Source organism: Tursiops truncatus, chromosome 12 (assembly GCF_011762595.2).
Source record: "Tursiops truncatus isolate mTurTru1 chromosome 12, mTurTru1.mat.Y, whole genome shotgun sequence".
NCBI classification, from domain to species: domain Eukaryota; kingdom Metazoa; phylum Chordata; class Mammalia; order Artiodactyla; family Delphinidae; genus Tursiops; species Tursiops truncatus.
In genome coordinates, this window is record NC_047045.1 from 80,658,702 (window position 1) to 80,883,400 (window position 224,699).

At 47.1% G+C, this 224,699-nt stretch overlaps 4 protein-coding genes across 21 annotated transcripts; 2 read left to right on the top strand and 2 right to left on the bottom strand.

Moving 5' to 3' along the window:
* Nucleotides 1-2,634: 2,634 nt before the first annotated feature.
* On the top strand, nt 2,635-48,286 carry TMEM181 (transmembrane protein 181). Of its 3 annotated transcripts, none has more exons than XM_073789795.1 (17): nt 2,635-2,903; nt 13,579-13,682; nt 25,599-25,654; nt 27,392-27,482; nt 28,781-28,902; nt 29,168-29,278; nt 37,756-37,836; nt 39,502-39,601; nt 40,106-40,260; nt 40,496-40,587; nt 41,567-41,624; nt 42,259-42,361; nt 42,931-42,982; nt 44,916-44,998; nt 45,942-46,031; nt 46,790-46,856; nt 47,282-48,286. In XM_073789795.1, the coding sequence occupies exons 1-17, from the start codon at nt 2,650-2,652 to the stop codon at nt 47,358-47,360; spliced, it is 1,698 nt and encodes a 565-aa protein (XP_073645896.1). In that variant the 5' UTR covers nt 2,635-2,649; the 3' UTR covers nt 47,361-48,286. The 3 variants fall into 3 exon arrangements, 2 of the variants coding, with proteins under 2 accessions (XP_073645896.1, XP_073645897.1); XM_073789796.1 differs by having other exon boundaries at nt 40,130-40,260; XR_012324962.1 differs by lacking the exons at nt 46,790-46,856; nt 47,282-48,286 and having other exon boundaries at nt 42,237-42,361; nt 45,942-45,996.
* A 3,152-nt stretch (nt 48,287-51,438) lies between these two features.
* DYNLT1 (dynein light chain Tctex-type 1) lies at nt 51,439-59,027 on the bottom strand. Of its 2 annotated transcripts, none has more exons than XM_004319630.4 (5): nt 58,986-59,027; nt 56,234-56,275; nt 52,639-52,762; nt 52,185-52,262; nt 51,439-51,883 (listed from the first exon to the last, which is right to left on the bottom strand). In XM_004319630.4, exons 1-5 carry the CDS (start codon nt 59,010-59,012, stop codon nt 51,813-51,815), a joined length of 342 nt encoding a protein of 113 aa, XP_004319678.1. In that variant the 5' UTR covers nt 59,013-59,027; the 3' UTR covers nt 51,439-51,812. The 2 variants fall into 2 exon arrangements, with proteins under 2 accessions (XP_004319678.1, XP_073645898.1); XM_073789797.1 differs by lacking the exon at nt 58,986-59,027 and adding an exon at nt 56,970-57,059.
* Nucleotides 59,028-59,125: 98 nt separating this feature from the next.
* On the top strand, nt 59,126-151,998 carry SYTL3 (synaptotagmin like 3). Of its 15 annotated transcripts, none has more exons than XM_073789785.1 (17): nt 59,136-59,328; nt 69,183-69,311; nt 74,627-75,257; nt 77,783-78,001; nt 89,874-89,938; nt 113,701-113,752; nt 114,769-114,841; nt 116,467-116,545; nt 117,928-118,052; nt 122,196-122,327; nt 134,858-135,036; nt 142,235-142,337; nt 145,311-145,481; nt 147,509-147,614; nt 148,522-148,639; nt 149,597-149,802; nt 150,562-151,998. In XM_073789785.1, the coding sequence occupies exons 3-17, from the start codon at nt 75,148-75,150 to the stop codon at nt 150,669-150,671; spliced, it is 1,848 nt and encodes a 615-aa protein (XP_073645886.1). In that variant the 5' UTR covers nt 59,136-59,328; nt 69,183-69,311; nt 74,627-75,147; the 3' UTR covers nt 150,672-151,998. The 15 variants fall into 15 exon arrangements, 14 of the variants coding, with proteins under 14 accessions (XP_073645890.1, XP_073645891.1, XP_073645886.1 ...); XM_073789784.1 differs by having other exon boundaries at nt 59,138-59,328; nt 114,772-114,841; nt 122,193-122,327; XM_073789782.1 differs by having other exon boundaries at nt 59,139-59,328; nt 122,193-122,327.
* EZR (ezrin) lies at nt 151,651-200,998 on the bottom strand. Its single transcript, XM_033867921.2, has 14 exons — nt 200,846-200,998; nt 199,831-199,917; nt 175,963-176,046; nt 171,394-171,489; nt 170,279-170,553; nt 169,629-169,712; nt 168,500-168,646; nt 161,348-161,444; nt 155,875-156,038; nt 155,372-155,502; nt 154,573-154,733; nt 154,195-154,287; nt 152,668-152,919; nt 151,651-152,567 (listed from the first exon to the last, which is right to left on the bottom strand). The coding sequence occupies exons 2-14, from the start codon at nt 199,840-199,842 to the stop codon at nt 152,403-152,405; spliced, it is 1,761 nt and encodes a 586-aa protein (XP_033723812.1). The 5' UTR covers nt 199,843-199,917; nt 200,846-200,998; the 3' UTR covers nt 151,651-152,402.
* Nucleotides 200,999-224,699: the final 23,701 nt, after the last annotated feature.

Here is a 224,699-nt window from a genome sequence, read left to right on the forward strand (position 1 = left end):
GAAGATCCCACATGGCACGGAGCGGCTGGGCCCATGAGCCATGGCCGCTGGGCCTGCGCGTCCGGAACCTGTGCTCTGCCAACGGGAGAGGCCACAGCAATGAGAGGCCTGCCTACCGCAAAAAAAAAAAACACAGGCCAAGAGATGTTGCTAACATGAACCGTCATCAACTGTCATCATGCTTAAGGGAATGTCAAGACTGAGATTTTCCTGCCTTGGAAGAAAGAGTAGGCAATTCGAGTTGCTGACACTGAATTCTTCCATATTCACTGTACTATGTACGTCAGTTTTTCTTTTCAAGAAATCTTCCACTTAGGAGGGTTATGGAACAAATGTTTCTATCCCTTCAAAGTTCATATGTTGAAGTTGTAACCCCTAGTGTGGCTGTATTAGGAGCAAGGAAGTAATTACGGTTCAATGAGATCATAAGTGTGGGCCCTGATCTGATAGGGTTATGTCCTTGTAAGAATAGACAGGAGAGAGCTCGTGCTCTTTCTCTTCCCTCCAGCACACATCAGGGCAAGGCCCGGTGAGGACACAGCAGGAGGGTGGCTGTCTGCAAGCCAGGAAGAGAGCCCTCACCAGAAACTAAATTGGCCAGAACCTGGATCTTGGACTTTTAGCCTCTAGAACTGTGAGGAAATGGACTTCTATTGCATAAGCCGCTCGCTCTGCATTTTGTTTTGGCAGCCCCAGGTAAGACAGTAGGCTGGGGGAACTGGAATAAGCTGTTTCTGTTTCTTAACTCAGTGCTCAGCTGGAGCATGAGTCCTCAGTATTAGCCATTACTGATTATTATTAATAAGGTAGGCAAGGAAATCACGAGAGTGTATTTATAAAATGCTAGACGAATGTCAGTTGCTGAATTGGGAAGTGAGTTCACGTCTCTTGGAACAGACAGCTGATTTCCTAGGGTATCACAGCATGTGCAGATGGGCGTCTTGAGTTGTTGCGGTCAACTCTGAAAAACAGCTGTGAGTGGAAGTCAGCAAGCTGCAGACTGGTGGGCTTGACTTTGGTCCTGTTCTAGAAGGAAATTATTTAAAAGGATGGTTTGTTGGCCCTTAGAAAATGAAGTGAACATTAGATATGAGCAGCGTTTTTCTAAGAATAAGTGGTGTCAGGCCAATCTTATTTCTAACATCTTGATCATAGCATAACTGGATTTTAGAAGGTTTTAAAATAAGAACAAAGTTGATAAATGTGGGCTGAGTGTCTCTGTGGTTAGAGACTACTGATGGTGGTCCATTAGCATCTGAGTGTCTCTGTGGTTAGAGAGACTACAGCTGGCGGCCCATTTGCGTCCGACCTCAGCTGGTCACTGTATCCCTGTCACATTCACCAGTGCATGATACACCAACACTGGAGGTCCCACACTGGGGTCAGGTCATGCTGGGTTCTTATCAGTAGTTCCTGAGAGAATCAGGCCTCAGTTTCCTAGCTATAAATGAGGACGATGACCACTGATAACTCATCAAGTTGTTGAGAGAATTCATTGGCTCAGGCCTTAGGCTTTGCAGGTGCTCAGCAATTGCCGGTTATCCTCACTGCAGAGCATGAACCTGAGTGGACAGCTGAGGGGACGACCTGAGAATGGAATAATGGGCCCAACGGGTTGAAGCTGCCACAGGACGAACTCACTCTCAGGCTGATACAGGCCTCCCCTGATACACGTGCCCTTCTGAGCTTAACGAGGGAGCTTGCCACACCGCAGCGCGCTCAGAGGAGGGGAGCCTGGAGGTGAATGTGGAGGAGTGTCCTGTGAGGGATGGATGACAGTCAGACCAGCTTCGTCTGAGCCCCAGAATACGTGGGTCCCCTCCCTTGGTCACAGACACCTCACAGCACCCATCCATTTCCCTTCCCGTCACAGTGATGACTGTGTAATTATTTGGTTATTCTTCGTTCACTGGCAGTGTCCTCCACTAGGTTAGTCCCAGGAGGACAGGGACTTGCCCATGTATTCACCTTGTGTTTCTAGAGCTGAGAGGCGTGCCCGGCCCACACTGAGAGCTCGGTTAATGTTGGAAGAACAAATAACTGAGGATAAGAGTGATTGAAGTGATGCTGGGCCGCAGCTCAAGGGAGGACCAACTTCCTGGAGAAGTTACCAGGAGGCAGTTTGCGCCTCAAAGGTGTCACCTCTTTTAAAGCCTGGAGTCATCGGAAAACAGCAAGGGCTCTGTGGGGATGTCTCAGGGGGGCAAGGTGGCTGGCACAGTCCTCAGAGCAGGCATTTCTATACCAGATAATCCTGCTTCAGTTGGGTGGTAAAAACCGGCTGCCTCTGGGCAAATGCCGCCAGCAAGTGTGTTTGGTTTCACCCTCAGAGTTTGAACTCTTTTTTGAATTAGTTTCGAACATTTTAGAATCGGAAGGATATCACACGAAAAGTCATGTTTGAAGTCAGGCGCTCTCAAAGCGCAGAGTGGCAGCTGCCCCTTTAGACGCTGCTGCCCCCTGTTCCCAGTTTGTGTTCCTTGGTCTTGTCAGGAAACACCCTCTCCTCCCCACTCCAGAGTGTGTGAAAAAAACTCGAGAAATAGTCTTTTGTCATTCCTAGGATTCAGGCTGCTGCTTTGCCCTGCCTCCACCCCACATCCTTCCTGAGGGACAGCGCTTGCATAGCGGACGGAAAATCTGCACGCTATGGTAGCTGTAATTCAGAAAAGGTTTGCGGGAGAAGCTACCCGAAAGAGCTGGGAAGGCTCTCCTGTCGTCATCACTTGGGGGTGTCAGAGGTTTGCCCTGGCTTTTAACATCTTTGGGGTCACAAACCTCTTTGGGAATATGAAAACGTATAGATCCTCCCCCCAGAAAAATGCAGACACCAAGGGGCCTTTCAGACAACGGCAGGACATTCATGGACTCCCACGGCCTTTCTCATGCCCTGATGGAGGAGGGTGAGTGAATTGACGTGCTGTCCCCTCGGCTAGGGACAAGGAGTGAGAGTCAGGTCCTTCATTCATTCTCTTGTGAACCCTAGTCTGACCACCCCCCCTCCCAGGGCGGCCTCGTGGCTCCCGGGGCGCAGGGGAGGTGGACGCGCCGCTGGGCCGCTGCCCGCGGCCTCAAAGCCCCGCCAGCCCGGCCGGCGCCCCCTCCCCCAGCCCCTCCCCCCCCCCCCCCCCCCCCCCCCCCGCCGCGCGAGCCGCTTCCGCGCACGTGACCGCGGCCGAGCGTCGGGCTCTGACGAGTTGCAGGGAGCCGGCTGCTCCCGGCCCGCCGTCGCTCCGGCTCTGGCTCCGGCTGCGGCTGCCGCGGCTGCTGTGCCCCGAGCCCGCCCGGCGCCGAGGGCCGGGGCCCCGCGATGGAACCGTGAGTGCAGGCCCGGGCGGCGCGTGAGGGGGTGCGGGGCAGGGTTCCCCCGGGCGCCCGGGCCCGGACTTGGGGCTCCCGCGTCCCGCTCCTGGGAGCCCTGCCGCGGGTCCCCCCGCCCACGTGGAGCTCGGGGCGCAGCCGGGGCTTCGTGGGGGTGACTCGGCTCAGGGGCCCCTCCACGGGCCTGCCGGCCCGGCCGGAGTTAGTAGCGGAGACAGGGTCAGGGATCCAGGGCGGGCCTTGGCCCGAGCGCATCTCAGGAAGGCCCTGCGAGGCCAGCACTGGCCCTGCTCGTTCCTGGAGAGCCGGGTGACCCCCGTCCTTCCCCAGCGCAGCTCCAAGGAGATGGCTGAGGAGTGGCTGGTCCCTCCCGGAGCCCCCGCCCGGCCTCCCCGCTGGGAAGGTGGTGATCCCGTGCCCCCGGCAGTGGCCCTGATCGTCACCTCTTGTGAAAAGCGCCCTGGGCGCCCTACTGCTTTTTGTGATGGAGCCCAGCGCCAGGTAGGGAGAGGCGCTCTCCATTGGCTTTTTGATGATTTTGCCACGTTGGGAGCCTGCTGCAGCCTCTTTAGATCTCGGGGATACCGAGGTTTATGAGTTTTACAATATGCTGACTTCGGACCTATTATTTCTGTGAAGTTCAGGGGTTTTAATGAGGAAAAACCTGTCCAGGGCCCCATGGACGCCATCCCTAAAGCTTGCTTTTGATGCAACAGAGTCACCTGGGTGCCCCTCAGGGGACATGCGGAAAAGGAGGAGAGAGAATTAAAAAGAAGTTTAGCACTTGAGTTCCAAATGTGGAGAGAAGGGTTGCCCGGAGTCTCTGCAGCGTGGAGCAGGTTTGGCGGGCAGGTTCCCACAATTGAAGGCGGCCCTAAGGCGGGACTGTGTGAGTTTCTCTGTGCATTTGAGGTTTTAGAGGTTTGCAGTGGACCCCTGCTGATTTCTCTGACTGTGGACATACCAGACGCAAGATCTGAGTGTGTTGCCTGAATGCAAACACGTGTGGTGGAAGGAAAGGTTTTTCCTCCTGCTTCTGTAGAAGTTTCTGACGTGATCACTTTAACACAACATAGGAAAGCTGACTTGCACAAAATGTCAGTCCCAGATGGGTGTTTCAGAGGTCTGTCTTTTAATTAAACCCTAACGGAGATAGGCTAGCAGTACTGCCTCTCTCCAGCTCCGGGGGCGCCATTCCTTTGTGGTATATGTGAATAGCACCGCTGGGAATACTGCGTGAAATTGTGACCTTGTGGCAGAGTGACAACGTAGCATGTTTAGGAGGTCCTCGCATACCGAGTCTCCTTGGGCCCGCACTGCACGGCAGCCGGGGTGGCATGTGGTGGCGTGATCTCCCTAGGATGTGGAGAGGCAGAGAGTTTGAAGCCGTGTGGGTGGTAGCTGACTGCAGTCCGTGTCTCCTGCGGGAGCCCTGTGCTCTGTTACCTGACAGCCAAGTAGACCAGGCTGAGCCAGTAACTAATGGAGGAGCTGTAAAACCACAGTTCGAATGAAGGACGTGAGTGGAGCCTTCGAGTCGCTCCCCCCGCAGAGGGTAGGCCATGCAGATGCTCTCCTGTTGAGCAAGGGGCCAGGGGTGTGCTTCTCTGGAGGTCAGCCAGCGACCATCGTCCAGCACTCAGAACGGCATGGACCTGTAAGTCACAAAAAGTCTTTGGCAGCCAATAAACATCCTACCAAAAAAAAAAAAAAAAAAGCCCGAAAATCTGAAGCGTGTGCGGGACTTCAGCGCCTGGTAGGGTCAAAGTGCTCTTGTTGGCAGATGTGACAAGGAGACCCGTGGCGACAAAGGTGAGAAGTGACAGGAGCGGGAAGAGAAGCCAGGAGAAGGAACGGGCTGGGGGAGATTGGAAGAGGATAGAGGGGCCTGCAGGAGCACGCCTAGGGGCCGGGGGATTCACGCAGGCCTGTTGCACTGACCTCCCTGTTCAGGTGCAGCCCAGCCTATTCTTTTCAAGAGGGCAGGAGAGATTGCCACCAAAACCAGTCAGAAAAAAAGAGTTCCCAGTTCTAAAAACTTTCTGCTTAAGTTTCCTGCAAACTCCATTCCTTTTCTGATGATGCCAGGGAAGCAAGAGCGCTGAGAGTTCCGGTGGGGGTGGGGGTGGGGGGAGGATAGGGTAGGGCGTGTCTCAATCAGTTGCTAAATGTGACTAACAGGAACACCTGTTTGAGCGGTTCTTGCGTGGGCCCTGCGTGGCCGAGATTTCTCAGGTTCATTTGTTTCTTTGCTCTTAACTAGCATTTCTCTGCAAACTTCAATCAGGTTGCCTCTTGTGTGTCTTGATTGGCATTTACAGCCAGGTTTTTGTTTTTTTGTTTTTTTTTTGCGGTACGCGGGCCTCTCACTGTTGTGGCCTCTCCCATTGCGGAGCACAGGCTCCGGACGCGCAGGCTTAACGGCCATGGCTCACGGGCCCAGCCGCTTCGCGGAATGTGGGATCCTCCCAGACCGGGACACGAACGCGTGTCCCCTGCATCGGCAGGTGGACTCTCAACCACTGCGCCACCAGGGAAACCCTGGCATTTACAGCCAGTTTTTAAAGAGTGTGTTTTACATGTCTCCGTCATCCTGGGTGCATTTAAGTGCAGAAGTGTGTTATTTAGATTTCTTTTCTGCAGCCGCGAAGGGGTGGCACAAATGAGCACAGTGGAGTCCAGCTGTGGTTGCTGTGGCCCAGGCCTTCTGAGTGTCCTGGTGCTTGAGGAGACAGCAGAGCTGGGTCAGAATCCTGTTCCTGCAGCCATAGAGTTGTTTAGGATTGCGTCCCTTCGGGTAATTTATTTTCTGAGCCAGAAGGATCTCTGAAGCTAATGAAAGATGACATGGCGTTTACCGCGTACCAGGTTCTGCTGCAGCACTTCACGTACGTCGTTTCACGTAAGCCTCATAACCACCCTTCCCATGAAGAACTTTCTCTTATCCCAGTGTTACAGATGAGAAAACGGGGGTGCAGAGAAGTCAAGTGCGTTTCTCCAGGTCATGGCTAGTAAGTCACAGAGGATGGAAGCCCGGGAGTGGGCTCTAGGGCCCACAGTCTTGAGGTCGATATACTCCCCTGCCTCAGTAACAGCTGGCCCAGACTGAGTGTCAGCAAGGCTCCCTTGTCATAACTCGCTTCGTTGTCACAGCAGCCCTCGGCGGTGGGGTCCCTCAGTTTCCTGAATTTTACAGTTCAGGAACCAGAGGCCCCGGGAGGTGACGTTGTTCCCCCCAGGTCACCCTGCTGGTCAGTGGTACAGGGGCCTTCCAGCCCAGGCAGTCGGCCTCCAGAGCCCAAGTTCTTAACCACCGGGCCACACTGCCCAGTATGTGGCCGGCTTCTTTGTTCTGTTTGCCGTGGGAAGGGTATTCGATGACCTGACCAACGCGCTCCTGGCTGTGAGTCACTGGGCTTGCGGCCTAGCAAGGATACACGTGAATTCTTGGTTCCTTGAGAAGCTTAGAACATCGTTCATTAAAATACTTTTTGAGGTCGTTGGGCCTTGAATGTTTGTATAATGGCTTTTTTGAACAACTAAAGATAATTTTTCTGTGATATATTCAAGTTGGTTGATTGAAATTTCAGAATTCCTATTCTGTTCTTTTCAGAGTTTCTCCCTCTCAAACCCTACTAAATGGTGGGTTATTTAAAAAGGAAAGTTTGGTGAGGGTGCCAAAGAGTGAGGGAGTGGTGGGCCTCCTTTCCACCCCTGACCCTGTGGATTCAAATCCCACCTCTGTCTCCTGCTGACCGGGACCTAAGTGGGTGTATACTTTCCCCAGCCTCTATTTTCCCATATATAAAATGGGCTGATGATACCTGCCTCACAGGGAAGCACCTGGCTGGGTACCAAGTAGGTGCGTAGGGAACACTGACCCCTCCTGCCCTTTCCTGCAGTTAGTTGGGTTCTGAACCAGAGGAGGGGACATTTTACGTAGTGGATCATCAGGGATATCGGTTGGATGAAAACTGAGATTAAAAAAAAAAGGGGGGGCAGGGGAAAAGCACAACCATTACTATTAATAACTGACACAATTGAGTTCTTCCTCTGTGCTTACTACACTGTTCTAAGTGTTTCATTTTTCGTCTGTGCTCCCACTGGTCCTGTGGGTGTCATTCTGCCTGTCTCTGGTTTGCAGACGAGGATGCTGACATCCTGAGAAGTTACCTGGTTGCCCAGGGAAGTGGGGGAGCCAGGATTTGAACCCAGCCTGACGGGCACCAGGCCAGTGCTCTGGGCCCCGGGAGACAAATGATTTTTATACAGATTGTGAGAAAAATAAAATCCTAACTAAAACTTGAGAACAGACTGAGAGATCAAAAATCCCTTTCCACTGCCCAGACTCTAATTTTTTAATTCTAAAGTGGGAAATCTGGGTATGAGGTGAGCAAACAGCAAAGTTTGTAATCCCGAAGCAGTTTCAGTCTTACCTGCCTGCTGCACCGTGACTTGAGGGGCTGAGACGGAATATGTAATTCTGTGGTGTCATAAAGATGCGTCAAACTTGGACAAGATCCATGATGGCATTTTTCTGGGAAAGAAGTCTTCAGATTGAATATCTATCAGTGCTTGCTTTGGTTTTCAAAAACAAAAAACCAAAAAAACACACAACGTGATTCTGAGACCCCTGCAGCTCCCGGTGCTGTTTTCTCCTGCCTGGCCACATGCTGGTTGGCCCCAGGGGCTCCGTCAAAGGCAGAGGTTGTGGTGCTGGTTTCCTCCCATCCTGCTCTCCGCATCGCTTAGAGACGCACCTCGAGGCATTTTCTCGCCTTCTCTGCTCCGGCGAGTTCTGTCCATTTCATGGTCATTCTGCTCCAGGCCCATAAAGAGGCTCATCGAGTGCTTGCCTCCCCTACAGTTTCTTTCTAGTGCTGCTTTATTAACTCCTCTGAGACCTGCTTGGGAGGGAGAAGTGCTTAGTGGGAAAAGGAATGTTGGCTGTGGCCTGTCGGGAGTGCTTGATGGCCCTGATGGGGACACAGGCTTTCCCGCTGGCCGGTGAAGGAAAGGGCGTCTGAACAAGGGTGTGACCTCAGCGGGAGGTCAGGGGTCTGGTTTTCGATGCGTCACACTTGAGATGCCTACCAGGTATCCAAGTGGAGCTGTCAAGTAGGCTTTTCATGGAAGTCCAGAGTCCAGCTGGGCTGAGATACGAATGTGGAATTGCTCGCATGTGCATTGTCTCTAAAGCCTGAAACAGGATGAGGTCACCTGGGGAGTGAGAGTAGAGAAGAGAGGCCTAGAGCAGCATCGTGCCAAGGAGCCCCAGTAAGGTGAAGATGGTGCTCGCCTGTGGAGAGCCCTGCAGAGTAAGTTCTCCAGCCGTTCTCTCATGGGAATTGATGTCTCCAGAGATTCGCCTCCTTTGGAAGCGTCTCTTGGAAGTGGCCATGAATATGCATCATGGAGGGAAGGCAGGGCTTACAGTGATTTGGATTAAAGCTGCAATTTTGGGCGTTGGCTTTCCAAGAAATGTATTTTTAGTTTCTCTAGGAAATATGTCTGTGATATTGTAAATTACCCATGAAAATTGAGATTAATTTAGCAGGAACCTAAAGAGTACAAGCTGGTGCCAAGGCGACAATCTGTTCCATTGCATTTGAAAGGTCTTCCAAGGGCATGGGGGCTCCAAAGAGACCAGAATTTTTGAGTGTGTTTTAGATGCCTGAGTGTGGAAAGATCCATGGACCTGGAGAGGAAGACTGATGTATGGGACCCATCAGGAGAAGAAAAAGAGAGACACTGATCGTGAGCTGGCAGGGTTTTGTAGGAAGTCTTCCTGCCGTGGTTATCTAGGTAGAAGACTGCATCGGCAGCGGTGCTTGACCTGGCCAGGTTGCATGGGGAAATGGGGAGCCCTTTCCCTGCTCCCTGGCATCTCACCACCAATTTGAGGGAACTACATGAACACCTTGGAGAAAACTAATAAAAGTTGAGTCGAATAGCTGTTTTCTGAACGCGCACCACGTGTCTGTCTGGTGTCCATGTGGGTAGATTGATGCTGTATTTTCAAGCACTCAGCTATGTAGTGCAGGCCACACATGTTGTAGTGGTTTAAAGGCCTGGGCAGCCATGAGAGGTGGAGAAGCGAGGGAAAGCTTCATGGAGAAGGTGGGACACACAGGTGAGCCATGAATGCTGCGTCTGATTTGGATAGTTTGGTAGGGAGAAGAGAGAGCGTTTCAGATCAGGAGAGCAGTACCTGAATGGGCTAGCCTGGACTCAGGCTTGACCACGGTGGGAAGCTTTATAGAATTTAAGCGCGAAGCCCTGGAGTCTGACGCCTGTGTTTGAATGCAGCCTCTGCTTTGAGATCTAGGGCAGGTCACCTACCTTGCTGAGCCTCAGCTCTCTCATCTGTGAGATGGGGCTGTTAGTAGTCCCTACCTGAGAAGGCAGCTGTGCTGACTAAGGAGGTAGTGATTCTCGCAGGGTACATGCAGGACGGTGGGAACTTAGGGGCGGATTTGGGGGCCTCGAAGGCCATAGGAAGGCGTTTAAACTCAGTCGAGTTGCTCTCTGTGTCGGAGTAGCATGTTAACAGTGCCATAATACCCGCACAGGAAGGCGCACCTGGAAGGCTGCTGCAGGGGCTGAGTGGGAGGTGATGAGGGCCTGGACTGCGGGACTGGTGTGCTGGGGGTGCAGAGAAGAGAGGCATCACCTCTTCCGGGCTGGCTGTGTGGGATGAATGAGAGGCGGACGTCGGAGGTGACTCCAGGGTTTCTGGAGGCGGGGATGGAGAAAGCGGAGAGGCCAGAAATGGGCAGTGGAAGCAGGTTTTTCGTTTATGTTATTTTGTTTTTTAATGGGTTCAGTCTTAAACCTATTGACCGTGACGGGATGTAGGACTCCTAAGGGAAAGTGTCTTGGGAGCCACGAGTTTTGAGTGGGGTCGGGGCAGGCAGGACGCTGGGGATGGTCCTGGAGGCGGAAGGACCGTTAACGAGGAAGCAGGAGGTCCACGGGTGTTGGAGGGTCCGCGTGGGGTCCTGACTCTGGGCTGGAGAGTTGCCAGAAGCGGGTGGGCGACTGTAGACGAGGAGATGAGGGTGGCTTGGAGCCCGCTGGGTGCTCCGCCGCGTCTGTTTTCCGCGTCAAAGTCTGACCTCTGAGCAGAGGCGCTCCTCCTCCGGCTGGCGGCCGATCACAGGGCGTGAGGGCTGTCTGCTCACGGGGACACGCCCGGCTGTGGGCTGCTTCACGTTGGCTGGGCTGTTCAGCAGGCGGCGGGGCTGGGCAGCAGGCAGAGGAGCCGCCGGGTGCGGCGTCGGGGCAGGAAGCCAGGAGGCAGGCGGCGAGCGTGAGGGGCCGGGCGAAGCCCGCGGGGGCGGCCCGGGCTGCTCTCCGTGACTCTTCGCCGCCGCGGCTTCTGCCGCCGTCACGACGGCGCCCGGGAGTTCTGTGGACTGTGCTCAGCCGTGTGGGCCTGTGGTTTGTCGGGAATCACGTGCGGTCCCCGAGGTGCCGGGAGCCTCTGGGTTCTCGGCGAACTGCTTCGGAGCTTCCAGTGACGCGTCGTGAGTAGGCCGGTGGAGACGGAGGCGTCGCCAGCTGGGTCCTGCAGTCTGGGCGCGGGCCCGCGGCCCGGGACACCGCGGCTGCAGCGTCCCGCCGACGTGAGGCTGCCTGAGGCAGTGTCCTGCCGCTCGGGAGACGGGGACGGAGGGAAACGAGGCCCGTGCCCACCCTGTCCCCAGCGAGCCCTGGTCAGCGGGGCTGCTTGTGCCGTGACATCTGCTCACGCGCGGGCTTGTTTTGCTGCCTCCGTGTCTTTTTTTTGTCCAGCTGGGTGAGGCTTGATTGCCGAAGCAGGGACGTATCTAATAAATAGGATTGAAGTGGAAGTTTTAAGGAAGGGGAAACGACAGACCTTTATTGAGTTCCCGAGGAGAAAACTGGAAAAATACCCAGCGTGGTCCGTGTGCTGCGGGCGTTTGACCTTGTGCCGTCGTCTTTCTGAACCCTCTTTCTTCAGCGCTCCTTCTCACCTGCTGAGTAGCTGGGCTTTTATAGTAAATCATTGATAATGCGTTTTGTTGATAATGTTTTAAAAATCAAATTTTAGATATAACTTTTCTTATTCTGTTTTCCTCTGCTTCCAAACCCTCCGTTCTGTGCTTTCACCTCTGCTGGGGAGCCCTTGGTGCCCCTCAGAGCCCCAGGGTCACCCCGAGAGCAGCCCGGGGGAGGGGGGGCCATGAATGACTTTGTGTAATTTTTTTAAACAACTTTCGATTTACAGAAAAGTGGCCAAGACTGTACCGAGTGTTTCTGCACACCCTTCACGGGGCTTCCCCTCGTGTCGGTGTCCAGAACCCGTGGCACGTTTGTCAGCGCTCAGGTCGGCATCGGGGCAGTGCTGTTCACACCTGACCGTGTTTGCACGTCCCCAGCATCCAGTCCGTTTAGCTTCACGCGCCGTTGCTCCACGTAGAGATGCGCAGTTACGAGGAAGTCTTCCCTCTTCAGGGTGTGCTGAGGCCTCTCATGGGAGGGGGACGAGGGGACAGGGAAGCGACACAGGAGCCCTTCCTCGTGCCAGCCCTGCACTCCACCCGGCTTCCACAGAGGCCCTCGTGGGGTGCGGGGCGGAGTCCGCTCGCTTCCGTCCTGCTTCCCAGAGCCTCCTTCCCGCAGCGCCGGGACCGCCAAGGGCAGAGCTGTGGCATCTTGGGCAAGAGTCCTGCTGTCTCTAGACCTCGGGCTCCCCGTGTGCAAATCCAAGGAGCCGGACTTCTTCCCTGATGTGATTTCTGGCTCTAATGGCGTAAGGCTTTCGGGCCTTTTAGGATCTTTAGGGTCCAAAATCTGAGTTGGGATTAGGCCACTTAATTCACGAGCTCTCGCTCCCCACGCACAGCGGGGTCATTGGTGGTCCAACCTTCAGACCTGAGTCCCAGAGGGAAAAACACTGGTTCCTTTATTTCTTCACTGGTCCCGTCACCCAGTGAAGCATGGGCATGCCCATCTGAAAGTTCACTCACCTGGGCCTGGCAGGAGAGCGCTGACTCAGTGTCAGCAAAGCCACGTCAGGGAGACTTAGGGCCACCTTTGCCCTGGGATGCCGCCCAGCTTGTTTCCAGCTCGGGACGGCTGCCTTGGCCGTGTAAGGGAGAGGGTGCGCATGTGCACACGGCCGTGAACTTGATACCGCAAGAGCAAACAGCCTTCCCTCCCTTTCCGGTTCAGAGCCCGATTCTCCCCCTCCCGGTGGGGGACAGTTGTCACCTTCCTGAGAGGCAGGCATGAGAAATTCCTCCTGCCCGCTCAGCTCCCCAGACCAGGAAGTGCTGGGCACGGAAGAGGACGTCGGGAGCAAAGCAAGACAGAACACCCCCCTGGCTCTCATCTTTCGGGGCTCTGGGCCTCCCCAGCGGGCTACAGGGTGGGGGGCCGGCCTCCCCTTTGTCTCGGGGGAATCGGAGCTGGGCCTGCACCTGCGTTCCAGCCTGTCTGGGGCTGCCTGTAGGGGCGGCGCTGAGGACCTGCCACTCTCCAGCGTTTATGTCTGTCCTTCCCAGACTTCCCTTTTGTTTCCTGGCTCCTGGTGTAGGGAGTTCTAAAAGAGAAGTGAGACCTACCCCACCACCATTGTCTTCTGACCAAAGAAAGAAGTAGGGGTGAACAGGAGGGAGCCGATGCTCGGGTGTTAGGACGCGTCCTCTGAATCGCTTTCATATCCGTGTCACTCGCAGAGAACCGCAGCAGCGTGCTGAGTTGCATCAAAAGCAGACCCCAAGTGAAGGCCAGGCTGAGCCTCACCACGATGGGTGAGGCCAGTGAGGGGGGGAGCCCTGGACAGGAAACACAAAGCTGGGGGCTGGCGGGAAGACCGGCTAGGACATACGATTCCGGGGCGCCTGGAACCCCCAGTCTGGGCTTGACTGTGGCATCTGCGTGTGAGGAGTTAGGGTCCTCCCTGCGCCTGGACTCTGCTCTAGCTGCTGAAAACGGGGGTGTGGAGGGGTTCAGCCCTGCTCTGTGGCCTGGCGAACGTGCCCCGAGTGGGCTTTGAAGCGCCTTCTCCTGCCACAAGGGTGGGGTTTGCCTGGCCCCCTGAGGCACGGGGTGCCAGGCCCAGAACATACCGGAATGGCCCCCACCCCAGCAGTGGTCACTAAGGCTATTTAGGTGGTTTTGTCAGCCGAGTCACCTGGATTGAGTATAGGTCCTCCTCTTAGGCGAGGGCTCGCAGGCTGGGGAGGCCCTCGCCCTGCCGCCCCTCACCCCGGCTTCTCCCCGCAGGCTGGCGCCCATGCGGCTGTACACGCTCTCCAAGCGCCACTTCGTCCTCGTGTTCGTCGTCTTCTTCGTCTGTTTCGGCCTGACCGTCTTCGTCGGGATCAGAGGTGAGCAGCAGTTTTCCATTTGTTTCTTTAATTGAAGTGAAATTGATGTACAATATTGTGTTAGTTTCCGCTGTACAGCAAAGTGATTCAGTTATACATATTATATATTCTTTTTCATATTCTTCTCCATTATGGTTTATTACAGGATACTGAATATAGTTCCCTGTGCTGTACAGTAGGACTTTGTTGTTTATCCATTTTATATGTAATAGTTTGCATCTGCTAATCCCAAACTCCCAATCCAACCCTCTCACGCCTCCTCTCCACCTTGGCAACCACAAGTCTGTTCTCTATGTCTGCGACCATTTCTGTTAAGTAAGTTCATTTGTTATATGTTAGATTCCACATATAAGTGATAGCATATGGTCGTTGTCTTTCTCTTTCTGGCTTCATTTAGTATGATAAGCTCTAGGTCCATCCACGTAGCTGCAAATGGCATTATTTCATTCTTTTTATGGCTGAGTAGTATTCCACTGTATGTATGTTCCACATCTTCTTTATCCATTCATCTGTCATTGGACATTTAGGTTGTTTCCATGTCCTGGCTATTGTAAATAGTGCTGCTATGAACATAGGGGTACATATATCTTTTTGAATTATAGTGTTGTCCAGACATAAGCATAGGAGTGGGATTGCTGGATCATAGGACAACTCTATTTTTAGTTTTTGAGAAACCTCAGTACTGTTCTCCATAGTGGCTGCACCAATTTACATTCCCACCAACAGTGTAGGTTCCCTTTTCTCCACACCCTCTCCAGCATTTGTTATTTGTAGATTTTTAAAATGATGGCCATTCTGACTGGTGTGAAGTGGTACATCACTGTAGTTTTTTTGTTTGTTTGTTTTTTACAAATTTATTTATTTATTTCTGGGTGTGTTGGGTCTTCGTTTCTGTGCGAGGGCTTTCTCTAGTTGTGGCAAGCAGGGGCCACTCTTCATCGCGGTGCGTGGGCCTCTCACTGTCGCGGCCTCTCTTGTTGCGGAGCACAGGCTCCAGACGCACAGGCTCAGTAGCTGTGGCTCACGGGCCTAGTTGCTCCATGGTATGTGGAATCTTCCCAGACCAGGGCTCGAACCCCTGTCCCCTGCATTGGCAGGCAGATTCTCAACCACTGCGCCACCAGGGAAGCCCCACATCACTGTAGTTTTGATGTTCATTTCTCTAATAATTAGCAATGTTGAGCATGTTTTCATGTGCCTATTGGCCATCTCTATGTCTTCTTTGGAGAAATGTCTATTTAAGTCTTATGCCCATTTATTGATTGGGTTTTTTTGTTGTTGTTATTGAGTTGTATGAACTGTTTGTATATTTTGGAAATTAAGACCTTGTCAGTCACATCATTTGCAAATATTTTCTCCTAGTTCATAGGTTGTCTTTTCATTTTGTTTATGGTTTCCTTTGCTGTGCAAAAGCTTATAAGTTTAATTAGGTCTCATTTGTTTATATTTGATTTTATTTCTATTGCCTTGGGAGACTGACCTAAGAAAACATTGCTACGATTTATGTCAGAGAATGTTTTGCCTATATTCTCTCCTAGGAGTTTTATGGTGTCATGTCTTATATTTAAGTCTTTAAGGCATTTTGAGTTTATTTTTGTGTATGGTTTGAGGGTGTGTTCTAACTTTATTGATTTACATGCAGCTGTCCAACTTTCCCAGCACCACTTGCTTGCTGAATAGTCTGTCTTTTCTCCATTGTATGTACTTGCCTCCCTTGTCAAAGATTAATTGACCATAGGTGTATGGGTTTATTTTGGGGCTCTTTATTCTGTCCCAGTGATCCATATGTCTGTTTTTGTGCCAATACCATGTTATTTTGATTACTGTAGCTTTATAGTATTGTCTGACGTCTGGGAGGGTTATGCCACCAGATTTCTTCTTTTTCCTCAGGATTGCTTTGGCAATTCTGGGTCTTTTATGGTTCCATGTAAATTTTAGGATTATTTGTCCTAGTTCTGTGAAAAATGTTATGGGTAGTTTGATAGGGATAGCATTAAATCAGTAGATTGCTTTGAGTAGTATGGCCATGTTAACAATATTAATTCTCCTAATCCAAGAACATGGGATATTTTTCCATTTCTTTAAATCATCTTCAGTTTCCTTTATCAGTGTTTATAGCTCTCAGGGTACAAGTCTTTTACCTCCTTGGTCAGGTTTATTCCTGAGTATTTTTTAATTAATTAATTAATTAATTTTTATTTTATTTTTGGCTGCATCAGGTCTTTGTTGCTGCACGTGGGCTTTCTCTAGTTGTGACGAGCAGGGGCCACTCTTCGTTATGGTGTGCGGGCTTCTCATTGGGATGGCTTCTCTTGTTGCGGAGCACGGGCTCTAGGCGTGCGGACTTCAGTAGTTGTGGCACGCGGGCTCAGTAGTTGTGGCTCGAGGGCTCTAGAGTGCTGGCTCTGTAGTTGAGGCACATGGGCTTAGTTGCTCCACGGCATGTCGGATCTTCCTGGAGCAGGGATCGAACCCGTGTCCCCTGTATTGGCAGGCAGATTCTTAACCACTGCGCCACCAGGGAAATCCTGTATTTTATTTTTTTTGATGTCATTTTAAGAGGGATTTTTTTTTTTACTTTCCCTTTCTGATATTTTTATTGTTAATGTAAATAAATGCAACCAATTTCTGTATGTTAATCTTGTATCCTGCTACCTTGCTGAATTCATTTATCAGTTCTAGTAGTTTTTGCATGGATTCTTTGGGGTTTTCTATAAATAGCATTATGTTATCTGCATATAATGACAGTTTTACCTCTTCCCTTCCAATTTGGATACGCTTTATTTCTTTTTCTTGTCCAGTTGCTGTGGCTAGGACTTCCAGTACTCTGTTGAATAGAGGTGGTGAGAGTGGGCATCCTTGTCTTGCTCCAGATTTTAGTGGGAAGGCTTTCAGCTGTTCACTGTTGAGTATTATGTTGGCTGTGGGTTTGTCATAAATAACTTTTATTATGTTGAGTTAGGTTCCCTCTTTACCCACTTTGATAAGAGTTTTTGTCATGAATGGATGTTGAATTTTATCAAATGCTTTTTCTGCATCTGTTGAGATGATCATGTGGTTTTTGTCTTTTGTTGCTGTGGAGTATCACATTGATTGATTTGTGTATGTTGAACCGTCCTTGTTACCCTGGGATGAATCTCACTTGGTCATGGTGTATGATCTTTTTTATATGTTGTTGGATTTGGTTTGCTAATATTTTGTTGAGAATTTTTGCATCTATATTCATCAAAGATATTGGCCTGTAATTTTCGTTTTTGGTGGTGTCCTTGTCCGGTTTTGGTATCAGGGTGGTGGTGTCTTCATAGAATGACTTTGGGAGTGTTCCTTGAGGTGAGGAACAGTTTTTGACCATCTTATCATTTATGGTTACCTTGGTGCAGTGCCATTCAGCCCGGCCCAGCTGTACCCACTTGCTCTCATCCCCTGATGGCCCCATCATGGAGGGTGGCGCACGGAGGGGTGACCCTGGTCATGCGCTGCACAGCAGCCAGGGCCTGCACTCAGCTTGGCGGCGCCAGGCGGCCTTGACCACGTACCTTGTGTTGGCAGAGTCTGTTGGGTTCCAGGACCTGCCTGGGTGCTGGGGAATCCAGAACGTGCTGGCTGATTGGGGAGCCGGGCCGTATAAATGGTTCCAGTGCAGCAGATTCTGGGGAGGGAGTGAGATAGTGGTGAGCAGGGGTGGGGAAGGCCCCTGAGGAGCCGAGAGGCTGCTGTGGCGACACCTGGAGCAGGAGGGAGCCTGCAGGTGCTGTGTGAGGGGAAGAGCCACCCATCACCATCTGAGCTTCGAAAATGCCTCTGAAATCATCCAGGCCAGCCCCCTTTCACAGAGATGGGAAACGGAGAACCTAAGTCAGAAACCCAGGTCTCTTCAGTCCAGGGGTGGGAGACCAGGAGCCTGCTGAGGCTGTCCCCCCCCGTCCTCCTAAATACCTTTTTCAGTGAGGGTAGTTTATTTAACTACAGCACTTAACATTAAAGTGTGAATGACAGTTGGGCTTAACCTGTCCCAGAGGCAGTTGTGCCTCCAAAGGCTAGTTTCTTGACCTGAACTGAAGCTTAGGTAGTGAATGGGCTGAGGAAGCTGGGGGAGAGGGTGGTTATTTAGGTGCCATTTGCGTCCTGCTGATGAAGATGAGGATGGTGACAACAGCAGTTGTGTCCAGCCTCTTCTTTTTCTCCCTGTGAATTCACCAAGGAATCCCAGTTACATGAGTCACCTCTGTTATCTTACTTGATTTTCACAACTGTCCTTCAAGATTGGTAGGGGAGGCGTTAGTATTCTCCTGGGTCTCCAGTCTCACAGCACTTCAGCCCACTCTTGTTTCCTTAAGCACCAACATCATGAGTACATGAAACCTTCTCCACTCTTGCAGAAATGAACAGTGTTGCACCAAGGCTGAGATGAAAAAGACCATGTTAGGATTTCCATATCCGTTTCCTTCTGTAGAGCTCTAGCGTTAGCAGGTTCTCCAGAGAAACAGACCAATATGTATATATGGAACAGAACCAGATCTGTTTATATAGATTCAGGTGTATAGTTTTATTGTAAGGAATTGGCTCATGTGATTATGGACGCTGAGAAGTCCCCAGATGTGCATTAAGCAAGCTGGAGACCCAGGATTGCCAGTGGTGTAAGTTCCAGTCTGAGCCCAAGTCCATCCAAACGCAGAAGACTGATGTCCCAGCTTGAAGACAGTCAGGGAAGGAGAGCAAATTCTTCCTCGCTCACTCAGCCTTTTTGCTGTATTCAGGCCTTCAGTGAATTGGCTGAGGCCTACCCACACGGGGGAGGGAAGCCTGCTTTACTCAGCTACCCATTCAAATGTTCATCTCATCCAGAAACCCTCAGTGCACAATTAGAATAATGTTTAACCAGATATCTGGGCACACCATGGCGCGTAAACCTCACAGATCCACCCCCTGTCAACTTGGCATCCATGCACATCTCCTTAAACCATACCTGATCTCCAAATAAAGACAATAACAAGGTCATTGTTCCTTCTGACATGATAACAACTACCCTGGATATAACCCCAAACTCGCTACCCCTTCCGCAGGAGAGCAGGTAGGGTCCTTGAGCAATGCTTACTCTTCTTCGTATCCTGTGACTTAAATACTGTGATATAAAGTCAATAATACAGCTTCTGTTACTTGATAAGGGAATAAGAGAGGGAAGAAAACAAAGGTGTTTTCTTAGTATATATATTTATGCACACAAACATACTCATGACAAAGTAAGGAGGAAATATTCGTGACAGTTAAAGTCCTTGTGTCTGCAACTAGTCAGGTGGTCATAGCTGCTATTTCTAACTACCTTATTCCATGACCTGTGCCACATTTCATTTGCCTTCAGCAAGCACCTCAGTGGGTCGTGGTTCTTTACCTGGTGGGATGACCCAACCCTTCACTCCTGAAGAGTCTGGGCCATTAGTATTCCTGCCTGAATTAGGTTGTTGTAGTTCTCCATTGACCTTAATCCCAGGGCCTGGTAATACTGAGAGATGCCCTAGGCGATCTCCTTAGATGTACTCCTCCCTGCCTCCAGTGTGGAGTAGGGGTGCACTTCCCCCGTGGTGGTCAGGGTCAGTCACCCCGGCCCACACAGGAACTCCCTGCTTTGCCCGTCGATTCCGAGGCATGAGGAGCCCACGGTAGCCGGGTGGCAGTGTTAATTCCAGTTCAGTGTCTCCAGGTGGAAGCATTCCTCCCTGCGGAGCTAAGACCTCTAGGCCAGCAGAGCGTCGGGCTGTGGGAACAGCAAGCAAAAATTTTGCTAGTGGGTCCCCTGGGGTAACAGTAGTGCCACGCCCGTGTCCACCCCTTGCTTCCTGGACCTGTGCATACCGGCTACGGGAGAATTGGCTCCACGCAGCTGGACACCAAATCCCTACCCAGAGTGTCTGTTGAAGTCAGGGCAGGACACTGCCCCCTTCCACGATGGAAGTGGTCCGGTGTGATCCGCCTGCCGCCGGGTCGCTGGCTGATGGCCGCGGGGAAGGGTGTGATGTCGGGCTCAGTGCTGATCTCTGCTGCTGGCAGGTTGGGCACTCAGCGGTGGCCGTAGCCAGGTCGGCCTTGGTGAGTGACGTCCACATTGCCCAGCCCACGTGTCACCTCCATCCCTGCCGCCGCGGCCCCTTTGTTCACGAGCCCACTGGGCGATGACGGGTGGATACCGATCCACAGAATGGATCTTCTCTCCACGTGTTGATTAGGATCCTCTTCTGCTGAGGTCACCCTTTGCTGAGGTCACCCTTTGGTGAGGTCACCCTTCGGCGAGCATTCACATGGGACACAAACATCTTCACTTTTTTTGCCCATTCATAGAGGTCAGGCCACATACCTCTTCCCCAGATTTCTTTGTCACCAGTTTTCCAATCATGTTCCTTCGGAGTATCTGACCATCCAGCAAACCAGTGGCCACAGCCCAAGAACCGGTAAACAGTTGCACATCAGGCCGTTTCTCCTTCCAAGCAGCGTGAGCAGCCAGGCGCGGTGCTCCAGGTTCTGCCCACTGCGGGGATTTCCGTCACCTTGTCCTTCAGGGGTGTCCAGGGAGGGGCTGTGGCTCTGCAGCTGTCCACTGGGGGGCGGTGTCCGCACATCGGGCGTCTTCTCTTCCCCACGCTCATCGCGGAGAGCTCCCCGTGGGGCCGTAGGTGCGGGCTGGGAGGAGAAGGCAGTGTCCCGGGAGTGGGGGCCGCGGCATTTGGCCACTTCCTCATGTGACTTGAGCCATCCAAGGGCCTGCTCGGGCAGATCACGTATGTACCGCGTCCATTCGATGGTGCAGTGCTGCTGTGCCCGCCCGGCTTTGTGGCTGATGGATCAGGTAACACCCAGGCCCTGATGGGCAGCTCAGGTCACATGGTGACTTGTTGGTCCGTGGTTAAGCTTTCAGTCTGTTTCAGGCCAAGAGCTGTTTCTCAAAAGGAGAGTGGTTGCCTGTGGAGGACAGCGGGGCTTCGCTCCATAACCCTAAGGGCGTGCACTGAGATTCATCGACCAGAGGCTCCAAACAGCGTCCCTTTCTGCCGTCGGTGCTTCAGGCGCCACTGGAGCTGCTGGATCACGTGACCCGAGCGGAGAACAGCTCCCATGGTGGCCTGGCCCGTGAGGAGCCTCCTCTTGTCTGGGCCCCACTCAAAACCGTCAGCTTTTCGGGTCACGAGGTAGATAGGCCAGAGTGTCACACCCAGATTAGGAGCACGTTGCCTCCGAAATCCGAAAGGGGCCCACTAGGCGTTGTATCTCCGTTTGGGTTGTAGGAGGGACCAGATACAGCAACTTATCTCTCACCTCAGAAGGGATCTCTCGACATGGCTCTCACCACTGGACCCCTAGCAATTTCACTGAGGTAGAAGGCACATGCATCTTAATTGGGTTTATTTCCCACCCTCTGACGCCAAATGTTTTACCAGTAAGTGCAGAGTAGCTGCTACGTTTTGCTCAGTGGGTCCAGTCAGCATGAGCTCATCAGTGTAATGGGCCAGTGCGATGGCGTGTGGAAGGGAAAGATGATCGAGATCTCTGTGAGCTAAATTGTGACATGCGGCTGGAGAGTTGATACAGCTTGAGGTAGCGCAGCGAAGTAGTGCTGGCCTCGACAGCGGAAAGCAAACTGCTTCTTGTGGGCCTTACTGTGAGGGATGGAGAGAGAGGCGTTTGCCTGATCAGTAGCTGCATCTCAGGCACCAGAGGACGTGTGGATTTGCTCAAGCAGTGGAACCCCATCTGGCACAGCAGCCTCAATTGGAATCACCACCTGGTTAAGCTTCTGCACAGGCCAAATGGGTGAGTTGAATGGGGATTGGTGGACATCTTTCAAGCCCTTGATGGTAGCACTTATGTCTGCAATCCCTCCAGGAATGCGATCTTGTTTTGGTTTAGTATTTTCATAGGTAGAGGCAGTTCTAGTGCTTTTTCCACCATAATAGCCCTCACTCCACAAGTCAGGGAACCAATGTGGCAGTCTGACAGCTGCTGAGTATTTCAATTCAAATTATGCATCCTGGAACTGGGGAATTAACCATAGGACGGGTTTGCGCCCATGGTGACACATACCTGAGCTAAAACCCCACTGATCATCTGGGCTCCATAGGTCCCTACTACGGTAGACCACAGTGATATTTCGGATCTCCTGAAATTAGTGTCAGTTCAGAGCCAGTGTCCAGTAGTTCCGAAAACATCTGATCTTTTTCCCTTGATGCATTTGTCCTGGTAAAAGGCTATAGGTTTCCTTGGACGAATGATTAACAGTATAAATGCTCGGTAGTGTACTGGCGTTCTTTCTTAAGGGGACCCAACCTTCCCTTTGTTCAAGGACCTTTGGGTCTGTAAACTGGCTCAAATCTGGAAAGTACTGATGAGTTGTCATTCTCTGTTTTTATGATACAGGTTAGGCTGTTGTTCACTTGACCTAGAACTCTCCTGCTTACACAGATCAAGTGATGATTTGGTAGGCTTCCTGTGTCTTTCACTTCTAGGGACCCCATGAGCAGCTAGCTAACGCTGTAGGTCTGCAGGGACTGGGCTCTTCTGACCGCTGCTGTGCCTCTGCCGCCCATTACGTGAGCTCACCCGCCTCATCTTACACGGCCCCGTCACTGCTGGCATCCACTTATTCCCACTGCATGCTGTTTTCCCAACTCAGGGACTGTGGTTCCCATGGTAAGGCCTGGCCTGCAGAGAAGGGCAGTCATGGAGCTCTTTAAGGATGCTTGGGTCTCCCCTCACAAATTTATTTCTCACGGCAGTGGTGAAAGGTATGTCTTCTGGAAGCTCCCAGTAGGTCTGAAATGACAGAGCCACCCTAGCAATCCAGCTCCCTAAGCCCCTGATTCCCCTCCTCTGCGTTAAACCTGGGCAGATGCAGCGTTTCTAATTCACTCACTGGGAACCACCTTTTGGTCCACGTGTTAGCCAACCACCCAGTCAGACTGTTAAGAGTCCTTTCTGACTACCTGAGCTACAACTTTCAGTGCAGAGTCTCTTTTTAGAGAACCCACATCCGTACGTTTGGCCTGAGACCACTTTTTGTTCCTTCCACCATTATCCCGTACGTGTTCCCTGGGCTTCTGTCTGTATAACTCAGAAGACTCAAGTAGTTCTTTTGGAGTGTAGCACATGTCCTCATGGGTCACGGGCCTCACCTCTGGGCCTGCTGGGATGTGAGTCTAGTTATAGGTCTGGAGATGAAGAGGGGTGGGGGGCGGGTCCTGGGAGGATTAGCATCGTCCTACACGGCAGCTGCCTCAGTGGAGGCCATTGGTGTTCCTTAGGCGAAGCGGGGCTAATCCCACAGAAGGAGGTGGGAAGGCCACTTCCACCAGGAATGGGGAGAACTTCCCCTGGGGAAGGACTCATGAGAATTTAGTAGCTCAGTGTCCCCAGCTTCATCAGGATCTTCCTGCGCGTCCCCGGAACAGGATCCCTTCTCTCCCAGTCAGTGCAGTCACGTTAGCATCGGGACACCCTGCGAGGCTGGGAGTTCAGGGGTGTAGTTCAGCCAGTTGCTGGATGAGATTCCGGTTTGGTTTTCCTCAGTCTCAGCACTGTGGCCATAGGAAATAAGGGTCTCCTTCAGGGCACACATAGAAGCTTTCAGGTCGTGGGTGTGGCACTTGAGGTGGGAATTCAAATCCCTGAGCTCATCCTTTTCTTTCACCACTTTGTCCAGTGACATTAGGAGCAACCAGCGAGCCTCATTGCATTTGTTAGTTTTCCAAGAATGTTCTAAAGTATAGTAAACAGAGTCCTTTACCTCCTTGCTTCTCATAGTAAGTGGTTGATCAGGAGTATCTAATGGAACTGTTTTGCATATGTTCATGAACTATCAGTGCTCTCTTTACTACTGAACATATAGTCATTAGCATCTTTAATCAGATCAGAGAACCAATTCCAGAAACCCCAGAACCAGTATAGAATACTCACCCTTAACATGCTGTTCCTCTAGAACCACTCTTGGTACCAAAATCTGTGTTAGTCTGGGTTCTCCAGAGAAACTGAACCGATAGGAGATACAGAGAGAGAGATGGGGGTGGGTGGATGAGAGAGAGAGATTTTATTACAAAGAAGTGTGTCACATGATTATGGAGGCCGAGAAGCTGCACGGTTTGCAGTCGGCAAGCTGGAGACCCAGGAAAGCCGATGGTGTAAGTGTTCCTGCGTCTGAAGACAGGTGAAGACTCATGTACCAGCTTGAAGACCGAGAGCCCCGAGGAAGAGAGCAGATTCTCCCTTACTCAGCCTTTTGCTCTGTTCAAGCCTTCAGTGATTTGGATGAGGCCCACGCCACTGGGAGGGCAGTCTGCTTTACTTAGTCTCCTGATTCAAGAGGTAGTGTCACCTAGCAACACCCTCACAGACGCACCCAGAGTAATGTTTAGCCAGTTATCTGGGCACTGTGTGGCCCAGTCGAGTAGACACACAAGTCCTCTGCTCCTAGTTACTTTCTATAGTAAGGTTATTAGGATTTCAGAGTTCAGAGTGCCCAAGGGACCACTGGGTCAGTCACCTCGTTTTGCAGATGAGGAAATGAGGTCCAGGAAGCCTGTTAGCTGAGACTCGAGTCTAGACTTTCCTGACTCCCAGTTCTTAGTTCTTCCTGAGAAGCCAGGCTGCCTTACTTCCTGGAACTCCGATTGTGCACTCCGATTGTGAATCTGTTGGAAATAAGCCTTTCTGGGACTTCTCTGGTGGTGCAGTGGTTAAAATCCACCTGCCAATGCAGGGGACATGGGTTCGAGCCCCGTCCGGGAAGTTCCCACATGCCACAGAGCAACTAAGCCCGTGCGCCACAACTACTGAGCCTGTGCTCTAGAGCCTGTGAGCCACAACTACTGAGCCTGCGTGCCACAACTACTGAAGCCCATGTGCCTAGAGCCCGTGCTCCACAGCAAGAGAAGCCACCGCAATGAGAAGCCCGCACACCGCAGTGAGGAGTAGCCCCCTCTCGCCACAACTAGAGAAAGCCCGCGCGCAGCAACGAAGACCCAACGCAGCCAAAAGTAAATAAATAAATTTATTTTTTTAAAAAAAAGAAAGAAGCCTCTCTGTGGGTGCACGCCTCCTTCCTACGCAGTGACATCTCTGCTCAGCCTGCAAGAATGTGCCCCAGAGACACGCTCCTGCACTGGTTGAGGTTTGTACTCAGGTGTCTCCTCCTCCAAGTGGAGGGTGCTTGGCAACAGGCTGGGCGTGGCCACGGAGGCAGCCGGAACACTGGCGTCAGAAGCTGCGAGGGTTTGCTTCGGGACAAACCCAGTCGTAAATGAAATCAGGTTCACAGTGTTTCCTTTGACTACTTCTTTTAAGGCCAAAGCTCTGAAATATTACAGTATAAGATTCTATGAAGCTTGTTTATGTTATTTTGGGAAAAGCCTTGGTATATTGTTAGTATATATACTTTTTTTTTAATATCCTCAACTTAATAATTTGGAAGATTGGATTAATTGGACGAATGGATAAATGTGTCTTAATTTTTTTAGGAGAAATCTTTATACAAAATATATATAGATAGCGTCTGTGTCGTTAATGCTTTCTTGGATCCACGCCCTCCAGAGAGCCTTCCCAGAGAGCAAGGGAGGGGGTCTGCCCACATAGAGCCCCTTGGACATCGTGTGCGTTGCATGGGGTCATGTTGTGCTCACCTGTGTTGGGCGGTCAGCACATGCAGCAGAGTGGGTACTGTGTGCTTGTGTTTGTATGTTTTACACGTATATGTGTGTGTGTTTATGTATGTGCGTGTGTGTATATATATATATATATATATATACCTACCTTTAAAGATAGACCAGGGAAAAGACTGCCTCTGTATAATATATGAGTCTTTCTTGACATTTGAAAAAAGTCAGCATTAATTATCAATATAGTTATAACCTGCTTTTTTCTTTCCCTGTTACCCTTTAGGACCCAAAGTGATCCAGACTTCTGCAGCTAATTTTTCACTAAATAATAGCAAAGAGGTAAGACTGGGTCTAAGGGTCACTAAGAAATGGTCCTGCTTAAAGGGTCGTTAAGGTCAAACCTGTCCCCCTTGCCCAGCAGCTTGCTTCTTGGGCAGCACACATTTCTCACTCTACCGCCAGCTGCTGGCCTCTGGGTCCTTGTTTGCTAAAATTACCTTTTCTGCTGTAATAGTTCCCTCAGTGCTGAGAAAGGTTGGTGATGTTACCTCTTAGGGAGGAGCAGTTCATTTCCAAAGGCTGGTTAAGTCCTCCTGATTCCTCCTGTGCGCAAGACTTACTAGAGTATAAATTCTAACGATGCTCACTTAGGTTTCTGCCTCTTTTTTTATTATATTTGCCTACGTTAAGAAGTGGTCTTTTTGTCAGGTTTCTAACGGTAACAGTTTTTTTTCTAATGATCGGTAATTCTTGCATGAACTCAGTTTAAATGAAAAATCCTGTTTCTTTTCTTTTTTAAAAAATAAAATGTGCCTTGATTCTTCACCATCTTTAGAGAAAAACAGAGGTCCTTCCAATTGGAAAACTTTGGTTTTCTTTAATAAATGCTAACGTTTGTGAGAGCCCAAACAACTAAGCCTTTTCTTTTTCTGATATCGAAGTATCTTCATCTATAAACTGAAAGCAGTCGTCCCACATTCTCACTGCCTTGTAAGGTGTGCGGCTTAAATCTGATTATTTGACCCAATACCCCACCCCACCCAACCCCCGTCTTCGTTCTCCCAGCTCCCTGCTAAGTTTCCACCGCCAATTCTCAAAAAAGCAAAAGGAGAAAAATGTCCGAAAACTTACGTTTTGGGCCCTTGTTTGGCCTATCATCCCCCCCTTTTTTTTTTTTGGCATTTCTTTTTCCTTAACTCTCAGATGGAGGATCTGTTTGAAGAGGGGCTGCCATAGGGTTTCCTGACCATAGTTTGGTCTTTTCAAATTTCTGTTTCCGTCTCAGGAGGTAAGTCCTTTTTTGACACTGAAAATAGCAGCCGTCCCCCAGAACTGACTCACTTCCAAAAGGTGGTCCTCACTCCTGACAGGTTATAGATCATCCTCCAGTTGGTTGCATTGTCTTGGTGGCTTTGGGGCAAGTCTCCGGGCACAGGGAGTTTCACTGAGATCTGCCAGAAGCATTAAAACACAAAAACTACCCATTTACGTTCAAATGATGCTTGTCATTGGAGCTAGGATCGGGCTCCTCAGGCAGCTTCTTCTGTGTCCCTTGCTGTTAGGCACCGGTATTGTGTTTTTCAGCAGACACTGCAGAAACGTCACTGGCAATGTGGTCCCCCTCTAATTTTTCTCTCTAGGGCCGTTAAAGCTGAAAATGACAGATGTCAGTGACATGTCTGGCATATTGTTACTAAAAAAAAAAGATTCTTGTGAATATGAAAATATTTGTTGGTGTCCTTTATTATCTTATTATATGTATCATCACATGCACTTTAATTTTTTTCTCCAAGATGGCCTTTTCTTGGTATTTAAGTAGGTATATTGTCCCAAGGCTAACTGCTTTAGAAGTTTTCATGAGAGACAAGTGAATTGCAGCAGAAAGTTAGTCCTTTATTTTTTTGAAAGGCAGAATTTTACTTATATTGACTAAAGGAAAACTACATGTTTCTGTTTCAGAGCTAACACTCCAGCCTTTTGTGTAAATGTAGATTTTGTATGTTAAGGTGAGACATTGGGTAGACTCAACTGAAGAGATCACATGGATTTTTTAACTTCTTTTTCTTTTCGCCTCAGCTAAAGCCAGTTCAGATACTTTCAAACCCGCTGTCTACGTATAATCAGCAACTGTGGCTGACGTGTGTTGTCGAGCTGGAGCATTCAAAAGGTATGAAGCCTGACATTTTAGAATGACCTTTATTTGTACAGAGCACCATATCTGAAAGGTTTAAAGAGCTTTAAAATCTTTCAACAAGTGCTCAAAGATGGGTTATAACGTGGTGATTATTCTTTTAATACCAGCAAGTTGGGAGCCCCTTAAATGTCCTTCAACGAAAGTCATGTTGCAGCGCTCGAGGAGTACCCGTCATGGCTCAGGGAGCTCCCGTCGGCCCTCAGGGATACTGGACATCCTTCGGGATACCGGTCATCCTTCGGGATACCCGTGAAGCCTAGCTCCGTGGCTGCACAGGGTGGGTGCTGCAGCAGCAGCCTTTTCCAGTGGGCTTCTGGGAGAGAATTAAGTCCTGGTGTCCTAAGGCAATGGTTCTGTCCCGCAGGGACACTTGGCAGTGTCTGGAGACCTTGTGACGTGGCTGTCACAACTGGGGAGCAGGGAGTGCTATCAGTATCCAGTGGGTGGAGGCCAGGGATGCTGCTAAACACACTACAATGACAGGACAAATTCCAAACAGTAAAGGATTATCTGACCTCAAAATAGCCCTGGTGCTGAGGCTGAGAACCCCTGCCCAAAGCGCTCACAGTTATAATGACCTCGCTCTGTCCACCTAGGGCGACCCTGTCACGCACCCTCCCTGAGAACCGAGCAGATGCTCCACGTCGTTTTCTATATACTGTGATTTAGAGGAAGCACTTTGGTTGAAAGAATTTGAAAAGATAACCCAATGACTGCAGTAAATTAAGTGAAAAAAAATGCATATTACAAAAAAATTAACCTCTTTTTATAACATTTTAAAAAGCATAAATAAATTTGATATCAGTATATATTTGTGTGTCTAGAAAACAGTCTGGAAGGATGGACACAAACATGAAATTATAGTTTCTCTGGTTGTGGGATTATACATGTTTAATACCATCTTTATATTTTTGGTCTTTGATATTTTTAAGCAATGAGCATATAATCAGAAAAACAATGAATTATATAATCAGAAAAAATAAGAAACCTGTTTTTATTTTGGTATGAAGTTCAATTAAATTTTATATGGGAAATTAAAAAATAAAACTTTATTAGCCATGAAATATTTGTCCTTTTGTGAATGAAACTTGGGGGTGGGTGAGAAGCAAGTTCATGGAAGGGCTGGACTTGGCTGGCAAGTGTGAGTTTGGCAGATGTAGGGAGGCTGATGCATCACAGAACCTTCCCGGCCGACACACAGCCAGGCAGGCACTTCTGCAGGTGTGACGGCCTCTCGTGGTCTCTTAACACTGGATTTCTTTCTTTTGTAGAAACAGCTATTCAGACAAACTTCACCATGACTGTTAAGGTCGATGGTGTAGCTCAGGACGGGACCACCATGTTCATTCATAATAAAGTTCACAATCGGACGAGGACCCTCACATGTGCAGGGGTGAGTGCATTTGACTGGTCCGTGAAGTAGAAAGGTTCTAACGATTGTAGACCATGTATTATTTGTTTCTAACTATGTCCATTTGGGTCTTGCTTTCTAAGAGCTGGTTTTGGCTGGCATCTGAAGTTTTCTGAGCTTCTGGCAAGTTCCCTGGAGATGATCTCTTGGATCATCTGTTGTTGGAATGTGTTACTTCGTGGGTCAGTTGGTTCAAGAGTGAGTCTTGCTGGCTTTAAGGACACAGATCTTCCTTGTGCATTTGCAGAAATGTGCAGAGATTATTGTGGCTCACCTCAGCTACTTGAATTACACTCAATATACAGTGACTGTGGGATTCAAACACCTGAAGGAACGCATCAAGGAAATGAACTTCACCGTAAGTATACCAGCTGACCGCGGCGTTTCCGTGGCTCATTTGTTTAGCTTCCATTCTTTGTGGAATGACTGAGATAAATCACAGCATCGAAATCATGGTATTTTGGACAGTGGAAGACATGTACAGTTCTAAAAACTGTAGAGAAACCACAGTTTCTTACGTGTATGGGACCACAGCTGCTTCAAGAAACAGCATGGAATTGGAAAACCATGGTGTTCTGAGGTTTAGGAGCGAGAGTAGCCTTCCAGCTGGGAGGTAATGGAGAAGTTGCCAGGTGTACCCTCCAAGGAAGGCAGGACCCCCTTCTCCAGGCCTGTGAGTGGTCTTCAGACCCTGCCAGACCTCTTGGTGAAGGGTCCCTGCTCTCACGTGCCTGTCTGCCCCCAGTCATGCAGCTCTGATGGTTAGACTTTCTTGTCTCGTGTCCGGCTGAAATCAGCCTCCTTGTTCCTGCCGCTTGTTGGGAGTCAGAATAATCATCAGGGTGACTAGGGACACGGGTGTTAGATCAGCCAGAAGAACTGGGTTCAGATCCCAGCACCACCATTTACAGTTTGACACTGTTGCGCCTCTGTTTCCTTATCATAAAATAGCCACCCACCTCGTACAGCTGTGACTATTAAAGGGAGGTGCTAGTGGGTTCCTTTTTTAAATTATGCTTTTTTGAGATGTAATTCACACGCCATAAAAGAAGTCTATTAGTAGTCGCCTCTCATTTCTCCCTCCCCCAGCCCCTGGCAATCACTAATCTGCCTTCTTTCTGTATGGATTTGCCTGTAGTGGACATTTCATATGAATGGAATCATATACTTTGTGCTCTTTTGTGAATGACTTCTTTCACTAAGCGGTGTTTTCACGGTTCCTCTGTGCTTTGCTGGTAACGGCACTTCATTCCTCTTTTGCCGAATAATATTTCATTGTACGTGTGTGCTGCCTTTTGTGTATCCATTCATCGGTGGATGGGCATTTGGGTTGTTTCCATTTTTGGGCTGTTGTGAATAACGCTGCTGTGAACGTTTATACACAGGTTTTTATTTGGACAAAGGGGTCCCCTTTGCTGAGAGGTTGTGGTGTGTGGGAGCCCTCCTGCACCCTTACGGGCACTCCCACCTCTGCGATTTTCTGTGTTTCCTGGGAGGCCTCTGGAGGTCAGCTGGGCTTGGGGTCATGCCCAGCGCCTGCTCGTTGTGTGTGCTTGACAAATGGTAGCCGTTGCTACAGTCTTGCTACTTTTCTTCACGTGCTGTCTCTAGACTACCCAAAGCGAGTTTGTTTATTCTTTATCTGCCAGATCGCTCCGCAGGTGTTCGAAGATGGCTGTCTCTGAGGTCTTTCCTTTTCCTTCACAAAGCCCCGGGGGGGGGGTGGCTTCTGGGCCCCTAAGACTCCAGGTTTCCTCCCCATGGCCCCGAGTCAGTCTGGCCGAGAGGCGTGCCCCCCTGGGGAGGGAGCAGGTGGGCCCCCAGATGCCAGCTCCTCTAGAAGCTGCATCACCTGTCGGACCCCGCGGACTTATTCTGCTGTTCAGCCTAGTCTCCTTCATTCCTGGCTCCCGTGGTGGGTTTCTCACAGTTCAGACGCTACTCAGACGTGACCCTCTGCTCCTGAGTTTCTTCTCAGTGCTTTTAGCTCCTCCCCAGACTCTCCGGATCTTTGAGTTTGAATCTGGATTCTGTTCCTTGTTGTGCGAATGATTTCCTCAAACTTTGTCTTCAGAAGATCTGATTAGCATTCTGCCCGTGTCCTCAGGTTCACGATGCAGAGGTTGAACCCAGATGGGGCCTCAGACAGATGCCGTGAGCTCAGGCACTCTTCGGACTCATCTTGTGATAACATCTGTGCTTTAGACTTTGCTATTTCGCATCCTTCTGATTGGAGAATGCAGGTTTTCCCCGCGAGGGCTCTTTCCTTTCTGTCGTCTTTATAGGAACGTCATCCCCTACAAGCCCTTTATCAAAGTGCTCAGCAGTTTTCCCCACGGGCTTTACCTCGCCCCAGCCCTATTATGTGGGCTTGGGCCACTGTTTTGTTTGTTTTTTTGTTTTTTTTTGGTTGTTGTTGTTTTGTTTGTTTTTGATTGTGGTTCTCTCCTTCCATCTTTTGTATCTGTTTACATTTCCTCTTAAACTTATTCCTAAATAATTCGATACATGTTTCAGATAAACCTGGTTCATGTCATGCCGCCCTCGCTGGTCGAAGGCAGGCCATGTGATCTCATCTTAGGGCTCGGTAAGGAAGTTGCCGTCAGAGCAGCTCTCCTTGAACGATGCCAACGGTCAGAGCTTCGTTTTGATAGCTGTCCTCAGCATCCACAAAGCTGAGACGTAGGACCCTCGGGGCTTGTGAGGGACGTCACCTGAGAATTTTCTCCATCTTTGGTACATTTCTGTATTCCCGGTAACAGCAGAGGGCCTGGCAACAGTTAGGTTTGTAATTGAAGAATAACAGCGTAGCACTTCACCAAATAAGAAATTCACATGGCCAACAAACCTTTGAAATGCAAACCAAAACATTAGAGAATACAAGAAGGAATGTCTTTTTTCTAAAGCCTATCAAACTGGCAAATAGTCCAAACACCAACAAGAAGAATCACATCTAGCGTTGGTGAAATGTAAGGACACAAGTTCTCATACGGGTTAACGGGGTGTAAATTGGTTGAACTTTGGGGGCCAGTTTGGCAATGTATCAAAGCCTATATGTGTATGTTCTTTTCGACCTAGTAGTTCTACTTCTAGGAGTTTATTCTAAAGAAATAATTAAAAATGTCCACACAGATTTATGTTCAACCATGTTCCTCATAGCAGGAAGTTGGGAGAAATCTGCATTTCAGCAGGAATGTTCTGGTTAAATAAATAAATTAGTTCTTCTGTGCCTGTGAAAATCATAAACTGCTCACAGAGTAGGATAGATAGCACAAACCACATACTGATTTTTTTTTAAAAAAAGAAAAGTACATGAATTAAAAGTGTTAATTAAAATTTTGTATTTTAGAAAACTGAAGACCATCTCTGGGTGGTGGGGTTAATGTTTATTTTCTTTTTTTCCCCTCTATTATTTATTTATTTTTTTTTTGCGGTACGCGGGCCTCTCACCGCTGCGGCCTCTCCCGTTGCAGAGCACAGGCTCCGGACGCGCAGGCTCAGCGGCCATGGCTCACGGGCCCAGCCGCTCCGTGGCATGTGGGATCCTCCCGGACCGGGGCACAAACCCGTGTCCCCTGCATCGGCAGGCGGACTCTCAACCACTGCGCCACCAGGGAAGCCCTCCCCTCTATTTTTAATAATGAGCTTTTATTAATTATATTTATAATCAGGAGGGAAGATTATTTGTTTTTAAAAAAAGCAACTGGTGTTTGAAGAGGAAGTCTAAGATACAGTCCAGCCGTTCACTCCGAGAAGTTCAGAGCTACCTGAGAGTCCCGAGTTCACATAATGCCTACAGCTTGTCTAGAGATGCATTGAGCCACTAGAGAATCTTATGCAAAGTGTTTCTATATCTTATAAAATTGCTGTTGAAGGCAATATCCATTATGCTGTGAGCTGTCATCTAAACCTTCAAACAGAATTCCTTTGACCATTTGTTTTAACTCCTTTTATTAGAGAATGAAAGCTGTATAGCTCCTCACATTTCTTTTGGTATTAGCTGCTACAGATCTCTGAAAGATGTTTCATGCTGAATTGTAGTAATTACTAGCATCCTGGCATGGGTTGCTGATATAATTACCCTCTTTCTTTACTGTTTTACCTTTGAAAAATCCTTCAAAATGGTTTCTGTCTAGTCGGGATTTTTATTATAAACTACCTTCCTTCCTTTTTGGAAGCAAACGAAGTATAATGAGTACATCTTTAGAGTATCTTAGTGACACTATTACACACCCACCAGAATGGCTAAAGTGAAAAAGGCAAAAAAATGTCAGAGTTGGCAAGGATGTGGAACTGCCAGAGTTCTCATACCCTGCTAGTGAAAGTGTAAATTGGTGCAACGGAAATGCATAATATATTGACTAAAAGACTTATATTTAAACCCATAGGCTTGGGTCCATTCAGTGACCGCTCTCCTGTTAGGGCGCAGGCACTGACCACTGCTTGACAGGATCCCTGTGGACCGTTGCCCTCCTGGCCCCAGCATCACTGGACCCACAGCTACTGGAGGGCCGCTGTCTATGCTGTCTGTAGCGGAGGGGCTGGGGCCCCGTCCTCTGAGCTTCACGCCTTCTTCTCGGGCTCACTTTAGGGAAAAGAAGGACTTTTCAAACTCTTGGCACCAGTGAACGGCAGATGGAGCTGTGAGGCCGCTCTGGCCTCGGCGGGGCACAGGTGCTTCTGCTTAGCAGCTGCCGGCAAGGGCAGCCTCCTGGAGGGAGCTCCTGTGTGGCAGTGGTTTCCCTACAGCAGAAAGGGCAGGGGAAGGGCCACAGGAGCAAGTGAGACTGGCCCCAGCATCACAGTGTATTGAGCACCCACTGTGCGGCAGATCCCAGCCCAGGATCCAACTGGGGAAGCCGGGGTTTAACGTTGTCTTCCTTCTTCACCCCAACTCCTCATCTTTCTCCTCCTTTCCCCCTGTGAACTCACATTTTAGAACTATTGGGCTGGCCCAAAAGTTCGTTCGGGTTTTTCCGTAGGATGTTACGGAAAAACCCGAACAGACTCTTTGGCCAACCCTGTAAAATGCATGTTTTAGGTTTAGCTGTTTATTTATTGAGTAAAGCATTGTTTTCTAGTGCTAATTTTTGAAGTGAGCGAGTTGATTATTTTGTGCTCCTCTGACAGAATCCTAAGACTGAATCCCCCCTCCTTCTGGGGAGTCCATGGTTATTTTCTTTCTTAAGAGTTACAGTCCCTTGAGGGTAAAAAAATACGTACTTTCTTCACTGTTACTTTAAACATATTTTGTGAGTCTTTTCTTGATGGTAACACTTCTTTTTTCTCTTCTTGATCATGCCTTAAAATCTATAACTAAGATATGTATTATACTTTTTTCTTTTTGAATATTATGTTCACATCAACACTCCCCCCATCATTTGCTCATAATCACTACTGTGATCGTTTTGTAAATGATACTGTTGTAAAATGTAAACAGTATAGCAATAATCATAATAGCTGTAGTGTTTGGGATTTATAATAGCAGCTATTATTTACTGAATATTTGCTCTTTGCCAGGCACTGCACTAAACTTTTTATGTTCATCCTCTTATTTAAATGTTATGATTGTTATGATAATTCTTCAAAGTAGCTATTTTATGGAGGAGAAATCTGAGGTTTAATGAGATTAAGTAAATCCGAATCTCTGACTTTACAATTCATATGATCTTTTTTTTTTTTTTGCGGTACGCGGGCCCCTCACTGCTGTGGCCTCTCGCGTTGGGGAGCACAGGCTCCGGACACGCAGGCCCAGCAGCCATGGCCCACGGGCCCAGCCGCTCCGCGGCATGTGGGATCTTCCCGGACCGGGGCACAAACCCGTGTCCCCTGCGTTGGCAGGCGGACTCTCAACCACTGAGCCACCAGGGAAGCCCCATATGATCTTAATTACTATGATTTCCACTTTCCCATTAGCATCAATTGTTAATAGTTCTGCTTGCATTACAAATTCGTTTGTATTTTTTAGAATTTTATGTAAATGGAATCATACAGTATGTTTGGGTTCTTGCACTCAGTATAATTACTTTGAGCCTGATGAATGATGTTGGGTGTATCAGGAGTTCATTCCCTTGTGTTGCTGCAGGACACTCCCTGTGTGGATACAGCACAGTTAGTTTATCCACTCACCTGCTCATGGATATTTAGATTGTTTCCAGTTTGGGGCTGTTATAAATAAAACTGCTGTGAACTTCCGTGTACAAACCTTTATATGGACATGTGCTTTCACTTCCCTTGGGTAAATACCTAGGAATGGGATGCTGAGTCATGTGTCAGGGGTCTGTTTGGGACGTTGACAGACTGGGTTCAAGGTGGCTGTATTGTCTCACATTCCCATCAGCGGTGTGTGAGGGTCCCAGCTGCTTCACATCCTCATCTCGTCAACACTCGGTAGGGCAGTCTTAGTTTTGGCTGTTCTAATAGGTATGTTAGTGGTATTGCATTGTGGTTTTGATTTACAATACTTTGAAAACATTGGTCTTCTGGTTTGCATTTTTTGACAAGAAATCTATCATCCTGTCTTTGTCCTCTGTAACAGTTCTCCTCCTCTCCAGCCCCCTCCCGCCACTTTTAGGATTTTTCTCTTTTACCTATTTAAGCAGTTTGATCGTGGGGTTCCTTGGTATACTTTTCTTCGTATTTCTTGTACTTAGGGTACATTGAGCTTCCTGGATTTGTGAGTTTATAATTTTCAACAAATTTGGGAAAAATTTGGCCAATATTTCTACAAATATTTTCTCTGTCCTCCTGCCTTCTTCCCGCCAGTAGAAACTTGAGGACTCCAAATATACATCCACTAGGCCACCTGAAGTTGTCCCACCGCTTACTGATGCCCTGTTCATTCTTCTCTCCGTTGCATTTTAAATGGATTCTTTCGCTGTCTTCATGTTTATACCGTCTGTGATGTCTAATCTGCTGTTGATCACCCTCCAGGTCTCTGCTTCACGTGTGCAAACTCTCCTCTAGCTTCTTGATGTCCTTATCTACTAATGCTGTCGTCTGCGATTTCTGGGTCAGTTTTGATTGATTAGTTTTCTTCTTACCATGTTTCATATTTTCTTGCTTTCTTTACACGTCTGGTATTTTTGATTCAATGTCAGACATTATTGATTGCTAGAGTTTTGTGTTCTGATAAATATCCTTGAGCTCTGTTCTAGGATGTGGTAACGTTACTTGGGAACAGTTTGTGCTTTTCAGGCCTTGATTTTAAACTTTGCTGGGTGGGACCAAAGCAGCATTGAGTCGAAGGCTAATTCTTCCCCACCACTGAGATAAAAGCGCTTGGAGTACGCTCTACAATATCCCTCTGATTGTGCATTTTTCTTACTGTTACTGGCCTTCAGTGAGTGCTAGTGATCCTTTTAGGGATTTTCCCCTGGCCTTGGGTGCTTTACTCACTGTCATGCGCAGATCAGTTATTCAGGTGAAGACGTGGGGAGGGCGACATTTGGCACATGGCCGGAGCTTGCTCTGTACCTCTGTTAGTGCTCTGTCCTGTGAGTCACAGCCGGTGAGCTGTGTCCCTGCACTCACAGCGGTGTGTTTGCGACTCCGAGACCACTGGGCTCTGCTCGGGTTCCCCCAGGGCTTGGGGTGACCAGAGGGTGCACCTGTCCCCCATCAGCTAGAGATTATGGCCCTTCATTGCCTCGTGTCCAGGGTCTTTGTGTGTGTGTGTGTGTGTGTGTGTGTGTGTGTATGCATTTAACGTTTGAGGCAAATAAGGTGAATCTGGTGTCTTTAACTCTATCTGTTGCTCTGTCTGTTACAATTTTTAAATTGCTCAGATGATTTTAATTCACTGCATTAAAATGATGGGGCTCCCTAGCCCAGTGCAGTGCCGTGTCCTGGGGTCTGGTGATGAATCTGGCTGGTAACCGAGGTGGGAAGGGCTGCCTTCCACCTGCTGTCAGCACGTGGGGCCTCATCCTTGCTCTGTTAGCCATGCACTTGGTATGAGTGAGACTACTCAGCACAAGAACTGACAACCGTAATTCCACAGTATTTTTTTTTTTGTCTCAGATTCATATCTATACGTTTCACTCAGTCTTTTTTAGAACATCATACTTACATTTTTGCGTTGTTTAAAAATCTATTTCTTTTCATGGAAAGCATGGCTTTTTCTAATAAAGAGATTGACAGCATTGATCTTTGACAGATTTAAAAGCCAAATGCTATTACTATTATTACAGAATAATTTATCTGCCAGATTCATCATTAGTATGCCACCAGTTAAAGCTATTTTCAACTCTTGGTACAAGGTGTGTGTTCTTTAATATAAAAATAAAATGTACTAAGTGTTAAAGTTTTAGAACATGTAAGAAAGTGTGAGAGAACATTTTAAACTACCTGTAGTCTCACATTTAGAGATAACTATTATTAATAATGTGGTGGGGACTTCCCTGGTGGCGCAGTGGTTAAGAATCCGCCTGCCAATGCAGGGGACAGGGGTTCGAGCCCTGGTCCAGGAAGACCCACATGCCACGGAGCAACTAAGCCCGTGTGCCACAACTACTGAGCCTGCATTCTAGAGCCCGTGAGCCACAGCTACTGAAGCCCATGCGCCTAGAGCCCGTGCTCCGCAACAAGAGAAACCACCACAGTGAGAAGTCCGCGCACCTCAACAAAGAGTAGCCCCCGCTCGCCACAACTAGAGAAAGCCCGCATGCAGCAGTGAAGACCCAGCACAGCCAAAAATAAATAAATAAATAGAAGACATTAAAAAAAAAAGAGTATTCCATTGTATGGGCACACCATATAAAAATAAATAAATAATGTGGTGTACTTCCTTTTAGATGAATTCTTTTCAAATTGTTTTCCTGCTTTCCATTGTAGTGGAAGACTTACGACCCTGCATTTTCCCACTTGGAAATTTGGTTCCGATTCGTCTTTGTGGTGCTTACCTTCATTGTCACTGTAAGTACCGTTCACCTAGCAGATTATGTCAGAATCCAAACACGGGCAAAGTTAGTTCGTAAATTATGGTTATTAGAGTGCGGGAGGTCCACCTGAACTCTGAGACACTCCATCCAGTGGGCCGACCTGATGGTACTGAATAGTCTGTATTTCTACTGGGGTGCTGTGCTGCAAGAACGCTGCGGTATCTTCAGTAAGTAAGCACTGCGTAGCGTCACAGTAATTACAGGTCACTGACTTGTAAGTGAATTCTCATCGGTGTGCGGTGAGAAGTACCATTTAATCCGTGTGGAGGGATTCTGCCTCGTTTGAATGACCTTCTTTGAGTGCAGATAAAGCCCGTTCTTGGCTTTTACATTTGGAAAAGTGGACCAGACCTTTCAGGCTTTGGGCTCTTTCAGGAGAGTGCAGATGGGCTTTGGACGTGCAGGCTTTCGGCCCGTTTGAGATCCGAGGTCTCTGTCCACTGGTGCACCGTGTCTTTGGAGGGTGGTAACCCACAGAGTACAGGCAGTCCCCACGGAGGCCCAGCCAGTGAAGGTGGGAAGTTATAAATTGGAGGAAAAGGAAGTGTGCCCGGAGGGTGGTATCCTGCCCCCGTCAGCTGCCTGCCCTGTGCTGACGCGGAGGGAGTGACGTTTAGGACGTCCGTTCTTGGCAGTGGTGGTCGCTCCAGTTGCCACCCCAGGAACTTGTTGCTTCGCAGACTAACTGTATGCACAGAAGGACACAGGCTCACAGGGGGCGTGTGAGGGAAATGCCAGACGGTGGTGATCTGGGTGTGGCTGGAAGGCAGGACACGGCCACGGAGTACCCTGAGAGCTGGGATGGCCAGGGCCTCCCCTGGTGAACTCACTAAAGGAAAGTGGAAAACTGCTGTTTATATTTGGTCAGAAATCCTTGCTGTTCCTTGAAGGATTTCTGTTGCCTGGGATTCTGCTGCCGTACTCTGGGGCCCAGAGAACTGGTACCCAGGGCCCCATGCTCTCAAACAAGAGAAATGGGCCTGATTCTGACAGACAGACTGGGGGAGATGGTCCATCAGCCCAGGAAGTCCAAATTGCTTAGGAAATTATTGGCTTACGTTAGACTGCAGAGAAAAACAAAACGACTCCAGGCTTAAAAATCACAACTTGTGTGATGTTTTAGAGTTTAAAGAAAGCTCTCCCATGGGCCACTGCCCCTTCAGGGGGGTGTTTGAAAGAAGCACATCGTGTGACCGTGGTTGTGTATAAGCCTCATTCCTTGGCTTTTCCTCTGGGAGCCCTGGTGCCTCCCTAGAAGCTGGCGTCATCTGTGAAAGTCGCACCTCTGGGAGCCTGTGGCCTGTGCCCGGGGAGGTCCTTCCCTGCGGCTCAGTGGGAGCCGGCCTGGTAGAAGCAGCCTGCCCAGGAGGAGGCTGGGGGGCCAGGGGGGTTATGGCCATTGTATTTCTCGTCACCTCCTGCCCCTGTGGGAACAGCCATGACCGTCTTATCGAGGCTCCTTTGCAGCAATTCACCATCTTCTCCCAGTTGTCACTGGTGGTCTCAGGGTCGGTTCAGCAAGGGGTTGGCTCATCGGGTCTTGGCTGGCACTGAGACCTTTGATTTAGGAAGACAGACGTAAGGTGATGCTCGGCGGGGTGGGCAAAGACGGTGACTGGGGGCCTGGTCTGGTTCACAGTGCCTGTTTGCTCACTCCCTCCGGAAGTTTTCCATGCGAGACTGGGGCATCGAGCAGAAGTGGATGTCCATTCTCCTGCCTCTGCTGCTGCTTTACAACGGTAGGTACCATTTTTACTTCGGCGCTTTCCCCTTTAACGTTGAAAGCTGAAAGGCATCCTGGGGATGGCCTGGGGGCCCCTGAAGGAACAGGTGGTAACGCCGTGCGGCCCGAGGGACATTGCTCCAGGACGCGGCGGTGCCTGCAGCTTTCCCCCTGCCTGGAGGTTAAAACCCGGAAGGGCCGCGACACCGTCTTGGGACTTGGCTGAGGGTGGCAGCAGTGCTGTCTGCCTCTCGTGCCCTGCTGCAGAAAGCATCTGCTTCCAGAGCTGCAGTGCCGGGACTCCCAGGCCTGCGGGGAGGAGCGGCTGGCACGAGCAGACGGCGCTCAGTACTCGTTCCTGGAGCAATCTGTTCTTTGGCTTTTCGGTGTTTTGAAAAACAAGACAGCCATTAGTTCGCTAGCTTCCCCATGGCTCTGGCCGGGGGGGAAAGCGATCATGAGCTCTGCCCTCGCACGGGGCCGGGTGCCCTGCCGGGTGCTGGCAAGTCTGCCTTCCCAGGCCTGTCTGCCTTTTGCCTTGCAGACCCGTTCTTCCCCCTCTCCTTCCTGGTGAACAGCTGGTTCCCGGGGATGCTGGACGACCTCTTCCAGTCTGTGTTCCTGTGCGCGCTGCTGCTCTTCTGGCTGTGCGTGTACCATGGGATCCGGGTGCAGGTGAGCCGTCAGCGCTTCCGGGGGGAGTGGGGGACTCAGTCCTTCTGTTCCAGACTCTGGTGATAACCTTAGGGTGAACTTGTCCTTGGGAACCTGCCTTCAGCCTCATAGTCAACAGAAGAGTGTGTGCTGTGTGGAAATGATGGGCGTATCTATGATCCGTTGTGGTCTGTGAAGGGGTAATAGTTTGCTAGAATTACTAACTTCTCTATTTCTTTCTTTTTTTTTTTTTAAGGGAGAAAGGAAGTGCTTGACTTTCTATTTGCCCAAATGCTTCATTGTTGGACTATTGTGGTTGGCCTGTGTTACCCTCGGAATATGGCAGACGTGAGTAATTTTATTATGTGTGAAACTTCAGTCTTGGAAAGCATTTAACAAGGTGGACAGACCCAAAGCTGACTGTGTTTTGTGAACTCACCCAGAAAGGAATCTGTCACCCAGTGTTTCATGATTTGGTAGTGTGACTTAAACTGAGGGTTCATTTCTGCTTGAATGGCATGTAGAGATGGACACGATTCTTCTAGTCTAAGGTGGAAAACGAAAAAGACCACGTCTTTTCAGATTTCTCCTTTGGAGAGGCAGAGACTTCATTTGTAGAATGACGCTCAGGTCGGCTCCTGGCTCTCCAGTGTCCCCAGGTGTTTTAAGTTTCTCCTTTGGCTTGTGTCTTTAAACCTCCCCATCCTTATACCAGCTCCCAGCGTTGATCCTTAGTATTTTTGTCCATCTGTGAAATGGAACCACCGCAGAAGCCTAACGTAGTAACAACCTGATTCACCCAAGTAGGATCTTCTGCAGAAACTAGTCCCATCTCAGGGGTATGATATTGGCACCTGGCACAGTAATGATAGGACTCAGCACACGTCTCCGCTTCCCTCTTCCCACCCGCCTGTCGTCTCAGCAGCCCGGTGTCATTTTGAAATGCGCTTCATAGAAGTTTATGTTTACTTCTCTTGCTTTCTTTGTGTGCTCATCTATTTCCTGGTGCCCATATATGCCGTTGAAAAGGTGCCTGGAAAACAGCTCTTAAAATGGAAAGAGAACTAGTAAAGGGATTTTCTTAATGATAAACACTGTACTTCACACTACTGTTGACTGTGGACAGTAAGTCTAGCAGTGTTGTGTGCATTTTCAATAGGTAATTTGGGATTTCTCATAAATTGAGGATTACTTTTTAAAAATCTTTTACTGTTGGTCAGCAAGTAGTTGATGTTAGTAAGTTTTTTAAAAAGCCAAGTGAGAGAAAGTGTAAAATAAAAAGTAAACTAATTATTAACCTATTTTTTTAATAACATCATATTTCTAGAATTAATGAATTACATGATCCAATGTACCAGTATCGAGTTGACACAGGAAATTTTCAGGTAAGGATTGTTAATGAAGCCAGAGGAATTTTTTTTTAACTGCTGGCTTAGAAAGTCGCTGGATTTTGTAACTTAAATTGTGCTGTTGATACAAGCTTGCCAGCTGGTTATGCGGCAAAGTCCACAGGAAGTTCATGTGTGGTTTAGACCCATTGTCTCCTAGGTGATCTAGTTCAAGCCCTCATTTCACAGAAAAGAAAACCAAGGTCCAGAAAAATTGAGATCCAGGCCTGGATGCTTTCTTGACACATAGCACTGTCTTCCTAAGCAGGGCAGGGAGCCAGGCCCTCATCCCGGGGAGACAAGTAGGAGCCGCTGCCGTTTATTGAGCACCTGCTACGTTCCAGGCCCCACGCTCGGAGCTTTCCGTGTGTCATGCAGGCATTGGCGCGTCTGACGAGCAGGGGCCGGGGTGTCCTCCTGGGGTGAGCTGGCCACCTGCGCTCGCAGAGAGGTTGAGCCGGGCTGAGGACAGTCAGAGCGGCAGCAGCGTGCTCTTGTGTTGCTCTAGGCTGTGGCCTTCAGGGCTCCGGGTCCCGCTTAGAAAGCTCTGGCTTTCCTGCTTATGCTATCGGAGGGAGAAGCAACACCGAGACCCTGTTGTCATTCAAGTGCCCGTCTGGTTTCGCTCCAGGGAATGAAGGTTTTCTTCATGGTGGTGGCCACCATGTACATCTTATACCTTTTGTTCCTGATCGTGCGGGCCTGCTCCGAGCTGCGTCACATGCCTTATGTAGGTAAGCGCTGGTCTCAGACCCCCCTGGTGCAGGGCTGCCTGCGTTGGCATGGGCTGGGGGGAATGACGGCCTGACCCAGAGGGCAGACCCAGGGGCTGGAGCAGCGCCTTCAGCCCCAGGGAGCCCAGGGCTGCAGGGGTGGCTCTGGGCCATTTGGACAGTGCTTCGGGCCAACGCTGGAGGGAGGCCTGTGGGGTGGAAGCCAGCTGGGGCCCCAGGTGCCAGTGTGGCTGTTGGAGCTGCCTGGATCCTTCTGGAATCGCACCTTACAAAGTGGCAGGGGTGGTTTTCCTCGTCCTTGAATCGAAACAAGTCACCTGATGTCATAGGATCCTTTCCCCCAATCTGTCACAAGCAAATAATAGTGGCCACGGCCTCGCTGGGAGACCCTCCTGGCCTCCGGGGAGGTGAGACAGCATTTCTCCTGGGCTTCAGGTACTAACAGCTTTAAAGTCCAGAGGGAAGAAGGGTTTTGTTCAGAAGGTCTGGCTTTATTTTTAATATCTCTGGGATCAGTGGAATTTAATTCCAATTTGGTGATTTAATGGGCGTATTTACTTCTTTTTCAGATCTCAGGTTGAAATTTTTGACAGCATTGACTTTTGTAGTACTTGTCATTAGGTAAGAAGACTTTATTTCTTAAAAGAAGCAAAATGTGGGTTTTTATTTTACCGTCATGAATGTCTTTCTCCCGTTTTATGGGGTTAATTTTAGGGTGCTTCTAGCCATCTGTGTCCACTGGTGTGAGGCCTCCCCCCCGGCAGGGCCCTGAGCGTGTGGTGGCTGAGGGAGCACGTTCTGTTGTTCGCGCCAGGGGAGAGAAGAGCTTGGCGAAGCCCGCGGCCCAGCGCTGCTCGGGTTCCCCCCTTGCTCTGACACGTGCCCTGGAAGGCAGCAGACGCAGTAGAGACAAGTCAGAGAGTTAGAATCCTGGGTGACGTGCTTGGCCCCTGGGGTCCTTTTGCTGCCCCAAGGACAGGACTGTAAGTGGGCATCGTTGAAGCACACACGCTGCTGCCCGAGGGAAGCGGGCAGGAGATGCCGTGCAGCAGAGCGGGTGCCGAGGACTCTGCCGGGTCCGCGGGCTGGCCCGAGGGAGCGCGGAAAGCCGGCTCTTTGATGAATTCCAGATGATTGCTTGCTTGTTTCTGGTGTGTCGCTTTCTCCTAAAATCAAAATCCCGACGGGGAATCACATCTAGTTACCTGCATTGCTTTCTCGGTTGTTTGGATGGCAAATAAGTGGCTCTCAAGCCCTTTCCCTGGTGGGAGCCAGTCCGGGCTCCGAGTGGCCGGCTTTCCACCACTGCGCTGGGGTCCCGGCCTTGTTGGATGGGGGATCCTGGAGGCATCTGGGTTCATTCACCCGGCCCTGGAGGAGTTGTGTGCGTCCCTCACCAGAGCATGTGAACTTGGCCTGGTCTTCAAAACGAGCTGGTTTTATTCAGCATCTAAATTCACCTGAGAACAGAGGTTCCCGTGTTGTCACTCAGTCTCTCTGCAGCCCTTGGTGCAGCCTCACGTGCACACCCTCACCTCCTTTTACACGTCAGCAGCCCTCACCTCCCCTCACACAGCCTCGCCCTCAGGCTGCCCCAGTCCACGGGCTGGGAGCTGCCGTCTCCTTGTGGTGACCTCTGTACGTCTGTCTAGAAGTTGTTATGCTTTGGGGATCTTCCTTCGTCTGCGTTTCAAGGGGATTCATTCGTGCAGCAGATACCCAGGAAGTACCTCCACTGGTAACTGGGCAGACAGGCTCCTCTCTGTCCGGCGGGGAGGGCAGTGATACAAAATTTAAAGACAGCCTAAACGCCGTAATGAAAGCAGAGGGATGGACGATGGCAGGAGGGCCACGGCTGCTGTACGGAGGCTCGTGGGGGACGGCTCTCTGAGCAGGGGGCCTGGGGCCTGAAGTAGGACCCTGAAGCCTGGGCTCAGGGACAGCAGCGTCGCAGGGCGTGAGGACGCGAGGGAGGGTGGCCACCGGGAGGTCAGGTCGCCTCGCAGGCCATGGTGAGGAGTCTTCGGTTCCATTCTCAGTGGTGGGAACCCTTCGCAAGGTTTTAAGCCAGGAGGTGAAGGGACCTGGTTCACATTTTATTAAACTGTCTGGCTGGAGTGGAGACTGGACCCCAGGGAGGGGAAGTGGGCTCCCCAGTACCAGAACCGTCTGTCGGCACGTGCGTTGGTGGGCAGGTGTCGGACAGGTATGTGAACCACTGCCCGGTGGGGGGAAGAGGACAAGACGGGCAGACTGTCCCCCGGGGGCTGGTGGTCTGTTGGAGGAGATGGTCCAGACGGCACAAACTGGGTAAGAGCAGAGGGGGAGCACGTGCCCGGGGACCTGGACTCGAGGCTGCGACGGGGGCTGTGTCGGCCGCTGCTGACCTCGTCCCTGGATCTGAGACCAGGAGCCCAGTGGAGGGGCTGTGTGCACGTGTACGAGTCTCCACGCAGATAAAATCAGGACTAGACAGTAAATGTGGCAAGTTATGTGCAGCCAGTGCTGTATCTCGGTATGTTTTTATGTACTGTCCACCCCCCTTCTCTTTCAGCATCGTCATCCTTTATTTAAGGTTCGGAGCACAAGTATTACAAGACAACTTTGTAGCTGAACTGTCAACTCACTACCAGAATTATATCCTTTCGTGGGAAGATGTCGGGCGTCAGGCACACACCCCGGTGGGGTGGGTAGCGTTGCAGGCCTGTGAAAGTCAGGAAGAGGCATGCCCTGGGGGCCTCACCCCCGTCCGTGTGAATGAGAGGCCCAGGGGCCCCAGCGCCTGCCCCCACCCTCCACGCCCCCCTCTCCTCTCTGTGGGGCAGGGACCGCAGCGGGTCCACTCACCATCCAAGCCTCGGGTCAGGCCAGGGCTGCCCACCTCTCCCTCTCCCCAGATGGCATCCCTTACCGAGTCCCAGATGTGTCCAGCTGCAGTTGACACCTGTGTCTCCGGGCAGGGCTTGTGAGCAGCGGGACCTCCTTCGAGTCCCTGAGGCCCCGCTGCCTTGGCAGTAGGCTCCTCTTTCGGGTGCATAATCGGTCAAGTGTGTGCCTCCCGCTCCCGCCTTCAGTGATGGCATCCATCAGGAGAGACCTTGGGGTTCATCCCTCACGTCTTGGCTTCCTTCCGTGGGGCCTCTTCTCTTACATCCTTAGAATCAGTGCATGATTTTTCACGTTTTTGTGACTGAATTTCACACAGTGCTTTTATCAGGTTCTCACAGGGGCGTGTAATTCAGAAAAGATTAAAAAGGACTAGCTTGAGAGTCTGGATCCAGTTCTTCCTTTTATTCTTGACTCTCCTTCCTGCCCTTTGCCTGCGACTTGCTCTCATCAGGTCCTGCCACCTCCAGAGGCGTCCATGGAGAGGAGAGGGCGCGGTCACCTGTGGTTTCCAGGTGCCCCTGGAAAGGCACTGTAACCTCCGGCGTGGGCCTGCCCCGTGGTGCCCGATGTCTGGGCGTGGCCCCCGGGGTCCTGCCTGCTGCTTAGCAGTCACTGACGGTTGGGGGAGGGGCCGGCTGACGTGTCCAAATAGACGGTTCCCAGCTCTGCTGCTTCCCTTGACCAGTGTCACCAGCTGAATTCTTATCTTTCTACGGCCTGCTGAACTTTTACCTCTACACTTTGGCCTTTGTGTATTCGCCCTCGAAGAATGCCCTGTACGGTAAGCCGCCGGCCAGGGTCGCTGACCAGGGAGCTTGGGCAGCAGCTCCGGCCCCGCCTTCCCAGCTCCCTCTTTAGCAGAGAGACCAGGCGGGCTTGGATAGTGAGCCCTGAGCTGCAGGGGGAGCCCAGCAGGTGCTGTGTCCTTACAGCCCAAGATGCAGGAACGGAGTGTGTCCGTGGGTCCTGACACGAGCGTGTCCGTCAGCCCCGCAAAATAAAGTCTGTTGGAAATGAGTGCCGTGACCTTCAAAAGAAAGCCAGACGTACACCCCGCCTCACCTCCCAAAAGAACCAAACCAAAACAGCCCTCTTGCCCCGGGGTGAGGAGAGTGAGAACTCCTGGGGCCGGGACGGCAGGGCCACCTGGCTGCCCATGGATGGGCTCTCAGCACGTGCACAGAGGGTCCGGGCGGAGGTGACGGCTGACGGGCTGTGGACCAGCAGCTGTGCGCAGGCCCGGGGCGGGTGGGCACAGCAGGCAGACCAGGTCACCCGGCCCTGCTCCCAGTGAGGACCTGCGGGACCCTGGGGTGCGGGGAGCCCGCCCGCTGGCTGCTCCAGGCGGCCCTTCCCCCCAGGCTTCCGCTCAGTCTTCCCGCGGCACCCCCCGGGGGACAGAACGACCTGTCCGGCTCACGCAGGCGGTGAACGGGGAAGCGTGGATTGGAATCCAGCCCTTTCTGACTCCCACCCTTCTTCTAGAACAGCATCCTGCCTCTCTGGGCTAGTGACGTTCAAATGCTTGTTGGTTTTCAGAGTCCCAGCTGAAGGACAATCCCGCCTTCTCCATGCTCAACGACTCGGATGACGACGTGATATATGGGTAAGTCCCCACCTCTGCCGAAGGCTGCCCCAGGGCGAGCGCTCAGCCTGCTTTCGCGTGTTTACCGGAGAGGCTGGTGACCATTCTCAGACGATTTCAGAGGTATCATCGGTCTCTTTCATCTGGGAGAGTCATGTGATCCCCTGGTTTTGTGTTGTCATGTTACTCAGGCTTAGGTGGGTAGTGGCCCTTCCTGCTGGACACCTGAGTGAGTGGTGACCACAGGAAGAGCAGTTCTTTTCTGGAAGAACAGACACACTGGTGATGGGTGGGGCCGGAGGGGTGGGAGAAATCAGCTGGTGACAGAAGTGGAGAGAGCAAGGCTAGGAAACGGGCTCTTGTTAGGACGGCGGGTCAGTGTGAAGAGGAGAATAAACCCAGTGCTGTCGAAAGCCGAATGGTATCAGAGGCCTCTCTTGTAACAGGAGCGACTATGAAGAGATGCCCCTGCAGAACGGCCAGGCCATCCGGGCCCAGTACAAGGAGGGGTCTGAGAGTGACTGAGCCCCCGTGCCTGCTTCCTGGCCTGCCCTGTACCTGCCTGAACGCAGACCTCTCTTACAAGCAGAGATTTCCTGATCCTTATTTGTTTACATATTTTTGAAAGGGAAACCAAAACTGAGGACAAATTTAAACATTGGGCCAAATTTACTGTTAGACTGACTGCATTGATTTGGGAAGAGAGCTCTGACAAAGTTTCAGCCGCCAGATCATGTTTCAAAGATTTCATATGGGAGGTGGCTGTTTCCAGTGAGCAAGAAGTTACTGCTGTTTTTAGTAGAGAGAATTATGTACTTAAAAAGAAAATTTACTCATTCCAAGTTCCTGGAAAGCCCTTAGGAATAAGGTCCATAGCATGGGGGTATTCCTCTGCTCCCTTCCTTTCTTCCCTGCCCCGTGGTACGAACTTTTGACCCTTTAAACCCAAAAGGAAGCCTATTTCTGTGGCTGCCCCACGAGGGCAGTCCTTCCCCACCGAGTGGCCTGTGCTCTGGAAGATCACGCATCTCAAGCGATGGGTAACTTGTGTCGGTTGCTGTGTGAAATGTGTGGGGAAAGGGAGGAGGGTGGGCAGGTCCTAGCCCTTCACTGCCACCAAGGCAGAGCTGCTGTCTTGGAGTTCTGAGGAGCGTTCCATAAGGCTCGTCAGGAAAGGGTAAGATGATTGACAGGTTGTCAGCTCCCATGGGAAGGGTCTTGTTGCCAGAGTTTTCTAAGGGCCTGTGTGCACACGTGAGTAATGCGTGTGAGCGTTCCATCATGAATATGAATGATGTCCCTGTGCATAGAGACATCATGCATATTCATGGGGAGGAGGGTATCCATTACAATTCCAGTAAGCAGGAGCTTCTGCAGCTCTGTCAAAGATGATACCTTGTAGCGCTCTATTTGTTTTGTTTTTTTAATAAAAGTTAAACAAGTGATTGGTATACTCTACTACAGATTTGTTATTGCCAAAAAGTTCTTCAGCTTCACATCTGGAAACTAGACGAAAGAAGGTAAAACATTTTAGGTGGCTTACGGAGGAACATCTCTGGGGAGAAGGTAACTTGTTGGGAATCATTCCGGCCCTGTGTGTCTCGCATGGTCGTCAGGTAAACAGATGAATTGCTCTGTGTAAGAGCCGTCTGGAGCTGCTGTATCTGTGGCATCGTAGAAGGCCCTGGAGATTTCCAGTTCCTTTTTGTCAAAGACTAATTATAGGAGGTAGAGCTATCTCCGCTGCTTTTCGTTTGGCATGCATAGTAATCTCTCTCTTGAATGGGTTACCTGTGATCATTGCAGACATCCTGATTGATGCCATCTCGGCAGACACAGAGGTATGGGACGTGATTGTTCTGCTCTGCAAACAGCTCCCGCACTTTCTTCACATATACATTAACTCTCCAGTTACCATTCAGAGCTAAAGGTTATATTCCACTTTAGGTAGTGCTGGGACCTTAGAGAGGTTCATGAGAGACTATTCATCATGACTTCATCTCTTTCTTTTTAATTTAAACTTTAACGATAATGCACCTTTAACATGGACTCCATTTATATTTGTTTTTAAAACCTTGTAAATAAGAAAGTCTGAATTAAAACAGTTGTATTATTGCAAGGGTAATTCAAGTTCACATGGTTTTTACATTTGCTGCAAGGATGTGATTAATTTTTTTTGATTCTGTGTATTCAGAGGTATTGAAGAAATTTTCTGTTACCAAATTTTACAACTTCTATTAAGACTAAGTAATTTTATGTAAATTGATGAAAACTTACTTGTGCTGATTAATGTATCCTAGTATGATATAGTTTCCAAGTTTTAATCATTATAAAATAATTGTCCATAATTTGGAATGCTGTTATTTATCAGTAAATGTATAGTACTTGAGGCATTTAGCTGTACACATTAGGTGCATTTGAAAACTTATCCTCATCCTATAGTGTAATTGTTAACTGATGACTGAATCGTCATCCTTTGATTCTTATTGGCATCAAATCAGTGAAATGAAAAATATGGGAGTATTTATTTACTTTTTGTAACTAAGTTGGAAACGAGGAAAAGTTACAAAAGAAAGTACTTAAGTGGGAAATGGTTCTTTATTAAGTCATGCATTTTCAGTTTCTCTTCTCTGGTATCATATGTCAACATATTACATCTTACATGTAAAAATTTGCTTAAAATATATAGCATTTAGTGTGTATTATATGTGCCATAGGTATTAGGTTAAAACACTAAAGTCTGCCAGAAACTTTAGACAGTAGCAAGAAAATTACTATGATTATTTTTTGGTCTTGGAGGGTATCAAAGTTTTGCAAACTTAAATTATAAAGGGCTGATTTTAGTTCTTCCATGGTAACGGCTTGAATAACATCATCTTTGGGATAATTTTTATACTGGTCCAGTCTAGGGAACCTGGAAGATGACCATAGGCATTTCAGAGTTTCCCTAGGGAGAGCTTCATTATCCATGTGGATAAAGGTCTGCTTGATTTATTATTAAATCATTGAAGCAGTGCAGTGATGCAGTTTTCTCTCTCTTAAGCCCCATTTGAAAGGCTAAAGAAGAGGATATATAAAATATATTCAAGGTTTGTAAGATTGTTCCTGTACATAATTACAGATTGCAATAAAAGTTTAGATACATTATGTAAACCCAACCCATTAAATGGTCAGGTTACAATACAGACATCACCAGCCTCAAGAATTCCATGAGCTATTTACTGAAGGTACAGTTACGTTCAGTAGATTATAATGTGGTCAGTAACTTATTTCCTGGAATCCTTTTCACAGGGAAAAACACAGAGGCTCATAGAAGGGATGATTAAAAGGGACATCTAGTGAAGACTAGACTTAGAACACTTAAGTACATTTATGTATTCTGAGGGTTTTAAAAACCAGTTGCCTTAGAGGTTAGACTTTTGAAAAACAAAGGTACAAACCTTTTCCGCAGGCCAAAGGGAAGTTGCTTTAGTCCGTGACATCTTGTTACCCTGTTCATCTTGATTTGACATGTTTTAGGTATACTGGGAACTGTAATACCAGACTGTGAAACACAGGATTTTCTGCTACTGAAAACTGCCTTTTTACAAAGAGACTGTAAATATCTGTACAATAAAACAACTCTAAACCTTAAGCTCAGAAGGAGAGATAGAGCTATGTATTAGACCTTGGAACTGTGTCAGTGAGTACAGTAGTACTGATCACAGAATGATCATTTTAGTCAATCAAAGTGAATAAATGTTTATTTATGGCAAATTTACACTTCGGGAATGGCTTCATTAAGAGACTACCTTCCTATACTCTGGTTTCTCTTGAGATCGTATAAACCTTTCACCTTTTACTAAGAGACTACCTTTCTGGTAGATGTTAATAAATTTTTGATATTTGATCCTTATTTATGTACATTGATTTGTTTGCTCTTTGCATGTGGAGTTAACTTGATCATTCAGGCATTGGTGCTTTAGGGACAAGAGCAGGGTTTTTTCATTTCAGCAGGTGGACGCGGAGGTGTGTCTGTCTTTATTGCCATGTTAACATGGCCCAGGCACGAGCCCCGAAGGTGAGCTTCACCGGTTTTGGGGCCCACCTCCCCACTTACTTGGATATGACTTTAAATCAGTCAGAAAACCTCCAGACACCTTTTCTGATTCATAAATAACGGTCTAACTGTTGTGGACACAAAATGAATAATTGTGAAAGCATTGTGTAAGCCGTAAGGTACTAAAACATTTCTGTTGTGATTGCTACTGAAAAAGAAAACACAGGAGTAGAGGCCGTAGTGCTGCAGATTTGGGCCGACAGTGTGAGTCAGAGCTCTCCAGCTATCAGAAAAGACCAGCTTGCCCACTTGCCACCCCTTAAGCTCCAGGAGAGAAGCCCTTGAGGGAAGGATGTGATGCCCAAGGGTAGAATTCCAACCAGAACACAGCAAAGCGGTCAGGATCTTGGTCCCACGGGTGGATCAGCAAATCGCTGTACTGGCGAGGACCAGAGCTGAACTGCAACTTCTTCTGTTTTTTACAGTTTTATAGATTCTAAAGCCACTAACTAAATATGGAGAATTCATTTGTGATACTATTTAGACTATGAAGAAAACACACACTTTAAATTGGAATAATTTATTATTCTAACAAAAGTACAAAGTATGGAAAATTAGTGTATTTGAATCATTTCAGAGAGTAGAGAAAGTTTCACACTAGCAGATTTCGGCTTTTAGCACCTTTGAAAAGAAACATTCAAAGTTAAGACAAGTGGCAGGACAGGCTCCTGACTACCTTCGGCGATGACTCCTCTGACTTAGGGTGTGCAGGTCACAGAACAGTGTGGTCATTTGGTTTTTTTCTCTACATTTTGAGAGCGCCACAAAAACACTTAAAGAGAGTGAGACAGGTGATCACTGACTAGATGGCTGGTGGTTAGAAGATGGAAGAGAAATGCTGGGACAAAAGGAGAAAGATCACAGGCTGGACAGGGCGGTCAAATGGACAGTCCAAAGGCGCTGACAATGCAGTACATGGTCTTGTTCTCCCATCGCACAGTGCAGCTCCCTGCGGGAGGAAGGAGGCGGGTTAGGACAGAAAACTGGGAAGAACGGGGGCCTTCCGAGTTCTCACCATCGTGTACTTAACTCTTTGTGGCCAAAAAAGAAGGCTGGCCAGTCTCTCTTCTATCAAATGTTTTAAAAGGTGACTCTAATAGACATGCATTCAAAGACAGGAAACATCCAAGCACATATTTCATAAAACAACGCTTTGAATAATCTAGATCTCAGCAGGGTCCAGGCACCGCAGAGCCTTCAGGGAAATGCCCGTGACGAGCCTTCACGAACGGAGTGAAAACCGTACGTACCATCAGTAGAGCTGTCCCAGAAGCAGGAACTTGCCGTGTGCAGGCCCGCTCCGTTCTTCTGCATGATTACACAGGTCACTTCGATAAAAGCAGACTTTTATTAGAGAAATATACTTGGCGACACAAATTCCCTTTTGTCCACTTTCATTATATAGAGAGAGATCACGTGGCTGATGTTCATGATAAAAATTCTAGGGGTAGAGTGCCAGGTCCTAGGACATCAACAGATCACCACAGGCTTGTTCTAAAAGCATCAGATCGGAAATGCTGGTACGTCCCTGCGTTCCTGCAGCCCCACAGGCCAGGTGGGTGGTTACGTGCACAAGCCGAGTGACCTGGTCCTACCAGGAACCTCCTCTGAGCTCAGGCCACGCTGCTCTCCTGACACAGACTCGCCTCTGATCCGTATTTAAAGAACCACCACCAATATAAACAAGAGGCGAAGATTCATTACCAATGTATTTGAACGGTTTCCCCAGCTTGGTGAGTTGGCTTAAGGTTTGCTCCACTACGTTTGTGGTCCACTGATTCACTTTGCTGTGCTGATAGGTGTTGCCACCGATGGCACGTTCTATGGCCTGGAAGACAGAGCACAGCTGGTCACTGTTAGCAGAACACGCCAAACACCTCCCAGCCACTCCTGAGGTTAGCACAGTTAGTACTGCACCCTAAGAACTGCTGAAATACAATTTGCATAAAGTGTAAATAAGCTTATTTGTAAACACGAGGACTCCTTTGCAAATGTACCTTTTGTTCTAACAGTGTTGTATTTCATTTGAATGCTTTATATTCAGTTTTAAAAATATGTAATTATATGGGACTTCCCTGGTGGTCCAGTGGCTAACACTGTGCGTTTCCAATGCAGGGGCCCTGGGTTCGATCCCTGCTCGGGGAACTAGATCCCGCCAACTAAACAGTCCGCATGCCACAACGAAGATCCTGCATGCTGGAACTAAGACCCAGTGCAGGGCTTCCCTGGTGGCGCAGTGGTTGAGAGTCTGCCTGCCGTTGCAGGGGACGCGGGTTTGTGCCCCGGTCTGGGAAGATCCCACATGCCGCGGAGCGGCTGGGCCCGTGGCCATGGCCGCTGAGCCTGCGCGTCCGGAGCCTGTGCTCCGCAAAGGGAGAGGCCACAACAGTGAGAGGCCCGCGTACCGCAAAAAAAAAAAAAAAAGACCCAGTGCAGCCGAACAAATAAAAAAAAAAAAAAAGAATTATATAGCATCTGATCTGTCAAGTTTTTTAAACATTTTGACTGAATTTAATGTTTGCTGTTGTAGTTACTGTCTGGAGATAAGGAACACGTTTTCTCCCTGCTGAGGCTAGAAAATATCTTCCTTTGCCTATTTCTTTCTTAAAAGTACACCAGAGATCGAGGAATCTTTTGTCGGTTGTACAACTGACAATGTACAAACCTATCCAAATAATCATGTATTGATATTTACAAATACTTCCTTTACCCAGCATCTTCTGGGAATGTTACCACAAAAGTACATTTTTCAGAAAACTAAAGAACTCCTCTATCTATTCCAAAACTTAGTTTGTGATGAATTTTTTCTTTATTATGAAATTCCTTGTCTCCTTTTCTGTGCTGTATTCTGCGTGGGTTCACCCTGTGTGCTTCAGAGGGTATTCAGGAATACACACGGTCCCTGGCCCCAACTCTTGGTCCAGCTGGTAATAAGGATAGTCCCATTTTACGGTTCTCTGGGCCTTTTATGCTGGTGCCTGTGTGCCCGCTTCTAAGCAGCTTTCTTTTCTACTCCTTTTCTAACTTGTGCTGGAAACCAGAAAACTGAGTTTTTATGACACTTATGACCTAAAATAATAACATTCAGTGAGGGCTAAGTTCTGTCCTCAGACGTGGAGAGAAAAAGTCCCTGAGTTGTATACAATGGTGACAGACTGGGGTCTACGGCCTGGGGCCTAGCCCAGAGACCTTGGTTTTGAGGAACAAAAGCCACCTACAGTCACGCCATATTCTAGCGCTGTAAATCCTAGTCATCCTGGGACCTGAGCGGGCTGCTGCCCCCACAAACTGGCACAGCTCTTCCGCACCCTCTGCCGTGTCCTGCTCCCTCCCCAGCTCAGAGCTGAACCTGGGACCAGGGTGGTGATAGCTCTGGGTGTCCCCAAAGAAGTAGGGGCTGCACTCGAGCTAAACCTCTCACTCTGGCAAGTCTCCCCACACATGCTTCGGAATTCACTGTTTTTCAGGGAGGGAGGAAAACCCTCCGCTAATTTTGTACCCATCCAAATTTACTACTACCCAATCCTTAAAATAGCCGAGTACAGAATTAACCTTTTGCCTAGAGGCAAAAAAAAGCTGAAAGTAACACCACACTGTAACTTTATGCTTCCAGTCCTTTATGCTTCCAGGGAGACTGGGAAGGTCTACTTGCAATGGTACTTGCTGCCTGGGAACCAAGTCAAAGACAGTGAAGAAAACAAGCAAGGCCCAAGGAGGCTTCAGGATGAGCCAACTCCATGTCTGAGTTCTAGTGAAATTCACCCATCTTCCTGCTCCCTACCATGCTCCTAAGAAACACTTTTTTTTTTTTTTTTTTCAAAAAACTACAAGGACTTCCCTGGTGGCACAGTGGTTAAGAATTTGCCTGCCAATGCAGGGGACACGGGTTCGAGCCCCAGTCTGAGAAGATCCCACATGCCGTGGAGCAACAAAGCCCGTGCGCCACAACTACTGAGCCTGCGGCTCTAGAGCTGGCGAGCCACAACTACTGAAGCCTGCACGCATAGAGCCTGTGCTCCGCAACAAGAGAAGCCACCACAACGAGAAGCCCGTGCACTGCAACAAAGAGTAGCCCCCGCTCGCCGCAACTAGAGAAAGCCCGCACGCAGTAATGAAGACCCAACGCAGCCAAACATAAAAAAAATTTTAAATGACTAAATTTTTAAAAAAGAAAGAAAAACAATGACAAGCAAACTGTTATAGATCCTGAAAGCAAGTAGAAAATCCATGCCTGATGTGGAATAATACATACAGCAGAACAAAGTCATTTTGCTTTTTAATGGTGTTCACAAAACTAGGCTGTGGTTCTTCATCACTCTGCCATTAGTCAATAACTTGCATTAATAATAATTTGCATTGGAGTCAATTCCAAATCACATATATAACCTCAAATGGTATTGGCAAACTTAGATCATCTAATAACCGTCTTTTAGCCACTGGCTTCATTATGTGCTCAGTGTACCCAGGGAGGGAAACTGACTAGGAAAACATTTCTGGCCTCCTTCCTGCCCCAGGCTGCCCCCATGCTCAGCACTAGTCCAGCCACACCCACCTCCCCTCCAATCCCTCAAACACCACGCACACTCCTTACCACAGGGCCTTTGCACTTGTCCACTGCCTGGAATATCTGTCCCCCTCTTTTCACTGAGTTAACACTCCTCCCATTTTCTCAGATTCCAGCTCTGAACTCACTAGGTGGGTTAATCCCTCAAAGCACCACATACCGTGGCAGTTACCACACAGGGAATGCACGTTTACATTTTCCAATGTGATTATTACCATGAGTCTTTGATGCTAAAAGGTTATAGAATCAAGCCTTAGTAACGTTCAGTAATAATGCTAGTATATAAAATGTCCTGTCTCATTTAAAATATATAATTTACATAATATGGGAGAATTCTTTTTTGTTTTGTTTGGTTTTGGTTTTGGTTTGGTTTTTTGCGGTACTCGGGCCTCTCACTGTTGCGGCCTCTCCCGTTGCGGAGCACAGGCTCCGGACGCGCAGGCTCAGCGGCCATGGCTCACGGGCCCAGCCGCTCCGTGGCATGTGGGATCTTCCCGGACCGGGGCACGAACCCGTGTCCCCTGCATCGGCAGGCGGACTCTAACCACTGCGCCACCAGGGAAGCCCCAAGGGAGAGTTCTTATCTAGATATTCATTGAAGTAAAAACTGTTATTTGAAATGCCAAAACACACAGGCTCAGTTGAAACAATTCCAAGACAGTATTTAAAACACATTATTTTCACTCATATAAGCCATTAATCAAACATTGAAAAAGGGAGCATTTCTCCTCTTACCTCTTTTACAATGTTGCTCACTTCATCAACAACAAAAGCAGTCTGTAAGGAAGAAAATTAGTTAAGTTTGATTGATTTAAAAGATCCTTTTCCACTGCACTGATTAATGCAAATTTAGGTAATGAACATGATTTAGAAATGAAGACCTTAGGAATAATCTAACCAGGCTGTTCATTTTACTGAGGAAAACATTAAGTAGCTCTCTGAGGATCACAGAGCTAATGAGAGGCAGTCAGGAGACACAGGATACATGTATACGATTTAAAGGTTTTTTGGTTTGTTTTTGTTTTAATCATGCCATGACCCAAAAGACTGACTTCACCTTAAACTAAAATTCAATCTCTCCATCCATTTCTGCTGGCCGCTAGGATGATTACTATAGAAGTTTAATGAGTTACTTGACTTTTATATAAACTAACTGACTCTTTCCCTGATGTAAACTTGTTAGGAGGCTTGAAACTTAGGACGTTTTTTTTGGGGGGTTTGTTTTTAGCCACTGTTTGTGGTAAGATACACCATGACTTTACTGTTTTCTGTTGGTATTTTCTTTCTCAATGCTGTCCTACTTCAGGACTGTACAGCTAGCTGCTGGCACAGCCATTCCCCGCCAGTGTGTCGAGGTGAGCTGGGAGGTGGGCTCTCAGCAGCAATCTAGTGCCAGGAGTTTATATAAATGGCTTTCTTTTTTCTTTCTTTTTACATATGGTACATCTGATTCCCTCTGAATCCTGGGAACCTTATTTCCGGAGCTTTGCAGATGCTTTCCAGAGGGCAGCCCCAGGCCCTCAGTCCATGTACATCCTGGTGACATAAAGGCAGAGAGTTCAGCAGGGCGTTTTCCTCCCTGCCGGGCTGCTGACCACTGTGGCCCTGTGCTAGCAATGCGCCTTTCTTCCCAGGAGGATCAAGAGCTGACTGCCTGAAGCCCACCTGCTGTACTCAGAAGTCATACTGGGAGACAAAGCCAACTCACCCAGTTAATGAAAATCTGCAGTATCCTAGATTAAATTATTTCTCGAAGTTTAAAGGATCTTTCCAAGAGACTTCAGTGATCCTCAACCATACAGGAAAGTCCCTGTATAACTTCCCATGTGGTTGAAATATGAAAAAGGGTGAGGGGCATTTCAATGGACTTTTCATGGAAAGTACAGCAGTTGTACAGAATCCACTGGGCAGTTTCAGTTTCTACAGGAAAGTCGAACAATGAACGGAGAGTAGAGTTATTAATACAAAGATCCAGGTATCTACATGAAGTTAGAGGATATGCAGAGGCTGTTAGGAGGAGTGGGGTGGATTAGTAAACGCCCAAAGCGGGCCTACTAGAAAGAAGGGAGTCATGGTCTCAGCCTCCCAGGGCTTTATCTTGTGTAAAACACAGATCACTCTGTTGGGCCCTTTCATTTCTCAGATATGCAGTTGAGATCTGAAATAATGAAGTCACTTAGCCACCTCATTGGTGAGAGCCAGAATTAGAGTGCAGAGTATTAAAATGCCAGTATTAAGGACTTCCTCTATATTGCCATTTCCTTTCTTAAAAGTTACTCATATTCCTATAATACAAGCCATTTTGCAACATTATATCAGTGCACAGTTTACAGGCGTCTTTCCTTGACTCCCTGCTCCTGAACTATGACTTCTCCTAATTATTCACTTGATTGCTGCCAGCATTCAGACACTGATGATGACACTACCACAGACAGTTTGTGCTAGTTCGGAAATTAGATAAAATCTGAAACTCTTAAGGTCAGTCCTTAAGCCATATATATATATATGTATTTCCCTCAAAACGTTCCTGCTTAGACTAAATTTCAAAAATGGTAAGATAACCTGTTATTTTTGACAGGCTGCATAATAAATAGGACTCCATTTATTTGTATTTCAACAAGAATTATTTAGTGAGAAGAAAAATGGGCAGCTATTCTATAAGAGGAGCACCCATCAGCTTTATTCCCTGAATGCTCGTAAGCTTGAAGGAAAGCCATGAAACGGCGCACGTCATTACAGCGAATGTCGTCTGCTTGGTAAATAACTGTATGCGCTACCCTGCTTCTTCGTTGGGGCAGTAAGAGATGACTCTTCTCCCCTCACAGATAGGGGCTATCTTACTGTTGTCTCAAACTCAAATGAAATGGGAGTGACGGTGGCCTCGGTGGGCGCTGCGCGCAGCACCGAAGAACAGGTGTGGAAACGAAGACAGGCAGCTTCTCCTACTGGGCACGTCTGCTTTTTGCGCACAGCCAGAGGATCCAATCCTTGACTGAAGGGACTTGAGAGATGTGACTGTACATGCGGGTCACTCTGGAGTCTCGCGTGCATCAGCGACACACAAGGGGCGGCCTTCAGTCTTCCCCACCCGCGGGCGGGGGTCTGAATCACGGAATAAACAGAGCGAGCGGCGGCGCTCTCTCGGGGTCGGGGGCGTGGCGGGCCGGGGTCGCCGGGGAGGCGAGCGGCGCGGCGGGGGGTCTCCCGGGAGTGCCGCCGGCACAAGGCGTCCCAGGGCTGCGGAGCCCCCTCCACGCCCCGCCCCCCGAGCCCCGCCCCGGGCAGGGCGACGACGCCCTGAGCCGGCCCGGCGGCGGGTCACCGCGAAGCGCTCGGCAGGGCGTCGGTGCCGTCAGCCTGCGCTGGGGACGGCCGCTGCCCACGTCTAGACGCAGCCCGGGTGCCCGCACAAGCCCCTGGCTGCCGCCGCCCACCTGCACCCGGAACTCCCGGCCTCCACCCGTCCCGTCGCCAACCCAGCGGTTACCTCCTCGGCAGCCTGGTAGTCTTCCATCTTCCCTTCGGCGCCTCGCCTCCGCCTCCCTGAGTGGAGCGCACTGCGCAGGCGCACTCAGGCCCCGCCCCTCGCTTCTGGCCCCGCCCTCCTTTAGGGCCCCCGCCCACTCCCGCCCTGACCCAGTTGCCAGTACAGCCCCGACCAGCCCGGCGGCCGTTGGGGGTTCGCCTCTTCTCCCGTGCTGCCGGAAACGACGGTTTCCGCGGGAACCCGCCAGGGAATCCCGGCAGCTCCCTACACCTCAGCAACGAAAACAAAACAAATGGACAAAGCCAGTCCGGGAGGGGAAGAGTCGTCCTGGCCCCTCTCTCCGGTTCGTACTGTGTGGGTTAATTTGAACGTTCAAGCGAGTTTGGACACCTAGTAACAAACTGTAAAGTGATTTATGAACGTGATGGGCTGTCTGAGATATTGTTTGCAGTCCCCTTAAGGATCCAAGGTTAGGAAACTTTAGCTGTGAAGGAAACCTTCCTTTGGGGAGGTAAATTTTCCATATAAATGAGATTTTATTTTTTTCCTACAGTCACCATTAAAAAAAAAAATTGGGGGGTGGAAAACATTGTAAAATGCTGCACACTTCCTGACTGCCTTAACCAGAATGACCTAGACATACACTTAACTTGTCTACAAAGGTCTTTATAAAAATTAGTAATGGGGGCTTCCCTGGTGGTGCAGTGGTTGAGAGTCCGCCTGCCGATGCAGGAGACACGGGTTCGTGCCCCGGTCCAGGAAGATCCCACATGCCGCGGAGAGGCTGGGCCCGTGAGCCATGGCCGCTGAGCCTGCACGTCCGGAGCCTGTGCCCCGCAACGGGAGAGGCCACAACAGTGAGAGGCCCGCGTACCGCAAAAAAAAAAAATTAGTAATGGCGCTGGGCACTGGTATGGCGCTCTCCAGGAAGGGCTGGGATATATGTACCTGCTTGCTTGCATGTGATCTGAGGCTAAAACCTTTGACTTTGGGGGCTACTTTTTCTGTTGTTTTTACCACACCCTCAAAGTCAATCCGTCACTTCTTACCTCTCTAAAGACCAGTAGCTAAAACCCACTTCCCATCCTTCCAGGAAGGGCTGACCACAGGACCCTGAGACTTGGTAGAATTAAGCTGCAGAGCCCACACTCAGTTCATCTGCAACCCTTGTTTCTGTGCTACAGAATCTGCGTTCCATGCTGGCAGAATCCGTTTTATTCACTAATGCGTCCCCTGCCCCTTCCATTGTACCTGGCACATGGTAGGTGCACAATTAAAATTTATTGAATGAATGATTTCCCTACACATTAGTTCTGCCTCATACCCAGTTGCAGAGAACTGGGAGTGGAGGAAGAGGCAATCGCCTGCCTCCTGGGAAAGGGGGAGGGGGAGAGGGTGAAAGACACAAGACTGCCCTGCCCTGGACACCTGGCTTGAGCAAGGGGACCTGCTGGGTGGGAACCGGCTGCCCTCTCACACCTGGTTTCTGCTTCTCAGATTCTGAACTCTACCTTTTGAGCTTTGTTCCCTTCCTGTTAATCTGGCTTCGATTCACCTGTTCCAGTGTTTCAGCCTCAAGCCTCAGTCTACATGGGATTCTAAGTCTGGCATTTCTTTGTTTTGTCTTCCTCACATTCCCAGCTTCACCTAAGATCCCAAGATCCCTTATCAGGTGTCCTTCTCCATCACTTGACCCCAGTTCCAGCCCCTCAGCAGCACCACACTCCTGAGCCAATCAGGGGCCTTTTCACCCTCTTCTAATTTTCTTCTGCTCTCCTAGGGTGGCCCCGCAGGCCCACTAGCTAAGTGTGTTAGCATTATGTGCAAAGCAAGAGGGAACAATCCTGAGTGAGGTTTGGGACATCTTTTCTAAATTGTTCCATAACCTTTTAAGAATTTCCTAATTCAAATGAGTGTCCTGAATGGCTGCTGGGATAGTGCATTAGTAATGCTTAGATCTTAAGTTATACTGTGACTGAAAATCACCAGCATGGGCATAAATCAACAGAAAACATGTAAATGTGAATTTTAAAAAATTTTACATGACTTTAGCTTATCTGCATTGGGTACCACTCTCCAATTTTAACTGTCAAAGAACATTCATTAAATGATCATAATACCTGCCATAGTTATATTGAGTCTGCCCCAGAAATGGATAAGTTGGTCTGTTTATCTTCAGAGCTATTTGTTCACTTATTCAACACACATGACAGTAAGCACTCACTTTGCTGCAGCCTCTGAGCTGGAGTGGAAGCTACAGAGCTGACTAGGATACGGCCTTGATGGAAAAACTTGAAAAACTTATCTCTGTCCGTGGGAGGATTTGAACTCTCTAGGCTCAGTGATGTTGTAGTGCTTGGAAAAATGCAGTGCAGGGGTTGTCTTCTGCCCGATTGATGTACACTCTGCAGGGCTAAGGAATTTACAATCACTATGGCATTTGGCCGTTGACTAGCTGCCGTTCCAGCACCCCGACTCTGCCAAGAATGAATGTCCATTAGAAGTCCGGGAGTATAAACACGCTGACCCAGGGCTGCTCATGAATCTTCTGTATTTAGCCATATTTTAGGATAACGTTTAGGTTTCTGTGCAGCGAGTAAGTGGAGTGGATCTTGGATTTGCTTTTCAATTTGGGGCTTAGCCGCAAGTTGGCAGATGTTGTGTGCTTTCTTTCTTCGAGGCGAGTCTCTTAAATACACTCTTTAGAAATAAGGATTGTTGTTGTCAATGCCTTATTTAGCGAGTGTGGGCCAAATAAGCATAGCCCTGTCACCTCAACAAGTAATATCCACGGCCACGGTTGGGTCTCCCAGTGCTGTCTATGCTCTGCAGCCGTTTGCCGTCCAAATCCAATCCTGGGGATGTTCGAGTTTTCCTTCCTCTCCCTGTGCCTAGGAGTGTTACTGAGATGTACCGTGGAGTCAGGCTGAGTCACTAATGATGATGATGAGGAAGATGCCGATGGTGATAATGGCGACTGCAAAACACTCCAGTGTGAGGAATGTAACGTTGTAATGGGGAAGAAAATAAACTTGTGACTGACACAGATCTAAAGTGAGAATCCTGTGCTGAGAAGTTACATGCTAACGAGATTGGCTAAGAAATGCCTATATTTAGGTCTGCTGTCAGTTGGGAAGCACGGGCACAGTGGGACTGAAATACCTCTGTACCAACTGGGAATGGCTGTTGCTCTGAACCCCTAGGCTCCCTCTTCCTTCCAGTCCTGCCCACCCCTGCCCCTTCCCTGGGACCTCATCCCAAGATCCAACAACTAAAGGATAATTCGGGGCATAGCAGGGCCGCCAGCGGGCATTTCTTCTGCCCAATCATTTCATGCTGTGGTAGTTATTAACTAGTTTATCAGTTCTGTGTATATGAAAAAAACACACACACTACATCAGTCAGCATAGGCTAGGTTAGCTGAAGAAACCAATGACCCTAGACTCTCGGTGGTTGACAACAACAAATGTGTATTTGTCGCTCGAGCTACATGACCGTCAAGGGTCTGCTGTGGCTCTGCCCGGTGTGCTCTCCACGCATCGGCTGGGACCAGGCTGATGGAGCAGGCTTACTGCAAAGTCAGTGAGGGAGAGGGAAGGGGGAGGGGACAGCGGCCCCAGTGCTGGCTGGAGGGTGCCGCTCGTAAATGGGCACGCTTCGTCGTCCAGAGCAAGTCCCTCGGCTGACCTGGGTTCATAGGGCAGGCGCACTTACGGGAGAAGAATGCTACAACCTGCCGCACAGCATGCTGAAGGCTTCCCTTGCTGATTTATTGATATCACGTTCACGCGCTCTTTGCCTGACTCCCGCCCATTCATCAACCTGACCACTCTCCCCTTCCACTGCTACTCTGGTCTAATCCCCAGGCCAGCCCTGTGTCACCTCACTTCAGTTTCAGATGTGATCTGTTTCTACCCATTCAGTTTCAACACCCAGGTAGATCCTATCTTTGCCAGCTCTCCCCTGCTGTCCACTGTAGCCTGAGGCCATAGGTCAGTGGTCTCCAAACTTCTGTAATCGTGCCCATCTAGCATGAATAATTTTTGAGTGGGTAACTCAAAAGTATGTTTATTTCAACTGTGATATGTTAAACTACAAATCCATTTATTTAATATTAATAAAGTTTAAGTTTTATCTTTTTGAAAATAAATATAAAAAGAAGTTCTAATGTTTTCTTAGTATATCCTACTGTTATGGGCTGAATCGTGTCTCTCCCCAGATTCATATGTTGAAGCCCTAACCCCAAGTGCTTCGAATGTGACCTTCTATATTTGGAAATAGGTGTATTTAGAGACCTATTTAGGGTCTTAAAATAGGTAATTAGGTTAAAATGGGGTCCTTAGGGTGGACCTAATCCAATACGACTGATGTCCTTATAAGAAGGGAATAGGACACAGAAAGGCACAGAGAAATCAAGTGAAGACATAGAGATAAGATAGCCATCAACAGGCCAAGGAGCAAGGCCTCCGGAGAAAACCAATCCTGGAAATACCTTGATCTTGAACTTCTAGACTCCAGAACTGTGAGAAAATAAATTTCCGTTGTTTAAGCCACACAGTCTGTGGTAGTTGTTGCAGCAGCCTTAGCAAAGTAATACACCTACTTTGGAAATAATTAGTCTAGGATACCCTCATTCTAAAAACATTTTCTTCCAAATACTCCTAAATGGATTCACTTACTATCTTATGCTGCAAAATAGTAATACTACTACTAAAGAAACAGCAGTTATTATTTATTAAGGATCTTCTTAGGCCATGGGTCCTAGACCACGATCACAGTGACAGTGCCTGACGTAGTAGGTGCACAATAAATATCTGTGAATGCGTTGAATGAACTGTAATCTAAGAGAGAAGCCTGTGACCCTCCCCAGGAAACAAGCTCAGAGAGGCCAAGTGGTTTGCTCAAGGTGAGTCAGGTCTGTCCCACCCCAAAGCCGGCCCTCTTATTTGGTTTTTTTTCGTGATACGCGGGCCTCTCACTGTTGTGGCCTACTCCCGTTGCAGAGCACAGGCTGCGGACGCGCAGGCTCAGCGGCCATGGCTCACGGGCCCAGCCACTCTGCAGCATGTGGGACCTTCCTGGACCGGGGCACGAACCTGTGTCCCTTGCATCAGCAGGCGGACTCCCAACCACTGTGCCACCAGGGAAGCCCTTAAAAGCCGGCCCTCTTAATTCACTCTTCTTCCCTCCTGTCATGTTAATCCTCCTACCCCACCCCTGCTCCTCACCTGATGGAATTTCCCCATCTCAGGTGGGCATCCTTAGGCCACAGAAGAATGAGATCTCAGAACCGAAGAGCCGAAGGGATGATCAAAGTGAATCTCACTTACAGCTGAGGAAGCCGAGGCCCAGGAGTATTTGGAGAGATCTAGTGATTCCCAAGGCCACACAGCATACCTTAATCTTGGTCATCAACTGACTCGCCTGAATCATAGTCTCTCAATTAGAGTTTATACTAGTTCACCCTCGAGAGTGAGTCTGAGATCCTCAAAAGAGACCGTTAAGGGGGAAAAAAAGACAAGTCCACAGAGAGGGAGAAGATATCTGTGATATAAATATCTGACAAAGGACTCACATCCTGAATATATAAAGAACTTGTACAAATCAATAACAGAAAGATAACCCAATAGCAAAACAGGCAAAAGACACGAACAGGTCCTACACCAAAGCAGATATCCAAATGATCAATAAACGTATAAAAAGATACCAAATTGCTCAGCTACTCTATACATCAGGGAAATGAAAATTGAAACCATAATGTGATACCACTATACACCCACCAGAATGGATAAAATAAGAAAGGCAGACAGTATCAAGTGTGTGGGAGGATGTGGAGCCCCCGGAACTTGTTGCCAGTAGAGGATATAAATTAGTTCGACAGCTTTGGAAGACTGTGTGGCAGCATTTGCTAAGGTTGAACGTACACCTAACCTGTGACTAGCAATTCCACTCCCGGACACATAATCAGCAGACACGTATACAAATATTCACCCAAGCGTTGGTAGCAACACTATTCATAACAGCCCAAAATTATAAATAGCACAAACGTCCATCAACAGTACCATAAACAAATGTTTTAATCTGTTCATACAATGAAATACAACACCGCGATGAGAATGAACAAACTATAACTACATGCAATAGTATGAATCTCATAAACACGCTGAACAACGGAAGCCAGGCCAAAAAATTGTTAATATCGTATGATTCCATTTACACAAAGTGCAAAATCGGGAGGACTAATGAATGATGTTAAAGGTCAGGCTAGTCGTTACCTTTCGGGGGGAAAGGTGTAACTGGAAGGCCTATGAGGGGCTCCCGAGATGCTGTTTAAGTTTTGTTTCTTCATGGGGTGCGTTCACTTTGGGAGAATTTATCAAGCTGTGCTTATGATTTGTGTCATATTCCATACGTACGCTATACTTCAGTGAAATTTACCCCCCAAAAGCCCACGCCCGTCTTGTTATAAATCAACTCTTGAGTTAACAGCTGTCTTTGAGATGTCATTACATTAGTCATTTACACTTGAGGTCAATGGAGAAACCCCTTGCAAACGTGGAAACGTTTGACTAATTGAAGCCTCTAGTCTCTTTGGAGGTTTCTTTGGTCTGGGTGAAACATTGCAGTAGCATCAGTGTGGTCTTTCCTCCACCAAAAAACATACACTGTTGACGTACAAGAGCGCCTGGGTGTGGTTTCAGGTGGCTTTGCCCCGGGGTCCTTGGCGAATGGGGGTTAGTAGCCACAGAGGCACTCAGGGCCCGCCTGCCCGACAGGAAGGAAAGAGAAATACGTCAATTGTTCTAGCATGAAGAAAAATTGACTTCCTTCTCCAGAACGAGCTCCCCTGGTCTCCTCTCTTGAAGCTGAGGCAAAGGTAGGCTGAACACCTGCGTCCAGCCCTTCGGGCAGCTTGTTTTAAGGGTGGGGTGGATAGAGATTACAGTTTATATAACTTCTCTTAAACTAATGGCTTTGAAAATGTAGGAAATAAAAGCAATGATATATCAGACAAAGGATAACTTGTAATTTTATTGAATAGCATACATTTTAAATGTAGGATAAGAATGATTTGAATGGAAAGGAGGAATACTTTAGAGTTAGTTAAAAAACTAAACCAAACTAAAGCAAAGAACACTACCCGAAAGCTATACGGTGTGAATTTTTTCTGTGGGGGTAGAGAGTATTGTTTGATTTCCTTTTTGGTTTGTAAATTCTTATACATACAGTTTATTATTGTTTGGCTCTGAATCTACTTCACAGATTCCAATTTTTCGATCCCCCATAATCTTTAGTTTGGAGGTGGAACATAAATGTAATTTTAAAATTAAGAAAATTAAGTTAGCGGGGTCTAATTTAAATGTCTTGCAATTCAGCCTCCTTAACCCCCAAACAGAATTTCCTGACAAGAGGAGAGATTATGAGAAGAAAATGCATGTTAGATATTAAGTATCTACTGAGACGTTAGAATTGGTATAGAAAAAGATTATTTAGCCAAGATAGTAGAAGATTCTATGTTCTTAACTTTCCTGTCTAAACAAAGCATAAGACTTTGGAGTTAAACAGACCCAGATTAGAGTGTGACTTTAGGTAAATTACTTAATTGCTGCAAGCCTCACTCTCCTCGTCTGTAAAATGGGTATCCTTTCATCATAAGGTTGCAACGAAGACTGAGATTGTGTGTGTAGAGAACTTGTCAAACTGTCTGGTCCAGAGTAAGTGCCACATGTCAATAAACAGTAGCAGTTGGTACAAAAAAAGTGTAGCAATAATTATGAGTAGTACCTCCTGTATATAACAATATGATAATATTAATTCTCATCTTTTTACTTTTCCATGAGAAAAGGTCAAGTTTAAGCCTGAAATATCATGGATTTCTATTTCAGTGTTTAACTTTGATTCTAAAAAGGCATTTGGGGGTTTTTTTTGGTGGCAAGATGTCTGTGTGAATGAGAAAGAATAGACTCCACAGTGAATGCAGGAACCTTCCAGAAGGGGCACCCTTTCCACCTTCTCCTGTCTCTTGTAGGTGTCAAGTTTTCTAGGCTTAAACCCACGAACACACAACGTCATATATTAAGGACAGAGTTTTGAGGGACCTGAAGCTTATATGATGTCTGGAGACTTTAAGAAAACAAATACAAGATCAGGAATTGCAAATGAAGGGGGGAGAAGCCCAAGGTCACTGGCTTCCTGGAAAATCCACCTCTGGTTCAGTGACCAGAGAGACAAAGAATTTGCAAAGGCTTGTCTCTCTTTCCACGTCACACTTCCTGAGGGACACACAGGTGAGTTGTCTCACCTTTGCAAAAAGGAGCCCATCAAGCCTGTGAGTACGAGGCCAGCTTGAGCTGGAACCACAGACACAAGAGCCGCCTTGCGTTCAGCTCCTTCCTTAGGAGGACGGACTGGTGGTCCCTGCGGCTGTTCCAGGCGTCCATAAGGAAAGTCCATGTGCAAAAAAGAGATGACATTTTCAGGTGAAGCTGCAAGGTCTGCGTAGTCACTCAACTTTTCCCCTGCATTCGAGGCAGAAAGTATTGTGGCTGCCTTCGGAGAAAACTGCAGCTTCTCAAGGAAACAGCTGTGGTGAAACACAGCAGCGGAGGGTGCAGTCTCTGAAGCGACGGGGGCTGTGAGCCTCGCTCGGCTGTGACTTTCAGCCTTGGGCACGGTCTCTAGTTTGCCTTGAAAGTCTGGGTGGCGATGACCGTCGTGTTCACATGCAGGCATGTCAGGCATGTCGCCTGATCTGCCGCATTTCCCTCCATCACGGGCAGGGGGTGGTGCTTTCGTTCCTTTGATGTGATGACCAGCTGCTCAGAGGTGATAGATATTTAGATGAAAGGACGTGGGGACGGCCTGCAGATAAAGAGCGTTTCCTTTCCTGTCCTCCTTTTCTCTTCTTGCCCTCAGTTTCACGTTTCTTGTACTTTTCCCCCTCATCAGATCTAAAAAGCCGAAGTCAATTGGCTGTTAGGCTGAGGAAAGCAAGCAAGCGTGGTTTCAAAACTCACACGTGTTTAGCGACTTCCCTGGAGGTCCAGGGGTTAAGACTCCGCGCTTCCACTTCAGGGGACGCGGGTTCGAGCCCTGGTCGGGGAACTGAGATCCCGCAAGCCGCTCGGCCAAAAAAATTTTAAAAACAGACACGTTTGGATGTTCCTTTCCCCTGGCAAAAGGGGTCCCACACGTTTCTCCCCTGGGACTCTTTCCGGGCCCCTCCCCTGCCCCCCATCCATTTCTGCTCTCTCCGTATGCAGTGAATCACGCCTTCCTCTGAGCGGCCTCCTCTGTAGATCCTTATGTGTTTATACTCCTACCATGTCGTAACTTATTCGTTCGCATGTCCATTTTCTGGCTGGAGTGTGAGCTTTTTGAACGCAGAGACTGGCTCCTACTTATTTTATATCCTCAATCCCTGGCACATGCCTGGCACACACAAGGACCAATGAAATCAGCGCTATGGATCAATGCACTAATCACCAAACCGCGTTGGTCTGGATGCAAAGTTCCACTGGGACACAGCACGACCGGCTACCGGCGAGACGGAAATACGCGGACTGAAGCACTGTGCTGGGTTTAGGAGGGGCCCCTGCTGTCTCAGTCCCTATCGGTCCCAGAGAAATGGCTTGAGTCCTGCTTTGGGGCCTTCCTGTAGGGGCAGAGGAGGAGCAGAGAGGACGAGTTCTGAGTGCTGCTTGCTTTGTTCCAGCTGTTGCTCTAGAGCTGTACCCAGATGATTCCAGAATTGGGGTTTGATCCCAGGTTGTCTGACACCCAAACCTATGCTGAGATGGGATGGATTGCTGTGAAGTGCTTCTCCAGGTGGCTCTGGGAGACTTTTTCCTTCAAAGTGGTGCTTTGGTGTAGGTTTTATTTATTTTTAAATTGTTAGATAAAATTAGACTGGTAGATGGGATACTGTAAGACAAAGGGCAGTCACCATTTCAAATGTACAAAAATGCAATTGAGAAAGGAGGTTGGGGCTAGACTCAGCTCCATGTGGGTGAGGACAGAGCCTGATTCCAGTTCTTGGGACAAAAACACAATTTAAGAATTTGTTGGGTGCGTGAGAGAGTGACTAAATATCATCATAGAAAAACCGAATCTGGGAGATTTCATTATTCAAGATATGAGATTGTAAATTTCTGCATGAGATCATTAAACTAAAATACCTTTCTGTGTGCTTCTCAGATTTGAAATGACTCAGATTTCCCGATGCTCTCCAGATGTCTGAAGCCTGGAGCTTTCTGAGATGAGTGTTGTTTGCTCACCTGACTGTCCTTCCTTCCTGCTCTACTCGAATTCATGCTTCCTGCTTTGGCAAGTAAACCCGCATGTTACAGTATTCACTGGGTTTCTCAGCCCCAGCGAAACATTAAGGACCTATTTGCTGGGTGATGAGGGGTCACTAAAAACCAATGGGACCACTAGAAGGACACTTGAATCAGACAGAAAGAAGTCCGAGTCATGATAGAGAAATACACAAAGGAAAACGGGCTCATAATGAAGAAGCAATTTACTGTGCTTGTAAATAAGGAGAAAGTTCCTGAATTAGTCAGCAATTAATCTGGGCCTTGAAAGATTAATAATAATAATGACGATGATGGTACTATTACTACCACCACAGTTAACATCTGTCAACGGCTTATTATATGCTCACCACTGTGATCTAAGTACTTTACGGGTAACAACACACTTAATCCTCAGAGCAACTCTAGGAAGTGCGTGTTGTCATTCTCCCTACTTTATGGGCAAGGAAATTAAATCCCAAGGGGCTTAGGTAACTTGCCCAGCATCTCCGCAGTCAGGAAGGGGCAGAGCAGAGCTGCTCACCCAGTGAGGCTCCAAACCCTGCTTTGCAGACTGTTCCCCTCACTGCCTCCGAGGAAATTAGATTTTGGTAGGGAGAGGCAAGAGCAGGAGTGAATGCATGGAAAAAGAAAAGTGCATGATGTGTTCAGGGAGCAGTCTCGGATGTGTCTAATTTGGAAGCATTGCAGCATTCTGTGGGAATTAAGGATGGAGGAGTAAGGAGGAGGCCAGATCAGCCAGGGTGAGAAAGGCCGTTTCGTAGTTTAGAACTCACGTGTAGGCGGTGGAGACCCTGGGCTCCTTTCCTGGGGGAGGAGTGACATATTCCCACCTCATCCTTGCTCAGTGGACTGTCCCTCACCCTAGAGATGTTCCTCTCCTTCCTCAGACCAGCTCCTTTTCTTCTCCCGGGCTCAGCCATGAAGATTTTCCTGTCCTCTCCGGTCACCAGTCTCCCTCTTACTCACCATCCATTCAGTGCTGTCACTCCTGTTCCCACTGGTCGGCTGCAGGCTAATGGACACAGCCAGTTCCGGACCCCATCAGTTGCTCCTGTTACCCACTTTGTGTTCCAGATGCCATGCTCACACCTCGCTCCCTCATCCCAGCATAGGGCAAGGAACACGCCAACTGATTTTAATAGATTTCATAGAATTCTTTTACAATCTCCACTTTTTGACTCAAAAACATCAGAGAGATCAAAGCATCCAACAAAGAAGTCTATTTGTTTTATCCATGTTTTGAAGAATATGAAAAATAATCCAGGGTGGCCTCTAGTTTCCTGCTAGCGTCGGTGACCAGAACTGGAATCTGTAAAGATGGACCTTAGCTTGCTAAGGCCACCAGGTGGATGGAATTCTCTCTTACTTTCTTGGTATTTACCATGGGCCAAGCTGCTGGCTAATTAGCTCCATCTGCCACCCTAGAAACCTCTCTTGACTAGGAAAAAGTTCACTAAAAATAAATAAATAAATAGTTCTAAAAAAAATAAGTAAATCATTGCCATAAGTCTCGGGCACCTTGTCTTGGATAAATAGACTATAGGCGAAGATTAGTTTTAGTGAATTGGGTTTGAGTGATTTGACAGGTGGATTACAGAGTCAAATCTCCAATTTGGCTGTTGATATAAAACGTAGAGGAATGCAAATGCCAGCCTACCAGGGGTAAAGTGCAGAAAGAACTCCAGATTCTGTTCAAGAGGATTGAAAAGATGCCGTTGAAATAACTTGGATGATTGCTGTTGAAAGAGAAACTCTGAGCTCTCAGTTAGAACCTGGAAATCAGACCTGGAATTGCATAAGCAAATTTACACTCAAACTAAAACCCCAACACAGCTGAAAACAATAAAAACAACTGACCAGTCCTCTAATTTCCCCACCCCATTCTCCTAAAACCCAATAATATGTTGAAAAATGAACAAGAGAATGATATACACAGTTTAATTTGTAAGTGACCTGAGAAATCATTGGATTCTCTAGTTTAGTGGTTCTTAAACCCCAAGGACCCAATGCTCACCCTTTATATGAAATATTTTGTAGTTCACCTTTTGCTATCTGGAATTGGAATTCATGTATAATATAATTTACCTACACCAATAACAACAACAACAACAACAATAATACGTCATTACTGTAATAAAAGAAGAAATAAAGGGGCAGTAAATTATAAGAATATAATATGTACTCATATATGTAAACTACATTAGAAGACACAGTGAAGTTGTCAAATGTTCGCATACATAGAATCACATTGACTAGAACATCTACAAATGCAGACCATTACCAGTATTATGGCATTAGTGATTCAAATACTACAAGCCATGCTGCCCTTGGTGATGCAACTCTCTGAAATGATCAACAATTTTTGTTAAAGTTCTAAATGAAACCAAGTACAGTCTTTCTTCAATTTACATAATAGTTGCATTCTGGAAAACTCAGAGTATGTGAAAACCCTGCAAAATATACTTTGTGTTTCTATGAGTTAAATTCTATTATCAGAAAATTATACTTTTTTCCTAGTTGAATTATCTGGTAAGATAGCCAACATTTGTATGGGAATGCAAGGTAACTCTTTGTCACTGTGACAACCAAAAGCACCCCACACATATCTAGAGGGAAGCGTGGTACTGCCCCTACTGAAAAAGCCTGAACAAATCCAAATAAGATGCAGCACCTGTTCTTTCGATTTATCAGAACTATATACACCCCTTTGATTTGGGGTTTTGTTTCGTTCTGTTTTGTTTTGCCTTGGTTACTAGGAAGCTCAGAGATACAGCTAATGCTCAAGTACAGTGACTGTTTCACTGCAGGTTCCTGGTAGAAATGGTCGGCCCCTTTTCGCTCTGGTTGCTGTTTCTCTGATTTTAATCGTCCTCTCTGTGCTTTTATTGTGAGCTCCATCATATTCTTGTGAGAAGTAGGATAGAGTGTAAATCACCAGTCATTAAGTTCCGTATCCTAAGCACCTGAACAGTGCCTGGCACTTGGGTGCTTTATCAACATTTACTGAATGAATGGGTGATGGATGGATGCTGGAAACGAGCTCAATTTCACTTTTCTGTAAATAGCAGTGGATGGCCACTAGGGGGAGGAAGAGCGCCCACTCCTCCCTGCAGACGGCTCTCTGAAGCCACAGGCATGCGTTTGGTAGAGAACAGTAGTGTTTTTAAGTAACCGAATCCTGCATTTCTGGAATGGGTAGGGCCTTTCCCCCTGAAGGAGTGAACACTGAGTACTGCAGGAGCACTCTCTTCCAGCCCAGGGCTGCGCTGCTTCTGCTGGACAGCAGAGTCCAAAGGCCACAGGGAGAGAAAGCTCAGTGCACAGATCACAGGTTTTTGAGCCAACTGCAAAAATCTTCATTTAAAACACTTGAGAATCAGACAAACAGGATAGTACTTGGCCTAGTAGTAATGGTTAATAGGTTAAAATAAGAAAAAAGCAGGAAGAACCGAGGGCGTGATTAGAAGAAATAGGCTCATGACGTTGGTGACACGGTGGCTAGTTTGCACTTTACCACTGAGCACTTGATTACACGCTGTTTCCCAGCACTCTCCTCTTTTTTTTTGCGGTACGCGGGCCTCTCACTGTTGTGGCCTCTCCCGCTGCGGAGCACAGGCTCCGGACGCGCAGGCTCAGCGGCCATGGCCCACGGGCCCAGCCACTCCGCGGCATGTGGGATCCTCCCGGGTCGGGACACGAACCCGCGTCCCCTGCATCGGCAGGCGGACTCTCAACCACTGCGCCACCAGGGAAGCCCCAGCACTTTCCTCTTTCCCAGAGACTCAGAGCCTTGGGGAGCTCCGTCTATTCATCTGGAAACGCGGGCCCAAGGAGGGGTGTGGCTTTGACTCCGGTGGGGCTGGAGCCCCAAGTCCTTGTCCCTGTCTGTCCCTGTCATTTTCCCACCGTCTACATAGGACACCTTTTGGGAGCAGGCACTTGGGACTGCTTGGCTGGAGACCAGAGGCCAGGAGCGTCTCCTGGCAGCCCTGGGCTTTCCTACTTCTCATGCAACCTCTGCAATTTGGGTGGGCCACATATTTTAACTTTATCCTACAATAGAGAAACTGACAGATAGAGAATCCCTTAAGCCAGGGGTCCTTAGCCTGTAGGTCCATGACCTTGGACATGAAAAAATTTTACATCATTGTTTTCATTAACCCATAACTAAAATTTAGCATTTCCTGCGATTATGAGTATAGGCACTGAACCACAGTAGAACTAGCAGGACTGGTGACTGCCACAAATAGCAATCACAGATATTTTTATGCCACATTGTATGTTGCAGGTATCTGAAAACATTGTTTACGATCATCACTACTCTGAAATTAGTTGTTAGATCACTGCTAGATTTCATGCATCAATGGACGCATCTATTACTATGTTATAATCTTTAAAAATTTCAGTATCATCGATTTCCTTTGTAATGATGTATTTTATTTTATGCACTTAAATACAGAAGCGTCACCAGATGACCAAAGATTAAGAATCTCTGCTTAAAGAAATGATTCCTTAGGGTTCTATTAACTTCTCATTCATTGATTTGCTATGAATCATAAATTAATATAATGTGCATTTCTGTTGCAGCCGAACGAAGGGAGTTTAGCTTCTAAAGAATTGAAAGGGAGTCTTATTACTAAGGAATTCATGTAGATTTGATAACAAAATGGCATTCTAGAAAGTGCATCAATTAGAGCTGCATTTTCTGCTTTTCACTGACATGCATCTATCCAGTGCTTTGTCAATTCAATGCCATCCTCTTGGTTGGGGGGAAGAACAGATTGAAGGTGATGTGTGTCCAACGTCACTGCTGGCAGAAGAAAGTAGGAGGAACGTATGCAGCACCTGGCAACTAGCATTAACCAGAAACAAGACCCCAGGCATAAGGCAGCCACTGAAAACCATTAAAGACCATAGATAATGGGTAGGTTGAGGTTGTGGTGATATCCCTTTATACATCCTTAATTGATTAAACAGTTTATTTTTGAGTCTTGAAGTTAACTGTAAAAATTACAGTTAGCAGTTGAGAACATGGTTGTTCTAATGTACTTTCAATTAGGATGATGTACGTTGAAGATACACCTATATGCCTCTAATCACTCAAGATACAGAATTCATATTAGAAAAATTCAAGTGTGTAAGTTTGAGGCTTTTAGAAACACGAGAAGGCCAATTTAATAAAATTTAAAATCTTACGTTATCATCATGGCAGAAGATGCAAAGATCTGTCTGTGTAGAGCATTTTGTGTCTTCTGGACTCATGCTGCAGTATAGGTACATCAGCCAGGAAAAATGATGCCATTTTTATTGTCTTTTCTACAGGTATTGAACTGGCTGGGCTTTTAACCATCATTACTGTTACCTGTAAACATATGAAGGGGAAGGTTGACTTCTATAAGTCGTTGATACGCTTCTCACTGCCCTTCGTATATTCCCTCAGATTGGGGATTACTTCTGCTTTGCAGAAATTATCTGCAGGGGGCCCTGCATAATTTATAACAATCTCTGGCAAAACCTCAGAAAAAAAGATATGCTTTTGACTTAGCCGGATGTCAGAGGCTGCGGTAGGACCCAGGGAAAAGGCTCCCCAGGTGGCATGAGGCTCTGGGAGCGACCATCCCAACCGAGGGACGGCCTCTTGGAACTTCCTTCTCCTGAGGAGTGTGACACAGTTAAAAAGAAAGAAAAAAAAGAGCCACAAGCAACACAGCTGCCAATGAAATAGGAGAGGGATTGCTTTCAAAAGCACGTGGGACTCTCACTGGACTCTCTGAGCTCATCCACGGGACAGGAGCGCAAGGCCATGGAGTAGAACCTCAGCGTGGGTCTAAGAAGAGACAGAAATGGCCCAAGAAGTCAGCCTGAAGTCCCTCCGGGAATCAGAACGCGAGGTGATCCTCCAGGTCCTGCACCGGGACCGGGAGGTTCGAAACATCGAGGAGGAAAGGATACGGTATGCTGTCATTTAGTGGGTGGGATTCTTTCGTTTTTTTTTGGCTTTTTCTGCTTGGAAGCTGCTTCTACCTGGCGTATTGCTGCCTACTCAGCTTCTTGTCTGACAAGAGTCGGAATGAAGGGCTATAGGGGGAGGTGACCTTTGCTGTGTCACTAAGCTTCGGGGATGGTAAGGGAAAGAATGCCTTTTGTTTTTCCTTTAAAATAATGCCTTTTTTGGTGATAAGTTTGCTGTCTGTCAGCTTGTCCATTTGCCTACTTGGCAGGAATAATTCAAGGGAAGCTTTCAGGCTTCTCATACGCCCTTCAAGGGAAAGACCTCCGGCTAAGGGTTTTCCTAAATTATTTTTGGTGGTAACCGAAGGCACAAAGAAAGCGTCATAGAAACAGCAAAGCTGCTGGCATCCATTCCTGTCCTTTTCTTTGCTCTCTTTTGCTTCCCAGCCGGCTTTGAGGGAAGGGGAAACCTGCCCAGCCTGCTCTCTGACTGATCTGTCAACAGAGAGCCTCTTTCCTCTCTCTGAGCTCCGCGGGCTGTTGGACATGAGTTTAACACTTAACAAAGCAGGGCTGGGCGGTGTCCGTGGTTAGCTGTCATGGTGATGCTTTGCTTATTGATCGATGCTTATGGAGAGCGTGAGGTCTAGAGGGTAAGTAAATGGAATAGGCTTTTTGGTTTTGCTTTGTTTTTAATGGCAGAACTCCTTCAGAGTCTGCCAAGAAAAATAAACATATAAAATAAAACTTTGGACCACCAAATGTCTGAGGAAGGAGCGAAAATTTCTGGTTAACTAGAAGGTACAATGTTCTTTTTCTACCCTCCTCTATTATCCCAAAGCTCTCTAAGTGTACTTATACTTTATTCCACTCAAAAAATACACTGAACAAAAGGATTTTTCTTTGATGATTCAAGATCTTACGGTGATTTAGAAGCACCGTTTTGAATATCAACAAAGTAACATGGATACTGTGGTAAAAGGCTTGTTACAAAGGGTACTGATTCTAGAGCAAATCCTGAAAGTTGGATGTAAGCTTGTTTCTTGGGGTTAGCTTCTCTTTTCTAAAAAGTAAGTAACAGTAGGGCTTCCCTGGTGGCGCAGTTAAGAATCCGTCTGCCGACGCAGGGGACACGGGTTCAATCCCTGGTCTGGGAAGATCCCACATGCCGCGGAGCAACTAAGCCCGTGCACCACAACTACTGAGCCTGTGCTCTAGAGCCCACGAGCCACAACTACTGAAGCCCATGTGCCTAGAGCCTGTGCTCCACAACAAGAGAAGCCACCGCAATGAGAAGCCTGCGCACTGCAAAGAGTAGGCCCCGCTCGCCACAACTAGAGAAAGCCCGCGCACAGCAACGAAGACCCAACGCAGCCAAAAAATAAACAAATAGATTTAAAAAAAAAAGAAAGGACATGAGAGCAAGCGTTAAAAAAAAAGTAAGTAACAGTAAATCAACTATACTCCAATAAAAATTAAAAAAATAATAAAAGTAGGGCTTCCCTGGTGGCGCAGTGGTCGGGAGTCCGCCTGCCGATGCAGGGGACACGGGTTCGTGCCCCGGTCCGGGAGGATCCCACATGCCGCGGAGCGGCTGGGCCCGTGAGCCATGGCCGCTGAGCCTGCGCGTCCGGAGCCTGTGCTCCACAACGGGAGAGGCCACAACAGTGAGAGGCCAGCGTACTGCCAAAAAAAATAAAAATTAAAAAATAATAATAAAAGTAAGTAACAGAGACATTTCATAGAAGAGTATTCTGGCTAATGATACCTCCTGGGGTCCAATGTAATGTCCCTTTGCACTAGGGCTATTGTCCTGGGAAAACAGGGACTGAAAGTAACTGACCACCCATAAAAAACAGTAGCAAAAGCATAGCATCGAGGGAGCTCAGCTTGGGGCTCTGTGATGACCTAGATGCGGGAGAAAGGCGGGGCGGGAGGTTCAAGAGGGTGGGGGATATAGGTACACATATAGCTTATTCACTTCATTGTACAGCAGAAACTAAACAACATTGTAAAGGAATTTTACTCCAATAAAAAAATTTTTTAAAAAATTTATTCCATTAAAAAAAGCATAGCATCAGCTAAATAACTTTATTGGGGAACTTAAGACAATAGCAGGCATGTATACTGTATATTTACAGGTCATTCCCTGCCTTGCATCTTAGAATTGATGCCATTTTCTGCATGTTTCCTCTTCTTTCACTGTCCTTGCTTGCTGTTATAATGCCCTTTGGGCACAGAGGGATGAACCTAGCCAGCCACAGTGTCCATGCTTTGTCATTTAATCCTCACAGCAACCCTGGGAGGTAAGGCTTGCACAGCCGAGAAAACCTCTGAGCCTCTGCTCCGAGACGTCGCAAGAGATCCTGGTTCACACAGCCGTGTTGGAACCTGGGGGTGCTGGATGCCATAGCCCCTTCTTTCTCGCCATGGGTGGTGCTGTTGGGGCCCTCGCCATGTAGGAATTTGGCTGGCATCTGTCCTTCCACTCAATCGCTTCTTATCATTTAACTCTCTGGGCCACAGGAAACTGAAGACACACTTGCAGCATCTCAGGTGGAAAGGCTCGAAGAGCGGGAGCCAGGAGTACAAAGAGAAGTCCTGTGCCCGCTGCCGGCAGGCCCTGGGGCTCCTGCTGAACCGGGGGGCCGTGTGCCAGGGCTGCAGCCACCGCGTGTGCGCCAAGTGCCGAGTGTTCCTGAGGATGACCCGCGCCTGGAAGTGCACCGTGTGCTTTGAGGACAGGTGAGGATGGGCCAGGGAGCCTCAGAGATGGTCCAGGACAAACTGTTGACAAAGACGGCTGTCACTCCTCAAACTTAATCGGGAAATGTTTGCCGAGTGCTTAATATGGAGCTGCCTTTCTAGAAGTGGGAGTTACTGTAATTCAAAAATGCGTTTTGAGGGCTTCCCTGGTGGCGCAGTGGTTGGGAGTCCGCCTGCTGATGCAGGGGACACGGGTTCGTGCCCCGGTCCGGGAAGATCCCACATGCCGCGGAGCGGCTGGTCCCGTGAGCCATGGCCGCTGAGCCTGTGTGCCCGGAGCCTGTGCTCTGCAACGGGAAAGGCCACAACAGTGAGAGGCCCGCGTACCGCAAAAAAAAAAAAAAAAAAATGCGTTTTGTTATATGAAAAAAGTTTTTTGTTTTTTTTTTTTTTTAGTTTTTTTGTTTTAGTTTTTAGTTTGTTTGTAATGGCTGGGGATCAGTTAACGTAGGAGTTAAGATTCCTTTCAATTTCTTAACTGGTTCATTTTGTTAGTTTTCTTAGAGCTTAATTTATCTCTTTGAGGAAAAGTGGAGTGAACTGTAACACAGAGAATGTTAGGGTGTCCCGTGCAGCTTTATCAAGGCCTTTTGAAGGAGCACGCTGACCTGCACTGGACGCTCTCCTCAAGAAATGGGCGTGCTTTCTGTTAGTGATAGCGGGAGTCTACATTTATTCTCATCTTTTGATGTTGTGAGGTTTTAAAATATTTTAAACATGGAATTGGCATTTTTGAAAATGATAAAGCATATTTGTGGCTTGATCTCACACCGTCCGAAGCACAAACAGGCTGGTTGCCAATCCCTTGGAAACACGGGGAGTGTTTCTGCCTCTTGTGGGGTAGCGTGCACAAGGACATCACAGAACTTATGAGAGGTAGATATGTTCGTCTGGTGTGAACCTAGGAGAGGAATCAGAGACTGAGATTTGAAAACAACTTGTAAATATTGCTGCAGATGCGTGAGTGCCCCGGGGGCTGAGACTGTGAGAGGTGCTTACACAGTGTGGGCACAGCAGCTGGGTTTTCTCTCCCCCTAAATCAGGAGGATTGTGTCTGTGGGCATGTCCTGATATTCATCTCCTTAAATTTCCCATCCCTTTGCAAGGCTTAATGTATTTCAGTCAGTCATTCGAAGGCAGGTTGTTCAACCAGATTTCCTTGTTCCTAAGCTCCCCCTCTCTGAAGCGGCACAGCCAGGTCACTCCCACGTGGTCAGAGTTATCTCCACACATCTCGCGTTTCCTCAGTTTGTGAAGCCGATGCCCTGCAGGCTTTTCTCAGCTTGAGGGGGAAAGACCAAGATTTACTGTGAGCCGCCTGGCCTGCACTTGTGCTCAAGCAAGTCTGGGCTCTTGAGAGAGGAGGAAAGGTCCTAAGATCTCCAGTCAACCATATATATTTGGTCGATAAACACTAAGGATAAACACTGCGTCGTAAGGTATTAAATTCTTCACTTTTTCTTCATCTAGTGGTTAACTGTAAGCCACAGGGTTATAGGACAGGGGCTGAGGCAACCTCCCAGGAAGCGGCCCCGCTGAAGGCTCTGCCCTGGAGGGCACCATGCCCGGGGCATTGTAACTTTACCGCTCTAAGCTCACGAAGCGTGATTTCTGAAACCCCAGCTTCCTTATGTTGAAATAAGGATGCTTTTCAAAATATCAAAGATGACTGCGTTGCTCTGAGTGAACTGACATAGGAAATCGCTTGGGGAGAGAGCTAAGTAATTTATAACCCAACTCCCCCCCTCCCCGCCTACTTTCTTCGAAGCTCTCTGCTCTCTCTCTCTCTAGTTTTGTCCACGCTGGGCTGCCTTCCAATCCTGGGGCCAAACCAAAGAAAAGGCTTGGGAAAACTTGAGGGTAGATGATAGTCACAACTGAACTGGGTCCTGGACAGGTTTTTGACCCTATCATTTTCCTCTCCCTGCTTCTTCCTCAGCCTGAGACTCATTCCTCAAGAAGTGGATTTGCTGTGGGAACAGGAGAGAAAATAGGTTTTAAAATCAAGAAAGAAGAAGCTCTAGGGTAGCAATTTAAAAAAGCAAAACCAATGTACAGATTGCTGCAGTCAGTGCCAAAGTCCTGTGACCAGCACTGGCCTTGGGCTTGTGTTGAGGGTCCAGGAGACACCTGAGGTTTCTGCCTTCTGAGCAGGTTTTCTGCTGAGGACTCCAGGAGCTCAGAGGAGGGAGAGGCGAGGGAGGGCTGAACTGGCTCAAGGTGACTTCCCAGAGCACCCAGGTGGGAGCATTTCTGCAAGCGGGTCGGGATTAGAAAGGGAGACAGACATTGTCCGGGAGAGGGAACGTCGTGGGCATGAGTGTGGACCACTCACCGTGTGGGAGGCTGTGTTAAGCATTTCTTGACACCAAATGTTTTATTTAAATCTTCAAACAATCTTACGTGACAGCTACCACCATTATCCCAATTTTACAGGGGAAGAAACGGAGGCTTAGAGACACAAGGGAGCCCAAGGCCATGCGGTCAGTAAGCCTAGAACCAGGTCTCCAGAGTCCCGTCTCTTCTTTTTGTTTTAAATTTAAATCACTGTGAGTGATCCAAAATTATTTTTAATGGTAAAAATGAACACATACAATCAAGTAGAATATTACAGAGTCATTAACAATGGGATGCTCTGTTAACAGAGATGCATACCAGCTGTTGTGAATTTCAAGAGCAGCTTATCAAACCTTGTGGTACACTTTTCTTTCATTTTAAAAAAGATACATAAACAAAATTATCTGGAAGGATATATATCAAAGAAATGATTCTTTCTCTCTCTTTTTAAATTTCTAAGGTCCTTGTTGTTTTATCTCTTTGATATATCGTAGTGTATATCTGTTAATCCCAAACTCCTAATCTATCCCATCCCTTCTTGATCTCCTCTCTCTCCTGCCTTCTGGGAGACTCGCCCGGAGGGACGGGGTCTTAAAAGCCACTCGGAAGAGTTTGGATTGGAGGCTGCAGGAAATGGGGTGTGAGCATACGCACTTTGTCAGAAGAAAGCCAGGTGAAAGTCTGCCTGCATTCTGCAGGACAGACTCAGGAGGGGAAGAGGAAGGTGAATGAAGCAGATGAAAGTCTTTTCAGTGAACGAGGTGTGAAGGGATGAGGCGGGCGGCAACAGAGATGGGGAATGTGAGGGAGAGTTCAACAAAGGGGTGATTGAACTTGGTCATAGGGGATGAAAGAGGGAAAAGTGAAAAACAGTTCTGTGGACTAGCAAAACTGATAGCTCTTCATGCTTAACTGGAAGAACCAAAGGAAATAGAGAGTAAAAGAGAAGCAACAGAAAGAACTAGGTAAACAAAGGCAAGTCGGAAAGGACTTAGACGGGAAGGTTGGTTGAAAGTTGCTTCCAGTGATGGGGGCCGTGTGTTATCCTTAGCAGGAGCCATCAAAAGAGGCATGATTTGGGAGAAGGAAAGAAGAGAGAGTCAGATTCCTAGAATTTGGAAAATGTCATCTTTCAAATTTCAGACTGATACTCCCAGTATTTTCATAATCTCATGTTTCGGTAAAACACCGAATCACCACTTTATATCCACAAGGCAAATAACTAATGTATGAGAATGGAATAATTCCAAATCATGATTGTAAATCCTTCTGCCCTTCAAGTGAGGAAAAGGTATAACTCTATAAAAGATTGAAAAGAAATTGAATGCCAGCTACGGTTTAACAGATTTGGCCAAGGAAGGATTTTAGCTTGGTGCCAAGGTTAAAGGGACATTCTTCTACTGCTTCTCTTTGTTTCAAAACTTGATTTCTTCTTTTTTCTAATCTGATTTTTAGCACTGTCGATAGGAACTATGTTAATTTGTTTCACATGAAAGAGTACATAGACAAGTTAAATATATTGAGTAAAATATTTCACATAGCTGTACATTTCTAAATTTTCAAGAGGTTAGCCATAAATTTTCAAAAGGTTAGCCACTAAGATTAATTTCACAGAGAAAAAGCCTTTTGTTCTTTGAAATACAGCTTTTTCTTCTTAGCTCTGATTTGGAGATAGCATCTGTTTTAGTTCTCACGAGAAAGCTTGGTTGTTTCACGAGGTGTAGGTACACTGCTTTCTGTGGGAACAGGACAGATGATGATTACATAAAGGATCGTGATATTCTTTTTATCCGTTGGCCAAATGAGAGTAAGGATTACCTAACAGCCTTTGAAGCCTTATGTTACCAAACATCTAGTTAAAAATGGAAATTTATGGGATACTTTTTTTTTTTTTTTTGCGGTACACGGGCCTCTCACTGTTGTGGCCTCTCCCGTTGCGGAGCACAGGCTCCGGACGCGCAGGCTCAGCGGCCGTAGCTCACAGGCCCAGCCGCTCCACGGCATGTGGGATCTTCCTGGACCGGGGCACGAACCCACGTCCCCTGCATCGGCAGGTGGACTCCCAACCACTGCGCCACCAGGGAAGCCCTGTGGGATACTTTTTGAAAAAGTTTATTTTTGAAAAGCTTATTTTGTGCTTACTGAAGGGAATGTTTACACAGTAGTTTGAGTATCATTTTTATTGTTGGTGTTGAAGTTGAAATTTCTTCTGTGGTCAGCACTTGATTAGTCATGGCAGGTCTTGCTTTTAAAGCCTTTTTGAGATGAGTAAGCGTTCCATACCCTTGAGTTCATGTTCAAAGTTGTCAGCTCACTCAGTTCAGCTGAACCTTTTCGCCCTGCAGCAAGGTCAGTGCCAGGAGGCCATTTTCCCAGTCTGGCACTCAGCATGGTGGTGAAGTGCTGCCTTGGTTAAAACTCGGGGCTGAAATGTCGGCGAGAGTTAAGGATACTGGGGACGTAGGGATACCAGACAGGCTCATACGTCCTTTCCAGTCATGTGTTCACAGGAATTTCTACAATAACAGACTCATGTCCATAGGTCAGACCAAGAGCGCATTGTAGTGCCGAATAGAAGTCATGGGTGGATTTACCGATTTTAGATGATTCCACTGCTGCACTGTTTCATGAATGCAGGTATCTTTGAGACCATGATTTCCCAGTTTGCAGGTCCTTTATTCTGATTCATTTTCAGTGAACTGAAGCGTCTCTTCAAAGATTTTTCTTCCTGGAAGAGCACGTGGGTGGCATGTGTCCTAAGCCATTGCCTATCTGAGGATGCCTTCGGTAGCCTTTTCTCATGAGTAAGGACCTCACTGGCCTTTAAAGCTCAAGTCCCAACTTTTCAACTCAAAGTTCAGTTAATGTGTTATCGTTGTCTTTTGAAGTTTAATGTGACAGAGACGTTGGAGACTAGCTTTATTTTTCTTTCTTTCTTGATCACCTGGATTTTAGAAGCATATTGGTTTTTTGCTGGATCCTTGTAATTGAGAACAGTTTCCAGTACATGCCTGGGTCCGAGTCTCTCCACACTGATTTTTATGGAAGAAGGAAAGTTCCTTTGAGCTGCCTGTCTCTTGGATTTGCTTGTTTTGTTTTTTAAAAATTACCTTTTACTGTGGCAAAATACACATAACCTACAATTCAGCATCTTAGCCGTTGCACGTGTGCAGTTTAGTGGCGTTAAATACATTTGAAACCATGGGTAATCGTTAGTCAAATCCATTTCACCGGTCTCCACTAATTCATTAGGGTCATCTACAAGACTCACATGCCCTCCGTTATTGTCCTAAACAGTGAGATGTTTGCCACAGTTGTTTTCCAGGAACTTGGAGTCAGCTGCGTCTCGTTTGAGCTGAACTGGTTAAGACTGGCCCAACCCTCCAACTGGGCATGCGCGAGCGTCCGGGCAGTGACCTTTTGAAGTCAGAGGGCAGAAAACTCCACCCTCAGGTCGTGCTGAGCTCCTCCATCTTCCCACGTGCATAGACCTGTAGCCCAGTTACTGCGCAGAAGGGCGATGACCCACCTTTTTCCAATCACCTTTCCCCACGCTCCCCACGCTCAGACCGCCCTGCTTCTTAATTACTTCATCCCATAAATGCCTCCAGCCCCTTGCTCTCCAGGAGGTGGATCTGAGGTCTGTTCCCTGTCTCTGCGCTGTTTGCTGCTAACCTCAGCGTCCCGGCGTTTCGGCTTGCTGCGCGACGGGCAAACCAACTCGGCTAGGTAACACGCCATCCGTTTCCAGGCTTTTTCATCTTGCAAAACTGAAACTGTAACCGTTAAACATTTCTTCCTATTTCTCCCTCCCCCCTCAAGGCCCTGCGGCCCCCATCCTACTTTCTGTCTCTGAATTTGGCTACTCTAGGTCCCCCACATAGGTGGAATCATACAGTGTTTGTCTTTCTGTGAGTGGCTCATTTCACTAAGTATCCTGATTTCCAGGTTCATTCGTGCTGTAGCGTCTTGCAGAATTCCTCCCTTTTTAAGGCTGCATCACATTCCTTAGCGTGTATGTAATCACATTTTGTTGGCCCGTTTCAACTGCTGATGGGTGCTTGGGTTGCTTCTACCCTTTGGCTCTGTGAATAATGCTGCTGTGAACATGGGTGTACAAACATCTCTTTGAGACCCTGCTTTCAGTTCTTTCAGATACATACCCAAAAGTGGAATTGCTGGGTCCATAGTATTTCTGTTTAATTTTCTCAGATCCGCCATGCTGTTTCCCACAGCAGCTGTGCCGTTTTACATTCTCACCAACAGTGCACGAGGGTTCCAGTTTCTTCACATCCTTGTCAACACTTGTTATTTTCTGTTTGTTTGTTTTAATGGTAGCCGCTAATGGGTGTGAGGTGGGAGTTTGCTTATTTTTTGACTCAGTAATATTTTCTTCAGTCCGGTCTGATTATCCTTCTATGCCACTTGCCCTGGCTTCTTTGGGAATAACTTAGGTTGGCCTTGTTCTCTATCCTACATTTGAATTATTTTCTCCTTCAATATTTAATATCTTTTCCTCTCATGTTCTGTGAAAGCATAACTGATTGAACTTTCCAGACTCTCCATTCTGCTCTTTCCTGTTGGTAAAACAGCTTGTTCTGCGTTTGCATTGTTCGTTTTGTAAATCTTCCTTTAGTCTCTTGTCTTTTCACTTCAGCCTGGCTTTTACTTATGTCTTTGTTTGTTTTCATGGAGGCGGTTTTTTTTCTTGTTTTTTTTTTTTTTTTTTTTTTGAGGTACGCGGGCCTCTCACTGTTGTGGCCTCTCCCATTGCGGAGCACAGGCTCCGGAGGTGCAGGCTCAGCGGCCGTGGCTCACGGGCCCAGCCGCTCTGTGGCATGTGAGATCTTCCCGGACCGGGGCATGAACCCGTGTCCCCTGCATCGGCAGGCGGACTCTCAACCACTGCGCCACCAGGGAAGCCCTTCGTGGAGGCGGTTTTTAAATGCTTTTGAAGACAGCTGCTTTCTGAAACTTTCCCTGGTTCCCGCAGTGATGCACCTTGGGTAGCCGCTCCTGGTCTGCAGGACTCTGTGTCTCCTGCCCGTGGCCTTTTGTCAGAGGCTCTGCGTTGTCTTCAGACATCCAGGTTCAGGGTTTGCCAGCAGAGTACACGCTCCTTGTCTTTGGTCTCGTGACCTGTCGGTGGTGGTGGAGTCCCTTCTTAGATCTGTGGGGAGGACAGTGATGCACAACGTCTACCTGGATTTCTGTTTGAGGCTTTAACAAGTGCAGCTCCGTCCAGCTGCAGTAGAATTGGTATTTCTTTCATTGACTAATTATCTGATGTAACAAACCAGGAATCACAAACTCATGGCCGACAGGCTGCAGACAGCCCCCAGGCCTTGTTGTGTTGGCCTGCCCCATGTCTGTATTTATCATTGTAATGCCTTAAAACGGGGCACGGGTTCTGCAGCCCACGACAGTGCCCACCCCTCTGTCTCGTTTCGTCCCTTAGCCACTCTCTTCGTTTAGAGCGTCTGCCTGGTGCCTGAGTTTGTGATTCCTGCCCCTACACGTTTAGAGGGCGTGATGCACGTCATGCCTCGGTACCACCAGGGCTCCACCTATGTCGGTCCCACCTTATCCCTTCAATTCTCAGGGTGCTGGATATTCATTCGTCAACCCACATGTAGTCACCAGCCCCACCGTGTCCCTCGGCTGTGCTCGTGGCTGCGGATATAGCACTGAATATGACGTGGGGGTGGGGAACCTGCCTTCTCTCTGCAGTTAAGTAGGGTTATTCATGTTTTGCAAGAAGTGACGGTAGCTGCTTGGTTAAAATCGTTTATCTTCATCTTGATTCTGACTTCTGGTTACCTAGGGTTTAATCACAATGATCAGTCTTTTTTCCCGTAAGAACATTGAAATCAGATCAACTGAGCTAGCTGATGGAGGGAAAAAACCTCAGTATTTTGCTTTGTAACTAAAAACTGCCTTAGGTATAAGATTATCTGAAGTAAAAAAAATTTTCTTCAACTGTATGGGTGCAAAGGACCACTTTAGCTGGGAATTACCAAGCGGTTGGACAAGCCGGTGCAAAGAAATTAGGTTGATCTTAGTTTTACAATATTTGGCCGCTTTTGGTGTTTTTATAGCTTGTCTGGTAAGCCCCCAAGGCTTTTCTTGAGGCTTCCTTGCCATCAGGGCACTGGTTAGAGCACAGATCTGCCTGGGAGATGTGTGTCTTTAAGGCATTCAGAGAATCCTGACATGCAGATAAATTTGTTACCTCTTGTTCATTGAATGGTAGAAATACATTAAGCAATTCTAGGGACATGATGCTGGTTCTTCTTGGAGCATAAAGCAGGTGCTTTGGACGTGACAGCTTACCCACCTGCAGATGCTGGTAATTTGAATGCAGAGTAAAAGTGCATTCCAGCAGGCCTGTTCGGCTCACTGCTTGCGATAGAAATGGGGTCAGACTATTGAAGATCTTTCTATTAGGGTCCTCCATTCATCGTATTATTGAACGTTTGCGTGCTAGAATTTGCGAAGTGCTTTTCAACAGTTATTTCCCTTTTGCTAATGAAATGACAGCGTTAACTGAGTTCAAGGCTATGAAAATGGATGCTGGAGCCCCCAGCAGTTTCTCAGGAGCTGTCGGTGTTCCGTGTGCTTGGCGTTTCTAGTTACCGTTTCCCTCACCCAGAGTTCATGGAAAGTCAGACATGGAACTCTAGATCTCTTGCTCCCTTCACCATCCTTGGATTTTGCCTTCTGAGATGGATTTATCAATTGATTGAAAAAGTTTTGAAGAAACAAGTGATGATTCTGTGGGAGAAATTTAAAACCATTAATCTGTTGCTGGGTTCAGAAAATGTTCTAAGAAGCTTTCATAGCCAAATTCTGCTTGAGTCATCGGTGAGGGGGGGAGAGAAATAATCAATGTTTCCTTTGGTTACTGTGAGTCATGCTACCCTGTGCTGGCCCTAATGAGGACAGAGACACTGCAAGATCTGTTCACCTCTGTCTTAGACAGTAACAGCCATAAATGGTCCTTCTTATAACACTTGGGATGTGTATGGACTGGGAGCCCTTATGGAAACCATTAGGGAATAAATGCTTATGAAACAGCTGATTCTGCAGAAGTGTTTATGGAGATCCAGCTCCAATCTAGTTCTCAAAGGAAACAGCCTCAAATGCAAGAAGTACTTGCCGTCGTATGGTTTAGGCCTGTGGTACTTTTATCCTTCCATTCTGTAGTCACAGGTAAGCCTAAAGAGACCTGTGGGTTTGTGTTCAAATCTGTCCCTGCCAAGGAAGGTCCTGCTTGAATTTCGCAAGTAATCCGTTGAGATTCAGTTAGATGATTAGATGGTAACGTTAGATGACTAGCCCTAGGAGATACTAATATTCTACGTTATCTGCTTCTCATATAGGTTCTGAGACCAGGGCTAGAAGAGGACTTTGTAATAAAATGTTGTAAAATGTAATAAAAATAAAATGTTTATTCAGGCGTTCTCACCTTCCTCTCCTCCGTCCCCTTAGCTGCTCTTCCTTTTTCGTGATTGTGCATCTCCAGGTGTGATTACTCCTCAGTGGTGGCCTGTGTCTGGCTATAGCTCAGCTGACTGTAAGTTCATGGTTTGATTTGCTGCTTAATTCTTAGCTCTGATCTCTCTCAGGTCCAGTCTGAGGCCATGCCCCGCCCCCAGCACCTGTCTCATATATAAATGCTTTTGATCACAGGTAATTACGGGCTGGAGAGTGTGAGAGAGTAGATGAGCTGGAAGGGTCACCACCCCCAGGAAAATAAACATCAGAAAGTGATGTATGTTATCAGATGGCGGCCTCCTTCTTTCCACATTTGATTTTCCTTTCCTACTCTCCCCTTAGACTTTGTCCCGCTGTATAAGGATGGAGGAAGCATCTTCAGAAATAGAGCAGTTGTGGGTATGGCAATGCAAAGGGGCGTGAACGCACCCCCCGCCCCCCGTTAATCTCTGCGAACTTTCCCTGGGTTTTGATCCTCTGCTTGTCTTCAAGTACCACAGGGGAAAACTTCCGTTGAGATGCTGAGTTCTCCTTCATGGGTTTGTGTCGATTTAGTACATTAGATATCTGAGTTTCTGATTTTACGGATGAGAAGTTTCCCCTGTCTCTCTAGTGATATATAAAACATGCAACTGTGATATATCTTTGGCTCTTAATGATAGTGACTGATGATCAAAATTCTGTTGCCAAAATTCATAAATGCTCTGCGTATGTTTTCCTTGTCTGGTCACTAAGCATTGGGAATAATCATTTGCATACTAATCAGAGAATATAATAGTTGTTAACAAGATGAAGGGGAGGGAGTTGGTTGATGTCTTCTGACAACTACTAAAGCTCCAGAGAGAAAGATAGGATACTTAAAAAAAAAAAAAAAAGATTGCAACGTATTTGTGAATTTACTGCATTTGTAAGCATTAACTTAAAATCCATTTGAGATCGTATATAGCCTGAAAGAACCTAATGGAGAGTGTATTTCAGTAAGTACTTACAGAAGAGAGTTCGAAGTTTTCCTTTTTCTTAAATTTGCATGACTTAGGAATTGACAAGTTTTATGGCATATTATTTTAATGGTGTGAATAATTTATAGTATCTGTGTGCTTAACTTTTTATGTCCTGAAAGGCTATTGACAATTCTACCTTTCTGAGGCTCTTTGAGGTTGAGGGTGGTTTCTTATTTGGAAACTTGGAAACCGTCAAGAGTAAAACAGGCTTTGGGACTTGAGTTTGAACCGGTGACCGTACAAAGTGCTCCCATGCTGCTGTGCCTGTGAGTAGGATGGGAGGGGATGTAGAGATGCCCAGGGAGCCGCTGTCAGACCGGCTTCCCAACGAGAGGTCACGGCCCCTGTCTCTCAAGTGGTCCCCAAATCTCCAGTGAAGCCCTTTGATCCCATATCCCAGATTTCAGGTGCTCCCAGGAAACTTCTCAGGTGAATCTGCTCTGTTGGTTCTTGGTAAATGTTGTAGTTAGCTCAAACTACCTCAGCCTAACCTAACTAAGGGTGATTTCTTTCCTAGCTAAATAGACAGCACTGAATTTCTTTGTTTTTCCTTCATGCTCCCCACCATGAACATGATAAATTGATCATTTTGACGGTAACTTTGTTTTTCCTTGTATGTTTATTGTTACATTACATTGACATGCAGGGTAAAATGTACCCAAGTAGAAACTTCAGCTTTGCTGCTTTGTAAAAAATTTATCTTTCTTTTTATTTTGCTTTTATTTTTTATTGAAGTATAGTTGATTTACAATGTTGTATTCATTTCAGGTGTACAGCACAGTGATTCAGTTTACATATATATGTATAATGTATTATATACTTTTTCAGATTTGCAGCTTTCCAGTCAGATCACTTAATCTCTATGGGAAATCTGTATAGTTAGGGATTTGGGCCAGGAATTTGAACTCAGGTCCTTTGCCAGACTGGTGTTCTGATGATGTCGCCCTACCTTGTATGAGCCAAATACGGCACCACCCACATCTCCCTCTGAGGCTTCCTTTCTGCTTGCCTTTCAGAAACGTGAAAATAAAAACTGGAGAATGGTTCTTTGAGGAACGAGCCAAGAAATTTCCAACTGAAGGTAAATGCTCTCAAAACGTTTACTAAAGTAAGATGACATATTCCCAGTTTAAAAACATTTGCTATTAAGATTTTGAACATGAAAAACTTAACAAGGCATGATATATGGGCTTCTGTCCGGTCAGCCCTCCTATTCCTTTTGTCTAAACTTTCCTGCCTCTGCCCCTCAGCGGACGTGGTTTACCACCTTCGCTTGTGGGGCTTCCCTCTGTCCCCGCACTTACCCCACCCCTAACCCTGCTGAAATCCACCTGTTTCCCATGAAGTTTCCCTGACTTCTGCTTCTGGGGGTGATGTCTCCCTCTTCCGAAACACCGGTTTGTAAATACGTCTCTTCCATCATTGTTGAAATGCCTCATATTATATCATTATTTGTGCGCTTCTCTTTCTCTCCACAAGCAGAGACTGTGCTTTTAAAATCTTATTAGCCCCAAACCTGGATCAAAATGATTGATTGAATAACTGAAGGCCACAGTGAGTGGACTGCGTTAGAATTAGCAGATACTGGTGACCATGAAGTGAGCACATGTGATGATGTGAGTGGAGGTGTGTATTTGGTTCGTGGGCCCCGGATGTCTTATAAAGTACTTGCAAAGTTGACATAATGGTGTGATTAGTAACTGGGACTCAAGGCCATGGAGAAAACGGGTCATGCTTTGGTTACAGAAGTGTCACGTCACAGCATGTGAGCTGTGCAGGTAAGAGGATAACTTATCAGGCAAAGGCGCACGCACGTGTCATCAGAATAGAGCAGAGGCAGCGTGCTCTGTACACCCCATCTGTCCACGGTGGTAACATGGGGGGCACCCGTCTCTGATGTGTCACCGTGGGGACTGCACACAGGGGAGCCTGGACTGACCTAGCGGGGATGTGGGTGGCTGGAAACGCTTTTTTTTTTTCTGGTGGGGGGGAATAGTAACAGTTTGAGGTGGAGAAATAAGCCGTTTAGCCTCAACCAAAGTGTGTGTTGGCACATAAAGGAAGCCATTCGTCTGAGTGTTGACAGTCAGCTTTCATAAAAGCACTGTGCACCGAGATTTAGTCGGCGGTAAATTCTCCCCTGGATTACATTCCTGACTCTTCTTACTCAAGAAAAAGTGATGATTCTGCAGTTTATTAGAAATCTGGAGGAATATATAATACTGATGGGAGTGCTCAAGCCAAAAAAAAAAAACTGCAGCGTGTATGATTTTTATCTAGACCTGTGTTTCTCAATCCTTTTTTTCTCTAGTGTCCTCTCTCTAGTTCCCAAACAGCCTTGTTAACACTTTTTTTCCCTAAATATTACCAGTCCATGAAAGTTTCATATCCCAGATATACTGCATAGCTACAGCTATATATTTATGTATGGAGGCCTTTTGGAGCAGAGCACAAACCATTGAGATAGCTAAGATTTTTTTCATCTTCCGTGCAGTGTTTGCTCCCTTGGGGCCATCAGCCTATATCCATTGCATCATCTAAGCGAGCAGTGGCAGTCTGGAGTCTTCCTATACATTTTATTGTTCTGTTTCTTGAAAATACTTTTCGGTTGGGAGGCTAGGGTTTTCTTCAGGCGGTAGGTAGATTCTCATTTTTTTTTTTTTTCACATCTAGTCCTAGTTCATAAAAAGTCTGTAGGAAGTGAAGTTTCTGTTACTTCTGAAACCACCTCACTGAAGACATCCCAGACTTTTTTTAATACATTGTAAGTTTCGGTATCATTACTTCTGATAGGGAAAGTGATTTGCAGGCCAGAATACGTGTGTGCACGTGTCCAGCACTCTTCCTCTTCTGAGAGGAGGAAGTAGGTTATCCTGGTGATAGGAAGGGGAGGAGGAAAGAAATGAGACTGATTTCCCGGGCTTCTGGTTCTTGTCCAGTGACTTTCCACCAGAGTGAAAACATCAGTGAGGAAGAAAATTAGAGGAATGAAAGTCAGCCTAAGCACAAATCATCCTTTTCAGTTTTTGTTGTCTATTCCCAAGGTATAAAACCAACCAAAGAAAAACGACTCCTTCCTTCTCTTCAGTGCTTCCTCAGATGCTGAGGTGCCTCGTTTTCCTACTGTCCGATTTTAGTAGAGTTGGGCTCGGAAGGCGTGGCGAGGTGAAGAAGAGTGCCGTGTTGGGGGTCACGAGTAGGACTGTGCGCCTGACCACAGGTGGGGGGAGGTGGGGAGGAGATGATCAGCAGAGGTGGTCCAGGCTAGGATGCGGCAGGTTTACCTGGACAGGCGGGAACTCTGCCACACTTATCTCTGTCCCCAAAAGAGATTGAACTGAGTTTGGGTGCTCTATCAAGTTGAGGGCCAGGTAGGAAAACAGAAACCACACAGATTTGAAGAAACAATTTAGTTTAGGGAATAGGTTCAACAGGTATTGTTGGAGGACTGGGAAGACAAAAGGAGACCAGCGAGGGAGCACAGAGATGGTGACTGCAGGCAGTACACACTGCCAGGGCCGCTGGTGAAGAGGAAGGGTTGGGCCCCTCCCCGCTCCCTGACTCCCGGCTCCCTTTCTCACTCCCTGCTGGGCCCTAATAGGCAGCCAGCTGCCCCCTCGTGCTCCGATGTGTTTGAGAAAAAGTGTGATTCTGCGTATTCCCTAGTGTGTTTGTCGTAATGGTGTGAACACGGCTCTTTCCAGCCTTCTGCCTCCTAAGCGGAAGCTAGGAAAGTGCGATGGTGGCTTAAACCAGGAAAGGGGACGAGACAGCTCAGATTTGGGCCTCTTTCTAGGCGTTAGTTACCTATTGCTGGTTAAAAATTCCTCCCCAACTTAGTGGCTTAAAACAATTAACATTATCATTTTACATGGTTTCTATCCCCAGCTGAAGGCTTGCCTGGGGTTGGGGGATCTGCCTTCTGGGGGCTCAGGACGCACGTACCTGGCTCGTTAGTGCTGCTGTTAGCAGGGGGCTTCGTTTCCTCCACGCCTAGACCTCTCCACGGGGCAGTTTGAGGGCCCTCACGACATGGCGACTGGCTTCCCGCAGGGCAAGTGACCCAAGACAGACCAAGGCAGAGCTCTTGCGATCCATCTTCATATTAAAAAATTTTTTATTGTGGTGAAATTTATACATGATATGAAGTTCACTATTTTAACCGTTTTTAACTACACAGTTCAATGGCGTTCAGTACATGCACTTGTTCTGCAACCATCGCTACTGTCCATCTTCAGAATTTATCATCCCACGGTCTCCCCTTGCAAAGCCCCTTGTAACCACGATCCTACTTTCTATTTTCTGTCTCCATCAATATCCTTATGGCCTAGTATCAGAAGTCACACCCTGTCACTTCTGCTGTATCCTATAAGTCAGCTCTATTCACAAGGGTGTGGATATCAGGAGGGAGGACTCACTGGGGCCCTTGAGGAGGCTGGCTACCGCATCCTGTATTCCCTATCCCAAGCCTGGGACCTTGGAATCCTCCTTCACTCCTCCCTCTTCCTCCCCAGGCCACATCCAGTGAGTCAGCAAATGCTGCTACTTCTCCTGCCCCCATCTCTTCAATCTTCCTCTGGCCCTTCATTCCCACTTCAGTGCTGTAGCCCCTGGCTCATCTCCATGACTCCACCTGCTTCCCCATACTCCATCCTCTGTGAGGGGGGAGATTTCTTTTCTCTTTTAAAATAAGTTATTTTCTGATTATAGAAGTAATGCCTATTCATTGCAGAATATTTGGGAAATGTAGAACAATAGACAGAAGGCAATAAAAATCCCACCGCTGGTTAAAACTACTGTTAATTAGGGACCTCCCTGGAGGTCCAGTAGTTACAACTCCATAATTCCACTGCAGGGGACATGGGTTTGATCCCTGGTGGGGGAGCTAAGATCCCACACGTCACGTGCACAGACAAAAACCCCCAAAACAAAAAACCCACTGTTAATTGCACACACACACATGCACACACTCTCCTGGCCCTCTTTCTAGGTGATCCTGTGCATGTGGGTGCACATACAGACTTAGCAATTTAAAAAAATTATTTTTGGCTGTGTTGGTTCTTCGTTGCTGCACACGGGCTGTCTCTAGTGGCGGCTAGTGGGGGCTACTCTGTTGCGGTGTGCAGGCTTCTCATTGCGGTGGCTTCTCGTTGCAGAGCACGGGCTGTAGGTGCACGGGCTTCAGTAGTTGTGGCTCGTGGGCTCTAGAGCGCAGGCTCAGTAGTTGTGGTGCACGGGCTTAGTTGCTCCGCGGCGCGTGGGATCTTCCCGGACCAGGGATTGAACCCGTGTTCCCTGCATTGGCAGGCAGATTCTTAACCACTGCGCCACCAGGGAAGTCCCCAGACTTAGCAATTTTTAAAGTGTGTTTGTGGTCAGAGTATATATAGGTTTTTGTCTTGCTTTTAAAATTCAGCTTAGCATGAACATGTACTCATGCTATTAAGACCTTCCAACATACATTCATGACTACATGACATGTATCAGATGGATGTACTACCATTTATTAACTTGTTCCCTCTTGTCTGTGAGTGTATCACTGTATTCAAATTATCATATTGTAGGTAATTCTGCGATGAACAGCCTATACAGGTATCTTGGCATCTCTGTTCATTTCCTTTGGACAGATTCTTAGGAGAATGACTGGTCAGACGTGTGAACACTTGAGAGGCTTGACGTGTTTTGCCAGACTCCCCTCGGGGAAACGTGTGCTCATTCACCCGACCCTGGCAGGTTCGGGTCCGAGAGCGGCCCCCTCATCACACTCTGGCCCCCATTACGTCCTGTCTTCTTGAACATGATTTCAAGTTATATTTGTGATTTTGTTCTGAATGTAAACCTAATATACATTCATTTTAAAAAAAAGAAAAAAGCATAAGCGTATTGAAAATATGGTGACGTCACCCTGAGAACTGTTTATAGTTGGGGCGTGTCATTTCTGTTATTTGGTGAATATATGTATCCATATATGTATGTGGATAACTCTCTACACACACATTTAAAAAAGCATTTAGACTAAGCCATAAGGAATTGATATTCTTAGGTAAAAAAAAATTGAATAGAGGCAATTTTATGAGTTGAGCTAATGTGTTTACAAAATTGGGATCAAATGGTATATAGACTTTTATACTGATATTTCTTCACCTAATAATTTACAAAGAACATTTTTTTCATATCCTTCAATGTCATTTACTATATGATTTCTGGTGACTGCATCTCATTCCATCATTGGAATGTGACAGCATTTATGTAACCAAATTGCTTTTGTTGTAAAGTTAGGGAATTTCAAGTTTTGTTGTTACATTTTGGGGAGCTAATAATATTATTAAAATAATAAATAAAAGTGCAGTGAACACGCTGGTAGGTAAATCCTTGTCATGTCTCTGAATATTTCCAGAAGCAGAAGGACAGATGAAAGCTTTGGAACATTGCCTCCAGGAAGGGTGTACCCTTCTTCTCACCAGTAGGAACTATCCTTAAAAATAAACAACAGCAACTTTGTCATCTGGTAAAACCACATTTGTCATCCAGAATAGTTGCTCGCTGTTTAAATTCTTGTCGTGACTTAATGGGGTTGAATACTTTCCACCTTTCTGACCTTCTGTAGTTGTTCTTCATGTTAAGGGCGTTTGCCCTCTTTGGTCTTGTAGGCTGAGTGTGTATCTTTATGTTTTCTGACAGAGTTTTTTTTTTCCTTGTTGATAGTCACATCTTTCTTTAATGCTTAAAGGCTCCTTCCTTATCCTGCTATCGGTTGGATATCCATATTTACTTCTAATTTTTATGTTTTATTTACGTTCAGCTCTTCACAATGCATCAGGAGGCCGGATCTAATTTTACTTTATTCTCCCAAGCATCGGTTTTCTCAGTGCAATTTGTTCTATAATCAGTCCCTTCCCCATTGGCTTGTAACCCAGGGCCATTGATTTGCACAGCTTCAGGGCACCGCTCACCTTGTACCCCAGCCCTGAGCCCTGGCGGGGTGGCGGGGTTGACCACATGGATGACACTCCCAGGTTTTGAATCCTTTGAGGGTGTGCGCTGTGAGCAAATGAGCAAGTGAATGAATGAAGCAAGGATAGAGCTGTTCGGAGATAAAAGGTGCTGCCGTGTGTAGCAGTGCCCACTGCCACTGGTGGCATCGACCAGGCACCTAAGGACGAAAACTTAGGGTTCTTTTCCTTTGGGGCATCCAGAAACCTACAGCTAAATTTACTGTCCAGTTGAAGTAATTCCAGGAATCAGTATGCCCTCTGTCACCCAATTTCCTTCTTTTATGCTTCTACTTATCTCTTTTAATGGTTCTATTGGATATGTGCCATTTAAGATAAATGCTCCCCAAATTTCCCTCGAAAATAGATAAGGTGTAAGTAATAATCTAATGAAGAATAGGTATTAATTGTGGTAGTTAGTTTTGCTAATTTTCCAACCATTAAAAAGATTTAAAACCAAACAATGAGCCCCAGTTCTCCATTTTTGCAGGGAGATGATATGAAAAGTATTTAAATATTTTGCTCTCCTTAAAATTTTTTTTTCCTGATTATAGACTGGCTTTTTTTCCCCTCTAAGATCTTGTAATTTAATGTTTAGTTTTGCTGTCTTGATTCCTTATATGCCATAGTTGCATTTCATCTGTGGTATATCAGAGGGCAGCTCCCTGCCCTTCTGGTACTGTTACCTCCTCCTCCACTCTCAGGCATTTGGGAATCTCCCTGCAGAGGGTTTTACTGCCGCTTCTGAGGCCCCTGCTCGAGGATCAGCTGAGGACTCTTTCATATTAAATTCAAAGTTGTGATTCAGTGGGACCAGGTGGGACCCAAGAGTATGTACAGACATCCCTTGATATCCACGTGGTTTGGGTCCAGTACCCCTTGGGTACCAAAATCTGAGGATGCTCGAGTCCCTTATATGCAATGGTGTAGTATTTTCATATAACCTGTCCACATCCTCCCGTATACTTTAAAGCATCTTTAGATTCCTGATAATACCTAATACAATGTAAATACGATGTAAATAGTTGTAAATACAATGTAAATACGATGTAAATAGTCTCCAGTGTGCCACAAATTCAAGTTTTGCTTTTTGGAGCTTTCTGGAATTTTTGTTTTTTGAAAGTTTTCCACCGAGGTTGGTTGAATACAGATGTAGATCCTGTGGACACAGGGTCCGACTATATTTAACAAGTCCCCAGGTAATTCTTCTTACGCACTTTAAGTTTGAGAGGCGCTGGTAAAGTAGCAAATTTAATGAACAATTGTGATGGAACTTTTCGATATCACTAATAACTAGAAAGCAAACTGAAACCCATCTATCTTTACTTCCTCTTTTGGCATCTGCTACCATATAAAGATAGTGCCCTCTTCTGGCTCCTTGCTGTACAGGTACATGTTTTTACTTTATTCTTTAAAAAGAGATATTTTTACAACCGTGACATCTTATGACTTGATATTTGAGTTTAAAAGCAGAAAGGTCATGGCACTAATACTTTTAATGCTAGTACTTTTCAAGTTTAAAATGATCAAATGTGATATATAAACAATATATTGTGGTTTTGGCTCTTGTCGATAACTGGGGAAATCGTGTAGGAAGGCTTCACTTTAGACAGAGCCTCTGTTAATGGTCTTGGGGACCTACTATATAACTAACCAGGATGATACTATGCCTAATAATTATGAAGGGAAATAACTTTTCTCTCCCCTTCTCAGTGGTGAATGTGATTCAGTTCTTCGTGTGACTTTTCAGAGTTTTATTCTTGGATGTAGTCCATCTGATCGCAGGGCCATCATGACGGCATCTGACTGGCTGTGTGTGCCTGAAACACTCAGGTTTGTGAATTAAAAGAAGTGGGTACCAGTATGTATGTAGTGACTCTATCACAACACCCTGCCTTTATCGCCTCTCTACTTATTGGCTCAGAAAAGCCCTTCCCCCGCAATTTAGAGGATTCCACAAAAATGATCCAGGCACAAGCGTTCTGTAAGTTACAAATGCAGTGTTTAGTGCTTACGTGCATGAGAGGGTGTCTTTATGAAATCATGTTTATTTCCAAGTATAAAATTTTGCATATGCTTTTGTCTTATTTTAAAGAAAATGTGGCATCTTACTCGGTTGAATATTTTCTTCTCACTACTCTCTTTAGGAGGAAAAGACAAAATAGGTACCCAGAAAAGAGCGTGGTGAAATGATTTTCAGAAGAAGTGATTTTCCCAGCTGATTGGATTGCTTGTCACGTCCCTGACAGATGTTTAGACTGGACCATTTAAACTGGTTAGAACAGAAACTATCAAGTCAGATTATGGTTAATGCAGTGAAGTAAGACCTTGACCTTCGAACTTTGTTTTCAACCAGTGTTTCTAGGTGATAATCTTCTGGAGGCAGGTTCTTGAGTTTGATCATCTTTGGTTTCGTGATGCCTTTGACTTTGTCCATAGCAGCAACTCAAAAATTGAATTGTTTAGACTGTCCAAGTTTCTTGGAAACTATCGATTCACCCCAGATACATATTTTTTGTATCTCAAATATTCGCCAGGAGACTAGGGCTTCCCTGCTGCCTTCTGAGCCGCAGTGCTCCTACCAGGACCATTTCTCTGTCTCTGCCCCTCCCGCCATCCCCCATGCTCTGTCCACTACCCCTTGATAATGAGACCGTCTAGGCAGCCCACGTCTTTGGTCTTGAATTGTCAAGACCAACTTGCTCTCCGTCATCCCTTTTCCTAGTTAAATGAACAGAATGGGAAACCAAGGTGAAATAGTTGAATACGATTTCTGAATTCAGAATTCATATGTTTACATGTTTAGACTAAAATACTGACTAGGGTAGTTTCCAGGGAGTATCTTAACAATTGGACAGTAAACTATTTATATGAATACATTTTTTAAAAGACCAGACACACATACACTTAAACAAGAAATCATTTTATTTTATTTTATTTTTTTTAGGTATTTAGTCTTTATTCTGAAGCTGATAGACAACAGTTTTTTTAAATTTTTTTATACAGCAGGTTCTTATTAGTCATCAGTTTTATACACATCAGTGTATACATGTCAATCCCAATCGCCTAATTCATCACACCACCACCACCCCCCCGCCGTGGCTTTACCTCCTTGTTGTCCATACGTTTCTTCTCTACATCTGTATCTCAATTTCTGCCCTGCAAACCGGTTCATCTGTACCATTTTTCTAGGTTCCACATATATGCGTTAATATATGATATTTGTTTTTCTCTTTCTGACTTACTTCATTCTGTATGACAGTCTCTAGATATATCCACGTCTCAACAAATCACCCAATTTTGTTCCTTTTTATGGCTGAGTAATATTCCATTGTATATATGTACCACATCTTCTTTATCCATTTCGTCTGTCGATGGGCATTTAGGTTGCTTCCATGACCTGGCTATTGTAAATAGTGCTGCAGTGAACATTGGGGTGCATGTGTCATTTTGAACTATGGTTTTCTCTGGGTACATGCCCAGTAGTGGGATTGCTGGATCATATGGTAATTCTATTTTTAGTTTTTGAAGGAACCTCCATACTGTTCTCCACAGTGGCTGTATCAATTTACATTCCCACCAACAGTGCAAGAGGGTTCCGTTTTCTCCACACCCTCTCCAGCATTTGTTGTCTGTAGATTTTCTGATGATGCCCATTCTAACTGGTGTGAGGTGATACCTCATTGTAGTTTTGATTAGCATTTCTCTAATAATTAGTGATGTTGAGCAGCTTTTCATGTGCTTCTTGGCCATCTGGATGTCTTCTTTGGAGAAATGTCTGTTTAGATATCCTGCCCGGTTTTGGATTGGGTTATTTGTTTTCTTAATATTGAGCTGCATGAGCTGTTTATATATTTTGGAGGTTAATCCTTTGTCCATTGATTGATTTGCAAATATTTTCTCCCATTCTGAGGGTTGTCTTTTCGTCTTGTTTATGGTTTCCTTTGCTGTGCAGAAGCTTTTAAGTTTCATTAGGTCCCATTTGTTTATTTTTGTTTTTATTTCCATTACTCTAGTAGGTGGATCAAAAAAGATCTTGCTGTGATTTATGTCAAAGAGTGTTCTTCCTATATTTTCCTCTAAGGGTTTTATAGTGTCTGGTCTTATGTTTAGGTCTCGCATCCATTTTGAGTTTATTTTTGTGTATGATGTTAGGGAGTGTTCTAATTTCATTCCTTTACATGTAGCTGTCCAGTTTTCCCAGCACCACTTATTGAAGAGACTGTCTTTTATCCATTGTATATCCTTGCCTCCTTTGTCATAGATTAGTTGACCATAGGTGTGTGGGTTTATCTCTGGGGTTTCTATCTTACTCCATTGATCTGTGTTTCTGTTTTTGTGCCAGTACCATATTGTCTTGATTGCTGTAACTTTGTAGTATAGTCTGAAGTCAGGGAGTCTGAGTCCTCCAGCTCTGTTTTTTTCCTTCAAGACTGCTTTGGCTATTCGGGGTCTTTTGTGTTTCCATACAAATTTTAAGATTTTTTGTTCTAGTTCTGTAAAAAATGCCATTGGTAATTTGATAGGGATTGCATTGAATCTGTAGATTGCTTTGGGTAGTATAGTCATTTTCACAATATTGATTCTTCCAATCCAAGAACATGGTTTATCTCTCCATCTTTTGGTATCATCTTTAATTTCTTTCATTAGTGTCTTATAGTTTTCTGCATACAGGTCTTTTGTCTCCCTAGGTAGGTTTATTCCTAGGTATTTTATTCTTTTTGTTGCAGTGGTAAATGGGAGTGTTTCCTTAATTTCTCTTTCAGATTTTTCATCATTAGTGTATAGGAATGCAAGAGATTTCTGTGCATTAATTTTGTATCCTGCAACTTTACCAAATTCATTGATTAGCTCTAGTAGTTTTCTGGTGGCATCTTTAGGATTCTCTATGTATAGTATCATGTCATCTGCAAAGAATGACAGTTTTACTTCTTTTCCAATTTGTATTCCTTTTATTTCATTTTCTTCTCTGATTGCTGTGGCTAGAACTTCCAAAACTATGTTGAATAATAGTGGTGAGAATGGACATCCTTGTCTTGTTCTTGATCTTAGAGGAAATGCTTTCAGTTTTTCACCATTGAGAATGATGTTTGCTGTGGGTTTGTCGTATATGGCCTTTATTATGTTGAGGTAGGTTCCCTCTATGCCCACTTTCTGGAGAGTTTTGATCATAAATGGGTGTTGAATTTTGTCAAAAGCTTTTTCTGCATCTATTGAGATGATCATATGGTTTTTCTTCTTCAAGTTGTTAATATGGTGTATCACATTGATTGATTTGTGCATATTGAAGAATCCTTGCATCCCTGGGATAAATCCCACTTGATCATGGTGTATGATCCCTTTAATGTGTTGTTGGATTCTGTTTGCTAGTATTTTGTTGAGGGTTTTTGCATCTATATTCATCAGTGATATTAGTCTGTAATTTTGCATCTATATTCATCAGTGATATTAGTCTGTAGTATCTTTGTCTGGTTTTGGTATCAGGGTGATGGTGGCCTCATAGAATGAGTTTGGGAGTGTTCCTTCCTCTGCAATTTTTTGGAAGAGTTTGAGAAGGATTGCTGTTAGCTCTTCTCTAAATGTTTGATAGAATTCACCTGTGAAACCATCTGGTCCTGGACTTTTGTTTGTTGGAAGATTTTTAATCACAGTTTCAGTTTCATTACTTGTGATTGGTCTGTTCATATTTTCTGTTTCTTCCTGCTTCAGTCTTGGAAGGTTATACCTTTCTAAGAATTTGTCCATTTCTTCCAGGTTGTCCGTTTTATTGGCATACAGTTGCTTGTAGTAGTGTCTTAGGATGTTTTGTATTTCTGCGGTGTCTCTTGTAACTTCTCCCTTTTCATTTCTAATTTTATTGATTTGAGTCCTCTCCCTCTTTTTCTTGATGAGTCTGGCTAATGGGTTATCAATTTTGTTTTATCTTCTCAAAGAACCAGCTTTTAGTTTTATTGATCTTTGCTATTCTTTGTTTCTATTTCAGTTATTTCTGGTCTGATCTGTATGATTTCTTTCCTCCCGCTAACTTTGGGTTTTGTTCTTCTTTCTCTAGTTCCTTTAGGTGTAGCATTAGATTGTTTATCTGAGATCTTTCTTGTTTCTTGAGGTAGGCTTGTGTAGCTATGAACTTCCCTCTTAGAACTGCTTTTGCTGCATCCCATAGGTTTTGGATCATCGTGTTTTCATTGTCACTTGTCTCTAGGTATTTTTTTATTTCCTCTTTGATTTCTTCAGTGATCTCTTGGTTATTTAGTAGTGTATTGTTTAGCCTCCATGTGTTTGTGTTTTTTACATTTTTTCCCTGTAATTGATTTCTAATCTCATAGAGTTGTGGTCAGAAAAGATGCTTGATATGATTTCAGTTTTCTTAAATTTACTGAAGCTTGATTTGTGACCCAAGATGTGATCTATCCTGGAGAATGTTCCGTGCGCACTTGAGAAGAAAGTGTAATCTGCTGTTTTTGGATGGAATGTCCTATAAATATCAATTAAATCTATCTGGTCTTTGTGTCATTTAAAGCTTGTTTCCTTACTTATTTTCATTTTGGATGATCTGTCCATTGGTGTAAGTGAGGTGTTAAAGTCCCCCCCTATTGTGTTACTGTCGATTTCCTCTTTTATACCTGTTAGCAGTTGCCTTATGTATTGAGGTGCTCCTATGTCGGTTGCATATATATTTAAAATTGTTATATCTTCTTCTTGGATTGATCCCTTGATCATTATGTAGTGTCCTTCCTTGTCTCTTAATAACATTCTTTAGAGTCTAGTCTATCTGATATGAGTATTGCTACTCCAGCTTTCTTTTGATTTCCATTTGCATGGAATATCTTTTTCCATCCCCTTACTTGGTCTGTATGTGTCCCTAGGTCCGAATTGGGTCTCTTGTAGACAGCATATATGTGGGTCTTGTTTTTGTATCCATTCAGCAAGCCTATGTCTTTTGGTTGGAACATTTAATCCATTCATGTTTAAGGTAATTATTGATATGTATGTTCCTGTGACCATTTTCTTAATTGTCTTGGTTTTTTTAAATATTTAATTATATATTTGGTTGCACCAGGTCTTAGCTGCAGCAGGCAGGCTCCTTAGTTGCGGCTCCAGGTCTCCTTAGTTGCAGCATGCGAACTCTTAGTTGTGGCATGCATGTGGGATCTAGTTCCCTGACCAGGGATTGAACCTGGGCCCCCTGCATTGGGAGCGTGGAATCTTACCAACTGCGCCACCAGGGAAGTCCCCTGTTTTGGGTTTGTTTTTGTAGGTCCTTTTCTTCTCTTGTGTTTCCCACTTAGAGAAGTTCCTTTAGCATTTGTTGTAGAGCTGGTTTGGTGGTGCTGACTTCTCTTAGCTTTTGCTTGTCTGTAAAGCTTTTGATTTCTCCATTGAATCTGAATGGGATCCTTGCCACGTAGAGTAATCTTGGTTGTAGGTTTTTCCCTTTCATCACTTTAAGTATATCATGCCGCTCCCTTCTGGCTTGTAGAGTTTCTGCTGAGAAATCAGCTGTTAACCTTATGGGAGTTCCCTTGTATGTTATTTGTTGTTTTTCCCTTGCTGCTTTCAATAATTTTTCTTTGTCTTTAATTTCTGCCTGTTTGATTACCATGTGTCTCGCCGTGTTTCTCCTTGGGTTTATCCTGTATGGGACTCTCTGTGCTTCCTGGACTTGGGTGGCTATTTCCTTTCCCGTGTTAGGGAAGTTTTCGGCTATAATCTCTTCAGATATTTTCTTTGGTCCTTTCTCTCTCTCTTGTCCTTCTGGGACCCCTATAATGCGAATGTTGTTGCGTTTAATGTTGTCCCAGAGGTCTCTTAGGCTGTCTTCATTTTTTTCATTCTTTTTTCTTTATTCTGTTCTGCAGCAGTGAATACCACCATTCTGTCTTCCAGGTCACTTATCCATTCTTCTGCCTCAGTTATTCTGCTATTGATTCCTTCTAGTGTAGTTTTCATTTCAGTTATTGTATTTTTCATCTGTGTTTGTTCTTTAATTCTTCTAGGTCTTTGTTAAACATTTCTTGCATCATCTCTATCTTTGCCTCCATTCTTTTTCCGAGGTCCTGGATCATCTTCACTATCATTATTCTGAATTCTTTTTCTGGAAGGTTGCCTATCTCCACTTCATTAAGTTGTTTTTCTGGGGTTTTATCTTGTTCCTTCATCTGGTACATAGCCCTCTGCCTTTTCATCTTGTCTATCTTTCTGTGAATGTGGTTTTTGTTCCACAGGCTGCACGATTGTAGTTCTTCTTGCTTCTGCTGTCTGCCCTCTGGTGGATGAGGCTATCCAAGACATCATTTTAAATTGAAGAACTCCAGGTTCATTTTTTATTGTTGTAAAATATACATAATATAAAATTTATGATTTTAACTATTTCTAAGTGTACAGTTCAGTAGTATTAGTAACTTTTCATTGTTCTTTAACTACTACCACCATCTATCTCTAGGATGTTTTCGTCTTGCAAAACTGCAACTCTGTACCCATTAAACAACTCCTCCGTCCCTTCTGCCCCCCTCTTGCAGCCTCTTGACAACCACCCTTCTACTTTCTGTCTCTATGATTTTGATTACTCTAAGTAGCTCATATAAGTGGAATCATAATATATTTGTCCCTATTTTACTTAGCATGTCTTCAAGTTTTATCCATGTTGTAGCATATATCAGAATTTTATTCCTTTGCAAGACTGAATGATATCTCATTGGATGTATATCCCACATTTTGTTTATCCATTCATGTAGTGGACACTTGGGTTGCTTCTACCTTTTGGCTATTATGAATAATGCGTCTGTGAACACTGAAATATCTGTTCAAGTCCCTGCTTTCACTTCTTTTGTGTTTTTACCCAGAATTGGAATTGCTGGATCAAATGGTAATTCTATGTTTAATTTTCTGAGGAACTGCCATTTTGTTTTTCCCTAGTGGCTGCCCCATTTTATGTTCCTACTTAGAAATTCACAAGGGTTCCAATTTCTCCATATCTGTGCTAACACTTGTTTTCTCTTTTTTATTGTTGTTGTTGTTTAAGAGCCATTGTAATGGGTATGAGGTGATATCTAATTGTGGTGGTTTTAGGCATTCAGTCTGCCTTTATTGGGTATCTGCAAGCCTGACATTTATTCAGTTCTGTGTATGGATTCTTTTTATTTCTTGATGATTTATATATATATATATATGTGTGTGTGTGTGTGTGAGTGTGTATGTGTGTATATATGTGTATATATATATGTATATATCTCAAATGTTTACCACCATAAAGTTAACACATCCTTCACTTCACATAAGTACCATTTTGTTGTTGTTATGGTGAGAACATTAATGCTCTACTCAAAGCACCTTTCAAGTGTACATGTAGTATTGTTAACTATAGTCACCATGGTCACTATACATTAGATCCCCAGAACTTACTCATCTTATAAGTGAAAGTTGGTAGCCTTTGACCAACATCTCCCCATTTCCCCCAGCCTTCAGCTCTTGGCAACCACCATTCTCCTCTGTTTCTACAAGTTCAGTGGTTTTAGATTCCACATATAATTGACATCATGTGATACTTTTCTTTCTCTGACTTATTTCATTTAGCTTAGTGCTATCAGGGTATTTCCATGTTGTTGCAAATATCAGGATTTCCTTTTTTATGGCTGAATAATATTTCATCGTGTGTGTGTGTATGCCACATTTTCTTTATTCATTTATCTGTTGATGGTTACTTAGACTGTTTCCATGTCTTGGCGATTGTGAATAATGCTGCAATGAACGTGGGACTGCAGATGTCTCCTTAAAATAGTAATTTCATCTCCTTTGGGTATGTACCCAGAAGTGGGATTGCTGGATCATGTAGTAGTTCTATTTTTAAAGAAATAAACGGAGGAAGCTTCATACTGTTTTTCCATAGTGGCTATATCATTGTGGTTTTGATTTACATTTCCCTAATGATTAGTGATGTTTAATATCTTTTCATCTGCTTATTGGGCCATTTCTGTGTCGTCTTTGGAGAAATGTATATTCAAGTCTTTGCCCATATTTGAATTGGGTTGTTTTGTTTGTTTCTTGAAAAGGAAGAAGAAAGCTGGAAGACTCATACTTCCTGATTTCAGAACTTACTATAAAGCCACAGTAATCCAAAGAGTGAGGCCCTGGCATAAGGGCAGACGTGTAGACCAGTGGAATAGAATAGAGATCCCAGAACAAAACTCTTCCGCATACGATTAAGTGACTTTTTTTTAATCGAAGTATAGTTGATGTACAATATTATATAAGTTACAGGTGTACAACAGTGATTGACAATTTTCAAAGGTTATACTCCATTTATAGTTATTATAAAATGTTGGCTGTATTCCCTGTGTTGTATAGTCAAGTGATTTTTGACAAGTGTGCCAATATCATTCAATGGGGAAAGGACAGCCTTTTCAATAAAGGGTGCTGGGAAAACTGGATGTGTATGTGTAAAAGAATGAAGTTAGACTCTTACCTAACACTGTAAACAAAAGTTAAAGGATCAAAGACCTAAAAGTAAGACCTAAAACTATAAAACTCTTAAAACGGGGAAAGAAGACATTGGCTTTGACAATGTTTTTTTTTCTTAATTGAAGTATAGTTGATTTACAATGTTGTGTTAGTTTCAGGTGTACAGCAGAGTGATTCAGTTTCATGTATATATTCAGTTTCATATATATTCATATCTATAATTCTTTTCAAATTCTTTTCCATTATAGGTTATCATAAGACATTGAATATACTTACCTGTGCTGTACAGTAGGTCCTTGTTGTTTATTTTATATATAGTAGTGTGTATCTGTTAATCCCAAACTCCTAGTTTATCCCTCCCTACCCCCCTTTCCCCTTTGGTAACCATAAGTTTTCTATGTCTGTGAATCTGTTTCTGTTTTGAAAATAATGTCATTTGTAATTGAGAAAAAAGATTCCACGTATAGGTGATAACATATGTTATTCATTTTCTCTGACTTACTTCGCTTAGTATGATAATCTCTAGGTCCATCCATATTGCTGCAAATGGCATTATTTCATTCTTAATGGCTGAGTAATACTCCATTGTATACATGTATCACATCTTCTTTATCTGTTCATCTGTCGATGGACACTTAGGTTGTTTCCATGTCTTGGCTGTTGTGAATAGTGCTGCTATGAACATTGGGATGCATGTATCTTTTTGAATTAGCGTTTTCTCTGGATATATGCCCAGTAGTGGGATTGCTGGGTCATATGGTAATTCTATTTTTAGTTTTTGAAGGAACCTCCATACTGTTCTCCATAGTGGCTGTATCAATTTACATTCCCACCAACAGTGCAAGAGAGTTCCCTTTTCTCCACACCCTCTCCAGCATTTATTATCTGTAGACATTTTGATGATGGCCATTCTGACCAGTGTGATGTGATACCTCATTGTAGTTTTGATTTATATTTCTCTAATAATTAGTGATGTTGAGCATTTTTTCGTGTGCCTATTGCCCATTTGTGTATCTTCTTTGGAAAAACGTCTGTTTAGGTCTTCTGCCCATTTTTTCATTGGATTGTTTTTTTGATATTGTTGTATGAACTGTTGATATATTTTGGAAACTAAGCCCTTGTCAGTCTCATCATTTGCGAATATTTTCTCCCAGTCTGTAGGTTGTCTTTTGTTTATGGCTTCCCTTGCTGTGCAAAAACCAAGTTTGACAAGGTCCCATTTGCTTATTTTTGCTTTTATTTCTATTGCCTTAGGAGACTGACCTAAGAAAACATCGCTACGACTTATGTCAGAATATTTGTCTATGTTCTCTTCCAGGAAATCTGTTGTGTCATGTCTTATATGTAAGTCTTTATAAGCCATTTTGAGTTTATTTTTGTGTATGGTGTGAGGGAGTGTTCTAACTTCGTTGATACACATGTGACTGTCCAACTTTCCCAACACCACTTGCTGAAGAGACTGTCTTTTCTCCATTGTATATTCTTGCCACCTTTATCAAAGATTAATTGACCGTAGGTGCATGCATTTATTTCCAGGCTCTCTATTCTGTTCCATTGATCCATATGTCTGTTTTTGTGCTAATATCATGCTGTTTTGATTACTGTAGCTTTGTAGTATTGTCTGAAGTCTGAGAGGACAGTGATTTCTCAGATATGATATGAAAGGCACAGGCAACAGAAAAAAGAAATAGATAAACTAGACTTCATCAAAATGAAAAACTTTTGTGCATCAAAGGATATTATCAACAGAGAAAAAGTCAACCCAAGAAATGGGAGAAAATATTTGGAAATCGCATTTCTGATAAGGGATTAATATCTAGAATCTTTAGGATAGAGAACTCTTAAAACCCACATTCAATTTTTAGAGAAAATTAAAGGCTGTGGAAAAGCAGTTTATACCCATTTATCCCCAGGTTCGCACCACGCCTGGGCCAATTACCTTCAACCTCAAGTGTCTCTTTGTGGAAGAGTTACTGCCCAGATCTTGAGGATTATTACTAACACAGAAGCCATCCAGAATTTCTGCTGATAGAATACAGGGAGCTTAATTAAAGGGAAAAATTATTTTTCTTTCTTGCAGCTAAGCAGAAGAGTAATGTCTAGTGGCAGAAGGACACTGGATGAGATACACTTTCTGCCAGCAGGATTATAAATCTATTCATTTCAGTTCTTCTGGCAGGCATTGGTGGCTGACTCACAGTTGTGCACTGTGTCTCCTTTCATCCTGGAATGATGTCTTGGCCCCAGTGCTATCTAAGCTGAAACTTCTATAAGGGCTAAAATATACCTAAAAAGGCTCTGGAATCCAGCTCTGAAACCATTTATGACAGGATATCAAGATTCTTCACATTCTGATTCTTCTGATTCTTCAAAAAATTCTTCAATTTTTTTGGAGAGATTTTTCCACTTTGCATAAGTGAGCCAAAGGTTGGTTTAAAACTTTATTGTCCTAGAGACCTTTTCTTTCCTATGAAAGAAACAAGTCCTGAAACAGATTATAATTGTCCAATACCCACCCCCCGCCAACACACACACCGAACCTCTGGTTTTAGTCACCTTTTTCTAGCATTTGGAGGGTACTTAAGCTCCAGTGTGGGCCAACCCTCAGGACTGTCGCATACAGTTGTACAGGTTGGGCACTGTACAAGGGAGCCACATCTGAGGGGCTACTGTTCACATCGTAGACATCCTAGGTTTGTGTGTATATTGTGATGATTTTTCTGGAAGATGCAGCAGAATGTGTTCTAACAAAATCCATATATTACAACCAACCCTTAGGGGTGGACAGAGCATCTTTGATGGAGTGTATTTGTATAGTTCCCAGGGAGGCTCTGTGTGGGTAGACCTACCTGCGCTCTGCTTTGGGTCACACCTGGAACTGCACAGTATGGTTTCCTACGAAGGATGCCTCTCTCCCACTCCATGGGCCCCAGCAGAGAGATGGCTCTGGGCCAGGCCACCCTTCCGTTTGTTGGCCTTGTCTGTTCGCTCCACAGCTGTCCGACATGGCTCTCTGGGTGTCCGTGACTACGTGGGTGAAGGGCTTCTGTGGGGCCTTACAGTGTAGGAGGGGAAGTTAACGACCATGTCTTGGAAAAAGACTAAGCTACACAGATCCCGTGCTTCAGGGTGTGAGGCCCTGCAGTCACCTACGACCACGTGATGTGGCTGGTTGACAGAGTTGCACTGGAGCATTCCAGGGAGTCTGCCATATGCCCTCTTTCCTGGGAAACATGTCACCCCAGAGAGAGGTGTCGGGGTGACAGGGCGTGGCATCTGTGGCAGGACCTGAGGCCCAGGGTGCTGGCTGGTAGGCAACTGGTGTTCTCGGCCAGTGTCACACTCGAGCCTGGCTCAAGATGGGCATCCGTTCTAGAGGACTTTTTATGAACACCTGAAGTATGTTGCCTTATCGCTATTGTTTTTAGATGGGGAAGTAGATACAGTATATACGGTAGTCCTTAGATGTATAACGATGCCACGTATGTGCTTGTGCCAGTTGCAGGTTGCTTTTTGATCGAGAAGCCTCTGCTCCGTCCTGCGGTTCATGGGGCTGCTTATAGCATCATAAGCTCCTGCTTCTGAGCAGAGGTCGTGTCCCGTTATCCTCATCTCTGTAAAGAGCCCGTGTGTATTACATGCAATTAATGTGAACAAATGGATGAAATTAGGCCAAGTGGTGAAAAAATGGCGACCTTGTTTCGTACATATTTGGTACGGCTTATTAAATGATGTCACGCTTCTTGTTAAAATAGCGTTGGTTTCTATTGTTATTTATTGTAACCACCTCTGCATGGCAAGCCCTCTGCTGGGTGCTGGGGACACTGAGATACATACGACAAGGCCCGTGTCCTCAAAGTTGTCACCATCTAGTGGGGGAGACAGACATATGCCAGTGATCGCAGTGCGGTCAGAGGAATTTCAAAGCAAGTGTGTGTGGCACCCATGAGGAGACCAGCCTGGTGAGGACAGGCCCAGAATCTGGAGAATAAACCACTAGAAGGACAGAGCAAGTGGTGTGGAAGAGGTGCAGTCTCGTGGGTGTGGGGCATCAGGAAAGTGCAGCTTCAGCTGGACCTGCAAATGGGACGGGGGTGGCAGCAGGTGGCACTGGGCAGGTCGGTAGGGACCGAATCACACGGGACCTCTGTAGTAGTTTTCCCCGGCTGCCGTAACCAAGTGCAAACTGGGTGGCTTTGAACAGCAGAGACGTATTGTCTCACAGTCTGGAGGCTGGAAGTCCAAAGTCAAGTTGTCAGAGGGACCATGCTTCCTCTGCGGGCTCTCGGGGAGAATCTCTCGCTGCCTCTTCCAGCTCCTGTCGGTTCCCAGCGACCCTTGGTGTTCCTTGGCTTGTGGACACACCACTCCAGTCTCTGCTTCTGTCGTGACACCGCCATCGCCTCCTTACATTTCCTCTGTGCCTGTCTGCCTCTGTGTCCAAATTTTCCCTTTTTACAAGGACACCAGTCCTATTGGCTCAGGACCCGCCCTAATGTCCTCACCTGAACTTGATCTGCAAAGGCTCTATCTCGAAATAAGGTCACATTCACAGTTGCCTGTGGGTAGGGCTTCAACATATCTTTTCATAGAGGACACAGCTCAACCCTAAGCAGCTTTCTTATGCCGGTCGAAGTTTCTTTTGTAGCCACTTGGGTTGCTAGCAGAGGACAGGACGTCGTGTGTGCTCCGGAGGGTGGGTGGCAGCAGGGAGAGCTTGAGCCCAGGACCCGTTGCACAATACCCGCGAGCCTCGGTTTTCACTTATAGAATTGGGATGACACTTGGTGACGAACCACGGAGCAAATGCATGCAGAGTGCCCCGCACAGCCCCTGGCGGACAGTTAGCTTCTAATAAATGCCACTGCGCCTCCCTGAATGTGCCCCAAAGCCTAGGATCCTGGGGGCCCTGACCCACAGTTGCTCCCTGTGAGGCCTAACGAGGCAGCCAGAGCAGGGCCCCAGCCTGCCTGTCAGGAGACCTTGGGGGAAGGGGGGGCGTCTTTCCACGAGCATTTCCTCATAGTAGTAACATGCATTAAAAAAAAAAAATGTTAACAAGTAAATATTTAGTGCTTTTTAAGGAAGCCTCTGGTAAGAAATGGCTGAGGAACAGAAGGGGAAAAAAAAGCAAAATGGCAATAAACAGGGACAGAGCCACAGGGCGGCGCTCCTCAACCTTCAGCGAGCAGAGGCCCACCCTGCAGGGCTAGGTTGGCCTGGGACTCTGCATTGCTCACAAGCTCCCCGCCGGTGCCCTGCCGAGGGCCGCCATCCACACCTGGAGCAGCAAGGACGTGGGGCAAACTAGGTCCCACGGCCCAAACCTATCCTTCTGCCTGTTTTCTTCCCATGAGCTAAGAACGGGTTTTACATTTTTTAATGGTCAAAAGAATAATACTTGTGACACACAAAACACAGGAAATTCAAATTTCGATGTCCACTATCAGAACACAGGCACGCCCCCACTCTAACATTGTCTGTGGCTGCTGTCCCAAGTGCAACGTTGAGGGCATGAGACAGAGAAGGCATAGAGCCTAGAATGTTTGCCATCTGGCGGTGCGGCCCGGTGCAGCCAGCAGGGGGCAGCAGAGACCTGTGCGTGGGCTGGGCCTCCTGGGGCTCAGGACGGGTATTTAGAAATGGGACAGGGCCTAAGCTGGGGTTTAGGAGGGAGGTACGGGCCTGAGGTAGAAGGGCAATTAGCCTGGGGAGGTGGGGCGGGGTAAGTGGAGAACGGGCTGGAGGCCCAGGGATGCCAGTGGGGCTGGGACCTCCGCGAAGGCAGTAGGGAGCCACTGGGGGACTGTAAGCGGAGGAGAGAGCATCAGCTTGGAGGGAGGGGCTGTAGCTGGTGGCTGTGCCTCTGGGAAGCGACCACAACAGTCCAGGGTCGAGAGGACGAGGGGCTGAGGTGGCAGGGCAGTGGGGGGGGGGCCGGCAGCACCTGAGCTGTGACACAGCCCACCGTTCGCCAGCGCCCTGTCCCCTGGATTCTGCATTTTCACCCAGGACAGGCTGGACGAACGGCGTCTCTCTCTCCTTTCTCTTTGCCTTGTTTTTCTCTGCTTTCGCAACTCCAGTGCACTTAGGGTGGCTGTCTTTTTGCTTCTGGCCTGGCTCTCTTCTCTCCTGTGGGTCCCGCAGGTACGGGATTTCACCCATTAGTAGCTGGTTCTGCTAGCTGAGCACTCAGCCTTGGGGTGAGGCCTTTTTTGTTCTTAAAGAATTATTTTGTGGTGGGGCAGGGACATGGCTCAGAGACTCCTGTTAGAATTTGGTGACCACCATTGTGAACCCCAGAAAAATGCACATGGGCAGGTGGACTCAAAATCTGAGATAGGATTTCAGGGCCGATGTGCTCCCTGAGCCGCCTAATTTAGGACCCCTGACGGGGTGGCAGTCAGCTCAAGGTCAGCTGAGGGGTTAGCTGTCCCCAGCTTTAAGGTTTTGGACTTGATATCAGAGCCATATGCCCTCCTCCCAAAGGCCTCCCTGTAATTCCTGATTGTCTTACTATCCCCGCCCTTCCTCCTGTCTTATGGAGAAGACATGAATACCTGTCTGTCTTTGGGATGGATTAAAGCCTTCCGAACACACAAGACGGGAGTTCCACTGACCTCCTAGGATGGCAGGTCTGGCGGTTCTCAGCTGTGTTGGGCATCGTGGAGCCTCTAGGGAACTTCCCAGAGCAGCAGAATCCACTTCTGGCCTCCAGCTGGGGTCGGGGTGGCAGTGGGCTGACCTCTCCCTTTGCATTGGGTCAGGAAACATTGTGTTCACAGAACTGCGGACTTGGAGAATTCTATTTTGGGGGTCTTAATACATCATAAAATCCCCTTTCCTTGAAACAAAAAGAGTACTATTATCAGCTGGAGTCTTATTTAGGAACTTATTAGCCTCTATAACTAGAAATAAGTAGATTACATTTTTTAAAAGATTGAGTTAATCTCCATAACAAAGAATGTTTAAAAGAATGTAGTCATTCCGTTATGAAATGTTTCCAAAGGACAAATGGAAGCTTAGAAGCATGAACTGGTTTTCAAATTATCCAGAATTTAGAAATCTAATCCAGCATCAACTTTCAATAAAAGCGGTCATTTCCAGCAAGTGTGGTCTCTTACTCTGTGTGTGTGTGTGTGTGTGTGTGTGTGTGTGACAGCAGCTTTAGTGGAACATTTGAATGTACAATTTCATGATTTTTGGTAAATGTATGGAGTTACGCATCACTACAGTCTGATTTTAGAGCACCTCTGTCACCCCAAAATGGTGTCTTACTTTTTCATCACAAGATGTGATATTAGAAAAATAATTCTAATTTATTACATCCTGTATCTGCATCATCTAAGCTATATTCTTAGTAATAAATGACCTTTATTGTTATCTCTTCCAGGCAAGCATGAGACAGCTGGAGCAAAGCTCTTGAAATCTTATCAGAAGCTGAGGTGAGTGTTGTCAAAGGACAGGCCGTCCTGGGCCCTCGGGCTAGAGCACTAAGGACGTGCTGAAAGAACTGACAGATCTCTTGACTTTCAGATGTCACTGCTTTGGAATGTAACTTTTTTTTAAAAAGATGATAAAGTGCCTGAGAAAGATTCAGAGATGTTTCCAGATTCTTATGAAAAGCTAGAAGGAGCTAGCGTAGGATTTTCTCACAAAACATTTTGTTCCTTGAATTCTGAAATCTTGTGAGCAAACTAAATATTGTTTCTGATGGCGCGTCCAGTGAGACTCTGAACCAAGCCTTTGCCTTTATGAATCATTCATGTCGCCAACATCTTGCCCAGCGCTTGACACCTTGGAGACATTTGTGGAATAAACCTTGGTGGATTTGAATATTGGCCTGAGACACAGTAACTTTACTGAACGCCCAGCCGTCCTGAAGCTATAGCAGTAATTCACACACCTGACTGTACTGAATTTATTACAGTATTCCTGGAAGCTCTCCACCAGCAGCTTTTTTCTTGCTCATGGTGAGATTTTCCAATCTCAGGACTTTTTCATTTTTTTACTCCATCCCCCCACCCCCACCCCCACTTCTCTTAGCACAAGCTTCTAATTGCTCTTATGGTCAGTTTTTACGTCCATGACATGTGGGGAATTCTGCTGCATGGTGTCCCCTGAGAGGGCGCTCAAGGCCACACGGCACACACGTGTGGAGCCCGGATTCCACAGAGCCGGTCCCGAGCACCCCAGCTATTCTGCAGCACACAGATGGAGTGCAACGCCCAGACCTTAGACCACATGACGCCCATTTCCCACATTCCAGCCCCCAGGGAATCAGGCCCTGTGCAGAGCAGATCCAGGCAGGCTGCTGACCCCTCTTCTGAAAAGTGAGGCAGTGTTTAAAAAAAAAAAAGGCAGAGAACTTGAATTATAGGATAAATACAAATGTTGTGTATTTCTAAGACTAATATTTGAAGACTCATATCTCCTTTCTTACCCTTGTATTTTTCCTCAGCAGCAAAATTTCCGTGGTTCCTTCTTCTCCACCCCCTCTCAGTGGAAGCCAGTGCGGCGGCGGCCCTGGCAGGGTAACGTGCCTGTTCTGTGTGCCTCCTGGGAAGGGGAAATGCGAGAGGAGGAGAGGGGGAACCTGCGAGCTTCAGCCTCACGGCAAAGGGATCCAGCCGTGGCTGGAGTGGGTCATAAGGCGAGAGAATGGGGGCCCCGATCGGAGGCTGGGGAGTGCTGGGCCCTGCCTGGTGTCTGCACTTCCATCACGCTCTGGGGGCCATGGGACCATCCCCCGTCCCCCGCACTGTCAGTGGACGCATGTGCTGCCTGTACCCCATGTCCTCGCCTGCACCCTGCATCCCCATCTTTTTACTCTTGTCATTTTGTTGGTTCTCTCCCCTAACTGTGCCCTTGAGCGTGGGGTTCTGGATGGGCTGCCACGTGTCAGGGGTCTCTGGGGGCGGAAAGGGAAATACAGGTTGATGCGCAGGTGTGTGATTCGCAGGCCTGGGAGTATCTGGAAATGTGCGTGTGTGTCTTTGAGGGTTCGTAGGCGCTAACATAAGACCAGGACTGTTTCCGTCCAAGGAAGTTAGCTGTGTGATCATGGGGGACTTACCTGGGCTTCCACCTGGGAGGTGGAAATAATTCTTCTCGTCTGGTTCACCTCCCGTGGGTGGTGTGAGAAATTAACAAAATAACGTCTCTGCTGGTACTTGGAAACTGTAAAGTGCTATAGAAACACATGGTCTTGATTATTTTCATTGTTATTACTCTGTGTATTAAGGGGAGTAACTATATCTGAACAAAGGAGGATATACCTGTCTGCTGGTGAGAGAGACAGAATGTGTATTCTTTTTTCAATTTCAAACTGAGACCCCGGAGTGACCTTCGAAATTCTGCTCTACTTTCTCCTAGAGAGAGATTTCAAGTGCTCTGAAGTTACTCAAGCACAGATGTGCTCAAGACATATTCCTGGGGTGGGTGGGTGGATGGATAGATGGATAGGTGGGTGGGTGGATGGATAGATGGATAGGTGGGTGGGTGGATGGATAGATGGATAGGTGGGTGGGTGGATGGATAGATGGATAGGTGGGTGGGTGGATGGATAGATGGATAGGTGGGCGGGTGGATGGGTGGGTGGATGGGTGGGTGGGCGGGTGGGTGGATGAGACTCGCACAGGGGAGGGATCCCATTTCTGTTGTTTCTCTTCCTTTTGCTTCTCTCTTCTGTTGTGGGAGGTGGAGCTAACCATTGGCTCCAGTCTGCTTACCTTGTCCCTGGTACCACCCTCAGCCCTGTGTCACGTGCATTCTGCCTGTATTGGCGTCCCTTCTGTGCAGAGCTGGGGTGGGGTCCTAAGAGAAGGAGGCTAAAGAAGCAGGAGTTTACGTGGCACAGTCTTCGAGCCCATGAAGTGTCAGCTGTTATTTCTATGAGGTAGTTGCTATCTTGTCACCAACCCCGTGGTGATGCCCCTGCCTTTAATGCAGGTGTCAAAACTCAGAGGGGAGAAGCTGAGTAAAGAGAGGACAGTGCCCTCTGCCCCAGACACACACGCACGTCCGCACACAACCCGAGAACGCACACCCACCCTCGCCCACATGTGCCTGGGTTTGGGGGTTGGCGGCCTGGAGGCTGCCAGGGGAAACAGGTCATCAGACATAACTCTCATTCTCTCTCCTTCTGTCTCTCTCTTAGTTCCAGGAACTTGGTCAGTTTAAAGGATTTAATAAGTCTGTGGAAAATTTGTTCCTGTCTGTCACCACCCACATGAAAAGTAAGTGGATGCTTCTCCAGGGGTTCTTCTACCACCGTCCAGGCCAGCCATTCCCACTGGCCAAGGCCTGGCCGGTGACCTTGGCTGGGGAAGGGCCACTCTCTGTCTCTGGCTCCTGGGGAAAGCCACAGCCCTGGGCCCTTCACCCCTCCACCTCTCCACCTGTATTTGCATCAGCGACAGCTCTGAGGGCTGGTGTGTGTTGGGACCTTTCTAGCTGCCTGGTGTAGAAGGATGCCCCAAAGAGTCCAGACAGTAGACTTGAGAACAGTGTGGTTGGCACTGCTCTCGGAGAGGAGGGGCTCTGACACATCCTGGGGGGAAAGATGAATACCCGGGCGCTTTGGCGAGCCATGTGCAGGATCTCCTCTAGAGAAAAGAGATGATACACAGCCTTACCCCTGCTCAGTGCATGCAGGAGATGCCTAATAAATAGCAAAGCCTGAGGACTCATGGTGGATCAGAAGACAGAGGCGTGCTCTGGAGTTGCACCGTCCTATATGGTAACCTCTAACCGCACGTGGCTCTCGAAATGGGGCCGGAGTGAAATACACGTTGAATTCCGGAATCTTAGTATCGAAAAAAGAGTGAAATTTTTCATTAATAATTTTACTATCGATTATATATTTTCACAATACATTGGATATTTTGCATTAAATGAAATATAGTATTAAATGAAATATAGTATTAAAATTAATTTTACCTGTCTCTTTTTAGTTTTTAAAGTGAGGTTACTAGAATATTTAAAATGACATATGTGAGCTGTATTATCTCCCTGTTGGACGGTGCTACTCTAAAGGTAGTTTCAAGATAGAGACAAAGATCTCATGGGAAAAGGAAGCTCTTTTTAAAGGATGCATTCACCTTTGAGAGGCTCTCACTGTGTGTGGGTCCTTCCTCTTCCCTTCACTCATCTTTATTCTAGACTATTATACTGTAAAAGAAAAATTTTAAGTCACCTTTTCAGGGTTTGCTTCCTGAAATGGTTATAAGGATACCCCAAGTCTTGCTTTCATCTCAAGATGTGGTGTCTAGTTATACAGTCTTTGTAAAAAACCAGCTGGTTTGTTCGGCTGCCTTCTTTGCATTTGGACAACCGGACACTCGGGACATGTGCCCTGAATGCAGAGTAACCTGGGTCGGGAGGTCGCCCGTGAACCCCACCCTGACGGTGGCTCCGCCTGCAGAGATGTGGGGACACACAGTCACCCACGTTCAGGATCCAGCCCCTCGGTCCTGTGCAGGTGCCCCGGGTCCAGCGCGGTGTTGGGGACTCTCCTCCTGGCCCCAGAGCTCGGGGTGCAGGAATCCCGGAGGAGGGTTCCCACAGGTCCTGGCAGAGCTGCGCGCTCCCACCTGTCATCCTTGTATTGATTTTCTAGAACTCTCCAAGTCGCAGAACGACATGACCTCTGACAAGCAACGCCCAGCTGTGGGTCCCAGGCAGTGTGAGGGCCGGTCGGAGAGGAGAAGCCAGTCCGACACCGCGGTCAACGTCACCACCAGGGTATCCCAGGCCTCCGGCCGCCCCAAGATCACCCTTCTGCCCGTTTTCTCCATAGGTTTCTTCGTGCTCTTACTTCATAGTTAACCAGCAAGCAGTCTGAAAAACGTACTTATAAACCCGTCCATTGGCTGGGGTGTGGGTACAGGCCAAATGAGGCTTAAGATTCAATTTTATTGAATTTGGAAAGTGGTTCAGAACAGGGAAAGGCTTCCACCTCCTTCCAAGCCCCCGGGGCTTGCACGTGACCCCCAAAGCTCCCTGCTGGCTTCAAGGCCACACGAAAGGCAAAGGCAGGCCTGCAATGTGCCCAGTTATTCCTGGTCTGTGGATACACTCGTTCTGTCCTATGTCCTGCTTCCAATAACCTCTGGTTAAAATCTGTCCCAATCTCTGATTGAAACTATTGAAACCATAAACGCTGCACGTTCAGGTGTGATCGTGAGGGAGACGCTCCAGGTACCTAAACTGTAAGAGATCTCACCTAATAAAGGTCTTTAGGGAAAGGATTACTCTTTCCACCAGGATTGACCGAGCCAGAAGCAGATGCACTGGAGTGTGAGGGGAAGCGGACTTTAGGGTCAGAAAACCTGGGTTCTGGTCTGGCTGAGGTGACCTGGCTGTGGCAGGTGCCACCACCTGGCTGTTTTCAGGGTTGGTGTGACAGCTTTGGTTAGCTGGACAGGACAAGTGCCCTTTTCTGCAGCAGTGGGCTCTATTCAGGATGTCCCCAGACAGACTGTTGTGTAGGCAAGCGGGTGAGCACAGCCTTACTCTCCTGCTGGGACTTCCGCATGCTCTCAAGATGCTAAATCCAGCCTCCATCCCCATCACATCACTTGAACTCCCTGAGCCTCCGAATACCCCCTGCCCCCCCACCCAGGGAATGAAGGTGATAATACCTGTTCTGCCCAGAGCAGCACAGTGATCTTGTAAAGATGCCCTGAGATAACATAGCCGCTAAACTGCTACCTAAGTTCTAAATATAAACCTCAATTACCAGCACTTGTTACTATGTGCCAGGCTCTTGCTAAAAGCTTTACCTAGGCTCTCTTTTTACCCTCACACCACCCCTCAGGTGGGTAGTGCATGTGACCCTGTTTACACTTACTGAGGCTTAGGGAGATTGTCACATGGACCTGGTGACATAACCAGACATGGTGGGCAGTCTTAGTTTGGAGGGCGAACTCTGGAGCAGCGATTCTCCACTTTAACGCGTATGTGAGTCACTTGGGGATCTTGTCGAAATACAGATTCCGAGTCGGTAGATCTGGGATGGGCGTGAGATGCAGGATCTCAGGTGTGTTTCTAAGGCACTCGCCGGTGAGCAGGCAATGCTGCCGCGGTCCTCGGACCTCACTGTAAGAGCAGGGCTTGGAGAGTGCGTGATGTGTACACGGAAGGTCTTTGAGACCCTCAGGTGCAGACAAGTGTGAGTTCCTGTCGTCTCCACCGCCCGACCTGCTGTCCCTGAATCAGTGGATGGAGGAGAGGGTCAGTGTGCGTTTAGGCGGCACCGTGTTCTGGGCACGATGGAGCGTTTGTCACCTACTTTATTACATTTCATACTTAGAAAGTTACTCCCATGGTAAAGATCTAGAACCTGAGTTTTAGTGAGAGGTTACCCACCTTGTCTCATAGCAATAGCTTGTAAAAGGTGGAGCTAGGAACAGAACCCAGGTTTGTATGATTCTAAACTCTTAACCTCTTCATCATACGCCCCACATAGGAGGACAAATTAACTTTTTTAATCCTTAAAGAACCCTGTGAGGTCTGTGCTGTTACTGTCTCGTTAAAGATGGGGATTCTGGGGCTGAGAGATGACCCAGAGGGAACGTGGTCAGGGTGGCAGGGCCAGGTGGAGCCTGCTCCAGGGACCATTCCTGTAATGCCTGCCAGGAGATGCCAGCAACGTTTGCAGACTGGCACGGTTCCCACTTCTGGCGTCATGTGCCACATGCTGGGGCATCCCAAGTGTCTGTAGGCATAGCTCCTGCCGTTCTGGAGCTGATGTAACGTGGCATCTGTGGTATCACCCTCCCGGGCTGCCGTGCAGTGGAATGGGCCTGCCGGACGAGTGCAGGGTTCTCTGAAGGGCTGGTGGTGCTCAAGGGTAGAAGTGAGGACGAACTGGGGGGGCCGTGGCTAGAGAGCCTCCACTGTGTAGACCCTCTGTCCAGTGTGTGTCCACTTCACCACCACACCCTTGGCAGGACGTGCTCATGACTTTGTAGCCATTCTTTCTCCCCACTTGAGGATATGGCTGTTTCAAAGAGAAAGTTAGCCAAATGTTTATAACGTACTCAGTAATCGTGGCATGATCTAGAAATGCTAAATAATTATAGGGTTGGAGTATGAAGAGTACATCTTTATTTTTTTTTTTAATACTTTTTAAATTTATTTATGTTTGGCTGTGTTGGGTCTTCGTTGCTGCGCACGGGCTTTCTCTAGTTGCAGCGAGCGGGGGACACTGTTTGTGGTGGTGCACGGGCTTCTCATTGCGGTGGCTTCTCTTGTTGCGGAGCACGGGCTCTAGGTGCGCAGATGCCCTGAGATAACATAGCCGCTAAACTGCTACCTAAGTTATCTAAATATAAACCTAAATTACCAGCACTTGTTACTATGTGCCAGGCTCTTGCTAAAAGCTTTACCTGGGCTCTCTTTTTACCCTCACACCACCCCTCAGGTGGGTAGTGCATGCGACCCTGTTTACACTTACTGAGGCTTAGGGAGATTGTCACATGGACCTGGTGACATAACATCAGTAGGTGTAGCACACGGGCTTTTGAACTATACGAAAAACCTTTTCTAACACCTTCATTTCTGAAATCCTCCCTTTGGATCTCCGGCTCCTCCAGCCCTATGTCTCCTCCCTGTGCCCACACTTTAGTGTCCCCGAGCTACCTGTCCTCTGGACGACATCACGCATCACTGTGCGTGTGTCATCTCGCGTCCGAGTCTCTGCCGTTGCTTTGGCCTCTAGCAGGTCTAGAAACATGCTCCATACCTGACCATCACGACAGCCCCTCCACTCGGGATGCCTTACCTTTGGGTCTTTCCCCAGCCAGCCCTTGACACCCACTCAGGTCACACTCCCACTGAAGACCATCCCAGGTGCCTCTTCTGCATAAGGCCTCCCACTCTTTCCCGTTGACGTGGCTCATACTTCCATTTTAATGGTGTGTATTTCTGATGAGCTAGTGAGCCTGTGGAGGGCAGACAAGCATCTTCTCCTCCTTCCCGCCCCCCCCACCCAGCTTCTTCCCACTCCCAGGACGTAGAGCAGCGGCACATTGAATAGAGTGTTGCTTAACAAACGTCTGATAGAATTGAGTTGAGTTCTGGGAATTGAGAGCGTGAAAATAATCTAGAGGTAATCACATCTTTCATTTGTTCTGTAATAGTCTTAGCTTTTTATTCCTGAAAATTATGAGCATAGTGCAGCTGTTTATATTTCCAAGGTCTACTTCCAACTCAATGTCAAAACCTAAAGTCTCGATTTGGAAACTTTGTCTTTTCGACCAGGATGAAGTTTACCTCCCTGCTCTGTACTAGCGCTGTCCAACAGAACTTTCCTGCCACTGCCACATGTGGTTACTGAGCACTTGAAATGTGTCTAGTGTAACCAAGGAGTTGAATTTATTTTATTTGATTTTAACTGATTGGAATTTAAATAGCCCCATGTGGCTAGTGGCTACCATATTAGAAAGCACAAGACGTACATGTTATATAAGTACCAACTATTAAAAAAATATTTTTATAAAATTTAGGGACATATTTTGATTTTTTTTCCTTTTTTTATGAACACATTAGAGGCTGTCAGGCTGAATACTATATTTCATGTGATTAAACGCCTGCATCATTAGTAAGGTCAAATGTGGACATCAGTTTCTTTAAGACTTGTACTAATCCATAAGTAACCCACCCATCCCTGTTCATGAATGTCCCAAAGCTTGGTGATGTCTGTCTTGGGGCCCCGTGTGTGTAGGCATTTATCCAAACGGAAGTGTGGCCTCTTACTCGGCACCCGGAAGTTTGCATATTAGTGACATGCAGGCCATGCTTGCTGAAGTCATCACATTTGAACAAACTCAAACTGGGATGCAGACTGTACTATGCTAATTCTCTTGTTTTCTTTTTCAGAAGGTCAGCGCACCGGATATTTTGAATCCTCTTAATCAAGAGAGTCCCAGATGCCCTACTAGCCCTGTTTTGAAGCAAGAGGGTATCTCATCCAGTCCAGCGCCCAACACTTTATTCTCAGGAGGCTTGAGACACGTGAGTCTTGTCTGATATCCTTGACATGTGACGTGTGATTGTTGCCATGACGTCAAATTGGATTGTTAGGCCACACGAGTGCCGTGTTGTCGTGTGGGATAAACTGGAGTGTAACATGGAGCGCAGAGGTGATATCTTACTTAGCTTGAGAGCTGGGAAAAGCCTTGCTGTACTCTGATGGTGGTTTTCTTTTTTACATCTTATTGTGAACATTTTCATTCATACAGAGAGTAATTAATAATAAGTAGTGGTGTCTTTGGATGAGAAGTGTTTAGTTTTGATGAAGTCTGATTCATCAGATTTTTCTTTCATGGTTACTTCTGTCTTATCTACCCATAAGTCATGAAGATATTCTCCTATGTTTTCTTCTAGAAGCTTTGTAAAAGTTTAGCTTTTATGTGTGGTCCATGCTCCAGCTCATTCCTTTTTGTGAATGGTGTAAGGTACAGACTGAGGTTCATTTTTCCCCATATGAATACACAGTTATTCCAGCACCATTTATTATTTATTTTATTTATTTTGGCCACGTCTCGTGGCATGTGGGATCTTAGTTCCCCAACCAGGGATCGAACCTGCACCCCCCTGCAGTGGAAGTGCAGAGTCTTAACCACTGGACCACTGGGCAAGTCCCCTCCAGCACCATTTAAAAAAAAAAAAGACTCATTTTTCCATTGACTTTGGTGTCTTTGTTAAAAATCAAATGACCACATAAATGTGGATGTTTTCCTAGTTCTCTATCGTGCTCCAGTGATCTCTTTGCCCTTATGCCAAGGCCACACTGACATGATTACCGTAGCTTTGTAGGAAGTCTTGAAGTTGAGTGAAGTCTTCCAACTTTGCTCTTCTTTTTTTTTGAGATTGCTTTGTGGTGTTTTAAATGTAGTGTCTGTTCATAGGCAGGCCTTTTTATTACTTTATTCATTATTCAAAAACATTGAATGAATGTTTACTCTGTGCCTAAACATGTGATATGTGCTTGATATGTTAGATGGAGCCTTGGGTGAGGGGCCGTGGAGGCTTCAGTTACAGTCATGGGTCTTTGACTTATTCAATGATCTTAAACAATCGTAAGGACTCCCTAAACTTCAGAGTCCTCATCAAGGAGATGGATTCAAAGTTGTTCTTTTTTTTTTTTTGGCAATACCGCACAGCATGTGGGATCCTAGTTCCCCAACCAGGGATCGAACTGGCGCCCCCTGCATTAGAAGTGCGGAGCCTTAACCCCTGGACCGCCAGGGAAGTCTGAAGAGTTGTTCATTTCACTGGATTGCCTTGGGAATCAAATGAATGCTCATATTCCGTGGCATAATACAGTGGTTAAGAGCTCAGCTTCTAGAAACCAACGTCTTGGTTCACCTTCCAGCTCCTTTAGTGGCAAGGAGTGTGGTCCAGAGCTAGTACTTTAACCTTTCTGTTCCTTGGGGCTGTGTTTTAGTGGAACATGGTGTGCACGTCAGACAAACTTCCCCAATCTCCACGAATGTCCAGTCGAGTATTCAGAAGTCACGGCAGAAGCAGGCTAGACCTTGAAGAATAGCTGACATCCTTGATTCAATGCACTAAATGCCAGCAGCTCCAGCCCATCTGTTGGCTCCAGCCACTGTCTCCTGTGGGTGGTCCTGCCTCCATGAAGACCCCTGCTCTGCACACTCACTTCTCAGAATGTGGGACCCAGCAGCACTGGCGCCACCTGGGCGCGTGTCAGAAACCAGAATCTCCAGCCTTACCCCAGGCCTGCTGGAGTCCGAACCTACAATTTAACAAGAGCCCTAGGAGATTCATATGCACGGTGAGGTTTCAGAAACACACAAGTTGAGCCCTGGCAATTTCAAACCCGAGTAAAGTATGGTGTTCGTTAAGGATTCTTGAACAGTCTAGGACTGTGCTGTCCAAGGCAGTAGCTGTTCACACAGCTCCTCTCGTGGGCCCTTCCCAACTCGTGCTGAGGGCAGCCTCCTGTCCTGGGTCGCACAGCGGTCCTAGCAGAGCCAGACGGAGTTACCCTCCGCTTCTTGGATGCCCTAAGGTCATGAGAGTCTGGGGTGGTATCTCGGAGCGCTGGTGTTGGAGGATGACTCAGCAGCTTCCTCGGTGTTTATAGTGGAGAATAGTTGAGAAAGGTGAAAGCACTGAGGAAATGCTTCCCCGAGGGGGAAGTAAGCAAGGGCGGCTCCCGAACGTTCTGTCCTAGGGTTGAACCCCGTGGTGGGTACAGACAGGCAAAGCATAGGAGTGGCCTCTGGGAGCCTCTCTGAGATCCATGGGAAGGTTTGCTTCCCCCCCAGGTAACATACGGGCTCCAGAGACTCCAGCTAGCTCGAGCCTTTGTAAGGCTGATCCGGGAGGATGAGGCTCAACCCTCCTCCCAGGGAGCCCAAACTGTCCACAGTCCGCTAGACTGGCCGCTAAGCTCCTTCAAGGCCCAGAAACCAATGCAGCGGCAGGGACATGGGCTAGGATCCGCCCCACAGTGCTCCACGGGGCCCTGCACGAGCTGCGCACCGTCCACACCTGCCCCCTTGCTCATTCCGCTCAGTGGCACTGGTCCTAGAACAGCCAGACTCAGGCCTGCCCCGGGCATTCCTGGGGTGGTTCCTCTCCCAGGCACCAGGCTTCCTCCCTCCCTCCCTCCCTCCAAGTCTTTGCTCCAAAGTCACCTTCTCAGGAGGTCTACCCCCTGCCCTGCCCGCCTTGCCTTCACCTGCTCTCTGTTCATTCTTATCACCTTCTACAGCTATATAATTAGCTTACCTGTGGTTTATCATTTGCTGTAATACCCAGGTGCTCAGCGCGGTGCCTGACCCTTCAGTGGCACTCAATAAATATTTGTGACATGGTTGGATTCATTCCTATCAGAGCTATTATTGAAAGCCTACTGCGTGCTAACTGCAGAGCTAGGAGCTTCGCCTCCCAATCATTCTCACAACGATCTTGTCCATGGAAATGGGATAATAATAAATGCTATTATCCCATTTCACAAATGGGAAAACTGAGGCTCATGGAGGTTACATAACTTGCTAAGGTCACGCAGTCACTGCAGAACTCTGACTGTGAGTCAAAACCCAGGTCTTCTGTCTTATCCCAGGGGAGTTGCTGAACTCTTAAACTGCCCCCCACACCCTGGTTCAGCTCTGCTCACTTGGGGCTGATCCACACCTAGAAGATCTTTCAGAGTCGTCGGGAAGGATGCTCGGGTAAGAGGATGTGGCGAGTGTATGCATCTTACTCAGACTGTTTCTTAGGGAAGTACCTCCAAACTATAGTGCAAATTCAACCCGGCTCTCTCAACTCCCTTTCTTCTAAACTCTTCTCTGATTTGTGCCCTGAACATTTATCACCATGAGATTGAATTATTACATATTCAATCCGAACCTGTTCCCCTTAGTCTGAAGCAGTGTTTGTTTAAGGAAACTAAACTCCCACAAAGCAAATATGTTTTGTTTCTTGCCCAAAGATGTTGCCTTCTCTTCTGAGAGACACTTATATTCTCTGAGAAACAGGAAGTTGAGGCTAGAAAAAGCTTATTAAGTCTCTGCTTATTACAAAAGTAGGAATACAGATGGGCAATAAATAGGGGAAACACTCAACTTCCTGAGTAGTTAAATGAGTACGAAATTAAAGCAAGTGCTATTTGGGGACCATTTTAGCAAATTTAAAAAGTGACACAGGAACTTCCTTGGCAGTCCAGTGGTTAAGACTTCGCCTTCCAGTGCAGGGGGTGTGGGTTCGATCCCTGGTCGGGAAACTAAGATCCCACATGCCCCATAGCCAAAAAACCAAAACAGAAGAAATACCATAACAAATTCAATAAAGACTTAAAAAAAAAATGGTCCACATCAAAAAAAAAAAATCTTAAGACAAAAAAAGTGGCACGGTTTACTGCTGGCCAGCACGTGGGAGAGGCAGGTGTTCATGTGAACTGCTGCGGTGAGCTGGAGGGCAACCAGCGATGCACATCAAAGGCTTTAAAATGCATGTTCTCTTTAATCCAGATATTTTAGTTACAGGAAATATTCTTTAAGAATCATCATGAACGATGCCAGAACTGTGTACATGTGGATGTCAAAGACAGCATTGTTTATAATCTTCTTAAATTTTGAAACATTGAAAATAGCCAGAAATGTCTAAAATAGGGCAATGGTTAAATAGATTATGGTGCATTTATTCAGAGGAATACCTTGCAACTATTAAAAATAATGTGGTTAAAGAATATTAATGTGGAAATTGATAAACAAAGATATCAAGTTACAAAATAGTGTATAGTAGCCCATATTTATAAAACCAAAATGATTATACTGTAGACACTAAAACAACTGAAAGGATTATACCAAGAGGTTGAGAATGGTGGGCTTGTGCTTTTTTATTAAGTATTTTTTGGTCTTATCTGTATTTTCTGTATCTTCTCCATAAACATGTAATGTTTGTGAGAAGAAAAACCCCAATTCGTGTTTTTAAAAAAAAAGACATACAAAAAAACCAAAAAACCCCTCCAGTCATTAGGAGCTAGAACTTGGTAGAGTGGTAATTTTTTACCGATTCCCTGGGGGGAAAAATCATTAGAGTTCCTGTCTGAGTTTCCATTTTGCCTTCACTTCTGTGTTTTAAAAAATCTCAAAAGGAATGCATTTATGTCCATGTTTTCATGCAGCTGGCATTTTCCCTGACAGTGAAGACACTGTGACTGGTGAAGTGACCACGTGCCGGGCATACACATCGGAGTTCCTTGCACATGGATGGGCAGGAGCTTGGATGATGGAAGGGTTTTTAATCTTTGAAGTAACAATCCAACTCCCTAGTTGTTTCTCTTAAACATCGATTTGAGATGTGGCATTTGGGCCACTACTAAGTGGGGAGCGGCTCAAAGCGTTCACTGCCCCTGCTCACAGCACTCATTGGGGTTTTGGAAACTTCCACTTTCCTTTAGTATTTCTGAACATCTCTGGTTGCGGTGACTTTTTAAAAAAGAGTATTGTATTTAGCTATATACTCATGTTAATCTATTTTTTATTAAGAGCGAAAACCAGAGTAAATAATAGACAGTTATATTGAAGTGGCCTCTTAGAGGTCTATCACTCGAAAACATCATCTGAATGCTATAATATTTAAGGTTCGACCATGTTTGTTTGAAAACAATATTGCAATTATCAAAGAACTTTGAGGTTTCAAAAACATTTATGTATTATGCGTAAACGTTGATAAACAGCGGCCATCTGACCTCCCTGCAGTAATGCTCTCCGCGTGCTCTTGTGGATCAAGATTTATTTATGTATTTTTAGTATAGCTGTGGTTTCAGTTGACTTTCCTTGATGTCTGCTTTTGTAAAATCAAAGGGCATCAGGCCTTGCTTACGGTTATAATAGATAACTCGTGACCTTCAGAGAAAGTCACTGAATGCTCCCTGACTGACTAAAGTAGTTCTCCGTCGCTTTTGCTCAGATTCACTTTTCTTTCACAACCAGACAGAGCCCATGGCTCTAATAAAAGTCAGGCTGAGTTCTTAGTTGTTCTTCTGGGCTGGGACCTCTTGATTAACCCCATTTGCTGCTCAAAGGTTCAACTTGCTTGAAGATTCTGCTCTGTCTACAGGGAAAATAGAAGCAGAAAAAACCGTCCCAGGGCAGTGGTGGTGAAGTCCTAAATTATCTCTGAGGGAATGCGGTAGACCAAAGGACGTGCTCTGCAGTCCTCTCATTATCTGAGGCTGTACTTTCCCTGGCCAAGCAGATAGCAGTTGAATTACTCGGGAGACACTACCATTAGTCGATGGCCCAAGGGATAAGAACAAAGGCCCGCTTCCAGCTCTACTTCTGATTTGCCCTGCAGTTTTTGGGTGGGTCTCAACCTTTTTTTTTTTAAACATCTTTATTGGAGTCTAATTGCTTTACAATGGTGTGTTAGTTTCTGCTTTATAACAGAGTGAATCAGCTATACATATCCCCATATCTCCTCGCTCTTGCGTCTCCCTCCCACCCTCCCTATCCCACGCCTCTAGGTGGTCTCAAAGCACCGAGCTGATCTCCCTGTGCTTATGAGGCTGCTTCCCACTAGCTATCTATTTTACATTTGGTAGTGTATATATGTCCATGCCACTCTCTCACTTCATCCCAGCTTACCCTTCCCCCTCCCCGTGTCCTCAAGTCCATTCTCTACGTCTGCGTCATTATCCTGTCCTGCCCTTAGGTTCTTCATAGCCTTTTTTTTTTTTTTTTTTAGATTCCATATATATGTGTTAACATACGGTATTTGCTTTTCTCTTTCGGACTTACTTCACTCTGTATGGCAGACTCTAGGTCCATCCACCTCACTACAAATAACTCAATTTCATTTCTTTTTATGGCTGAGTAATATTCCATTGTATATATGTGCCACATCTTCTTTATCCATTCATCTGTCGATGGACACTTAGGTTGCTTCCATGTGCTGGCTATAGTAAATAGTGCTGCAGTGAACATATTGGTACATGACTCTTTGAATTATGGTTTTCTCAGGGTATATGCCCAGTAGTGGGATTGCTGTGTCATATGGTAGTTCTATTTTTAGTTTTTTAAGGAACCTCCATACTGTTCTCCATAGTGGCTGTATCAATTTACATTCCCACCAACAGTGCAAGAGGATTCCCTTTTCTCCACACCCTCTCCAGCATTTATTGTTTGTAGATTTTTAAATGATGGCCATTCTGACCAGTGTGAGGTGATACCTCATTGTAGTTTTGATTTGCATTTCTCTAATGATTAGTGATATTGAGCATTCTTTCATGTGTTTGTTGGCAGTCTGTATATCTTCTTTGGAGAAATGTCTATTTAGGCCTTCTGCCTATTTTTGGATTGGGTTGTTTGTTTGTTTATTTTTTGATATTGAGCTGCATGAGCTGCTTGTAAATTTTGGAGATTAGTCCTTTGTCAGTTGCTTCATTTGCAAATATTTTCTCCCATTCTGAGGGTTGTCTTTTTGTCTTGTTTATGGTTTCCATGCTGTGCAAAAGCTTTTAAGTTTCATTAGGTCCCATTTGTTTATTTTTGTTTTTATTTCCATTTCTCTAGGAGGTGGGTCCAAAAGGATCTTGCTGTGATTTATGTCATAGAGTGTTCTGCCTATGTTTTCGTCTAAGAGTTTTATAGTGTCTGGCCTTACATTTAGGTCTTTAATCCATTTTGAGTTTATTTTTTTGTGTGTGGTGTTGGGGACTGTTCTAATTTCATTCTTTTACATGTAGCTGTCCAGTTTTCCCAGCACCACTTATTGAAGAGGCTGTCTTTTCTCCATTGTATATTCTTGCCTCCTTTTTCAAAAATAAGGTGACCATATGTGTGTGGGTTTATCTCTGGGCTTTCTATCCTGTTCCATTGATCTATATTTCTGTATTTATGCCAATACCATACTGTCTTGATTACTGTAGCTTTGCAGTACAGTCTGAAGCCTGGGAGCCTGATTCCTCCAGCTCCGTTTTTCTTTCTCAAAATTGCTTTCGCTATTCGGAGTCTTTTGTGTTTCCATACAAATTGTAAAATTTTTTGTTTTAGTTCTGTGAAAAATGCCATTGGTAGTTTGATAGGGATTGCATTGAATCTGTAGATTGCTTTGGGTAGTATAGTCATTTTCACAGTGTTGATTCTTCCAATCTAAGAACATGGTATATCTCTCCATCTGTTTATATCATCTTTAATTTCTTTCATCAGTGTCTTATAATTTTCTGCATACAGCTCTTTTGTCTCCTTAGGTATGTTTATTCCTAGGTATTTTATTCTTTTTGTTACAATGGTAAATGGGAGTGTTTCCTTAATTTCTCTTTCAGATTTTTCATCATTAGTGTATAGGAATGCAAGAGATTTCTGTGCACTAATTTTGTATCCTGCTACTTTACCAAATTCATTGATTAGCTCTAGTAGTTTTGTGGTGGCATCTTTAGGATTCTCTTATGTATAGTATCATGTCATCTGCAAACAGTGACAGCTTTACTTCTTTTCCAATTTGGATTCCTTTTATTTCTTTTTTTTCTCTGATTGCTGTGGCTAAAACTTCCAAAACTATGTTGAATAATAATGGTGAGAGTGGACAACCTTGTCTTGTTCCTGATCTTAGTGGAAATGGTTTCAGTTTTTCACCATTGAGAACAATGTTGGTTGTGGGTTTGTCATATATGGCCTTTATTATGTTGAGGTAAGTTCCCTCTATGCCTACTTTCTGGAGGGTTTTTATCATAAATCGGTGTTGAATTTTGTCGAAAGCCTTTTCTGAATCTATTGAAGTAGTGATCATCTGGCTTTTCTCCTTCAGTTTGTTAATACGGTGTATCACATTGATTGATTTGCGTATATTGAAGAATCCTTGCATTCCTGGGATAAACCCCACTTGATCAGGGTGTATGATCCTTTTAATGTGCTGTTGGATTCTGTTTGCTAAGTATTTTGTTGAGGATTTTTGCATCTATGTTAATCAGTGATATTGGCCTGTAGTTTTTTTTCTTTGTGACATCGTTTCTGGTTTTGGTATCAGGGTGATGGTGGCCTCGTAGAATGAGTTTGGGAGTGTTCCTTCCTCTGCTATATTTTGGAAGAGTTTGAGAAGGATAGGTGTTAGCTCTTCTCAAAATGTAGGATAGAATTTGCCTGTGAAGCCATCTGGTCCTGGGCTTTTGTTTGTTGGAAGATTTTTAATCACAGTCTCAATTTAAGTGCTTGTGATTGGTCTGTTTATGTTTTCTATTTCTTCCTGGTTCAGTCTCAGAAGGTTGTGCTTTTCAAAGAATGTGTCCATTTCTTCCAGGTTGTCCCATTTTATTGGCATATAGTTGCTTCTAGTAATCTCCAGTGGTCCTTTGTATGTCTGCAGTGTCAGTTGTTACTTCTCGTTTTTCATTTCTAGTTCTATTGATTTGAGTCTTCTCCCTTTTTTTCCTGATGAGTCTGGCTAATAGTTTATCAATTTTGTTTATCTTCTCAAAGAACCAGCTTTTAGTTTTATTGATCTTTGCTATTGTTTCCTTCATTTCTTTTTCATTTATTTCTGATCTGATCTTTATGATTTCTTTCCTTCTGCTAACTTTGGGTTTTTTGTTCCTCTTTCTCTAATTGCTTTAGGTATAAGGTTAGGTTGTTTATTTGCATTGTTTCTTGTTTCTTGAGGTAGGATTGTATTGCTGTAAACTTCCCTTTTAGAACTGCTTTTACTGCATCCCATAGGTTTTGGGTCGTCATGTTTTCATTGTCATTTGTTTCTAGCTGTTTTTTCATTTCCTCTTTGATCTCTTCAGTGATCTCTTGGTTATTAAGTAGTGTATTGTTTAGCCTCCATGTATTTGTATTTTTTACAATTTTTTTCCTTTAATTGATATCTAGTCTCATAGCGTTGTGGTTGGAAAAGATACTTGATACGATTTCAATTTTCTTAAATTTACTAAGGCTTGATTTGTGACCCAAGATATGCTCTATCCTGGAGAATGTTCCATGAGCACTTGAGAAGAAAGTGTATTCTGTTGTTTTTGGATGGAACGTCCTGTAAATGTCAATTAAGTCCATCTTGTTTAATGTGTCATTTAAAGCTTGTGTTTCCTTATTTATTTTCATTTTGGATGATCTGTCCATTGGAGAAAGTGGGGTGTTAATGTCCCCTACTATGAATGTGTTCTCAACCTGTCTTGACCTCTGCTTATCTTATAAAATGAAGGATGAGTACTTTTAGTGCTTCCTGGATGCTTTCTAATTCTGGACGCCAAGCTAGATGAGCCAGCTGTGCACCTTCTCTGTACCTGCACCTGAGCAGCCGTGCACACAGTAGGGCAGACCTAATGCCCAGTGTGAGTGCGTGGGACTAGGTCTGCCCTGTTGTGTCACCAGCTCCAAATGCATGCACAGTGCCAGCCATCCTGATGTGTTTCTCTGGGCGACTCAGGTTTCTGCTCTCACAACAATCATTTTCACACCTTCTTCGGTCGTTTTAAACCTCTTTTCAAAACTTCTCCCCACGTTTCTTCCTCATTCTTAACAAATAAACCTCCTTTCCCACTTCTTAAAAAAAAAAAAAAAAGAGCAAGCCTGGAATTCCCTAATCCTCCTGATACCAAAATTAACCTCTTCGAGTCTGCACCCACACGACTCTCCTTCCCCACCCGAACAGAAGATGCCGGTCTCCCCAGTAGTGCTTGCACCCCACCCTCTCCTGCCCTTATTGTTTCTTCCATGGAAGTTAACATAGCTTTTTTGCCTTTGCTTTTAAGTTTTCTCTCTTTGTCCTGGATTCTCAGCAATTTTTTTATGATGTGCCTACATATAGGTTTTTTTGCTTTTTTTGGTTTTGTTTTTGTTTTTTTTAAATCTTTAGGCCGTGCCACGCAGCATGTGGGACTTAGTTCCCAGACCAGGGATCTAACCCGGATCCCCTGCATTGGCAGTGCGGAGTCTTACCACTGGACCACCAGGGAAGTCCCCATGTAGTTTTATTTTAAAATATTTTCCCTCTGGAATCTGCAGTTAAGCGATGTAACTAAAGTCATCCAGGGTCAGGACTATCACCCGAGTCTTCTTACCTCAAGTCTACTGCTCCTTCAGGACAGGGACACAACACATCATGCCATAATATTTACAGAGACAACTTTTTAAATGAAAATACTTCATGCACTTTCTTTATTCATTTCATAAATGTTTCTTGAGGATTTACCATGAGCCAGGCTCTGAGCTGGCGCTGGAGAGTTGATAGAGGGCAGAAACATGCAGGGTCCCTGCTGTCCTCGAGCTCCAGCCGAATGGGAGAGATGGATGTGACCGTCCTTCAGGGAGACTTGCTTTTGCTCCAGCGCACCGCCAGGGTGGAGGCCAGGAGTCTTTGCCCATCCGGTACTGAGCTCATTCAGAGCTGGGTTTCAGCCTCTGGGAGGACTGGTCCGCTTCCAGGGCACTCGGACTCCCAGGAGGAAAGCCTTTGAGGGGTCCCAGCTGAGGGTCTGGACTTTTACCAGGCCCCTCCTCTGTGGTGGGCCTGAACTCCAGTTTCTTCTCTCTAGTAAGGTGAAACTTCCGAAGGTGTTTTTAAACTACTCAGCCTCTTAGCATCGGCTTCCAACTCAGCAAAGAACTTGAGGGGAAAAGCAGCCTTGAGCATCCCTCTCACCTAGTGCATCTCCCTTTTCTCCTCAAGTTCTGTACTTCTTCACAGCCCCCAGCACTTGGGTTGGTCACTGCCCAGCTCCGGAGCCTCACAGCCTTTCTGCCTGTACTGCTCACCTACCGACAGATGCGTCAGAGGGAAACACAGCCAGGACGTCAGGTTCCCCTGACTGTGCGCCTCTTTGGTATCGTGGACCCTGGCACCCTGGCGGTCCCGGTAGCTCTACAGTGCCTTCAAGCTGCTTGTCGTTCAATTCAGTTTTCTACTTGTTCTTGGCACAAGAGTTGGTGTAGTACAGTTTAGTCCGACGTAGCCCGGGGTGGAGTCCCGTGATGAGTGCAGGTTAATTATCGGAACTTTTAACACCTACCTTCAGCTTTTCTTAAGCAGCTCACACCTCTTGCCAAGTCACCTTCTGTCTGCACTCTTCGCGCGGTCTCACCACTCCACGCCTTTCCGGGTGTGTGAAATTTAAAAACTGTTTCCCCTCCCAACAGTTGCATGGGTGTTGTTGGTGGATAACATTTTTCAGGGCCAGTGACTGGGTGTGGTGAACGTGGTTGGGTTCTTGGCATGAGCTAGTTCAGGTTCGGGGCCCTCTAAGTTGGTTTTGTTTTGATCTCTCTCTAGTGAGAGAGACTCGTGCTTTCTCCTTAGCTTGTTTCCGGGATGTTTTACGGTGTCGAGGAGCCAGTTGGGAAAGTGGGAATCACGTGGGGTTCCCTCTGTCTATAGAGTCGTCACTGAGATTGGTTGCACGCACAGGGTGGCAAATTCCTAAGCAAATTTAACGGTGATGAGGCGGTTGGTTCTGTCACTTGCGCTACTTCTCCACATCACCTCAGCTTAGGGTGCCCTACCTTACGGTGGTAGTTCTGTTGGTCATTCTGGGGACCCATTAAAAATTTAAACACAGTTTATTGTTGTCTTTGCATATCGTACGTACTGTCGTCCATGTACGCCTCACCATAACCCAGTGAGAACAGGACTGATTTTCCCACTTGGACTCTGAGTCCAGCACCCTCTGATCCCGGTCCTTCGGCCCCCGGCACCGTGCTGCTCTCCCCAGGGCTCTTCCTGCCATAGGGTTATTATCCGCCCTTGGAGATTTAGCCTTGCAGAACTGCCCAGGAGATAGTCTGCTGCCTCCCAAGTGGTCTGTGTTCAAGAACGAGACTGCGCAACCCATACTGCTAGGCAAACACCGTATCTGGGCAAGACAGGCCCTTCTGAGGACTCCTCGTCTCCTTAAGACAGAGTGTGTGGCAACTTATTTTGCAAAGTACAAGCTGGCTGGTGTGTTACTAACTTACCATGAGTCAGGACGCATGCTCTGTATAAATTTTGATTTATTTGCTATCTTGAAAGCAGAACCGCAAAAACATTGATTAACTGTGAAGTAACATTATATCTGTCATTCTTGATTTCAGGGAAGTTTAATTAGCATTAACAGCACTTGTACAGAGATGGGCAATTTTGACAACGCAAATGTCACTGGAGAGATAGAACTTGCCATTCGCTACTGCTTCAGAACTCGTTCTTTAGAAATATGCATCAAGGCCTGTAAGAACCTTGCCTATGGGGAGGAAAAGAAGAAAAAGTGCAATCCGTAAGTTTCTCTAAGTTTTGGCATATGATAATAGACATATTGATTCTAAAGTTCATATGGAAAAGTGAAAGTCCAAGAATAACCAAGGTAATTGTAAAAATATATATAAATAAAAGGACATGTTAAGAATTATAAAGCTTAGTAATTCAGGGTTTCCCCAGTGGCGCAGTGGTTGAGAATCCGCCTGCCAATGCAGGGGACACGGGTTCGATCCCTGGCCCGGGAAGATCCCACATGCCGCGGAGCAACTAAGCTCGTGTGCCACAACTACTGAGCCTGTGCTCTAGAGCCCATGAGCCACAACTACTGAGCCCGCGTGCCGCAACTACTGAAGCCCACGCGCCTAGAGCCTGTGCTTCACAACAAGAGAAGCCACTGCAATGAGAAGCTGGCGCACCGCAACGAAGAGTAGCCCCCACTCACCGCAAGTAGAGAAAGCCCGCGTGCAGCAGTGAAGACCCAACACAGCCAAAAATAAATGAAATTTAAAAAAAAAAAAGCTTAGTAATTCCAACAATGTGTTATGGATGCAAGGATAGACAAGGAGGTCAGTAGAGCAGAATCAAAAGTCCAAATACAGATCTTAGCATACATGGGAACTTAAATGATCGAGAGGCTATTAATAATCAATGCAGAAAAGATGACTTCAGTAAATGGTGCTGGGAAATTTGATTTTCCGTGTAGGAAAAATAAAATTAAAATCCTGTCTCACACAATCCATAAAGAGATTAATTTTTTTCCAGTTGGTAGATATGAAATGTCTCATTATTTTAACACACATCTCACTGATTAATAACAAAGATGAGCAACCTTATATATATGAATTAATCACTTAAGATACACTCCCCTTCTATGAACTCCCCATTTCATATCTTTTGTCCAATTTTCTATCGAATTGTCTGTCATTTAAAAATTTATTTACAGGAGTTTGGCTTTTTTTTTTTTTTTTTTTGGCGGTACGCAGGCCTCTCACTGTTGTGGCCTCTCCCGTTGCGGAGCACAGGCTCCGGACGCGCAGGCTCAGCGGCCATGGCTCACGGGCGCAGCTGCTCCGTGGCATGTGGGATCCTCCCGGACCGGGGCACGAACCCGTGTCCCCTGCATCGGCAGGCGGACTCTCACCCACTGCGCCACCAGGGAAGCCCAGGGGTTTGGCTTTTTAAAAATCCATTTTCAAGACAATTCTCCATTGGTCCTACATATTGCACATGTCTTCTCTTAGCTTTACTTGTTTTCTGACATTGTTTATGATGACTTTTCTTATAAAGAATTTAATGTCCAATCTATCCTTCTTTTCCTTTAAAATGTCTGCTGTTTGAGTCTGTAGGAGAATTCCACCTGAAGGTTATAAATACGTTCTTCTCTGTTTTCTTCTATTAGAGTTTTTTCCCACTTAGATCCTTTCATATTAGAGCTGGAATTGATTTTCTGTGCATGGTTTAAGGTACGGACCACATTTTGGCCTTTCTTTTCTTTTTTCCCCCCACCATGGAACATTTTTAGCATACTGTTTTCAGGACCAGCTAGGCGAAAGGAACGGATTGTTGGTCCAATCAAACTCTCCTCTGCTCTGAGATCTTCAGTAGCTCCTCAGTGCCAGACAAATTAGGTGCCTCACTATAGCACCTGTGGTTCTCCATAACAGATTCCTCCTGTATTTCCAGTCGTCCTTTATTCCCCTATCTGTACCTTCTGCTCTGGAGAAATTGGAATAGTCACTGTTCCAAAACGATCCCCTGACTTTTACCAAATACGAGGCTTTTCCCGTGTTTGTTCTGAGACTGTTTCCCCTATGCTACTCCCATAAGTGGAAATTGCAATCCTGTCCATTCTTCAGACTCATTTCCAATCCATCAGCTCCATTTATTCAATCCTTGACCTTCCAAGCATGTTGGGTCTCTCCCATAATTCTCTACAGGGTTTGACCTCTGATAAGTTATTCAACCTCTCCATACCTTGGTGTCCTCACTGTAACATGGAGGTTATATTATCACCTACTTCAAAGGATTGTTGTGGTGTTTCCCTGAATTAGCCCATTCTAAGTCTTCAGAACAGTGTTGAGAACATAATAAACATTCAACAAATATTATTCTTAAGCAGGTGAGGTGGGAAGTGCATAGAGAAGTAGACCTAAAATCCACATAGGGATCCCTTGAGGCTTTGGCCAAATACTAAGCTGTTCAGATACAAGATTTCATGAGGTCTGTCAGAGGAGAGCTGCTGGAGGGTTGTAAGTTGAATGAAAAATCTGGGAGTTGCACAGTGCTGGGAAAGATAGGTGTGTTTTTTTTTTTTTAATTTTATTTTTGGCTGTGTTGGGTCTTCATTGCTGCATACAGGCTTTCTCTAGTTGGGGCAAGTGGGGCTACTCTTCGATGTGTATGGGCTTCTCACTGCAGTGGCTTCTCTTGTTGTGGACTATGGGCTCTAGGTGCATGGGCTTCAGTAGTTGTAGCATGTGGGCTCAGTAGTTGTGGTGCGTGGGCTCAGCAGTTGTGGCTCACGGGCTCTAGAGCGCAGGCTCAGTAGTTGTGGTGCACGGGCTTAGTTGCTCCGTGGCATGTGGGATCTTCCCAGACCAGGGGTCGAACCCATGTCCCCTGCATTGGCAGGTGGATTCTTAACCACTGTGCCACCAGGGAAGTCCCAGGATTGGCGTTCTGACCAGTCAAAGTGGAGTGGGGCATTGAGTGGACCCCAGAAAAGAAAAGCTTAGTATTAGGGCTTCTCTAACCCACCCTAACTAAGCAAAATCAATCCTTGTTAGGATCAAACTGAGTTTCCAGTAAGTGAAATGCCTGCTAGAACAAAACTCAATACTTTGTAAAGGAAACACATGGTCAAGAGAGGATTCTGAAAGATGGCGGAGTAGGAGGCCTCAGGAATCCATCTCCCCCTGTAGATAGCTGCACTGGCAGAATCTGTCTGATGGAACTATTTTGGAATTCTGGAGTCTTTTGAAGGCTTTCAACTTCCTAGGGGAAGTCTTGGATGGTAAATTGAGATTAATGTCAGTCAATTCCAGCTCTTAGCACAGTGTTAACTACCCATCCCCCCTATGCCCAACCCCTTGGCGGACAGCTGTGCATGTGTTCCTAGAGCACCTTGAACACAGCTTGTAGGAGCCAGATGGGCAAAGGATCCTGTCCTCCAAATATCAGGGACCTGTTCTCTGATTGCTGGTTCTTATTGCAGAGGTACCAAAAAAAACGGCAGGCAGCCATTGTTGTTTCACTTCCCCTCATTGTTGCAATCCCCTCCTCCTTGGGCTGAAGTGATTTACAAAGTACTTAAAGGGCCAGTGCCCTTGTTTGACTCCCTTCTTCATTTTTCTCTTTTTTCCCTTCTTGGGAACTGGATACTACAGACCGCGACATTCAAGAGTAACTGTATATACAAGGAAAATTAAAAAGTGACCACACATGCCCAGGGAAAGGTTCAGGTTCAGAAAATATCTGAGATGATCTTAATTTTACACTTCAGGCTGATCCTTGGCACAGAGACAGTCTGCATCAATAAATTTATGAAAAACCCAATTAAAAACCCAATAACAAAAAACAGCAAACCCTGGGGAAGGGGGAGAATCTGATTTCCAGAGTTAACATATTATTAGACACATGTCCAGTGTTCAACAAAAAAAATCACAAGGCATATAAAGAAACAGGAAAGTATGGCTCATTCACAGGGAAAAAATAAATCAACAGAAAGTGTCCCTGAAAGAGATCTGATGGTAGGTTTACTAGACAAAGACTTGAAAACAACTGTTTTAAGGATGCTCAAAGAACTAATGAAAGCTGTGGAGAAACTCAAGAAAATGATGTATGAACAAAACAGAAATATCAATAAAGAGAGAGAAAACCTTAACAACAAAATATTTACTAGAGGGATTCAAAGGTAGGTATGAGCAGGTAAAAGAACAGGTGGGCTTCCTTGGTGGCGCAGTGGTTAAGAATCCACCTGCCAACACGGGACACGGGTTCGAGCTCTGGTCCGGGAAGATCCCACATACCATGGAGCAACTAAGCCCATGTGCCACAACTACTGAAGCCCATGCACCTAGAGCCTGTGCTCTGCAACAAGAGAAGCCACCGCAATGTGAAGCCCTCACACTGCAATGAAGAGTAGCCCCCGCTCACCGCAATTAGAGAAAAGCCCATGCGCAGCAACGAAGACCAATGCAGCCAAAAATAAATTTAAAAAAAAAGAATAGGTGAACTTGAAGATAGGATGATGGAAATTACTGAGTCTAAGGAACAGAAAGAAAAAAGATTAAAGAAAAGCAAACAGAACCTAAAGGACCTTCTGGACACCATTAAGTTGACCAACATAAGCAACATGTGTCCCAGAAGGAGAAGAGACAGCAAGGGACAGAGAGAATACTTGAAGAAATAATGGCTGAAAACTACCCCAATTTGATGAAAGACATGAATATAAACATCAAAGAAGCTCTTTGAACTCCAAGTATGGTGAACTCAAAGACACCCACACTGAGACACATTATAAACCAACATTTGAAAGACAAAGAATCTTGAAAGCAGCAAGAAAGTGCATTGTCATGTACTGGGGATCCTCAATAAGATTATCAGCAGATTCCCATCAGAAACTTTACAGGCCGGAAGGCAGTGAGTCAATATATTCAAGGTGCTAAAAGGAAAAACAAACACAGCACAACTGTTCTTCAAAAGTGAGGGAGAAATTACAACATCCTCAGCTAAACAAAAGGTGAGAGAGTGCATGAAATGACACCAGATGGTAACTTAAGACATGAAAAGATAAAGATCTCAATAAAGGCAAATACACTAGCAATTATAAAAGCAAATATTATTGTAACAGTGGTAAGTAATTCCACTTTTTGTTTTTTATATGACTTCGGACATTTTAAAAGATTATTGGTCTCTTATTGTCATTTTGGTTTGTGACTCCACACTTTGTTTTCGAGATAATTTAAGAGACTAATGCATTTAAAAGAATTCTTACTTTGTGTTTTTGGTCACACATATATACAGATGTATTTTTGTGACATCAGCAGTGGACAGATGAGGATGGAGCTGAGAAGGAGTAGAGCTCTTGTATGTTACGGAGGTTAAGTTAGTATAAATTCAAATTAGAGTGTTATAACTTTAGGATATTAAATGTAATCCCCTTGGTAACCACAGAGAAAACGGCTATAGAACAAAAACCAAAACAAAACAATTGAGAAAGGAATTTAAACATTTCACCACAGAAAATCAACTAAACACAAAAGAATACAGTAAAGGGCTTCCCTGGTGGCGCAGTGGTTAGAGTCCGCCTGCCGATGCAGAGGATATGGATTTGTGCCCCAGTCTGGGATGATCCCACATGCCGTGGAGCGGCTGGGCCCATGAGCCATGGCCGCTGAGCCTGAGCGTCCGGAGCCTGTGCTCTGCAACGGGAGGGGCCACGACAGTGAGAGGCCCGCGTACCGCAAAAAAAAAAAAAAAAAAGTAAGGCAGAAAGTGAGGGATAGAAAAGCTATAAGGCAAAAGAAACAGCAAATGACAGAAGTAAGTACTTCTTTTTTTTTTTTTTTTTTTTTGCGGTACGCGGGCCTCTCACCACTGTGGCCTCTCCCGTTGCGGAGCACAGGCTCCGGACGTGCAGGCTCAGCGGCCATGGCTCACGGGCCCAGCCGCTCCGCGGCATGCGGAATCCTCCCGGACCGGGGCACAAACCCGCGTCCCCCGCATCGGCAGGCGGGCTCCCAACCACTGTGCCACCAGGGAAGCCCAGAAGTAAGTACTTCTTATCAGTAATTTAAATACAAATGAACTTGACTCTCCAGTCAAAAGACAGAAATTGGCAGAATGGATAAAAACATGAGATCCAACTATATGCTATCTACAAGAGACTCACTTGAGATCCAAAGACACAAGTGGAAGATACTCCATGTAGATGGTAACCAAGAGTGAGCAAGGTGGCTGTACCAGTATCAGGCAAAATCGGCTTTAAGTCAGAAAAGCTTAGAAAAGATAAAGGCATTCTGTATTAATAGGTTCAGTACAGCAAGATGATACAACAATTACAAATGTCTGTGTACCTAATGACAGACCATCAAGAGACAAGAAGCAACAGCTGACGGAATTGAAGGGAGAAATAGTTCTACAGTAATAGTTGGAAATGTCAATACTCTGCTCTCAGTAACGGATAGGACATCCAGACAGAGGATAAGAAAGGAAATAGAGGACTTAAGGACTAGATACATGGGCGTGTATTTTATTGTAATGCTTTAAGCTATACAGGTATATTTTATACCTCCTGTTGAACATGTGTGAGGGGTCTCGTAATGATCAACAATTTAAGAGTCGACGAACAGTGAGGTATTGGTGACCATGAGCCTTGAGTACTTTTCCAGGAAGTTTGCTGAAAGCGGGAAGAGGCCTGAGACTGGGGCTCCAGGGGGAACCCAGGTGCGGGAGGGTTCCTGCCCTTTATTGCTTTGAGAAAGTTGAGCCTGTTTCTAGCCTGTGGGTACAGGACCTGGGCAAGTGGTGTCACTGCATCAGTAAAGCTGCTGGAAGAGCCAGGAAGGGCAGTCCTGGGACCTGAGTGGAGGGACCGGCCTGGGACGGAGCTTCATGGAGTGGGCAGGGGGCAGTGCGGGGCTGGCCTTGGTCAGGCTCCCTCTGCTGGCGTGGCCTCCAGACCCAGGGACAGGGCTCGGGAACACCGGTCCTCAGCAGGCAGGACGCAGTGTCTGAGGCCACACAAGGGAAACCAGTGTGAGACATACACTTTCCATTTCAACTTTCTTTTCTTGCGGGTTGGGGAGAAGAGGTATGTGGAGGGAGGACAAGCTGGCACACAGCCTTGGCATCCGGGTGGGTTAGACATCTGCCACCCACAGAGCCCTGGGAGCCTCTGGTTCCCTGGTGGTCACCCAGTGACAGGTGATGGAGTGTGATGAGTAGATTCCAGGAGTAGGGCATGAGGAAAGCAGGGAGCTTCACACCCCCAGGAACATTCCCGAGGATCACAGCCAGAGACTGCGTAAGCCAGGGGCTGTGCACGCAGCACTGTCATTGTTCACTGAGTGGCGGCCACTGAGCCCTGTCTGTCAACCCCAAATGCAGCGGGAAGCAGGGTAAAGAAAACGCTGACGTGTGATTCTCCTCCTGAACCCTTTGTCCGCCCCTGACGCTGAGCTTTTCACCCTGTCCTGTCTGTGTTTGGCCACTAGGTATGTAAAGACCTATCTGCTGCCTGACAGATCCTCCCAGGGAAAACGCAAGACTGGAGTCCAAAAGAACACGGTGGAGCCGACCTTTCAGGAGACCTTGAAGGTACTTGCTGGACAAATACTCATGTGCTGAGTCTCCCCATCCCGGGATGGGCCCCTGGGGCCAGAGTCCAGCGGATGGTTCTTCTAAACTCTCGAGTCAGTTAAATGTAAGTGCAGACACTTAAACGTTTCTGCAGGGCTCTGTCAGTCAGTGGCAAGTGGTAGAAAATAAACATCAGCCTTTGTACAGGAAAACTGCAGAGTCTGCTGAACTTGAGAATGGCCTTTGATTAATGATTTGCAAGAAAATGGTAGAATAGAAACTGCGTGCCTCTCAATTTCTAAAATTGGTTTGTCCTGTTGAATTTTTATGACTGTCAGGGAGGTATTCTCAAGGAAGGGACCCTGTAAGTGAAACTGCTGAGTTATCATGATGAAGTACTTTTATGAAGATAATGTCTGGTATACCTAGATTTCTTATTTTATGAAAAACTAGTCATTTTATGGAAAAAAAAAAGCGTAGAGGAATTGTTTGGGTTTTCATTTTCTTTGGTGCTAAGAAATGTGACTTGTGGTTTAGGGCAGAGATCAGGGAGGCAGTGCCTCCTGCTGGGATTCAGGATGGAAAATTGGAGGTGACGTCTGGCGAGTGCAGATGGCAGGTGGGTGTGGGAGGTGGAAGAATAGTCCAGAGACGTACCCACTCAAGGCTGGGTAGCCCGGGGATCCCATGTGTCAAGCCTGAGAAAGGAGAGGACTTTTGTTTGCCTTCCTGGGCAGATAGCATTTGACTCCCAGCCAGGGGCCATCCAGGTGGCTGGCACAAGAGTCCCGTTCGAGACATGAAAATAGCCATTGTTTTCCATGCGCCTGCTGCGGCCAAGTACTTTATATACCCTCTGAGCCAGGTGTTAGAATCCTCACTTAGCAATAGGGAAACTGAGGCTTAGAGAGTACTTAAAAGTACAGCTGTGACCCATGATGGGCTAGCCCTCCTTCACAAAATTGATGTTCATAAGGACTCCCCAAGGGATTTTTTATTTAAAGCAGATTGTGATTTGGCAAGTGTGGGCAGGGCCTAAGGTGCTGCTTGTCTGGGACACTCTGGTAGTGAATTACTGGACACTAGTCTTCATGTGGTTTTGCTCATGTACCTGCTGACAGAATTTTGAAAAGCTCTGTACCCCCTCAAAGGTATAAGCTGATATATAAAATTACTCATCACAGGTTTAAGGTGTTTCGTACTAAACAGAGGCAGACAAATATTTCCTGTTTTATGAAACGAGACAAAGATGAGGATTGACTATTTTAAATACTTCATTATATACTTTGGTTTTTTTTTTTTTTTTTTTTTTTTTGCGGTACGCGGGCCTCACTGTTGTGGCCCCTCCCGTTGCGGAGCACAGGCTCCGGACGCGCAGTCCCAGCGGCCATGGCTCACGGGCCCAGCCGCTCCGCGGCATGTGGGATCCTCCTGGACCGGGGCATGAACCTGCGTCCCCCGCATCGGCAGGCAGACTCTCAACTACTGCGCCACCAGGGAAGCCCTATACTTCGGTTTTTAAAGTTTTAACTACCTTATTTAAAATGCACCCAGAATCTCAAAGGAATCACCTACAATCTGTTATCCATCGGTTTTATCTAGTATATTGTGAATATTCTGTGAATATCGTGAAGAACTTTCCAGATGCATTGAAAAGAATCAGTGTCTTCATTCTAAATGTAGAACATCTCAACACAGACCCAGGCTTAGCCTTCATAGAAGTATGTGTAAGATGGAAAAGACGGGAAGATGAAGAAGCTGAGCAATCATTAACAGTTTGGCAGAAACCAGTATTTCAAATTCCCCCTGAGGTTGCACCCCTGGGGCAGGGCACAGGAGTAAGATACCAGGTGTGAGAACTGTCTTCACCAGTTTTGAGAAAAGTGCATGTGAACGTTGAGGATCTAGAAACTGATCCTCCAAGTTTTCTAAGTAGAACACTCCTGGGGGAGACTTTCTGCACTCCAAGGGGTGCTGGCACTCCCCTTGAAGACCACTCAGTGGGGGGGCCTGGGAAGGATGAAACAAGACACCAGGTCTGGGTGATGTTGGCTGTTGCCTTATCCTTGTTCTCTGGCATTGGTTACACTTGGTACCCCGTGGAAGCTAGCAATCCAGGGCCTGCTGGCACGGCCTTGTGGACCTAACAGGCAATGGAAAATAGGTCTTATTTTATGGTATTTTTACATTTTTAAAAATTAATTTTGTTTATTTTTGGCTGCATTGGGTCTTTGTTGCTGCACGTGGGCTTTCTCTAGTTGCAGCGAGCAGGGGCTGCTCTTCATTGCAGTGCATGGGCTTCTCGTTGCGGTGGCTTCTCTTGCTGCGGAGCACGGGCTCTAGGCGCATGGGCTTCAGTAGTTGTGGCACGCGGCCTCAGTAGTTGTGGCACGTGGGCTCAGTAGTTGTGGCTTGCGGGCTCTAGAGCGCAAGCTCAGTAGTTGTGGCGCACGGGCTTAGTTGCGCCGCAGCATGTGGGATCTTCCTGGCCCAGGGCTCAAACCCATGTCGCCTGCATTGGCAGGAGGGTTCTTAACCACTGCACCACCAGGGAAGCCTCTAGGTCTAATTTTAAAATGCAGATTCAGTCAACCAAAGGAAGTAGTCAGGACCCAAAGAGAAGTAGGCCTGTGTTTCCAAGGGAGTTGAGGAGGGCTGCCCAGCGTGCAGAGACCATGCAGCTGCCCCAAGGATGGTCAACTTTCCTCCGCAAAGTAGCTCGTTCTGAGAGGGAGCAGACACAGCACGGTGCACTGTCGGCCTGGACTTGACTAATGGGGCGTGTAGCCATGAAGGAAATAACTAGATTAATTTAGAGTTTAAAGATAGAGTATGGAACAAGGGGCAGAGTTGGAAATGGGCATGCAATTGAGGGGAAGAGACTAAAAATCGTCTGAGAGCTGTGGGCCTGGGAGCTGTGGTCTGGGTGCTGTGGGCCTGGGAGCTGTGGCTCAGGTGCCCAGGTTGACCGTCTCTGTTCCCCCTCCGCAGTACCAGGTGGAGCCTACCCAGCTGGCGACCCGGCAGCTGCAGGTGTCTGTGTGGCACCTGGGCACGCTCACCCGGAGGGTGTTTCTTGGAGAAGTGATCATCCCTCTGGCCACGTGGGACTTTGAGGACCGCACGACCCAGTCTGCCTGCTGGTATCCACTCCAGGCCAAGGTGATGTCTGCTTTGGGTGATGTCTGGGCAGCCCCTACCCCCATCCCACCACGAGAACCAAACCCACTTTTCAAAGGGGATCCAAGGAGAGAAAACCCATCTGGGGAGCCTGGGACCCAGGACCCAGTGCACACCTGCCAGCCTGTGACTCTGCAGTAGGAGCTTCCGGGGAGCAGAGGCTCACTGCCGGGCCCCGGGGGGGCGGGGCTGGGGGGGGTTGGGCTGAGGGACTCTTACCTGCTCAGGTTTGTTCAAGGTTCCAAATAGTCCCACCCCCAGTGTGGCCCAGACATAAGCAGGGACCCGGCCTGGTGGGTCCACGCGCTTCCCAGCATTCAGGGTCACTTACTGCCAGCGGGGGAGGCCTTGACCTTCTTGGGCCAAAGTCTACACCTGGGGCCGGCAGGCTGCCCTGCTGGTGGGACCCGCCTCAGACTGTGCGCTCTCGTGTGTTGTATCTTCACTCCCAACCAAGCAGCGTTCCCCAAACAGTAACGGGTGAGAATGACTGGACCCAGTGACCTCAGGAAGGCAGGGCCAGGGGTTCCGTGTCGGATAGGCTGGGAGAGCAGAGCTGGCTGGTGGCCACGCAGGTGAGAGGGAGAGGCAGGGGGGAAAGGGTAGCGCTTCTTGGGGCGGCTGCTTTGTGCATTTCTGTGCCAAGATCCAAGATGTGAGATTGTGAAGGGGGAGAAGATGTGGGCTCTGCCACCTCCTAAGAAATGGCAGCAGGGTGTGCATCCCACCAGCGAAAGCCTGGCAGCGAGGCTGAGTCTTTACGAGGGTCCCCCGTACCATCTTACCTCTGTTTTCCTCTCCCAAGCCAGGCAGGCTCTGATTCACAATGCCCCTCCTGAGAAGCGTCTCCGGTTTCTACAGGGTTAAGCCCGGGGCCTCCTGTCTCTTTTCTTGGTGGGGTCGGTGAGCCGGCACACACACCCTCCGCGCACACACCCTCCGGTGCCCTGCGCTTCCTCGTCTCAGAACCCGAGCCCGTCTTCAGAACTCCACTTGGGAACATCCACTTGGATGTTCTTTCTGCAGTCTAAGTTCTGCCCAAGACGGTCCTTAAATCCCACCTCCTCCATGAAGGCTTTCCTGATTTTCCCTGCCAGATGTGGTCTCCCCTGCATCCGAGGGGCCCTTCCCACCTTCTCCCCACAGGACCCCTTACTCGGGTCGAGGCAGGCTGCCACCAAGGCTGGTCACCTTTGGATAAGCAGGCGAGGAACAGAAATCACCAGACTGAAAGGTGTCCCTCCTAATCCCAGCTAATAGGGAGTGACAGCCCACGCTGGATCGGGGCAGAGGGCCCACTCACGGGCCTGCCCCTTCGGTCCTGACAGGAGGGAACCATGGGGATGCTGAGGGGGAAGCCTGCTCCTCCCTGCCGGTGGGACCGGACAAATCTAGACATGTCCCAGCGTCACCCCGCTGGGTGAAATGTTGATGGGGTCACGGTCACCCTCTCCAAGCCCTTCCTTTGCTCACTTTCTGGCAGAAATCCCTCGCGACCAGAGAAGCCACCTGGGTCCTCAGTGTGGGTTCTGGGGTGGGCGGGGCCGACGCAGCAGCCGGGGGAGCCCCTCGCCAGGGGCACCGAGCCCCGGACCCCGCGGTTTCCCGTGCCTGCCGCAGTCCCTGGCACGGACGGGTAGCTCGAAGCTTTACTAACCTGGGTGGAATCGATGTGGGCTTGTTTTACTTGTTCAGCTCCGGGTTGTGCCCAGGCTTCCTTAAGGCCAATCCCATGGGGACGTGACAGGGCCTCGGGGCCCCTCTGCTTCCTCGGCTCATCTGCCTCTGGTGGGCTGCGTCTGCCGGGGTGGCAGAGCTGGGGCTGGTGAGGGTAGGAGTGAAACGTCCCCAAATGGAAGGAAGCCCAGCCCTGCCACAGGTGTGCCCACACCACCGGGGCTCCCAGAGGCTTGGCAGGGGGAGGTTGGAAGGGGATGCTCATGGACAGAGCTGAGGCAGTGAGAGAAGCCCAGGAGATTCTGGCTCTGGGGAATCCTCTCTTCCCACAGGCAGAGAAAGATGAAGACAGCGTCCCCAAGAATAACGGAGAACTTGTGGTCCGGGCCAAACTGGTCTTCCCTGCAGGGCCCGGAAAGCTCCAGGAGTCTCAAGAAGGTGGGTGGCCTCCAGCCCCACAAACGTTTGTCTGTCACTGTCCTCAGAGCCTGGGCAGTTTCCCAGCGTTTCCTCCCATCGCCCCCGATCCCACGAGCTCCAATAACTCCCACCCAACCCGCGAAGCCCAGCCCGGGAGGCGGGTTCTCTGGAAGCCTCGGCTCGGAAGGGAAAGGAACGACCAAAGCCAGGCCGCGGTGCCTGCTTTACGGGCTCCTAGGACACCTGCCCCGAGGCTTTCCTCCCAGGGGGCCGGCTTGCCTGGCCTGCCTGGGCCAACAGTCCCGCTGGGGCCCCCCTCGCAGACTGACCACCTGCATGACGGCCGGGAGTTGGTCCCCAACTCCAGGTTCAGGCGCCTGCAAGGCTCCGAGTGACCGGCTCCCTGCTCCTGGGCCACGTGAGCAGCAGCTGCATGGCAGGATCAGGGTCCTCAAGGAGCTTCAGGAGACGTCACCGACTCATAACGTGGGGCACGTGGAAAAGACGAGGGTGGAGAGTGAAGACGGGAGGAGGGGCAGTTCCACGAAGTGACTCGTGACTTCCTGTCTGCCCAAAGAGGGGGTTCTGCTGCCGGGCTCACAGGGCCCCAGCAGGCCAGCAGCACACCCCCCCGTGGTCCACGGGAGCCCCCGTCAGCAGAGGTCTCTTCCCCAACCTGCTGGCCACAGCTGGCTCGCGCCCCTGCTGCCGCCTCTCCTTGGCCCCTTGTTACTCTCGGCAGCTTCTGGTTCCCTGGATTTTAAGTCCTTCCCCGCTGCCGCCATGCTGCCCGTGCAGTGGTGCATGTGCTCCTCTGCCCGCGAGCTCTCGGGATCTGAGGGCTGCAGCCCACCCTCTGGTTAAGCTGCCAGTCTGGGTTGGTGCCACTGCGGGCCGCAGAAGTAGCGCTGACGGTGAATGCCAGCTTTCCTTCCAGGGACGGGAGACGAGCCATCACGTAACGGTCAGCTCTGTTTGGTAGTGCTGCGAGCCCAGAATCTACCTGTGCGCTCAGATGGTACCTTAAACTCATTTGTTAAGGGGTAAGTATTACCTTTAATCAAATACGATTTATTGATGATGTATCACACATATGGCATAGTCTCTGTAAGGGAGCACCGAAACGCGTCAGCCGTTTTAAACTCACTTTAGCTTGCCTGTGAAAATCTGACATAATGCGTGCTAAAGACGCGTTTCCAAGAATTCATGGGACTTGGGAGTGCTGAGGCTGGCTTTGGAATACCACATTGTAAACTAAACCCAAATCTTGTCAGTCCTTGTGACATCAGTAACTCAGCCCTAGGGACTGAGTGGGGAGCAAGCGGAAAGCAATGTGGTTGCTAAATATTTCTTTAGCTTAACATCTCCTCTTGGACCAACAGTGAGACGGATGCCTCTGCGCGCTTCATTCTTACTCACTTTGGGTGTAATGGTGTCTCCAAAAGTAAAGCACACGCCATTAATAAGTATATAGAATTGCTAAATCCCCAGGCGGTGACATAATGGAAAAATGATGGCTTACCTCATCCACACAGAACTGAGTGCATCTCCTAAGCCTTCCTTCCACTTATCTGTACGGCCTTGAGCAAGTGACTTAGCCCTTCTGCATTTATTTTCCTGAGAGCAGGGTTAAAGGAGATAACGTGTGTGCAGAGTCCTGGTCCCTGGGTAGCAGGTCTGACGAGCCTCGCTGTGGCCTGGTGGTCGTCACACCAAGGAGGCGGATTAAGGCAAGGGCCACGTGGCCTCGAAGCCCGACGTCCCCTTAACAGAGTACTCGGGACAGAATTCAGCTCTAAGGGGAATTTGGAACATCCTAGTGTGAGAGGTCACGTAGCCAATCTCAAATTTCCTTCTTGTTCCTTGCTCACAATTTTTGTTCTGCAGTGGGTTTAGCGCTTCTCTGAGCACTTAGGCTCACTGATGAGCAGGTGCCAACAGAGAGGGGGGGCCGTGTGGTGGGCGGAGCTTACAGGGTTTGAATCTATTTCCTCGTGCAGCTGTCTCACTCTGCCAGACCAGCAGAGGTTGAGACTGAAGTCCCCCGTCCTGAAGAAGCAAGCCTGTCCCCAGTGGAAGTACGCCTTCGTTTTCAAAGGGGTCACCCCTTCTCAGCTGAGGCAGTCCACCCTGGAATTAACCGTCTGGGACCAGGCCACCTTCGGTGTGAGCGACCGCTTGCTGGGAGGCGCCAGGCTTGGTTCCAGTGAGTCTGAGATATTTCTAAGGCCCAAGCTGCATCGGTGATCCTTAGTCACTGTCCTACCTCCATGGCTACCATGAAAAGAAAAAGTGTTCCCATGATGGCAGGTGACTTGACTGGCTGTGAAACTGCCTGACCCATCATAAATGGAAATTACTTAGTTCCAGCTTTTACTTTACAACTGAGCGGTAATACAGCAAAGCATTTCAACGATTTAGATGAGATTTAGCTCTGCTAAAGAAACAAAAATTCAAGGTCTCAAAATGGGCTGGGTACAGTATTTGCTTTTGTTTTTGGCCGGCCATCATAAAAGGATTATTTTCTTAAAGGAGAATATCTTCTTAACCCAAACAACTGGCAATTCAGAAAGTATTTCATTAATAGAGGGACTAGAGGGTGACGCTTTTCAGTGTCGCTCAGCAGAAGTGCTGCTGGCTTTTTGTGGGGGTGGGGGGGCAGCAGGGCCCCCCAAACACTGTCACAACCAAAACACCCGCACACATTCCCAGAGCCTCCGAGACCACTGAAGAGAAACGAGACTCGCTGTTAAATTACAATTTGTTTAAAAAGGAAGACTGTCCAAAGAACACCCTTTCCTCTAAGGAACTCCTCTCCTTACTGTGGCGGGGCACATTTTAATATGGTCTTAAGTTCTGGTGAAAAGTTACTGTATACTTTGCTGCTGGTCCTTTTTAAAACTGCGAAAGGACGGCGAGTGTCCCCTGGCTGCCATCACTAATCTGTCCCTTCGCTCACACACAGGGGAAGAGCCAGCGGGCGGTACAGACTCGTGCTCACAATCAAAGCTCCAGTGGCAGAAAGTGCTCTCCAGCCCCAACCTGTGGACGGACATGACCCTCACCCTGCACTGACCGGAGGCTCCGGGCGCAGCGGGGTTTCAGGTGCCGGGGCCTGATGGTCGGCTGCGGGGCTGGGCGTGCGGGTACGGGGGTGGAGGGTGGCGAAGGGCCCTGGGGAGTGTGAGCTCTCCCCGTCTACAGCCGTCCTGCCGCTGAGACGTTCTTCCACATTCCTGTGTATTTAGTCGGAACCATTATCGATGCTACATTAGTTAGGTCTCAGGTCGGTTATCTGTGCTTTGAGAGATGTGGAAAATGACCCGATTTCAATAAATGTTCAACAGTTACCCTGGTCTCCCTGTGCTTATCAAATAGCAAAAATTATGACCTTGTTATGTGCGTTTCAAAGGGAAAAGAAGGACGTGGTGGGTAGTCAATTCCTACCATTCTGCCGTGGAAAACCGTTTCTGGAGGAGGTCAGCCGTCCCCACGGGGTGCTGAGGGATGCCCGTTTCCGGTGGGTCAGCGCTAAGGTCACCCGAGGGCTGCCCAGCCCCACACAGTGCGGCTGCCAGGCTGCGCGGGAGCTGAGTCCAAGAAGGGCTGCTCCAGCAGCACCTGCCCAGAGACGCCTGCCGCCGCATCCCGCAGGCCTTTGGGTTCATCCTCACAGGACACCTGAAAGGAAAAGGACCGAGCAGAGCGTGGAAAGGCAGGACGCGAGTGAGCAGAAGTGGCACCGACGGACACCTGCCGCCTTTTCAAGGACGTGGTCCAGAAGGGAAGGAGGTCGGAACAGGTTGTGCTTGTGGAGGGACCGAGATGCTGACCGGGTCAGAAGGGCCCTCAGGGCTGGAGTCTGAATTATCAGAACAGCCTGCGAGTCATTTTCCAAACAAGCAGCTCTGATAGAAAATTCAAATTGCGCGTAGTCGATTACATGCACAAGGAACGCTTAGAAGTAAAAAGCCATTTTCCCAGATGAGATTACAACAGTTAATCAGCTTCACTGCTGCCCTCAGGTCACATCAGATTAAGTGCTATGGTTACGTGGTTTTTAATATGTAATTTTTATTATTCTGTAAAAGGTAACAAAATATACAGAATGAAACTTTCCCTTTTTTAAACTAATGTTACAAACCCATCTCATCACTTACATATAAATACTGTACTCTACAGCTGATTATTTAGGTGTATAAGTCCAACAATGTAGCCCTCTAGCTGTTAAGCATAAAAAAGAAAGAAAAAAAATTATCCTGAGTGATCGAATGATCACAGGATTTCATCAACTGAACTGAAGGCCTGGAGGAAGGAAATCGTGTGTGCAAGTGTGTGTGAGAGAGTACGTCAGACTTTTCAAAAATTTCATCCTTCAAAAACCAAATATACAAAGATGCATCCTTCATAGAAATCAATCAACAAGAAATCAATGTCAGCTAATTTCAAATAGAAAAAAGTATGGCACAGAATGTGAGCCACGATGTGGCTTTTATCACACATGCCAGCACGGAGTTAGTTATTCAGACATTACAGGCATCTTAACTGATTCAGCCCTGCTCCAAGCATAAAACAGGAAGTGATTCAATTATAATAATAAAAATAAAAATCAGGCCTGTTTGGCACTATGATACAGTTGGGAAAAATAAACTCCCAGCCCTAGAACATTCCCACTGAAATAACTACTCTCTTTTTAAAGGGCCTGTAGGATGATGAGGGCTGTAGGTCTCGAGAACGATCAATACAAGTACACGTTAGGAGTCGGCCAGCGGCCCTCGCTCCGCCGAGCCCGGGCGGCGGCGCCCTTCACATGGCCTCAAACTCGTCGATGCGCTGCTTGGTGTTGCCCTGGCGGATCTGACGCAGCGTCTTGTACTTGTCCCGGCCTTGCCTCATGTTCTCGTTGTGGATGATGTCATTGTGGGTCCGCTTGTTCTCATCTCTGGCCTGGGACAGCTCGCTGGTCAGAGTCTGTAACGCGAAGCAGCCTCGGTCAGCTCGCGGCCCCACACAGAGCGCCCCCCACCCCCCGCCCCGTGGGGAAAGCGGGCCCGGCCCGCATCCCGCTCACCCTCAGCTGCCGCTGCACGCGCTCGTTCTTCTCGGCCTCGGTAATGCGCTTCTCCTCGTTGCGGTCGTCCAGGATGCCCTCACTGGACAGCTCGGCGCTGTAGCCTGTGTACTCCGTGCCCTCCTCCTGCGGGTTCTCCTGGACATGGTAGTTAACGGGCTCGTACACTGGGGGCGGAGGTGGCGGGGGCGCGGTCATCACCAGGTGCAGCTCCTCCTTGGTCTTTACCAGGTCATCCTGGGCTTCTTTGGCCTTTGAAAGCAGATTAATGGACAGCTGAGAACCTTTCACGGGGAACCTCGTGTTTGGACCATTTTCTTAAGAGCCGCCTTTGCTCTACAAGAAGGCCACCGTCCGTGCTAAGAGAAGAAGGATTCCGCTCCCTCCCCCCACTCCCTTCTCCTGGGGGCTGGAGATGCGCCTGGCCTGAAGCAGCACAGAGCCGAGGCGCCAGGAATGTGGCTGAGCAGGTGGCCCTGGTCTGTGCAGCCTCTTCCAGGTCTGCGGACCCGGATCCCCTGAGCAGGTATCAACTGTGCCCACGGCACCAAGAGAAACTGTCACACCAGGTCTTGACCTTTTTCTAAGTACTGTAACTTCTTTATGTCTGTAGTCCTTGTATATGTTCACTGCATATACTTTTGAAAAAACTGTCAAAAGAAGCAAACCCTCCAGCCACTGAGGAGCACTCCAGCATGCTGGTGTTCGGTTTGTTCTTCCCCTGCGCGGCGCTGCTATCAAGCCCCTCCCGGCCTGCCAGCCCCCAGCTCAAGCCCTTCTTACCTGCCACCCAGTAGCCCTTCCAGCAACTCCTGGGGGTCCGCACACTCAACCCCGCCCACCTCGTCACCATCCTGACCCCGAGACGCGCTTAGCTTGTACCCGTTCTGTAACCAGTTCCTCATTTAATACCTTATAAGGAGCACTTTCTCTGAAAACCTAAGGACTGAAGTGTTCTGCACACAGCTAGAGTAGGGGGATGGGGCGGGGGTGAAGACCCATGAGGGGGAGGTGCCGGCCATCCCCAGAAAGGACCACCGCAGAGGGGGAAGCGTTGGAAAGAGCTGGGGAGGGGAGATGAGCCCCACGGCCTGGCCGTGGTCTACACTCTGAACCCGACGCACAGCACGGTCCCGGTACGCAAGGGGGCTCCCAGATGGAGACAGGCGCCCCTGACACCGGAACCAACGCGGTTCTCACTATGACGGCGAAAACTGACTAAACCCTTGGGGGTCCTTACGAGTCGGGTATTGCTCGTCCCGATCTGCAAGGAAACCGAGCCTCAGAGGCGAGGCCGCCAGCCCAGCAGAGCCTGGAGACCCCCAGGATCCAGGTCTTCCCACGCGTGGACCGGCGCTGGGAGCGGCAGGAGGGCTCCGCGCAGGGACCACGGCCGCGGCTGGGGACACCCGCGTAATCCCACACAAAGTTAGCTCCTGATGGGGGCAGCCAGAGCACGGTGAGCAAGTGGCTCTCGTTCCCCTGCTGCCCACCCCCCCCCCCCACCGCGTCCTCGCCAGCGCTCACCCGGAGCTGCCACTCCTCCACCTCGTCCTCCTTGCGCCGCCGCGCCTCCTCCAGGAGGGCGATCTTGGCGGTGTGCTCGGCGAGTTCAGTGGCCTGGGAAAGGGGCCGGAGCCAAGGTGATTTCCGGGACGCGCTCGGCAGGCGCCACTCGCGAACGGAGGGCCACGTGTTCTGGTACATGGCCGCGTCCCCGTCCAGCGGTTTCCACCCGCCGCCCGAGGGCCAACCACCGCAGGGCCCCCTCCCCACGGGCCACCCTACACCCTCAGGCAGGTCACCTTACAGCCCCAATACCAATTATTATAAGGCGGGTGTCACTTTTTCAATCCCCAGAGGCGGCCTCTCTGTAACTGAGCACCGTGTGGCCGCGCCCCCTACCAGCTGCTCCTGGCTCTTGATCTGATCCGCCGCCTGCCTCTCCAGCTCGTCCTTGGCGTGCAGCGCGGCCAGGCGCTCCGCCTCCAGGCGCTCGGCCTCCTCCTGCGCCCGCTTCCTCTCCTCCTCCAGCTTCAGGGCTCGCTGGATCTGGTCCGAGAGCTCTAGACACAGCGCAGAACCAGAGCTGCTCAAGGCTCCTGCCAGGGACCCTGCAGTCTTGCCCCGAATTCCCACCCAGAGGGGACCGGATGGGACACGAGCGTGAACACACCAACGCCGCAAAGCGGTGGGCCGAGTTCCACGGTGCCGGGACCTCTTCTCCCCGGGACACTGAAGGGGACGCTCACGGTGGTGAAACTGCCCTCCCCCGGCCAGGCCCTGGCCGCACCCTCGTTGCGCTGCTCTCCCCAGAAACTCAGCATCTGCACCGCTCGCCTGGGGTTCAGCTTATAGCGGGGGAGATGCAGCGCAGCTCCGGAGCCCGCAGGCCAAGCATTCTATCTCACGGAACCTTAACATCCTCATCAGGAACGGGGGATACTTCAGCCTTGCCCTCACAGGCCTGGGGGCAATTCACGGGATTACTGCGCATAAAGCACTCGGCACAGAGCCCACACAGGTGTTAATAAAATACAGAATTAGTTTCTGCAACCGTTTTATCACGTCTCTTCTGCAAGTCTCTACTTCGGGTGTGTGCTTAACTGGGATGTGTGTCCTTGGGACGGGGTTCCCTCCTGGTTGGCGTGTGCCGACCGTCGGCCCTGCCGTCCCAGCCCCCCGGGGCAGAGGCCCCGCCCACCTTTCTCCGCCTTCCTGGTCTTCTCCGCGTAGTCCTGGAGCCTGAGCATCAGCTCTTCCTTCTCACGCATCATCTGCTCTTTCTCTCTCTCCACGATTTCTCTCCTTTTCTTCTCGGTTTCCAACTGCTGCCTGTTTCCGGGAGGGGAATCGGTGGTGGCACGGGGCTCAGACTCCGCACGGCGGCCTGGTCATCCCAGCCCAGGCACATGAGGGGCAGCTGCGTCTTGGTTACCAGCCGTCCCCAGCGTCCAGTCCAGGCCCCGGGCCCGTCCGTCCAGCAGAGGACACTGGTGACAGCACTGACCCCAGGTGCCCTGACTGCTCTCCACCTCGGGCTCGGGCTCTGCCCACAGCGAGACAGCTCCGAGGGCTGAGCCGCGGCCCTGCAGACTGTGATCCGCCGGCCCTTCTGCGGGGAGCAGCGCAGACACGGCTGCCCGTCCCCGTGCCCGGGAGAACACGCCCCGACCGGCCCTCCTGCCACCGCCCGCCCCTGCTCACCGCTCCAGCTGCTTCTGCTGCTTCTCCTCCCGGGCCTGGGCCTTCATCTGCTGCACCTCAATGGTGTCGGGCTTCCTGCGGCGCATGTACAGCTCGTGGTTCCCCATGCACAGCTGCAGGATCCGCTTGTTAATTCGCAGGCGGGGGGCATAGAACACGAAGTCCTGCAGAAGAGAACAGGGCAGACTGCGACAAGGGGAACGCCTTCCTTTGGCTTTCTTGTTCCAAACCCGACTTCACCCACTTCTGGATACCTCTTCGAAAAGGACAAACGTAGCAGAGAGTACGGGCCAGAAAGGGGGTTCAAGGTAAAGCCACTGACCCCGAATGACAGACAGATGTTCCTGGTGCCGCGGGGCACACGTTCTGCAGGACAAGCAGAGGGGGTGTGCGTGCTGAACCTCACGGCTGGACCACAAAGCTGCTCCGGGCCCAGCCCCCCCGGCCTTCAGGCTAACATCCTCGTCCGGCCTCTCCAGCCACACAGCCCTGTCCGTCCCCGGTTCCTGCCCGCACAGCACAGCCTCTCCTACTTCACTGAGCTTCCGTCTCCTCCATCTCAGCCTTTCGCTTCCCATGCTGCTACCAGCGCACCGCTAGGGTCACCGGCGGAACTTTGATGCCAGCCCGTCAGCTCCAGGACCAGGTGCAAACGCCCTGGGCTGGCGCACGTGAAGGCCTTCCGGCCCTGACCCACCCCTTGTTCACCTAAACTGCACTCTTTCACACCGTGAGCACATCCGCACACAGTCCCTCCTACTTGGCATGTCATGTCCAATCCCACACACCCGAGGCCACAGCACTTCCACGAGATCTCTCCTCCTCCACGGCTGTCACTTCTGTGCCCCCCGCACCTGATGGAGAGGTCAGCTGCGGCGTTGCTGGTGCCTTGCCCCGCTGGCTTGTTCCGCTCTCTCTCCCCCAACAGATGGTCAGCTCCCTGGAGAGCTGGGCCACGTTCATTCATCTCTGCGTCCCCAGGACCAGACCAATGTGCCCAGGGAACAACTCTCTGCCGGTGACTGACAGTTCCCGCGGCACTGTCGCATCTGACCCCGTGATACTGGGCGAGTCGCTCCGTCACTCTGAGCCTCAGCATCTTCAGCTACAACTAACGGTCTTGTGAGGATTAACTCAGAAAATGTTCACAAGGACTTAGAAAGGCGTCTGGCACAATGAAAGCTGCCTCAGACTTCGGGCTGTCTTACAAAACCGCTACTGGAAAGCCGCCTTTTTTTTTTTTTTTTTTTTTTTTTTGTGGTACGCGGGCCTCTCACTGCTGTGGCCTCTCCCGCTGCGGGGCACAGGCTTCAGACGCGCAGGCTCAGCGGCCATGGCTCACGGGCCAGGGAAGCCCTGGAAAGCCTTCTTAAAAACAAGAACAAAATCACAGCATCCAAGAGCTTCATGACTTGTGACCACACGAGTCCGGGACAAGGATGACACAGGGTCTTGTTTCCTAGCTCCTGATTACCCCTGTAATTAACAGAGGTGACAGAGGAGCAGTATAGTTTAGAAACTCTTGCTAAAAGCTACTGGAGGGCTTCCCCGGTGGCGCAGTGGTTGAGAGTCCGCCTGCCGATGCAGGGGACGCGGGTTCGTGCCCCGGTCTGGGAAGATCCCACATGCCGCGGAGCCCCTGGGCCCGTGAGCCATGGCCGCTGAGCCTGCGCGTCCGGAGCCTGTGCTCCGCAACGGGAGAGGCCACAACAGTGAGAGGCCCGCGTACGGCCAAAAAATATATATATATTGGAAAAGGCGCATCTGCTTCCTCTTCCCGCTTTCCTTTCTCTTCTGAGGCACAGGGCCCTCAGCACCCAGATGCCGACCACTGCGACAGGGAGGGGGTGGCTGCGGCCAAGAGGCGGTGCCGCGTGTCCCAGAGCGACTTCCAAAACCTACAGGAGCACGCCGCGTGAGCTGAGCAACAGGCCCAGGAAGGGCCTGCTTAGTGCCTCAGTCTGGTACACCTGTCCAAAAATGCTAGGGAGAGAGTAATGTCGAGCCTGAGAGCCCACGGACCTCCTGGGCGGAGGGGGGCTCTCCTTGGGGTTTCACGCACTTGTTATTAAGTCATCGGGTTTCCCAAGGAGGTGTCTGCGGAGCTGGGAGAAGCGGGTATTTTTATTACCCACCTGTCTCCTATTACACAAAGAGAAAATAATCTCTCGTTACGGCTGCACAGCCATGCTACCCAAATGGGTCTTGACTGTGGTTCCTAAGTATTTGTAAAGAAACTCTAATTAGCACGAACTCCTCTTCAGAAAAATGTCACTTAAAAAATATCAAGGGTCAGAACTGCAGGTGACACTCCCCACAGCGTCCGGTTGCCCGAAGACAGGGCCTGTGAACACCAGAGACAGCGAGAGCATCGATGGCTTCGCGGGAGGTGGAGGAGCCCTCGCGTGCCGCCTTTGAAGGAGGCCACTTCCTGACTTGAAGTTAAAAACAAAAACTAGAAGCTTTTACTTAGAGATTTCTAAACCCACGTCTCCAGCCCAGGCCTCCTGATGAGACCTGGGGCAGGCCATCTTAGCTGGCAGAGAGCGACGTCCTAAAAACCGAAACCGAGCATGAGGACGGCGAACCCAAGTCCCCAGGGACACGGAGGAGGAAGGAGGGAAGCCCTGGCGAGCTGTCGGGTGAACACGGGAGCCCCGGGGCCGCCCTCTGCGCAGGCTGGGCAGGGCCCGCTGCTGTCACGTGCAGGTCTCCATCCTTCCGCCTCTCCCGTGGGGCAGGAACAAAAGGCCCATTCTCGAGGGGAGCCAGCTGTCTCGGCCCCGTGAGCCACCCAGGCAGGCACTGCGCAGCACCAGAGTCAAGATCACGGCCCCGGACCGCGGCACCCGCGTGGCCGGGGGCGGAAGCTGCCTGGCTGAGGCGCGGGGCCGGCGCTCAGCCGGGGCTTTGCCCAGGGGACCGCCCTCCACGCAAGCTCAGGAATCCCTCCCCCGAAGTGGTGACGCGACCGCGACCGGGTCTCCTTTTCTGTCTTCTACGTAAAGGCGTGAACTTGGACATGTGGTGTTCTACCGCCCCAGGCGCTAAGCCTGCCTGCCGCTGCACAGAACAGCCCTGGGAGGTGTGCGGGCCCCAAGGGACCCGTCCCCCCAGCCAGCCCCCACCATAAGGCACCCAAGCAGAGGACGCCTCCTCCGTGAGGCCCCCCAGACCCACCCACCTGAAGCCATCGCCCACCCCACCTCTCATCTGCGTCCCCCGATCTGTCACTCAGTACAGCTGCACCGTTAAATTCTCTGCCAGAAAGCACGTTACTTGTTTCGTTTGTCTTCACCCATCTCTTCACTGGCGTGTACACCTCGTGGGGCGGGACCTGTCCTGTTCCGCCGTGCACACCATCCTAGTATCGCGCCTGACACGCGGCGTGTGACCAGCAAATGTTTCTCTCTCCCTTTTTCCCCTTTCAAGTGATGGCTTCACATAAAACCAGATTATAGCAAAAGTATACTCGGCTAATGCAACCAGATGTAGCGCAACTGCCTTTGCCTGGGAGCTTGTGATTGTACAATATTCTTCAGCTTTTCGGAAGCTAAACTTAAACCAAATGTGAAAAAAACCATACAACTTAATTCTTAAACAGTCTACCCAGAATTCCTGCTTCTGTCACTTCTCAAAAAATGTTCTGAACAATCAGTAACGTCTCATGAACAGACAGTAGCCTACACAGGATCGCAGGATCTTCTCGCTCTGACTGCCCCATCTCACTGCCCACGTAACACTGGTAACAAACACTACGACCCTCGGTTCACGGTGCTGCATACTAATGTGACCTGTTACCATGGAGCTGGAGAGCCTGTATTAAACGCTTGTTAATTTAAAATAGCTGTGCAACTGCCCATGGAGCAGGAGTCATGAGTCTGCGAACAGCAGGAACACGGAAAGTGTCTTTCAGTGAAGACAATACTTCTACACACAGCGTCCAGACCTCTGGTTTTCCCTTCCTCGGGACTAACCCCTCGTGGGAGGAGCAGCTGGACAGCAATGCCACACGCTGTCCCCTGAGCGTTAACCGTCACCATGCGGTGCCCAAGCCCTGGAGGGCTCCCAGACGTGCCTCTCTGAGCCGAACACTGTAACTAAGGAACCAAATTACATGAGACACCAAGTTCCTTCCGAACTGTAATTCTGGTAAAATTCACGACAGGCTCCAAGAAGGATAAGAATTTCTTCTAGTGGCAGTTTTTTAAAGAACAGATTTCCAATTAGAAAACGAATTCCTGGGCTTCCCTGGTGGCGCAGGGGTTAAGAATCCGCCTGCCAATGCAGGGGACACGGGTTCAATCCCTGGTCCGGGAAGATCCCGCATGCTGTGGAGCAACTAAGCCCGTGCACCACAACTACTGAGCCTGCGCTCTACAGAGCCCACGAGCCACAACTACTGAAGCCTGCGCGCCTAGAGCCCATGCTCCACAAGAGAAGCCACCGCAGTGAGAAGCCTGTGCACCGCAAAGAAGAGTAGCCCCCGCTCACCACAACTAGAGGAAGCCTGTGTGCAGCAATGAAGACCCAACGCAGCCAAAATTAAATAAATTTAAAAAAAATTTCCTCCATGTCTTTTCAAAACAAAAAACAAACTCCTCACCCATTCCACCACTCTACATTACGTATTGTCTTAATCTTTTGAGCAAACGCAGCTGAAAGTTTACATAATTTCCACAATGTACCGGTCTTTACAGCTATTAGCTAACAGTCGGTATTCAAATTCTAGGATATGACGTTCCTTTTCTAGCTAAGTCCTCCCAGGATGACTGCCCAACAGGCTCTTCTTTGTGAGGGGCTGTTTCCTACATCAGCACCGATGTGAAGGTGCCAGTGTGAAGACCACCTGCGGGGCACAGGGCAGTGAGAGGAAAACAAGGCGTAGTCCGTACCAGGAGGAGGGGGGGATGCGGGGGCCAGCAAGTCTGACGTATCCTAACGTGGGTAAGTTGCAAGGACAGCTCACCAAGTCGAAGCCCGGCCCCGAGGCTTGACCATCACAGTGCGTGCTCCAGGGGGTACCAGGGCAATGCTGCCGTGAGCACCCCACCCCAGGCCCACTGCCTGGAGGCAGGCTGGTTTTCCACACGAATATGAACATTTCACAAGCCCAGAAATGCAACACTTTGTGAAATGCTTATCATTTAGCAAAGGTCGATGACTCAGAACCGCCCTTTTCTTCATAAGGAATGAAGGCCATTTGGAAACTTAGATGACAAGAGTCAGCTGGCTTCTGACGGGTGGACCGCGGGGTTCCACCATAACCTCCTACTGCAATGCCCAGTGGCAGGGCCCAAGGGGACCTTAACCCTCCATGTACCCTACTGGGACTTCTTCCCCCCGCCCACACACACACAGGTAATTCTGAGTATCACCAGCTCCTTGTCACACAGAGAAATCTGACCTTTATCTTGGAAACGTATTTGGCTGCAAGATGAAAAACAGTAACCTGTAACTGTTATGAACTTACGGGAGCCTTCTTGTCGATGGGCTTAATGACAAACTTTTTGTCATTGAAAGAGATGTTCCTGATTTCGCTCCATGGGAAGCCAATCTTTGGGGTCAACCTAAGGTTAAAAAAAAAAGGTGGGAGAGTTAGATGGGTACTTGGATTGGCTAAGAAAGGTTTGTAAATCTATTCTTAATTTCTTTTAGTTTAATTTTAAAAAGTACAAAGCTAGCCCGAGAACCATATTATGTAGTGTACATCATAACTGAGTGTACATCATAACTGAACAGTTGCCACTTGTGCTAGGTTAGCTGACAGGTGGGTGTCACTGAGGTCAAGCTCTAGGAAGCCTTGATATGCTCCCATTGGCATTTGTCTTTCTCAGTTACTACGTCCAGTCACCCCGGCTTGTAATCTTGAGGTCAACTCTGATTCCTAACCAGGCACATCCTTTCATCCTTTGAAGTATCTATCATGACCATCTTTTGCAATTCATTTCCACATCACCACCCTAATCCCACCTCTCACATGCCAGCAGCCTAACCAACCAAGTTCCTTCTGTTGCCTACAGAACCCTACTTCCAGTCTGCTTGTCTGATTAATGTCCCTTTTGGTCAATCCATTCCCCTCCTGAAAAATGTCAACACTGCCGCCCCAATACCCCACCCCCGGTTTCTACAGGATGAAATCCACAGTCCTTAACTTCGCATCCAACAGCCTTCTAACCTAGACCCAGCTGCCTGGTTCAGCCCATCCTTTCAACACAGGGTTCACTGCCGCCCCTCGCATGGAAGGGCCTCCCTCCTCCCTCCCCCACCACTCCCAGACATGCACCATCAGGCCAGCTCACTCTCCCTTTCAGCCGCCTTTCCCCTCTCAACCAACGTGCAGTCCCTTATGCTACACAAACTATTCTTGTTATTTAAATTACTGCATTATTATTTAGTTCTTTGAAAACCAGGCAGGTGAGCAGTCTGATGGCAAAGACCACACCTTATGTTTCCTATTCATGCTATACCCAGGGCAGCTATTCACCAGTGGAAAAGGAAAGGGCTGGTATGGTTCAAGTCCAAGGTTTCCTTACCGTATTGCTGTCTGTTTCTCCCTTCAGAAAACTGTTAGCATTTGCTTAATATATTAGGTGCTCTAATGTTGGGTGCATGTATATTCACAATTGTTATATCTTCTTGATGAGCTGAGGGCTTGGTATACGGATTCTGCCCCTCTAGTTCTCATCTTGGTGATGCATGCTCTCCTGGCTGGTCAGACAGACACCTTCCCATGTCATCCTCCAAGTTCCAAGAGAGCTCTCAGATCACACACCCTAACAGTAGCCCCACTACTGTCCTACTTAATCACTACTAGTCCACTACTGGCCGAAACTCTGGATTTTTAATTAGCATTTCTGGGACAGCTTACGGTATGGCTTCAAGACCACATTGCTCTACTTACCTCATAATTTCCACCCTCTTCTTCATCTCCTCCACCCTATTCTTTCAACACATTTACCATGGATGCCATTCCAGAAGGAATGACAGATCCTCAAGCAACCTTTCAGAGATGCTGCCATGAAAAACGGTCCTTGCCATGAGCCATAGAAACTTCCCGTTTAGAAAAGAGCAGGAGTGGGGAGGACTCTACTGCCTACCGACATGTTTAAATAAAAACTGATGGGCGGGGACTTCCCTGGTGGCACAGTGATTGGGAGTCTGCCTGCCAATGCAGGGGACACAGGTTTGAGCTCTGGTCTGGGAAGATCCCACATGCTGCAGAGCAACTAAGCCTGTGAGCCACAACTACTGAGCCTGCGCTCTAGAGCCCGCGAGCCACAACTACTGAGCCTGCATGCCACAACTACTGAAGCCCACGCACCTAGAGCCTGTGCTCCACAACAAGAGAAGCTGCTGCAATGAGAAGCCCGTGCACTGCAACGAAGAGTAGCCCCTGCTTGCTGCAATTAGAGAAAGCCCTCGCACAGCAACAAAGACCCAACACAGCCAAAAATAAATAAATTAAAGAAATAAATTAAAAAAAAAAAAAAGAAAACTGATGGGCAATGTAGGTCCTGTTATGACAACACAAGCCAGGTCAAGGCAGTGGGCGTGGCCTCTGAAGGCCGGGAGTGGGCACCTAAGCCCGACAGGCTTCTGGGACCCAACAGTCAGGGCACTGGCCAGGCTGTGGTTCTAAATGTCCAATCTTTTTGATATACATCCTTTTTTTAGTTTTGTCCTATAGGATCACCAATGCCCATTGAAATACATCTGGTTAACATGCTTCACAGCACTCAAAAAAGCATGCAGGGAGTTTGTTCAGTTATTTTATCTCCCACTGTATATGGGAGATACACACACACACACACACACACACACATATATTGTTTGAAGAAGTAATTTTGTATATAGGTGTCTGAGCACTGGAAAGGACCTCAGGATGTCACCTGGTCCTGCCATGGACGTAACCTCTATCCTTACGTGGAAAGGCCGTAAAAGAGAGACATCGGGTAGGCACTTGTTGCTTCAGAACACTTTCCTCCAAAACACAAGGCCAACATGCTGGGAAGAGCAGAAGAGCCAGGAACCAGCAGCTGCTCAGCTCTCGGCCACGCAGGCAGCACGGTGGGCCGGGCTTCCAACGCAACAATCTGTTCTCTGCCTCCTAGTTCTATACGAGTCTCTCAAAATAGTTTCTAACCCAGAAAACTTGGACCTTCAGGCTAGACAGACATCTTTCTCTCAAGGGTTGGGCATCCTTTCACCACGGCTTCCAGCTTCTTCTTTCTGCTGTACCTGCAAAGTTTGTCTTTTTTAAGACTCTGAAACGTCGTATAACAATTTATAGCCCCATAAGCAGGACTGCAGTATCGAAAGATGAGGACTAAACATGAAAATTATGACTCACCTCTATGTTAAAGAACCTCCTTTTATTCTTGACCACAGTTGGAAGATTAAAGTCTTACAAGGATTTCTTTCTCTTTTTTTTTTTTTTGAGTTCACTTAGAGGACACAAACAGAGAAGGACCCACAGAGAAGATTTCTAAAGGATTTATAAGTCACAAATTTTAAAAGTGTAATTCTCGAAAGATTGGGGACCAGAGCTCTTTGGAGAAACAGCCGATTCCAGGGCTGGAGCACCTGGAGGTACCAGTATGTAGGAAGTGCCTTGAAAATAATGGGGTCAGGAGGGCCCAGGAGCCACTCAGAGGGGCTCCGAAAAGCAAATCTCAAACGATGTTAGCTACAAAATAACAGTATAGATTATGGCCCATAGAAGAAAACACATATTAACATACGTAACTAAACAATAAGTGGAGAAATTGGTTCCTTATAGAATTCCATTAATATGTGTAAATAGAATGGTTTTTTTAAAAAAATCACCATTTCTCAAATATTACAGTAACTGCTTCATGCAAGTCTCATCAGTGGATGTAGAATTAATAGATGAAGTTTAAGAAACAGGATATTCACATAGTTTCAAAGACTCTCCCCTAAATACACTTGTCCATTACGAAGGGGAGGTGAGTAACTTTGCAGAGAAGCCTGGCCAAAGCCACCTTGACCCGAGATCAAAGTCAACACCAGAAGCAGGATGTTCCGACACCACACGCTGCCTGCAAGGGTGTGACAGCACTTCTGTCAGATTCATGCCCAAAGCGCAAACCTCAGATCTTATCACGGGAAGGTATGAGACTGATCCAAGGTGAGGGATTTTCTAAAGAGTCAATGGTCAGTGCTCTTCACAAGTGTCAAAGCTGTGCTAGACAGACAGACAGACGTTGGGACTGTCCCAGATGGGAGGAGACTGGGGAGTGTGACAACTAAATGTAGGTGGGATTCCAGGCAGATCCTGGGGCAGGAAAGGGACACTGGTGGACAACTGATAAGACCGTTAAGGGCATCACGTATCAAGGTGACCATCCTGACTGTGTTTATGTTAAGGTGTTGACATCTGGGGAAGCTGCGGAAGGGCACATGGGAATTCTTTGTACCTACTATTTTTGGAAACTTTTTAAAGTCTGAAATGATTTCAAAACGAAGGGTTAAAACATTTACATTCAAAATGCGCGGCAGGGCAGAGAGTGAGGACGATGCTCCGCCTCTCGACAGGAGCCTGGATTTCACAGGCGTGTCTGTCTAACGTCAGCAAAGGAACACTCAGAATTGTGCATTTCGTTATAATTAAATTTTACATCAAAAGAAAATCAAAACATACTGAGCTCTAGCGAACAGTATGCATTTTGGGGGAAGTATACCGATGCCTGCAATTTACTCTGCAACGTGGGGGCAGCCAGCGGGGCGGAGGGCCGTGAAATGAGGACGGGGAGGGGTGTGACAAGGCCCGTGGCGACATGCTGATGGGAGGCTGCTCGTGGCCGCGGGCACGTGGGCTTCACTGTGAAATGCTTTTCATTTTGCAGTGTTGTGAAAGTTTTCACTGAAGAGTTTAGAAAGGTCTGGGGTGGGGGGATGGGCTGCAGATCATGGCACGCCTCACGGAGGGGGAAGAACAGAGAAGAGCTGCCAGGCGCCCCCCCCCCCACCAGAGGCCGCGGCAGCGATAACGGAGATAAGCAACAGTGGCTGAAGCTCTTCCCACACTTCCATGTGGAAGAAAAGGCGCTTGGGGGGGGGACCTGGGCCTCACTCCCGCTCCCACCCTCTGCAGGGCAGGCCCGTCAGAAAACTCTCCCCACAGCCGCCCTTCCTGCCACCCGCCCAGCCACACTAAGAAGCCACCATGGCTTCTCCTCAGGCCCTCCCCGCACGTGTCCGGCCTCTCTTCTCGGCCAGTCTGAGCTGGGCTTCTAAACGTCCCCCAGAGGTGGTCTAAGCGGAGTCCTCGCAGCGGCAAACTTCTGTAAGAAACTAAGTTATTCAAAAATTCTGTCTGTTCCGCGTTCAAGTTAGGGTACCAAAGACAGAAAGGAGAGGATGGTCTGACAGCTGTGACCCGACGTATTTGTTAAAACAAAGCACACACAGATCCGAGAATCGCCTTCTGCTCTCCTCTGCGATACAGGTTAAGCCACTGACGGTAAGGCATGAAGACGTAACCGCCCCCGCGCCCGCCAAAGAAATCTGCCTGTGAGCATAATTTTAGAAACTGGAAAAAAATAATGTACTTAAATGGTTGAAACATCATTTCTAATGCCAATAAAATAGAAATGTAAATCAGAATACATGATTTGCAACCCCGGGGAAGGAATGGAAGGGAAAAGACACTTGGCCTTCATTTCGCCCCCTCCTGGTCTACAGCCCTTTCCCAGCATCCTCCCTGCTGCAGCCCTGGGCCTGTGGCACATTCAGAAACTCCTACGGACAGAAGGACTAGGGGAGTGAGCCCCGGGAGGGACGAAGCCGGGGGAGAAGCGTGCTTGCAAAGCACTGAAGAATTTGGGGCAGGATCAGCTCCTCTAGTTTTTGTTGTGGCCTGAGGATGCCGGGTAGGGTTATAACACAGCTCATCTCAACTTTTTCTGTCCCACGCTGACAGCAGCGTGCGGGCACGCTGCCTAATTCCTCCCTCTCGACGTTCTCTCCTCTTCAGATCTAAGGGTTTACAGAAAGGAAGACAAATGCTTCCTGTCCTACATGCTCCCAACTTGACTGTTATACGTACGATGAAAAAGGGACCCCAAGAGACTTTTTTCTTTGGGGAGAAGACCCTTTTGAGAGGTTGCCCGTTTCACAGCTAAGCTGGGGGAGGGGAGGAGAGCGGAGGCAGGACTGGAAGAGCCAAGCTGCTCAGAGTTTCACTCGGAGGAAACGGGATTTGCGTGGGTGAGGGAAGTCACAAGCTGACAGCATGTCCCTGCCTCTGGCTCTACCTGGCAGCTTGAAAAACCTGTTCGGAAGCCCCGGCCTTGGCTACCTCACAAGATCTGCTCATTCAGGAAGGCGGTTTCCCATGTATATTCCCACGAGGCGGCGGTGCTCCCTGCTGACCAGCTCCCGCCCTCCAGCTCAGGGGCCTGGGCTGGTTTCCCGAGTCCCTGACTGACGCAGACTGTTTCTGCCTGTCCACAGCACTGGATCCAGCACGCCGGGGAAGGAGCAAACCAAGAGTCCCCAGTAACTCACTTCGGGGTCCTCAGGCGAGTCCCTGCGACCCTCTGCTAAGCACGCCACGTCCTAAGTGTAACTGGATTCGTCTGACTGGCACCGCGCCTCCCGGCGGAGACGCTCTCCTCCACCCACTCTGGGCGCGCGGTGGAGGGGCTGGAACGCCAATCACCGGTCCCCACCCCAGGGGAAATGGGTCTGGACTGTGGGTCCTGGCCAGAGCGCCTGTGGCCGGGATTATGGTGGACTCTGTACAGGTTATCGTGTGTCAGAAGCGGCGCTGCTGCCCTCAAGAACGTCAGGGTAGGGGTGGGAACCTGGGGCCTGGGGGAGCCGAGAGCAAGTGAGACAGGTGAGCTGCCACTCCAAGCCCAAGGAACAGGGAACCGCCGCGGAAAACTTGTCCTCGCCGAATCAGAATGATTTGTGTGTGTGTGTGTGTGTGTGTCTAGCCCCTTGGCAGGAAAAAGGCATCTGCGCAGAACTGGTAACCACAGGAATGGGCAAAGGAAGCTGGGGGAGGCCAGCCTGCTTGCACTGAACTGCAGCAGGGCCCACTCCACAAACTAACACACTGAGGCAATCGGGTACCTCCTGCAGGTTCAGAGGATTTAGCTAGACTGTCCGCACAGAAAGGCTACTGTGTGCAGAATCTCAAGGTCCCTGATAGCACCATAAATATTCTGGGTCGGATCAGCACACACCTCAAGCCGCCCAGCACTGCTGGCTGGTGGCTATGGGCGTGCTGGTACCTACAGGCAGCTGGGGCGGCCTCACAGGAAGGGGCGGGAGATGGCTTTCCTGCAGCTCTTGTTCTTTCACAAGCTCCAAAGTCCATGAGGTCACGGACCGGTGTGGTCCCCCTGCTGGGCCCCTCGGCACGTGCCACACGTGCTAATAATGAACAGGCTGAGAGAGGAATAACGCACACCTCTGAACCGACCTCCGACATGGCCACGTCACAGTCACAAAGCTCTTAAGCGTCAGACACTGGGCCAGTAAGTTGCTAGATAAATACTCTGAAGAGAACCCCTATGCACATTTGCCATTTTCTCCATGGTTTCCAGGCCTGATACCCCACCAGCTGAAGAAAATATAAAGTTCAACTCACTTATCATCTTTCTCATAAATATTTAGTCCAAGGGCATCAACTCCAAGCCAAAGGTCTGTTCCTTTCTTATTTTTTATCTCAAAATAGTTGATCCCATACATTTCCAGGTCCTGGGCAATCTTCAGATACTCCAACATAGCACTGTCTCTGGGTGGGGAGAACAAACATTGGCATCGTCGTCAGCGTGCGCCCCGCGCTCAACAGTTACACCGCCACCAGGAACTGAAACGTAGTACATCACGGAGGACGGGCTGACAGCCAGATGCCTCCGTCCCTCTGCCGGCCTGTGCCCCAAGTGGGCGCCCAGCCATCCTGGACACTGACCACGGGCGTATGTCACGTGTCAGGAAAGAACCAAACTGGCTCGTGCTGCCCACTCTGGACACAGAGGGCTTCCCTTGGAAATTCTATCACTGGGCACGCCCTCTCTCTCTCTGTGGCCCACACCGTGCTTCAGGGAGCCCACCGTCTGCCTCACTTGGGGCCACTGCTTGGGTTTTGAGTTGTTTCCCTCCACAGAAGATGCTCGGGTCAGACAGGAAACTCTAAGGACACAAAGTCTCTGAGGCCCAAACTGCAAATGAACTTCTGAGGATGGGACATCATGCCAAGAGCTGCTGCCAGTGCCCGAGAGGAGTATTCTAGGACAGGCATCTGGTCGCTCCGTTCTCACCAGCCGCAGGTCCCACCCCGACCCTCTCCACACCTCGCTGGTGCTCCTTTATTAGCAAGTGTTTCTCACTTGGGATCTTTTTTTTTTTTACATTTACAACCTTTTGAAGGCAACCACCTTATGGACGATGAACGAATCAGCACCTCTGTGACAGGGAAAAGAAAATGCCTGGTGGGCTGCGAGCAATGCTCCGGCCCCCTTGACTAAAATGAAGAGTTTCAGACACAAGCTTTTCTTTCCTCTGAAACAAGGAGGGGAGAAGGCTGGAGGGACTGAAGGTGTAAACCAAACCACTTCTGCCCTGGTGGCAGTGGGGAGGAACAGCTGGCTTCGTTTGGGAAGAAACCTCACCAGCAGCTCCTTACCTTCCCTGCCCCTCTAGGCACAGCTCCAAGCGAGTCACCTGAAGGACCCGAGTCCCCTGAAAAGAAGACCGGCTCCCAGCCCAGCACTCACTTGAGCATCCCACGGTGCTCGGCGTGCCACACCTGGATCCGGTCCTCCCACTGGTCCCTGGTGAGCTTGTGCTGGTCCATGACTCTGGATCGCAAAGGAAGAGGGCACAGAGCCGTCACCCCAGAGGGCCGGGAGCAGCGTGCGACCGGCCACTGAGCACCCTCACACAGACCCTGACTGTTCTTTCAAATAAAACCACCTACTTCCTAAGATGCGGCATTTCTATTGATGACAATTAACAGCCTGGACGATTTAGAACCTGGAATGAGACAAACCCAGTCTTGCTGGAAACACTTTTAAAAGGTGTTTTATTTTAAGTGGCCTCTCCTTCCAAAAGAGGTAATTTATGCGACCGCCAGTAAATAGAAAGATTGAACAGGGGCCGGTTTACCATATAGACCAGGGAGAGCTGAGACGGTTCCGCTCCGGCACCTGCAGCTCCTGTGAGGAGGGCCCCCTCCCCTGCTGAGTCCCTCTGTCGCAGAGGCCACTCCAGGGTCCACCGAGGGGTGGCAGGGCCTGCGGAAGGCCGGCCTGTGACTGCAGACAGAGTCCCCAGCCTGCAGAACACTCGCCCTCCACAAAGCCCTTCTGCCTCCCGACCCTCCTGACACGACGCTCGCACGCGGGCCCGGCCCCCGCCGGCTCACCTTTGGGGGATCAGCCGCTCAGAGCCAAGGTACCCGGACTTGTGCAGCTCCTTGCCGTAGTCCCCAAACTTGGCCTGCACAGCGTAGGAGCCCAGGAGCACCGCCGTCTCGGGCGGGCAGTAAATCTCATCGCTGAGAATCCCCTCCTTCACTTGCAGGAAGAAAAGCTTCTGGGTGATGTCCTGGATGAGCTCCTCGGACACGTCTTCGGGGTAGAACTTGGCCCGGAACTTGAACTGCAGAGGGTTCTCCTTTCTGACCTCCTGGGCGGACACCTGGGCGGCAGAGGCCAAACCCTCACTGCAAGTTCGAAAGACAAAGACCTGCCTTCCCAACACAGGTTTTAACCACTGACTCAAAAGCGTCCTTCAGGCCAGTTTTCAGAAGATAATGTTTGTTCTGAAAGTCACCTTTTTAGCATGGAAGACAGAAGGCCAGTGAGAGTCCTGTTACACCCTCACACTAGCCCCAGCCCCAGCCTTGGTTTTCTGGGGGCGATGCTATCAACTCCAGGGGACTGCCTGAGTGACCCGTGAATCTGGCCTCTGTCCACATGGCCAGGCCAGCCCTGGACCATGAGCTCACTCTCAGTAATTCCTCACGCCCCCCCACCCCCTTCCATGCCTCCAATCACCCTCCTGATGGGTCCAGTAATATGGGAGGGAAAGCAGGAGTTGGAGAAAAGAGAGAAACTGTCTGGAGAAAACACATTTAGCTTACAGCTTTTCTTTGTAATTGTTAATGGAATTATCCAGTCTTTGGAGTTGAAACTCTTATCACAGGTTCAAACAGAGCAATAACAGATTCTTACAAAACAGTGGATGATTCATGGTTTATAAGATTAACAATCTCATTGGAAAAAAAAAAACAACAAAAGCTAAGGTCAACTAAAAGCTGAGCAATTAAGCATCACACACTCCAATAAGGGAGCAGTAAGGAGCAATGCCAGGATCTCATTTCCAGCAACTACCTCCATTTACTGGAAACCTGCAACCTCTCTGTCTTTAAAAACTTTTACACAAATAGAAAGGAACACAAAACAAAAGACAGAGTTTCAATGTCAACAGAGTAGACCAAACCCAATTAATAGCCTGTAAATAGTTAACATGACTTACTTTTTTATCAAGTTTCAACCAGGTAGGAAATCCTTTATTATCTACATACTGGAGGCCAAAGTACCACACTTCCCGAAGGCCGATGGTCTTAACCACCTGTGTGAAAGAGACGGGGGAGGGGGGCGAAACAGTCATGAGGAACTCTCTGGATGGCAGTGGCCCTGGGCTGCCACCATCACATGGTGCAGCAGAGCTGCCAGGAGAGCGAGGCGCCAGCTTAGACGCCGCGGGCAGGCCTCCGCTACACCGTCTGTTACTAAGACATGAACCATTTACTTTTCTTTTTTTTTTTTGGCCACACTGTGCAGCTTGTGGAATCTTAGCTCCCTGACCAGGGATTGAACCCAGGCCCCTGCAGTGAAAGCACCAAGTCCTAACCACTGGACCGCCAGGGAAGTCCCTGAACCATTTACTTTTAATATAAATTTGAGCAGATTTAGGGTTAACTTTAAATCTTATAAAATGTCACCCCTACTCCTCTGTCCTCCATTATGCGTTTCTGAGTAAAGACAGCTAGGTGGGCCACAGGGAATGGGCCGTAACCCAGGTACACCCACCGGTAAAAGTGTGTGTGTGTCACAGGTGTGACTGCACCTGTCGGGGAGCCCACATGAAAAAGGGGCTGAAAGACACCAACGTGAAGCAGAGCCTCCCCTGGATGCCCGTCTCTGCTCCTCGGCAGCTGGCCGGGCCTCCGCTCAGTGGGGTCAGGGCAGCAGCGGTCCCGGGAAGGTATAGAAGGCGGCGGGCAACAAGCTTCCAGGGAAGGGGGGGAGTGCTCAGCTTCACGCATGCCAAGGGGCGACGAGCACTTTCAACCTCCAGAAACGTGAAATTCTGATACAGGAAGGTAGAATTCAGCCCTAGGTCACAGTGCGTTTCACGTTTTTAAAATTCTCTCCAGTACTAGGACAAAAGTCTCCTGTGGTCCATTACACTGACAGCCCCACGATGGTTACTCTTGTGTCTTGAAGTCAAAAAGCAACTTGCCGTGGACACTTGTTGAATACTGTCAAAACTCTGCCGCATAGTTTTAAATTCCATGACATATAATGTTAAGCCTTTAAAAAAAAGGTTACTATTCTTCAAATATATGGTTTCTATCATATTTAAAGGGAAAGAGGGATGTACACACTAGAAATGAAAATCAGGTATCTGGAGCACTTACAATAAAAACTGAAACACCAAACAAAGTCTGCCTTGAGCCTGTCTCTGCACTGGCCTGGGCTGTGGGGCCAGATGCTTGCGGAGCTCCCGAGTCTCCGTTTACTACAGGCCAGGGAATGACCTGCTCATTCACTCCCTTCACTCACCCAAAAAAGGGGAGGAGGGACTAGACCCGAGTCCTCATCACGAAGCGACAGGAAGGCAGTTTTGACTCTTACCAGAGCTCTCCCCGCAAGTCTGGTGAAGCCCCAGTTCTGCTTTTCGTGGTAGCCAAGTATAGAGGAAGCTGACTGAAAGACCAGGTTTTCTATACCCAATCCTGCTAGTTTCCTAAACCTCCATCTCAACATCTGGATACGAAACCTGCCTCGCCTTCCTCTGCGGGCTGTCCAAAGCCGCACAAGAAAGCCCCATGTACAGAAGCCACTCTACCTCTCCTTCCACTCCATCCACCCAGCTGCAGCCTTAGCCTGGGTCTGACCGGCGTGAAACCATTTCCTGTCCACTTGACTTCCCTGCCCCGTGCCTGTCAGACCCTCGCTGATCTTCAGACTCCCCTTCTCCATCTGCTCCGATGTGGCCGGTCCCCCTTCACGGAGCCGATCAGACTCTGGAGCGGTGGACCTGACCCGGGTCCCTCACTCTCTCGGTGGAAGCCTGTCCCTGGGTTCCCTGATCTGCCACCCATCTTTACGTATGACTCTTCCGTCTACTTCCAGGACAACTGTCCTCAACGTGTTTCAAAGCCCTACTTCTCTCCCTACGGCTCCCCCAAAACAACAAAACAGAAGTAAACAACCTTCCTTTCTGCAGTCCATTCTAAAAACTGACCTGTCAGTCCTCTCTGCGAGGGAAACCCAGCATTCCTAGAAAAATACAATCACTATTCTCTCTAATGTCCCTACCTCAGCCTAAAGCCGACACACAGCACGCAAGCCACACCTGGACGGGTGTGGGGGCCATTCCTTCATCTATGCCTCTGTGGTGTTTTATTTTTATTATTTTATTTATTTATTTATTTATGTATTTAAATTTTTGGCTGCGTTGGGTCTTCGTTGCTGCGCACAGGCTTTCTCTAGTTGCGACGAGCAGGGGCTACTCTTCGTGGCACTGTGCGGGCTTCTCACTGCGGTGGCTTCTCTTGTTGTGGAGCACGGGCTCTAGGCGCGCGGACTTCAGTACCTGTGGCACTCGGGCTCCGCAGTTGCGGCTCGCGGGCTCTAGAGTGCAGGCTCAGTAGTTGTGGCACACATGCTTCAGTGGTTGTGGCACGTGGGCTCAGTAGTTGCAGCTCGCGGGCTCTAGAGCACAGGCTCAGTAGTTGTGGTGCACGGGCTTAGCTGCTCTGCGGCATGTGGGATCTTCCCTGACCAGGGCTTGAACTTGTGTCCCCTGCATTGGCAGGTGGATTCTTAACCACTGTGCCACCAGGGAAGCCCCTCTGTGTTGTTTTAAATGGCACGTTTTGGGAAAGGCAAAGGCAGGGATGTGTCTACTTAAGTCAGTCTCAAGCGACAGCTGGAAAATACTATTGATACTTTCTGGTGATGAAAACAGTGAGCAGAGAGTCACGTGGCAGGAACTCCTTTCTCAGCACTTCGGCAGCTGCAGTAGTGGGAAAGCACCACGGCCCCGCCCGGCCTCTGCGATGGTCTCTGTGAGGGCCTCCGTCACCTCGGAGCCCTGGACTAGAATCTAGTCACAGACGAAGCAACAGCACTGGGACAGGGGCTGGGGGACAGCTACTGCTGAGGAGACTCAAGTGATAGAGGGGGTAGGAGAGAATCGGACAGACTAACTACCTTCCAAGTCTCCTTCAACCGATGCCAGTTAAGGACCACATTTCAGTGACTGGCAGCTGGGCCCGTGGATGAGCTTCCGAGACCTAGAAGCGCATCAGGTGGAGCAGCAGAGAAAGGACGCAGAGCCCCGCGCAGCCCGCAGCCCCTCCCGGATGTCCGTTCAGGAGGAAACATGCCCGGCGTGGCGGAGGGGCGCCGGCCCACGTGCGCCGACGGGGCCTGAGCATCCCCGCCTCACCACACCATGGCGGAGGTATGAACAAGCGGATCTTCAAAGAGCGCGGTGCAACTGGGGTCAAGGCTGTGGAGACGGCCTTTCCTGCCAGGCCTCTGCGTCCACAGTTCTAACACAGACCGAGTCATGTTCCGCTGACCCACGAGCGGTTCCAGGAGCGGTTCCACAGGTCCGCTCCAGCCTCAAGTCCTCAGATTACACGGCATTTCACAACAGGAACACACAATACTGAAAAAAATTCCAACACTAACTCTGGTGACTGAGGGGCGCGCTAGCTGCAGGCAGCGCTGACCCGAGCCCCCGCTTCCTCCCCGTCCGTGCTCTCACCACTGCCCCCATATGGTGCCAGGATTGTCTTTCAGGAGAAACCCTTAGATTTCCACCCCAAGTCCAGTCCCGCCCCAGACAGTAAATGTCTTTATCGTTATCAGGTGAGGCACGGCCAGGGAATGGCCTCAAAATCACAGCACAGGGAGAGCGGAGGCTGCCTTCGACCCCTCCGCTGAGGTGTGAGCCCCCAGGCCCTGCTCACTGGCTTGGGGAAATTAACCTGCTGGGTGCTGACTTTGGGGATGAAAGGGAGATCCCATCAGGCCCAGGGTGAGTCACCTATAGTTTCTACATTTGCCAGGACTCCGCTCCGCTTTCCAGTTTGGTGCTGGGATGCAGAGCATGGCTTGGCCGACCGGCGGGGCCTCTCAGGAAGAAGGCCGCCGACGGTGCAGGTGCCTGTGAACGCACACCCTGCCCCGGCGCCCTACTGGGTCCTCAGTCCCAGAGCAGAATTTACAAAGCCCAGAAAGGTAGCTCTCGCTCTGTCTGAAGCTTGGAACCGTTTCATGGAAGGGTTATCACGGCCCTCACGGTGGTGCACCGCGCTTATTAGAACTCTGCGTCACCTTCAGCTTCCATGAAGAGAGGGGCAGGAGCGCGGCTGGGCTGTTACCTGGCTGGAGGGAAGGGTGTGTGCTGACCTCCGAGGGGCTCAGGACTCTGCGGCTGCAGGGAGTGCTGGAGAGAGGCCGCCTGGCCCCACGCCGTCCTCCACTGCACCCCGGCCGCGAACCAGATGGCAGGAAACGGCCAGGGGGACCGTGGAGACCCCAGCGGGAGAGGCGGCAGCCAGAGCTCTCAGGTGAGGCTCCGGCTCGTGGAGACTGCACGGCGCCTCTTCTCCTCGGGACTGCGAACAGGGGCCCCCCGGGGAGAGTGTTTACGGCAGCTGAACCCCGCTGGCAGGGTCTACTTCACAGCAAGAAGCTAGCAGCCAACCAAGGTAGTAAATACGCTCGGCAAAGTGATTCCGATGCTACAAACACTCTTTTCTACCTGGGAACCCGCTCTCTCAAGTTCACAGAAACCAACCTGATCGAAAAGCTGTTTTCCTGTTGTATTTGGCTGGATGGCGAACTCCAGCTCCGCGTCCATGGTGGTAACTCGGACGTTGATCTAGAAAACAGAATGGAACACATTACACTTAACCGGGTGTTTTTAATAATCTCCGAGTGCCCCACCTGAACTCAACGGTCCTGGGCAACGTGGTGAGAGTATGTCCCTCCTCCGCACCCATTCTCATACCTGTCACCACACACAGAAACACACCCCCAACCCCAAAACACACACCACCCCCCCAGCTCTGTGCCTACGCGTGCAGTCTGGATCCAAATGTGTGCCCTCGTGGCTTTAATAAAGCACAGGCGCGCTCAGGCCTGTTTTTCTACAAAATACTTTGATAACCGTCAACATATTTTCCATACACCGTCTCACATTCTGGCCCCACGACAGCTAAGTGAAGCCGCCTCTGGGCGTTCACACCAAGTCTGTAAGTGACGGGAGAGGACAGAGGAGGGTCTGTGCACCATGCTGCCAGCAACTTCAGAAACCACCTCGACAGTGAAGAGAGAAACGGCGAAATGGTCACAGACACATCGGAGAGGACAGAATACTATGTAGTAATCTGAAAAGGTAATTATGAAGACAGTGGGAGCATGGAAGCATTGCTAGCATAGTAAGGTCACAAGGTGGCAGTGATGGGAAGGCCTGAAAAAATGTCTTTAATAGTGCCATATTGGTGGTTTAAGGAAATTTACTTCAAGGTCATTTTCCAATTTATCGCTTGAAAAAACCCAGAATTTGCTAGCATATGGAAAACATGCAAATCTAGCTACCTTGTATCACGGTCCCAAAGGAAAATAACACAGCAGCTATAATGCTTAACATTAAGAAATGCTTGCTTCTCACTATTTTTCACGTGAAATATATAAATAGCTGGATAGACATACATTCCAAATTCGTCCTAACACAGACAGAAATGTAACGAGGACACAGACTGACTGACTGTATTTATTATTTTAAAAAATTTATTTATTTATTTATTTAATTTTTGGCTGCGTTGGGTCTTAGCAGCGTGCGGGCTTCTCTCTCTAGTTGTGGCTCGTGTGCTCAGTAGTTGCGGCGCATGGGCTTAGTTGCCGTGCAGCATGTGGGATCTTAGTTCCCCAACCAGGGATTGAACCCGTGTCCCCTACATCGGAAGGCAGATTCTTAACCGCTGGACCACCAGGGAAGTCCCCTAAATGTATTATTTAGCTTCCTGATATAAGAACTAAAAAGTGGCGAGTTCCGAACGTGTGTCATGCCTTGGCTGGATACTTAGACTCTGTCTAAGTTGAACAAAAATTAGTCTTTACAAATCGAAAATCCCCTAACACTCAAGACTGTGATGATTGAGAGATACTTTGACACACATACAGCCTGTCTTAAAGGTTCTCTGACTGATATAACATATAGAGAAGTCAGGCATAATTTTCCAGATTTTAATAAACGTTTCCTCTCCAATCACAAGTCTACAAATTAAAGAACTGAAGTTTACTGAGAAGACTAGGCACATTTTGGATTCTTCAAGTTTATTAAAATATAAAAACCTAAGTTTCTTCCTTTTCCTGCCAGCAATAATTTAAAGAAATCACAAAATGGCTGCTCTCTCAATTACGGTTCCAAGGGCACATGAGAGAGATGTGAGAAGCAGCCCCAAAGTCAAATGTTCTGTAACAAACGCAGCTCCAAATTAAATTACACTCATAAGCCCACAATGACTGTCACACTCGAAACTGAAGTGGAGGGACGCGGGGCTGACAAGTGCTGGGCCTCAGATACGCTCTTCTTTCTCTGTTACCTACTGATTCAGAAACTGAACCACCAAACAGTGTGTACCGAATGCCACTACCCTGGTTAAGGTGCATATAAGAGACCAGAGGTTCACGAGTAGGAGATTTCAGACTCTAACACCTACATCTCGATCACCTCTAAATTTGAGGACCAAGAAAAAAATGTCACCTCTGGAAACCAATGCTAATAATTAACATAAAAAAGTGATCGTCACACTACTTTTAACCATTTTGCAAACTCATTAACAGGAATTTAGAAAAAAACTGAGCTGGTTCATATTTGACTCAAAGTTCACACAACTCTTTGAAAAAGCAAAGAACCCGCAAAATGAATACTTTGCTGAGATTAGATGTAACAAGCCAGTAGTATGTAGAAAGTGAACTTTCTTAAAAATTAAGTGGATTGGGAAGGTCTGCGCAACCCACAAAAACTGCACCTCCCATCAGAGGCACTTAAAATGACCATCAGGGCTTCCCTGGTGGCGCACTGGTTAAGAATCCGCCTGCCAATGCAGGGGACACGGGTTCGAGCCCTGGTCCGGGAAGATCCCATATGCCATGGAGCAACTAAGCCCATGGGCCACAACTACTGAACCTGCGCTCTAGAGTCTGAGAGCCACAACTACTGAGCCCACGTGCCGCCAACTACTGAAGCCCGTGCTCCGCAATAAGAGAAGCCACCGCAATGAAAAAAGGCCACGCACCGCAATGAAGAGTAGCCCTCGCTCACCGCAACTACAGAAAAGCCCGCGTGCAGCAACAAAGACCCAACACAGCCAAAAATAAGCGGAAAAAAAAAAAAAAAAAATGACCATCAGCAGCTCCAGTGAGACATTCCGCCAAGCTTCACTTGCTCTGGTCTTTCCAGGAACTTCCTTCCCTGAGCTGCAACACCCAGGCAATCCAGCAGTCTGGTGTATGGCCGCAAACAAAGGGGTCAAGCCAGCGATCAGGCTAAGCTCTTCGGGCTGCAGTCACAGGCACGGCTGGGACCAGTGTCGGGAGGCAGACAGCCTTCCCCTCCGCTGTGCCCACCAGTCCCGTCGGAAAGAGCAACCCCCAGCTCTGATCTGGGGAGGCACCAAAATGTCCATTTTCAGACACCCCCTAAAATTACAAAAGCAAGGTAATTTTAATCAATATATGTGTATCTCATTTACAGTGCATGGTCTACAATCTTGAGACCAAGGTTGAGACGGGAGAACTCGTGAAAGCTAAACACTCGAATGAACAGCACGTTAATGATCTCCAGCCAAGCTGCCCTGAAGGATTGGGCGCGTGTCCCTTGACTAGTCGTCACCCTACTCGCGTCTCTCATGGGGTCGGGGGTGAAATGCTATTCTGGGCCAGCACGAGTGTTCCTTCTGCGAGACTACCTCAAGGACTGCAGGATGTTTAGCATCCCCGAGCCCACCCACTAAACACCAGGCATCCCCAGTCCTCTAAAAGTACCCCCAACACACACACGCACCCCAAAATGCCCTCTGGATACAGGGGATGCTCCTACCCTGACTGAGGATCGCAGCACAGCACTGCCTTAATCAGCAGCATGTTAAGCTGGTCCATGTTTAGAAAGACTATTAAGATTCTTTTAAACTTTACGGATCTGTAATAATGTACTGAGATACAGCATAAACTTTCATCAGAGTTTAAGATGGAACATTTACTCAGACGACAGGACCATTTATATTCATGTTTTGGTCCACTTAGCCAGGGGCTTTAGAAGAAATCAGGCTTTGGCATATTAAGGAAACACACCTAAATCCCAACTCTCCTTTTTATTATCCTGTTAGGTTTCCTTGGTAATCAATTGGGTTTTTTTGTTTTGTTTTTTTACAATATGTGGTTTTAATTATTTATTTATTTATGGCTGTGTTGGGTCTTCGTTTCTGTGCGAGGGCTTTCTCTAGTTGCGGCAAGCGGGGGCCACTCTTCATCGCGGTGCACGGGCCTCTCACTAGGGCCTCTCACTATCGCGGCCTCTCTTGTTGCGAAGCACAGGCTCCAGACGCACAGGCTCAGCAGTTGTGGTTCACGGGCCTAGTTGCTCCGCAGCATGTGGGATCCTCCCAGACCAGGGCTCGAACCCGTGTCCCCTGCATTGGCAGGCAGATTCTCAACCACTGCGCCACCAGGGAAGCCCCTCAATTGTTTTTAGGGAACTCAATGTGTACCTGGAAAAAGCTAGCACTCGTGTTTGCAGTGGCGCCACAGAAATAAAGTGGGATGACATGGTTGTGCACGATAAATGTGAGAATGGTCCCACGAAAAGCTGGAGGTCCAGGGTAAAACGTATCACCACACAAACCCAAACCACATGCAAAGGCTGGAGAAAAGCACACGGTTTGCAATTTTTATTGTCTTCGTATTTCCCCCTAGATCACACACTTTTCTCAAAGGCAATATTCTCTGAAGGCAGCAAAATCACATAGCAATGTGCGGTACAGGTGTGTACAGTATGCAGTTAGTCATTTAAAATCTACCCACCAAAAGGGCAATGTTTATGCCAGGCTGGTCAAAATACTGAAACCCTTTCTAACATTCTGCTCTGTTTGGTGGGGGCAGTGGTGACAGAAGTTTAATTCTGCCCATGTACCCCAACCCATTACGTACACACAGAGAGCCATGTGGTTGGTGTAGATGATAATTTAGTAATTCACGTCTCTCCTCCAAATGCTACTCCTTTTGAAGCTACGGCACAAAGCTGTAGTTACAGTTCCAAAATGTTAGAATCTAAAAGGAACCAGACATAATCATAGTCCACTATTTATAATGGAAATTCATAAGTTTCAGTATGAGAGTTACATTAGCACTCTACGGATATAAAATAACAAGGTTTTTTTTTAAAAACAGCTATACACTGGGTCAGAATTTTAGAGTAAGATAATGTATCCTAGACACAAAACTTGGTATTGAAGGTGTCTGAACCCCTTGAGGAAAATGAGGTTTTTAGTGAGTATTTGTGTGTTTTTCACACTGACCATATTCAGCAGAAAAATCTTTCTTCTTTTTTGCCTCTGATAGTAGCCAGCTTAGTAGGAGTTTTCATTTCAATAAGAGAGGTAGGTTTCTGATCTATTACTAAAGTATCAGTATATGCAAGAGACAAATGCCTAAAAACAAAAATAGCAATGAATTTCGTCTTATTTCTAAAACAAGAACTAATGAAACTAGCCAGTAAAGCTTCTTAAATTTAAGCAAAACACCAGGCACTTTTTTTTTCATGAATATAATGACTGGTGTTTCACAGGTATGTGCACCAGGCCACTTAACTATATAATGCGTATCTCGTTTAATATCAGGATTCAACACATAAACCCACCTACCTTTGCCTTAGTTAATGAAGATGATGAACATCTAATTGTAATACTCCCTAATTTCCTTCTGCTTAATAATCTACCCTTTTAAAAATGCTATTTGCTATTCTCATTATGGGTTAGCTCAGCTCAAAACTACCATCAACAGGCTGAGGAACCATAATAGCTTTCACCTTCTGCTCCCAGCCCACTGCAGCAGGTCGGCACCGTGCGTGCCTTCGAGGCACCAATCAGTGCCTCCTGGGGGGTGGGGGGGGGGGGCGCGGCGGCCTGCCGCTTACGACTTAAATAGGTGGCCCTCAAATAGATGCCACACACCCCAGTCCTTCAGGACTAACCATTAGAATCCCCAGAGCAGCTTCTCAAACACCTGAGTTTCTGGGCCTCAACCCAAGAACCTGTATTTTTTAAAAGCCACTCAAATGATTTTGAGGACCAGCCAGATTCACTGACCCCTGGAACAGTGGGCGAGAGCCTGGGAGCCCTGAGGCCCCATGGCACGGTGACCTGTGAAGGTCTTCCTCCCTGGGGCCTCAGCTCTCTGATCTGCAAAGAGAGGGTCTGGGTGAGATGACCTGAGTCCTTTCCAGCTCTGAAATGCTCGGTCTAAAGTCCAAAGGCCCAAGGTGAGATGCAATTGGAGCTAGAGCTGTGCACATGCAGAGGGAATGGGAAGGTTCATGAGAAAATAAGTAACTACATGCCACTATTACGAGCCGGCTGGGAGGCTGTTTTCATGGACAAAGGAAAAGCTCACACCTGTTTTCACATTTCCAAGGACAGGGATGTAACTCTCTAACCAGACACAGAGGATAGAACAGGTTTTATTGCTCCAATGCAACTGACAGCTCTTTTTCCAATAAAAAAGGGAATTAAAGGTGTTAAACCCCAAGCTGTTTTTTAAAAATATAAGTTCAATAACAATTCACCCTATTAAAATCAAATGAATCCACCGTCCCCGCTTTGCTGGGCAATCACGGGACACAGGCCTGACAGCAGGCGGTGGGCAGGATCGCCTCCGGGCCTAGCCCCAGTCTGAAGGAGGCACTCCCAGCTCCTTTATAAAATGGAAATGACTCTATCTGTAAGGGATCTTCTAACATTCTGTAGCTTAATTATAGGAGTGGCTTCTGACACCATCCAAATCACTGGCTGTGTAGTTTCTGCAAAATTATCTGAATTTAAAGAGAGAGGGACAAAGTATGGTGGGTGGGAAAGCAGTATTTTTGGGTCACACAGGTTAAGGTTCTCTATTTCTTTTTCTTTCTTTCTTTCTTTAACTGAAAGGCTCTGAGAGTCTTTGCTGTATTAATGCAAATTGTGAAATTCCAAGATGGTGCCTCAGTCTAGGTCTCCCAGATTCTTCTGCCTACAGGTTTTTTCCCATGGAATATCCCAAAGGACCAGTATTTTTCAGAATACACTTTGGAAGAACATGATTTTTGAGTCTTCTCGGTTTCATTTTATCAAATTGGTATCTAAAATGCCTTCTAAATGTCTAAGAGATGTAGAAAAGATACTGAGTTGACAATAAAATACTGTATTTTACTTCTAACCCATGTATGATTGCTGAATTTTTGGCTGTCAAATTATCTCACTCGTTTTCCTCATTTTGGTAAATAAATCTAGTCCTGCAGTTTTTCCTTTGAGAAATGTCTACTTCCTCCTGAACTACTTTAAACTTCATGTAAGAAAACCTCCCGCCCCCATCACACTGTTTACAGAATAAATTCACACCACACTAAACACCAAGGCAGGAGGGAAAAGTTCAAGACCAGTTCTTCCACAAACTTTACAGACAAGCAGCCGTTTTACATCTTCTTAGACTAACCAGGTTTAGGTAATTTTAGTAGCCAGGACACTGCAGGGGAAATAAAAGTTTGCAGTGATTTTCCTATGTACGCGGAATCAGGAAAACCATGAAACGGAAATTCAAAGAGTAACGTCTGAATGCTTGAATTGCAGGCAGTGGACTCAGTGATGACAGATTAATCCCTGTATTATCACACCTGCATTTACTCAAAAATTAGTCTGAGTAGAACTATCTAAGCACCGCCAGGATTACACTGAGAGCTGGACCTTTCGCGGTCATTTAAAGTGGCCGTGCTGTTTCCCAACATTCCAGCCTCTTCTGCAGGTGCCACTTCAGCAACTTCTGCAGCTTTCAAATATCTGGGTAAGACCTTTCAAATACTTCGAGAGGCTCTGACAGGAAGTAGTATGGTAAACTTTCTCCCACAAATGGGGGAAGAAACGCAGGGGAGTATGATGAGGAAAAATTCTCACAACTGAAATGAATTATAAAACCTTCTTCAGATGCTACTTGGTTCACTTAATTGAATAATTAGAGACATTGTATTTTGATTTTCATCGAGTCATTACTCTTTACAGCAGCTTTGTTGAAATACAACTTACATCCCATAAAATTCACCCATTTTAAAATATGCAACTGAGTGGCCTTTAGCAACTTCACAGAGTTATGCAACCAATCCCACTATCTAATTTTAGAACATTTCATCACCGCAAAAAGAAACCCCATGCCCACTGGCAGTCACTCCCATAACTCCTTCCCCCCAACCCTGGCAACCAAGAATCTACTTTGTGTCTCCACAGATTTCCCTATTTTGGACATTTCATAGAAACAGAATCATACACTATGTGGGCTTTGGTGACTTGCTTCTGTCACTTAGCATGTTTTCAAGATTTATCCAGGTTGCAGCATGTATCAGCCCTTCATTCCTTTTTTTTTTTTTTTTTTACTGCCAAGTAACATTCCCCCGTCTGGATGTCTCACTTTTGTCTCTATATACATTCATTGCTGATGGACATTTGGGTTGAGGATCTTACTGCTTTCTGTGCTGCTTTAGTGATTATAAATATGAAACAGCTGGAAAACAAGTCATTTGAACTAGACTATGGTCAATTTGGTATTCAAATTGATAAGAAAACAATGTTAGGGGCAAACGAAGATGAAAGAAAATGAATTTTTTAAAACTAAAATTCAACTTCAGTTCACTGTTTCATTTAAGTTGTGAGTAAAAATATGCTACGTTCTCAGGAAGAAGGTGCCACAGCTGCTAAACAAACCGCTGTGACCACAGCAGGAAACACGTCTCCTCCAGGTGCACACTTGCGCTCCCCTGAGGCCAGCAGTCATTCCAGCCGCAGGAACTGTAGTCAGCCCCTTCCGTTAATAAACCAGGAGCCAGCTCGGGGCAGAGGGGAGAGCCCAGGCTCTTGTAAATTTTGAGCAGCAAACTGAGTCTTGTTTCACATTTAACTCCAATTGGTGCCGAACTCGTCATCGCCCAGCACCCAATTAAAGTACCAAAAACAACTTTTTTTACCGGAACGCTATCTTTGAATTTCGCTTTCTTGGACGAACATTAACCCCTCCAGAGCCCTGCTCACTGCGGCAATACCAGACAGGCTTCATGAAGGCTGGTGTCTGTTAGCAAGTGCACAGGAAGCATGGCCAGCCACATCTCATATGCTACTCTCCCCAGGCCCTCAATGCTCCTCAAACTTGAACACACAAAGGAATTACCTGGAGAGCTTGTTGAAACAGTTTCCTGGGCCCCAGGCCCAGAGATTCTGACTCAGGAGGTTGGGATGGGCCCATCCATCTTCAGCTCCTCCCATCTCATAAGCAAGGCCACACCCACACAGACCCTGCCCTCAGGGAAAGAGGCTAGGCTAGGATCCTGAACAAGCAAACGGCCACAACTCCTCCTGGCAAGATTAACGTATGCACTGCTACTATTTATACTCCATTATGTGAAAATACCTTTACTAGACTTTCGTTCAGTACTAGACCTAAACTCGCAGACAGGTTTTTCTTAATGAAACTGTATCTCTACAGAGGGATGCCAATTTTTGTACTCTCTTTGGATCCTGATCTCCTTATCTTTAAGATAAAAATCAGTCTCATGAACATACTGCAGCTCAATAAATCACAGCATTAGCGATGACACACAGTGGTCATTTACAAATAATAATCACCCTCTGTAAAACATTACCAGTAACTCAGCAAACCTTAATCAGCTTAATGTAGAAATGCAGACCTGTGAATTTAGCCAATTTAGAAGGCAAAGTCGGAAAGCCCCAAAGGCAATGGATTTTTTGTTTTTTAGCTCTTCTCTGTCCGTATCACTAACCCTTTACAGGCTGTCACAGTCATGGCTAATAGAGATAAGTTTGTTTCTATCTATTAAATAAAATGTTTGTCTTAGTTAAATGTGCAACACTGCTCCCAGTAACACTGTTTATATAAACAACAAAATTCTATAAAAGTAGTTGCCATTAAAAATCCAATGACCATAGTTTACATCGTTATAGTTTCTAATAAGCACGCTGTTCTTTAGAAGTGTCCAACTTCTAAAGTGGACACTTTAGTGTGTCCACTTTAAAGTGTCCTTTCTATTCAAGAAAGGCAGCTGAGAAAACACCCTGTTGTACACCATTCTTTTAAGCATGGAGAGATCAAAATAAAACCAATGTCAAAATATTAAAACACTATACAGAGAGAAGACAAGTAAAATAGAAATGTGGTTCTTAAAACACAACCTTTCATTAACTGGAGTCAAGTCCGTAGTAACCTGATACTGACTGTACTGGCAGACATCAACTCTGCTGTCAGTCAGGAGGGAGGCATCGGTCTTTGTAAAATGCTGCCAACAACAGCAGTATCCACGTCACTGGGTGCCTGAAGGCAAGCTGGCCTCAAAGTTAGAAACTTCAGGGGTACATGCGTAAGCTCGACCTCTTAACACCAGACTTCTTGAGGTTTACTGACCTTCAGAGAAGATGTGAATAACAGTATATCTTACTAATAACGCTATGGCAAACCTAACCACCAACGGATAATAACTTTTTAAAATTAGTCCTTTTTTTTGCGGTACACAGGCCTCCCACTGTCGTGGCCTCTCCCGTTGCGGGGCACAGGCTCCGGACGCGCAGGCTCAGCGGCCATGGCTCACGGGCCCAGCCGCTCCGCGGCACGTGGGATCTTCCCGGACCGGGGCATGAACCCGCGTCCCCTGCATCGGCAGGCGAACTCTCAACCACTGCGCCACCAGGGAAGCCCTAGTCTTCTTTTTTGAGGTTAAAGAAGAAACTGAGTGAAGGTGAAGAAAATGGCTTGTTAGGCTTAGGAAAAATTATCAAATGCCAAAGAAAACTGGCCATCTAGCTCCACAAATCTTGCAAAAAGTCTACGGAATTAATCAGAACACAAAGTGCCAGGCGATGCAGTAAGAATTCTGCGCACCACCATTTTGTCTGTAGCACAGCCAACAGACACAAACTCATATTCTAATCAAGTATTCATATAACTGTACGATCCCAGGATAATAAATACACCAGCCTTTTATTGCCTAGTAATAGGAATAATAAAACCATCGAATGTTAGGGCTGACAAGAGTCCACTCGAGACAACTCCTAAGGAGGTCGAAGTGCTGGCCCGCAGTTCCTGTTATCCGCACTTCCCAGGAGTCACGGACCGGTGCTATGCCCAGGGCTACACAGTCTGGAAAGTCACCGAGAAGTGGGGGGGGGGGGGGGGGCAGTGCCTGTGTCGGCCGCTCCCAGCCTCCCTCCCGCTGTCCATCTCAGAGCTCCAGATACTCCAACCCCTGTGGCTGTGGTCGCTCCCCCAGCAGGAAAACTCAAGCTCTGCGACGTGCGTACTGATGCTCACAGTTGATGAGAATAACTCCCAATTCCCTGTAGGTGCTATCTATCAAGAAAGTGAATTAACCTACCACAACCGAGTGCCTCAGGCGAGGTCGTGGACCTTCGGGAGTCCAACAACCCTGCCCTCCCCGCCCACTCCTTCTCCACCAGGTGTGAAAAAGCAGCCGTGGATTCGTGTCCGCCCAGCTGCTAATCACTAATGAAAAGTAAGGTCATAACTACAGAGTTCAGTGTCAAACGAGCCAAACTGACTCTTATAAACCACAGAGCTGTAAGCAGTTTCTTAGCTCACGTCTTCCGAGAATCACAACGCCCTAGGGTAGGCACTTCATTTTACAGAGAATTCAGTACCACTTTAAGGAGTACTGAGGATAACTTAAAGGTAACCATGAAAACCAACACTACACACCCCTCATCTCCTTTTCCAAGCTGCTCTCCTCCGCCACCATTAGGCTAAGCTTACAGTGTAAAAGCGAAGTCCTTAATACGCTGTGGACAATGACAGGGCAGAGTGAAACATGAAAGCCGGGCCTCGGAATTTCCCAACAACTTCTGTTTCGGGTATCTACGTTACGTTATACTGTATACCCTGTTTTTATGTTATATACGTGTATATGTTCTAGGTAGAAGAATTAAAAAAGGGAGGAGGGGTAACTGTTTCGTAGGGTGACTCTAAATGGGTATTGCTTGGTGAGAGGTAAAAAGTTATCCTAGTCTGACTACCTTCTTTTAAAGGCTGAGAAACTGCGGCCTGGAAAGGCTTATGCAATTTCCTTATCTACTAAAACTGTTTATATTTGTATAGCTCTTACATGTTAGTCCTAAAGTTGTATCTTTCAATGTAAGTCAATGACTTTAAACTTTTGAATTGAAAAGTTTGTATTTTCAAATTCCAGGGTGAAAATTATGTGAAGTATATATACAGACAGATATAGATAGGAAGAGCTCAGATCCACTAATATCCATCGCATAATTTCGAGAACATGAAATGAACTCCCAAGTCTTTCTAAACAGCTCCTTTTGCCTCTGAAAGTAAGCCACTTCCTGCCCCCAGACCCACTTCCTGTCAGCCAAGCCTGCTTAGCGATACAAAAAGTGAACAAACCAGTCCTGTCTGTACTCAGTATAACTAGAGAAAAATCATGACCTTAGAGCTGGAAAGGAACCTTCTGAACAGTCCCACTAAAAAGAGGGTCACAGTTCCCTCCTCTACTGTAAAACCGGGGTTTGGGAAACAGCTTGTGCTAAGCCCTCCCCATTGTTCACCAGGCTAAGGCACTAATTTTGGAAGGAGGAAATGGAAGGCAGTAAGAAACCGCTTTCCAAGCACCTGACAAAATGAAAGGACTGTCATTCTCACCCAAGTTCCAAATCCGTGCTGCACGGTAACACTGGTGGGGATTTCCTTACCTGCTAATGGCATGTAAAAATAATATTCCTGATACCTATTGGCTGTCGATTTTTAAGATCTTTTTTGGGGAGTGTCTGTAAGTAGGAACTGATTTCTTCTACACGGGGAATGACATACACCCTGTGTGTAAATTTAAACTAGGACACTTGGACACCACTTTCCACAGGAAGGGGTAAATACATAATCAGAGAATGTTACATTCTGCAAAAGAAACTGTTCCTTTCTAGAAACACAATCATTATCCCTCTCGCCTCTTCCCGCCCCAAGGGAGGCAAAATAAATGATCGTTCAAGGTCACTTTATCTAACAAGCTGCTGAAGCCTTGATTCTGTAGTATGTCATTTCAGTTTTACTAGGTGTGTCATACATATTTCAGCACCGATTTAGTTCACTGAAAAGTGAGGTTAATTATATCCACAAACTTAGGATCCCATAAAAGACGCAAAGTAAGGGACAGGGCCAAGAGGGCTAGCACGTGGTAGATGGATTTTAATTCCAGGCTCGTAAAGCATAGGAAATTAAAGGCCTACAGACTCATTCCACCTGGAGTGGACTGTTTTCTTTGTAAATTTAGAAGTCTGTGAAGAGTTTTCTAATCTGATGGGAGGAAAGCCTATGGAAGAATGAAAGTGTCAAAACAACGTAATTCCTTTGCTAACCTGCTGTTTTAGGGAAGGGCATATAAAATAAGCCATACTTAAACCTGCGCCATTTCTGAAATAAATCTTTGCCCCTAGTTAAGATCACATGTGCCGTAATATTTTGCAGTATTAAAGAACATTTCTCCTATAAGGAGCTTAGATAAGATATATCTGAACTTGACCAAAAAGTCTTTACTTTTGCTATCTATCAAAAATAGAGAGTAAGACCCCAATAGTTTTATTTTTTAAAAGTCCAAGCTAAATCAGCCAGCTAACAAAATCTGCTCGAATAAGCCACTTCAACTGAATTTATGCTTTTTTAAACCACTCTCTGAAATTATGCGAAGTTTAAAAAAAAAGACCTCTTCAATTCGTACTCTGTCCCAATCAAGCATGCTACATCCCGAGTGGGCTCAGAATTACGCACCTAATTCCCTGATTGGGAGTAATGCTCTCGCCCACCTCGCCCCTGCAGCTCACGGGCTGCTGCATTTACTCAGGGTCTCAGCCCCTCACAGCCTGCCCCCATCCCCAGTCCCAGCACTGACTGCATACTCATCTCTTAAAACGGCTGCATACAATTCCACTAAGTAATGCCCCACGCTTGAGTGTGCTCACTTCCAATTTTCAGCTTTGAGAATGCTGCTATTGAGACAATGACCTATTTCTAGTTGGGTCACCCCCTCCCCCATCAAAAAAAAAATCGTGGGAATACAGAGCCGTATTGGAACTAGCCGGGAACAAACAGTTCTGTGCGTTTCCAAGTCGACTGCAATTCTGACTAGAGCTCTCCTTTAATAAAAGGTGTGTGGAGGGCGAGAGGGCCCAGGTGGGATTAAATCAGTCCCTCATCTGATCAGAACACCAAAGGTCTAAGAACTGCGGTTCTGCTCCGGGGATCCATGGAGAACTGCTCCCTGGGACCCAGCAGCAGGCAGGGCAGGCTCCCCGGGAACCCAGACCCCAGGGGAAGGAGCGTCCCTTCCCGCTTTCTCTCTCTAGTGACTCACGGATTTGGTGATTTGAAAAGTGACAGCATCTTTCCCTTCCACCCCTATAATATGCTTTTAAAAAACCACCTTTTGGGGCTTCCCTGGTGGCGCAGTGGTTGAGAGTCCGCCTGCTGATGCAGGGGACACGGGTTCGTGTCCCGGTCCGGGAAGATCCCACATGCCGCGGAGCGGCTGGGCCCGTGAGCCATAGCCGTTGAGCCTGTGCTCCGCAACGGGAGAGGCCACAACAGTGAGAGGCCCGTGTACCGCAAAACAAAAAAAAAAAACCAAAAAAACCCCCACCTTTTTATTTTGAAAAATTCGAAACATTCACAAAAGCAGAGAGAACAGTGCGACGAGCTGGCGTGTGCTCTGCATCCACCTGCGACACGGCTACTTCTCTTCCAGCGTTCTTGACTCATTTACTCCTTCTACCACTTAAAACATTTTTTTTTTTCTGGCACATTTTAAGACCATTGTGTATCATTTCACTTGTAAAAACTTTGGTATGTAGCCCTAATGGACTTTAAATATGAATATATTTTAAGCTTACACACACACATATATATAAGCATACACATATATAAAACCACCACACCACTGTCATAGCCAACATAATTAAAAACTATTCCTTAATATTTAAACTTTAGTCAATAGTCAACTGCTCCCCATTGCCTCAAAACTCTCTTTTTACAGTTGATTTGTAAATCATATAATGCCCTTTGGAGCTTTGTCATCCCATTATATTTCCAAACTGCCCTGTTTGGCCACTTTCTTAATAAACATCAAGTTTCCCCCACCTTATCTCCCCATCTAAGTCCCACTTAAGTGTCTCACCCAAATAGCAATGTATTATGTAAGCAGATACTTGAACGCCCAAGAAACAACATCCGTAATTATGTAACCAAGGCAATGAAACATCTCAACAAGGATACTAGGCTAACATACATATTACATTTTCACAAATAAAGAGGTGGTTCCAGTTTAAAATTTGTCCTAAGCTTTTACCAAGTGATCTGTGATTCAATTTGCTCTTTAAAAATGTAAGGAACAAGGGTAACAGGAGAGGCCACACAGTGAGAGGCCCGCGTACCGCAAAAAAAAAAAAAAGTAAGGAATAAGACTGGATATCCTTCTAAGACTTATTTTATTAAAAAAACCTATAGATGCAATAATTGTACAATAGGCAAAATATTATTCAAAAAGTATAAATTTCACCAAACCACATGCTTGAGAAATGATGGAAGAATCCAAGCAGGTATGGCAAATGACGACATACTTATCACCAAACCTAGGTGAAAACAGGTCCTTGGAGAAATATCAACTTGGTTCGTGGTGCAATGTCAAGTGATTTACCAAAAAACAAACAAAAATATGTCACGCTCTGCCCATTCCTAAGTCACTCTGCCCAACGGTTTCAACTCTTCACGCAACAAGAGTCAGTGGAAAGAACAAAACTACCTGTACCTCTTGGCAAAGCCGGGATGAGAACTGACCTCAGCTCCCACCACTCCCTGACAGCAGGTATTTGTCTTCTCCACTACAGTGCGGGCGTCTTGAAAGCAGGTACTGCTCCCCTTTTGTGCACCAATGTATCCCCAGGACCTAAAAAACCTGGCTGGCGCACAGTAGGTACTCTACTTGTTGAATGAACAAAGGAATTTTATGGAGGGATGTGGGAGCAGGAGAAAGGGGAGGCCCAATCTATTGCATTATTAGTCTAAGTCAAAAAAAAAATGCCCATCATGAGGTATGAAAGCTTTTAATCGGATTAGAATTCAGTAGTTACAAGTGGAGTTGGCCACCTTTACTCTGTCCTCTGTGCCAGGCAGGTCCTCGGATCCTGCTTCCCAGATGAGGAAGCAGGGCTCAGGGAGGTTGGGATGCTCGCCCGAGGTCGCCCACTCAGAGGCAGGCCTGTTCACCTGCTCGCTCATCCTCCTTCCCTGTATTTATCTGCCAATAAAGCAAGCATTTAAAGTTTGTTCTAGAAGCAGATAATGATGCTTTCTCTTCCCCCAAAGCACTTGGCTTCTCACTTTGTGGCCAGGAAAGATAGAAAGCAAAGAAACAAGTATCTGTCACTGTTCAGGGTAGAAATAAGTTGAAGTAAATAAAGCAGCAAGGGGTAGACAGGGAGGGGCTCTACCAACCGGGGATCAAATGATAAAACTATCTACACTCAAACTTTCAGACACAGACAATAGTTAATTTTAAACGATCAGTGATAAAAACACAACTCATTCATCTAACATTCTCTTTGCAACTCAAACATCAGGTACAAATTGCTTTCTTTTAGCATATGCCAGAAACCTGTCATCACACAATAGCTTAGCAAACGGGACACAAGACGCTACCACCTTCTCCATAGAAACAAGACCCGCGGAACAGCAGCCTTGTTTAAAACATGACCTCAGCCCCAGCCATGCCTGCTCCTTGGTGACAGCACTCACAGTACACGTCCAGGCTCAGGCCTGTGACGCACTGGACACAGACGAACAGAACAGGTTCTTCGTACTTTAGCAAAAAATTTTTAAAAATTGGAACCAATGGGGTGGATCTGCTTCCAAATATTATTAGCTTAGTCATTAAATATATACAAGGTTGTAACAAAGGCTTAACAACAATTACTTTTATCCTAAAGCAGGGGTTGGCAAATCTTTCCGGTAATGGGCCGGACAGTAAGTATTTTAGGCTTTGGGGGCCGTATTTGTCACCGGCTGCATGTTCTTGTTGTTGTTGCTTTGAAAAACCCCTTTAAATTGTAAAAAACCAATCCTAGCTAGGTAGCCCACGCAAAAACAGGCCACAGCCAGATGTGGCCTTTACCTACCCCATCCTGAAGTAAAAACAATTATTTACACTATCTGATATGACAATTTTTTTGGTCTTGACAGTTTCAAACTGATCATCTCTCAGGCAAAAACAGAAAAGAAAATTAGGTTGTGGAAAGTGACTTCAAGTTTAACAGAATGGAAAGCAAAGTCTCACACTGTTTATTACAGTTTCATCCGTTATCAATAAAAGTCGGATCAAGGTCAGAAAATTTTCATTTTGCTTTTAAGGTTTGTTTTCTCAAGTATATTAGGTTAAAAAGATAATTATTATGTTAATGCACATTTCCTTTGAAACAGCATTACTGTTTATCTATAGGTGTTTAAAAGGTCTTGGAGAATGCAATGTGAATCATAATCCAAGGAAAACAGAACTGACCACTGCTGCTGCCTGAATTCGCCAGTGCCCAAAGGCAGAAGGGTAACTCCTATGCACCCCTCAACACCCACCTAAAGAATCTCACCCAGCTGGGAGGCATTCCCTGGCTCTCTAGGGTACACAATATTCTGTATCTCTATTACCACACTTACTATACTGCACTGCAATTCTTTGTTTACATATCTGACTCCCCTACTAGACTGAGAATCCCTTCAAGGCAAAAACCTATCCTATTTATTTTTATAGACCTGGCACCTAGCGCATATAATAGGGCTTCAATAAATGAGGAAGGAACCCATGTGACCTACAAGGGAATACTGACAACTAGAAGACACAGAAGACATAGAGGATGAGAAGGAGATAAAGTGTTCCTTTTTACTAAATAACTCAAATGTTTCACGTTGCTGTTTCCCTTGGAAGATCTATTGACAAACTTTACCTGGTTTATAGCAACTCAGAACTAAAGCCCTTAGCTTTAGCTACAGGTTGCACTGAAACATTTGTAAAATATGTTTCAGGGGAAAAGAGCACACAGGAAATAAAGCTTACAGCATCTGAAGATAAATTGTTTGGATTTCATAGGTATAAGCTCTATCTCAGTTTATCTCACGTTCTCTTCACTTAAAAACTTTGTTTTTTTACTTCCATTTTACAAATGACGAAACTGAGGTTCACAGAAACTAAATGGCTTGCCAAAGTACAGGTAAATATAATAAATTAATTATGAAACTATTCTTTTTACAGCTCTTTGCATTTTTACTTAGAAAAATTATGTATATTAATTATATATTAAGTATTTCACTTTATAGTCAGAAGTCTCTAACTCACATCACAGCACAATGTTTATTTTTCTTTCTTTCTTAAAAAAAACTACAGAAGTCTGGAATAAAATCTTTATTCTTTACATCAAAAGCCATAGATACTAAGCATGTTAGAAGGAAAATAATGCAACCTTCTGGTCTCTTCAGTAAGTATTCCATATTTAATTAATAGTGGCAGACACACAGTGTTTAAATTATATAAATATATATATATATTTTAACATCTTTATTGGAGTATAATTGTTTTACAGTGTTGTATAGTGTTTAAATTAAAAACTGACTGGAGTGGTTGAAGAATCCCAAGTGTAGTTACTACTGAAATTAAATAAAATATAGAGGATAATTCAAAATGCATTCACTGATTTTGAAAAAAGACTGAATTCTACTACTTCAGATTAGAGTTGAAATGTCTAAATACTGTAAGAAAGAGGCATATTGAATCATCCAAAGAATCTCCAAATTGTCAGATTCACAGAAGTTAAAAAAAAATTAAAGAACTACGATAATTCACTAAGAATAGTGATGGTGCTTTCCTTTCCCAAACTGCAAGTACGAATAAAATTATTCAAAATGTTGTTAGAAATCACAATATTATTTAGGATGGTAACTAAACAGAGAGGCCGGCACGGAAGGCTAAGAGAAGCAAGAAAAGAAGACAAAGGAATGGGGTCTCTTTGTTCCCTGCCATTTAATAGGAAATGTTGGCCTCTTTTTCCCCTTTAGAAACAAAGAGAGCCAAAATCTGACAGCTCGCCGGTCACTGCCAAATTAAACTCTGCAGCTGGACACCTGCGGACAGAAGCTCAAATCAGAGAGATTCTCTCCTGCACCGCAGCTGGTCCTGTCTTTCTGGAGCCTGAGCCCCATCTCCTTTTTCCCACCTCGGCCGCGTTCCAGACACCAAAGAGGGCACCCGTGGCGCTAGGAGCTGGGACCGCGTACCCGCCTTCATGAGACCGTGAGAGCCTTCGCCTGGACGGAGGCTCCGGAACCACACTGGGCTTCGCTGCCCACGCACGACCACCAGCATCAACCCCACCGAGAGAGAGGAATATATAAAAACTGTCCTTTTCCTATGAAATCATCAGTGCCCGAACTCTGGGGTGCATCAGAACCGTCTGGGGACCTAAAGCACAGACATCCAGTCCTCCCAGCCCTGGAGATGGGGATTCAGCAGTCCTGTGAGGGACCGGGCAGCTTAACGTCTTCAGATAATCGCGTAACCGAATGTGGGAACCCTGTAGTAAATTAATGCTAACTTTGAACTACGTGCGTCTACAGTGTGTACGTACACTCAGGAGGAACATAAGAAAGCTGCTGGGTCATTTTTAGTCTACGTGGATTTAAAAACACTATCGTTTAATAAGTCTGGTATTTGTATACATTCTGGCAGGGGGCAGCGGTTACAATAATGAAAGAAGGTGAGGAGTTCTTTCATCAATCACAGTCACAAATGTATTAACAACATGTACAAACCAAACCCTCAACCTCCCCTCCCACACCCGATCCTTTTCCAGGTTCCTTATCTCAGGGAACGGCACCACCATCCAAACACTTACACAAGCCAGACACCAGAAGGCAGCCTCGACACCGCTCTGCCCCTGCACGGTGATCTATCACCGAGTCCTATCAAGTTCACCTCCCAGACACATGTGCTTCTCTAAACCCGCAGCCCGGCCCTGGTCCAGGCTGCCACCACCTCCCACAGCCCAGCACCTCCTGCTGACTCGGGTACGGCAGCTGCAGTGACCTTCCAAAAGGCTGATCTGATCAGGTCACCTCCTTCCAGTCAAAACCCTTCAGCGCTTCCCCGAGTTAAGCCCCCATGTAGCTGTTTCCCGTCTCGCTGCAGGGTATGTCCCCTGTCTCCCTCCTTCACCTGGAGGACGCCCCTTCACTCTTCACATTGCTCAGCACAGTCACGACGTGCGTCGGGGTGCGTTCCTGACCCCCGATGAGCACTCCCCCTACGCACACGCCATCGCACACATTCAAGTTATTCTACGACTACAGTCTGTTCCTCTCACCAGACTGTAAATCCATGACGACAGGGACTGTTTCGTGTCTGCTCACCTCGGCAGCCTCGACATCCAGCACAGTAACGCAGTAAACGTCTGCCGAATGAACGCGTGAACGTACAGACACACTCGCTGTGCCTTCCAGTGTGACGACAAATGACTAAGCCCAGCCAGCGCTCCTTACCGCCACACGGGAAAACCTTAGCTGCCTAACTCACCATCTGCGTGCGGTGAAGGAGGGGCACGGGGAAAACAGATCCCATGTGTGCTCCTCAACGGGGCGGGGGGATGTATTAGGATATTCAGTGAATTCTGACCATGTTAAAATATTTAGTGGAAGAGGCTAGTACTCTCAAGAGACAAGGTCATCTCAGAAACTACCTTAAGATTTTGGCATAGGGCAGAATTTTGAACACACTTTCAGAGTTTTCCTACTGAAGGGAGAAAACTTACTTTTACATTAGAAGTTTCCATATCGACACTTTAGGAATGAACAGCTAAGGCATCCACAGGTGCCACTTAAAGGCAGTTCAGGCTAAACTTCTCAGAAAACAGCTTTAAGAGAGCTTGGCCTTGAGCACAACACCCTTTTCATCCCCAAGCTTGACGGCAGTGGTTTTCCTTCCTGACGCCCCACGCCTCCTCTCTGTCACAATGAAGAAAGCGAGTATGGGGGAAAGGAAGAAGGAAGGGGAAAGGAGCCCGCTGGTCACCCTCAGCCGGACCGTGGGCAGGAGGGCTGCTCCCTGAGCCAGAGCCCTGGGCACCAAGCCCGTGCCCCTCCCCAGATGACAGGGACACACCAGGCCAAACCGGCCAGCTGGGCAGAGGGCGTGGTGCCTCTGGACCTCAAACCATCCTCCTTCAAAGTCTACCCATCACACAAGAGTAGAGCCCAGAGCACCTGGGAAAAACAATGCACCACAGCCCTGCAGTGCCGGCGGGGGGCCGCCCCGGGGGGGGGGGGGGGGGGGGGTTGGAGCAAGACCTCTCAGTCTGCCTGCCCATCTCTGCACCGGTGGCTTTCCTCTCAGCTGTGTCACACTTTACCTAAGCCTCTTTCCTTCCTGGATGGCTCCCAGCGGGTTTTCCAGCTCCCATTCCAGTGTTTGCCTGTGTCTGGGCTTGGGTCCCAGCCTGCAAGCTCCCCAAAGACAAGATCTGTTGCAACCGTCTGTGCGATACCCTGTGCCTGGCGCCGGGGCGACAGATGCTCACTGAACGTGTGGACGTGCAATGTCTTTAACGAGTGGTGATCGCAGAAGCAGTATTAAGAGAAAACGCAGCAAGTAAATATTATTTCATTTATATAATTGTTTTACAAACAGAGTCATCCACTGACTCTGTTCAGACATACCAATCAACAACACTTTGCCTGACGAATTCAAGAGGTCTGGAGGAGACTCAAACCGTGACTATGCAGACGTAGCCATCTTTATGGTCTGCCTTCAATCCTGCTGTTAGAAATCATCATGGGAAGCCACCTAACAAAATTCTTAATCTGGGCTTAATAGGAATCAGTAAACCATTTGTTCAAAGGACACATCTGTAGAGCTTGTTATTGGATGGTTCAGCTTCAACATCTAGGAGGGAGCAAAAAACAACAGTAACAAAAACTAGATCCTCTATAACAGCCTTAGAAGTGCCTATCAGCCAGTAAGCTCTTAGTGATCTCTGGAGTGGCCCTCATACGATTCACCTGGAGAAAGACTTAAGTGTATCCATCTTACAAGGCAAAATCTGCAAGACCCTCCCCCACCAAAAGAGTCAGGTAGAAATTTCCTATGGAAAACAGCTGTGACTCACGTAAAAGGGGCACTCACAATACCACCTGGAAATAATTGAAAATATTATACAAAATATAGTCTTTCAAAATCTTACTCTGGTTATTGGGACCCTAACATACAAAGATGTTACAAGTTAAGGATGGCTACCATCCTTCCTTAACAGTTCAACAACTATCTTCACTTTGTCGGAAGAACATTTTCCAAGTTTCTGATCCATCATAAAGGAACTTCAAAGCCAAATAAAAACACACCTGCCCTAAGAAATAAAAAGAGAGCCTTAAAAAGGAAGAGCACTCTGACACACATCACAACATGGATGAGTCTTGAGGACATCATGCTAAGTGAAATGAGCCAGCCACAAGAGGACAACTGCTGTGTAGTCTCACTTATACGAGGCACCTATAGGCGAGTCAACTCACAGAGACAGAAAGTAGAGGCGTGGCTGCCAGGGGCTGGAGGGAGGGGGAGATGGGAAGTTAGTGCTTAATGTGTACAGTGTTGCTCTTTGGAAAGATGAAAAGGTTCTGGAGATGGATGGTGGTGACGGGTGCACAACAATGTGAATGTACTTAATGCCACTGAACCATAACTTAAAAATAATTAAGATGGTAAACTGTACGTTAATGTAAATTTTACTACCAAAATTAAAAAAGACAGAAAAAGAATAAAAGAAATTACAGATCCTTATGAGAAAGAAAAATAGTGACAGGAAACAGATTTACTGACTTTTTTTCTGAGTGATATTTTAAAAGCCGAACTCTGCATCTTTTCTTTTAATGAAATAAAGAAAACTTCACCAGGAAACGTAATCTCCTGATCACTGCTCTGTGTAACACAGCACAGGACTGTGCCCTGAGTAAGATGTTGTGCCTGGGTCTGTTTTATATCACAGGAATTGTAAACCCTGAGTGTCACATGCCAATCGCAAATTGTAAATGAAAAGAAGAATTCTGTGTAGGAAAAAAATTTCTGCATCACGAATAAATCATCTTGATGATGTAACCTAGGCAAAAGCTCTACTGGCTTCTGAATCTTTTAGCATATTAACATAGTAATTTATTTAACCTAACAGTAAAGCAAAACTTTATTAATAAAGAACTCCTTTTAGAGAATCTAAAATTTAACAGTAGAAAAAACACATAAGCACTGACTACAGAACGAACTCTTTTGAAAAAACAAGAAATAAATCCCACATGTATTTTATTGCAATTTTTCATGAATCCAGATATTCTCTCCATCGTGATTCAAAACTCCAAAATCTTCTCCCCAATATCTAGCCACCAGTTCACCTGTGTTAAAGCTGGTAGAACAGATACAACTCTAAAAGAAACGCTGGTCACAAAGAACCTGCCTCGTTCCCACAACTTAAATGAAAGCCTTATATAAAAGCCCAGCCTGGCCACAATCTACCCGAGATGGCAACATAATCAGATGCAGGGGGACAGAGATGGGCGCACAGCAGCTCTCCAGTCAGCTGACGTTTACGATATGCACCGGCAGTGCAGGACTAGAGGGCCCAGGAGCCTCCTAATCAAACTCCAGGGCTACCTTCCTTCATCTGCAATTCAAATTCATTACTAAACCTCTTTCAGATAGGAATCCTGCTGCCACCAGCACATTCCCGGGTTAACAGAGCACAGCTTCACGGGCCTGTCGTAAAATGGACTGGAACGAAGCTGCCCCCAGAAGGACAGCGTCTTCTCTGCCGGATGCCCTTTAAAGCGCCAAAGGAAGAGCTGGGGTGCAGCTGGCTCCAGACCCTCGAAAGGAGTTGGCGTGCTCCGTCGGAAGCCACCTGACTCTCCCTGCGATTTAGACGACTTTTCTTTTTAAGAAACTTCCAAGTTGCATTAGAATACAGATTTTAAACAGATCGAAACCGCGTAAAAGGGGATTCTAATTTTTATAAAAGACCCAAACCACTGGGGGCGGGGCGGGGGCTCGCAAACAATACTGTAGAGAGAAAAGCATCATAACCTTGTTTTCTCCAGGAGTTCCACAAAGGACCAACTAATAACAAAGAGAGGAGACAATTGACTACTCCTGTCCTCTCGTCCGTTTAGAAAAGAGCTCTATTCTACAAAAAAAACTGCCCCAACACCTCGCCCAGGTAACTCCACTTGAAAATAAAGCCCGAAGCATCCGACCCCGCTCAGAAATTGGGTTACTTACTGGTTTCGGCATTTTCGGTTCCTGATGGGTCTTTCTCAGTCTCCTGGAAACACACTCTCCAGCAGCAGCTGAAACGGTTTTCCCGACCTAGAGGCAGAGGAAACCCCTTTAGAGCGCCCAGCAGCCCTCCTCCGGCTCCCGCCGCCGCCCCGAGACTCGGCGCCCACCCCGCGCTGCTGCTTAAGAACCGGCCGGGCGGGCGCCGGGATGAGTCACCGCCCAACCTGCAATTACGGCGGGCCGGGCGGGCGGGACCTGCGCGGAGGGGCTGCGGGGGACCGCGGGGCGAGGGGCGGGCACCCGGCGGGGAGGGGGCCGGGTGGGCGGGGCGGGGAGCGCGGAGCCCGGGCGGCGGGGGAGGGGACCTCGGCGCAGGGCGCGCAAGCAGGCGGGGAAGCCGGCGGCGAAGGGGCACGGGGCCGCTGGGCCGGGAGGGGACCGGGGCGGGGGGCGCCGGGGCGGGGGTCCCCCGAGGTATTCTTCGGGGCTTTCGGGAAACCAGACTGGAGCCCGTAAGACTGCAAGTTTCACTTTGTGAAGCAACTGTTTGCCCCAGGGCTGAAACCGCAACCGTCAAACCTTTGAGAAACACTTTTAAAAAACTGTCCCCGCCCGGGAGCGGCGAGGGCCGCCCGGCCGGGCGAGGAGGGAGGGGGCGCACCCACGCAGACCGGGCTTCGCTAGCATTTGGGAGAGGAACCCGAGGGGACAGAGCAGAAAGAGGAAGGTGGCGGAGCAACCGGGGCGGCCACGCGCGCAGGTTCAGCTTCACCTGCCGTGTGTTTGGGCCGCAGGGAGAACCGCGTGGTCGGGACTCCACCGGCCCAAGACCCCAGAAGCCGGCGGCGGAGCGAGCCCGGCTCCCGTCGGGACCACCGGTCCCGGGCTCGCGCGCCGGCCGCCCCGCCGCACCTGTCGTCGAGTTCCGGCCACTGTCCCCTCCGCGGAGCGCGCGGCGCGAACCCCCCGGCCCGGCCCCCCAGCTTGTCGACCCCGGACCGCGCGGCTGGCTCACCCGCGGCTCCCGCACAGGACGGCTTCGCTCCCCGCTGTCTGTGCGTCGGTGCAGTGCGCCCGCGCAGTGCGCCCGCAGCCCGCGCTCCCGAGAGTCGCCGGCGGGGCGGGGCCCCGGGGCGGCGCCCCTAACCGCCCCGCCCGCTCGCTCGCTTGCCCGCCCGCCTGACCTGCGAGGTGCGGCTCGCGGGCAAGATGGCTGCGGCCGGCCTCCGCGCCTGGGGGCACTCCCCTCTTTCCCGGGCCCCGCCCTGCCGGCGCCCCCGAGGGCCGCGGAGACCTGGGGAGGGGGCACCCTCCGCCTCCCCCCGCTCCTCACCCCCCACACCCCACTTTCGTAAAGACCTCTCCCGCTTCGCTGCCCTTCCCCTTGCCCTTGGAGAAGAACTTCGCCGAGTTCGACTCAGCTCCCGACGGTAGATGTAAAGTGTGAGATTGTTCCGTAGTGGACAGAGGAAGACCAAGAAAATGTAAATTAGCCTGGAGGAGCCGGCCGGCGGCCACCGAGGAGGTGCTGGGCCGTTTGGGGTCGGCCTGTCCCGTGGTCGGGTCATTCTGTTGTCCTTGCCCCGGGACCGAGACGGGCTTCTGAGAACCTGGGACCTGGCCGCTGTGTCTCCGCGCACGTGGCCGCCTCCGCGCTCGTATTCGGCGGAGAACACAAGCATTAGAAGGCGCTCCATCGCCGAACGCTCTTGGTTAAAGGACACACTTGTGTACTCTTCTGAGTTTCACTAGCACAAAGCTTATTGGAAATGAAATCTCCATAGGGAGAAATTCTAGGAATTATTTTAAATATATATATATATATATTTTGTAAATGCTTCTCAAGAGGAATTACACACACACACACACACACACACACACGGACTTTGGTGGCCAGTGGGATTTGTTGTGCAGTGATTAAGAGAGCTAGCTCTAGAGCAGTGGTTCTCAAAGCATGCTTCCCAGACTAGCAGTAACAACATCACCTGGTAACTTGCAGAAATGGAAATTCACAGGTACTGCCCGGAGACCTACGGAATCAGAAACTCTAGGGCTGGGGCCCAGCAGTCGGAAAGGTGAAAGGCTAAGGGTTGAGACCGGAGAGTTTCCTGAATTCCTTTCCTGGACTCACCACTAACTCCCTGTTTGAGTTGAGTGAGTTATTTAACTCCTTGGTGAGTTAAGAGTTGTTTACCACTTTCACATCTGTGAAGTGGCATAATTACGGTACCTACTTCATAGGGTTGTTCTGAGGATTTAAGGAGTCACTACATTTAAGATGCCTAGAACAGCGCCTGGCACGTAGTAAGCACTCAACTCTAACCTGGTACTGAGAGCAACTAGTGACTTTGGGCAAAGCACCAAACTCTAAGACTCAGTTTCCCTCTTTGTAGAATAGAGATACTAGTAGCACCCACTACATGGGCTTGAAGGGATTAAATAAGACAATGTACGCGGAGTGGTTAGCACCATTCTGGCCTCCTAGTAATGCCTAACCTGTCATTGGGACGGACTACTTCTGGGGTACTCCTTGTCTCCTGTGACCCCCTCCTAGCTGCAGGTGAGTGGGGAGTATTTCAGAAGTCCGGGTGAGTAGGGAGGCCTTTTTTGAGATTTGGTTCTCTATTTGGGCAAGTCTGTTCCCTCTGGAAAACTGACTTTCTATTTTAAAGTGAAAATGTAAAGGGAACTGCATGAGGAAGGAAACTATGAAAGATATTTAACCTACAGTGATAAAGGTTCAGGTCGGATTTGTCATTCCTAGCACACTCTATCTCCACCTCTTATCATTGCCTGGAGCCTTGTTAGCTGTTTTTGGTCCCCAACTCTACTGATAGGATATGACTGTAATCTAATTTTTTATCTCATCCAGTTTATAGTATATTGTTTTAACTGGATGTTTTAAATAACAGTAGCCCAAGACCTTCTGGAGCATTTTTGCACTTTTACCCTTCAGGGGAATGCTAAAAGATGAACTGGCCTGTGGCAGTGTCATAAAAATGAAAAGATCACAGGTTTCAGAAGCATACAGACCTAAGTTTGCGTCCTGGTTCCAGCACTTACAAGCTGGTCACTTTGGGAAAGTCTCTTAACCTGACTGAACTCCCACCTCTCCATCTATAGACTGGAGATAATAATGTATATTTCATGGTGTTCTTCTGCCACTGAATTGTATAATGTGAGCATTCAACTAACTCAAATGCAACTTCTAGGTATAACTTTCTTGCATAAGTTAAAATAGTACATTGTAAATCAACTATATTTCAATTTTTTTAAAAGTCTACAAATAATAAATGCTGGAGAGGGTGTGGAGAAAAAGGAACCCTCCTACACTGTTGGTGGGAATGTACATTGGTACAACCACTATGGAGAACAGTATGGAGGTTCCTTAAAAAACTAAAAATAGAACTACCATATGACCCAGCAATCCCACTCCTGGGCATATATCCAGAGAAAATTGTAATTCTAAAAGATACATGCACCCCCGTGTTCATTGTAGCACTATTTACAATAGCCAAGACGTGGAAGCAACCTAAATGTCCATCGACAGATGAATGGATAAAGAAGATGTGGCACATATATATATATAATATTACTACATATTACTATATATTCCGTATATATGGAATATATATATAATGGCATATTACTAAGCCATAAAGAAAAGAATGAAATAATGCCATTTGCAGCAACATGGATGGACCTAGAGATGATCATACTAAGTGAAGTAAGCTAGACAAATATCATATGATATCGCTTATATGTGGAATCTTAAAAAAAAAAAGATGCAAATGAACTTATTTCTAAAACAGAAAGAGACTCACAGACATAGAAAACAAACTTATGGTTACCAAAGGGGAAAGGGAGGTGGGGAGAGGGATAAATTAGAAGGTATATATATATATGCAACTGAATCACTGTGCTGTCCACCTGAAACTAACACAATACTGTAAATCAACTATACTTCAATAAAAAAAAGAATATACAGAGAGGCAAGGAATGATTACAAAAGAGAATGGTCACTACAGAAATCGGAAAATTATATTAATAAACTTAATTAACTAATAAAAGTAAAATAGCACAGCCATATTTTGCATATGCATTTCTCATGTCTTACGTTACTGAAAGCATTAAATCTTAAATTACATGCTACTGTACAGGTTTTTATCTCCCCACACAAAAAAAATTTATACTGTCAAACTTATGAATGTTTTAAAAGGATTTGTCAAGGGTCATTTATTTTCACCCGATGGTAGAAGAACCTAAGCTCCTTCCCAACCGCTGCCCCCAACCCCGTTCCGCCCAACACACACACAAGACTGAACTCCAAGGAATCTATGCAAGTTGCTTAGGGCGGTGATACCGGATCAGGTGTGCATTAGAATCGCTCATGGATTCCCCTCTAGGAAACCCTGGGATCTTGTTTTTAACAAGTCTCCAGGTGAACCTGATGTACCCAAAGATTGGAGAACCACTGACATAGGTGTGGCAGGATCTTGACAAATGTTACTTACCTGGCCTCACCCTTCACCCTTCTTTGGTGAAGTTATTCCCCCATTTTGTAAGTCATGGTTTTGTTCACGTATGATCATCAGTGCCCTGGCAGGAAGAGAAGAAACCTGGAGCCGGGAGTCTTAGATACCATTCCCTGCTCTCGTTTCGACTAGCTATTGACCTTGAACCACTTGTGCCTCATTTCAGTGTTTTGGTTTTTCAGCCAGAGGAGGGAAATCCAACGTCTACCCACGAGCCCAGGTGAAAGGCTGTTTGTTGGTATGTTGCTTGGAGTTCTTCAGGCAAGGTTACACGAAATCGAGTTAAGGCAGCCCTCTCAGAAGCTTTAGACGCAGACAAGGACGAGAACTGTCTGCACGGAGCACCCACGCCCCCTGATTGCAGGTTGCCTCTGTCAGGTCACTTTGGAGCCTATCTCCATGCTGGTGGCGGCCTAATCTCAAGAAAAAGCTCACAAATAGCACGACAGTCTCTAGCCTCCATCACTTGTAAAGAATAGGCAATAGGCAACAGGGAAAGAGAGTACCCTTGGCAAAATGATGACTTGTGTTATCTTGCAGGACTCAGTAACCTGGGTGAAAATTCAGGACAGTGGGTGCAAGAGCACGAGAATGAATAAGGACTCAGACGGCCTGAGACGGGGCCACTCTGCATTGTGCCTAGAGATTTTTAAGGCTTTACAGGACAGGAATCTAGGAGACTCTTGGCACTATATTGATGGTATGGCTTATATAATTTGAGTCCACTAAGAATAATTCTGGCCACTAGGTGTTCTATTTTAATTGTTTCTTTGGCTTTTTTAAAATTTGGCATAAATAACCTTAATAGTTTTTATGTAAAAGAGTACTAATGACAACACTTGTTTGACTAATAAACTCCCAACTATTGTAGCTTCTTTTAGTATTATTTTTCTTATCTCTGACCAACTTATGAGATTAAAAAAAAAGTTTCCAGTTTACAGCCATGTTGTATGATAACATAGTGGACAGGACCTTGAACATCCTCTATTCAGATACCCACATTTAACAGAGGAAAGCGCCCCACAGAGATTAAATTGTCTGTACTCCTGCCCCCAAACTTCTCTTGTCAAGATAGCCAGCAACCTACATCTTGCTAAATCAAGGGGCCGGACTTCTCTGCCTCACCTTACCCTTCTCCTAAGCAGCCTTGGACACATGTAGCACTCCCTGGGAACATTCTGTTCTTAGCGTTTCTGTTTTCTCCTCCCCCCCTTCTCCTGGTTCCCCCTCTGAAGCTGGCTCTCCTCTCCGGTTCCTCCTCCGCCGCCGTCTCCCTGTGGACTCGGCTCCCAGCTCATTCCTGGGCCCGTATCTATGCACACTCCCTTCCTAGGTCATCTCATCTGCTCCAAGGCTTAAATAACATCTCCAGCCCCGACCTTTCCCTAGAGCAACGACTGTGTACTCGGTATCTCCAGTACTCTGGAGTTCTTGAAAACTGCCCCCCTTCCAACCTTCCCCTTGGCCCTAACCCTAAAGGTCAACCTGAATTCCTCTCTTTCCCTTGACCGCACTCCATCCTCCACCCGTTGTGCATCCAATCCAGCAGACCTAACAGCCCTGTTTAAGAGTACGTCAGATGGCGTCTCTCCCCTGCCAGTGGGTTTTAGAATAAAACGCCAACCCCTTCCTTGTTCCCCACCCACCACCCCGTGTGCCCCGGCCCCTTCCCGCTTCCCCAGTTCCGTGTCCCATCCTCCCCATGTTCCAGATGCTCTAGGTGCCTGCCTCAGGGGTCTCATACTTGAGGTTCCCTCTGCCTGGAATGCTCTTCCCCCATCTCTGCCAGCCTGGCCTTTTCCAGTGTTCCAGTTTTTTGCCCAAACACCACTTCCTCTGAGAGTACTTCCAGCTCCCCATGTGAAGTGCTGCCTTAGGAATCATTCCCTGCCACTTCACCTGATCTACTGTGTTGAGAGCACTTAGCACTCTCTGCTATAGACTTGCTTGTTTGTGTCTTTTTTCCTGTCTCTGGCACAAGAATTGAACTCCTGGCTCTCTTGTTCACTGCTATGCCCTCAGCAGCTAAAACAAGCACCTAATAATTGTTCAATAAGTGTTTGCTGAATAAATAAATGAAGGAATGAACACTGCTAGTTAGTACCAAAGCCAGGTTACTCAGATTAGTTTCCTTTCCAACATACCATACTGCTGTCTCCCGGATTGCTAACCATGGAAACGGTTTACTTACCTAGATTCCAACTGTCCAAAACACCCTTGAAAGCCAGATGAAGGGGGGAAAAATATTAGAAAAAAGGGTCCATCTATTTAGAAACTTTCTAGGTTTCTCTTAAAGTTTATTCATTCCAATTTTAGTTGGGATTCTAACAGGTTTGATTAGCTCTTTTCTGGGCATGGCAGATTAGAAGGGAGGGTGCAAGGGACAAGCAGACACCCTGACAGCAAAGAGGCAGAAAGACTACACAAAACAGACAGTAACTCAGAATACAGCCAGCTGGGGTCTTGTAGCCCAGAGACAGCGTTCCATTCCTCGGGAGTCCCGAGGGCACAAGGTAGAGCCCAGGCCACTGACTGATATTCAGATGGGTAGTTTTCTCAGAAAAGGGGTCTATTTATGTCTGGTCTTTGCTATCGGGAAGCATATTATTTTGTAATTTTTAAAATTGGTGTAAATCATCAAAATAATTCAATAGACAACTATGTACCAACTATCCAGATTTAACAATTGGTAATATTTTATCTCATTATTTTCAGATTTTTTTAAAAAGAAAAAACACTAAAACCCACTAAGCCCTCCGGAGGAGGAGGCCTCCTTCTGAAGTTGCTGTATCTCCTTTATGCGTGGTTCAATGTTTTATACAAAAAAATCCACTTATGTGAAACAAATTAGCTCCCAAATAAATTAGATTTTTTAATTTTGGTGTTTGGTTGCAGAATATAAACAGTAAACATTTAAAAATCACCATGAATTTTTCTTCCTTCTTCCTTCCCTCTTTCCTTCCTCCCTTCTTCCTTCTTCTTCTTTTTTTTTGATTGTCAAAAGCTAACTTAATAAAGCAGTTAATGTGCTGGGAACGCCCGGCGCGATACAGACTTTTCCACGGGCGTCTGCACCACCGTCCACTCACGTCAGGTGCTCCTCGGAGGTTGGACCATTCTCTGCTTTCTCGGTATCTCGAGCACCTAGAAGAGAACCTTGCACGTAGCAGGAGCTCAGTAAATATTTATTGCACTGACTCGAACACAGAGGCGCCCTGGGTGTTCTCTGTAGTGATTACAATATCTCACTGAGTATTAGAGGTCTGAATCCTAGAGATTTGACATGTAACCTGGAAAACTGGCACTTAAAAAACATAAAGCTGTTTTGCTAACAGGGCAAATTTCTGTAGCAGATGATAGATGTTACCTGACCCGGCTGGATCCTACCGAATAGCAAGAGACTCACTCCGGAATGAACTCATCTTTATAACATCTTGAGGAATGCTTTAGGCTGAAACATAGGACCGCATGCTTCATTTGACAAATATTTATTGAGCTCCTACCCCTTGTCAGGCAATTAGCTATAGGGGGAGCAAAACAGATGAAACAAACCCCTGAAGCTTACACTTAATTAAACTTGACCTTTGGCTGTTTGGAATTTACCAGATTCTCCATGAATTTCTATGAACTTGGCAGTGCCACTTGGCCAATCTGCAATTCCAAGCTACTTCTTCAGACTGGGTCCTCAAGTGACCCCCAACAATTTGATTCAGGAATGCATGGACGGCAGGGCGGTGGAGTCCAAAGACAACTGTTCAGTCTGGAGCTGGTGCCAACTCTACCATTAACCGTGACTGGTGGTGCATGGCTTCGGACCACGCCGCAGACACAAGGCCAGCAGAGCAGGCAGCTCAGCTGCAGGAGGGAAGCTGCTGGACTGGAGGAAGGTGGTCGCTGCAGGCGGGGTGCGCCGGCTGCCCCTCAGCTTTTGCTCCCGGCTGTTGCCACGCTGGAGTGTGGGCCCTGCCCTGTCACACGTCTAGCTTTCAAGGAAAGCTTGAGATCCTGATTTTCATATGAAATTTCCCAACTTTTAAATGTTGGCAATGAGTTAAAATTTTTTTTCAAAACACTATGCAAGCCAGACGAAACACATCTGCAGGCTGGGTGTGTGCATCCCCTGCGCTCTCTAGGCCGGCTTTGTCGTCTGTGTTCACAGGGGTTCCACGCGGGGCCGTGATACCCCACTCAGCTCCAAAGCGCTGGCGCTGCAGGCACGCAGCTCCTGCATGGCGGCGACGCTGCTTGTGGGAATGCTCTCCGTGTGTCTGGGTGCTCTAGAAAACGCACGGGCCGCACAGGCCCTGGCGCACAACCTTTCCATCCCACACACGCACAGAGTCAGTTCTTGGGGTCACGCTTTCCGTGCTGAGAATTGTTACAGCTGGCAGCTCAAGGCTGTACACTTAAGGGATGTTGGAGAAAAAGTTCCCCTTGTTTGTGGTGGACACAACCCCCTGAATGCCTGGCTGAGACTCATCCTCCCTTCTGCCTCCCGGGGCCGGTCCTGAGCAGCGTGCCCGGCCCTGCCCTCCCATCCTCCCTCCCACACACTCGCTGGGCAAGAGAGAGGGGCTTCCGGTTTCTGCACGTTTCCTTGTCAGACGGCTGTGTTTTGCATCTAGACTAGCAATGCCCCACACCCTCGGGACTGGCCGACTCCTCTGGCCGCTCATCGCTGTCGCTGCGAAACCTGTTCTGAAAGACGACCTAGAACAACACCTAGCGGGTGCTGAGGGCAGAGTCACCACCACCACATGCCCCTTTCCTCTTCTAAAGACACCTGACCATCTTAGAACACGTTTCTCTCCCCGGGCCCACCAACAGCAAGCCTGGGACGTTAGGCACGTGTTTCCCAAGACTTGCTTTCATTTTGAAACGATTTTTAAGAAAGAAAAAGCAAGGCAGTCCACCCACAATCAGAAAGCTATTTTAAGTCTCAGGGCGGAATTTGCCAGGGTTGACATCCTGGATTTCCTAGGATTGGGGCACACAGTAACTGGTGGGTAGGGGTGAAGCTGATAGGACGGCTGAGCTCCTGAAGCTCAGAACTCTGGGGTCCTCTGTTCTCTTCCTCTTGTCCCAATGCCTGGCCATAGTCTTCTAGAACTTGCAACCGAGAAGACCCCTTAACTAAGGAACCCCTTCCTGCTTTCACATGGAAGACAGACTATCTCCTTGCTTCTGAGGGACGAGGGGAACATGTAGGGCTCCCCTGTAACTCTGATGGAGAAGGCCTCATGTGATCTGACTGGTGTGTTTGGAGGGAAGAACCTGGTCACGTGCAGCCTGGCTCTGTGTTTGCGTGCGTGCGTGCGTGCGTGCGTGCGTGTGTGTGTCCAGTCTGCCTGCCTGCAAAGAGGACTGCTCTGCCCCTTTAAGCCATGCATGTTACAGGGCCCGGCCTGTCTGGGAGGGCTGTGAGGTTCAGGGCTCCCTGTGAGGGGGCACATTTGTTTACTCCTGTGGTTCGGTTTTAGAATGGCCGCTCACTCACAGATCTGGGCCACATTCCCTGGTAGCGGCTTTATCAGCAATAAAGCTCTCGGGTTTTCAGAACTGGGATGGGGAGAGGAGCCAGTTTACTGGGCGCCTTCAGGCTGCAACACGGACCTCTAATCTCTCTCCCCCAGTCTGTTCCATGCAAGTTGAAAAGAACGATCATCCCTCAAGTGTCATTTCAGTGCCATAAATTTCCTGCTCCTGTTCTCTTTATGCCTCCTGAAACAAATGAAAATGTCCTTTTATTAAAGACTTCAAGGTGCTCTCAGACAGCAAGGCTTTTTATCTGAATGCTTTTCATCTCCGCAATATCTGAGTGGGAGCCTGGGCTCTGTTCTAGCCACGCATGCCTCGCACCCTTCCCTCCCATTTCCCCTCCATTCTCTCTTTGCTTCTGTCACTTTCTCCATCAGGGACACCCATCTTCAGCAACTGTATCTTTCCCTGCTTTTAAAACACTACTCAGGACTCCAGCTGCCCCTGAGTAATAAATTGGACTCCATTCTCTCTAAATACTGTACCAACTCTCAAAATATTTGAGCTGAGACTTACTTGTTCCAAATATTTATGCTATGGCTATAGTTACATCAAAGAGAACTTTTCATGAGTAAAAGTGTTTTAATTTGAGGCAGGAACTTGGTTATGGCAACTTGAAGACATTTGTCCTCATTCCCTGGTATCTACATTTTTCTCCCATCAGTGTGATTGAATGGACCAGGATGTTTTCTTTTGCAACTCCCCATAGCACTAAGAGTTCTTAGCAAGTAGCGGCAACCAGGATGTTGCAATGGGTGACTCACTGAACATTTCTCCCAGAGACCTGTCACAGAACATTCTACGTATTAAAATGGAATCCAGGTCTTCAGGCTGTAATTACTCTTTTTTATTCCCATTTTCCATTTCCTCACCATCCTTGTGTGTTTAATGCATATCTCTTTGTTTATATGTGTTTTCTGCACAATGTATGTTGTTCTGTGTACACATACTTTTAATTTATATAAATGATATAAAGTTGTGTATCTCCTTCTGCTTCACTTTTCCCCACTCAGCACTGCTTTTATTACCCACCCAGCTTGCTGAGGGTTCATCTAAACCCTTGCTCCTTGCACCTGCATGATCCTTTGTGTGTGTATCCACCACATGTCACCTGTCCCCCCTCCCAGATTGGACATTCAAGTTACCTCCACAGAGGCCACAAATATTGCATATAGATCCCTATGGACCTGAGAATTTCACTGGCTCATATGTCTAAGAGGACTTGGATCCCAGGAAGATGGTCTTATAACTTATCATCCAGACAAGGACAGTCTAGAAGAATGAAAGGCAGCACTATTAATAATCACATGGGGACGAGAAGCCTAAACCGTGACTCTCAGGCAAACCGAGACGCGTGCTCACTGTAGTCAAAAGGTCTGAGTACGTGTAAATGGAACAAGGACCTCCCAGAATGATTGCCACACCTGCACTCCCCCAGCAGGGCAGGGGGGTTCACATCTCCACGTCCCACTACACTTATTTGGTGCCATGACGATAACTATAAAATGCCTCAGGACTGTTGAAATCTGCATTCCTCTGATCACCAACATGTCTGACGTCTCTATGTGTTTGCTGGCCTTTCGGATTTCCTTATTTGGAAAGTGTTCCTTTCCTTTGCCTACTTTTGTTGGGGTTTTCTTGTTGTTTGCGAGAGTTTCCTATGTTTTCTGGTTATTAATCCCCTATCAGTTTTAGACATTGCAAATATGCTCTCCATATTTGGAATTAATTAATTTTGTCCATGGTGTTCTTTCTAACCAAACTCATCAGTTTTCTTTTTTCTTTTTTTTTTTTTTGCGGTACGCGGGCCTCTCACCGTTGTGGCCTCTCCCGCTGCGGAGCGCAGGCTCAGCGGCCGTGGCTCATGGGCCCAGCCGCTCCGCGGCATGTGGGATCTTCCCGGACCGGGGCACGAACCCGTGTCCCCTGCATCGGCAGGCGGACTCTCAACCACTGCGCCACCAGGGAAGGCCAAACGCACCAGTTTTCTTGTCTTTATAGTTTTGTGTTCTTAACATTCAGTTTTAGAAGGACTTTCTTTCCCCAATTTCAGAAAAACATTCTCCTTCATTTTCTTCTATTAGCTTTTTAGTTTTACCTTTCATATGTAGGTGTTTAACCTCCCTGGAAGTGTGGTCCACCCTTTCGTGGAATTAATAGGGATGCAGTTTTATTTTTCTCCATACAGAGAAGCAGTTTCCCAGCTCATTCAGTTCACCATCCTTCCTTTTCCCTTGATTTGTGGTGTCAGCTTTATCGCGTGTGACGTTCCCCTGTGTTCCTGGGTCTACAGGTTCTCTGTTCTGCTCCATCAGTCTGTGCGTGCTTGCATCCTACTGCAGGATGGCTTTGTAGTAAGTGTATCTTAATAGCCCATAGGGCAAATTTCCCCTCATTATCAACAAAGCTCTTCATGAGATCCCCTTATAAACAAATGAATCTCATAAAGATCTCTGCTGGAATACGTCCAGAAAAGGTGGAGCTGCTCCATTTAGATATTTTGTCTTAACCTTGTTCTCTTACTATCATGGTCTTCGTTTGATCATTAAATGTGAAGGATTCTTTACAAATTTTAAGTTTTTGTTATAGAATTCAGAGTGCTATTTCATTTCTACTCAGTTACAATTGTTGTGAACGTTTTTAGCACAAAGGTCTAAGAAGGTGAATGTAGCTGTGTCACCTGAGGAGGGCACCTTTGCTGCTAAGGGACCAGGACTGGGCCTGGCTTGCCCATCGTGTGGATAAATGGCAGAGCAGCCTAGCCTCTGCGCCCCCAGTCACTCTGGGAATGGTACGAGAATCCTTGCTCCCCCTCCAAGACCTCTGCCTGGCAGGCCACAAGCGAGGGCACTCAGTGTCTGCTTGGCACTCATACTGGTTATTAATGTCTGAATCATTCTTTCCTCCTTCCCACCCACATCCTCTGGTCTAATCCCTGACAATTCCACCCTTACCCATCTCTTCTGTTCCAGCCCGACACCCACTGATATTTTCACAGCCCAGTTTCCAGCCTTTACAGCACTTTGCTCCCCCAGCTAGAGCCACTTGGTCCACACTAGCCCTGTGACCCCAAGGGTCAGTGTGGACCCAACACCTTGGGACTGGGCACCACGACACGTGTCCGAGTAGTCCAGCTGGCCCTGGGCTTCTACATCTTGTTCTCATGTTGCACCCCAGATCTGGTCACTCATGTAACCGATCTTATTTTCTCAAGCATCTTTTTTTAAATTCCTTGATAATAATCCGTTTTATTAATATGCAAGGGAATGATAGAATTACCAAAAAAATTCTTTTTTTTTTCAACTTTCTTTAATGTCTAGCTGGGCAGAGGACAGCTGGGTTCTCATCTCTGCCTTTGCATTCAGTCGAATAGATTCAATAGAATAAAGTTTGCACGTGCTTTTTCATCATCTGACAATCATTTCAGGAGCCCCAGCCAATCCGTTTCAACATTATATGTCAGGCTGCCTCATGGAAAAGTCCTCTGTATGCTCATGCAAGAATGAGAGTGTAGGGCCTCCCTGGTGGCGCAGTGGTTGGGAGTCCGCCTGCCAATGCAGGGGACACGGGTTCGTGCCCCGGTCCGGGAAGATCCCACATGCCGCGGAGCAGCTGGGCCAATGAGCCATGGCCGCTGAGCCTGCGCGTCCGGAGCCTGTGCTCCGCAACGGGAGAGGCCACAACAGTGAGAGGCCCGCGTACCGCAAAAAAAAAAAAAAAAAAAAGAATGAGAGTGTAGAAGGCAAATTGGACCTTACTGTTACTATGAAAATAGTTTTGACTTCACAGACCCACTGAAAGGGTCATGGAGACCTCTATGGGTCCTGGCGCCCCACTTTGAGAACTGTTGGATGCAATCATATGAAAGTCCTGATATTCTATCGTTTCCATCTTTACTTAGTAAGTTCCAGTCCTATGCAAGGCACTAGACCGGTCCTGATTACTGGAGCCTTGTTTTATTTCCTGAGCCTGTGTGCCTGCCAGGTAACCCCCTTCTCCAGGTGTTCCAGACCCTTTGAGAACCTGGACGATGCCTTATTCGTTTGATCCCACTTCCAAGGAACTGGAATTTGGGGTGAGGGTCCTACCACCTGTCGACCCGTTTCCTGGATGCAGATCAGCACAAACGTTACAAATCACCTGTTCCTGTTACTCTGCGAGGTGGATGCCCTGGGGAAGAATTTGAGGCCCAGAGGCCAGAAGCCAGCAGAGCCAGGACTGGAGCCAGACCGTTGAGCAGCAAAGCCCTCGCTCTCCCTCTACATCACAGACCCCTGGCCTCCACCTCGACCCCCTGTCCTGCTGCCATACGTACCTGAAGCGGGACGAGGCCGCACAGAGGTGCTCAGCCCCTCTCTCCCCGACAGTCACTATAATCCTCACATTCTTTCCCCTCTATCTGTCCATTTACAAAACAAGCATTCATCAGGCAGCCCGCTCCTGTCTGACAGCTTCCACATGATGGATTTTTCAGCTCGGCACTGACAGAGCAGACAGAGCTCCAGCTTGGACCCTGTCACGCTCACAGACCTTTGGGGCTCACTCAGGGCAGAGCCCGCTGGAGTGGCCAGGAAGCGCTGGCACCTGGAACCAGGCCATGCACGGGGCCAGAGGGGCAGGGCCCGGCAGGGCAGAGGGCGCAGCCAGGCGGGCTGGTGTCCCGGAGGCTCAGAGGGGGGTGATTGTGAGTGACAGGATGCAGGTCCAGGCTGGAGCCAACCAGACTGAGGGAAGGTGCAGGGCCCATTCGCCAGGTCAGAGGGAGGACTTGAGTCCCTGTGAGGGGACGAGCAAATGAATGGAGGGCCCTGCCCCAGAACACCCAGCTGCTAGACGGTGCGGCAAGATGGAGACTGGGGGCCAGGGCAGTGCCGTTATAGAAACAGGCAGAAAGGGGGGCAGACCAAGGCTAGCTTGGTGTCACGTCCAGCAGAGGAACGCGTGCTTCATGGAAAGATGGGTCCCGGGCCCAGAGGGGACAACCTGGGCCCCTCATTGAGGAGGGCTGCTGGGCAGATGCGGGGGGGCAGACACAGCCTAACCATCAGTGCCCCCCTGGCTGCAAACCCTTTGCATCACCCCACTCGTCCCTCCCCACTCCCCCGCTTCACTCCCTCTCACAGGCCCATCCCAGATGTGCCTTCCTCTGGGTCTGAGTTTGTACCTTTCCACTGGCCGGGTGTGCTCTTCAGCCCCTCCAACCTCCACTTTCTCTTTCTGAAGACTACTTCTCCTTTAAGAGCAGGTGCAAAGACAGCAAGCTTTTCTTTTTCCTTTCCCAGGCCTTCCCAGTCAGTTTTCCTATAGAACAGACAAATTCCTATAATACTTGCTATATACCCCTATTAAAACACTCCTCATTTTGCCTAGTATATTGGTTTCCTGGGGCTGCCATAACAAAGTGTCACAAACCTGGTGGCTTAAAACAACAGGAATTTATTGTCTCACTGTTCTGGAGGCCAGAAGGCTGAAATCAAGACGTCAGCAGGGCCGTGGTCCCTCAGAAACCTGCAGGCTAGCATCCTACCTTGCTTCTTTCAGCTTCTGGTGGCCCCGGGCATCCTTTGCATTGTGGCTGCCTCACTGTAGTCTCTGCCTCGTCAACACGTGGCTGCCTTCTTTCTCTGTCTCTTTTCCTCTCATAAGAACATCAGCCATTGCTCTGTGGGACCCAAGTGAACCTGTAGGTTTGACTCCAGAAGGGGGGTTGAGCATCAATGGCCCCAGTACTTCATGGTTGCTCTTTTTTTTTTTTTTTTTTTTTTTTGCAGTTCCCAGGCCTCTCACTGCTGTGGCCTCTCCCGTTGCGGAGCACAGGCTCCGGACGCGCAGGCTCAGCGGCCATGGCTCACGGGCCCAGCCGCTCCGTGGCATGTGGGATCTTCCCGGACCGGGGCACGAACCCGCGTCCCCTGCACCGGCAGGCGGACTCTCAACTGCTGCGCCACCAGGGAAACCCCATGGTTGCTCTTTACTGGCCATTTGCCAGATTCTGCTCCCTCAGAGCGCTGTCTCCCAAAAAGGAGAGTCATCTGGGACCCACCAGCCTGCACTGAATTGATCTGGTTGTGCCTTACACACACACACACACACACATGCCTAACGATTGATTGCTTAGAATGAGTTCCTCTAGGATTGCCTTTTTTTTCCCTCTAAATTAGTTTTTTCTTTAAATTTAACCTTCAGTTTTGAGTCACTTAGTTGGCTCTCGCATCAGATGATTCTTTGGTTTTACAAGTGGTCTCCCAGTGATGCCAGATGGGATCAGCACAGCCCCAGGTGCTAGTTGTTCATGCCTATAAAGTAACAGCCCTGTGCAGAGGAGAATCGTTTAAGAGTTACTTGGACGTCATCGTCAAAAGTAGCCGAAGAATTCAAGTGACAGTTTATCCCAGAAAATCTTTTGCAGTTAGTGAACTTAGGGTATAACTAAGAACATTGAGAATACCACACACACAGTTTAGGTGATCTTGGTATAGTGGTGGGACAGCAGTGATTGGAAAATGAAAGTAATTAACAGCACGTGCTCTGTTGGGAGAGACTGAGGGGGAACAGACATTCAGCCTAGAAAAACATTTCTCAGTGGATTTCCTATGAAGTCAGTGTGTCTTGGGTTTAACTTTGAAACAAATTGAAAAACTGAAAAAAAAAGAGCATCAGTCATATTGGATTAAGGGTTCACTCTGCTTCAACCTGACCTTGTCTTACCTTGATTATATCTATAATGACCTCATTTCCAAATAAGGTTATAATCTGAGGTACTGCAGGTGAGGACTTCAACATATCTTTTGGGGGAAAACAATTCAACCCATCACACCTGGTATGGTAGTTAAATGTACACAGGCCAACATTCTTTACAATATCCCAAGCGCCTTGCCTACAGCTGGTGGTTTTGGAGTGAAACAGACCTGGGTTTGTCACTCACCCTCTGGTGTAAGCTGAGCAACATACTTAAGCTATCTGTCTTCTCTCATCTGTAACATAACCATAATACCTAGAGTTATCGTGATATTTATTAGAGTCAGTTCACATATATAGTGAGTACCCAGGAAATTGTAATTATTATTATTAATATTGTGTGTTGAACAGAGCAGATGATCAATTAGTAAATGTTAGTCACCATTTCCTCTAATAAATATTTACTAAAGTGGCAGGACTGCAGACCTGATGATTTTTTCCAGAGGGCAGGAGAAGCCGTGGCCAACAAGCCCTGGAGACTATTCCGTCTCTTGGCATCATGGGAACTGCTGAGGTGACGATGTGGCAGCTGCCCATGCCTGCTTGGAGGGCAGGGAGATTCTGGCCCCCAGCCCCATGGCACGGAATCCTGGCTGGCTCTGTGGGAACCCTGCTCTTCGTCCTCTAGGCCGTGTGTGTGTGTGTGTGTGTGTGTGTGTGTGTGTGTGTGTGTGTGTGTGTGTGTGTGTACTCGCACTGGGGGAGCGCCTGGGAGACAGGGGACAGGGGAGCCAAGCATCTTTCTGAAAGCATATATTCAGGCTGGAATGAAAGATGGCAGCCAGAGCATAACCACCAGCTCTGGGGACCTTCCTGATTTCTGTGAAGACGAGATTCTCCTCCAGAAAGATGGTGGGTAGTGGGCACAGCCAAGGAGAAGGGAATCAGAGACCTGCGTCGGAAATAGAAATAGACCTCGGAGTGGCTGGGGTGACCTCAGTGAACACAGTTTTCTATCAGGTGGGGCTGATGAAATCTGCCCTATCGAATGGGAACAGGATTCAAAGGCCAGCCACGAGTATTTATGTCCCACTGTTGCCAGCCCTTGAAGATACATTTCCAGGGTAACATCAGCATTTACAAAGCACTGCCACAGCTTTGCTTTGTTTTGATTTTCATTTTTACAAAAAAAGTGAAAAATTTATTAATTACTATAAGAAAAAAAGAGAATATGTCTAAGGCTCGGACACATTCTTCTGCCACAAGATCAAACTTAGCATCCCTTCTCCTCTCTGTATTTCATTAACACCTGAGGTTGTATGCGTCTGTTTAAAGGGGCTTCCTTTTCTTAAGAACAAACCCTGACCTGGCATATGGCTCCCTTAGACTTCAAACAAGACAAATACTTCCACCATAAAAACTAATCACCAACTCCTTGAAGTTTATGAGGAAATTGTTTCAAGGAGATATACTAAAGTGAGTTGTAGATTTTTAGGAAAGAAGAAAATGATGGAATTTCATCCAGGCACCACACGTCTAAGAGTCAGACATCATTGCACCAGGTGACCTGTGTGGTGATAAACACTGAGAGACACTGCAAAACATGGGTAGTTTTATTATTAAATTTACATCTTCCAGCATAGCTGGTGAGGGCAAGAATAAGAAACGCACAGATAACCAAGGCACAGCACAGGTGCAGGGGACCTCTGTGAGAGGTACAGAATGTGATGAGGTCAAAGAGTAAAGAGCTCACACCCTTTGAGGGCAATAAGAAAAGGACCTGATGTCCTTTTTCCAATGTGTGAGAGATCAGGGCCGGATAAAGAGAAGGGAGAAAACTTCAGTCAGCAGGTGATCCGAGGTAGAAAATCAAGCACTAACTAGCATGGCTTGGATCCTAATTTGTATGTTGATTGCACATTCAGTTTCTATTCTGATTCTCTATTTATTTATTGTATTTGCATTTACCCAGGTAAGGCAGTCTGCAATACAGGGTATGCAATTATCTTGTCTAGTGAGCTATGCAACCATAACAGAATGTTGTAAAAGTGCTGAATTCTAAGTTCAGAAGCCTAGATAATTATTAGCAAAAGCTGCCCCATAATTTCACCGGTAAACCACATGACTAATCAGAAACTACTGGAGAGCATTTAATTTGCAGTAAAAAGTACCTAAAACTTCATGTGTAGTTTGGATGGCAGCCAGAAAATGGACACTACTGTTGGCAGGTCCTCAAACCTAAAAAATGATAATACTACAGTGATATTTTAGGTAAGCATGACAACACCTTTTAGAAACTTATTTCAATATATTTTCAGCATTGAACCTTTATGTTTGTTATTTATAACTTTGTGATCTGAAGTAGACTAAAAAGTAACTCAAACTGTGTAAATCTTTCACTATCTGCATAATGTAATTGCTTTGAAGCTTTGAGAAAGTTGGGTTTCCCATTTGCGTTCCACAAGGTGCATTAAATGAGGGACTGTCCAGTCTGGGATCACTCTAGGAAGTGAGGTCATAAAGCTCCCCTGCAGAAAATCTCCAGGGTTCCAGGACCTCTGCTCTTAGAGACAGGACACACCACTGCAGAGAACCACGCCAGGCATGATCCAGCCTAGTGCTCACTATAAATGGATTTTGGAAGATGTTACATTTTGATGGGATTCTGGGTTGAACAATCAAAGAGAGAAATAGGCTGGAGAGAGAACAACTTCTTTGAGACCCTTAATTGTTAGGTCTTTTTAAGACATGAGGATGGGGATTTAGCTCTGCTAAGTTCAGAGACTAGGTTTGAGTTACTTGAAATGCTGGAAAAAATCCAGCAAGAGACTGAAAGCACCTTGAAAGTGATTCAGGCTTAAAGGAAAAGATCATAATACTTTTTTAAAAAAGACAATAGCAATAAGAAAGAACAAAAACCAACCTTGAGGTTACTAAAGTACCAGGACTTTGAGTACTGCCAATTAAAAAAAAATACACACACACACACACACACACACACACACAACTTTCCTCTTAAAGTGAATGACTTGTACAGCACATGAAAACATATGAAAATATAAAAATATAAAGCTCTCTGGTAAAGGTAAATACCTTTAGACAAATACAAAATCATATAATACTGTAATGGTGATACATAAATCAATTTAATTCTACTGTAGAATTTAAAAATAAAAGCATAAAAACTCTATAAAACTATGTTATGGATACAAAATATAAAAAGATGTAATTTGTGACATCAATAAATTGGGGGGAGAGACGTAAAAGAGTAGAATTATTGTATGTGATTCAGATTAAGTTTTATCAGATTAAAATAGATTGTTATAACAATAAGATGTTTTATGTAATCTCCATTAATCACAAAGAAAATATCTAGGAGATACACAAAAGAAAATGAGAAAGGAATCAAAGCATGTCACTTGAAAAAATCAACAAAACACAAAATAAGGCATCAATAAAGAAAAGAGGGACAAAATAACTTAAAAAACACAGAAAACAATGAATAAAATGTCAGTAGTAAGTTCATTCCTTTCAGTAATTACTTTAAATGTAAATGGATTAAACTTCCCAATCAAAGGACACAGAGTGGCTGAATAAATTAAAACAAAACAAAACAAAACACAAGATCCAAGTTTATGCTGTCTATAAGAAACTCACTGAAGCTTTTAGGACATACATAGGCTGAAAATGAAAGGATGGAAAAAGTATTCCAGATAAATGGTAACCAAGAGGGCAGAGGTAGAATTTAAGGTAAAAATTGTCACAAGATACATAGGACATTATAGAAGGATAAAAGGATCAATTCACTAGGAAGATATAAAAATTATAAACATATAAGGATCTAATATCAGAGCACCCAAATATATGAAGCAAACAGAATTTTTGACAGAATTGAAGGGAGAAATAAACAGTAACACAATAATAGTAGGAGATTTCAATATCCCACTTTCAGTAAAGGGTAGAACGTCCAGACAGAAGATCAATAAGGAAACAGAGGACTTGAACAACATTATAGACCAACTGGACCTAACAGACAGACACAGAATACTCCACCTACCTAACAGAAGCAGAATACACATTCTTCCCAAGTGCACAAGTAACATCCTCCACTATAAATCACATGCTAGGCCACAAAACAGGTCTTAACAAATTTAAGAAGATTCAAATCACACCAAGTATCTCCTCTGACATGAAACAAAACTAGATATCAATAGCAAAAGGAAAACTGGAAAATTCAAAAATATGTGGAAATTAAATAACACATTTTTGAACATCCAATGGGTCAATGAAGAAATCACAAGGGAAGTTAGAAAGTATCTTGAGAGAACTGAAAATGAAAATACAACATACTAAAACTTATGGGATGCAGCAAAAGCAATACTAGAGGGAAGTTTATAGTGGTAAATACCTATATTAGAAAAACAAGAAAGATCTCAAATCAACAACCTAACTTTACACCTTAAGGAACTACAGAAAGAACAAACCAAACCCAAATTTAGCAAAAGGAAGGAAATAACAAAGATTAGCAGAAATAAGCAAAACAGAGAATGGAAAAACAACAGAAAAAATTAAAAATAAGAATTGGTTTTTGAAAAGACAAACAAAATTGAAAAAAGTTTAGCTAGACTAATTAAGAAAATAAAGGTAAGATTCAAATAACAAAAATCATAAATGAAAAAGGAGACATTATAACTGAAGCCACAAAGAGAAAAAGGATCATAACAGACTAATATGAACAATTATATGCCAACAAATTAGATAAGCTAGATTATCTAATTAGATAAGTAAATACATTCCTAGAAACAAACTATAAGACTGAATCATAAAGAAATTAAAAATATGAGCATATCTGTGACTAATAAGGAGGTGAATCAGTAATCAAAACACTTCCAACAAAGAAAAGTCCAGGGGACTTCCCTGCTGGTGCAGTGGTTAAGAATCCGCCTGCCAATGCAGGGGACACAGGTTTGATCCCTTGTCCAGGAAGATCCCACATGCCACAGAGCAACTAAGCCCGTGCGCCACAACTACTGAGCCTGTGCTCTAGAGCCCGCGAGCCAGAACTGCTGAGCCTGCACGCCACAACTATTGAAGCCCGCGCACCTAGAGCTCATGCCCTGCAACAAAGAGAAGCCACCACAATGAGAAGCTCGCACACCACAACGAAGAGTAGCCCCTCCTCACCGCAACTAGAGAAAGCCCACGTGCAGCAGTGAGACCCAACGCAGCCTAAAATAAATTTATTTAAAAAAGAAAGGAAAGTCCAGGAGCAGATGGCTTCCCTGAAGAATCCTATCAAACATTTAAAGAAGAATTAACAATAATCTTTTTCAAATGCTTCCAAAAAATTAAAGAGGAGGGAACACTTTCAACCTGACTTTATGAGGGCAGCACTACCCTGAAATCCAAAACCCAACAAAGATACTTCAAGTAAAGAAAACTGCAGACTCATATCCCTGATGAATATTGATGCAAAAATACTCAACAAAATACTGTCAACCAAATTCAACAGCACATTAAAAGGATTGTACATCATGACCAAGTGAGATTCATTCCTGGAATGCAAGAATGGTTCAACTTACTATTGACATAACAAAATCAATTAATGTAATACGTCACATTAATAGAATGAAGAAAAAAACCTACATGATTATCTCAATTGATGCAGAAAAAGCATTTGACAAAATTCAACATCCTTTCATGATAAAAATACTCAACAAACTACAACTAGAAGGAAATCACCTCACTGTAATAAAGGCCATATATGAAAAGTTCACAACTAACGGTATATACAACAGTGAAAAACTGAAAGCTTTCCACTAAGATCAGGAACAAGGCAAGGATGACCACTCTTGCCACTTGTATTCAACACAGTACTGGAAGTTCTAATCAGAGCAGTTTGGCAAGAAAAAGAAATAAAAGTCATGCAAATCAAAAATGAAGAAGTAAAATTATCTCTGTTTGCAGATGACATTATCTTATATGTAGAAAACCCTAAAGATTCCCTTCCCCAAAACTGTTAGGACTAATTTAAAAATTCAACAAAGTTGCAAGATATAAAATCAACACACAAAAATCAGTTTCATTCCTATACCAACTATGAACAACCTGAAAAAGGAAGTTAAGAAAACAATTCCATTTACAATAATATCAAAAAGAATAAAATACTTAGGAATAAACTTAACCAAGGAAGTGAAAGACTTGTACACTTAACACTACAAAAGATTGTGAAAAAAAATTTGAAGAAGACACAAATAAATGAAAAGGAATTCTGTGTTAATGGATTGGAAGAATTAATGTTGTGAAAATGTCCATTCTACCCAAAGTGATCTACAGATTCAATGCAACCCCTATCAAAATACCAGTGGCATTTTTTGAAGAAATAGAAAACAATCCTAAAATTCATATGGAATCTCAAAGGACCCTGAATAATGAAAACAACCTTTAATTCTGTCCTATGTTTGGGGAATATTAAGTGTACACAACCTATAAAGGAATCATATAACACAAATGTTAGATAATTTCAGACTACACTTAAGATGTTCAGACTTGCCTTAAAGAGAACCAGTAAGTGGTATGAAGTGAAAATAAGTAAACCTTTTAATAGAACTAATCTCACTGTTACTTGCTGTAATAATTTAAATACTTCTTGCTGGTATCAATTGCTATTCATTCATTCATTCAAAAATCAGTTGATGAGTACCAGCTAAATGTTAGGCATTGTCCAAAGTAGAGAGTAAAGGGGAAAAGGTGGCCATAATCAAATAATCATGTTCTCTTCTTTTAAGGAGTTTACAATCTAATAGGGAATAGAGAAAAAAATGATAAAACAGTACAATTAGAGGTCTTGGATACACAAAGTGCTATTTGAGCCAATCACAGACATTTCTTGATTTTAGCTACCCAACATTCTTTCCCCCTTCTTCCAGTAACAGCATCAATACTTGCCTTGGACATCTGTTCACTCCCCATTCTTGGTCCATGTGGTTTGGTGAGCTGACTCAAACCTTAGCTCCAAGTTTGGGCATGTGACACAAACATGACCAATAAGAAGGTGAGAGTCCCCTGTCCACAGTGATTAGCTTCATGTGATCCTTAATTCCTCCAATGGGACTCAAATCTGGGTTATGTTATTTTATTTTATATTTTTAACTATTGGGAGACTTAGAAATGGACTTCCTACTATTAGGATGTGACATCAGCACAGCCGAATACTAAGTAAAATCGGAAGAAACCACAACCAAGAGAAGAAAGAAAGGTTGGGTCTGGATGACATTGTTTGAGCTCCTGGGACCAACTCTGCCAATCCCCCTGAATCTTTCAGTTCAGTGAACTAAGAAATTCCCTTCTCTTTCTTATGCCTTTTTGAGTTGGGTATTTTGTCAATCACCACCAAAAATCCGGAGCAGTACAATGCCTTTAAAATTCAACTAATTATAGATCACTGTGACTGATATTAACCTGAATGTAAATTTGGATTATCATGCAACCACTGAAACATCATCAGGACATACAGAGCATTTTGTAGCCCTCTTTTAAAAATTCTAAACTGTGATATGTAAGTAATACATCTGATAGGTTCTATGAAAGAACAATTAGAATGCATATCGTGCTTTTATTGAAAGAAAAGCACTTAGAAAAATAAATTACTAATTTTAAAAGAATCCTATTTTGCCAATATTCCTTCCATTGCTAGGGTATTTGAAGGATAAAAGCCAGTCCATCCTTTAAAAAATATTCTAGATCTTAAATTTACTAAGCAACAATAAAAATAGACCTAAGTTTGTGTGGTACTTTGAACTAACTTCTTTACATACTTCACACATATTATTTAAATGTATGTATAGTCCAAAGCCTAAGATCATCTGTGATGTCCTTTGGTTTTCATCATGATTATTTCTTTGTCTCTTAGCAAATAAGCTTCCTAATTTATAACTGGGCTCAGATTTCAATTAGTTTGAATTCTCTGAGCAATGACTGAGCAGTAGGAGAAACTTTTAAAAAAGAATTCAAGTCATGGGCTTCCCTGGTGGCGCAGTGGTTGAGAGTCCGCCTGCCGATGTAGCGGACACGGGTTCGTGCCCCAAACCGGGAAGATCCCACATGCCGCGCAGTGGC

What these genes read in the sequence shown, in the direction of transcription:
- SYTL3 (XM_073789782.1), top strand. Translation starts at nt 75,148, where the DNA reads ATGGCCCAAGAAGTCAGCCTGAAGTCCCTCCGGGAATCAGAACGCGAG. An exon ending in ACCGTGTGCTTTGAGGACAG is followed by an intron (nt 78,002 to 89,873) that starts GTGAGGATGGGC and finishes CTTGCCTTTCAG; the next exon opens with AAACGTGAAAATAAAAACTG. An exon ending in CGGTCAACGTCACCACCAGG is followed by an intron (nt 118,053 to 122,192) that starts GTATCCCAGGCC and finishes TTTCTTTTTCAG; the next exon opens with AAGGTCAGCGCACCGGATAT.
- EZR (XM_033867921.2), bottom strand. An exon ending in GAGCACCGTGGGATGCTCAA is followed by an intron (nt 168,647 to 169,628) that starts GTGAGTGCTGGG and finishes CTCCCCACCCAG; the next exon opens with AGACAGTGCTATGTTGGAGT. An exon ending in TGGAGGAGTGGCAGCTCCGG is followed by an intron (nt 152,920 to 154,194) that starts GTGAGCGCTGGC and finishes CTGCTTTCAAAG; the next exon opens with GCCAAAGAAGCCCAGGATGA.
- TMEM181 (XM_073789795.1), top strand. Translation starts at nt 2,650, where the DNA reads ATGGTAGCTGTAATTCAGAAAAGGTTTGCGGGAGAAGCTACCCGAAAG. An exon ending in CACTAAATAATAGCAAAGAG is followed by an intron (nt 25,655 to 27,391) that starts GTAAGACTGGGT and finishes TTTTCGCCTCAG; the next exon opens with CTAAAGCCAGTTCAGATACT. An exon ending in GCGTCACATGCCTTATGTAG is followed by an intron (nt 42,362 to 42,930) that starts GTAAGCGCTGGT and finishes CTTCTTTTTCAG; the next exon opens with ATCTCAGGTTGAAATTTTTG.
- DYNLT1 (XM_073789797.1), bottom strand. Translation starts at nt 57,044, where the DNA reads ATGTCACCAGGATGTACATGGACTGAGGGCCTGGGGCTGCCCTCTGGA. An exon ending in TGCAAAGCTCCGGAAATAAG is followed by an intron (nt 56,276 to 56,969) that starts GTTCCCAGGATT and finishes TCTTCCTTACAG; the next exon opens with ACTGCTTTTGTTGTTGATGA. An exon ending in GAAACCGTTCAAATACATTG is followed by an intron (nt 52,263 to 52,638) that starts GTAATGAATCTT and finishes CTTTTATCGAAG; the next exon opens with TGACCTGTGTAATCATGCAG.